The sequence below is a fragment of the Phoca vitulina genome, unplaced genomic scaffold (assembly GCF_004348235.1).
Source record: "Phoca vitulina isolate PV1807 unplaced genomic scaffold, GSC_HSeal_1.0 scaffold1, whole genome shotgun sequence".
In the NCBI taxonomy this organism is placed as follows: domain Eukaryota; kingdom Metazoa; phylum Chordata; class Mammalia; order Carnivora; family Phocidae; genus Phoca; species Phoca vitulina.
The window spans coordinates 35,543,037-35,831,394 of NW_022589704.1; the positions used below are offsets into that span (position 1 = coordinate 35,543,037).

Consider the following 288,358-nt stretch of genomic DNA (forward strand, 5'->3'; position numbering starts at 1 on the left):
GAACACCAGGTAATGTATAGAGGTCTAATCACTATGCTATCCGTCTGAAACTGGCTAACATTGTATGTCAACCATACTTCAATTAACAAAAAAAGAGTATGAACCCTTCCAGGTTGAAATTAGGAAGGATCAAATTGTAAAAGATGAGATGAGTCACCGATAACAGTCCCCAAACAAATCCGTCACTCTGTGATTAAACATGCAAAATACAAGCAAGGTGACCACAAAAAGGCAGGACTAAAGTATAATTATAACTAAGAAAGATTAAATCAAAATAATTGCATTGCATTCCATCTGAGAATAAGTTAACGTGGCATATTAAAGGGACTTCAGGGAGTCTGAATGAGGGGGTGCACTGAACCCCATAAATGTCTGCGTCCTAATAAAGGTGAAGTTCCTGCACAGTTTTCCCATGAGGTTTCTCTCAGTTCCATTAGGCATTTTCAAAAATAATTTTCTTTTGAAAGATATGTTCACAGGTACCATTTCCATTTGGTATTTTAAAGAGTTTCAGGCTGGAGAGCAGGACCTGGGCTCCGGGCATGTGTCCAAAGATGGATGCTCTATGCATTCTGGACTTCATCTCTCCATTTGTAAGATGGCGGTGTGGAGCTAAAACACAAAGACAACTTCCAGAGGTGTTGCCTCTGCCTCCTTCCTTTTTCTTTTTGGACTCTGGAGCTGCCTTCCTTTCTTCACTGCCAACTTTTCTTTTATCCTGGTATCTGTCTGTTATGAATGCGTCTCATTAATTCATAACAAAAGTGGCTGTTGAATATTGGATGAGGACTTGCAACGTGCCAAGGAGCACTTTGTCTGCTCTATTTCATTTAATCTTCCCAAAAGACCAATGACATTGTTTCATAGCAATAAATATTCATCTAAATCATTACCTACATTGTATCACAGCAATATTCCATATTCTTAAATGTCTTAATGTTGTCAGGTTAAACTGTTTTCAATATTATAAAATTAGAAGGATAAATAATAACATGTATGTGTGTTTATTATGTGCTATAATAAACATTTTCTATATATCAGTCATTCATTCAACAAACATTTGTTGAGTGCCTGTTATGTCCCAGGTATTAGAGCTTTGAAGATGAACAAGGAAATCCTATTCCTTGGCTTCAGGGAGCTTACAGTGCATTGGAAAATGTAAGTAAACCGGCAATTAAAATACAGAGCAACTATATGATTGGAGTACAAAGGAGGAGTGATCAGGAGAAGCTTCCTGGAGTGGATTCCCAAAAGATGAGAGACTGCTGGTAGAGATAGGAGCAGAGGGTTCCTGGAAAGGAGAAATGGGGGGTTTTACAGAAACCAAAAATGTACAGTAAGACTACTATATCTTACAGAGTGCTAGTTGCAACCCATTTAGTCAATGACGGAACCAGTTTTGTTGGTCATGCCAATATCTTATTTAAAACAGAAGGGAAAATACCAGAGTGCCTCACTTTCGAAAGGCTAAATCTTGTTTTAAAAAACTTTCGTTTCATTTTGTGCATGAACCAAGTTAAAAATATATTTGAGAAACGCTGAGCTGGAATGTCAAGGGTATGGGGGGAGGCAGCCTAGTGAATTTTAAAGATGAGATCTGAAATGAATTTGTACTATATGCTGAAGACAGCAGGAGTCATTGAAGAGCAATTCAGGGAATAATGTGATCAGCCTTGTGTTTTGGAAAGATCCCACTAAGGAAAAGATTAAAGAAGTGCCAGGGCACAGGTGGCGATTGTGGTAATGCATAAGAGATGGAGATGCTCTGGCCTAAGAGAGCGGTGATGGAGATGGAGAGAGAGCCCACTGAAGGTTGGCCCTCAGTATAGGGAGTTACCAATTTGTACTGTTGCATAAGTCCCTCCAGCGGTAAATAGTAGGTGATGTATAAGGCAGAGAAGGCAAAATGATTGATCTGCACTTGGGATTTTGACTGATAAGTACAGTGGGATGACATTGAGGCTTGGGACTATTGAAAAAGTGAGAAAGTGTTAGACTGTGTGATCTAATAAGGATTTTAAAAGAAATGAAATCCAGAAACTGATTTAAACAAAAAAATAACAAGAACAAGACATCTGCACCAGAATGGCCAAAATTAGAAAGACTGGCAAGTCCCAAGTGTTGGTGAGGATGTGGTGCAACTGAACCCTAATATACTGTTGGTGGAAGTAAAAATTGGTACACTTTGGAAAGTGAGTTGGCAGTATCTACTAAAGCTGATCATATACAAATGTTATGATCCAAGTATTCCTCTTCTAGGTACTCGTCTTCTCCAAAGAGAAAAGCATGCATGTGTCCCCAAAGACATGGACAAGAATGTTCTTGCAATGTTATCCCTAATAACAAAAACTGAGAATAAAGCATTCATCAATAGTAGAACGAATCAATTGTGAGGTGTTACACACAAACAATGAATCGTGGAACACTACATCAAAAACTAATGATGTAATGTACGGTGATTAACATAACATAATAATAAAAAAATTAAGTAAAATATACTTAATACAATAATGATTGAATATTTTTAATAAAATATAATTACAGGAAAAAAAAAAAGAAAAGCCAAGAATTAGTCAACTGAAGTGAGTGGGTGTGTGTTTGGGGTTCTAACAGCTATTAAATTGTTGTACAATTCTAAAAAAAAAAGTACATATATACATATATATGCCATAAAATATTATACTATCTTTTACAAAAACATTGGTTAATCTTAGAAACATAATAGAGAATGAAAGAAGAAGACACAATACATACTGCATGATTCCATTTATAGGAAGGTCAAAAACAGATAAAACTAATATATGGTGTGAGAAATCAGAATGGCAGTTACCTTTGAGGAAGGCCAGTGATGGCTTGGTAGGGCTCAAAGGACCTCTGGGAGTTGAAAATACTGTATTTCTTCATCTGGGAGGTGATTACATGAATGTGTTCACGGTGTGAAAAATCGTCAGGCTTTATATTTATGATTTTTTTTTATTGTGAAATGTTGTACTTCGGAGATTTTTTTTTCCAAAGATTTATTTATTTATTTTGGGGGTGGGAGCAGAGGGAGAGGAAGAGAATCCCTAGCAGACTCCCCGTTGAGTGTGGAGCCCCACACAGGGCTGGATCCCAGGACCCTGAGATCATAACCTGAGCTGAAACCAAGAGTTGTTCACTCAACTGACTGAGCCACCCAGGCTCTTAGAGTAGATTCTAGCAGAAGTAGAACTGCTGATTCCATAGAGATGCCCCTTATCTGCCCAAAGTTGAGTTTCTCCTATCCTTCACTTCATGGCTCAGTAGTCCAGTCAAGACTGCTCTCATATTTTGTTTCATGTTATTTTTATTCTCCTCATTCCTTGTTGTTTTCCCTCCCACATACCCATCCTAATGTATTTAATATCTATCCTTTCAATTCATTGTCCATTTTTCTATGTAGAAATATATATATCCTTGAGAAATTCATGGTGGTGCTATGTTTATGTGCTTTTAATATGTATAAATGACACTGTGCTAAAGATCTCATTTTGCTTCTTACATATTAGACTTAATGTGATTTTGAGATATATCCATGTACTATGAAAATACAACTAGTTTATTATCATTCCTGCCCGGCATTTCTCTGTATGTGTGCACGTGTTTACTTACTCATTGCCTGGGTAATGGACATCTAGGGTGCCTCCCACTCCTTTCTGCCACAAACTATGCGGGTTTCTTCACGGATCTGTGGGAGGGCTGATTACACACCTTTTGCAGACTTCTCATCTTCATCATCAATTTTTTTTTCAGGAAAATTCAGCCTTGTGTTTTATAACTCTTTTTCTTTTTTTTCCCAATCTGATAAGTAAAACACTCTTGATACAGCCTTCATTTGCATTTTTACTTTTATTTATTTTTTTTATTTTTTTGTTTTTTTGGGTTTTTTTTATTATTATGTTCAATTAGCCAGCATATAGTCCATCATTAGTTTTTGATGTAGTGTTCAACGATTCATTAGTTGCGTATAACACCCAGTGCTCATCACCACACGTGCCCTCCTTAATACCCATTACCCAGTTACCCCATCTCCCACCCCCTCCCTTCTGTAACCCTCAGTTTGGTTCCCAGAGTCCAGAGTCTTTCATGGTTTGTCTTCCTCTCTGATTTCTTCCCATTCAGTTTTCAGTCCCTTCCCTTATGGTCCTCCATGCTATTCCATATGTGGAATATTTGCATTTCTAAATAACTAGTAAGATTAAACAATTTTTTCATACTTTTTCTATTCATTTGTATTTCTTCTTAGTCAACTCCTTGCTCTTGTCCTTAATTCACTTTTCCTCTGGGATTTTTTTTTTATTCTTTTTTTTTAAGATATATTTATTTGAAAGAGAGAGCACACGAATGGCGGGGTAGGGGAGAGGCAGAGGGAGAGAGAGAATCTCAAGCAGACACCCCGCTGAGTGCAGAGCCAGACACAAGACTTGGTCCCACGACCGTGAGATCAGGACCTAAGCCGAAATCAAGAGTCGGGTGCTCAACCAACTGAGCCACCCAGGCGCCCCAATTTTTTTTAATTCTTAAGAAGTATTCCTATATTAAAATCGACCTGTGGTCATATATTGCAGACATTTCCCTCATTTTATTATTTGTCTTTCATTTTGTTTATTATGACATTGCTGGTGGTGATAGGGGAGTTGGTTTTGGTTTTTTGTTTGTTTGCTGTTTAGTTTGGTCTGCTTTTGGCCTTATAGCTGTCTTTTTATGGTTTTGGCTTTAGAGGTAATGCTTAAGAAGAGCAAAAAATCAGAAAAATCCAATTATATGTTAAGGAGGTAGGGAAGTGTGGGAAAGGGAGAGTGGGGTTAAGAGGAATGTTAATCCTATCAAGGCATCCAGGGAAGAAGGTAACCAACCAAACCAAAGGGGGCCATATTTGCAAAACACATTTTTGATGTTAGAGCATTTCCAAGAAAGACTCCAAAAACATACGGTTTATTTAACCAACTGATATCTAATTTACAGTTTTCACACTTGAAGTGTAGTGTACTATAACCCCCCTCTTTTGCCTTTAACCTACCTGTAACAATTATGATTGATATTTCAATAAATGTCAGTTTTTTAATACTCAAGGCTTTAACATCTATGGTTTTAAACACACATAATATTTTACTTTTATTATATATTTTGCTGATGCTGTATCTTAGATTTGCTCTCTTGATGTTTGGGATTTTGCTTGTTTCTTTGTTTGCTTTGCCTTATTTTGGTGATATTTTATTTTGTAGAGATTGTGAAAGGTGATTTCAGCTGCTGAGGGAAATGAGTCCTCCTGTCACTTGTGTTTTTTCTTTGGCACAGTAGAAGTAAAGAAACAAACAACAATTAAAAACTCACCACTTCACCCTTAACAAAATATTAACCATGTGAATCAAAGCAAAATATAAAAAGGATAATATATCATGATCAACTGGGTTTTATCTCAAGAATGCAAGGCTGGCTTAGCATTCAAAAACCATTCAATAGATTTCACCACATTAGCAGAATAAAAGAAAAAAACATATTATAATTTCAACAGATTCAGAAAACTCATTGAATAAAATTCAATGCCTCTTCTTAATAAAAACTCTCAAAAAATTACAAATGGATGAAAATATCCAGGCTCAACTCATATCCTCCTTTTGATGAAGTACTGTGATGGGGGCAGTGAGCAAAACACAAATTTATAACCTCAAAAATTATTATGGGAATAGGCAGAGCGCAGAGAAGCACAGAGGAAACTATGCGGTATCGTACCACAACAGTTGATACATGTCATTACAAATTTGTCCAAACTCATAGAATGCGCATCACCACAGTGAACCTAATGTTAACTATGGACTTCGAGTGATAAGGATGCATCAATGTAGGTTCATCAATTGTAACAAATTTCCCATCTGGTGGGGATAGTGGGGTAGAGTATGCATATGTGGGGGCAGAGGGTATGTAGGTAATAACTGTCCTCTCTGCTCAGTTTTGCTGTGAACCTAAAACTACCCTAAAAAAATAAAATCTATTAAAAAGTAACATCATTATATAAATAATATACAATCAGAAATTACACAATATGCTATGAGGAAATATATAGCATGTAATGAGAATGCAAAACAGAAGTCAAAGCTTCATTTGGTTGTGCCTATTTGAGGATGCTTCATTATATTTTAAATGACTATCAATAAATGGTAGAGTTCAAAAATTATTAGGGCACATACATTTGTATCTCTAAGAATGGACTGGCTGTCCCAACACCCCTGATAAATAAGCCATTTTCCCCTCACTTATAATAAATGCCAACTTTATTGGTCACTACATCTTTATGTAACCTAAGTATTGATGGACCTTCCATTTTACCTTATAGTTAATTTCAGCACATTATCATTAACAGCATACAAAAATCCAACAAATAGTCTCCTCCAAAACACCGAGGGGCATGGTGGATTGGGGAATGCTGACAAAGGCATCGTATGCCTCTGCATGCGGTAAAAATTGCTGAAAATTCTTTTTAACTAGCCATCTTGCCCTCTACCAAAGTTTTATCCAAGAATTTAAAACTTACCACCCCAAAACTACAAGTATAAGTTGACTTTTTCCTCTGTCTCATCTTAGTCACCAGAACACAGTCACTTAGTGCTACTCTTCTAGAAGCAGGTGCTCCTGCCCAGTGATCCTTCCCACTGACGGCAGCCTCTTAAGCAAGTAGCCCATCTCTTATCTCAATGATGCAGCTCCCCAGGAATTCAGGCATAGGGACCTCATATTCTTTACCTCCCTTTGCACATCTATGCACCCCTTCTTTTATTACCTTAGTCGTGGGTTTTAATATCTGATAAGGTAAATAATAAGTCAATAATCTTTCTCATTCTTCTTCTTAAAATGTTTTCTTGGTCAATCTTGTTTCAGATAAACTTGAGAATCATTTTTACCCTGATCGTCCCCTTGCTTGTAGTTTTTTAAAAAATTGTTTTGAGGCTCATCCATGGTTAATTAATCAAATTTTCCAGCTTTATTGAGGTATAATTGACAATTAAAATTATAATATATTCAAAGTGTACAACATGATATATACATACATATGATTTGAGGTATGTATACATTTTTGTGAAATGATTCTTCCAATCAAGTTAATTAACACATCCATCACCTTACATGGTGACTTTTTTTTTTTTTTTTTGGTGAGAATACTTAAGATCTACTCTCTTAGCAAATTCCAAATATACAATACAGTCTTATTACCTATAGTCATCTTGCTATTCATCAGATCCTTAGATTTATTCATCTTATAACTAAAAGTTTACACCATTCGACCAACCTCTCCCTATTTCCTTGCCCACCCCCCAGCCTCTGGCAACCACCATTCTACTCTGTGTTTCTGAGTTTGACTTTTATTTATTTTTTTATGATTCCACATATAAGTGATTCCATACAGTATTTATCTTTCTCTGACTTACTCACTTCACATAATGCCCTCCAATTTCATCCATGTTGTTATAAGTGGCAAGATTTCTTTCTTTTTTATGGTTGAATAATACTCTATCGTGTGTGTGTGTGTGTATCACATTTTATCCATTCATCCATTGATAGACACTTAGGTTATTTCCATATCTTGGCTATTGTGAATAATGCTGCAATAAACATGGGAATACAGATATCTCTTTGAAATAGTGATTTTATTTCTTTTGAAAATATACCCAGAAGTAGGATTTCTGGATCATGTGCTAGTTCTATTTGTAATTTCTTGAGGAATCTCCATACTGATTTTCATAGTGGTTGTACAAGTTTACATTTCCAACGACAAGGTACAAGCATTCCCTTTTCTCCACATCCTTGCCAGCATTTTTAGCCCTTGTCTTTTTTTAAGAGAGACATTTTAACAAGTGTGAGGTGATATTCCTTTGTGGTTTTGATCTGCATTTCCCTGATGATTGTTGATGCTGTGTACTTTGTCATGTACCTGTTGGCCATTTGTGTGTCTTCTTTGGAAAAATGTCTATTCAGTTCCTTTGCCCATTTTTTAAGCAGATTATTTGTTTCTTTGCTATTGAGTTGTAAGAGGTCCTTATATATTTTGGGTATTAACCTCTTATCAAGTTTGTGATTTATAACTATTTTCTCCCATTCCATAGGTTGCCCTCCTTCCTTGTTGTTTTTAATTGAGATGTTAATTAGCATTGCGTTAAATTTATTATTTGGAAAAACAACTTTTTCACAAAATTATCTTCCTATCTAGAAACATGGTTTGTATTCCTATTTAAAGTCTTCTTTCACATACCTTGCATACAGTTTTGTCTTTTCCTTCTTATAGGTCTTTGTGAATTGTGATAAATTTATCAGCAAACTGGAAGAGGATACTTTCTAAACATTGCAGATTACCAATACCCAGCCTCATATTTAATGTAAAACACTAAAAAATCCCTTAAAGTCAGAAACATAAGAAAAATATCCATAGTAACTTCTGTTATTCAGTGTTACCACATACATTCTAACCAATACAGGAAGGAAATAAAAATAAGAAGATGAAATTATCATTCTTTGCAGACATTAAGATTGTGTGCCTGAAAATCCAAAAGAATCAACTGAAAAACTATTAGAACGTAGATAACCTTTAATCGGTGTATATGTTTATGAAATTATTATGCTAAAAATTTGTAACTTTCTTATATACAGCAATAACTAGTTCAGAATGTGAACCATTAACGGCTGGGCAAGTGACACCACAGATCAGAGTGACTTTTCATGCCCCACTAAAGGAGTCTTCCTATGGAGGCCTTCTCAAATAGCCTAAGTGCCCCTAGTTTTAACTCACATCCTTACTGCAGCAGCTTCAGCTCTGCACTGGTAGGAATTGCCTGGCACTGCTGTCTGACCCCTCATCTCCATGAGATATAAATTGTTCGTGGACGTGAATCTGTCTGTGTTGTCTTCATCATGCCTCATTTCTGCCACACGAAAGACCATATTCCGTCTCTCGACACCCAGTATGTCACTTGTATTCAGTGTGAAGGGCGCAGCCCCCAACAGAGGCATAAGAGAATGGACAATTGGGTCAGATAGCTGTGTTCAGATACCAGGTCCGCTAATCCACTACATGATCATGGGAAAGTTCTTAAACTCTTCCTTGTCTCACATCTCTTCATCCTCAGAAAGGCAAAATAGTAGTGTCTACTTCATAGGGTTGTTTGAGGGTTAAACGAAGTGATATACACTTAGTAGTGTACTCGACATCTCCTAAACACCTAAATATTAACAAGCTGGTTAACTACCAGCTGATAATGCTACAAATAAATTACCAAGCTGGTAATAGTAAGAGTAAAAGTCAGCGTTTCGGGATGATTGAGGTAATTTATAATCATTATCTGAACCTGCTGGGAATGCTTAAGATGAACCAAAATATATCCACGGTGTTGGGTTGACTGTATCTACCCTCCGCTCACCTATACCACATGATAAAGTCTTTGTTAGGCACTGAAGCCAGGATGGGTTCCAACTATTGTGACTTAGGTCATGGGGCCTCTGTCCTGCAGTGTCAAGAAAGCGGATGTGGTGGCCTAGCAGCCATGTTTACCAGCTGGCAGTGGTGAGAATTTCAGACCACCACGCTGATATCTTCTGAAATGTGTCACATGACGAAGAAAGCAATAGTTGTTCTCTGGTCAGCATAACTGCTAAAGAAATACAGTCACTTCTTTTTCTAGGCACTGTATTTAGCAATTTAAATCATGCCTTTTTCCAAAAAGGGATTTGAAATTGATTACATGCAAAAACATAGTGCAGGATGAAAAAAGTAAGCGAAGAAATTGTGGAAAGGGGAAAATTAGAGTAGGCCAACAAGCTAAAACTGGGGATAACATTATTACACAAAATACATATCTAAGAGTTTAGTATAAATTGTGAAATAAGCTCAGGAATTCGACTCAGCTTCCTAGCATCAAGAGCAAAAAGAGTGAAACCTTTTCATGAAAGTTGCTCAGGAAAATGACGATCATTCCTGATACTGAGTTCTGAGAGGAATCTCTCTACTGAGTAGCCTTAAAGACAATAATGCGCCATAACTTAGTTGACAAGACCCTCAACAACATATAAACAGTGAACAATACAAGCCCTCTGTGTAGGCAGCTAAGGGAAGGACTTGATATTTTTACACCCATTGATTCTCATATAAAAAGGACTAAAAATGTCTCCTTTCTTGATTAGCAAATTCTGTTAGATAAAGGAAGACAGATGTTATGAATGGCCATAACATGTGGTTCAAGATCCATGAGGCAAATTTTGGTTCCTTTGAATTCCTGTAGTGAAATGTTTGCTGGGAGGGCTTGGATAGGAATTTTGTAGCAAAAAAGGACTTTCACATTGAGCTCTGTGAAATTCTTTGCTGGCTTTTTATTCCTACCCAATACAAACTATCCTTTTTATAACTCTGCAGGGTACTTAATGAACAATATTTTATTGTAATAGTAATATGAACTACATAGTTGATTTACTACCCACATGACTACTGTTCTCTTCCTTCTATTAAGACTGGCTTTGTGTGCGTTTTCACATACGTAGACTGAGCAATAAGAATGATGAGGGTAGCTCAGAGGAAAAGACAGGAACAAAAGGAAGGAGGGGGCACACATTTTTTTGGTCTCTGATTTTTGTCCTGGTGCTCTCATAGACACAGAAGCGGAGCAAATTCACACTTTATGGAACACAATCAGCTTGGGCAGAGACTGTCCCTGTATTTGGAATTAGTTTTGGAAGCAGAACAGAGGTGTGTTTTTCATTATGCCACATTGGATTTTCGCATTCGAGAGTATAATTACCAAACCCAGCCCTCAAACCACTGCAAAAACATCACATGCTTCTTACACACATTTTTTCCCTTCAAACTAGCACTCAAGCGCCCACCAAGGGCCCTGCCCACAGTAGGGTTAGTTTAAAATTCTTTTCAAACACAGTTGTAACATGGCTCTCATCCACAAAACAAGTATTATCAGCAGTTAAATCACGGGATTATTCTTACATTACAGATAACTAGGTGCATTTCGTGTAGAGTAGTTATTATAGGAAGACCCCGGGTCAGACTCCCTGTGTGTAAAACTGCTCTCCAGGAGTCGGGCTCTCAGCAGCGCGCCCGTATCCCTTTCAAGCCTATAATGAACCCGTGCTACAAACTTGAAGTCTAGAAGGCCAATTCAGTTTGGAGTTTAACTTCCATTAAGTTTAAAGTTTAGAAATGGTGCTAAGGAGGAACAAAGACCGAAAGCGGTAGACATTTTATGCTTCTTCTCTGCCTGAGAGCCCACTGGGGGTCGGTCAGGGAGAAATTCTAAGTGCTGGGTCTTCTTACAACCCCCCTTCCTCCCTGCAAACCCACGATTCTCCTGCTCATCCCTGCGGGCTGGGGGGGTGGCAGTAACTGAGGCTTCCTGGGCAGAAGCAGTTTCTTACTGAATTGGATTCTAGCAGCTTAAAAGATTTAATGCACTTCTTGAAGCACCTCAGTCGAGAGGAGTAGCAGTGGAGGGAAGGGAAAAATTGATCCCCTGGGCTAGTGCAGACTATACAACACTAATATAATGCAAAATGATCTTAGACGACACATCAACACATTTATCATTTTAATAGTGAAGTGTTTATAATAATAACTTACATTTAAGTAACATTTACTGTGTGCTAGACCTTGTTCTCAGTGCCTTATACATATTAACCCATGTCATAGCAACTCCAGGAAGAGGGTTAGGTAAGGTGTAATATCCCCTGTTACAGATGAGGAAGTTAAGGCACAGGGAGATCAGGTGATTTGCCCTTGGTTGTTTAGGAAGTTACCATTACTGTTTGGGGGTAACAATCATATGAGCCAGCAATTGCACTGTTAGGCATTTATCCCAGGAAAATGAAACCCATTCACACAGAAACCCATGTACAAATATTCCAAAAACTGGAGATAACGCAAATGTTCTTCAACAGGTGAGGAGTGAAAAAAATAGTGGTAAATCTGTACCATGGAACAAACTATTGACACATGGCAACAACTTGGATGGATCTCGAGGGAATTATGCTTAGTGAGAAAAGCCAATCCCAAAAGGTTACATGGTTTCATTTCTTTAATATTCTCGAAATGACAAAATTATAGAGAAATAGAACAGATAAGTGGGTGCCAAAATTCAAGGAGGGTGGGGGAGAAAGGTGGCTGTGGCTATAAAAGGGTAGCTTGAGAGATCTGTGTGATGGAACTCTTCTGTTTCTTGAGGTGATGTCGTCACCTGAATCTACACATGTGATTAAACTTACATAGGACTAAATATACACAAAAATGAATGCAAGCAGGGGCGCCTGGGTGACTCAGTTGGTGAAGCGTCTGTCTTCGGCTCCGGTCATCATTCCAGGGTCCTGGGATTGAGCCCTGAGTCAGGCTCCCTGCTCAGGAGGGGGGCCTGCTTCTCTCTCTCTCCCTCTTCCCTTCCCTGTCCCGCTAGTGCTCTCTCTCTCGCTCTCTCACTCTGTTGTCTCTCTCTCAAATAAATAAATAAATAATCTTTAAAAAATGAGTTCATGCTAACTGATGGGTGATACCAATGTAAGTTTCCTGTTTGTGATATTATTCTACAGTTATGCAAGATGTTATCATTGGGGGAAACTGGATGGAGGGTATATAACACTTCTCTGTTATTTCTTTACAACTGCATGTATAGCTCCTTTAAAAATACACCAGCCAACCTTATTTTAAAAATCAGTAGAAGGAATAGAGTGAGTACATTCTGAGAAAATCTACAGAAAGTAGTACACAAAGAGATGCAAAATAAGAGAAAAGAAAAGATAATTATATAATCAATACGGGTGGGGAGTGGCTATTAACTATTTTGTGGTTTCTTTTTGGGGTGGTGAAAATGTTCTAAACTTAGTTTATGGTGATGGTTGCACAATTCTGTGAATATGCTAAAAACTATTTGAATTGTACACTTTAAATGGGTGAATTTCATGGTGTGCGATGATTTAGAAAAACAAGAAGAAAGAAAAAATCAAACCAGGAGTGCTAACACCTGGCTAATAGAAGGACAAAGAGAGAACATGAAAAACATTGGGGAGAATATTTCAAAGAAATATTTCAAGAAAATTTCCTAGAATGGAGAGATATACATTTATAGAGTTAAAAGACCTATGTAAGGCATAGAACAGTAAAGACAATATACATACCAGGGAACAATAATGTAGTATTCTAGAATGTTTGGGACAAAGAGAAAATTCTAAAAACTTTCAAAAAGTCATGTATAATGGATGGGGAATAAGAATGTTACCAGGTTTGTTTAACTTTATTTTTAAATTTACACAGAGCACAGTTGGCTTGTTTTGGTGTATACTTCAGTGAGTGTTGACAAACGCAGAGTCATGTAACCACCACCACAAATGAGATACAGACCAGTTCTTTCCCCTCAAAAAATTCCCTGTGCTGCTTCACTGTAGTCACAACCTCCTTCACCGATATCCTCTCACAATCGCTGATGTGTTCTCCATCCCTACGGTTTTGCCTTTCCCAGGGTGTCACGCAGATGAAATAATGCAGGACTCAGCCTTTTGAGTCTCAGCCATGCTGTCGCATAGAACAGTAGTTCATTCCTTTTGGTGACTGAGTAGTATTCCGTTACATAGACGTACCGCAGTTTGCTTATCCATTCACCAGGTGAGGGACATATGGGTTCTTTACAGTTTGGCGAGTAGGAATAAACCTGCTAAACTCATTTACCTATGGGCTTTGTGAGAATATAAGTTTTCATTCCTCTTGAGTAAATGCCTACAAGTGGGATTCCTGGGTTCTGTGGTAAGTGATTGCTTATAAGAGACGGACTCTTTTCCAAAGTGGTGTCATGTGGTATTTCGACCAGTAGTGTAAGAGAATTCCAGTTTTTCCACATCAGTGCCATCATTTGTGTTCTCTCTCTGTTTTGTTAAATTAGTCATTCCAGAAGGTACTGGTTTCTCAGGGTGGTTTTAATTTGCAGTGCCCTAATGACTAATGATGATGAGCCGCCTTTCATGTGTTTATTTGCCATCTTTTTGTCTTCTTTGAGGATGTGTCTCTGAATGTACTGCTCATTTTTTTACTGGTTTTCTTTTTTCTTAAGAAAAAGAGTTCTTTATACGTTCTGGGCACAATTTCTCTGTCAGATATGCGATTTGCAAATATTTTATTCCAGTCACGGAGTTGTCTTTTCATTCTCTCGCATGTAGTCTGAAGTAAGGATGCAAGTGTTTGTTTCGCTTCTAGAGAGTCCATTGTCTCTGCACAATGTATTCAAACGACTGTCCTTTTGCCGTGCCACTGTTTTGGCACCTTTGTTGAAAATCAACAGATCATAAATGTAAGCATTTATTTCTAGACTTTTTATTTCATTCCACTGATCTGTATTTTTATCATTGTGCACAATCTTGAATATTATGGCTTTACAGTTAAGTTTTTAAATTAGGTAGTGTATATCCTGCAACTGCATTCTTTTTCAAAATTGTTTTGGTTACCTCAAGTTTTGCATTTCAAGTAAATTATGGTATCAGATTGTCAGTTCCTAAAAAAAGAAAAAACAAAGACTTCTTGGGATTTTTATAGGGATTGTATTGAATCTATACATCAATTTGGGAAGGATTGACATCTTAACGGGGAACATCTCTCCAATTATTCAAACTTTTTTTCACGTCCCTCAGCAAAGTTTTGTATTTTCAGTATACGGGCCTTACACTTTGTTAAACTTATTCCTAAGTTTGATGCCATTGTGAATGAAATTGTTTCCTTATTTTCACATTCATATTGTTTGTTGGTAGCATGTAGAAATACATTTATACTAATCTTGTATGTCATGACCTTGCTAGTCTTGTTTATTAGTTGTAATAATTTTTGTACATTCTCCAGGGTTTTCTACACAAAGCATCATATTGTCTGCGAATGAGAATGATTTTTCTTCTTTCATCTGCATGCCTTTAACTTCTTTTTTTCTATCTTCTTTTTTTAAAATATTTTATTTATTTATTTGACAGAGAGAGACACAGCGAGAGAGGGAACACAAGCAGGGGGGAGTGGGAGAGGGAGAAGCAGGCTTCCCACTGAGCAGGGAGCCTGATGCGGGGCTCGATCCCAGGACCCTGGGATCATGACCTGAGCCGAAGGCAGACGCCCGACAACTGAGCCACCCAGGCACCCCTTTCTTTCTATCTTCTTATACTGGCTAGAACCCATAGTAGAATATTGAATTGAGGCAGTGAGATTGGAAATCACTGCCTTGTTCTTGATATCAGGCGAAAGCTTTGGTCTTTCACCAGTCAATATAATGTTAACTGCAGGTTTTTCGTAGATGTCTTTTATCTGATTGAGGAAGTTTTCTTCTAATCTCTGCTTATAATTAAGAGAGCTCTGTCTATGGGAACTCTTCTCCCTCTCTATCCTGTGTTCAGCAGCTTTTTCCTGCTTGCTCTCCTTTACCCTCAGTAACTCATGTGAATTCAACCTGAAGTACAAAATCCAAAGAAATAGTCAAGTCATTTTCACTCCTTACACTGTGGACTCCATGGGCTTCCAAAGCAAGGACAATCTGTCGCTCTGCAGCCTATATTTTTAAAGTAAGAATTAGCTCAGATGCTATTAGTAATTAGAGTATCACGCAGAAGTCGTGTTTACTTAAATGTGATTTTTTCCTAGCATTTTGACATTTTGTGCCAGCAAGTAACAGCAACAGAAAGTGAAGCCCCTAATACAACTGGGGAGCACAAAGCCAAGGGTGTGAGTACAATCCCCACAGTCTTCTCCTGTGTCCATTGATGTGATTGGCTGCTTCTGCCCATCGCTGTGTGTTTTGCATTTTTTGCCATAGTTCAGCGATCTTAACTCTTCCTTTCAGCTCTGTTCATTTATCTATTGCTCTATAACAAGCCATCCCAAAACTTAGTGGTTTAAAACAACATAAATACTCAATTTACTCATGTACTAGCAATTTTGGCAAGGCTTGGAAGGGACATCTCTCTGCTTCACTGCATCTGGGGCCTCCCTTAGGATGACTACAGGATAAAGTATACTGTAGCTTGGGGCTGGCTGAGTCTCTCTGTCTCTCAATCTCTGTCTCTCTGCCCCTGTCTCTGTCTCTGCCCTCCCATGTGAATAGCTCAGGCTTCCTCACAGCATGCTGATGTCAAGTGGTTGGACTGCTTACACGGCAGCAGACCTCTCTAAATGGCCAGCATTCCCAGAGCTTGTGGTAGAAGCTTCACACGTTCTTATGATCCGACTCAGAAATCCTAGCACGTTACTTTTGCTACATTCTGTTGGCCAAGCAAGTCACTAGGGCGAGCTCAGATTCAAGGGGAGGGAACTCAACTCTGCTTCTCAATGGAAGGAACAGTGAAAAAAAATCGTAACCATCTTTTATCTATCAAAAGCCCCTTTCAACAAAATAATTTGATTTTTTTTTTGGCTCAAATTCCATATTTACTACAGTACTTTTTATTGAGAACTGATCATACCATTTTAAATTGTGCTGGTATATTCATTTTAAATTGTGCTGCTTGTTGATTTAAGTGGTGCCCTCTAATTCTTAAGTTCCATAGGTTTTGAATGGTTTGGGCCAACCCAACTATATTTTCCCCACAAATGTTGTTGTTTTGAGTGCGAGATTTCACAGAACTCAGTGTTTTCAGGACGACTTTATCACATATACACCATTAACAGCGAAACACCTGCAAATGCATGTGCTTATGGTCCGAGGGTCTTCACTGAGTGTTCCAGGCCTCTGCTCAGACCCAGCATTTCTAAAGGAGTCCCAGTTTCTTATTTTACTCCGTGACCGCAATGCAGAAGTACATTGTTAACTCAGACAACGCTCATTCTCCTGGCAGAAGCTGCCACAAAGAGACAGTAATAAAACCGACCTTCTGCGATGAAGATGGAGATTAATTTCTAGGTGAAATTAGAAAAGTGTTTTTTCAAATTATTGTTGTGTCTGTTTTAATAATTCAGCACCTTGTTACACATGTGGCATGATGGAGAACTGCATGTAAGTTTAGCTAAAGACATGGAAGGCGGGGCGCCTGGGTGGCTCAGTCGTTAAGCATCTGCCTTCGGCTCAGGTCATGATCCCAGGTCCTGGGATCAAGCCCCGCATTGGGCTCCCTGCTCCACGGGAAGCCTGCTTCTCCCTGTCCCACTCCCCCTGCTTGTGTTCCCTCTCTCGCTGTCTCTCTCTCTGTCAAATAAATAAATAAAATCTTTAAAAAAGAAAAAAAAGACATGGAAGGCATTTCAATTGGCATAATGCCCAGAGGAAGTGGGGTGTGAGAGAGAGAGAGAGACAGGTGGAGTGGGGGGGGGGGGAGCAAAGGGTGTTCTGTCATTCAGAGGCTCTGTTGAATTCTTCCCATGCCTACTTTGTACCCTCATCATCCCTCTGTTAAGTACTTTTCAAAACAGAGGAACACTATAAAGAAACCAAATACCGTTCTTTTACTACTGAAGCTAAGGTATTGACTTTTCTTCTGGTCACATTCTCTGAAAATAAACACACACACATGCACACACACAGAGAATTTAGTACTCAGAACTTGAGTGCCACCACTGAAGGGTGGGTCCTCACACCAGATTTCTGACTTAAAATCCCACAACAGGATAAGATCATTCATAAAAATACTGTATAAGACTGACTAAATTAGTAGCACTGTTGGGGCACTTGAGTGGTTCAGTTGATTAAGCATCCAACTCTTTTTTTTTTTAATTTTATTTATTCATTTGAAAGAGAGAGCATGCACCAAGCAGGGGAAGCAGCAGAGGGAGAGGGAGAAGAAGGTTCCCCGCTGAGCAAGGAGCCCGATGCAGGACTCGATCCCAGGACCCTGGGATCATGACCTGAGCCGAAGGCAGATGCTTAACTGACTGAGCCACCCAGGCACCCCAAGCACCCAACTCTTGATCTTAACTCAGGTCTTGATCTCAGGGTCATGAGTTCAAGCCCCGTGTTGGGCTCCACACCAAGTGTGGAACCTATTTAAAAAAAAAAAATTAGCGCTGTTAAGATGAAAGTCATGACAACTTATAGTTGCAGAGCAAATTTCAGCAAGTATTTCTTGACAACTTTCTATATACTCAGAACCATGTGAGGAGGATGTATGAAAAGAAATAAAATAATTCACTTCCTATCCCTTAGTTGCTTGAGCCAAAAAGCTAAACTCTGAACACTTTGGCTTCTCCCTTTTCCAAGGCCTCAGTAACTGCTGTAGAATCTACTACCCCGAACATGTCTGATCCAGACCCTCCTTGCCGCCCATGGTGCCCCCTTTCTAGTCCTGGCCACTGTTCTCTCCCATGGACTCCAGCAGCAGCCCCCCCAGCTGTCCTCCCTCTACCCCATCCCACCCCGTCCTGTCTGATCGCCACACAGCAGCTGGGATGACCTTTCTAAAAATTAAATCAGATCACCCCATCAACGGTCCAAATAAATCCAGACTCCTTGCTGGGCCCTTCAAGCCTCCAGCTCCTCCCTCCTCCCTCCTCCTCATCTGTGTTCTCCGCTCTCCGTCTTGCTCACTCCAGTCCAGCCACGCGAACTTGCTCACTCTACTCTGAACACACTTTGTTCATTCCCACCCAGGGCCTTTGCACCAGCTGCTTCTTCTGCTCAGACTCATCCTCCCCTTGCCCTGACTCCTGACCCCAGAGAACGACTTGATTTGGGTTTCTGCTCAAATATCATTTCCTCACAGTGGCCCTCCCTGCCCTAAAATATCTTGCTAAAGTAGCAGAGGCTCTCAACTCTTCAGTCTCCCCTTAGCCTAATTTTTTTTTAATCTGCTTAGCCCTTTTCAATATTCATCTTTGTTTTCATTTTTCTTCCCCACTAAAATGAAACTCTTAAGAGCTCTATCCATCTTGTCAACTGCTATAAGCCCTGTGCCTAAAACAGTGCCTGTCGCATAGTAAATACTTAATAAATATCTGTTGGATGGTGAAATAATTTCAGGGTTTCAGAAAGATTTTACTGGCAGCTGTGTGGTAGACTGTTTGAGGCAGGTAGGTCTCGCTGTTGTCCTGGCCAGAACAAGGTCATCGCAGAAAGAATGGAGAGATGGTGAGGGACAGGAGATGCGTTTTGAGAGAGGGTTGAGAGGGCTTGGTGATCTAGGTGTGGGGGACAATGGGACGGGAGGAACAGGCCTGCATATTTTTAGATTTGGATGGTCTGATGACATGCATCCTGGGAAGGAGCGCTGGAGACGCATTCAGGGAGTAAGGAGGAGGAATAGTTGTGCTCTGCCTGGTGTGCTTCCATTCCAAGCACCTGAATGGCTCTTTCCTACTTTCCAGCCATCATTTAATGGGGGGAGCAGTAAACTGGGCACGGCGGGGCTCACACCTGCTCCTCCCTTCCACCCACTGAGTCTCAGTTATTAGGCCACACATGTGAGCCTGTCTCTCTCTGCCTTTGGGACAAAATGTCTCCCAGGTGGCTCTTTGTCTATCTTGAAAATAGATTCCAAGTAATTCTGCCCCACCGGACGTGCTCAGGCATGCTAAATCCCAAAGGGGGCCAAGACTTAAGCTCAAGCCTGGACCTACCTTAACCACATTGTATAATATTATTGGATTTTTGTTACTCTTTGTATGTAATTTTTAAATTATTCAACTCATACATGAATGCTTTCCCATTATTAAAAAAAAATGCAAACAGAAGTACACAAAGTCTTGAGAGGCTCCTTTCATACCCCTTCTTTGAAAAGTAAAGAAAGTCTACTCCCCCTCCTACCAGTAAGATGTATCTCTTTTTAGTCCTTCAGTGTATGCATTTGCACGAGTACACGCTCACGTACGCACACACGCACGCACACACACACACAGAAACAATACGTGGTTTTATGCGCTGTCTTTGGACTCAGATTACTCGGAAATCTTTTTCCCTTAAAAATCTGTCTTCAAAGGTTTTCATGTCTTTAAAAATAAATCCACTTCTTTCTTTTTGAACTACTGAATAGTCTTCCGTGACAAAGATGTATGTTTGTCATTTAATCATTCCCCTTCTGAAGGATGCTTGGGTTGCTTCCAAATTCCCAAGATTATAAAAAGTGAATACCTCTGTACACTCTTTTTTGAATATGTTTGCAAAATGTTTCTTTCTTTTTTTTTTTAAAGATTTTATTTATTTATTTGAGAGAGAGAGAATGAGAGAGAGCACATGAGAGGGGGGAGGGTCAGAGGGAGAAGCAGACTCCCTGCCGAGCAGGGAGCCCGATGCGGGACTCGATCCAGGGACTCCAGGACCATGACCTGAGCCGAAGGCAGTCGCTTAACCAACTGAGCCACCCAGGCGCCCTGTTTGCAAAATGTTTCTTTATGGTAGATCCCTGGAAGTAGAATCGGTGGGCAGTCCTAAAGGTATTTCATTTTATTTTTGCTACGGGCTTCCAGCTTTTCTATTCCGTCTTACTATGTGCTTCCAGCTGTTGGTACTGAAACAAAAAATTTTCCTGAAATTGTGAAGTCAGTTGGATCTTGACAAGATCCATACTGAGGCTAACATCAATCCAAGGACAAGCCCAGCACTCAGTGCTGGTTATCGTGTCGTGTCCCAGAAGGCTAGGAACAGTTGGCCAACAGGCATAATTCTGAGGGCTCTATAGCTTTACTGGGGCCTACTGAAAGGTTTGAGATCTGACAAAAGTGTCTGTTTCGATATACGAAAAGAAAACTAGAACATTGAAATTAACACAGATTTATAAAATAATTATAAAATGTAGCATGTGTCAACTTCATTGATATTAGATTTAGTATTCATAAATGTTCTGTTATTGAACAACCCAGAATACTCCTGAATCCCTGACCTGCTCTACCTCCTAGGTCAAGGGACCACCACCAGCCCTCTTGGTTTCTCCTCCTCACGTTCAAGGAAGAGATTCACCCAGAAAATTTCAGGGCTTCCCTTTTCCCTTCCCTCCTTCCGGCTTCTTTCCAAGGGGATTCCTTTCTGCTCCTGTTCAGGAATGGGGCAAGTTAAACTAGGACAGCCTTTTGGGGAGAGAGCTCCTTTCTCCAGGAGGGGGCAGTATAGGGGAAGAAACTGCATTAGTCAGGTGGCAAATGCTGGGGAACATTTCTTTGGTCATCTGGAGGAGAGAAAAGACAGCAGGAGCCTGGAAAGAACGGTCCCAAGACCTCAGTGGGGCAGTGGGGCAGGGGCTCTGGGTCAGACTCTCTGTTGTGGGGGTGAGGGATAGGTGATAGATGGGATCTCCCTCTGCCTCACCTTTTTAGTCTGAATATCAAATTCTTTTTCAATGTATTTATTTTCCTCTAGTGCTTAATTTCTAGTGTGGCAATGACATTACACCCTACTATTTTTCACTGTAAAGGTATCCTATTTCAGCAGCACTGTGGGTTAAACAGTCCTTTTGGGATAGGCTGAGGCCCTAATCAGCAACAGTATTTCTATGGGATGCATGGGAAAATGCATTCAGATTGCCAACAGCCGATTTACAGATGAACTTTTGTGCACAGTCCTTTCCTGATTGAGCTCTGTTCCCATGGGCCACAGATGAGATGACAAGACCTTTCTGTTTTCCCAAAGAGTTCCATTTTGTGATTCCCTGGGAGATGTCCCAGGCCAAGGGGTTCCTCCGTAACAAGCTACAAAGTACTGTGTGGGATGCTTTATGGATTGGTCTGACTATTTTATACTGTTTTTAAGCTGGTAATTTTGTAGTTTACAAAACGAAATGTAAAGTTTGGTGGCTTGCGGGGATTGAAAGCTTGAGATGCATTTCAAAGAGTACAGACCTCTTCTGCTGGCCACTTGGGTCCTAAAACCCACAGGTTCCCCTGCATAGGGATTGTTGGGTCTTCCTTTTCTCCTTTTCTCCAACTCCTTCTTCCCTGCAGCCCAGCATGGAGTTCTGTCTGGGCTCTTTAAGATGAAGTGGACTAAGCTCTATAAAATTGTAGTAATCGTCCAACTACACCCCACCCTTCTCCCCATGAAAAGTACCCGATTGTAAAAATCTCTTTATAGATCATTCAAGGTCTGGTGACCTTAGTTCCCTCCTTTGTCAGACAATGGAGACTGAATTGTGGTCTTCACCCTGGAGTCCCCTCCCGCACACACCCAAGAGAGCTCTAGGTAGGCAAGAAGCTCCCCCAGTGGAGTTCAGTGCTTAAGAAAGCCTCCCAAATGTTTACTTATCTGAAATAAAGCTGCACAGGAAAATGAAAACATCAAATGTCTTTTGGTTTTGGCTGAAATTGTATAAACTCACCAGTTAAGACATTGGCCATACGGAGATGAGGAAGAGATGGTCCTATTTTCAGAGTTTTCACTGTCTAGCAGGATACTTGGTAAGTACTCAACACATGCTTGTTGAATCAAATTGAGAGCCAAGAAACACTGGAGGTGATTACATCCACGAACTCTGCTGTCCTTAAATCCCCAGAACCCTCAGTTAGCCCTTGTCTTGGCCGCTGCACTGGATGGGCCTGTCCCTCCTCAAAAGGAGGTAGGTAATCACCCACAGCTTTTGTTTTGAGGAAACTTGCAAGGGTTTCCCATACCCCCAGCACATGCCACTCTCCCTCCACAACTGATCTGAAATTCTCACCTTAGCAGCACGCTTTTAGGTTAAGCCACTGTTCTCATTCAAATACCTAAGTTACTAGGAAGAGAGGAAGGACCCTCCTGGTTCAAGTGTGTGTGTGTGTGTGTGTGTGTGTGTGTGTGTGTGTGTGTGTGTGAGAGAGAGAGAGAGAGAGAGAGAGAGAGAGAGAGAAAGAGAAAGAGAGAGATGTGGTGGTTATTAAAGGAAAAGGAAGAGTAGAGAAGCTGGACGCTTCTAATTTCCTCTCATTACCATTGAGCCACAGATAGCTTCCATCAGGTCATTCATTGGCACTTGTAAGCCTTGGAAACTTGGCTTTGAGGATATAGGAAATGAAATGGCACTGGGTGATTCACTTTAGTGCTGCACTCTCTAATCCGACACCACCAGCCACATGTGTCTCTTGAGCCCTTGGAAGTGGGCTAGTCCGAATTCAGAAGGGCTATAAATAGAAAATACAAAGTATTTGTATTCAAAGACTCATGGAAAAAAAAGAACATAAGACACATGTCATTAGTAAATGTTTATATTGATTACATGTGGAAATGAAAATATTTTGGATCTATTGGGATAACTAAAATCTATTATTAAAATTATTATACCTGTTTCTTTGTATTTTTTTAAAGATAGCTGCTGGAAAAAAATGTCATTATGTATATGGCACTATCTTGCTCTAGTGGCTAGGAGGCCAGACCTGCCCGGCAGGTGCTGTAGCCCAGTGCTTGGGCAGAGGGGCCAAAGGAATGAGACTGTAAGGGCAGCAATGCCACCAGAAGAAAAGAGTAGCCCTGATGCAGGGGAGTCCTAAAGACTCCCCTGGTGTATCTGGTTGGCAGCCTGGCTAAGCACACAGGAACGCCCCACCCTCTCTTCCCATCCCAGGCGCTTTGAGTCAGTTGGTTCAGTTCCCTCCTCCTGACTCCAATGTGGAGGAATGGAGTGGGGGCCAGGTGCACATCCCTATGTCCCTAACGAGATTTGGCTTGGGATTAGCTTCTTGGGAGTGATCCTTGCACCTTCCCATTCCAGGTTCCACATGCAGAATGTACATGGTAGGTTACTGATAATGTTCCATCTGAGCTCAGTGTCCTGCTCTGGCTTGGGAAGGCAAATAATTCTATTGATTTGGTTGATTTTAACATTTCAGATAATAGATTTTATTTGTAGGAATTTTCTTTATTCTTTTTCTAAATGGACTTTGCAGATCACTGCATAGACATTGATCTCAAAGCAAGAATAACTGGATTTTGCATAGTAGTTTACAGTTTTCAATGTCCTTTTCAGCAAATTATCACTTTTTATTGTCACAACATCTTGTGAGGCAGGCGAAGCATGTATAGATTTTTATCCATATGTTATAGCTAGGAAACCAAAAAAAAAAAGTTGCCTTGACCAGCATTTGAAAGCTGTTAAATGACAGAATCAGGAATGGATCATGAACAATCTAATTGGAAAGCATGGCTTCCAGTCTTTGGTGGCCTCTACTGGTATAGAGGGGGGTCACCAAGGTGGGCCAGGGGATGAGTGGCTCACAGCTTCCTGAATTCAAACAATTCTGCCCCCTTAAAGATCAGGAAAATAATATATGGGCCCAGATGTCAAGATTTGGAAAGCTGCCATTTGGGCATCCAAGGAAGGAGCAAAATTGGAGCACTGCCTTCCACTCAGCGGGAATGCATTTGAAGTCAGCGCCTCTGCTTAATTCCCTGAGGCGGCCTCCCTGGTCCACGTCCAAGAGGCCCAGCCAGTTCCTCTGCAGAGAGAGCTTCTGAGCGGCAGGCAGAGCCCCAGCGGAGGGTGCTGAGAGCCCACTGCTTCAGGGTGGAATGGAGCGGCCAGTAGAAGAGGAGAAAACAAGGGCTTTCCTATCAGTAGAGTGATGATGACGATGATGATATTATTTGTTCTGTGACTTTAGGCAAGTTATTTCACTTTTCTGATCTTAGCTTCCTCGTCTGCATAATAAGGATAAAAAATTATCTACCTCAGGGGAATTGAGTCAGATAATGAATGTGAGCATTTACATAGTAGCTGCTCATTGTAAACATCATGTAAACATTCAATAAATGATAACCGATGTGATCATTAGAATTCAGCTTTTCTGACCTTCAGGCCAGAATTCATTCTTAGTATATGTGCTACCGAAGCGAGCACTAGAATTCATTCTTTATAGTAGGCGGGCTCCCCCAATCCTCCTCAAGCCTTTTGCATGCCTGTGCCATTCCCTATTTATTCATTTTGTTGTGATATCTTCATGGAAGATTGTATCAATGGTATTGAGGGAGTTACTTGACTTCGTAGTTTCTTTACCAATAAAATAGGATAACACTAGTCGGGCTCCAGGCTGGCTGATAAACAAAATGACTCCTGAGTAGAGTGGCTTAAGCAAGATAGGAGCTTGTTTCTCTTCCGTGTAACAGTCCAGAGGCTGGCAGTACAGGTCTAACAGGACAGTCTGCTATCCTCAACATTCGATTCTGATATCTAGGTTCAAAGTGACTTCTCCAGTTTTTATATTTTCTCAGACAAATGGGACCAGAAGGTGCATGCCTGATCCTTTCAAAATTAAGACCAAGAGTAGCATCCATCACTTCTCTCCTTTAATTGGTCAAAAGTCAGTCACATGGTCACAGCTCACGGCAAGGAGAGCTGGGAAATGTAAGCTTCGGCTGGGCAGGCAGGTGACAGAGGAAAATGACAATTAGATGAAAACCTGAGGCTTGTCACAAGCTCTTTATTTTTACATTCATGGGATTTGCTATTAATGTGAGTGCTAATATTTCTGAAGATTTATCCACCTCCCTTTTCACAGAAGACCCTAGAAAAGTCTACTGTCAAGAACCAACAAACCAAGCAGGGAGCTCGATGTGGGACTTGATCCCAGCACTCTGGGATCATGACCTGAGCTGAAGGAAGACGCTTAACCGACTGAGCCACCCGGGTGCCCCTCCAAAATCCTTTTCATTGTGAGGTTTGTGATTCAAAAGTCATTTAGAGGTAAGGTGGTTGCTGGTGGTTATAGAGAGAGTGATGAACGATGACTTATATAAAGCAGGGCTGGAAAATGAGTGGAGAACCCCGGAAGCAACTGAGAAAGTGACTGCTGTTGGAGAGACAGAGACATCAAACAAGGAAGCGGTGTGCCGCACTATGAAATAGAGATGCTGTTTGACCGTTTGGGGGTTATATTTCCTTCTCTGAAGGAGATGCCCCTCCAGCACGTGGCTGACCTGGAGCCCCTCTACACCTGCTCAATCTGGAGACAGCCTCAAGAGGTCAGTCCAAGAGTCTGAATTCTGTGCCATTTCAATTATCAGAAGAATGCCTGATGGTGGCCTCCTCTGGAAAGTTTCTCAGATTCAGCCTTTTCTCCCCCTTCCCACTACTCCTGCTCTGGACTTGGCGCTCAAGACAGGCTTGTTAATCCTGCTACCCTTCTAATTTGTCTCCTTGCCACTCATCTTTTGTTCCTCAAAGTCATCCTGCATATTGCTGTCGTGATAATTCTCCAAAATCCTTTTCTTTATTTTTTTTTAAGATTTTATTTATTTATTTGAGAGAGAGAGAGAGAGTGAGAGAGAGCACAAGCATGGGGGAAAGGGAGAAGCAGGGAGCTCGATGTGGGACTTGATCCCAGCACCATGGGATTATGACCTGAGCTGAAGGAAGACGCTTAACCGACTGAGCCACCCAGGTGCCCCTCCAAAATCCTTTTCATTGTGAGCCTTCTTTTACTTCAGAATTTACGAAGTGGCGTTATTAGGGATGTTTTATATTTCTTTTTTTTTTTTTTTAATTCTTTCTTTTCTGTTGTTGTTGTGTTGAGCTGTGGTTTTTCTTACACGTACTTTTAAATGCCTCTACAAGAAATACATGTGATTTTTATAATAATGAAAAGGTGGAGCCAGTTTTAAATGTCTCAGAAGTTGAAGGGGGGCAGTTGGGAGTACTGTGGCTCTCATTTCTTCTTCATCAAGTCTCTTTCCTTTTGGGTAGTATTTGAGACCTCCACAGGCAGTCCTACTTGAGCTCCCAAACGTAATTCCCTTCGATTCTTCTGTGGAGAGTGTTACAGTTTCCTCAGGGCGGTTTCTGCTCTTGTCACAGCCTGTGCCCCCAGCCCACTTAAGTCTCAGCTATCTTTCCAGATCTAGTTAACGTGTCACCTTACTGGACTTAATCCTGAAACTCATCTGTCACTTCCCTGACAATTTATTTTGTCTGTACCACACTCTTTATGATGCCCTTTTAGTTGTTGCCAACTCTTTTACCTGAGCGAATCTTGTCTCTTGAATGAATTCCAAGTGCTTGGAGGATGAGGGTACTCTTACAAATTCTTTGCTTTCCTCATTCCATCTGGCATAGTTCTAAGCATATTATCCATAACTGACTGATATTTTGAGAGCTTTATTCACATCGTAGCTGAATGATTTCCCATGTGTCAGACCACTGTGCCACCCTTCCCACACAGTACTTGAAGGAGGATTTCATAGGGAAGGTAATCATGAATACAGAGGAACAAAAAGCTAATGGGGGGATTTGGGGTATCAGTAACAAGCTGACTGTGCAGCCTTAGAAAACATTACCTCTGCCCCGACTTGCCAGTCACTTTCCATGTGACTCTTGTTGGCTGTTCTGACCACTACCCTGGTGAGACCATCTTATGTCCTTAGGAAATTGTGAACCTCATTGTCTACACCAGGTTGCTCCCCCCACCACTGTGGACAATTCTGTTCATTTGTCTCACTTCCATCAGCATCAGAAGTACCCCTTTCTCCAAGAAGTGGGCCCTAAATATTGTCAGTGAGATCATGATCACTTCTCCTCTAAGCCTTGATTTCCAAATAGGCTCTGCCTCTGCGGTTGTCTCTACAATATGAGTGTGTATCATTGTATATTTGGCTAGAAAATCTGTTTGCTTACCCCTGCCCACTATCTATGTGGTCCAGCAGTAGGTGGGCCTTTTAATAGTTGATCTTAGGTTGAAAGTTCTTTGAAGGTGTACATGATGCATTTTTTTTTTTGATGTGCCAGGGGCTGTTCCTAGCCTGAAAACACACTTCAAAATGTTTGCTAAATGGTACCTTTAGATAAGGTCACATGCATAAAAAATTATCTCTGACTTCTCGCTGTTAAGCTGATGCTAGAACCAGATAGGAAGTCTGAGTAGCTCAGATCTGCTAGTCAAACCCCACTTTTTTTTTTTTTTAAAGATTTTATTTATTTGACAGAGAGAGACACGCAGCGAGAGAGGGAGCACAAACAGGGGGAGTGGGAGAGGGAGAAACAGGCTTCCCACTGAGCAGGGAGCCCGATGCGGGGCTCGATCCCAGGACCCCAGGATTGTGACCTGAGCCGAAGGCAGACGCTTAAGGACTGAGCCACCCAGGTGCCCCCAAACCCCACTCTTAATTAGCAATGTGATCTTGTGCCAATTATTTAATCTCTTAACTCACTTTTGAAATGTGGATGATAATAGTACAAATCTCACAGTATTGTTGTGTTAAATGAGATAATGCGGGCGCCTGGGTGGCTCAGTTGGTTAAGCGACTGCCTTCGGCTCAGGTCACGATCCTGGAGTCCCGGGATCGAGTCCCGCGTCAGGCTCCCTGCTCAGCGGGGGGTCTGCTTCTCCCTCTGACCCTCTTCCCTCTCGTGCTATCTCTCATTCTCTCTCTCAAATAAATAAATAAAATCTTTTAAAAAAAAAATGAGATAATGCATGTAAGGTGCCTAGTAACGTTCATGGCTATTATTTTGGTAGTTGTTTTCATTATTCCTTGAAATTGAAGGATAGCTGAGCAAAAGAATGTATGAACCAGTAGCTTCTCCGTGTATTTGTTGAATTGAAATGGTTCAGTGACCTGTGTTTGGGGGTTCCTGATGTCAACAGAAGCCTGAGCCTTTCAGCCGATCCAGTTTGGTAGCTACTAGCCTTATCCAGTCCTCTTTTTTTCTCCTTCTCCCTTCCCTGGGACTGAAGCTATCTATAGAAAACATAAAAACAAATGGCTATTTTGCAGGAGGGGAGGGAAAGAGAGAGTTAATACCTCGGGCTCCACACTTTAATTTGTAAAAACCAACCCAATCCAAAGAGCCTGAGGATTTTCATCTTGGGATGAGGGTTCCCAGAGTGTTGGTGGCATCTTCCCTTAAGCTGCAATAGGGAATTGACTGGTTAAAAGCAATCAATTTATGTTTGGTTTGTGGGAGGGAACACGGTCTGGAAGGTCATTGAAATTTTATTGTATGAATGTTTCAAACTGATGTAAATAACTAAGCTGAGCTCCTAAGGGACAAAACATGGAATCAAAGAGAGAACCAGACAGAACAGCATCTTGTGTGTTTTCCTTCTGACATTCTCTTCCTGGGCCTCACGACTCTGCATTTTAATACCTACATCTTATGTCAAAGGCAGTGGTAGGCCAGGTGTAGAATGAGCCTGCCTAAATGAAACTAATCTGGCTTAGTGTGTGGACTTTGAGAAACCCTCAAAAAAAGAGACACAAAGCCACAAGAAGGAGAAAGTGGGTCTTTGGCGGTAACTCCCACCATCTGCTCTGCTTTTGCTAAAGCTAGAGAAGCAGTTCCTTTGAAGCTTCAAGCATAATTCCCCCGTTTTGTATTTGGTCTTCCAGGTAGGTGAAGGGAATGGCTTGGCATTGCTACTCCAGAATCCTCTGCTTTTCCACTGCCCCCTTCTGGGGCTGCTTGTGCTCTCGGTGTAGCTAAAAGAACACAGCCCAGAGAAAAATCGGACTACAAAGAGTACAGCATAAGAATGTATACACGGGATGGAGAATACTGCCCAATCTAGCAAGGTGTAATCTTTTTCTCTCATAAAATCAGGTGACTGTAACAGGGAAATGGCAATGTTTTCTTGGTCATTACCAAATAAAACCATATTGGTCCCTGGGCAAATTCAATGTAGAGCAGTGAGAGAGCTATTTCTTAGAGACAGCCTAAAGGGTTCTCCCCATTTGGTGTGACACCATGTGTCCCTGCAGCAGCAAAGACCAGAGGACACAGTCTCTGAGTCCCTTTTCTTGTACCCTGAGCCAACATAATGTCACACCTTGGAGACAGTATGATGAAAAGTTCCAACCTGCCTGAGCAGAGTCCTGTATGGAAGACTTTGAAATAACTTCTGGGCAGATAGTCCTCATAATCTCTGCCCAGTTCAGGAGCCTCTGGGGTAGGGACACAGTGCAGGACAGCTGATGAAAATGTTCTCAAGAAATGCCTACTAAAATTCAGAAAATAAAATTCAGAAAAACTTCATTGGTGATGAAGTAATGTAAGGTTCCCTGTGTTACTTTGGCTTAAGAAATGGATCTAAGAGAATAATGTGATCCAAGCTTCAACTCCTAGTTCACATTCAGTGATCTGCAGTATGAATTAAGAGAAAGAGAGAGCCAGTTGGATCAGCAATTCCCACATCATAATATAATGAACATTTTTTAAGTTGTTACTATGTTGCTGGAACTGTTTTAAGCAGATTACATGTAGTATTGCATTTAATCCTCAGTTTTATGAGATAGCTATTGGTATTATGCCCATTTGACAGATAGGGAAAATGAAGTTCAGAAAGGTGAGTTAACCTCCCCCAGGTTTCACTGCTAGTAAGTGGCAAAGACAGAATTGACTTACTGTGTAGGTTTAAAGTCCTGAAGCACACTACTTCACTGCCCCCCAATATTTATAGATTTTAAGAATTTTTAATGGTTATTAAACTTATCATTGTAGCATGATGGATACTATTGTCTAAATAAATTTCGTTTTTTTTAAAAAAAAAGAGTTTTCTGGGGTGCCTTGGTGGCTCAATTGTTAAGCGTCTGTCTTCAGCTCAGGTCATGATCTCAGGGTTCTGGGATCGAGCCCCACATTGGGCTCCCTGCTCAGCGGGAAGCCTGCTTCTCCCTCTCCCTCTGCCCCTGCTTGTGTTCCCTCTCTCGCTGTCTCTCTCTCTGTGTCAAATAAATAAAATCTTAAAAAAAAAAGTTTTCTGCACCAGGTCCAAGCCCATAACCTCCTTAAAAGTGGCATAACCTCCTTAAAAGTGGTCACAGTTCTACTTTTCTCTCCATCATACTCCCACACCCAACATCTTCTTGACACGAGCCTTCTCTGAGGAGAAGGATGTAGGCAGTGTTCCAGATCCTTCTTTATGGGCATCCCCATCCAGTTTCTCTTGGAGAGGAGAATCCCTAGAATCCAGCTTCAGGGGGAGGGGGCATGACTAGAGTAAAATGAACCACATGTTCTGGAAGCACGCCCCTCTTCTAGAGTGGTGAACAAGAAAAACTCGCTTCACCATATCCTTCCACCCACTCCCACAGGCACAAGGCAGAGAAAGAGTCAACTCACCCTAGCCAGCAGGGATTTCCTAGATCATGATGCTAAACCCAGAGGATTGAGCTAAATGAATAGAAAGCTCTGGAAGGCAAAGATGTTCAATTTTTCTTGGAGTAAAGGGAGGGAACAGGAAAATCAAAGTAGCCAATATGCAGTTGTGTTTAGAAGGCATTATAGTAAATCTTCCCTGTTATTCAATGCCGTTCACCCATAGGGAGTGCCAAAGGAGAGGAAGTCTGAGGTTTGTTTTTATTCATTTATTTTCAGCTTTGCTGTAGATACTGTTGTGTGTGGTAATTCCTAGGCAGATGTTACAATGTAGAGTTTCTCCAGGCATTTTTCATTGGCATTTTTAATGGGACTCGGATTAAAAGTCTTTCTCCTCAAAAACCTGTTCGGTGATTGAGGCTGAAAGGAGCCTGGCTTGGAAATTCTCTCCTGCGAAACCAAAGACAATCAGAGCAGCATTATTGTCATGAGTGAGTCGGCTGTAAACCTTCGCAGGTGTAGGCCACAGGAAGGTCTCAGCCCCTCCCAGGTCGGAGGTCACTCCAGCCCCCAGACCACGGAGACCCCTTGTGAGATCCACAGCAAGTGCTAGGCTTCAGGGACACAGTCTGGCTGTCAGGGCCCTGGAGCAGCATTTATGGGGTTGGTTTGAAAGCAAATGTGCCTATTCTGTTTCCTGCCCACTGCCCCACCTCCCCAGCCTCCCCCCCAGCCTCCTTTTTCCCTCCTGCTCCCATTGTTGTATATAGGCTAACTGAAAACTTAGTCTTTTTTGACTTCTATAAGGTTGAAATTGGAAGGACAAATAAAATGACAGGGTGGGGGAGAAGCAGGTTGATCAACTGAGTGGCCTCCACGTCATTCCTTTATGAATTTCTGTAAGCAATGTTTCTGAATTGTCAATTTTATCAGCCAAATAAATTTTTGCATGTGTATGATAGTATAAATATTGCACATCTCAGCCAACCTATGTTTTTCCTTCTTCTCCCCAGTTCCCAGTGGAATTTGAAGAAGGGAAATCAATAAATCAATTGGTACCTTGTCCAATAACCATTTCAATGACCTCACAGCGCCATTTGCTAAAGATCAGACATTAGTTACGGAAAGAGACTGAGACATTTCCATTTGATAATGTATGTCTTTGCCTTTTTGAACCAGATACAAAAAAGGAATAGTGGAGTGTCCTTGTAAATAATCTTTGTGTTGATGTATCAAAAAATAAAGTAATTGTGGAGAGAATGACAGAATATCATTTATATCTCAGGGTTTATTACAAACCCAGTGGGCAGTGTTTTCTAGGCTTATTTTATAATATTTTATTAAAAAAAAATTTCCTCTACTGTGGCTAACTCAACTTTTTAGAAATTAGATTTTTCTTTTTTCAAATCTGATTTTAGAAATGTGTGTATTATTTCCTTTGGGTCCTTAAAAATGGCATCAGAATTTAATACCTTCAAAACCTATAAACAAACACTTACATGCACTAAATTAGTTCTGATTTTTTGGAGAAAAATTACACAACTTAGAAGAATGCCTTTTTAAAAAAAGAATGCCTTTATAATACCAATGATCCTGGGTTTTTTTGGTATTGTTTTGTTCATTCATTCATATATTTGCGTATATCCCATGTTCTTAAATTGGGAAAAAACAATACAACTATTTTTGTTTAGTCTCTCCCCGAAATGCTTCAAATGTTATATGTAACTTCACTTCTAAAATCCAGCCTTCCTTGAACCAACTGTAATACTCTTTTCACACAGACCTGGCAGATTTTGCTATTGTTGCAATATTATGAAAGGAGTGTGTCTTACTAAGAACCCTAAAATATGTGGAAATAATAATATTAATAATGACAAGGATAGCGACAACAGTAAAATGCAATTCTGGTCCAAACTGTACTGGACTGAGGGTCAGAAGAGGAGAGCTAGTCTCACCTCAGCATTCAGGGGCTTTCTCACCTGGAGTGTGAATCTTTGCCTCTCTACGCAGCTCAAGTTCTCACCAGTAAACTACAACCATTAGACTAAGTGGTCTTTAAGTTTCCTTCCAACTGTGAAATTCTTTGCTTATGCAATTCTCTCTGAAGACCTTTGATGACTTGCCCTTCTGAGTTGTGGCTTCCTGTGGGAAGCATGGCTTTTTGTAGAAGGAGAGCTTGCAGGCTTTATCTGTGGGAGCATTCTCCAGGAACTCTCTGGCCCCTCAAGCTCAGGTGTTCCACCACACTGGGCACAGTAGAGTGGTGTGTGGGTTCACAGCCCAGCTAACTTCTTTCCCCTTGACCCTGGATTCGCGTTGTTCTCTAGACATTGGTCGCATCTTAAAATGAAAGCTTCTGAGCCCTGGCTTAAGTATATGGAGTCAGAAGGGGAGAGAATCCCTTGGTGCTATTACTGCAGGAAAGTCTCAACTCAGCGACTGTTTTGTGCTAGAACCATCTAAAGCTTCTTGGACGACTTGGAAACACAATGAGAAGGGATTAGATTACCTAAAATTTTAAGAATTTTAAAGGCTCAAGAACAGGTCTTAACCACTGAAATATTTTTTTCCTCCCGTTGGATATGGTCCAAGGAGGTGATCTCACCTACAAATTTCCTTAACTATATTTGGACCTACAGAATATACTTCGGTCGTGTCTATCTTCTTTCCTGTGCAATAACCGGGATTCCGGGACAGGCCCGGCCCTGTGTTCCCTTCTCTGCAGGCAGTGCTCCCCTTAAGGGCAGGTGAAGAAGCCGCCGCCGCGCGCCGCGTTCCGGGTTGCGGCGGGCGGCAAGGCCGAGCCGAAAGGCCCGGACCCGGGCTGGCCTGGCGCCCGAGGAGGCTCCCCCTACCGGGAGTCCGGAGCAGTGCCGGTGGCCGGGCCCTGGGTGGCACACAGCCGCCTCCCTGCCGCCGGTTCCTTCGTGGCTTCGCGGGTGGGATCAGCGAGCTGCCGCCGGCGGGGTCGACCAGCGCAGGGCGGAAGCGCTCGGCCCGGGTAACGAGCATTTTCCTGCATAAGCAATTAGCTGTGAATAAACATCTGAAACGGCGGCTCCGTAAACCGAGTGCCCGCCGCGCGCCTCTAACGGGCGGGGCTGTGTAGGGGGTGGGGCAGGATGGTAAGATTCGAGGCCAGGGAAGGAAGGGGGTGGGGGACTGTGCAGGGAGGTGCCCCAACACGCGGTCCCCGAGTTCAGAGGCGCTTCTTAAGTTACCAACAAAGTCAGGGCCGGTCCCCGGAGAGGTAACCGATCGTCCGGTTACACGGCGCCCTTTTCCCCGCCTGGGATCTGTGCGCGCTGCAGGTAGTCAGTACACAGTCTACCCCGACACCAGATGCCCTTCGAGACCCGGATTCGGGGAGCGAGTGCCTCTGCGGGGCGCAGCCACTTTGCACCCGTCGGCCCTGATACAACCGATAGTTCATTCGGGCCTTCGAGTGTCTCAAGTCAAGGTGAGCAGAGGAGTCCTCCAGCCTCCGGCCCTCGTCTTCGGGACTTCTTGCCCTGGTCTTGGGTCCCAGTAGCGCCCCGAAGGCAAAGCCGTTTGGGGTGACAGACGCGGGGCGAATTTGTTTCCAAGTGGGAGGATGCTTGCACGTGCTCGGGGACGCCTGCTTGTTGAGGGTGCGCGCTGCAGGAGCTCCGGCGAGGTTGCAGCCCTGGCGCGCAGGTTTGGGCGAGGAGTACTTTGCTGGGCCCGAACAGCCATCAGTTCTGCCAAAGTGGGCTCTGCCCTGGGTTCTTCCTGGCGCGGAGAGTGGGTAGGGGACAGAATACCGAAGAGCGGTCACCTGGGAAGCCGAATCTGCAAAGTCTCGTCCAATCCTCGGGGCATTTTATGTAGAGTAAGCTGTTGGAATACAGCAGTCATACACCTATCTAAAAAAGATAAGGACATGGAAAAAAGAAAAAAAAGATAGACTGTAAAGGGGTGAAGGTTTGACCCGTCACGGAGCATCTTGCCTTTGCCTTCTCCACAGGCCGAGGGCTGTCCTGGAGGTAGCACGAGGCGCAGTGGGTGTGACCCCACTGCCTGGCCCCTCTGAGGTCGTGACCCACCCCGTTGACCCAGGCGGAAACCCACCAGCTTGGTGCATCCTGGGCCCCTGGGCCCAGTCTTGATATCCACGGCTGAGACGGGGCCTAATCTAAGGGCCCCGGTGGGTGTCCGCAGCCGGCCTCACCTCAGACCAAATTCCAAGGAGTCCAGGGAAAGGAAGGCCGATGCTTCGGACGTCCCAGGCTGCTCCCCGGGAGGCTTTGGGCACAGGGTTTGCGACCTGTGAGTGGAGAAGGTGACCTCAGCTGCGACCTCAGCGGCCTTTCCAGTGTGGGGCTCTCTAGGGTCAGGGGCACCACGGGAGACTGTAACGACCTTCTCGAGCAGCCCGCACTTCCTTGCCCTCCTGGACTGAGCAGGAGCCAAGAGAGCTGATGTCTTTTCAGCGCACTGTCCGTTCCCAGTCGGGGTGAACTGGGCTGGGGGGCGCTGGGGGGGTTGGGAGTTGGGGGATGGAGGCATTCGTTTTCGACCTGCTTCTGTCTTCTCTTTTCCTTTTCAGAATATGCCTGTGCTTTGACGGTTGAGCTCTTACAAAGACGGACTTAATAACACCCCCCCCCGATTTTTCTTGAAGGTGTTGCAATATCCCCCAACCACCCACCTTTCTCTAACCTGCTCCTCCTCCCACTTTCCCAGAAACTGTGAGTAGTATGTGTGAAAAGCAACTTAGCCCAGTGTCTATAGCAGAGCTGCAAGTTGAGTGCGAGAAGAGGCTTCCCTGAACGGTTTGGTGTTTCTAAAATTGCTGATATACCCGTAACAAAGTAGCTGGGCTTGTTGGCCAGTAAGACGCCGAGTCCCGGCGCGCTCAAGCTGTGTGCACCTCGCACGAGGAAGGTCTGGCCTCACGGTCTCTGGGCTCAAGGCCCTTGGGATCAGCCAGGGGCCAGGATCAGGCTCCTAAGGCAGCAGGAAAAGGCAGACACGTAATTTCACTCCTTTATCCTCCCTCGCCCCCACCACCACTTTTTTTTTTTTCTTTTTGTAGACGGGCTGTGTAATAGGCAGGTAGCCCCGAAGCTGCGATGTAGGAGTTGTGAGCGATCCCGGAGCTGGCAGTGCCCTTCTGGATTTAGGAACCGTCTGGGGGATGAGGAGGGTCAAAGGGGCATCCGCTTCTTTTGAACGAGGGCGCGGTTTACTTCCCGCAGACAGCGGGCGGGGAGAGCTCAGAGCAGAGGGCTCCGTGGGATGTCTCTTTGAGCAGGTAATTTCTGCAGCGGGGTCGAGAGCTGGTGACTGACACTCTCGGTGACAGCAACCAGGCCGGGCAGCGCCCTTTCCGATTATCAAGATGATTAACCTCCGGGCCTTGCCTCTGGTGGGATCACCGCTCCCCCATCACCTTTTCTCTCACGGGGATTAGGGGGCGCTCCTTTCAAAAGAGGACCGGAGGGTCGCGGCCTTGGCCCTTCCTTAGCTCCATGCGGCCTTGCATCCGAGCAGGGCTGGGGGAGGAGGGGGCGGCATGCAGATCCGTCCCTTCTCGTCGCCTACCTAGCCAAGCCGGGTTCACTGGGCCGGTCCCCCGCGGTCCCTCGGGTCACCTCCCCCCGCAACCACTTGTCTGAAACTTACCAGATTCCAACCTTAAGGCAGGAAAAAAAGTGTTTCATATACAAACCGATCAGGGTATTTGCAGATAATTGCGAATGTCAAATACTGGGGCGTGATGACAAAGTGCAGAGATTGCCAGGACCCGAGCTCCGCCTGAGGGGCGGGGGCTGCTGGCAGGTCTCCCGGGCCACCTCACGCCTGCTCAGAGGAAGGGAGGGGGCAGTCAGCCGCAGCTGCCTACAGCCCATTTAACGGAGATGGCTGTTTCCTCGACCCCTCTGCTGTGGAGCTGATTCATGGATTCATCCACTGCGTCCACACTTGAGCCCGGGGCAGAAGGCGCTGCTACGGTGAATACAGCACCAGCCCAGCTCTCCCCACACCCACATGCACACACAAACACCCTAGGCAAGATGCACGCATTATGGGGGTTACTGGGCCTCAGTTGGACGCCAAGGCCCAAAGCCCTGCCAGGCAGCGTTACCAGAGCTATTGCCAGACTGTCACCCGCTGCTGCCTGAGAACAGGGGGGAGGGGCGAGTCACAGGCTACTTTGGGGCCAACTGCTGCACCCCTCTAGTACCGGGATTAGTCCTTTACAGACATAAAAACTTTTTTTTTTTTAAGGCCCCTAAAACTCGACCCTCCAACCTAATTCTGCCCCGCTTGCAGGAGGCCAAGGAGGGGGTTTGCCCCGGGAGCCCTAGCACATACAGCCCACCAAAGTCGACCTCGTCAAGGCCTTGGCGACAGCAAAGGTGACTGCTCCCAGCAGCTTTCAGGACAACTCCTCTGAGACGCCCTCCCCCGCCCCCGCAGACATGCTCAGAATGTTTCAAGCCCCCCAAATCCTATCTATATGTATATATGGTTACCCTTGTTGGATTCCAAATGTACTGAAAACCGAGGGGATCAATTATAGATGGCATGATGAAGTTAGTGGCAGGTCCACAGCTTTCCGGGGGTCAGAACCGCAGGGGTGGCAGAACGTGGGTGCTATCGCTGGGGGCTGGACGTAGGAGACGGAGAGGAGCACAAGAGGCGCACACACCCCCTACGGCGTCATGACGACTACTACAGGCAACACAGGGCTCTGGCCCCTGAGTCCTGGGTAGATGGACAACGTCAGGGGAGGGGAGGAGGCTGAGCGACCTTTGACACGCTGGCCCCCTTTCCTTTCCGAGGGCTGAAGAAGTGGCGGGATATTCTGGAAAGTGGGGGGGGGGAGCAGAGTGGGAGGGGGTAGGAGGAAGGGTGGATTACTGCTCACTCTAGTGCAGCCAAGCTGCCAAGGGAGGAAAGTTCAGGAGAGAGAGCAAATTGGGACGTCTGTTGCGCGTCCCTGTTCCCAATCCTCAGCCTCCCCACCCCCTTCCATTGAGCTCCTGAAGTCATCGTATCCCTGGAAGCCCTTAAAGTTTTACACTCCAATTGTCTGAGGTTTCCGATGATGACAAATTAGAAAAAGGCTTCTGCTGCAGCCCAGCACCTAAGTCGGAGAGTTGGGGGGAGGTACGATACTGGATGCACAACTAGGGAAAAGGAAAGTCTTGCCTCCCTGGCTTTCTCTGCCAGGTTGGGGCAAAGGAGAGCAGAGGACTAGGGCTTGGGGCTAGGAAGCACTTTGGTAGCCTGGAAGCGGGATCCACAGAAGTCCAGGGCTTGGATCCTCAGCTAAAGGGCCCCAGGAGTGCTCTGGGTGTTCAACCTTTCTTACCCTGACCAGGAAGGCCTTGGTCTTGCCGGAAGACCCAACTGGGGGTCATGGGGACAAGCAGGGTGACAAGATTTGCGGGAGAGACTCGTTCAGGTCCAGTGAGGCGGGTGTAGACGGACAACAGCGTCTATCTCCAGCGTGGGCGGCCAACCGCGGACCCACAAGTGTAAGATGTGATTCTATTTGACTTTCCAAATCAAAATGCATTGATTGGGGCCCCGAAGAGTTCACGGCACATAACCATCTTAATTAAACCTGCTGTAAACAGACAAATCACTTCTCCTCTTGCACATAGAGCTCTGGGAGATTGCACAGGGTCTGGCAGAAGCTAGGCTTGAGGGATGCTCTTTAAAGAAAGAAGTGTAAATGAGGCAAAGAAAAAAAGTGGAGCTTCTACGACTTAGAAAACAGCTTAACTGAAACCAAAACTCGAAACAGCCAGAAGGTATGGGATAGGGCGAGACCTTTAAAAGCCAGGGGACAACCTGGTTGATGGAGCAGCTCCGTGGGGACCGGCAGACCAGGGTGGGACCTGCAGTGGAAGCTCAGGGAGGGAAGGGGAGGCCCCAGGTTGTTTGGGGAGGCTGAGGTACTCATCGCTGAGGCTCTGAGTTACCCCACTCAGCCCTGCGCTTTCCTTTCCAATCCTTCCATCTTTCCCTGCCACTGGTCTCGACTTCTGGCACTCGGAGGACGGCGCCGAGAGGACGCGTCCTCCCTTAACTTGGTCAGCGTGGGGGACAAGGGGCGGCAGCGGTGAGTGCCCTTAGCACGGAGCCACTACGGTGGGGCGCTAGGAACCTGGTGATGGCAAGGCTGGAGAGGATGGGTGGGAACAGGAGCTCAGCCGGAGCAAAAGGGAAGGGAAGTTGTCCGTAACCCTCTGGGAAAGCGGGAAACGGGGAGTAAACACCCATAGCTCAAGGTTCACTCCCTCTTCAGCCGAGTGCCGACACCGTGGCGCGATCTCAAGAAGCTGGATGAGGGTCAGGCGCTTTGGTACCAGCAGCCCGCGGGTGCGGAGAAGAGCTTGGGGAAGTGGCGGCGCTGGGAAGGGCCCGCAAGACGCCCTTTCTGCCCGGAATACGCAAAGGGCTGGGTCTATCTCCGAATAATTCTGGGCCTCCGGAAGTTACCTGGCAGAAAGCGACCCTCGAGCTGACTTTGGGTCTCACAGCCTAAAACAAGACGAACGAAGGGGAGCTCATCGGTTTTCTAACTAAAAGTGAAAAGGAGAAGTTTTCCATAATATGTAAACACTGAAGATATGAGCGCACAGGTTTGGGTGTGTTCCTGGGAACTTGGGGAGCTGCCTCCTCCACCCTCCATGGTTTGCAAACTTGAATTCTCATTGCTTTTCATTGACTAGCTTCTGACCCCAACAGTAATCTGATTCAAAAATACTCTTCATTTCGTTAGGCTGACTTTGGCAGGCACTAGTTATGTTGTATCTGGTAGGGAATTTAAGTTCAGTTAAATTTTAGCATAATGCTTTTCGAAAAAGTCTTTTAAAAGATTTTTTTTACTTCCATACAGCAAATGAAAACATATATATGTGTGTGTGTGTGTGTGTGTGTGTGTGTGTGTGTGTGTATGATTGGAGAGAAACATGCTTAGATTGCCTTTAGATTTTTGAGATTTTGTATAGGCGCCAACAACTCCGTGGACAGAAACGAACGGGCTATTTGCAGTTATTATTCATGAAAGGTCTTTTATATTTTTAAATTGAGGCATGGTTCCCAGGTGGAAAAATTCTTTATGACTAAGAACATGCTTTCAAAAAGATTAGAAAATTTAAACAAAAATTTGGAGTGCATGATAGTATAGAAGTCTCTACTGAAAACAACAGATACCACTACCATCCAGGAGTTGAAGTCAAAATGTAGTAAAAGTTCATTAAAATGCAAACTATTAGGGAAGCATTGCAAATCTCTTTGTCACATCCAAAGGGAAAAATCTTTAGAAACCTCCCTCCCTTGTTTTATACTTGTGTTGTGAGACTTGAATTGTCAACATTTTTCTCTTCTGAAATAACAACAGTTCACCTTTCAAAACTCTTCACCACAGAGTGACAATGATGATTGTTCTCCAGGCGAAGGACTTTTGAAACAAACAACTTCTTTCACATATTCGCACTTGCACACCCCACACAAACGCACACAGTTGCCGTTTTTTTTTTTAAACGTTGCTTTTGAATGAGAGAGAGAAAGAGAGAGAGAGGAGAGAGAGACAGACTAGGAAACTCGAGCTTAGGTAACCAACGAACCCAATTACTAGGCTTTATTGATACTAAAAGGAAAAGTTCCCCTCGTAAAATTTCTCTGAGCTTATTAGTTATTTAAATCAGCCCCAGGGCTGGACGAGCGACGCCGCAGGCACCCACTGTCGGCTCCTGGAGGTGAGCAGACGGCGGCCGCGTCCTGACCCACCGCCTCTCGCCCGGCACTTGGCACCAGGGGCAAAGGCAGGCGCGGCGAGCTGAGGTGAGCCACTTGGCACGAGTGCCGGGCCTGGCACGCTTGGCGATAGCTCCGCGTGGCCGACGGGTATTAGAATTTAGAAGCGAACAGGTCACAGCCAATGATGAGGGTGTGGGTGAGCAGGCCAGGCGGACAATGGGCACCAGAACTCAGCGCACTGGCGGAGCTGCTCCGCCGCGGGAACGGCTGGGCACCGGCCCCTGCGGCCCCGGCGAGAGCGCGTTTGCTCTCCCCGCTAGGCTGGCGTCCTGTCAGGGTGGGCCGCTCAGGCCTCCAGGGCTCACTTCTGTTTTGTGTGGGGCTAGGAGTTTTGTAATTGGATAGGCACCAGGTGAATTTACACCTTTCTGGGTCGTTGTCCCTTTCAGGAGCTGACAGTCCCAAAATGTGTGTGTGTGTGCGCGTGTGAACTGTTGAATTTATTAAAAAGAAGCCCCAGCCTACCCACTGAAGTCCTCTGAGAACGACATGGGGGCTCTCAAATCTGACGTAGAGCTGGGGCAGCTCAAGGTGATGCCTAGCTCAGCTGGGCTTGGCCGCGGGCCCCGAGGCAAGGCACGGCGGGGCCGGGAAGAACCGAGCCCCAGAACACCGCGGGCACAGACTACCCGGGAGTTAACCCGGGGGTCAAGCCTTGACGGACTAAGAGAGTTTCCGTGGGGCTTCGTGAGACGGAGAGAACAGGAGAGTCACCAGCCCAGGAAACCCTCTAGATTCCTCGCCACTCCAGAAGGGTTTGGACCGCCAAATAGACCGACTCCCCGCTTCGTCCTCGGTCCCAGTAAGTGCTTGGCACCTTGGGTCTCGCAGAAGGCGTTCTCGCTCTTTCCCGCGCGGTTCTAGACCAGCGCGGGCCCAGGGTCGCTAAAGGCTCCCGGAGCTGCTGGAGCTTGGGCCGCCTCGGACCCGGCTTCCTGGGCCCGCTCGCCCCTGCTACGGGTGGGCGCGAATTTCAGCACGCAGGCTGCCCTGCCTGTAGTTTAGGGCACGGGTGGGGCGCCTGGAATTCCCAGGTATGCTTCTCATTACAAGGGGTTGGGACGCCGCCGAGGTTTTGCTTGCCGGGCGGGTTTTTGTGTAGGGTGGTCCGCTTGTGACCCGGGCCGGGGACCTGCCCATCCCCCGCCGCATCCTTAACCCGCGGACGTGAGGCGACGCGAAGGGTGGGCTCCCGGACACAGCGGACTGAACCGGCGCCGCAGGTTTCGGTCGCAGCCCACGCGGTGGCGCTGTCGGGAGGGGACGCCTTATCTCCGGTCCGCGACCCGGGCGGTGACCCGGGCTCCGAGGCGACGGGGCCATAAGGATGAGTCGAGGTCGCGGGCTTCTTCGCCGCTACCTTGGGCCCCGGCATTAGAGATGGGACAGACCCGTCCTCCTTGCTCGGTGTTTCCGGACGGAAAACGCCGCGGGTCGGGAGCTGCACTCCGGGCTTAAACCCCGGCCTCCCCGGGGTGGGGGCTGGGAGGCAGCGACAGCTCCTTTGGCGTTTCGTTTTCTGTCCCCCATAGCCTTGTTACTGGTCGTTTAAAGTCGATTTCTATTTTAAAAAACTAGTCTAGCAGGGCATTCTCTGCCTGCGATGCTGCAGGAGATCCCGCTATTAAGCTCTAGACTCTGAAAAAGAGTGAAAGGATCCAAGAACCTGGGGGCGTTGTCATGTGTCGTTGGAGTTGTGCTCGGAGCGGGCCCTCCGCCTTCCTGGGCTTCCCAGCCCGCGGCCGTGGAGGAAGCACATGCACACCTTCAACCAAAGTCTCTCTTACCTTCAAATCATGTCCCTTCGCTTTCCTTACTCAGGGCAGACACTGCCCACCCCCGACGCCTTCTCCCATCACCTATATTTGGGACCCCAGTGCATAAAGCTCCCAGTCCTCGCCTGAGGCAGCTCCTGGGCCGACCTTCGAGTGTCCCCTCCCGCCCTCTGGGCGTCTGCATTGTCTGTTCCCCTGGTTTCAGACCCTCCGACTTCCTGGGCGCTCAGCTCACTAGCATAAACTAGTTGCCCACCACGCATCCCCAATCAGTCGTCTCCCTGGGACTCATCTCTCCGTCCTGGCCGCAGGGGCTCGTTCATTTGAGGATGGGAGCAGGACCTTCACCACCCCTACCTTAGGCGGCCCGACGGCTTCCTCACCGCTCCGCCCCCGCCCAGGCCCCAGAGCTGCTGGGGGAGCCAGGAGTAATTTATCTTTGCCTGGCGCGGGTTGGGATTTGTCCGGCTCTGATGCCAACGAGGAAGGCGTGCGGATAACGAAGTAAGTGTCCCCCGCCCCCTGCGCTCTGGTCAGTCCCCAGACGCCCCAGAGCAGTCTGGGAAAGGGCTCGAGCCCACCCTAGTTGATCTGCCTTCTAGGCGCGTGCCCCTCGGGGCGTTCTGGCCCCGGGCCCCAGTCTCCTTGGCACAGGCAGTTTCCAATCCAAGCCTGGGGCAGTTATGAGGTCCGTGAAAATGTTGGTCGCCTAATTCTCCCCGGACAGTCCGCGGCGGAAATTGGCTTCAGAACTGGTGTGGGCTTCATTTGAGAGAAACGATTCCCTCCCGCCCTCCTCTTGCCCCCAGCAGAGCAAGCCCCGGGTGGGGGGGGGGGCGCGGAGAGGGGGAGAGGCAGGCCTGCGTGGGTTCCTAGGAGCCATAGAAGGCTTTCGACGCTGGCAATTCCCGTAGAGTTTTTCTTGTGTGTGCGAGAATGGAGGGAAAACGCGGCACAACTTTCCCGTGTTCTCTAAGAGGCAGCGCACCGCCGGAAGGGCCTCTTTGCCTGGGCGACCAGACTTGAAATCCAGGAAGCCTGGTGATGGATGCTGGGCCCTCAGAGGTGTGGGTGGCCGGGCTGAGGGCCGGCGTTCCACGCCCGGCACCCGGTACCCTACGCCCGGGCAGTCGGGCCTAGGCCGTCCTGCGCGGTCATTGGGGAAGGAAGGTTGGCCACAGTCAAGAGCTAGCACAGTAGAAACGTCGGTGTCCAGAGACAGAAATCAAGAAATGTTGCCATTTAAAAGTGCAGGCCATAAAAGGAGAAGAAAGGCCTGACAAGAGATAGAGAGAAAAGGGGAGAACATGAAAATAAGCAAACACATGCATATTTAAGCCCAGCGCATAAAGATCCGTTGATTTTTAAAATAACAAATCTCAGTGTGATTATGAAAGACAGGCGACCTTTGACTAAATGACATATGAAAAAAATTGGGTGTGGGGGAGGAGAGGGGGAATAGTCTTAGTAGATTCCCGACAGAAACGTCAGTGAGAAGCAAGTTGAGGGATAAAAATGTCCCCCAATGTGAACTTTATGCTTTGAGCACTGGAGCAAACTATCTGTACAAAAATGCGTTTTGGATCAAATTATTAAAAAAAACACACAAATGTAATTAAAACCAATTCTTTTCTTGAGTGTGATTTTGTTTAAAAAATGTTTGAAAATAAACCACTTGAGGAATATAAAACGAAACCAAACAAAACTTTTGAATCATAATTTATTTACTGTTTTAAAAACTAGAAAGTCTTAAGCAAAAGATAAAAATGCTACTTAAAATTTCTTATTGTCAAAATTAAACATGGTGAAAATAATTGCTTACTTCAGTTGAAATAAGGTCAATACAAAAATCGTGCAGTAAAAAGCTTATGTAATTTGAAACAGAAAAGGCCTTTATTAGGGACAAAACTCAAGGGGGAAAAAAACCCACACCGGGCATATATCACAAAACTTACTAGAACTCTCCTTTTCTAAATCGAAAGAAATTTGTAAAATGTGTTAATAAACATAAATCTGCAAATATTCAAAATATATTTCTTGTAATAACTCATAGTTTCCGATATTTTCTTTTATGCTAAACGCACCTTTATGTATTTTGAGTTCTTTTGACCAAAATGATAGTTTTGTTCACTATCAAAAACGGACAAGAAGAAACTCTACTAATGAGAAAATCAATTAATTTAAAAGGGTGCAGAGTCTGAAAGGAAAATAGCCACAATGTACATTTAATTGTACTTAATTGTATACTTTATTTAAATCACCCTTCTCAGGGGTTTAATAATTTAGAATCAATAGTTCCCTTCAAAACATAATAAAATATTTACACTTTATAAAATATTAACCCATTAACAATACCGCTGTGTTGTTTTTATAAGAGTGTGACTGAAGTCCCATAATCATGCTGTTGACATAAGCATGTGAGGTTAGCGAAGTGATCCTTCGCAAAATGTAAATGAAGATCTTCAGACAGTGGTGTTTATAAAATAGCTCATTAATGACTTAAGATTGAATCGCTCCAACCATTCGCATCATCAGATATAATAATAGTGACGAATCAGACAGGAAAGATCCTGGCTAAACCATTTGCATTTTTTTTCCAGAAGTACTGAAGTCCTAATAGCACCATTTCTTCTAAGTTCCTGGACACTGATCCGGAGGAGGATTCTGCAGTTCAACACCAAGGTAAGGAAAGAAACAGTATTATTATCGTTGTTAAGATATTTATAAGAATTGCGCCTCTCCCCATTTTGAAAACGGGCTCAAACTTTGACAGTGGTAGTTGCCTTTTGCAAAACCCCCTTCCCATTCTGACGTGAAAGTACAGATTAAAAAAAAAAAAGTTTGTTGATCAAACTTACAGTTTGTTTCTTTGCAGCCAAAAACCTTTTAGCTACCACCACGAGTTGGTTTACTTGAGCCACTTTGTTCTCACAGACTTCGAATTGTTGCATTTTCTCTAACCCGTTCGTTCAGGGAGGTAGGGGAGATGGGGTTTGGGGAATAAAAAAACAAGGAAAGGAAAATGCTGCCTAAAACTCCCAGGGTGGCTCCCCGAAGGTTTACTATCAAGCTTGCTTCCTTTCTCCGCTGGGCTCCGACCGCCTCCCGGGTCGCCACGGGCTGCTTTGGAACTTGGTGGGCGGCGCCTGGGTGCGGGGGTTCTCCGGGATCTGGGCGTTGAGACTTAGGCCGGGGCAGGTTTAGTTTCTGGGACCCTTTCTCTTCCAGAGGCTTCCTCGCCTCCCAGGCCTCTGCTTTTGATGGGATGACTGCGCGCACGCCGCCCACCGGGTAGGTGCGGCGAGTAGACGGCGGCCTACCTCCGGGCACACTAGGCTGAGGCGGCTTCCCGCAGTCTGTGCACCGGCCCGAGATTTCCAGAATTACCCCGAAGCGCGTTTCCCAAAACCGAATTTAGTTTGGCCCTCTGGCGCCGCCGTACAGCCAATACTTCTTAAGGGGGACCGGCGGCTCAGGCAGCGAGATGGTGGGGAGTTCTCTGGGTCCAGGGGTTTAGGAAGGAGACACAAGGTGCGCGGTAGAGACTGGAGGTGCCGCCAGCAGAGGGGCTTCACCGGCCTCAAGGCGGGCGGGACGCGTCCTCATTTTCTCGCCACAGTTCGGGACCAAGAGTGTAAGCCGGCGCCCCAGGCGTCTTGCGGGGGCCGCGGCCCCTACCCACGTGCTTTTCTTTAAGGAGGTCCCGCGCCCAAGCCGGACCTTAGGGACAAAAGCGCGGCCGGAGCTCGGCCTGCTCCGCTAGTGCCTGCGCCACCTTAAATGAGCACCGCGGCTGGAGTCGGGCTGCGGGCGGCTGCGGCCGCGGGAATCGGCAAAAGTTTGTGGCTCAGTTACACCATCGCGGGACCTGCTGTGGACGCCCCCGCGCGGCCTCCCCCGGGACGAGGAGACCGGGTCCTCACCGCACACTCTGCCCGTACTCGAAGCCTAGTGCCTGAGCCGCTTGGGGTCCCAGGAGTCCCAGACCCGCAGCTGGAGGACAGGCAGCCCCACCGCCCTCATTGCCTCCGCGTCACGGCCTCCAGGCGGCCCGGGCGGAGCTGCTCGAGATGTCGCCGGCGCTGCGAGCGCTCCAGGGACGTCATCCAGGGATGCCCCCCGCCCTGCGCCCCCCACGCAGCCCCCTCTCCTGTCCCACCCGCAGCCCGGCGGGTAATGCTGGTACTCCTGCCACTCAGGACACCCGGGCTATTGTTCTGGACCCACGGCCGCGCCGGCTCTGAGGGAGAAGCGGCCTTCCCCGCGCGCGCTGTGGCGCGGCGGGCCCGGACGGCCGGCTCCGCGCGAAGGGGGAGCTCACAGGCATCGGGAAAAGTTGCTCGGAGGGGCGGAGGCGGTGGGTGGTGGGCGGAGGCGGTGGGTGGGGGAGGCGATAGCCCTCCTATCTCCAAAGTCGAAAGTACTCGGCGCAGTTAGCAGAACCGGGAGCCGAGGCAGCCGCGGTTGCCTACTGCGCGTCGGTCTGCGCCTCCGCCGGGAAACGAGGCAACCAGCGCCTGCCTTGTCGCCGCCGCCTCCGCGCCGGGACGAGTGCGCCTCGGGGCCGGGCGAGGCGGCCGCGCCCCGGACCAGCCACGAGGAGGAGGACCAGACCCGAGCCTCAGCGCCCGCCTGCACCGGGGCGCACCCACCCGCCGGGCTCGGCCACCGCCTCGCGCGGCACTCGGTTCTCTGCCATCGGTCCTCTGCCGCCCGACGCGCGCGGTCCTCGCCACACCGCTCTGCTACAGCCGACTCTCCCCTTCCTCCTCCACCCTCCTCCCTGCCTCCCACCCGCCCCTCGCCAGTCCCTCTGCCTCCTCCTCAGCCCCGCCGCTGTTTGGGTCGCCGGGCTCACAGCGATTGATTGATTGATGTTTAATTTCCTGCCAGGCGGGGCCCCCCTCCCCCCGCAACCTCCCCAGCCCTCTTCCCCGCCCCCCACTCTCCTCCTTCATTGCGGTGGACCAGTCTGGCTTGGGTTTAGATCTTCCCCCCCCAACCCCCATCCCAAAATAACCCAGAGACTTCCCCTACCCCCACCCCAAATTATTATTTTGAAGGCGCTAGATCTGGGGACGGAAAGGGGGAGGGGGAGAAATCGGAAACCGAGGACAACCCAAAAGGACTCACTTTGCCTGATGACTCAACGCAACTAATAATCATCTCCCTCTCAGTGTATCTCTCTCTGCGGCTTGTCAGTGAGTCCGGCTCCGGCTGCTGGCGGCGGCGGCCGAGAGGGGAGAGGCTGGAGGTGACAGCTTGGGCGGCCGCCGCGTTTCCTCCCGCGCGCGGTCCCGGGTCCCTGTGCCTTCTCGGCTCTCGGTGACACCGGCCCTAAGGCTCCGGCCGCGCCTCCTCGCGAACTAGCAGACCTGCGAAGCTGCAGCACCGGCCCGCCTCCGCCTCCTCCCAGTCCTCAGCCCTTTCTCTCCAGAACGGGTCTCCTTCCCGAAGGTGTGAAAAGGCTTTTTCAGCCTCCTTCTCTCTTTTCCCCTCCTCCGCCGTCTCCTCCCCCGCTCGCTCGGGTGCCCCTTTGGAGGAACCCTCCTTTCCCTCTCCTCCTCCTCCCCCTCCCCCCCCCCCCATCATCATCATCATAACAACCATCTCTGCACTAGAAGACACCCTGACCCAGGACCTTAAACGTTAGGACCTGGGAAAGAGGAAAAGGGGAAGGAGTAAAGAGGAAAGAAGCCTAGGAGAACACTGCAAGGCAAAGCACCAGAAACTTTCCACCCTGGATTCTCTACTTTTGCTCCATGGACAGAGCCTCAGCCAGCCAAGTTACAGACAGACCGTGAGCAGTAAGTACTCAGGGCGAGGACTCCCACTCCAAGCTCGGGAGTTCGGGGAAGCCCCGGGTCCGGCTAAGTTCCCTCCCGGCAGCTCTCGCTCTCTCGGACAGCGCTGCCGAGGGAGTGCGGGCGGAATGTTCGCCCGCAGCCCTCCCGCTCGGTCTGCGCATCTCTCGCATCTCTCCTCTCACCTCCCCTCTGCCACCCCCACCTTGTCTCCTTGACACGCGGCTTCTCCCACGGCGAGAGCGCCCGCGAGGATTCCTAGCGCACTTTGCTGTGCCGGGTTCCTGCTTCTCGGGGATGTCAGTGACAATGTGAGTGCCGTTTCATCAGGTGTTTCCTCCTCTTCCGCCGCCCCCCCAGATATCCAGGGCTGCCGAGACCTGCGGGTTCCTTGAGGAGCGCGCTGCCAGCCAAGAGACCCAGAGGAAAACTTTTTGGAAAAATTTTTAAATTGGGGTTGTTGAAGTCTGCTCCTTAACCTAATAATTTAAGTGCTTTTTGCTTTTGTGTTTTATGAAGAGCTTTTAAAAAATCACTTAGGATCGGAAGAACATAAGAACGTTCCAAAATAATAACGATTGTAGCCCCCGCCATTGTGATGAAGGTTATTCTGGAGAGTGTTCTGATGAATACCTCTAAATGTTTTTGGATGCTCATGAGTTGGTTTTGTGCAAAGTGTGTTTGTGTCTCAAGACTTGCTCGGTAAAGGTAAAAAGCGGGGATTCAAGGAGTCCTTATGCCAGGCCTTTGGCTCCTGCCCCGCCATTCACAGCACATTCATCATGTGGTTAATTCGGTTTCTTATGGATTTGTGTACATCCCCACCCCCTCTTCGAGTGGGTGAGATGGCTTTTTATGACGTTCACTTCTTCCGCAACCCTGACCCCCACACGGCGAGGCTGTCTCATCCGAGAACGGCTTATGCCAACCCTGCCCCAATGAATGGGCCACTTCTGGGCGCCCCTGGGCGCTGGCCTGGTGATCGTCACCGAGAGCTAACTCCTGGAGAGCGACCGGGCAGTGTCGCCGCACCTCGAGCTTCCTTTGGGCCGCCCAGTGTAAGGTGTGGACCCGCTTCCCGGCTCGGGCCCCTCAGGCAGCGTGGGAGGAAGTTTGTGTGGCTGTGGTGCAGCGCTCTGCCACTGGCCTGAACGTCTATCACGTGTGTGAGCGGTTTTCCCTCTTTTTTTTCCCTCCCCCTTCCCTCCCCCCCCGCCCCCTCCCTAGGTCCCTGCGCGTTTTATTGCGACCTGCCGGTGGGAACTTTGTCTCCGAGTCGGAGCAGCATGGAGCGGCGGAGCGAGAGCCCGTGTCTGCGGGACAGCCCCGACCGGCGGAGCGGCAGCCCCGACGTCAAGGGGCCTCCCCCGGTGAAGGTGGCCCGGCTGGAGCAGAACGGCAGCCCCATGGGAGCCCGCGGGAGGCCCAACGGCGCCGTGGCCAAGGCCGTGGGAGGTAACAGCCCGGAGCGGGGAGGCGCGCGCAGCCCCGCGGCCCCGCGGTAATGGCCCGGGTGTCAGGGTTCAGGTTGATTAGGCGCTGTCGCGGTGTAGGATTACAGGAAGTGAATTCCAGGTTGCCAAATAATGCCCCCGTCGCCTCTCATCTGCAACTGGTAGCTTCATCTAGAGTTAAAACAAGAAAGTGGTTTACCCAGAGGGTGGCATTTTTTGGGCACTTTGCCACTGTGTGCTGAGGTGTTGGCAGGTTTATGTCACAGCCAGCTAACTGTTTCTAGATTTTCCTAGAGAGCTTTTTAGTGATTTAACTCTTGTGCTTTGCCTCAGAGTATCTGTTGTAGAGATGAAGTTTAGGTGCGATCGCTTTTGTGGACTAGTTTTTAACGCTCAGGAGCAAGAGTGTTGGTGTTACTTTGTAGGTAGGACAGTGCTTCGAGATAAACTAGTAACAACTGGGAATATTTCCTGCCACATTTCAAGTGGGAAATAAAGAATCATTATGAATCTGTCAGGCCCTTAGAGGCTTTAAGGTCACCGTTTCTATAAAGTTTAAAGTCATATGCATTTGTAACTTTGTTATGAATCCTAGCACAACAGGTAAAAATAGCAAAGTAGTCTTAATGGCTACATGCTGTTTACCTTTCCAAGAATTTAATACTACTTAAAGAAAAGCTTTTGTAGATTTTACTACTTAAACACCACTTTCTTTTAAAGTGATTAGGAAAAAAAATTTAGAAAATAAAGATACATAAGAAATGTAAACATTATTAAAATATTTTGAGGCTTATGCCATTTGCTTTGTTGTTTTCTGCATATAAAATGCACAATTCAACCTGGCATGCAGTTTTTTTGTGTTTGAGATCAATCATTAGTTCAAATCTTTTTTTGCTTCTAGAGGTTTTTTTCCCCTAATATTTTCAGCAGTAGCTTATTTAATATAATTCTTTATATTAGCCTGCCTGAAATGATGCAAAACCGTGGCAAAACTTAATGATAAGCTCCAACCCCATGTTCTAAATAGCCATAGTATGTATTTCAAAGTAAAGACTTAAGTCTAAATGTCCATGCCTTTTTAAAGAGTTAAAACGGACATTTTATAAAATAACACGTTTCTATTTTTACTTGGTTTGCTATTATTATTTCTTCATGGTAGACATTCAGAATGGTTTGCCTTAGTTCCTTATATTAATCATCTCCCTTGAGAAGCACTCATTCTCACCATTTCTAAAGCTTTAAAAAATTATTTGGCTATACATTATGGCTTACGTGCCTTTTATTTTACGGACTTCGAGATATACTTTAATGAAGCAAAAGAAAACTTGATAGTTCTGCGACCCACTTTTTAAAAGTGGTGTTTATGTGTTATCTTGAGACTAGAACAATAACTTCAGACTTCTTGTAACATCTTTAGTGTATGCATATAAGAAAGAAAAATATATGCGAATATGATAAAAGCAAGTGTAAGATGATATAAGTGCTGATACTATTTGATTGAAAAACTGGGAAATCCCTTGGAGATGTGTTCTCGAAGTGGCCTTATGCACATAGAAAAAAACTTGGACTTGAAATTTTGCTTTCTTTCTGAAGACCTACTAAAAAATTCACTAAATTGAAAGAAGTCTATCTAAACATTTTAGAACATAATTGTTACCAATGTGATTCCTTAAAATAAGGTGTTTTTTTTTTTCCTATAGCATATCACTTTCGTTGACCAGGGATACCTTTTGTATAAAATAGTGGTTACGTTTCTTATTTTCTGAGATTATGATTTACATTTGACCACTTATTATAAATTTGATATAAAGCAAAATTAAGTCTTCAGGAGGAATAATGGATTTGTTTCAACAAGCTGCTTTAGTCATTTTTCTGAGCTTTAATTTAGTAATATCAAAGGTCTTATTAGTTGCTTTCCAAACTGAAAATAGATGTCATTAGTTTGTCTCAATAAATACTACGTATAATAATAGTAAAGTGGTTAAAAGAGTTCACATATGGTGGGTTTTTTTAAAGAAAGATTTTGTGGGGCGCCTGGGTGGCTCAGTCGTTAAGTGTCTGCCTTCGGCTCAGGTCATGATCCCAGGGTCCTGGGATCGAGCCCTGCATCGGGCTCCCTGCTCAGCGGGAAGCCTGCTTCTCTCCCCCTTATCCTGCTTGTGTTCTCTCTCTGGCTGTCTCTCTCTGTAAAATAAATAAATAAAATCTTTAAAAAAAAAAAAAAAGAAAGAAAGATTTTGTTCTACATAGCATAATAGATTATTTGGAAAGATTTTAATTTAGAAAACTTTAAAATATAACAACTTAGAACATAAAATTTTGACAGTGTAAAGTTTTCCATTGAATGTTAATATTAGTTTTGGGGTTTAAGTTTGTATAGTTTCCTACTGTACATTGAGATGGTAATAATTTCATTTCTTTGTAACTTTTAATCATGTGTATAGATTGGAGAAAAGCAAAGCCTTTTAAAAAGTACACATTTTAAATTTTAAAAGAATGTTTAAAATACATATCTAGTTAGCAGTTCTTTGTAATTGAAAGGTTTTTTGGAACATAGAGTAAATATAAAATAGATTATATTTCTCTTACCCTACCTTCCTTTGTTTAAGTTTTCTTTATGAAGCAATATAATAAGCTAGACAACTACAAAATACTTGTAACTATCATTTATTGCCATTTTCAGATATGTTGTAATCTTGTCAATGTTGTAAAGATGGTTATAATAATTAATGTTTTAAAAATAGAGCTCAAAGTTTGGGAGGATGTATTTGTTAATCTTTAGTGATTCTCTTTCTTAAAAGCTTTGCCCCTAAAAATAGGGGAGATCATTAAGTTAATTGGTTGCCCAATAACATGGCAGTTTATCTTACTATTTTTGATAAACAGTGAGGTGAATAAATGTTTCTGAATGCATTGGTTGCAATAGTGAATTCTGTTGCCATGATTCCACATTTTTAGAGAGAGACAGTTTGGTATGTTTTTTGATGAGAACGTGTTTGTTAAAAAAAAAATTATTTTAGTGTCTGGATTTAACTAGTTGAGGTGGTAGATACACTATCACAGTCTTCAAGGTTGCGTTTTAATAGGGGACTTAAAAGTTAGTGTGTTGTTTACAATGTGGTTAGCTTTAGAAGACTATTAGAAAGTAGATCAGTTTTGCTTTGTCTTTACAACACTTTCTAGGATGTTTTTGTTCTTATCTAAGTAGTGTGTTTTAAAGCATGTATATAATAAAATAAGTGCTCAGATGTGTATGACAGTCAGCTTTTATAGAAGGTCCCCAGGAAAAAAAAAAGGCTAATATCTCTTTAAAAAACATATGAAGGCTGGGAGAGAGTTTAGAGCAAGCAAGAGCACCGTGGTGTTGACAGCTTTATATCCCTGCTGGGTAACATTCACTTACTAGAATTGGCGTCCCCTCTCAGCTAGTAATTCACTCCATAAGGATTTTGAAAAAGGATGATTAATGGTGGGGAAATTTATATTTGTGAAATTGTTGATTAAAACTTACAGATCTATTTGAAGATTTAGAAAAAGAGAAGATTATTAAGGATGACAAAAATAAGAATCAGATGATCCTTTTTGCCACCATTAACATAAGTACCTAAAATGTTCTGCTGTGTGTAATGCTTCAGCCACGAAACGTACAGCATAAAATGAAAGTGATGCCAATCAAGTTTCCAGAGGAAGCAAGGCGTTCTGCTTTCCTCCTGGACTGCTGAAAGGCGCTGGCCAGTTGTGCTTTAATAGCAATAAATTATTGTGCTTCATTCATTGTTAACACAAGCATTTTCATTTTTAAATGTTTGGCTTAAAGAAGAACTTTCAGACAGCTTTATTTAAACTGAATGAACAGCGCTTGAGTATACCAGATGGTGTATTTGCTGATAGGAGGCATTAAACATCAGAAATCTTTTTGATATTTTTCATTTTTCTATGAATTTTGATAATTTTTTGGTGTTAAATGTTCTAGATTTTAGGGGAAATGAACACTGGGAATATCTTTTAAGGATATTTGCTGTTTTTTAAAAAAGTTTGCTTTCTTTTTGAAAAAGAATTTTTTAAAATAATGATTTAATTTTGTTGAGAAATTGCTTGTTAAAGTTACCTTATAAACTAGTTGACCCAAAGTCGGCCTATTCTTCTTGCTAATAGGCAGCCCTTTGAAGAACATAACTGTCTTGTTACAAGGGGGAAAAAATCATTATGCAATACACACTGATGTATTCAAATAGGGAAGCAAATGTGATCACGATTGTTGGGCAGGGCCTCATTTAGAGCTGAACATTGTCTACAACAACAGTTAGTTTAATTGTCTACATGTGGAACATTTCCTTTTAGATTAAAAGAAATGCAGTTCAGGTCAGGTGCAGTCACCATATTAGCAGTTGTAGGGAGACATTTTACTTTTTGAAAGGAGTGCAGATATGAAAGAATATAGATATTGACATATTAAAATGTATAAAATACTTGGAAATTTAGAAACATATTGTCAACCTGGGTAAAATGTCAAAAACTCATTAAATTCATTTTAGCCAAGGATGAACCCCATTATGCTTGTAGGGAGGCTTCAATGTTATTATTTCAAAAGAGAAAAGATTGTATTTCCCTTTTACATTCTACTTTTTTTTCTTTTTTTTTTTTTAAGGGTTTAAGATCTTTTAAATAGAATGAACTTAGGCTTTGGGGTCATCCAACAATCTAGCATGTCCTCTGTAGTTTTGCTGAGGTAGAAAAATAGCCCTTCTCTAAAGTGTTTTTAGTCCTTGGCCTGTTATTAAAATAAAGATATACTTGGTTAAAAAAATATATGCAATGGAACATACACATTAAACAGAACATAGGGTATCCGCCCCTCAAAGTCCTGAGCATAATTTGATGTTTGAAGTAATTTTGGAAGCCTTGTGTTCCATCAACAGAAACCCACTGACCATTATATATTCAAGATCATCTGCAATGAAATGTGTGTGTATGTGTATGTGTGTTGGAACTACATAGATGTCCCTTAAGGCATCTATTTTTTAACCCCTGTAGAAAATAAGCAATATAATCCTTTCCCAGGGGGTTGTGACTAGTAGAATCAGTCTGTACATCTTAGATATCTTGTATATATATTATTATATTTATGTATATATAAACAGACTTATTGTCATTTATTAAAAATCTAGGGATATGAATTTGAATTATTTTAAGAATGTGGAAATCAGTTTTATTCCAGGCAAGACAGGGTAATTATTTGGTATATCTGGCAAGGTATAGCTGGTAAGCAATCAAGTTTGATGGTTCTACTTTAATAGTTTAAAACCTTTATTTTTCTTTTTTAAAAAGAGAATTCTGTAGAGACTCTATATGCATATATAAAAAAGACATTAACAGGGCTAGATGAATTCCAAATTGTATTATTTTTTTAGGTCTTTTTAGAGTATTTAGGTTTCTGTTGAGATAAAAATGACCCATTTCTTCACCATTAAAAAAGTTTCTTATAACTAATAATCTCACATTAGGTGCATAAAATATGTTCATAATTTGTCTTATTTCAGAAAGCCAAACTTTATCCTACATAGCATGTAAATTAACAAAAAGTCCTTTATATTCTTTTATCTAATAAGTAGGCTTTTTAAAAAAAAAAACTTACGTAACTAATGTGTGGTAACAGTACTTTTTGCTATCATCCTTATATGAATGCTGAGGTACAATGGCATTTTGGAACATATTTAAAGATGGAGCATTTGACAAAAGTTGTATGTGTAACAGTTTGTCAGTGAAAAGTGACAAGTGGTAAATGACAAATGAAATGTTGGCATCATCACTCTTTATTTTGATAAAAATGTCTCAATTTGCAGTGATATAATACTGTTTCATATTATTTCATGAGTTGTGTGAGATGCATAAGGGGAATTTAGATTTTGTGAACGGAAAATTAGCAGCCCAAACTCTTTTCAGAAGCTTTGGCAGCATGGTCCCTGTTCCCCCCCCCCCCCCCCCCCAAGAATAAGAACAGCAGTGAAATATTGGATCTAACCCATACATTTTAACTCATTATTTTGAAAGAAAGAAAGAAAGAAAGAAAGAAGTGAAAATGGTTTCAAGTAGAAGACCTTTATGTTTAGCTCGAAAAATGAAGAGAGTTTGCCTTTTAGCTTCCATTCTTTTCTTTATAGTGATTTTAAAATGAGTGATTTCCCTCTGCTGACTTTGATTATAAGGGGCCTTTCTCACTTCCAATCACCACTGCTCTCTAGCATTAATTTAGGGTGCCAGTAAAGAGAGTTGTGAATTCCTTTTATTTTAAAGTGCAATAGAGGTTTGAAAATGTCTATGTGTTAAAAATGGATTTTTATATACAAAGGATTCATCATCCTCCTACTTACGGGTAATGTGATAGATATTTCAGAGTCCAAGTAGACGGCCCTGAGTGGAATTGAGGTATGAGTTAAAACAAAAGCCAATTGAGTACTTACAGATTTCCAAAAAAGCACAGACGTAGCCTCTATAGTGTGTTCTTTTCCATTTTCTGAAGTCACATTGGTTCCCTTATTGTCAGTGATCAGCCAAACATTTATTTTCTTCTTTTACATGAAACAAGCCCTACAAGCACCTCATGCTACACAGCATTTATGTAAAAATGTTCCATGGAGGAGTTTTCAAAAGCATGGAACTCTATGTAATTTTTTTTTTGTTTTCAATTAACAGAATTGTTTTGCTGCTTAATAGCAAGTGATTTTAAAATTGTGGCAAAATCAGTATAATGAAGTGAAAGGCTACACCAGAAATGGTCTTCTACAACTTGTATCTTTTCTTCCCATTTGCAAAGTTTTACTTACTACAGATTTTTAAAGAACTAGGTAAAAATGACCTAATATGGAATAAATGTGCTTTAGATATATAATTATGGCAATGGGGTTTATGGGATGTATTTTTTCCATTTTTCATTGATGTGTGTACCTTTAAAACTTTAAAAATAAACTAGTGACTATTATAGTTACTAGTTTGGCAAATGCTTAAAATGAAGAAAAGACTATTAATAGAAATTTTAAGAATTTGAACCTTGCAATAAAGTTATCAGCAAATTATGGCAGCTGTATTGTAGTAGTAAGAATGTTCTTTATTTGTGGTTATGACGCATTAGGACAGTAAAACTCTGGGGGGAGTAGATTTGCATTTTAGTTGCTCACGATAGAAGGCAAATTTGGATCTTTCCTTAACTAGTTGTCTTATCATTGGAATGGAGTTCTGTCTTAGCACAGTGGGTTATTAAATGATAGCATTTAACATAACAACAGAGATTAAAAAGTTCAGGGGAAACACTGCAAGCTACCACTTATAAAAAAAGTATGCATTTCACACCACAGTAACTGTTTGGTGCCCACTGATGGTTGCACAGTTTCTGAAATGTGCCCAGCAGCTCAGTGACTTTATTTGTTGAAGACTTGCACAGATATGGAAAAAAAATTAATAGAGACTCTAGTTAGAGCAAAGCACTAAGATCTGACAGAGGTGATTTGCATTTTTCATAGAAACAATTTTAATTTCATCCTGTTCAGCAGAGATATCTTTTTCTTTCTTTAAAACAATTTTTTTTACTTGTTTTTTTATTTGGCTGGAAAGCAAGTGTATACGTTCTTTTATAACTGAATATGGTTGATTTTCAAATTTCTTGATTATTCCCTATATTAAAATTGCATATTTTTATTACATTTGTTCCAGTTCTTTATATGTATAAGGAAAGGCAAAATTGATAGCTTATTAGGAAAAAGCACTCACATCAAAACTCTTTAAAATGGCAGTGTTTTCAAAACATTATATTTTTTTGGTTAACAGAACAAGAACTTTCTTTTATCATAATCCAAAGATGCTAACAGAGCAGCATGATAAATGTCTCTTTAAGTGTCGTAGTAAAAGAAAATGACTTGCCTTCTGAGGCAGTGGAGAGTTTATGTTGTTTTGGACCTATTTCCCAAGCAGTGATCGAAAACAGATTACAATAACAATTATACAGTCAGAAGATGCAATATCCATTTCTGCTTTAATTGAGTGAAAGAATAATAAAAACATCATTAAAAAAATGAGGTGGACCTGTCACACGATATACAAATTTTTAGTCTTGGAGAGGATGCAGAATAACTGAAATGCTTTTCGCTTACTTTGTTGCACTTATTAGCTAAAATCAGTTCTGGGAGAGACCATTTGGTTCTTGATCCTCCCTGGGAGGTTGGGAGAGGAGCCCCTGGGAGGTGGTTGCTCAGGAGACAATTAAAAGTGCTCATTGATTTTTGTCTTCATATGATGTTTGAGAAAGGAAATCAAATTTTCTTAATTCTACCTGAGGTATAACTACCTCTTTTTTTTTTTTTTTTTAACCTGTGTAAATGGAAGACAAAAGTAATGAATATTTCTCTTACTACAAACTCTCCCTAGTAAAGGTTAGGTGTGATCCCTGGGCCTGCTGTTCTTTCTCCTCTGGAAGTTATAACCAGGCTGAAGGGGAGAGAGAGAGTTGAAGGTGAATCATGAGTGTCCTTATTTCTCCTCAGAACACATGGGGTTGGGGGGACGCTGAGTTTCCGTGTGTGCACATCACTGACATTCACTCAGGTCACAGAGACTGTCACTTGAGATGCATAGGCTCTGGCCTCCAATGGAAGCCATTGGAGCCATTATTAAATCCATAATCCTTCGCATTGCTGAGCCTCCAGGCCTCATTCCCCAGAGTGGAGCTTTCAGCAACTTGGAGTGAGCTGGCCGGCAGCAGCCAAAATCAGTGGCTAGTTTTCTTTCACTCTGTGCTATATTTCTTACTCTATTCATAGAAACTGTGAGCTCCTGGCAACTTTGATGATGACAGTGGAGTTAGCTAGACAGTGGAGTTAACCCCTGCTCATTGTGGGTGTACTAAAGCCACAAATAATGTTGGCCATCAGAATATTTGGAGCCCAAAGTTGCTCTCCGTTGACAGAGTTAGAGGAGAATATCTCTTTGATCTGTAGCTAAGAATTTTCTTGGGTTCAATATTTAAAAATCTTTCTGAGGATGGTAAAGTGAAAGGAATAAGATAGGCAGTAAACCCTTACTGGCCGAGGTCTCATAATCCCAGAACTGTCCCAAGCATAATCCTCTTTAGAGTGGAATTTATATCAAACAGCTCAAAAGGCTTTTTTTTTTAAAATCAGTTCAGAGAGTCTACTTAATAGCACCTTCATTAAAATACTTTTGTCAGAAAAGGGTTTTTCAGTTTAACATTTACATAACCTAACAGCGGTGATGAATGCCACGAGCTTTAAGGGTCTATTAGTGGTTCCGTTTTTTCTGGACTTTATAATTTAAACCTAAACATTAATTCTGGGTGGAACTTGGCATAATGTCTTTTTGCCTTGGAGGGAATTTTTGTTGTACAATTAAAAAAAGTTGTTTTTTTTTTTTTTCATACAGTCACCTTCTCCATGTCTCCCCTTCCCCAAGTAAATAGCAGTTAAATAGTCAAGGTCTTAAAAGGGCTTATTTAAATTAAGAAAAAAAAAGGATTGATTATTTTAGGTAAATTTAACAGTTTTCCATTAGTTCACATTGTAAACTAGTGCTTTTGATATTAACAAGACCTGTGAGGCTGATAATGCAATGAAAATATTTTTCTTCTCTCTCTCATGTATGAAACTCATGTGGTAAAATTTTAAAGAAAATCAAATTTGATGACCCATGAGACTTACAAATCAGTGTCTTACCTTGTTTATTAGAAGGTGAGAGACAAAAAATTCTTTATTTTATGTCACCTGAAATTATAACCTTGACCAGAGGGAAAGAAGTTGGAATCTCACTTTTAAATAATAAAGTGACAGAATATCCCAGTAGTAAGTATTTTGGAAAATTAAAAATGATCTTTTGTGTATGTTAATACTATGTTGGAGTTGAAATATTATATAGGGATCTGATTACAAGATAACTGTGAAATTAAAAACAAGTGAGGAAACCAGCCCTGCAATGACGGATTGTCATCCTCTGAAAACCAGAAGGCATTCCGAACGCTAGTGAAGATGCATGCCGGGAGAAAAGTGCTCGTGGAGTCGAGTGGGGCTAAGCCAGGGTACTCCTGGAGCTTTGTGCGGCGTTCAGCTTCTGAGGCTCCGTTCAGACAAGATTTTGCGCCATAGACGTGGCAGGTGTAGTATTAGAAGACTAATACCCTTTATTATTGAGGGGGTATAAGAGGAACACTATTCTCTGAAAGTAAATTAAACACTTTAAGACCCAACTAAAGGTACTTTACAAGAGTAACTAAGGTGATCCTGATTTTTTTTTTTTCTCCTTCTCAAATGAATCTTCAGGTAACACTCAGCAAAATTTACTCTATTTACAGTCCCGTTCATATAGTAAGTTTGAGCCTTAAGCACATTTTTATAGCCAACTTATAAACCCCCCAAAACTAGAGCTTACCATTGAAGGCCTGCCAATGCTGTCACAAATGGCCATTAGTTCCCAGGAGACTTTGAGGCGAATAAGAGCCATATGAAAATGCCGTGACTTCAGTAAGAACCATCTTGTTGCATTTGTATTTTTTTGCCACCATGGTAAAACCTTGGGCGGGGGGAGGCGACCTGTGTGTTCAGGATTAATACTGCAAGCTCTCCCATGGAAATGTATAGAATTACAATTAGCAAAGGGTCAGAGTATAAATGTACCTCTTTTCACACTGTTCCAAGTGGTTAGTGGAAAACAAGCTGCAAAGTAATTCCCTTGGCCCCCCAATAAAAAGATTTATAGCAAAATAATTCTCAGCCCCATAATGGGACTGTTGTCGGTTTGTGTTTGATATTTATAAAACTGAAATACAGTCCATGTACCCAAACTAAACATTTATTGTAAACAGGTTAACTGCCAAGAGCTTATATTCTGTCAAACATAATTATATTGAAGATTGATGTATAGCTTGAAAGCAGGTTTGAGGGAGACAGTTCTCTTTACCCAAGGAAAGCCTCTGAGGTGCAGCTCTCTTCTCCCTTTGATATAACTCACGAAGTCGTCTTTCTTGCCGCCAGCCTCTCAGATATACAATAAACACAGGCTCGCTCTTTGAAAACATATCACTTTGTCGATCCTACTTCTGTTAACAAAATAAAGAGATGCATTTATGTTCATGAAAACTGTGAGGTATAGTTTCTTTCATTGTCTTTATGTAGATGCAGGCAGCGATGGTGCGAAGAGAAAGGGGCCACTCTCACCACAATGGGCAAGGCACCGTGGCCACACTGGAACTCACCCACACATCTAAACCTCAGTTCACCCCAAAAGGAACCCCTTTCTCCTTGAATGCGGAGTTTGAAAAAGAGTCTTAGGCTTGTCTTTTCTGTTATTTTGTGTTGAGCTTGTGAGATTAGATCTGTTTTGAAACTGGCCCTTTGGGGGTGAAACTACATCAATATGCTTGATTTTGTGGCTCAGAAGTTAGAGAGTTAAAGAAATTAGGAATCCAGGGAATCTAGAAGTGGAATCTTTGAGATTGAGATGTTCCATATCTGGGATCATCCCAGATTTAAAAAGGTGCAGTATTCTTCCAGGGCCTTTTGCTTTAATGAAGGTAGAAACTTGTATTATCTTTCCAGTTAAGATTTATCCTTCTTTTTCATCCTTCTTTTTTTTTTTTCCCCCGGGAGACAAATAAATTTCTTTAGGCTTTTCAAAGATAGTTAAAAGCGGGATGACATTCCTCCTATGGCTGGATAGTATCCTTTGGATAACATTAAGGATGAAAATAAGATTTTCAGTGGATTTATATGCTGTAGCTTAAGTGATCTCTTTAGTTTTTTTTAATATTAAATTTAATATTCTCTTAGAAATTATATACATTACAAAGGGGATGTATCAGAATCATAAAGTGAAAATACGAGTTTTCTCTGTTCTCTTTTTCTTGTTTAAGTAATTGCTGTAAATTGCACAGGTACATACATACTTAAAATATCTTTTCTGGGAAGTATTCCATCAGTGGGGACCTGAGTTTCCCCAGTCTGTAGGCTGGGTTTTATTAACTTCATCTCAGTCACAATAATAATATCCTATGTATTGCAATTGAGAGATCTCGGTGTACCCTTAGGGAACTGCAGAATACACACTATGATTTTGACTTTCTTGCTCTCTCCTTGTTCTTTTCTTTCTCTTCTAGTGTCAGCCCTTTCAAGGGCTTGCTTGCTCTTACCTATCAGTGGAGGCATTTGTTGGGTATAAGAATGAGAGTGGCTTGTAGTCGTGATGGCTGCTTGTCTAAGCTTGGCTTTGTGAAATCTGCATTCACTTAACAGTGATGACTTTTACACATCTATTAGACATCCCTACATGTTTTGCTGTTTTGAGAGTAGGATTTCCTTTTGTAAGGAGAAAGCCTTTTATTTTTTACTCTAAAAACTTCACCTTTTCAGGTTTTTATTTGATAAAAATCTCTCCACTCTAGTATGATTTCCTTTGGGGCTTTGCACCAGTGTTTGATCTCAATTTTTAATAATTTTGGTGAGTTAAACTCCCCAAAGAAAACATGCTTGTGCTATGAAATATTCCCACTAGAAATCTGGGTAGTCTTGTCTTATTGAGAGCCGAGTGCTTGATTCCTTTATTAATTTCTTGCTAGTGAACCTCAGTACAGTTAACCTTTCCTTAACACTACACTGGAGAAATCAATCAAGGATTTTTTATTTTAATTGTTAAATTAGACAGAATAACATTTAGGCAAATCTCAAAACTGGATATGATAAAGCAAATGTTAATATAAAGACAATTTTTATTGACTCTTTGTCTGACTTTTGGGACTATAAGTTGCAAATAGCTTTTCCAGAGAGGATAATGAGAATGAGGGGAGCGGCACATACATCTCCACTTAAATACGATCTGAAAAATTATCTTCTCAGAGACCTCTAAAATAAAATTTTACATAACGAAGGACAGAAATCTTAGCATTAATAAATTATGGTATAGTTATTTTAACAAGCCATTGAGTCTCAAGACTTCCTATATGCATTTATAACCCACTATGAAAAGAACCTCAAACATTTAGTTTTGAACTAAGGGATACTTCATGTTTGAACTCCTCTGTGATAATCGAACTTACATATTCTACTTTTTTCTTAAAAACATTTTTTTTTTTTTTTTAAATTTCAGGGTCAGTAAACATTTTTGTCTGTCTGATTTAGAAAAGATGTTGCAGTCTTCCAGCGCAGGTACTATAGGACTGCAGACCCGACCCCCAGGGTTCTAGGATGTATACGGTCACAGAGCACAGTACTGCTAGCCACTTGAGTCTTAACACCAACAGACTGCGATGCCTTCCTGGTGATAAACCAACAATTTCTGTCCACAGTGGTCGCACGCAGCCCTGTGGTCTGGCGGACGTTCCCCGGAGAGCATGGAGCAAGCCCCCAAGTACACTTGTGTGGATTGTTTCTTAGAAAGCTCTTCTTGTATGCTGATGCTGAATGCAATGCAGTGGGCTATGGTGATGTGACAAGTTCAGCTGGGAAGTAACGGCAAAAAGCCAGAACTGACATCGCCTCTTAATGGTGGTTCTGAATGTCTAGCTAGAATTAGCATTTTGTTAAACTGCACCAACATTTATTTTGGACTTGCTATAAGTCAGGCTCAGGGCTGGAGCGGGGAGTGAGGGAGTGAGGAAGACTTACCTAAGTCCAGCCCATGTTGGAGAAGGAAAAGGCAGGCCTCTCATTCACTCTCACTGGACATTCCTGACATCAGGGAATTTAGTTCCTTGGGTCAGGCTTGCTATGGCCCAGTTCCCAGGTGTAGCTCAGGCTTTTTTGTTTAGATAAGTAGCCACACTGTGCCTTCTCTGTGCCTGTGAAGTCCTGTTTTGCAGACGGCCTGGCCAACTTGATCCTGCTACCACATTTCTATAAATGAGGAGTATTGAGAGACGTGGAGTTTATCCTGCAGCCTTCAGATCTGGCTTCAGGTTGAATCGTGATCTCTCAGTCTGGGGACAGGCCTGGAAGACCAGAACCCATCTCCTCTCCCTACCACTTGAAGCTCAGTTTGAGCCTTTAGGGTGTTAAGTAAGAGAGGACTAGAGTCCTTGGCTGCCCCACCCCTGGCCTATTTTTGTTCTTATCTTCCAAAGTTAAGATCTGCCTCAGGGGCTGCAAGGTAGTGTCTGGTTTTACTAGACAGGATTCTGAGAATAAAGTATTTCTTGATAATCTTACCTCCCCACCCTACTTCCCTAAAGGGAGAGAGGCATCAAGGAGCGTTATTGTTGAAACTTTATTTGGAGATGTAACCTTGAGTTACAAATAATTGGGTCATGGATGAACATGAAATAACATTTCTGCATATATATGACTTAATATGCCTTAGAGTAATTGTTAAGCAAATTTTGCCTTCTCCATCATTGTAGGATTAACTGTGTTCCTCCCCCTTTGAACGGCACAGGTTGCCCCTCTCGGTCAGCTCTTGCTTCCTCAGCAGTAAGACTTAAAAAAGAAAACCAACAACAAAGACAAATGAATTAATCCTTCAGAGAACCTTTGTTCGCAAGCAAGGGTCAGAGAGAAACTTTGAAAGTGGAGCAGTTGAGGGGAGCTTAGAGGACCTCCAGTCCACCTGCGGATGGCTCCCTTGCCCCCAGATATTTTTGCTCTCCTGCCACTCCAAGCCTGGTGAAAACTTTTTTTTTTTTTTTTAATTGCATTACCTGAAATTCTTTCCATTAGAAGTTAATATAGGATACAATGAGTTTCTTTTACAATGAAAGTATATCTAAGATTAAGGGACTGCTAAACCATTCAAAGCAAAAGTGTAGCATCTTTTTATCTATTAATCTCTGTGGAATTTTTGAGCTCAGCCCCTGGGGGAATGGGAGGCTGGAGTGGAATGGTGGAATGCGGAGCCTCTGGTTACCATAGCTCAGGAGGTTGGGTGCCTAGGAGAGGACATCAGGGGCAGAAAAGAGCGGAGTAAGAAAGATTTACTTGATCCATCTTGAAATTTTGCCTGGGACCCCAAGAAGGAGGTGAGGGGCACCCTATTCTTTCTTTTTGTTTCTCACTGCAATCTCGGTGCTCAGACTTGCCTTGATTGTTTTAGGGTGGGAGGAAGCGTCTAGAGGCTAATACTGAAGGTTAATATTGAAGTGACTTCTTGTATGTGACTCAGGGTGTGTGTGTGTGTGTGTGTGTGTGTGTGTGTGTGAGATAGAGAGATAGAGAGAGATGGAGAGGGAAAGGGGGAGGGGGGAGAGAATGAAGTTTGTTTTGTTCTTCTAATAAATTTGCGATAAGAAAAGATAGCTGCCACCCCTCACTCTTTTCTCTCCCAGTCCTCCCGGTAGACCCTGTATTCACTCTTGGTTTACACGGTAGAATTTGTTTCAGGGTTCTGTGATTTATTGACTGTGGTGGTTGCTAAGTGTGGTGCTTTACTCCAGGTTCAGTTTTATACAAAGAGCAGATATGACAGGCTCTGCCCTAAAGCCTTTGTAATCTTCAGTTAGCCCTGGGACCTTCTCAGGTGATAGAACCAGATATACCGCCAGCTTCAGGGAAGGGAGTGGGCCCTGTGGCTGCCTTCCTTCTGGAAACAGACTGTTTCAGGAGCCCTTGGAAAGAGAGGAGGAGAAAGGCTGGCCTCCTGTCATAGACTGGCTCCTGTCATTCAGGGGGCAGGTCCAAGAATGAGGGTGGACCCAGGAGACAAAGGGATTGGGGTGGAGGCTGGAGCCCACTGTCACCTTCACTAGAGTATGACTCATTTGAACCTTTCTTTGTCTGTGAGTGACCAAAGGGCAGCGATTGTGTTCGACTCCTTCTGGGTGCCTAGCACAGTGCCTCACATGTCAAAAGGTGAATTTACTTTTAAGCAATGCATGTCACCCATTGGACTTTGCGAGCAATGAAGGGGCCTTTGCTAAAAGGCCAAGCCTTTGGATTTTTGTGGGTGTGGGTTTCCAGGTGTAGTTTTCCATTCCCAAGAAAGCAGCATGCCTGGAGTTTAGAGTTGGCTAACCTGAACGGTTCTCCTTGTGCCTCTCTTGAGCATGTTACTTATTTTCCCATGGTTTGTTTCCTCATTTACTGGATGAGAATACTGATACCCTCTCATGGGGTAAAGGTGGGGAGAAAGATGAAGGTACGTGTGTATGCTAGAGTGTGTGGTAAGTTAGCGGGTGCTATGCAAGTGACAGGTTTGTTTTGTGTGACTTTGTGGAAAGCGGTGTAATCCAGTCCTCTAGACCCCGGCCGCTGGACCTTCTTTCATCTTTCATTGTTGAGGTGAGCTATCCAGAGCATTACAGGATACTTGTTCCTTGGGTCACTTTCATGCCAGTGTTGTGGCATTTCCTGAAAACCGTTCTTTAAAATGAAGGGAAGGGGGGAAAAACCTTTCCCTTATTAAAGAAGTTGGATTAATACAGTTAGGAATAAAACAATGGCCTACGCTTTGCTTGATGATGCAGAGATGTCACGTTAGATTTTGGAGTTTAACCAATAGTACATCTGTCCTCAAGTCTCCTAAGATCAGGAACACAGAGGAAAGATAACTTGAGGGGCATCCAAGAAATGCTCAAGACAATTGCACAATTGTCTTAGTTATCAGTTTGTGATGACTTTATCCTGTGTCAGGAAAACCATTGTATATGTTGGTGTCTAGTAGCTTTGTTTAAAAGAAGTTAAACAGGTGAAATTAATTTTGATAATATATTTTATTTAACTCAGTGCATCCAAGATACTTCTACCTGCAGTTGATTTTTAAAAATTATTCATGCTATATTTATTTGTTTTTTGCTATTAAATCATTGAAATTGAGTGTGTATTTTATACTTACGGCACATCTCAATTCAGGACTCGTCACATTTCAAGTGTTTAGTTGCCCCACGTGGCTAATAGCTACCGTAGTGGGCAAGCAGTTTTAGAGTATAAAATGTATTTTTAATACTTTCACCCTTTTGCTTGGGGCACATTGAACATCTTAAGTAATTCAATGATTATGAGTATCATTTTTATTCTGAAGAAAAGCTTTTTAGTAAGTTTCATGAGCATTGATTATGGACCCTGAAAAAAATTATTGATTCCTTATTTTCCTCTGTATTAATGGTATTAATTAATGGTATTAATTAATGGTATTAATACTGATTTTGGAAAAAAGAAAAACAAATAGGTTCCATTGTTTGAGAGCTGCCAGACAACTATTTCACAGTGTTTAATCCTCACAGCAACTCTGTGATGTAGATATTATTATTTGCATCTTAACTGGGAGGAATTTGAGCCTCAGAGAGGTCAAATAAATTACCCGAGCTCACTACAATAGGTAAAGAACGACAGTGCCAGGATTTGATCCAAGAGTTGACTGCCTCCTTACGCAGAGCTAGTCACCACCACATTTGACCATCTCCCATTTGCCTGTATTCCCATGGCCGCCGTGGTGAAGATTAGGTTGCCTTTATAATCATACACACTTTTTCAGAAATAATGTCACAATGAAAATGACAGTTTGAGCATTGGAACTAATGACAGTTGGGAAATGCATTTTTCTAGTGGAAGGAATCTCCTGCTTATTTTGCCTCAGTGACAACAGAATTCACCATTCATCCCAATTGTCAGAACAACTCTTAATTCTTAGCAAATGGCTGGGACTGTGTGCCTGTCCCTTAGATGAAACTACCTGCTTAACCTGCCACAATTGTAGAAAGCTTAGTGAGGCTTATAATCAAAAGGTTCAAAGTTCCCTACTTGATCATCTGGAAATGGGTCTGTGCTACAATAAAAGAAAAATAATGCCATAAGTTCCAGATACAGGGCTAGAATAAGAGTTTCTTTCTTTTTTTTCTTGATCATTTGTAAATTTTGTTGTATAAATACATTTCATTTTTACATTGTTATTCTTTTATTGGAACTTAGCTTTTAATTCTTCCCATTCTTATTTTTTGAATTGCTTTTCAAATACTCTCCCTATCTTTTTATCCACTGCCACTTTTCTTTTTCTTTCTTTCTTTCTTCTTTCTTTCTTTCTTTCTTTCTTTCTTTCTTTCTTTCTTTCTTTCTTTCTTCCTTCCTTCCTTCCTTCCTTCCTTCCTTCCTTCCTTCCTTCCTTCCTTCCTTCCTTTTTCTTTTTCGCCTGGAGAGAGTGGGGAGGGGGTACCAAATGGAATGCCTTTTTTTGATATATATTCCTACTCATCCTTTTATAGTTTTCTTTGCCAGGGATTTGCTGTTTTTAAGTTTTTAAAACCTATGCCTTAATTTTCTTCTTCCTCACACTTGACCCCAACTGGACTGTTTCACCATTTTTCATTTCTCTTGCTGTTGTTACTAGTAATCACACCTATTTTTCCTCTTCTTTTGTAAAAATTGTGTTTCACTGTAAAAATTTCATAATTGAAATTTGATCCATGAAATTCTAGTAAAAAGGTACATTTTTCTTTATATAATCTCTTTATTTTTAGTAGCTCATATATATATGCTTTCAGAGTAAATTCTGTTGTCATACACTTCTGGTTAATATTATTTTATTTTATAAATGACTTCAAAATCCTTTTCTTTTCCTTTCTTTTCTTTTCTCTGCCTTGCCTTGCCTTTCCTTTTCTTTTTTTCTTTTCTTTTCTTTCTAACTAGGTGATGCCTGTGAAGGATTGGTGCTTGCTTTTTGGCTGGAAGGAGTTATTGCTCTCATGTCAGATAACGATTGCTTTCTTTAATCACTGGACTAAAATGTTTAGGAAATATTTTGATAACTGATACTTTCAAAACATAAGTTCCTGAATGGTATAGACCCTTGTGCTTTAATGTTGTATTTCATATCTCACTCACTGAACTGTTATTATTTTTAAAAATTAATAGGGTCTTAGGTTTTTTTTTTAGTTGACTATAGACTTGAAAAAGATTTATGGTTCCTAAGTAATGGATACATGATAGCTTATGGAGGCAACTGGATTCATTGAAAGGCCTTATCTGTCGGTGATTCCCAGATGTGTGACACTCAGATGTTGACATTAGGAACTGCACATGGATTTTCAGCATTGAAACTTATGTACACATAGGTATTAGTGGTGAAGTAGCTTATGGCACCACTGACTACATGGCCCTATGTGTGCATACGCTGAAATCATTAGAAGTAGAAATCAACCTGCTTCCTTGGACAAAGATCATATACCAGTATGTAAGAGTTAAAAGGTCTAAATGGGGGCTATTCCCTGCTGGTAAGGACTCTGATGGATAGGTCCTATAAAATGCCATTATGCTTGCTTAGGAAGATTTTACAGCACCTTCAACAGCATTGAGGGCAGGAGCCACATCAGACTTGTTCTTGTATCTCTGAAGCCACAGGGGATACCTGGCACACAGTAGGTGTTCAGGGAATAAAAATTGGATAAATGAATGAGCACAAAGATAATTTGGAGGCAGTGTAATTTATAGTGTTCATTTCATGTCTTACCTACATTTGGGAATAAATTGGGCATAAATAAGTAAGCGTTTGATAGACTAGTACTGGTCACAATTCTAAAAAATATTTTATAAGGCACCATGTGGCCAGGCTAAATTTCCTTGTTTGTCTAAAACAATCAGTCTGCTCCACCCTTATTTCCTATTTTCTATAAATCTGTACCATAGGTAGTGTATTTTCTACAAACAATAATGCTGCCTTATTGTTCTTGAGAGTGAACATGGAGTCAGTAGTTGTCCCGGGAATGGTATGGTGTGACTTGTTAGACTGTTGTGCTGGCTTAATAATAATTACCATGATCCTTAATGATAACAATTCTTAATGAGTATTATTATTGTTAATAATGATTACATTTAATAATTACACCCTATACTTACTATCTTTAATAATAATAATTAGCACATGGGAACCAGTTGCACCATTGTATTATCTTTAGAACAAAAATCTGCATCTGTGACCTGGTAGTTTGCAGGGTGTCTGCTCCCACTCTCTGCTTTCCAGATCAGAGTGAGTCAGGTGGCTTCTAGGGTCTAGGCAGAGGGGAGGGGCTTTTAGAAAAACTGTGTAGTCTGTGTCTCACAGGCAGAACTCCCATGGGTCATTTACACAGAGGTCTTATTTTTATTGTAAAGTGCCTTCAGCAATGACCAACTAATTGTCCACCTCCCCCCATCTCTCAGCTTGCCCACCTGTCCTTCATAACTTTTGGTTTTCTTGCACAAAGAGAGAAGACCCAGAACAGATCTATTCCATAACATTACTAATTTGTGTGAATTACATGGGGCAGAGTCCGTGTTTATTACTTGTATGTTGGTAAAACTTTGATCTTCTTATGCCTTGGCTATGTTTAGATTTAAATGCCTGTATGACTTTTTTAAAAATAAAAAACAGTTTATAAAAAAATCTTTGGCGAATTAAACATTTTTTAGCTTTTCACACTTTGATACAAAGCAGAGAAATATTTCAGTGACAACAGATTTCAACAGATTTTCAACTAGACTAATTTGCTTTATCCTTTAGGGTAGTTTACTTCTTTTCTCTGAAAACACAAGAAGAGATAATTCCCTTTATAGTGGTAACTGGTGTTAATATGTAAAATAATAATTAAAAAAAAGACAAAGTTTTACATTTGGATGCATGTTTTGACATAAGTTAAATGTCAGTTAAGATTTCGTGAGCAGGATATTTGCAGACTAATTGATGACCTATTTGCCGGGACTTAGATAAAAGATACAAGAGGGACTGTTAAAAAATAAAAAAATTCCTATTGGCTTTCTTAGACATAGTCACTTGATAGCTTAGGGCCCGAAATCAAATATGCCTCTCTACTAGGTTTTTTACAGCATTTCCAGACAAAAGCAGATCTGATCTGGAAATACTAGTCCCGATTAATAGTTAATGATAAAATCATAGACATGAAGGTTGTAAGGGTCTGGAAGGTCACCTTAACCTCAGCTTTGTGGCAGCTCTGCAGTTAGGGTCTCAGGCAGGACACCTCTGATGGGCACACTCCACATTTTAATGACTGGAATCTGAGGGCTTCTGCCTTTGCCCAGGGCAATTCTGCTGCAGTCTGATAGTAATAAGGAAGGGGAAAAAAAATCCACAGCTTTCCCATTAGGCCTATCCAACTAAGAGGCTTGTTTAATCTAAACCATTGTCGATCACAGATGAGTAACTTTTATAACTGCCTCTTCCCTTCTCATCACGGTGACTGAGATTTGCTTTGTAATGTTTGTGTTTTGCTCTTGAATTTTGTCTCTTCAGGTTTGATGATTCCTGTCTTTTGTGTGGTGGAGCAGTTGGATGGCTCTCTTGAATATGACAACAGAGAAGAACATGCAGAGTTCGTTCTGGTTCGAAAAGATGTGCTTTTTAGCCAGCTGGTGGAGACCGCGCTCCTGGCCCTGGGGTACTCCCACAGCTCTGCAGCTCAGGCGCAAGGTAGGACTGCGTGTCCCCTCCTCTCCCCGCCCCACGCCTCTGTGTGTCATGATTTGAGGAAGAATGTGTTTCCTGAAATAATTCTCCAAACAAGGGTTGGACGAGAATGGTCAGGTCTAACATCTTTTCCGAGCAGCGGATAGCAGAGGGTCTCTTGCAGTGACTTGTTTTCTGGTTGCTTTGGGAAGCGTTTCACTGGCAGCACCTCTAGAGCCTCCAAAATAAACTTGCATTTTAAAGTGACCCTCTTCGTTTTGTTGGCACTGATAGCTCTGGTACTTCCTCTGAGTCCCTAAAGTGGGGCTCTCAGAGTGCGGAGATGTTTGATCCTAACTTACCCAAACTTCCGTACATGATTTATAAGCTTTCAATTTTCTAAATTTATTTATTGCTTTTAGGCCTGCAGCTTCTGCACTTTACAATCAGCTTTTAATTAAATACAAAAAAAAAATGGATGCATTTTACCAAACTTTTGTATCTTTGAAAATTGCTCTGTAGTTTTAGGGTTGTCCATTCAGTAAAACAAAAACAAAACAAAACAACAACAACAACAAAAATCTCAGTGTTTTTGTGATCAATTCATTTTATCTATTTAATTAAAAATTAAAATTGCATCATTATTTCCGCGTGTATTGTACAGCACTCGCGAGCCCGTTGTGAGCTTGTGTTGCTTCACTCTGAAGTGTAGCCCATTGTTCTTTCATGGCAAAGAATTGACAAAACAAATAACATAAAAATATCCCCCAAACCTTGAAAAATGAAAAAAAAAATTGACCCAATGGAATGATTGTTACTGTATTTCAGCTGAAAGGATTGAATTGTACAATTTATGATAATGTGTTATAACCAAAGGAGAGACATATGTAACTTCCAGGTCTTGTTTTATACATTAATTTTCTATATTATTATTCTTACTTAACATTGGTATATGTGCCACAGATTTTTGCAACTTTTTTTATGAGTCCCTCTTCATATAATTCCTAGGAACGGTCAGTCAGAGCCTCCATTTATTCAGATAAGAAAACTATGAGAGATTAAGCAATATATACAAAGTTACAAATATGGCGACCAAGGACATGGGATTTAATATCCAAGCCCTTGACTCTGATTCTGTAAGCAGATCATCGCTGTTTAAAAATGTTTAAGTATTTAAATTAGATTTTAATTCTACCAAGAAAGCAACCCACCTGAAACCAGAGGTCAAGAATGTTTTCCCAGGGCAGGTAGTAACCCCATGGATCATTATGAGTCCAAGCGCTGTCTGAATCCGAGCGCTTGGCCTGTCGGGTGCAGTAATAACAGCTGAATTGTCGAGTCCACTGTTTCAAAGCAGTGTGATAAAGGATGATTCATTTCCTTTCTCTGACGACTTTCTTTCTTGTGTAAGGGATTCAAGATTTGATCCCGAGCAAATTGCATACTAGGCACCATTGCTTTTATTTTATGCTATGTGCCTAAATGAAATAAAAGAATCCCTCCTCCTCCCCCCCATAACTTTTCATGCCATTTTAGGGATATTTTTTTTCTGAATGTAAAGGTCATTGTATCCCACTGCTTGCATCCTGGTGCGCCAGCTTCCTGTTTGACAGGGCTATCCATCTCAGTTAGCACGGTTGCTCAACACGCCGTGAGCTCACATGTGGAGCACAGAGCACTAAGTGGCCAAGATTTGATTCTTGGCACATGCTCAGGGAAGGGGCTCTCAGGAAATTTGCACTAGGGAGCCACACTGTTCCATTCAGTGATGGGGACTGAGAGTTCTACCCACCAGGGTGAGATAGATACGGTAGCAAGGGATATGGTCTACAGTGGAGGATTAAACAGGAGAAAAGTCAAAAGCAAATACTTGCTTCCCCAAAGTTTTTGAAAACCATGGTTAAAAAATACTGAATATTACACTTGTAAAAAGTTGAATCAACATTCTGAAGGTACTCTAGATCACAGTTAATACTTTATTTTGTAGGTAAACAAAGGTTTTAGCACTAGGTCCTGTACTGTAATTTTAGAGGGGAAAAAAATGCAGTTTGCTTAGTTTTAAATTAGGCTGCTGATCTCTGCTTTGGGTAAACGGAAAAACTTGGAATTGTTTATTTTGAAATGAATGTATTAGATCTTTGTTGTCATTTAGATCATCAAACATAGGCAATTCGCTGCATGTTTATTGTAGACCAAACAGAATGCATGATAAGACTGGTCATTTGTGTGCTGGACAAGCAGCAGAGTGAGAGAAAGCTAGAAAAGGAGGTAGAACAAAATATGACTGCATATTCGAAGTCTGAATTTGTATGGGTCTAGTTTTCTGTTTTGTTTTGATTTTGTTTGTTCATTGGTTAGGTAGTTCCCCCAGGATGGGGAAGTCATTGGGTGACCTAGCAAATCCATTTGCAGCAGAGAAACTGAGCGTTTCTGAACTTCTTCCTATGTTGGAAAACTTGGACAGAACTAAACTGCAAGGAGAGTGGGTTGTTTGAGCCTATTTTTATTTATCTATTTGTTTGTTTATTTATTTATAAAAGATTTATTTCTTTATTCTAGAGAGGGAGAGTAAGTGAATGGGGTTGGGGGGAGGGGCAGTGGGAGAGGGAGGGAGGAAATCCTAAGCAGGCTCCGTGTTCAGAGTGCAGCCTGACGCAGGGCTCGATCTCATGACCCTGAGATCATGACCTGAGCGAAAATCAAGAGTTGGGTGCTTAATTTACTGAGCCACCCTGGCACCCTGAGCCTATTTTAAAAATTAAGGCTCTTGAAACATGATATTTTTTATTTTGACATACCCAGAAAATAGTTTCAATAATTGAATTGGATAGTATTCAAATTGCCTTGAAAAGAGAAAATACATTGGCAATGTCATTATTTTGGAGTGATACTCAGGTCCTAATGACAAGATAGTGCACCCATGTTTTGTGAGTGTGGGATAGTCAATTTCTTTTTTTAGAGGACATTCCCTCCAAGTGAGCTTAAGAGACTTTATTAAGAAAGAATATTTGCTTCTAAAGGATGCAGAGATTCCACTAAAATGGAGGTCAGGGATTTCCAACACTCTCCCCCCTCCCCTTTTATAGTAATCTTTATTTGAAGCCACATATTGGGACTCCAGAGAAGGTAAGGGCAAAAAATACTGTCATAAGTGATGGGCATGGTGCTTCTAACTGAGCCAAGCCCTCCATTTCCCAGGACACATACCATTAACTCTCTGTGATTCTCAAGGATGAGAGAGATCCAGGATACATTTGACCTGCTGTTTTACATATGCAAAAAGTCAAAAGATACCAGGCATTTTGCTTTTCCTAGAGTAGGTAGCCTAAGAGCTAATGAGTAGCAAGCACATTTTATGGTGGACCAAGAGTCCATATCTCTGAATCAAAAGTCTTCCTAGTTTTGGAAGAGGAGTGTTAACCTAGGGAATTGCTGTGTAGCAACCCTACCACTCCCCCAAATTCAACTTGGTCATTCCCTTTCTTCTTTCTTCTTTTCTTTTCATCCTTTCAGTTCTGCCCCATACAGCTTTTGGTAATAACTATGGATCTCTCCACATTATTGAGAGAGTTCTTTATCCTACTGATTAAGTAGCTATTCATAGGTGCTAACGTGGATGGTGGATTTGGGGAGGTCGCAGTGATTGGCAACATGATTCCTCACTGTGCACAATTGACTAAATTTGTAAGTGGACATCTTATTTCTCCTCTGCTTCCTGTAAATTTTAAAGTAACTTGTAGAATTTTATTTATATATATTTTTATTGAGGTGTAATTGACATAAACATATTAGTTTTAGATATATAACATAATGATTTGATATTTGTGTATATTGTGAAATAATCACCCCAATAAGTCTAGTTAACATCCATCACCACACATAATTATAGAATTTTTTTCCTTATCATGAGAACTTTTAAGATTTACTCTTTTAGCAACTTTCAAACATACAATACAGTATTATTAACCATAGTCCCCATACTGTACATTATATCCCCAGGACTTATTTATTTTATAACTGGAAGCTTGTACCTTTTGACTCCCTCACCTGTTTTGCCCACCCCACCCCCACCTCTGGCAACCACCATCTGTTCTCTGTACCTATGAAGCTTGGTTTTTTTTAATTAATTTTTTTCTTTTAAGATTGCACTTAGAAGTGAGATCATATGGTATTTGTCTTCTCTGTTTGACTTACTTCACTTAGCATAATGCCCTCAAGTTCCATCCATGCTGTCACAAATGACAAGATTTCTTTCTTTTTTTATGGCTCAATAATATTTGTATGTGTGCATGTGTGTACCACATTTTCTTTATCCATTCATCCGTTGATGGACACATAGATTGTTTCCATGTCTTGGCTTTATAAATAATGCTGCAGTGAGCATGGCCGTTCATATCTTTTCAAGTTCTTTCTTTCTTTTTCTTTCTTTCTTCCTTCCTTCCTTCCTTTCTTTCTTCCTTCCTTTCTTTCTTTCTTTCTTTCTTTCTTTCTTTCTTTCTTTCTTTCTTTCTTTCTTTCTTTCTTTCTTTCTTCTTTCTTTCTTTTTCTCTCTCTCTCTCTTTCGTGTTAGTATTTCCTTTTTGGTAAATACCCAGAAGTAAAATATCTGGATCATATGGTAGTTCTATTTTTAATTTTTTGAGGAACCTCCATACTGTTTTTCACAGTGGCTGTACCAATTTACATTCCCACCAACAGTACACAAGTGTTCCCTTTTCTCCACATCCTTGCCAATACTTGTTATTTCTTGTCTTTTTGATACTATCCATTCTAACAGGTGTCAGGTGATATCTCATTGTGGTTTTGATTTCCATTTCCCTGATAAGTAGTGGTATTGAGCATCTTTTCATGTACCCGTTGGCCTGTATGATTTTGGAAAAATGCATGTTCAGATTCTCTGTCCATTTTTTAATCAGATTGTTTATTTTTTTGCTTTTAAGTTGTATGAGTTCTTTATATATTTTGGATATTGGCCCCTTATCAGATATATGATTTGTAAATATTTTTTCTCATTTAATAGGTTGCCTTTTCATTTTGTTAGTGGTTTCCTTTGCTGTGTAGAAGCTTTTTAGTTTGATGTAGCCTCACTCGTTTATTTTTGCTTTTGTTGCCTTTGCTTTTGGTGTCAGATCCAAAAACTCATCTCCAAGACCTATGTCAGGGAGCTTACTGCATGTATTTTCTTCTAGGAGTTTTATGGTTTCAAGTTTTACATTGAAGTCTTTAATCCATTTTGAGTTAATTTTTGTGTGTGGTGTAAGGTATTGGTCCAGTTTCATTCTTTTGCATGTAGCTGTCCAGTTTTCCAAACACCATTTATTGAAGAGACTGTGCTTTTTCCAGTGTATATTTTTGGCTTCTCTGTTGTAAATTAATTAACCATATAAGCATGGGTTTATTTCTGGTCTCTCTGTTCTGTTCCAATGATCTGTGTGTCTGTTTTTATGCCAATGCCTTACTGTTTACTATACCTTTTTACTATAGTTTGAGATCAGGAATGTGTTGTTTGCAGCTTTGTTCTTGTTTCTTAAGATTGTAAAATTTAGTTTTGACCAGAAAATTTTATTTAAAAACAAACATGCTGAGCAATAAATAAGCAAAAATTCTTTCTGGCTGGTTATTTTTGGGTTCATGAGTATATAAAAATTATGGAAGAGAAGGTGTATTAATTATCATTTTTTCTTGTTTATGTTGGAATAATTAAATTTATACAATCATTTAAAATGATATTTTAAAAAAGTGACACAAAAGTACATTTAATACCGTGTTATGTGAGTCAAGAACAGTGCCAGATACAGTCTCAATTATATAAAATTATACATATATGCATAGAAAAAAGACAAAGGAAATCTATTCAGATGTCATCAGTGTGGGTGGTGGGATTATATGGTAGGGGGATTGTGTTCTTTTTCTAATCAGAAAGAATATGTAAGTATGAAATTCTGCTTTCTCCATGAATTCTCTTAATAAGTGGGAATTTGTTATTTCTACCTTACTACACAATTTTGATAGGCAATTCACTTTGTCCCTAATGTATCCATAAGTGTGAAAACTTGTCCATGATACAGATGTATTTCTGTTGTTTTTTCGGTTTAAGATGAAAAAAAGAATAAGTCGTTAATGAGTCCCTGTGATGTATAAATAAAATAAGGGATTTCTTAGAGTTTTAATAGTGCTAGGTAATATTAATTGAGCAGTTACAGTATGTCAGGCACTATTCTAAAAGATTTGCATGTACTGATTCATTTAAATATCACAACAGTTTTTTGAAGTAAGTTATATGTTCCCCCATTTCACAGATGAAGAAAGTGAGGCAAACAAAGAAGGGAAGTAACTTTCCTGGGCACACAGGGCAATGGGTGGAAGAGCTGAGATCTGAAGCCCAGGGATCCAACTCCAGAGTCAGGGTTCTTAACCACAGGACTGGTCTGTGATAGCCATGATCAGTGGGAGTTGGGGTAGGAGTCAATTCTTATTTAATGCTTGCTCCTTACTCTTTGACATAAACCCTAAAAGGCAGGACTTTTAGAGTGGGTGCTTAACGTAAGGATTCTATCTATCTATCTAGCTAGCTAGCTATGAAAGAGTATGCGTGAGTGGGGGCGGTGGGCATAGAGGGAGAGGGAGAAAGAATCCCAATCCCAGTCTATGCGGTGCTCAATCTCACCACCCTGAGACCATGACCTGAGCTGAAATCAGTCAGACGCTCAACAGACTGAGCAACCCAGGTGCCCCAGGATTATATTTATTTGATAATGATTATATATATTCAGTAATGATAAATTATACATACAGATACTTTTTCAAGGCAACTGAGACAGCCTTCAGTAAAAACAAACAAAAAAACAAATCTTACAGAATTGTTGTCTATTGAAGCCAATTCCTAAAACTAAATAGAAGGCCTATAGTAGGTTGAGTAATTCAAATATACTGTTCCTACTTACGAAGCCTAAATGATTCTTGACATGAAAATAAACCATATTCCTCAGCAATTCTGATTTTCAAATTAGTTAATTAAACAGTATTAAATGGCTACCATGTTCCTGTCATTATTCTAGGCTCTGGGGATAAAGAACTGAAAAAAATCTTGCCTTCATGAAGCCTACATTTGGTAGTTCAATAACACAAGAAAAGTTTAGTATGTAGATTATTAGTTGATTTTTGATCCTCTGAGCTCAGAAATATTGAATACTGAGGTTCAGAGAATAGAAATGCATATAAAATCTGTTTACAAGTTTAGTGCTAATTTATAACTAAATGTTAATTTTATTCTTGAAAAATAATCAAGAATTACTCTTTTTAGTTTTTGGAAGTAGGTGACCAGATGGAAAATATGGGTTAAAATTTCCAGAAAATTCTTGCTTTGCCTCATTAAAAGAAAGCTATTTATTTGCCACTTCTGTCTACTGTTGTCTCCATTTTTAAAATAGGCTTGTTGTTGGCTTTTTTATTGGTGAAACTCTTGTGTTCTCAGAGACCCGTTTTTTTTTAGAACAAAGGGTGGGACTTGTGATAGGCATTTAGTCAATGTCGGAAGATTGAACAAATGGACTGAAGGTATTATTTATTACCCTGGAGAAATATATGCAGTTCTAAAAAGTGCCAGTTTACTGTCTTCAATAGTTATATTTGGACTCATGAACTAGAAACTATTTTGTTCCCTCAAAACAGAGTGATACATAGCACAGTGTGAAGTCTATAGGAATTCAGTAACTGTTTGTTGACGGTGAAAACGGGTATTTTTAAGGTTCATTTTTACTAAACTTTATCCATGAAAATTTTTTTTCCTTGTATATCACTGTGAAGTTGGCTCCCATTCATGAATTAGCTATTTTAATCAGAAGTAAAATATAATTTGACTCCTTAGTGATCAGCTTCACCATTTCCAGATTATTCCATGTCATCATCCCATGGGCAGTGATGTTTTGGTTCCACCCATGGTGGCAAAACACTTCAAATAATAACTTTTAAACTCAAAGAGCTATTTATTCAAAACATACAGGATTGCTGGGATCCAAATTCTTCTAATCAAAACATAGAGGTATTTTGTCAGTGTTTATCTGGACTTCATCTTTTTGAAGGCATTCTACACAGGGAGAACAATTTCAGTCTGGAACTAGAAACAGTGGTAAGAATGAATAGAATAAGACTTAAAACCAAAGTAATAAGGATATTTTTTAAAGGAACGGCTTAATTTATTTATTACTTATTTATTATTTTATATTTTATTCATTCATTTATTATATACTTTTTAGGGAACTAGCCTTTTACAACATACTATTGGAAAGAACTTTACAAAGAAGCTACATTGGGGGTAAATTTTATCATTAGAAATGAATATACTTCCATTTTAGATTATTCAGTGCTTGAAATGCTCTGTTTTTCATTTCTCCAAAATGTTTATTCTGGGAACATGCAACATATACAAAATAGAGTGATTAGTATAGTAAATACTCATAAATTTATCATGTAGCATCAACGATTAGCAATTCCCATGGTCAGTCTTGTTTCATCTCTGCCCTTACCCACAGCTTACTTCTCTCCCACTGGATTATTTTAAAGTACATCCTAAACCTCATATTTTATCCACAAATATTTACTAAGTATCTCTTAAAGATAAAGACTATCTTAAAAATATAACCACAATACCAGCATGATTCTTAAAAAGCAGATAATTCCTTAATGTCCTGCAATATCCAATCAATGTTCAAAAATTTCCCATTTTATAATTTTCTTTTTTAGTGTTTTTGTGTGTGTGTGTGTGTGTGTGTGTGTGTGTTTTACTCAAATCAGGAGCCATACAGATCTATATATTGCACTGGTTGATGTGTCTCTCTCATTCTCTTAAATTTTTAAAAATTCTTTTCTAGGGACACCTGGGTGCCTTAGTCATTTAAGCATCTAACTTTTAATCTCAGCTAAGTTCAAGTCCTGCCTTGGGCTCCATGCTGGGCATGGAGCCTACTTAAAAAAAAAAAAAAAATCTTTTCTAAATCTAATGTTTGCCATTTTAGTTCAGAATTATTTTTGTTTTGCTAAACTTAATGAAAATCTTAACCCTATAAATGTCTGCAAATATGATGATTTTAAATAAACAATTAGTAAGCTCAGTCATAACCTTGTAATGGAATTCAGAAAAGTCACACTTTTTTGGGGAGGGGGGAGGGAGGATGCTTAAAAGGCATATGTTTCCAAGAGCCCAAAGGTTTTTTTATGAAAGTTTGATATTCTCCCTATTGAAAATGTTTAAAATGATCTCTTGCCTTATATTGCTTTCCTGGTTTCTTTCTTTGGCTCTTCCCCTCCTCCCCCCACTTTTCCTTCTTTAATTAAACTCTCATGTTTGGGAGACTCTCTCAGCAGTTTTTTCTTTATAAGGGCAATGTTGAAAAAAAGGTGCATATTTAGAAATTTTAGGCCTTGGAGCAATCTTTTAACAAATAAACTACTTTTTAAAAAAATTCTGTGGCTCTCAAAAGAGAGCTAAAAAAGCTACCCAAAATTGCTGTTAACCATGTCTCACCCTCATTAGAGCTGGATGGGCCAAAATATAAAACAGTGGCTGTGTTGATACGAATCTCTAACAAACCCCCTATACTCTTCCATCGTCTACTACATAAAATTAAATATTCATATATGCATGTGTACATATGCTTATTCATCTGCACAGAGCAAAACCTGAAATACTACTTTTAAATGCCAATGGAGGAATAATGCCATTTTACTTCCTTGTCCAATATGTATTTAAGAATGAGGGGCGCTTGGGTGGCGCAGTTGGTTCAGTGTCTGATTCTTGGTTTCGGCTCGGGTTGTGATCTTGGGGTGGTGAAATCAAGCACCACGTGGGGCTCCGTGCTAAGTACAGTCTTCTTGACACTCTCCCTTTCCCTTTGCCCCTCCCCCAACTCAGGCGCGCACTTTCTCTCAAATAAATAAATCTTTAAAAAAAAAAGGATGAGTGTCTAATATAAATGTTTGTAGTTCTGGATTCCTTATATTTGCTTATATTGGCACAAATATGTGTTACTTAAAGTATATAGATAATTATGGCTCACATGAAGGTCAGCTGATTGAATTACTGTCTACATGTACATTTGTAGAGGATGAAGACCCTATCCAACTTGACATGCAGGATGCCTAGCAGTTGAGTAGGAAATACTTGATAAAAACTGTTAAGGGCAGTGAATTAAAAAAAAATTAGTCTGATCTCTGACCTTTCAATTTCTACTTGAACGCCCATTTAAAAAAATCACATCAGTGAAGAGAATTCATTAAAAAGCTAGCTCATTATTTCTTCCATGATGAGGTAAGTGCTTAGCAATATTTTTAGTCAGCTGTTTGTTTGGGGCAATTGGCCATGGTGGCCATTAGCTTTGGTGCATTTTTAAAATTGCTTAAAATCTCTCTTTTTGGGAGTTAGGTGTGAATGTCTATAAGCTGGAGGGGACTAATCATCTGAGTTCTGTGTTTTGGCATCATGTAAAATGATCTAGGTTAAACAGATTGACCCACAGTGATATACAGCTTTTATTTAATAATTAAAGTATATCATTAAAAATATATAGCTTTGAGGAGTTATGAGTAGGAAACCTACAACCTAAAATTGGTGATACTGTGATACAATTTATATTGTGATTAATTTTTTATTCTATCCTTCTAAAGTATAACTGTCTTTTACCAATATTTAGATTTTAAATGTAAGGTGGTCATTTACTGAAATCCCAGGTCTTTCTGTGCTTTAAGAAGATGTAGTACAGATTCCGTTCAAGAAATTCATTTAATAAAAAGCGTATTCACTGAAACACTTACAAGTGCTACAATAGATTGTGCTATTACCTTTTGGGTAGATCTTTGATAGTTAAAGTTCTCCAATGATACAACTCTCAGTCTTGGGGCTATACCATCATATTTCAAGTCTAGGAAGAGTCTGTTTTGATATTCGTGATAGACAACAAAAAATTCTTGGCCATAGAGCATTTTGTAATATTAAAATGCTTTTTAAAAATTCCTTGCTTTTTTCTTTTTTTAATGGATAAGAGCTCTGTCATCTAAATCTTATAATTTCAGTTAATTCTTTGCAAAATTGTGAAATTTCAGAATCATAGGTCTTTCACTTCTTATATTAGTGTACATTTTACATTTGTACTTTGGATGGCCAAATTTTCTCAGATACAGTCTTGTTGTATTTTAAAATTATTATGGCTTTTCAACTCAATAATTCATTCATCTGCATAGCATCAGTTAGTGGGCAGTTTATTTATCATTTATTTAGGTAGCTTGGCACACAAAGTGGTGTCCTGAGATGTCAGGGACCTCTTTATCTGCAGTGTGACCAGTGGGCAAGCTCAGAGGTGGTCATGGGAGGCAGGGATGAAACACATCCTCCTGGTCTTTTGGTCACTTTTGGGCACCTTGGTTTGGTTTCTGAGGTGCAGGAAAGATTTCACAGGATTGTGATGAGCATTTAAAACCCATCACTTTGAAATTCAGTGGGTTGGTTTTTTTTTTCTTTTTCTTTATGGTAGCTTTGCAAGCTGTAGAGTGAGTGCCATTTGCTCGCTCAAAAACGGTAATTGGCAAAATTAATTGTGTGTCAATGAGAAAAAACAGAAAGGTTTTCCTCTGTCTTCCTCTTTTTGGTTTGAGAAAATATCACCCAGGACAGAACAGCAAATCTGCACTACTGTTTTACAAACTCGTTACTAGGGTTTGAAAAGATCGCTGCAGGCTATATGCAAATAGACAGTGCCCAAGGTTCCTCTCAGCTTCTCGTGCACGTTCGACAGAGAAATAAGCCGACGTATTCTTTCTGTCAGTTTTGTAAATCAGAGAGAGAGATGCTGGAAAGCTAATAGCACAGGCAAACCTGTGCCCTCCATAATTTGGCCCTACAAAGTCGGGTAATCTCCCAGGTAAAAGTTGGGCCTCCCATTCTGGGAGCGGATTAAGAGGGCAGTCTGTTCTCGATCCAAAGCACTGAGCAGTTGACCAGCTTGAGATGGTGGCTCCTGAGGATGGATGCTGCAGAGCCACAGCAGTAAAGAACAATTTTAAACGTCTTGTTTTATTATTACGAATACAGCGATTCCTTGTGGGGTGGAGAAGAGACTTATTTGAAAGGGGGCCTGCTTTAGACACACTGCAAAGGAAAATATATCAGAATTATTTGGAAAATGAGCTCTTTATTAAGATCTTTAGTCTCTCTTAATTCTCTGGTTCTCTTGCACACTATCATGTTATTCATTCATTTAACAAATACTTTGTGCCGGACATTGTTCTAAGTGTTGGCGACACAGCAAAGAGCCAAACAAAATGCCCCTGTCCTCAAGGTACATTCCAGTAGGGGACATAAAAAAATAAACCAGAAATATATAAAAATGTTAGGTAAAGGGGCGCCTGAGTGGCTCAGGCATTAAGCGGCTGCCTTCGGCTCAGGTCATGATCCCGGGGTCCTGGGATCGAGCCCCAAATCGGGCTCCCTGCTCTGCGGGAAGCCTGCTTCTCCCTCTCCCTCTCCCCCCTACTTGTGTTCCCTCTCTCGCTGTGTCTCTCTCTGTCAGATAAATAAATAAAATCTTTAAAAAAAAAAAATGTTAGGTAAGACCTGACATTATATTATGCTATGTTGACCTTATTCTCCCCATCTTTTATTTTTATTTTTTTTAATTTAAATTTAATTAATTAACATATAATGTATTATTTGTTTCAGGGGTACAGGTCTGTGATTCCCCATCTTGTCCATAAGGGAGTTTGCAAATTTAGGCTTCTCCTTAGCCAGAACAAAATTGAAGATCTCAAATGGGATTTGAGGATTAAAAATAAAATGGTGTAGGCACTTAAAAGGTTAAGTCTCAGTTTTCTGAAAATTTTACCTGTGTGGCCTCTTTTATTTTTGGAATAGGATAAATGTAATATTGTCAGAATTAGCTTATATTAAGCCATGGTTTAATTTTTTAAAGGGAAACTGGAATTTCTACATGATAGACATGTTATGAATATATTTAATAAAATTAATATTATTAATTAATATTAAGTACTAATATCTAGTACTTTTTATATACCAGACACTGTTCTAGGTGCTACATGTGTATTCACTCATTCAATCCTTATAATAACCCCATGAAGTACATATTATTATTATTTTTTAAAGATTTTATTTATTTATTTGGGGGGAGAGGGAGAGAGCACAAGCTGGGGGAGGAGCAGAGGCAGAGGCAGAGGTAGAGGCAGGCTCTATACTGAGCAGGGATCCTCATGCAGGACTCGATCCCAGGACCCTGAGATCATGACCTGAGCCGAAGGCAGATGCTTAACCAACTGAGCCACCCAGGTGCCACAAGTACATAATATTATTGTCTACATTTTATCAATGAGGAAACTGAGACACTCTGAGGTAATGAGGTAAATTTACCTCAGAGAGGGGAAAAAGCTTGGCTGACACCAAAAACTACTGGCTCCAGAGAATATGTACTTAACCAATATCCCATTCAGTGGCATTATTTTTCCAGTCTGTGAATTTAGTCTACAATTCAAACTGATAGTGACTATATTTTACAGGCATGAACCAAAGATTGACATTTTGGAATTGGTAACTGAACATACCTATTTTTAAATTGAGTGGGGAGCTTGTTTTGAGTTTAAATAACAAAATTGAACTTGCTGTCTTGGGATGGCATTTTATGAGAACTTATTTTATGAGACCCCATTTTTGTATATTTAAGCTCTTTATAAACTTACAAATTAAAAAAAAAATCTTTTTCTAGGAGTAAACTAATGCTTGTTAGTTACAGAAAACTAAAAAATACAGAAAAAGTAGAAAGAAGACAAAGTCACCCGAGGACCAACCTCCTAGAGACAAATGTAGGTAACATTTTCAGGCATTCCCCTTTAGTTTTGGTTCAAGGCATTCTTTTACACAGTTGAGGTTGTATATATGCAATACTTTCACCTGTGGTTTTATACTCAATATTATAATGCATAATTTACATATTTCTTATTATTTGATACTATGAAATAGTAAAGCTTTTGGTTATCAAATCAAATGTGAAATATTAGCTTTCTTTTGATTATCTAGAAAGATTTAGGAGCAGTCAGTAAATTAGGAGGTGGTAAGTACAGACAATGTGCCTAATCCATGCTAGACAGAGTGACTTATTCCATCCAATATTTATATGAGAGTATAGTTATCCTTTGAAAATAATTTTTTTCTTATTTGGTTCATTGCAGGTGAAAGGCCAGTTATTAAAATTGTCATTGACCTGCTTTGTTTTTACCTTTGCCTTATGGTAAAGAGTTAAGTTTTTTAATGTGGTAGAAGAATAAAAAATCATTGTGTCATTCAGGAAACTTCAGTTAATTGATTTCATGTTTTGTTTTTATAATAGTCTTGTTCTTACCCACATTTTGGTCTTTCTCGTCTTTAAAAAAACACATACACAGCATTGTGTGGGTTACTTACTGAGTGCTTACTAGTTTTACAATGACAGTCCTGTGTTAAAGATGTCCCTTGGCCCAGGAATTAATAACTGATGACAGTTTGTCTATTTTTTGGCCTCTGGATTTTGCTATGTACAGTAGAATGGAGATTTTATGTAGGAATCATTGGGGGAAACTCTCAGGGAAGATATTTCCTGTGCTTGAATTGATTGAGCACAGCCCACTATTGGAGGTAGGGAATTTGTCAAACAAATCATGAAAGCTCCCATACTTGCAGGAGCAGTGGGTTGTGATCCCTTTTGGTGGTTTGTTTCTAGAGGACCTCAGATCCTGCTGGGCATGGAAAAGAGATGAGCAGCTCTCTGGCTTCCTTCTGTATTTTATAGTTCTAAGATTGACCCATTTTCTTTTCATAGTCTTCCCTGTAGCTTAGCAGGTGTGAAATAGTCTAGTTAGAATTAAAATGTATTTGGCCACCTACCCTGCACCCCTTCCCAATAGTATCATTGGCACCATTCTGATCAGCTCCTTTTTATGTGCTTTTCTGGAGTCATTCAGCCTACACTGAGGTCTGTCCTCAGAGGTAGGGATCATTCTTGTCCTATGTGGTTTATGATCCTGGCCCTTGGATAGAGAGCAGTTATTTGCTTTCAATAAATATTTAGGTGGGTTTTAATTATAGACATAATAAGGATTGATGTAACTCAGATTATCTATTGAAATGTACTCGTGTGACCAAAATATCAAGTTATATGAAAGAGTTTTAATTATGAAGCCAGTGTCTCATTATGATAAAAATAAGTGTATGTGTCAAAGATACTTTATGTGACACATTAAGTTATAATTTGCTGCTATATTTCTTTTTTACTTGTAACCCCTAATGGATATTAAAATGCACCCATTTGCAGTTGAAACTAATGCAATTAACATCAACAACTGTTTTTCTGTCTTACTACTAAGGGGAAATTTCCTTTTGTGGCTAATGATAAGATTATGACTTTGTCTGAGTCTCTCCGCAGATATTAATTTAGCCAGGTAAATTAAAAAGAATAGGGAGCACCTGACTGGCTTAGTCGGGAGAGCATGCCACTCTTGATCTTGGGGTCATGAGTTCGAGCCCCATGTTGGGTGTAGAGATTACTTAAAAAAGAATAGACCCAACACTGTTGTCAATCAGGGGGATTAAAACACTTGTGGGAGTGGTGTGTTCTTCCAGGAGCCTGAGGTGTCCCTTAATAATAAGGGATCTTGGCTACGTTGTCTTGAAGTTTACTAAAATAACTAATATATCACCCAAACAAGGACTCACCAATAGGACATATTCTCTTGTCTCTCATTGGGATGCCTCAGTATTAGTCAATAAGACATAATTTTGTTATGTTTTCATGGATGTTTAGTCCTTAAAAAAAGAGAGAAGCGCATATTGTTGCTAATTATAGTGCTAGCAGATGCAGAGCTTCCCATGTGCCAGGCGTTGCTCTAAGTATGTTATATGCGTAAACTCATTTAATGCTCACAAACCGCGTGTGACATAGGTACAGGTATCTGCATCTCACAGCTGAGGAGACTGATGCACAGAGAGGTTAGCTGAGTTACCCCAGGGCACACAGCAAGTTAAGTGAGGGAGCCAGCATTCAAACGTTCAAACCCAGGGATTCCGCTTCTTGAGGCGGTGGCTTAGCCACCACACGCCTGCCTCTCTATTAGGCATTGTTGTGATAGTGAATAGAAGTAAAAGCTTCTACAGGCCTGACCTAATACGACTAGACTAACTCATTAAGATGCTACATATTTCCCCCTCTTTTCCCTTTGTTTTTTTTTTATTTATTTTCTTGTAGTAGATTGGGAGATGAGAACTTTAAAGACATTACAAGTGCATTCTACTTAATCTGAAATATTTTGATGCTTCTGGAAAAGTGAGATGATTTAATTTCATATATAATTGCATGAGGAATTATAAATCATGTTTTCTAAAATACCTACGACACTAAACCACAAAATGAACAGATAAAACTGATTTGTTCTCTGACAAATCAAGATATATGGCCGTGTTTTCATTACAAGTGCTGTTTGTGGGGCTGGAGCAGCTGAATGTGCCACAGTGACACACTCTTCCCAGGCTGCGCTGCCTTCACGTGGGCATCCCGAGCTGATTTACAGCACACACTAAATTTTTTTTTAAAACATCAAGCACAGCCCAGGTTGAACTTCTGAAGTCATGGAATGCAGATATATCTTTTTTAATATCTGCATTCTTTAACATTACCTTAACTCTTCAGAAATAAGTTTTGTTTTTTGTTTTTTGTTTTTTATCCTGTGGAGAGAATTGACCATTTTCAGGGCACTGGGGGAGGTGGCATTTAGAAAATTCTTTCTTAAGTGCATTTAATAGTTTCCTGGAAGGTATGTGTTGACTTCTTCTGGAGCGTAATTTATTCATAGTAATATTGAGTAAGAATTTTTTTTTTCTTCTACTGGACTAAAAACAGAGTGTGTTGTTGTAGGTCTCTGTGGTGGTAGAAGGCTAAAACTCAAAATTTGGATGTTGTGAGTTTAAGCACTTCTCAAAGAACCTGTGTCCCCAAGCTGCCCCAGTCATTTGTTTGTCCTGAATTTTAAAAAAGGCTTTGAAATATGTGGAACCAAAATAGTTCTGTTTGTAGTACTAGGGATTCTGGGAAAATAAGAGTGTCATCTTTTGTGTGGGAGAGATTGATACATGCTGATTGCTGGTGGGACTGGATTTTGTTGGGGAGTGATGGATTTTTCACTAAATCTGCTGAAATCACTCACTTGGTCCCCTTTGGATCCATGAGAGCTGATCTGTGATGATGGACAGGCAGGAATTGTAGTGGAGACCAGATCTTTGGGACAAAGATAAAAACAGAACCCCATAAGGCAAATCGTGGTCAAATTTTTTATCAGATTCCAGCCCAATGAGTTCAGACCATAGATGTTATTCTGTGTAAGTGGGACTTGTATTAGAATCTTCATGTAATTTTTTTTCTAGGTGTATTTTCTATTATGTGTAACAAAAATCTGGTTGAAAATGGTTATTCGAATTTAATGTTAGAATTTATTAAACCAAGTAAAACAATCAATAGTGTTGTTTTATTGAGAACATAGAAGTAGAAGTAAGCCAGACCAAAATTTGAAAGTAAAAGTCACCGATAAAATTTCACAATTGTACATTAGTTTTTTTTTTTTTTTAAAATTTAATTCCCAGCCTAATGAACGTAAATGGTTAAAAGCATATTGACTTGCCAGTTTCTTTTCTCCCAGGCAGTTAGGAATTGGTCACGGTGCAGAGTGGATCCTGTGGGCTTAGCTCACCTAACTGTCAGGTCAGCGGAGAGCTGTCTAACATGGTGTTAACAGAGATTTGGCCCTGGGATTCTCTGTCTCCTACAATCTTGTTCTCATTGAGGACAGGATAGTAGAGTGTGATGGCTAGGTGTTAACAGAGTCTGACTGCTGGGATTTTAGAGTCGGTGCTCTCACTTCCCAGTTCTGTGACTCTGCCTCGTGCTTCCCTCATCTATAAAACACTTCTCTTGTGGGCTTGTAGGAAGATTAAACGAAATAATCCATATAAAGTGCTGTACACAGGGTGAGGGCTGTGCACATGTTAGTTGCTATTATAATTATTATCGTTGCAATTACTTTACAGTGCAGAAGCCAGACACGATATGTTAATTTCTTTTGTTTTCTGTAGCTTCCATTCATAAAGCCGGCCATTCAGAGATAACTGGATGTGAATTACTGATATTATTTCCGTTATCCTTTTGATTTTCATGGAGTATCGGAAGAATAGATCCTCTGATATTCATGTGTTTGGATCAACAAAATCTTATCCCACGGCTCTTCACCAACTTGGGAAAGAGTTGATTTCTTTTTTGTGGACAAAGCATTCTACACTACGTTGCTTCTTTCCAGTTTTTTTCAAAGCATTTAATACATATTTTATACATGCTGATAATTAACAAAACCTCCCCCAAGTCATCTGGTTGAAATCGTGTCTTTTTAAAAATGAAATAGCCTTTATTAATGACAAATGGAAATTTAGATGTTCACTGATGGCTTTGTAATCAAATGAGCTAGTTTTTTAGTCAGGTGACAAATATTTTGCATGTGTTCAATTTTTCTCCTTTTGTGGAGTTCTAAATATCGAGTTACCCAAGTACAAATGCAACTTAACTACAGTGAAGCCATTTTATTTAGCACAACTTTTTTCTGAAGTTGTGTTGAAAACCAGACTATTTTCCCATCCATTCCTCCTCCGAAACAGTTGCTCATATCTTTTCTCTTCTGACGTGGTTCCACTTGTGGAGCTGCCTCAAAGCAAATCTGGGACTGTGTGGAGCGGAAGGAATGTAAATGTTATCGAAACCCTGGGGACTCAGTAGGTATTTGTCTCCTGGGAAATTTGAATGTAATGTCACCTTTGCATCAGGGCTCCTTCTTTTCATCCCCCTTCCCGGAGTCTCTCACAGGAGGTAGCTTCATGGCTGAATCCCAGTACTTTGGTGCTCTTTCACCTGGACTAAGTGACCGTGGCTGTAATAAATAAATAAATAAATGAGGAAATAGGCATATTTGTGTGACTGAAAGCCCAACTAGATAAAGACATTAGGTTGTGTTATATTCAGTTATGTTCCAGCATAATGCAATTAGCTAGTCAACAGGGCAACAAGAACTACAAGGACGGTGAGCTCCAAAGTAGCAGTTTTCATGTATTCTGGTCTAGTGACTTCCTTCCCCTCACCTCGGCAGTCTTCTTCCATTTGCACCGTTTCTCTCCCTTTTCTTAGTATTTAACATATTCCTGCCTCCCCCAACTTCCCTGCCCTGTTTTGAGCAATTCTATTCTTAAAAAGAATAAAAAAATTGGTATGAATTACCTGTGGGAAAACAGCTTTTAAAGACCTCTGTCCTGCCAGCTAGTAGATGTGTGGTCCCACTGTGTTTTGGTGTGTGTTTATTTTAATATTAGAATTACCAACTGAAAGCTAATAATACTCTAAGAAAAGTATAATTACGAAGGTAAATCTGTATTAAAAATTGCATGGTGTACCTCAAAGTCAAATATAATTATTAGTGGAGAGTCTCCTATTTGATAATTATCCATTCATAGATTTGTATATAAAGTAATGTTTTTAAACTTGTGCATTTTAAAAATTCATTCTATTTCCCACAAAGTATAATCCACTAGATCTTAGGCAAAATAACCCACTTTGGTATAATAGAACCACACCTATATGGAAATAACTGAAACACACTAAAATAGAAATATAATGTTCCTCCTGCCAAATATTATAATGTGACTGTTGCCAAGTCCTGGTGCCCACTCCTTCTGGATCTAGTTGTTTCTATTTTTAACTTTCCCCAGTCCTCACTCCTGCCCCAGCCTGTGCATATGACAGCTACCTCTTTACCCTGTGGCCGTTCGCAGCGGCCGTAGGGGCAGTGGTGGTGCTAAAGGTTGGCAGAGGGGCTTGGCGGGGCCTGTGCGGCCCCACAGAGAGGGCAGCTCGCAGGGAGGGGTGCTGGGCCAGGAGGCTGCCCTCAGAAGCCTTGGAGGGTGGGGTGGAGCATCATGTCAGGAAGGAGAAGGGCTGGACCAGGAAGGGCATAGTGCGGGCACCACAGGTCTGGCTTCTAATTCTAAAGGTTATGTGACCACAGCCCACCCTTCTGGGGACGTATTAAGAGAGGCAATGGGCCACTGGGCACCCAGCAAGCACAGTCTCACTGGGGAAAGTGAGGGATTAATTCATTTAATCTGATTTCTCATGAAGGAAGTACTCACCTTCACATCAAATTAAATAGCTCATTTTATAGCATTTTAATACAACTTCAGTATCCATATACATTATCTTACTAACGCTTACTCAGTTTAACCCCAGCGTGTATCGTTAGTATTAAATGCTTGTTAAAGCAGTATCATTTTTAATTATAGTATACATAGTAGCTAATAAGTTATAGCCCTTTCAGTGATTCATATGGGCAATTATTAGCAACTTTTCTCAGATTTATAATATTAACGACTGCGTCTCCATTCCAATTAATTGTGTATATAGCAGTTACTTTGCTTTCGCTTATTTTAACAACTATTTGAGACCTTGGCCAGTGGGCAGATGACAAACAGAACTATTCTGTCCCTGAAGATAACATTTTCTTTTGGGATTTTCAGGTATGGAGCTAGTTCAGTTTAACTCTACTGTGAAGGACAGCACGTTTCTCACTTCAGGCCCTGTATTTGAATATGTAAATTTTATGGCTCTCATTTGAGTTATTTTGTTTTTTAGATTGTATTCAAATTGCACACTCTCATCCTGTAGATTTTTCCTTCTTTTATGATTCCTAACTTTTTTCAGTCTGAACTAAATGCTTCCTCAGTGTCGCTATGGGGTAGCCCTTACTTAACAAGAAGACTGCAGTTCTGTCCTTGGGACTGGTTCCCTTACCACGGTGTCCTGCTCCTTTACCCCTCTCCTGCACACGTGCCAGAGATCATTTCTGGAGGGACAGGTGTGTAGTGACGGATGCCATCGAGGCCCTGCACCTGCTGGAATTACTCCATTTTATTTGTGATCCCTGGGGAGAGGAGTGACCAGCTAGAGGCTTTTCTTAAGCAGAAGCCACATGGTGTTTCACATGGAGAGACTTTCTGCTGGGGTGGGGGCGGCGGGTGGGGGCTTGTGACAGGCAGGAGAAACTGGCGCAGGAGTCTTGAGTGAGCGCTTTGACACACCGAGTAACAGCCCATTATCACTTGCACTGGTGTCAAAACAATACAGCAGTTTGAACTGCAGCTCGGCTTACTCCGGCTGTCACAAATGCTCCCTCATAAGTCATTAGAGTGTTGGCGTGGACGCTTTCCGGGATCAGTCAGAGATGCATTAGGAGAGGGGGAAGTGTTTATTAATTCAATTTAAGAAGTGATTATTAATCATCTGCTATGTGTCAGGCACTGTGCCGGGGGTGGGGGTGGGGCTTCCATACCAGAATGACAAGGTCCTGCCCTCAAGGTGCCTCTTGCCCGGAAGAGAACCCAAGTGCAGTCACTGTCATGAAGAGTAACCAGGAGAGGGGCAAACAAAATTGCCCTGAGAGTTCAAAAGAGGGAGAAATCTCACCAGGTTAGGGGGGGTCCATTTAGACTGATGCGGGAGATGATGTGTGAGAGGGGCCTTGACAAGGCTGTAGGATTTTGATGGACAGAGATGAGGTGAGAGAGACAGTTGTCAGGGAGTTCTGTTTGGCTTGTATGCAGGATATGTTTAGGAGGTATCAGGACTCAAGAATCTATTGTAAAGGGCTTTGGATGCCAGGCTAAAGAGTTAATGTTTTAGTTAGTGGTCTCCTGCTTGAGACTTCCCCTTATGTCAGGTTACGGATATGTCAGTACACAGCGAAGATGTTCGGTTAGGTACTAATCAGTTAATATTGCGAGTGACTACATGTAGCAGAAACTCTACAACAGTAGCTTAACCAAACAGGGGTTTTATTTGTCTCACATAGGTGACAAATCCAGGCTAATACAGTATTTCCCAGTGCAGCCAGGGACATGGACTCTGGCTCTTTTCCTATAGTTGCAAAATGGTTGCTGTACCTCCGGGCATCCAGTTAGGATTCCAGGCAGGAAGAGGCTGAGGGAAAAGGGCAAAAGATGAAATGCTTCTCCTCATGAAGCTCTGTCTTTATTATTCCAGAAGGAACATCTTCCCCCAGGACTTTGTCATTTATCTCAGTTTTGGGTCTAGAGAGCCTGGGAAATCATGTTTTTTATTTGACACAATGCTGCTCAGAAAAAAAAAAAATTGGGATTCTTTAGGAAGAAAGGAGGGGAGAGTGGGTATTGGGTAGATTAAGTAGCAGTGTTGGCCGCAGCTTGTTTGTGAATCTATCATGGGAAATCAGGGAAGACAGAGAGCAGAGGGGCAGAAAGCTAACCGTGCCAGCAAGGACTTTTGATTAGATTCAGAGAGAATAACTTTAGAGTTCGGTTTCAATTTTAGGTTTGTTTAATGAAAGACTATGGGACAATGAGTTAGGGAAAGTAGGCCTTAAATCTGGCATCATTGTTAGGCATGCATGTGTTTGAAGAAGTCATTTCTCTGAACCTGAGTGTTCTTATCTGTGAAATTGACTTCAAAACCTGTGAGGCCAGATCTAGGAAGCTAAGAAATGATTGCATATGTGCTTTCGAATACTGTTTTCAGATTAGACACTGAGTAAGTTATAAAGATAAATACCAATTACGAAAAGATAAAAATTTTTAAAAAAATGTTTTCTCCTAATTTGAGGAACCAAAGAGCTAGCCAAAGTGTTCCAATGTATTAATTTTTTAAAATATTTTTTACAACAACACTCCATAATATTCCATGGCCCTGGCGTTTTCTGCTATTAACTATATTTGTGTTTAGTTACTGGAGGGGAAGTATGAGGTAACAGATTACACTGCTCTAACAGGATTATTTATAATGTGACAATTTATTACATGGCCTTTTCCTGATAAATAGCTCAATTACATTCCCCATGTATTTTACAGTTCCATCTGGGGAAGCTCTTACCATATAAAGTGAAGATACAGTTTCTGTTTTTCATTTGTGACTTGTCCCCGTTAGAAGAGGTGTCGTCTCCTGCTCTATCCCTCATTTCTTCCTCAACCCACCGTGATAAGGCACATATGACCAGCTCAGATGTGTCCACATTGTTTTAAGTATGGAGGGAGATACCAAACAATATAATGGGGGACTTATTCTCACCCTGGGAAGAGAATACAAAGACCCGTAGGGCAAATGGAGAACAGCACAAAAGCCGAAATAATGAAGTCTGAAGCAGGCGCTCTCTTTGTGTGTTGCCCAGGTTAGTGGGGGGGAGTGCAGCTCTATGAGGGGTCCCCTCCCTGCCTCGTGCTGTGCTCCCTCCTTGCTCGCTCAGTCACAGACGCTCACCTTTTCAGGACCTTGCTTCATCATTTGTTTCTAGAGTTCTTATGTCTTTGATTTCTCCCTCTTCATTGGCTCTATGTGTTTGGTCTACAAAAATGCTCAATCAAGACTGCCCCAAACCGAAACAGAAATTCTCAGTATTTACTCCCTGACTCAGGCCACTGCCATATTTTATTTTTTCCTTGTTAAGTGTTTTCAAAGTTTGCATCACGCTTCATCCTTACAGTCTAGCTCTCATCCGTCTCAAATTGCTTTTTCACTCTCAGATCAGCAGTGCTTTCTTATTCACCACAATTAGGGGCTGCACAATCTGCCTTGTCTTCCTTCTCATCCGCTTCCAACCATGTTGCTGCCTCTCTCTCTCCCTCCTCACTCAGAACTGAGTTTCTCGTTATTCTTTGGATGCACCATATTCTTTCATGAATCTCTGTCCTTATGCACTTTCTGAAATGCTTGCTCCCTCTCCACTTCACCTGGAACACGGAAGACCCAATTATAATTATCCTAGGGGGAGCATCCTCCTGGCATCCCACGCCTGTCCATGGAATAACGTTAGCTGCTTCCTTCTCTGCGACAGAAGTTAGCACAGTTGATTATAGTTTATGCTTACTTATCTTTTCTCCTCTCATCTGTGAGTTACTCTAGTCTAGGGACCATGTCCTGTCCATACCTACTGCTTGCCGTATTATTCATACTACGCTGTTACCACTCTTGAGGCTAAAGTCCTGGTTTTGGAGAGACACGACAGGAGTTCATATATTGACAGGACCACTTGCTTGCTTTGTGACATTGGATAAGTGTGTAAACCTCCATGAACCTCAGTTTATTTGTCTATAAATAAAAATAGTACCTACCCTCATAGTGTTGTGAAGATAAAATTGTCTAAAACATGGTAGTAGTCATGGGGCGCCTGGGTGGCTCAGTTGGTTAAGTGGCTGCCTTCGGCTCAGGTCATGATCCCAGCGTCCTGGGATTGAGCCCCACGTCGGGCTCCTTGCTCGGTGGAGAGCCTGCTTCTCCCTCTCCCTCTGCCTGCCTACAGCTCCCCCTGCTTGTGCTCTCTCTCTCTCACTATCTCTCTCTCTGTTAAATAAATAAATAAAATCTTAAAAAAAAAAAAATAAGGTGGCTCAGTCATTAAGCGTCTGCCTTCGGCTTGGGTTGTGATCCCAGAGTCCTGGGATCGAGCCCCACATCGGGCTCCCTGCTCTGCAGGAAGCCTGCTTCTCCCTCTCCCACTCCCCCTGCTTGTGTTCCCTCTCTCGCTGTGTCTCTCTCTGTCAAATAAATAAACAAAATCTAAAAAAAAAACCCAAAAAACAAAAACATGGTAGTAGTCACATTAAAAGAATATTTAAAAATATATATTAATAAATAGAACAATATTCATTTGGTGGTAATACCATCTCCCTTTTCTTTCACATCTTGTTTGATGTAAATATAAGCAAGGAAAAATAAAGGGAGTCGTCATGCAATTATATACTTGGTGAGCTTCTGGATGACAAACTCTACTCAATAAGGATACAGGCAAGTTTTAAGTGAGAGTGGAATGACATAATGGGAAGGGAAAAAATTGGTTTCTAGACATAAAGAGTTACTTGGAAGGAAGCCTTGTCAGACATGGCAAAGGAAGCTTTGTTAGAGAATGAAAAGGGAATGTATGTGGTGGAGTAGAGTAGGTGATTCAATGTGATTTGAATTTGATACATAGTAAGGTGGCCCAAATGAGATCTCTGTCATAAGAAGAAAGAAACTATCCAAGATTAAGAAATGCCATTTATTAGCAATTACTATTTGGGCTTCTTTAATTAGAACAACAGTCTCTAGGCGTCTAAGATCGCTAATGGAGCTTTAGAAGTAAGAGGCAAAAAGGACTTTTATGGCTTTTTAAAAAACTTTTTATTTTTGTATTTACAAAGGTGAATGTAAATGTTTTACCAGACCATAAGTGTATGTTTTGATCTACTTTTACACTAATTAACTGCTTAGTTATAGTAGGAAAATTCATCATAGGTTTTAACACTTGCTTTTATGATAGCCTTATGATGTCATTCCTGTGTAGCACATTGCATTAAAAAGTAGAGTGACCACCCTGAGCAGTTGGTTAAAAGAATGGAGCATTCATTTTTCTTGAACTGCAGCCTAAAATATTCTGCAGTTAAAGTTACAGCAACATGCGCCGGGAGGTCAATTTCTCAGTTGTAATCTCGCTTCAAGATTGGAGATTGGTAAAGATGGTAATTCCCAGCATTCTTTGTCCGATTCTTCGGGAAGAAGCAAAGTTTACAGAGATGTTACTGGAAAATACTGAGTTCTGAAGTACTGAGACATTAATACGGTCTTATCCTGATTGTTGAGTTATCTGCATTGAGGAATGAGTGATTGATAATAGCAGTTTAACTCAAATACCAATTGAGATGAGAATACTCCACCCATGGAACAATGACTCAGTTTACAACAGGACCATGAAATGCAGCAGGATCAGTCCCAGCTGCCTCAAATATCATTAAACTAATCTTAGATCCTATGATTAGGTTTGGCTGACCAATTGTCTTCTCAGGGCAGAGTTCAAGGTGTCCTAGTTGAGTTTCAGGGAGCAAGTAAAACAACCTGCTCTTGATTTTTTTTTTTTAAACAAAGGTTTTTGTTCTAATAGTGCTTTTAAGACACTCAAATAGCCTTAACTGCTAAACTAACACACACACAAAGAAAGGGCAGTTCATAATCTCTGTAATAGTCTTATGAATGACTCTGGGCTATCGAGTGTGTACAAACCAAAAAAAAAAAAAAAAAGTCAGTAAAGGGAGAAGGGTGGCGGTGGTGGAGGGAGAGGGAGCCATGCTGACAGACTTCCTCCTTCCCTCATCCTTTGCACACTTGTAATTAAATCCAGACTTAGCAGCAGCATCATTACATTGTAAAGATGAGCTAGTGACTCTTTTGAAGTTGGATTTCTTAACATTGCCCCCTGCAGTAGAAAGGGCATCTGCACTGTGACCAATCTTTAAAAACAAAACAATGCTAAACAGCATGCTTATTACAAGCAAAGATTCCTCCTGCATGAAAAGTTGACATTTGTTGCAGGTGGTGTTATGACACGATGGCATAGAAAACTCTAGTCTTGATTTTTCAAATAAGGTATTGAAAATATAAAGTAGGCACAGTTGTAGGGCACAGATTAATTTAGCCATGATAAATGTGTTAATTCACCATCTTGTCCATGCAAAAAGCTTTTCTTCTGGGAGGTGGTATTAACTATGCAATGTCTATATCTCTCTGTAAAATGTGGGAAGTTTACATATGATCTAAATTCAGCTTTCAAAAAAAAAACAACAAACTCAGCTTTCTAACTATTATTTTATTCAGTGCCTTTTGTACATCAATAAATCTACTGTAAATTCCCTCCCTCCAGTGCAATGTAGGTCACCGTTAAAATAACATAGCTGAGTAGTGGATAGGACTCACTGTGAAAAGAGGAAAACTGGAATGGACTACCGGGATTATGGTTGAGTCATACACCATCATCTCTGCCTGTCCCCCAGCATGGTCAGGAATCTCCTCTACTACTTCTCGAGCAGAGTATTATCTAGCCTGTGCTTGGGACAGGGAGATCACTTCTTTGTGGGCTATAGATGTCCATTACCAGTTGTTCTAGTTTTATCATTCTGGATCACTGTAAAAGAAATAGTGTCCAGACAAAGTGTACTAATACTACTTCCTTTGCTTGTTTGTAAGACAACTCAGAGAACTGGAAAATAACAATAAAAACACACTCGCGAAGACTTCCTTTTTTGCAGGCTACGCAACCACAGACATCTATGTGTACATTTGGTCCTGTGTCTGTCCTTCCACTCTCTGTATCACCCTTGTATCTGGCTGCTCTCTAGTTATCCATGGCCCTCTGAAGCTAACTCATCTCATCACCTCACATGAGATCTTGATTCTATCAGTGCATTAATTGTGTTTAGCAGATATTCACAACAGTGGCTCATATTAGTCACCTTAATGTAACCAAGTTCGGTTCTTGTTTTTCACAAGAATTTAGGTACAGTAAATAATTATATATTATATTAACATATTCATTCCTGTTTAAATTTACTTTTGTTTTATCAAGTCAAGTGTTAGTAGCCCATTGAATGAACTATATTGGATTCATGAACTCTATACATTTTAGAAGCATCTTCATCCAAATTATTGGAACAGTGTTGAATCGGCAGGGTCAAAGACAGAACACTGGGTCATAACCCTGAGAAGCACCATTAAGTCCGACTTTGAGACTAGTTATTTCAGTAAGGCACAAACTGCTTAACTCTACCGTCTATCATGTCTATAAGGTATGATGAAAGATGTTCTCAAATATTTCTGCCTTGGCCAAAAGACATGATTTATTTAATTTAATTAATTAATTAATTTTTTAAAGACATGATTTTAGTTTGACATTACACTTTCTTTGTGGACTGAACTTTTTCATGTTTTAAATTTTGAACTTCGAGTTAAAATTTGACTTGTTTTGGAATTCTTCTGTTTCTTCATGATTTTACTTATTTACTTATTTATTTGTCATCGGGTATCACTTCTGCAAATTCTAATATCCTGGGACATGAATTCTTTGGGCTAGAAGACTTACTCTTATTTACAGCAGTCTGATGTTCTTTTATGGCTTTATTTCCTATGTTAGCTTTCAGGGCTTTCCTAGCCATTATTCTAGCATTTCTAGTTTGAAGCTTCTTTTGCTTTAGCAAATAAAATGGAGATAGGGCAGTAATTGGGTAGTTTTGCCTCCAATCTTTTCATCTTTTTAACAGGCTGTCATCTCCCTTAAACAGTCATCGTGTCTTTTCTTAGATCATCATTTGCTCCCTGAATTCATTTAAAAAGTTTTATGTTAAAGTTAGCAAGTTTCCTGTCTCTTAGGTCTTTCTGAGCTGTGACCTCTTTGATAAAATTCTTAGAAATTCCTGCTTATTTCTCTGTTCCACTTTCCACGATTTTTATGGAGTCTTAAAAATTTAAGCTCATGGGAAAACGTCCTAAGCAGTCACACAGAAGGATTTTTAGGATAGTGTTGAGATCCTGGCCTCATTCCTTACTAAGGCATCTGACCTTGCTAGAGTTACTTAATTATTCTGTGCTTCATCTGTAAAATGGGTTAAGAGCCCTCCTTACTTTAGTACTGTTTTAAGGATTAAGTGAGATACTATTTTAATGACCAAAAAGTGACATTGTAATCAGTGAATGTTACTGTTATTACTCTAATTTCTCATGTTGATGCCTACTCATGTTCTTTCACATTTTTGTGATTGTACAAGTGTTTTCCCAGCTTCACAACTCTTGCTTTTAAATTTTATTTAAGTAATCTCTATGCCCAATGTGGGGCTCAAATTCGTGACCCCAAGATCAAGTATCACATGTTCTACCAACTGAGCCAGCCAGGCACCCCAACTTCATGAATCTTTTAAACGATCTCCTCTAAAATAACTCTATCCATAGAAACACACCCATTATTTTCTTTCATCTTTTTGACATCTGCTTTTCTAGACTATAGGATATATATCTCTTCTAAGAACACCATTGCTTAAACTGTGTTGTCAGCATCAGGAGAAGCCAGCTTTTGTACCTCTGAGACCGCTATGGCTTCGTATCTCTCAGGTCTACTCCGATGTAATCCCAGCATAGGCCCACCTTCATAGAGGTGTTCATGTGTGGTACATGGCAAGTCCCATAAGCCAGGTGACTTGGGCAAGCAGCCTGCAGCTGTCAAGATGCGAAAAGCTCTCAGAAGGCTCTGGAAAGTGTTCTTCTTGGGGGGGCGAGGGGGATAGATTGTCAGCTGAAGATTTTGGTATTTCCTGAGGTTTTTTCACAAAGGACCTCATGTTGTGATAACCAAACATATTATTAGCATGCAGGGCTTGGAATTTAATGGGCTTAGGGAAAAATTAAGTGAGAATTATGGAGACATAATCATGAAAATAAAGGGTTTCACTGTGTTTACATTTTAATTTCCTACCTTGTTAGGTATATTCATTGTAGAGACTCTGCATGTTTTTTTAATCTGCAGTATGCAGAGAATAAATAATAGTAGTTGCTGTGGACTATGCAATATTCATGTAATGAAGCATTCCTAAATTTTTGGAATTCCTAAGTGAGAATGGATTTGAGGGAGTTTGGCGCTGAGAGCTTTCTTTCTTTCTTTTCAAGAATATACACATGTATACACGGGTGTATGTATATGTGTATGTGTGTGTACACACACATACACATATATATGTAAACCTAGAAATAAGCATGGAGTTTGACTTCTTTACCATGAAAGAGTATACTAAAATATTTCTAGGACATATTTTAAGTTTGCAGTTATATGTGTGAAGGTTCAGAGAATACTTTTGAGGAAACGTCTTTCCTTTTTCCTAAAAAATTGATAGTGGTAGAGTAAAAAAAAAAAAAAGTGGCTCCCCTTTCTGCACCCATCATTTGCATTTCCCCCTCGCCTTCTTAGGGAGACATACCCTATTCTAGTATTTCCCTGAGAGGCCTGCTTGGCTTTGGGGTGCTTCTGTAAGTGCAGTTTTCCTGGGCCCATTCTAGCCTAGTGCATCTGGTCCCTCAGTGGCAGATCCCAGAATCTTCATTTTCATAAGTTCTTTATGGGGGGAGGATCTCATGTCCCCAAATTTTGAGAACGACCTCTCCAGGCAATTGTCATTGGCTTCTATTATGTCAGATGAAACCAATGTTATGCAGTCTGAAGTGCTTTGTTGTTTAAGAACAGGCTGCTGGTGGGCCAGAACAGATTGTCACCATGTAAATGGGGAGTCAAGGGACAGAATTTTATAGGCTCACACCTATCTCTCAGCCAAAGACATTTCAGGTTAGTTGTGTGCTTGCACTGGTAAAGGAATATAGACTCATTTGAACTGGGACAACCCTAGTTCTGGGTACATTCTGTGGTATTATATTTGCCAACTCACATTCAGCCCATGCATTTATAATTACTCAACTGTTTCCATGCATTGAGTCATTGCAGAAAAGCCGCTTCTTTGTAGAACCTCATTAAGATTTCAGCTGCTAACAGATTTTATTTTACAGTTCCAGCTTTCATGATATTAAGATATGGAGATTTGGGTTTCTGGGAGGGGCTATTTACAAGTGTAAAGCGCTTAGCTATGGGAGCATCACAGTTATTTTAAGGGCATAACCAAAAAGGAAAAAAAATGGGTAGTCCAGTATTCTAATTGATGTAGTGTAGTATAAGACGCTGGAAGCAAAAATAAAGAATGCCAAATTACTTTAAAAAATTTACTTGAGATTTGTGTGATTTTATTTAAAATGTCATTTAATTTAAAGCAGTGTTTTTATAAATGTTATTTAGTTGGGGGGGCCTGAAAAGACTCACATAGAATTAAAGCAATACAGTGTTCTTATTTTTTAAAGGAATATACTTTCTTTATGCTAAATATACATGGTAAATTAATAATCTCCGGCCTAAATGACATATATTTTTCTTTTGTGGTTGTACCCCAAATTATACTAAGCTATTTTATATCCTGTATTGCTCTTTATCATGGTATTTTAAAACTTTCTTCTAAATAATGTGCACTATTTTAATTAAGGTAAGTAACCATTAACTGAGAGTTATTGGTTATGTCAATTAGAGCTGCCACTTATATTTTGTCTTCTATCTGTTAACATAATAATTATTCCTTAGACAGCCCACAAAGGGGGAAGTGAGCTAAATCAGAGCAAGCGGGTCCATATCAGGAGTCAGGAGTGCTAGACTCTGCGATGGTTGTTTTTGTGTGGAAGTTCTTATCTCCTTCCTTATCTTGGTATTGACATTGCTTACATTGAGTAGGCATTGGCTACTTGTCCCTTTTGGCAGTCCTCTTTAGTATTTCAGAAGGGGAAGTGTTACTCATCCAGTACAACTTCTCTGCAGCATTCAGAGGCAGTTCTTTCCCTTGCTTTGCCTTCCCTGGGCACCTGCATGGGGATCATTTACTTGCTGATTGTCCCTGATGTCTTGCATTACCTGCTCTTTCTCCAGCCAGGTGATGAGAAACCCCTGTTGATAGGGATTACCTTCTGTTTTCCTGTATCCCCCTGTGGTGTTATAGTATCCTGCCTTCTCCATAGGCGCTGCATAGATGTTAGTTGAATAGGTGGTAAAGAGTAGGAGAGGACTTAATTTCTGCTAACTGGCCAGTTTGATTTGATTTGTTGGTGTTCCTATCCAGCCACTTTGAAAATCAGGGCTTTCTTGCTTAATATCCTTTTAGACAACATCAGAACCGTTCCTATTTCTATGTAAGGGTTTCTGAATTGGAGGGTTTCTTATCTGAAAATAGTCAAGAATTTATAAAAGAACAGAGATTTCTGAATGCAAATAACTTTTTTTTTGTTGTAGGTTGCTTTGCTTAATAATTTGCAAGGAAAGCACAGTGATTTAACAGTAATAAATGCACCCATTGTAGAAAATTTGAAAAATACAGAACAGTATGAAGGATATAGTAAAATTCCCATTTGATGTCATCTATGGTCCAAGATATTTCTTTTTTTTTTTTAATATTTTATTTATTTATTTGAGAAGAGAGCACGAGCAAGGGGAGAGGCAGAGGGAGAGCAAGAAGCAGACTCCCCACTAAGCAGGAAGCCCAACATGGGGCTCGATCCCAGGACCCTGGGATCATGACCTGAGTCAAAGGCAGACACCTAACCAACTGAGCCACCCAGGCGCCCCGGTCCAAGATGTTTCTTTTCTTTTTTTTTTTTTTTTTAAGATTTTATTTATTTATTTGACAGAGAGAGATAGTGAGAGCAGGAACACAAGCAGGGGGAGTGGGAGAGGGAGAAGCAGGCTCCCCGCTGAGCAGGGAGCCTGATGCGGGGCTCGATCCCAGGACCCTGGGATCATGACCTGAGCTGAAGGCAGACACTTAACGACTGAGCCACCCAGGCGCCCCCAAGATATTTCTTATCTTAACTAATAAAGTCTTTTCCCCATCCCTCATGGTCTTTTTTTCTTCCCTCCTCATAAGCACAGAACTGTATCCTTATATATAACATTTTATAGCAAACATTTCCCATGGCATTAATTTTTAATGATGGTGTGGGTGTACTATAATTTGCTTAGCCATCCCATTTGTTTTAGGCATTTAGGTTTTTTAAAGTTTTTAAATTTTTACTGATAACTTTTTTAAATTGATAATATCAATTTTTTTTAAGATTTTATTTTTGAATAATCTCTACACCCAATGTGGGGCTTGAACTTATAACCCTAAGATCAAGAGTCACATGCTCCATGGACTGAACCTGCCAGGCGCCCCACTAACTCTTTAATAAATGTCTTTGCATTTGTATGTCATTTTATGTTTATGACTAGTTGGTAATGGACAATATATTTTTTAAAAATTCTAGATTATATTCCCAATTGAGAAATTTCCAATTTTCACCAATATTTAAGAGGTTGAATTGTCAAAACTTTAGACTTTAAATTTAACTTATGATTTTCTTGTTATTACAGTTAACCTGGGGTTAAAAGAATTATAAAAAGAATTTATAAAGGTTGCCTAAATGACAAGACTGCTCTATCTGAGTATTCTAGGATATAGTAGTCATTTAAAACTCATAACATTAATAATCTCTAAATATTTCATTATTAAATATGCCATGTTTACATGAGTAACATACATGTTTAACGTTGAAGAATAAACCATAAAACGAGCACCCTTACACTCACTACCCTGCTTAGGAAATGGAAAGAACATCCTAGGACCTTTGAAACTACTTCGTGGTCTCCTCTCTCAACCCCTCTCCTCTCTCTGTCTCTCTCTCTCTGTGTGTGTATGTATATATATATATTTTTTTATTTTATTTTATTTTATTTTATTTTATTTATTTATTTATTTAAATGGCACAGAGCTCAGTGATTTGGGAATAGGGAAGATTGGGAAGTGTCTAACTTGTTCCATGTCCACTGCTTCCCCTGGTCCAGTCTGGCATGCCTTCTGACCTAACCTGCTGCAACAGCCTCTAAACTCAGCTCCACGTCTGTTCAAATCCCCCCCTCCCCACCCCCAGCCTGAGTGATGGCTTAAATACAAACGGAACAATGCCAATTACCTTTCTAAAACCCTTCCCTGGTTTTCTGTTTAATTCAGAGTAAAATCCAAATACTTGCTGTGACCTGCAAAGGCCTTCCTTCTCTGTCCTGGCCTCCATTCTTCGCCACTTCCTCCCCCCCATTCCTGCTTGCAGCCCCACTGGCCTTCTTTAACTCAGCCTAGGCAAGCTTCCCTTCTTCCTGGCCAGCCTACATTCTTTCCCCACTTTGGGGCAGCACCCTCTTTTCACTGCTCACAAGGCAGGTTCCTTTTCATCCCTTGGGCCATTTTCCCTGACTACCTGATTATGCTTTCTCATAGCATCCTATTATTTTCATGCTTAGCACTTGTTAAATTTTTAATGTCATCTTTGCTTGTTGGTTAGACCTAGTAGACTCCAAGTTTCATGAATGTAGGCACCAGGCTGATCTCGTTCACCACCCTGTACTTGTAGTACGTGGGTAAACACCCCATAAATGTTAAAACAAATGAATGAGTAAAAAAACGTAATGATACATTTGAAAGATAATATTAGTATTACACAGCTCTTTATGTTCAAAAGTGATGTATGGTATTTTGGGTCCAACAAAATACAACCGATTCAGTTCATTAAATCAGGCCTACACTCCTGGGCCTCTTTTTGCCTGCATATATTGCTATTTTTAATTCTGACGGACCCATTTATTAAATGTGACCAATCTAGATTTAGATCATCTATTAGAGATTTATTTTATCTCAAATGCTTATCTCAGTTATTTAAAATAGAAAGATTTAGGCAACATAACATAGTAGAAAGGATCTTGATATAGTAGAAAGAATGTGGGCTTTGGAGTCATAAAAACCTGAGTTTAAATAGTAGTTGCACTGTTTGTTAGCTGTGTAACTTGAGAAACTACTTAACCTTTTTGTCCCTCCCTGGTATTCTCATCTGCAAAATGTGATGATAACATCTACCTCGTTAGTTTGTTGTGAAGATCAAAGGAGATGATATATGTTAAATCCTAGTGTTGTGTTTGGCACAAAATAGGCACTTAATTCCTGGATTTATTATCATTATTATAAGCTATGCACCTATAGCAAGTTGCTTAATCTTTTTCTGCTACTATTTCTTTATCTTTAAAATAGGGATAATTCTTACTTTATAGAAATAATTTGAGGATTAAATAAGTGTATTGATGTAAGACACCTAGAGCAGCTCTATATGACTCATAGTTGACCCTCAATAAATGAATAAGGGCGATTAATAAAAATAATAGCATGAAAGAGTTGGTATCAAGTTAGAGGCAGTTTGGAGTCTTTAAATTCTGTTGATTCATTCACTACATATTTATTGGATGCCTATTTTATGCCAGGTGCTCAGTTTAGTGCTAGCGATATAAGGATGACTAAAAGGAAGCTCCATTGAGTAGCCAGCAGTTTAATGGGGAAAGGAGATTTCACATGAACTGTAGTTATTTACTTCATGAATAAATACATTTGCAGTGAGATTAATTCTTGGTGGTAGTTGGGTGGGGGTGTGGATGGGAAGAGTGCTGTTCCTGCTGGAGGTATTGTTTGAGTTGGATCTCAGATGCTAAATAGGAGTTCTCCAAAGGGTAAGAGGTGCCATGATGTGGGGGTTGGGGAAGTGGGAATATGGGCTTTGGGGTCAGGCAAACCTGGCTTCAGGTATCTGCCATTTAACATTTTTGTGACCTTAGGCAAGTTATGTAGCCTAATCTAAAACAGAAACACTCATATTTATGTCATAGGATTTTTGTGAAAATTAACATAATGAGAAGGTGTCCAGTTTATAGTAAGAACTTAAAAATGTGGGTTCTTTGCAGTCACTAGAATTTTGTCCTTTTTTTCTATATATGGGAAATTATAAAATAACCTCCATTCTTTTTTTTTTTAAAGATTTTATTTATTTATTTGACACAGAGAGAGAGAGAGGAATCACAAGCAGGCAGAGTGGCAGGGAGCGGCAGAGGGAGAAGCAAGCTTCCCGCGGAGCAGGGAGCCCGATGTGGGACTCGATCCCAGGACTCTGGGATCGTGACCTGAGCCGAAGGCAGACGCTTAACGACTGAGCCACCCAGGCGCCCCAATAACCTCCATTCTTAAGAGTCCATAATTATATGACCTTTCCTGGTCAAACATGATTTTTTTTTTTTAACTCGGTTAAATTTTTTTTTTTTTTTAAGATTTTTTATTTATTTATTTTGAGAGAGAGAGAACACAAGCAGAGGGAGAGGGAGAAGCAGACTCTCCACTGAGCAGGGAGCCCGATGTGGGGCTTGATCCCAGGACCCTGAGATCATGACCTGAGCCAAAGGCAGACACTTAACATCTGAGCCACCCAGGTGCCCCTACTCGGTTAAATCTTATCTATATCGTTGTTCTTAAAAGTTGAAAGATTGGCTATTCATCACCACTCAAGGTGTGTTAGAACAGTTACTTAGCTCTTTAGGAATTTCACTCTTACTGTCAGAAAATAAAGTCCTCCTGACTCTAAGATTCTAAACAAAAAATCAGTCATTTGAAACTCTGTCATTGTGTTTATTTTTTATAATGTCAACAACATTGGCAACTTACTTTTGCTAGCAGTTTAGAATTTACTGAGAACCTGAATTCCTATTACCTCATTTAATGCCTTCAACAGTCCTTAAGATGGAGACAGTTGTGAGCTTATTTACAGGGAGGAGACTGAGAGGCACTACTGAGAGAGGGGTGACTTGGTCTTCTGATTCTAACCCAGTACTTTCACTTGAAAGATTCCTGCCTTTCTGTCTTGCCTGTCTTGAGATTGTGTCGTTCCTTCCACAGTGGCCAGCAGACACCCTCTCTTCTCTCTAATGCAACAGTTGTCTAGTTCCTCTACGGTCCCGGTTATGCAGCAGGCTCCTGTGACCTAGCTTCTGTAGCTCGAGGAAAGCTGGTGCCTGCCTTTTGCTGATACTGATAGATGGGTAACTCTCAATCATTTCTTAATGTTCTAAAATGGCTTCTTATTTCCCTGTGAAGCAACTCCAGGATCCTCTTATCTTCCTCAAAACCACCTGGCATTCCTATTTTTTGACTTTAATGACCTTAATACGTAGGATAAGGATACGGCTTCTCTGAGGTGGAACCATTTTCTTGTAACATCCTTGTGCTCCCTAGCATCCTGCTAAGCAGTTTCTTTATGTCTTTCTAAAGCAACAGAAACCAGAGTTCATCATGGCTCTCTTTTGAGACTTCCATGTCTACATTAACTCCATTAAAAAAAAAAATTGTCTGATACACTTACCTTTGTGTGTTTATTCTTCTTTTCTAGAATTTGTGTAGCTTGCATTACCCACCATTCATTATTGCTGAGTTATCGTTCAGATTCACCCAGTGTTGAACGGAATGACTTTGATGATAAATTCCTAGGATATAAAGGGCACTGTCACTTTAAATTATTCTATGAGCAGCAGAAACCAGTGTTGAGATGATAATGGTGATACTTAATATAACATTTTTCTCTATTAGACAGATCAGAGGTTTACAAATAATTATTAGTCTTGGAATTTCTGTTAGCTGCAGCCTGTTTCCCAGAGCATATTTCCATTTAGCATGTCTTTACAAAATATAAGAACACTGAATTCAAATTCAAACTGATTTAAAATTATACTGTGGAGGATTGTGAAGATCTATTACAAGATATGACTTTTTTTTTTTTCTTTTTTCTTTTCTTTTTAGCATTTGTGATCCCTGCCTACTCCTTTTCCTAGCACCTTTTATTTTGTTATCTTGGTTTCAGTTAATAGCCATTCAGGAAGATGGTTTGTACAAAAAGAATGAAAATCAAGGCATGAAGGAAAATGTATGCACTACCATCTCCTTGTCTCTCCCTCTGAGATTTTATGTATGCTCGGCTTCAAAAAACCAGTTTAAAAATAAAAAAGATGAGGGCGGTTGCAATCTGCTTCATTTTATGCAGATTAGGTATGGCCCTCAGGCACCTGCCAAATTGCTAATATGGCCTTCGGTTGGGTCTGATTAGTGTGAACCCAGATCTTCTTTTCCATTAAAACAGAAATGTATTTGCTGGGAGTAAGTTAACAATAGAGGTGATATTTTCACTAACAACCATGGGTCAGGTTACACTTGGGCAGTGTCTCAGTGTAGATGAGGCAAACTAGCCTGGGCATTTATGATTTTCTCCACTCTCAGTTGGCTTCTTCTCCCTGAGGACTTCGGGCTTTCCTGAGACTGGTGAGACTGTGACTTCCCTTTGTGCTGTGGTGACTTTGAAAGGTCATTTTCCTCTGCATTGCAGATGCAAAATGTTATTGTCGCTTTTTGTAAAACATACCTGTAGGCCTTACATTTGCAAAAGCAAATACCTTAAATTGTCCAGAATGAATATTTGTGTAAGGATACTCACTCTGGGCAATTGAATATTTGGATTATTGCAACAGTTATTTTGAATGCCCTGGGGTGAAACAGTAATTGTCTTCCAAAAAGATAATAGAGACAGCAAATATGGAAATCTCAAGCATCTCTTACGACTCTATTAGAGCAGATCTTGAGAAAATACTTTGATACTAATGACTGCCTTTTGTAGGAAAAGCATAAAAGGTTCATATGAACCAAGCAGGAACTGAAAATTCAAGAAGACAAAATCGGGGCTTTATCTCCGGGTTTGGGTGCATAAAGAGTTATAGAAAACAGAGTTATGTTTGTCAGTTGTCTAAAATCAAGCCCATATTGAAAATTGCTGGATATTTAACATGGTTAATAACTCATGTGAAGTCATTTTGTAACCCAGATTATTTCTTGCCAGTAGAGGGGCAAGAAACGTATGAAATAGTTGGACGTAGTCTACATACAGGCCAGCGAAAGAAGTCACTGTGCCCCAAAGTCAGTACCATAATAATTTGTTTACATGGGTTTGCTTCACATGGAGTGCTTTATGGATGAATGAAAGATTTGTTTTCAGGAGTCTTATTCTGGTTTATTATAAGCATTATTACATGCACCGCCCCAATCCAATATTTTGTGTCATCAAGTAATTCAGTAGCGGGGACAAGAATTGCAAAGCTCTTGCTTCTAATTTCTTTATTTTGCTTGACAAAATACAAATTAAATGCTAAAGCTATATGTCACATAGATGTGGTTGGGGAGGAAATTTGCAATCATTATTGGATTCATAGTTCTTAGAACATAATCATGTTTCAATGATATTATGCAAGCATTTTTTTTCTTTTTTTTAGCATCTACTAAGTGTCAGTCAGAAGGCTTGGGCATTCAGATGAATGAGATAGTCCCTGACTGATTGAATATGACTGGTTTTGAGATGTTTCCAAGTGTATAAGAACCACAAATTGATAAATAAATGTCTGTGAGCATTCAACTTAAATAAGTTTAACTTACTGTGAATCATACCGAAAAGTATTATATTAGAACTTAAAAACTAATAACTTATTATTTGTTTATGGTATGACTTAAATTTAATGTGATAACTTGGTTAATCATTTAATTGGATGACTTGGGTGATTACTTTCTTCTAGTGTACTAACATAGCAATCCCATGGTAAGCGTAAACTAAACACACAGTTTTTTGATGAATAGTTATAAAGTGAATATAATAATACACTATTGAACAACTAAAAATGACTGCAAGCTGCAGCTGCCAGTCAGCCCCCACGATCAGCAGGGTAAGCAACTGACGCATCTGCAATTGTTCCATATCCAGATAGCCATTATGTTTTTCATGTTCAGTACAGTATTCAGTAAGTTGCATGAGATTTTCAACATTATTATAAAATAGGTTTTTTGTTAGGTGATTTTGCCCAACTGTAGGCTAATGTAAGCATTCTGAGCACATTTACGGTGGGCTAGGCTAAGCTATGATGTTTGGTAGGGTAGGTGTTTTAAAGGCATTTTCAACTTAGAATATTTTCAACTTATGATACGTTTGTCAGGACATAACCCCATTGTAAATCGAGGAAGATCTGTACAAATGTATCTTTAAGGAGAGGAAATTACTTATTTGTGGAGGCATATAAACAATTTATTTCTTCTGTTTGGTCTATGGAAGTACAAAATTGATCTGAGAGTATCTTGTACTAACGGTTGTGTTATTGTCTTTCATTAACATAAAAGAATCCCTGGGGAAGTTAGTCTTAGCTAATAATTTTAGTGTAAAGAAGTAATGAACATAATTATATTTATTCAAGTAGTAGTCCATTAGTAGTCTGTAGGCACCAGCTTTCGTTATTTTAGTAAGAAGTACAGTTGGCAAAATGATATTCAGTTAGAAAAAGTCCTGATTGAGCCACATTCCCTTTTTTGGTTGATGTGAAAGCCATTGTTGTTTTGTTCACCAACTGGCAGACCTTCAGTTATCCTGAATTTAAAAGTTGTTTACTATACTTTGAAAGTTTAAAAATGAGCCCTCCCTGAGAAACAAAAAGCTGGGTGCTTGCCATTTTTTTAATAGAAAAGTAGAATTTTAATGAAAGAAAAATCAACCCACCAATTCAATGTTGAGTTTATTTTCACAGTTTTGAAGGCTTAATGTGTGTTTAAAATGACAGTAATCAAAACCACCATTACTGGGCCCCAAAGTATTCGGGTAGTGTTTTGATTTAGAATGTCAGAGTTACAAGGGGGAGATCATCAATAAGTCTCTGGGGGTGACATGGATTCCATGAGAAAGTTTGATTTGAGGCTTTTAGCCCCTCAGGCCTTTCTTTCTTTGTGCCTTCAGCAGCTGTCTAGAATATCTCTTGTGCTGGTCTTCCAAGGTGCTAAGAGTGTAGGAGCTCATTTTTCTGCTTGTTGGGGGTTAGCAGGATGCTGGGGACAGAGTCTTGGTAGGGAACATCAGGTGAACCTGCAAAGTAACCTAGTGCTGCCCATGGGTTATGGCAGAGTGGCCCACCCTCCTTCCCTTCTTTCTTCCCTCCCCCTATCCCTCTTCCTTCCTGGCTTCCTACCTCCCTTCCTACGTTTTATCTATACATCCATCCATCTCTGGGATGCTTTGCAGTAGAAGGCATGTGGTGAGATGCAGTTCCTAACACCTCTCAGATTGCAGTCTTTCCTAAAGATGGTAAAATGGAGGCTCAGAGAGATTAAGTGACTTGCTCCAGATTCTTTTGATTACATCAGATGACTTGCCATAGTAGCCAGTGACATTTTAGAAGATTCATGTTTTTGCTTAAGTAAAGGAAACTTTCCCTTAAAAGCATTCTAAAAAAATGCAAAGCTTACCTCTTTTATGTTAACTTACAATTCATGAATACCAGCATGTGTTTATACAATGCTTTATAATTTTGAGTATTTAGCTCATGTTTTATTATAATTACCATTTTGTGAGTCAGACAGGGGAATTTTTTTTTTTGTTATTGGTGGCGGTGTTTTTATTGTTTTTGCTTTTAAATCCCCATTTTATGGAAGAGAAAATAGGGGACCAGAGAAGTTAAATGGGTTGCCTATAGGTGCGAGCTACAGCTGACAGGGGGCAGATCTAAGACCAACCCTAAATATCCTGATTCTCGGGTCTGCTGCTCTTTTAGACAAAGTGGCTTTCTTGTTATGTGACTCTCACACACACACACACACACTGTATTTTAGGTCTCCTTATGCTTATGGGGCTGTAGCTAGTGTTGTATAAAGCAGTTAATGACATGGCCCTTGCTTTCTGGTGGTATATAGTCTAAGTAAAGTAAAGAGATTCGGAGTTTATGTATATATGGGGAACCATTTTTTTTTCCTGCTTTTACCTATTTAGCCTATGCCAATCCTGCAAATTTAAAAAGAAACAGTTACAGTGCACTCCTGACCCCATTTTTCTTCTCACATGCCATAACTTTCTCCTTTCTCTTCACTTACTGTACTTGACAAATATGTGAATATTTGCTGGTGAGTCGGAAAAAAGGAACCTGGGATTCTTGTGGTCTCTTTGCCCTTCTCTTGAAAGTCAGAGGATTGATTTTTTTCCCCTACTACAGGTCCTCATTTTTATACTGGACAACTTGGGCAGTGCTTCTCAAACTTGGTTCATCCTTCGCATCTTCTGGGATCTACCCCTGGAGCTTTATGTTCCAGAAGTCAGGGTAGGGCTCACGGCTGCTCTAGGGATGAATTTGGAACCCATTCACTTCATCTGACCACTCTCAACAGCACAGTCCTCACTAAACTGCAAAGTCCTGGAAATGGGAGGAAAAAATAATCCATTTTTGACCTTCCCCTATCCTCCAGATCATGTCCAGCTGTTCAGCCCAGCTACCATGGGATAACTAGACATCTTGTCAAGAATGATTGCTAGGTGTCTACCACAGTTCAGTTGCCCATTGATTTATATGGCATTTTTCTAACATGGCTGAATATTTTAGGGGGCTCAGATAGACTGTTGTCATTATTCATCACCAGTGCTTATGTTGTGGCTACATATCTACCTCTGTTTCAATTCAAAAACATTTGCCTAATGAGCAAGCACCTATGTATTGGACCCTTGGCTTCTATATCATAGCCATTAAAATGGTAGTGCCATATTTAGAAGTGTGGTTTGCTGTACATTTCCCCCAAAAATGGAAATCAAGGAATTTTCAGAACTTCTTTCAAGGGGAGCTCTCTGAAACTTGTAAACTGTGTACATTATTAGATGTAATTGTAGAGTATGTATGAAGATGTATTGAAAGCAAAGATTATTAAAATGTTCTTAAAGGAACCCCAAACAAAACAAAACAAAAGGAAACAAAACAAAACACCTCCAAACCAAAAGCAGTTGCCATTTTGTAATAGTTACAGCCATATTTGCTTCCATGTCTTATAGTTTCTTAACAAATTACTGTGAAATCAGATTAGTTGGCACAGGAATAAAAATGTACAACATAAATGAGTATACTTTTTGCCTGCATATTATATGGCAACATTTTCTTTGATAATCAACATGCCATCATAATATTGCCCTTAAGATCAGATATTATGTAACCTTAAATTATAGGAAACAGAATATGCCTGAGGGACAATTCTGGAATATATAATGGGAGCATGCAGTTGATAGGGTTTCCAAGGGTCTTTTTTCTTTTTTAATTTTTTTTTATTGTTAGGGTCTTAAGCCCATTGATGGAGTATGTACCTGGAAAGCTAGGTCATCAGGAAAACTTACTGCAACATTGGAGCTCCAATCTGAAAAGAATACATGTAATTAATTAGGATGGGAAATATGTGCAGCAACTGTATTTTTAGATCTTCAGTGGATACTTCTTACCCCAGAGGATGCAGAAACACTGGCTAAACATAAGTTATGAATAGCATCTGCTAGAATGTGGCAAAGTATGTTTAAAAGAGTATACTTTTTCCCTTGTGTCTTTGATTATTGAAGATATTTTAGGGGGACAAATGCTAGAGAGAAATCTTTTTATGCAAATGTATTTCTGAATAGAAAGGAGGAAAAAAAGGAGAAGTTTGTGTTACCTGCCAAAATTAATCCTGTAATTTGAAACTCTTTTAGATAGTGATTAAACTGAGAACAATAATAAGAAAATATATTCCAGATGAAATAATTTTTAACCAGTGTCAGAAGCTTAGAACTGATCCCAAATAATTTCTCATAACACTTTTCTTTCTCATTTGTCCTCTTTCCCCATGTAATAGTTTTGAATGGCACTCTTATGAAACAAATAACTAAATGCCAACCATATTTTTTTCATATCCTGACCAATATTTTGGCTGTTTTTCAGAAGAATTGGAATTTTGAAAATTAAATAAAGGTTTTTAAAATACCAACTTCAGAAAGTTTTATTTAATTTGTGGAATAATTTTGTTCTCTCTCTCTGTTTTTTTTAATAGGGTCTTTATTAATTTAGTCTAGTTACTTAGTGCTTATATTAAATAATCTAATAAAAGTCAGGGTTATAACATAACGTTTCCCAAATGTGAAGCAGCGTCTATTACATGAGACAAAATCTTTATGCTGCAAAATGTAAAAACCATGTATAGAATTACAAGGCACCAAATGTTACTGTATATATTTTTTAAGTAGAATGTTTCTGTAGCACAAGGGGGTGATCAGCTGCAGAAGAGATTGGTAGACAGCTATATCTCACTACAGTTTATTCAGAAAGTGCTCTGAAATTCACATTTCAGTCTTCTTTAAAAATAAACTCTACCCCCAACGTGGGGCTCGAACTCATGGCCCCAAGATCAAGAGTCACGTGCTCTACTGACTGAGCCAGGCAGGCGCTCCGTATTTCAGTTTTTTAATGCTAATGATATTCCTGATAATACTATCTCCTAAAAGATACAGGTTATTATTTAAGAATAAAAGTTAATGTTATTAAAGAATAAAAAAAAAACCACCTTGTTTGTGTTTGTCAAAAATACCTGAATTGTTGCAGGTGAGCATGCAGTGTGTGGTGTGTGTGTGTCTATTGATTTTTAGATAAATTTATCTAACAGTATGGCTTCAACATTTATTCTGAATCATTGAATTATTTATTTTTGTCTATTGATTTCTTTTGTATTGTTATAAACATAGGATTAAGTGTATTGTAAGTTCCCAGACAAGTGTGTTTTGAGGTTTCATAAATTCACATAAGTTATAATGGCACCTGAATAATGTAAAATGCCAGAAGAATGCTATTTCATTTTCTATTTACTTTTACCCCAATACAAAACATTTGAAATATAGTCTTTAAAATCAGAGCAGAGTGGCGCCTGGGTGGCTCAGTCGGTTAAGCAGCTGCCTTCGGCTCAGGTCATGATCCCAGGGTCCTGGGATCGAGCCCTGCAGTCCTGGGATCGAGCCCTGCATCAGGCTCCTTGCTTAGCAGGGAGCCCACTTCTCCCTCTCCTGCTCCCCTTGCTTGTGCTCTCTCTCTCTGAAATAAATAAATAAATAAATAAATAAATCTTTAAAAATAAAATAAAATAAAATCAGAGCAAAAGCTGTAGAAGAGTCCCACTAAGTTTTATTGGGGTATGGGAAAGCGATGCATGAAAGAAGACCTGGGTACTTTAGAAACCATCTCTGTTTTGCCTCTTTTCTCTTTCCTCATTGAGAAGTCACCCCCACCACAGGTTTAACAATAATAACTACAATTTATGCCTTTCTGCTGCTAAAGTTTGATGATATACCACAGTCAGGCCCAAGTTAGAAACCCAGGCTGAGTTATTATGTACTGCTGGGTAGTGATTTCATGTGAACTGATTTATGGCTAAATAATTCTATGTTCTTATTATATGGGACAGACAGTTTTTAATTTCTTTAACAAAGCATAGCTGAACAACAGAAAATTATATGCTATCCCATAGGGACACGGCCACTGAAGGAGGATAAACTGATGCAATCAACGTCATGAGTTCTCCCGTTTCTACAAGGGGCCCCGTCAGCAGTTGGTGTATTGCGGAAATAATACCGTGAACCAGAAGCCCCAAGGCTTAGTTCTGAGGTTGGGGTTTTTTATTGATACTCCTTTGCTAAGATCTTTTGCAGGGAGTTATGAGGTATATAAACCCCAGCCTTTGTCTCGTTTTTTTTTTTTTTTTTCCTCTCCCCAGGCTGGGTTTTCACTTTGCTTTGAAAATTAATGTTAAAATGCACCTGGAATAAAAGAAAGTTATTTATTGAGCTGTATTATAAGAATACTGCTGATATATTGCTAGCTTCCTGTATCTGTCTCACAGATTGATTTGTGGGCTTTATTCTATAGTACACCCAATATATACCTATATTATCAGCATGTATCTATATGCCACGGCAAACCGTGAGAATTATTCTCACGTACTTCCCAGGCAATTTGTTGCAGGTCTTCATGAAGTAAATGTTTGTCATTTTTGAGGCACAGGGGGTAAATGCTGTCATTTTGGTTTCTTTTAAGAGTGGTTTCACTACTATATATATATATATATAGAGAGAGAGAGAGTAGTAATAAGCTTCTCTACTCATTTGCGAGCTCCAGAATTACAGGGATAGTGTGTATAAGGGTTATCTTTGCATCTTAGTGAATTGTGCTAGAGAAACAAAAGAAAAATTTGTTGAATGAATGGATGATTAGTGCTTAATACAATCTTTCTCTTTTATTGATTATATTGTATTATCACATTTTATTTTATCCCCAGAAGTGATTGACTTTCTAAAAACTTGAATCAAATATTGATGAACTATATTGTGTGTTATCACCGCTCTCTTTTCATATAGTTAGAGGTAAATAATACTAATGATATGAATTACATATCTACGGGAATAATATTTGATTTCCTTGAGATAGTTTACAAACTGATAGAAATAACAAACATGAGCACAAACCACTTTCTTGAGATTTCTTTTTGTGATATGTCAACTCTTTGACTCTGGCAGAATACTGCCTTGAGAGAGTAAAGAACTGGTTTCCATTACTGCATGTTTTTAATTTTAGACAAAAATTGCCTCCATTCCCAGCCTAATTTTACATCGGTAATGAGAAATTTACCTACAATTGCATTTTGTTATTTGGTCTAAAGGCATTACACAAAGAGTGCATATAGGTCCTTTGTATTTTAGCAAACAGGTTTGTCTGGATAGAAACAGTTTTATTTATATTGTGCTCGATTCAGTCATGTTAACATTTTTATGAATTTAAAACCCCAAATAAAGTCCCATAATCTGTGACTCAGAGACCTTGAAACTGCATCTGTAATAGTCCTCAGCACCAGGCATTTTGTAAATGTTTGCAGATGATAAATTCCTTGGAAATAGGAAAGACGATTTGGGAAGTGTTTGTCTGAAGTGGCACTGTTGTGGGAGATCATTTTTTTCTAGAGAAGTCTCAAGTGTAGCTGGCTTTTCAGTCTTTTGGGCCTGTCACCTGTTTGCTCATTGGTCTCCTACATTCCGTTGTTTAAATATCAAGACCCTGTCTGATGTGTGACTGTGGACAAGCCATGACCAGTCTCTCCAGAGGCCCCTTATGTGGTTGAGCATTGGCACATGAGCAGAGCTGAGAAGAAAGGTTTTTGGTCCAGTAGCTAGAAAACTTGCCTGGCTGTCATCAACTGATGTGCTTGAAGAGGAGCTCTTCAGCTCACTTCCAGGTAGAATACTGATGCCTTGCTCTCCTCCTGAGGCTGAACTACTGCTTTGGGGGAAACACGCACACACACACACACACTTCACAAACTGTAAAGTAACATAAAGGGGTATTGTGATAAAGTAAGTTCTTTATAAGATACACAGACTGACCAAGAATATTTCCTGCAATGCTACGTAGGGAAAAGGCTGGGTTGATCAGGGTTGGAATTATTTTCAGGGAGATTTTGAAGAATATGTACCATTTCTAGAAGTGAATGTTGGGGATCAGTATTTCACAGTGAGAGTGTGAAGTGTATTCAGGGAAGAAATGGGGCTTGTCATTTATTGAGCATTTACTGTGTGCCTGGCTGGGCTTGAGCTGTGTGTGTACATGCACGTAGTACTATCTAATGTAATCAGTAGTTTTTCACTTTTCAGATAGCGGTTGTAAAGCCTACTCATGAAGTGTGAGGGTTGAAAATTCTATTCGTATACTTAGAGTTAGGCTGTTTATATTGAGGTTTCTCCAGCACTGCAAGTCAGATCTCCCCAGCCGGCCCATAGCCTGTTCTTCCTGGACTGTAACATTCGGTGGGAGCGTATCCCTCTGTGGAGGGAGCGAGGAGGAGGCTGTTAATGGTTATATTTAGACACACCTGTCTGGATTTCTCAGCTCATTTTCCCCCCTTAGAATGTTGCCTTCTTTTAATCCACCTGCATTCACTGGAGGGTAATCTTCCTGTCACTTCGCTTTGGTGGTGTTACATCTACACTAAAAAACTCCCCAGGATCTATTTCCACCCCTTAATGTTTACTGGGATTCATTTGGGTCAATCCTAGTGCTAAATTCTCATTCTCGTTTAAAGCCTCATGACACCCCTCAAGGGTAGGCATTGTTTTTAGCCCCATTTTACAGATAATGGAAACAGAGACTTGGAGAGATGACACAACTCCCCCAAAGTCCGACAGCTACCAAGCAGAGGAGGCTGCACTCCAGGCCTCGCCCCTGACCTCTGACCCAGTGTGCTTCTGAGTCGGGCACTCAGGGCCTTCCAAAGTTGGAGCCAGGCTCTTTTCTAATCTTCTGTGCTTTGCACTTGAACCACTGTGACTTACAGGATACTAAGAAGAGTGAGAACATGGTATGTGAAGTGAATCTGGGTTTAGTTATTGCCTTGGTGGTACCACTGAAGGTAATGCAACCCTTCTGAACTTCCATTTCCTCTTGGAAAGAGTTGAAAATAGATATCTAGGCGGTGAAAGTCTGATGGAGAATTGGACATGCACTTCTGGTACATCTGGTGGTGCTTTAAAAAAATGAGAGACTGAAGGGAATGAGACTGTTGTCATGTTTTTGTTACTTTTAAAGTAGGGGAGATCTGAACCTACTTCTAGGTGAAAGGAAGGGAGGCACCAAAGGGCAAGGATGGAAGAGATGAATGGGGAGGAGGCAGCGGGGAGGTCTTGGGAGGCGAGGGAGAGACAACTGATGTGCAGTCCTCCTTTTTGATTTAAAATAATGAGGGCCTTTTAGAGGCACATGACCCAATTAAAGATTGAAAGATAATGAAGTCATTAAAAAAAAAAAACGAAAAAACTTGAGTCATAAGTTGACTATGTCTTTTTTAAAAGAAGCATTAAAAATGTCTAAATAATTGCTGTAAACAGCTAATTGTTGAGATTAATTATATCCGGGCTCTGTACTAAGGGCTTTACATTTAATCTGCACAATATTCCAATGAGGTCAATACTTTTACTGTTCCATTTTTTAGAGAGAGGATTGAGGTATGGAGAAATTAAGTCACTTTCTGGGGTTACATGGTAGGTGGAGGAGCCAGGGTGTGAACAGAGGCAATTTCACTTGGAAGCCTGCGTTCTTAGTCACTATGTTATAGTGCTTCCCAGTTTGATTTCCTCAATTAACATTTGACTTCTAGCCCAAGTAATATTTTTGTCTGTTTTGTGTTGGGGAAGGAAGACTGTATCTAAGGGATGCATTTCCAAAGAGGGTTCATGCATTAGACAAAGACCATGTTTGGAGGAAAGGCTTATTTTAAAAAAGAGTTATGTCATGTCCCTGCCTGGCTGGAGGAGAGCAGTCTTCTAGACATAGCTGTCCTAGCAGATGTTGCACCTGCAGACCCTGGTAGATAGAAGAGCAAAGAAAGTGACTTCCAGGACCATGCAGGTTATTCAATATGGTGTAAAAAAGCAAAAGCACATGCCACTTCCCATTGCCTGAAAATAGCATGTGTCAGCAGCTCTCTTCCAAGATGTAGAAACCAACCTGTAGCAGCTGCTCTCTGTGGAGGTATTAAGTGTTGTGAAGACACCTGTGTGTGTCTCATTCCAGCCCAGACAAGTCTCCTTCCAGCTCATCAAGGTGGGGAGAGAATTTACCTAAATGGAGATTACTGTTTTCCAGTAGAGTGATTTGTCTGTCATTTCCTGCAGAGATCCCTCCCCCAATACCCTTTTTTGTATTGAGATACAATTTATGTACAGTAAAATGTATGCATATTAAGTGTTGCATTTGATGAATTTGACAATTTTTATGCCCATGCAACCAGCAGCCAAAACAAGAAAATCCCTTTACATTTCCTTCCAGTCAGTTGCCCCTGCTGTCCAGAGGTACCCACTTTCTGACTTCAGTCCCCATAGATGAGTCCTGTAGTCTTGCCTGTTCTTGTATTTTATATAAATTAAATCCTGCAGAGATCCTCTGTTGTGTCTGACTGCAGTGTGGTCTATTCCTACAGCGGAACACTACTCAGCAATAAAAAGGAAAGAGCAGTGACCCACAGACACACAGCAGCTTGGGGGAACCTCCTCAAGCATGTGCTTGGCAGTTGGCAGGAGTCGTGGGCTTCGTGTTACCTTTGTATTCTTCGTCACCAAAATGACCCACACAGTCGGCTTCTTCTACTTGTCTGTCATAGGGTGCAGGGTGCAATTGCTGACTTCACTTTTCCCTCCTTCCAATCTCTTATAATGAAATATACCATGTTTTTAGAATATGGCCGATTTATACTCAACGGGCTATCATGATAATGATTTTTTTAAAGGAATTTAAAATTATGTAGTGATTTTTTTTTAAAAAAGAAAATATGTTAGACACATTATATGTTATCTTTTTTAGTAATTTTCAAAGATCAGAAGGAGTCAAAGAAGCAAGACAGCAGACCCAGCCTCTCTCCGGGTGGCTGTCCAGTGGGCCCTGGATGTTCATTTCACGGCTACTTTATGCTGCATTGCTGTGCACTTTTCATTGTCATGAGAGAGAATGTTAGCAAAACTATCCCCACAAGAAAACAGCTTTTCTTGGCAAGTGAAATGTGACTTAAGGAGCCAGAACTGGAGACATACGGTACTATGAATGAGAGCTGTGTTACTTTATTGGATCTGAGTCCAGGCACTATTTATACTGCAGCATATTCAGCACCAGATTGTTAAATCTTAATACTGAAACAGTGCATCATTTTAATATTTTTGTTCTGTTTATTCCCTGTTTTCAAGCATTATGTCAAGCATTGCGCATTCATTTATTTCATCTTGGACAGGACGTGCCCTGACCAGAAAGTTCATTTCCTATTATTGGAATTTTACTCGATAGCTATAAAGCATTATTTTGTGAAGCTTTTAGAAGTTCACTTGGGTATACAGGTGTTCTCTCTCTTTGACGATAAAAAATATTTTGAAAGAACAGTGCAGTTGGACTCACCTGTATTGTCCAAAAAAGATTCTGTTCCTTTTCTTTCACTAAAACAGCTGTTTCTTATGTGTGACAATTTCTGACATCTTGGGGACCGTTGGGTTTTTCATTGCATACAAATAAAATTTTTGTTACACTGCGTTTTCGAATGGGTTTTTCTTTATTTTTCTTCATCAACGTTGCATGTGCCCTTATGCACCAGATAAGGTGGGTCCATCTTGTGAATAAGTTAGCATTTTCATCACGTTTTGCTGAAGCTGTCCCACGAATCTTCTTGTCACAAGGGTATTCCTAAAGTCACTGCTCTATGTAGCCCAAGTTTGACCAGGATTTTTATTCTCTCTCCATTGTCATGCATGTTTACCATATGCAGCAGGAAACCCACAGGGAAATGGTACCATTGTCACTCTAAAAAGAGCAGAGGAATAAAATAAAAAAAAAAAAAAGGAAGTTGAAGGCATCTCTGCTATTTCTGATCTGTGGTCAGTCATTGTGCTATTGGAAAATAACCCCTCTGCCTGGTGAAACACGAATCTGGAAGTGAACTCGAACTGCTTCATCAGCTCCAAATGCTGTTTGCACTGGGGATCACACCACAGTCAGGATGTGACTGTGTGTGTGCTGAGCCCACACACAGGAATTTTCTTGTACAATTCAAAACCAAATCTTATATTTACTTAAGGCTTGCTTTTTTTTTTTTTTTTTTTGTTCTATGAAATCAGCAGTCCGGTATATTTAGCATCAGTCTTAAGTTAGAATGTGAAACAAGACTTTGGGGGAAGGAAGTATCCGTATGGTTTTCTAAGTAATTTAAGAAACAGGAAAACATAAAAGAACTGATTGTCCGTGATTAAACTTCATCCTTTCATTCCCATCTTCCTGAATAGTTAACTCAACTGTCAGCCAGAAAGAAATAGGTTATTGCACCGGGTTGTAAAATATCTCTGAATGGGCCTTGAATGTTGACTATGGAATGACCTTCTGAACACTGAACAAACAATGAGAAGGCTTAATAAATAGCAGAAATGTGTTTACTGTGTTTTTCTTCTCTTTGCAGGAATAATCAAGCTGGGGAGGTGGAACCCTCTGCCCCTCAGCTACGTGACAGATGCACCCGACGCCACGGTGGCCGACATGCTCCAGGATGTCTATCATGTCGTGACGTTGAAAATCCAATTACAAAGGTGGGTGTCTCTGAACATCTGCCCTTCCTTACTCGAGGAGCTGCTCCATCGGTCAGAGTCGCTGCTGACATTAGAACGTCCTGTCTTTGTTAATTTCTAGACATGGATGAAATGAAAAAAAAAATTAAAAAGGGAGAGAGAGGAGGGAAGGAGGGACACTTCACCAGGCATCTTTATAGTCCACATTCCAACTGTTTTATGTTTTGTTTTCAGAAGCAGTGAAGTGGTAACCTAGGGGAAGCTTGATAAATCATTAAAAATCTGTGGCCCTTAAAGGGGAACTTTCCACAGCCCCTAATTTAATGGGTTCTCTGTTTAAATGCTTAGCATATACTATTTGAAGAATAAGCACTTCTGCTGTTTTCAGGTTTGTGTTTTGAGGGCTGAGTTCTGTCCCCGAGTAGCAGGCTTATCAGGAAGGTGCTGGCACTGGGTATCTTTTTCTTCCCTTCCTGGTGGCCACCTTAAAGAAGCACACTCAGTGGCCTGCAGAGGTTCTGGAAATGATTTTTTTCAGGTACAGCATCCAGAACAAGTTATGCCTCTAAAGCATCTAGTTCTCTGCAGCGTCTTGTATTGGAAAGTGCCTATAAGTCATAGGATTTAAGAAATGTTGTCCTTTAGTGTAAGGGTTTTGAATTTGCTCATTTTAGAGTATTTGTTCTTTAGTAGGACCCCAATATCCCCATCCTTGTCCAGGAAGGCTTTAGTGTCCTCTCTTATTTTTGGTTAGGAAAACAACATCTCTGAATTGTTCTAGGAAAGTGAGGAGTGGACCTTCACGCTTTGAATTTGATGGACTGTTTGTCTACATTTAACCTTAGGGATGTCCAATAATTAAACTTGTATTGTGGAAGTTTACAATCATATTGCCATGCCATTTTCATCAACAAACTGGAAAAACCACATTTTAAAATATTAGCAATTCTTCATATCTGAAGTGACTATTTTTCTTAGGCAAGTATGAAAACAAACTTAAAGAAGCCGAATTGGGCTCGGTCCAAGTCCTGGGGAAGCAGTTTTTCTCCCTTACCCTCATTCAGGGCCCACATTAGACCCTGAGCTTTAACAGTTTTCCCCCTGCTGGCAGAGGACCCGGGAGTGACTGTCACGCTCTGGACCCTCTGCAGCCAGGGCCCTCCGTTAAGGTTTGTGTGTTGTTCATTCTTGCTCTGTTTCCCAGTTGTTCGAAGTTGGAAGACTTGCCTGCGGAGCAGTGGAACCATGCCACAGTCCGCAATGCCTTAAAGGAACTGCTCAAAGAGATGAACCAGAGCACATTAGCCAAAGAATGCCCTCTCTCCCAGGTCAGTATATCCAGGTGGGGTTTTGGGGAACCTAGAAAGGCACTGGTGGACTACGTAATAGGAGGGGCCTACACTTTAGGTGGAAAAAATATGGAGGTTTGGTGCTCTTTGTTTTGGAGTAGAAGTTATCACTTACCGAGAGCTTTGATGTAATGGGCAGGTATTAAAACATTTCACATTTGCAATCTTTAACTCATGTTAATAACATAATATTTCTCATGTATATCACAGGAGGTAGGTTCCAGTGTCTCCATTTTATAGATCAAGAAATCAAGACTCAGAAGCACTTTACCTTCCTAAGCTTGCTCAGTAGGCTCAGTGGCAAGTTGAGATCCTAATCCAGATCTCGCCTGCAAAGTCTCAGGCTCCAGACCATTCCTTTACTTAGTCAGTGGAATGAGTCAACCATGTCAGGCCCATCTTAATTATTTTTTATTTATTTATTGAGCATTTCCCTTGGCTAGCAAAGAGAGATGATCTTTACATCATACGCATTTGTATAAATTTTGCAGTGTATTTGCCATGTGAAAATGCATCATGAGAAAAAGTGATACTCCATTTTTAGTGAACTGATGAGAAACTAAAGCCACAAAAATAAGAGGTAGATAGGATCAAAGGAAGGAACAGAGTAGGAAAGGGCTGCCTTTTCCATTTGTGCTCATGGGCGAGGGACCCACTTTTTCTAATGATGAGGTAATATTTTGGTGGCTAGGGTCAGTGGCTTAGGACTGCTATGACATGAACTCAAGTTGACATTGTTTAAAACTATGAATGGAAATCCATTTCCTGTGTGAGTTGCTACACTTGATTTAAGACAATGGACTAATTACATGTCTGTCAAGTTCAAGGGAAGGTGACAAGAACCATAGAAACTTGATGTGCCCTGAGCTGTGTTCTAGGATAATAGAGTCTTTGGGGGAAGCAGGAAGCCTGGTGGTTAAGAGCATGCATTCTGGAATCAGTTAGATCTGGATTCATGTCCTGGCTTACAGGCCTCTATGACCTCACTTCTATGAGCCTATTTCTTTGTCAGTAAAACCAGGATAGTAATAGTTCTAAGTCATATAATGAGGAGTGAATGAGATAAATCACATAAATTCTTGGCCTGGTGCCTGGCATACAATGATGCTCCATTAATAGTATCAGCTATTAATATTGAGACACGATATTGTTGGTGTGAACTGAATATTTTTTATGTGTGTCATGGAGCATGTTTTGGACTTTAAGTCCCGTGAGGTAAAGCATGCTATTGATATTTTTGCTTCCAAATACTCAAGAAGGCATGCACCTGAGTAGTAGGTAGTTAGATAGAAAGGAACACTGGTATCTCTCGACCATCGGTTGTGTTCCTGCTCTTGAGCTTACCGCTTTCACACAGGCCATTTCAGTACCCACGTGTAGGTGAGTATGTAGGTGCCAACACTTGTTGCTAGGATTTTGATTTCTTCCAATGCGATTGCTTATGAAGTCATAAAAATAAGAATTTCAAGTTAATTCTGATCATATACAGAGATTGATAAAGAACAGTTTAGGGAAAAAAATTCAATCATTTGCCCTGAATTTCACAGTCATGATTAATTGTCTCTTGAATTTACATGGAAATCAAAATGGGCTTCACTTGGAAGTGGACAAGGTCCTAACTGAATATCACAATTCAGAATTGTATCCAGGGCTATTACAGCCGATGGAAATTTGGTCACAACTGATCTATCGTGATGATCAAGTTTAGTTATAACTGTAAAATGTGACTAGAGAGACGGCATGAGTGGAAAGAACCCAGATCAGGAGCTGAGCACCCTGGCTGCCATCTCCCTTCTTTTTTGCTGGATGTGTGATGCTGGGCAAGCCCATCTACTTCTGGAGCCTTATTGATTTCCTCTGGAAACTGGGCATGACTGTATCTATACATATTTCATATAATTTGCAGGGTTGTCTTGAGGTTTGAATGGGATCACCTTTACCCCTACTATAAAAACCTCTTTCTCCCCGCATTTTGTATTCTCATTACTTGCCCCCCCAACCTAAAAAAGTTTCTTCTCCGTCACTCAAGTTTGATCCTGTGGATTCTACTGCCTTCGTATCTGAAATCTTCCTCCTTCCTGCCCTTGCCCTGTTTAGACCTAACTGCCTCGTTACTGTAACCTTTCTCCTGTCTCTTGCTTTCCCAGCACCAAGACCTTGCCATTTCCTCCTCTCCCAGCCTCCAGTGACGGCTCCTGCCCAGCCTGAAGGAGGTGCAGACTGTGTAACATGGCCCGTAAGAATTGTTAAGATGATACCGTCGAGCCTGGTTTCTCACCAGAGCCGCCTTTTTCCTTTTACCTGCATCCTCTTTGTGCTCCAAACACATGGAGTTAATTATTTTGGAACATTTGCCATTGCTCAAATGTCACCAAAATATCCCTGAGGGTGAGAGCAACCTAACTAGTACCCTTAGCATTGCAAGTCTCAATGCAACTTCTTGTGTTATTTTAAAAAATCATGCAAAATTTATATTCTACTCCATATACCTGGTTTTCGATATTTTTAAAATGCCATAAAAATCACTTTACCTGTGAAATTCGCCTTCTGTCCACGTGAGATTGGCCTTCCAGGGAGACACACTATGTTAATCTCTGGCTTTGGTAGCCCCGCATACAATGCTGGTGACTCTTGCTTGCTTTTGCATATGCGATTTCTCCCGGCTAGCATGCAGTGCTGTCCTCTGTTTGATGAAGTCATCTTGCACATTCCAGCTGGAAAGTCACTGCTGGGGGAGTACCCTGACCTCCTGGTTGAAGCAGTTGCTTCTTCTGCCCCGGGTAGCCTCTCTCACACACCCCTGTCGTAGTGCGTATCCCAGCCTGTTGTCAGTGCCACCTGCCAGTTCTCCTCACTTGATGGGCTGCCCATGTCTTGTTCATCTTCACTTCCTCAGCATTCAGCACCATATATGTCTTGCAAGAAGTTGGTGTTCTGATGGAGGAGTTCTCTGCTTAGCCCTATTTAACTTTTGGGTAAATAACTCTTGGCGGGCGGGGGCTGCCCTGTGTATTGCAGGATATGTAGCAGCATCCCTGGCCTCTACCCACTAGATGCCAGTAGCATGCCACCATCTCCCCTCCCCCCAGTTGTGACAACCAGAATGTCTCCACACATTGCCAAATGTCCTAGGAGGGGAGTAAATCACTCTTGATTGAGAACCACTGCTGTGTTTAATAAATTAAGTATAAAAATGTTTTAGAAAGTGCTATAAACTGTAAAGTTTTATTATTTTTATGGTGTTCTTGGCAGCCCTAAAATGTTTTGAACTAGAAATAGTGAATACAGTAATTTGGTGGTCGATGCCCAGTGCATTTTCAATCAAATGGGGCTCAGTTCTGTTACTTAAATTTGGGGGAGATTTGATTTAGGCTTCTGGTATGCTGTGTGATTATGGAAAATCTTACTGGGATAGTCCTCAGTGAGCATGGACATGTCATATGGACCCCAGCATTAATCCTATAGCTATTAACCTTAAGCATTCTAGATTATTCACTTCAGTTGCATAGCTGGATTGCATTTCAGTGTGGGGATAAGCCCACCTATTTTGTTTGTGGTTGTCATAGAACAGGTGCATGCATTTTTTTTAAGGTTCAACCTTCATAATGTGAAAAAGAATGCATTTTTGGTCTGAGAAGGTGAAACAGTACTTCAACACTGTATTCCACCAACATTACTGGAGTCCCAATTAGGAGTCAGGCACTTTGCCATGGGCTGGGGAAGCCATGGGGAAGATGAGAGAGGAGGACAGCTTTCAACCTAGGAAGGAGAGTACTACTTACTTCAAAGGGGAAAGTAGCTTATTGGGCTATGTAAGATAAGACTCCGTTCAGGAGTAAAAAAACTGACTGTTTTGAAATAATTCTTCCTTATTATCTCCAAACGAAACCGTACTAGGTATTTCCTCACTCAAGTGTGGCGATTGCATAAAGGGAGATGATTCAATGGCCTGTACATATTTTCTCCAACATCCCAGTATTCTACAGTTCAAAAGAGCAGCCTAATTTAAAGGCAGAAGAAAAGAAAAGTGAAAAAGTCCATAAAAGGGCAACAATTGCAGGCTGAGGCATATATATTTAAAGGGAGAGAAGTCATGATTTTGCTATTCTCTGTCTGGCCAGGTACTTGGAAAGTATAGGTTGTATTTGTGTGTCTATGTATTTAGTTTTGATTTCACCTTTCCGAATGGTTTCAGTGCTGATGGCCTCTTCCCTTTCCTCTGATGTCCCCCTCACATTTCATGTGAGCTTGTTTTTGTTTGAGTCACCCCTTCCAACCTCTCCGTCCAGCCATATAGTCTGTGCCAAGCACCCTAAGATACCATACCTTAGGCATGGGTCTCCTATTAAATAGTCATCTCTAACTAACTGTTCCAATTTGGAAACATTATGAACACGTCTTTCTGTGGCTTACTTATTTTTACTCAAGGAAGAGTTAAAGACAAAATCCCAGGTCCTCTGGGTTTTGATCCCTTAAAATAAGTAGAGCTAACAGTACCTTCCTTGTCCACCTCGTTGGGTATTATGATGATCAAATGGAAAGACTAAAGAGACAGTCTTGTTAACTTAAACTTGCAATGAACGAACAACTAATTTGCAAAGGCATGCACCTTCCAGTGTTCCCCTGCAACCCCAGTAACAGAACATGTTTTCTGTGACTCTAGATAGGTTTTTTTTAAATTTATTTTTGTGGTAAAAATACATAACATGAAGTTTGTCGTTCTAACCATGTTTAAGTTTATAATTCGGTGGCATTAACTACATTCACAGTGTTATGCAACCATCACCCCTATCTATTTCCAAAAACTCTTCATCACCCCAAACAGAAAGTCTACAGCCATTACATAAAAACTCCCCATTCCCCTCTCCCCACCCCCAACCTCAGGTAGCCTCTCTTCTATTCTCTGTATGAATTTACTTGTTCTAACTGCCTCAAAAGTAGAATTGTAGAATATTTGTCTTTTTATCTGGCTTATTTCATTTAGCATATAGATATATTTTTTTTAAGATTTTATTTATTTATTTGAGAGACAGAGAGTGAGCGAGTGAGAGAGAGAGCATAGGAGAGAGAGCATAGAAGCTAGAAGAGAGGCAGAGGGAAAGGGAGAAGCAGGCTCCCCCTGAGCGGAGAGCCGATATGGGGCTCGATCCCAGGACCCTGGAATCATAACCTGAGCTGAAGGCAGCCGCTTAACTGACTGAGCCACCCGGGTGCCCCTATAGATATGTTTTTAAAGCAGCTCTGTCCCATGCCCTTAGTGGAGGTTTTATTGCCAAATATTTGAGGAACAAAATGACTGGCAGAAGTTACTGAACCGTGAAAACGTTACTGGATTTCCAGTATGATGGTGATGTGTTTATACAGTCTTAAGACACAGACTGTAGGATAATTATTTCTGTCATCCTGAGCAAGTCTTGCTCATTTGGGGATCCTTAAAAGACCTACTTGAATGTACAATATGCTAAAATAATTGGGCAGTGAACTCAAGTAGCCAGTTGGGTTGGTAGAAGAAACAAATTGACTCTGTGCTCATCTACAGACAAGAGGCTGATCAACTGTGTGGACCCGTGTTGTCTTAACTAGTTGCCAGCTGTCTGTTGCATTTTGTCTTAAATTCACGTATATAGTCGGGATGCCTCCTGTCTTATGTTAACCAGTTGCCAACTGTCCCTTCCAGTTATTTTCACGTGAGTTTGTTTTCGTTCGAGGCCCAACCTCATGATTCTTGTTGAAGGAGGTGTACAGATGACAGCTTGAAAGGAATCCCTAACTGGGTGATTGCCATGAACAGTTGAAATGATTGTGTGGAGGGGAGAGAGCGGACACTCACTGACTCCGCATCTTGTGTGTCAGGCCTTGTACACAGATGATCTCTCTGCATCCTTACAGCCTCTGAGGCAGGTAGCAACATCCCACTTCCCCAGATGAGGGTGCCACCAGCAGCCCCTTAAGGGAGGAGCTCTCAGATGTAGTCCTGTCAGACTCCAAAGCCCAGGGCAAGTGTTTTCTCCAACTAGAATGGCAAAGTTTTCAATTCTTTTTTCCTTTTCTTAAAAGATTTATTTATTTATTTATTTGACACACAGAGAGAGAGAGAAAGAGAGAGCACACAAGCAGGCAGAGTAGCAGGGGGAGGCAGAGGGAGAAGTGGGCTTCCTGCCGAACAGGGAGCCTGATGGCAGGCTCGATCCCAGGACCCTGGGATCATGACCCAAGCCGAAGGCAGTTGCTTAACCAACTGAGCCACCCAGGCGCCCCGCAAAGTTTTCAATTCTGATAGTATAGCTGAGAAATGGGGATAGAAAGGGAGAGCAGAAGGTTGCCAACTAACATTAACTGAATTTTTCATGACAAAGTATTTCTCCAGATCAGGTTTTTTCCTTTACTATACTCGATGGACGTATCATTATAATCTCATGTTTAATATGTCATTTAGCATACCTCAAGGCAGAATAAGAAGGCTGAAAATGAGCAAAAAATGCATATATCATTCATTGCCTGCATCATGCTCTCTCCCCCATAGCCATGGAAAGGGAAGCTACGAGATGCCAGCTTCTCTCTCCACTCAATGCTCTTCTTGCTAAGACAGGGCATTCCTGCTGACAGAACGTGTAACCATTCACTTTGGTTTTAAAATGTTCTTTTTTATAGCAAGTGTATTATGTTATCTGCAGCTTAGCTACTCAGCATAACACTGCTGCTATTCAAACAAATAAGTCTCACTAAGCCAAGGAGAATGTGGTAAAGGATATCCAATTATTTTATCTTTCTTTTCTTGGGGAGGAAGAAGGGGTGCTCAGGTCTTTGTCTTTTCAAGTGTATTGTACAAATCATCTTAACCTGTGTTTATTGTTTTGATTTTCCTATTAAAGTTTAAATTGTCTTTAGGTTCCTTAGTTTTCTCTGATTCTAAACTCCTTAATTAACTCCTATAAGGGGCCCAAGGTCACAACTTGATGTTTTGCTTTTGTCACACCTTGTGTCTTCTTTGTCTGAAGAATTGGTTGCAATATTCGCTGTTGAGTTTGTACCAGCTGATGGAGGTGGTGGTGAATATTTACTTTCTTTCATTAATTAGTTTCCCTTCTTAAGAGACCCATGAAATAATGTGGCCTGGTACTAGGGTCATTTTATGGTGCTTTCTACTGCTATTTGACTTTGGACGAGATGCTTCTTCATTCTGAGCTTCTTGGCCCTCAGTTTGAAAAATGGAGCCATATCACAGGTGACATCTATTCTTTGAGCTAGTGAAAAACAAACAAGTGAGTTTAAAATTTGTCTCAGGATCCTAAAAGAAAATTTATTTTTAGATAAGGCTATCTATTTAACTATAGTAACTATTAAAACAATACATTTTAGGGCACCTGGGTGGCTCAGACGGTTAAGCGTCTGCCTTTGGCTCAGGTCATGATCCCAGGGTCCTGGGATGGAGTCTTGCATCTGGCTCCTTGCTCAGCGGGGAGTCTGCTTCTCCCTTTCCCTCTGCCTCTTCCCCGGCTTGTTCTCTCTGTCTGTCTCTCTCTCTCAAATGAATAAATAAAATCTTTAAAAAAAAATGCAGTTTATTGTTTAAACAATATATATTTAAAACAGTATAATATTCTCTTGCAATTTGGCTTGGTGCAAATTTAAATCAGCTAGTAAATTTTGAAGTAACTGATTCTGGTATATTTTAAATCCTCAAATACATTATAATTCTTTTAATATTATTATCATTATTATTTTAAATAACTTTCAAATATAACTGGCAAACTAGGTGTCAGAGTGACTGCAAATGAGGAAATCTGGATTTTATTCCTCATTTAAAATCTTCATATTTAAGATTTAATGATTAATTACAAATGAGTCTGAAATTTTCCAAAAGTTTCTGTAGTTGGGAAGATATTTTAAACCTTTCTATTTATTTTAACACATAATACTTTTCATAGCATAGCTTTGTCTACAGTTACTATTGTTGTGATGTTTATGGCTGTGACTAAGTACCTGAAGGGTCTGTCTGATTGCCCAGTGCATGCATGCCTTCCCCTTTCCTTGTCACAGCCCACCACCATGCCATTAAGCTTGCTTCATAAATGCAAAGTCGTTTTCATATGAGCCTCAGTAAAACGTAATCCCTTCAAGTGTTAAAAATAACAGCATGCATCTCTTTTGGGTTATTGGTATCAGCTTTGTTTTATACAACATGGATGTTAGGAGTTGGTTGCATTCTGGATTGAAAAAGTCCACTCAAATCTTTGTTCATTTGTAAAAAAAGATGTGGAGATCTTAAAAGTCCAATAGCGTGGTTGCTCTAGAATTACTGGAAAACATAAAAGAGCAATATAAAGTACAAAACTATATACATACTTTAAAAAAGCAGTAAATGGAAATTAGGTTTTTTTTGGCAGAGTGGTTGGTGGGAGAGATTTTAATCATTACTCATCCTATTTTTGCAGCAACTGTATCTCATCAGGTCTAAGATGCTGTTGATTGTAAGATGCATCCCAATTGCAGTGACATTAAAGTATTTTAAACATGTGGCTGTAGAATGGATGAAATGTGGTAAATGCAGATTCTCTGTGCCCCAGGACCTCTGGGAAACTTTATACCATGTAGAGCAAAAGTCAATATGTGCTGGGTCTGTATTAGCTCCTTTTAATTTTGTTCATAGTGAAGTAAGTTTTGATTTTTTAAAAACAAATTGACACTAACATTTAGATGACCTTGTGTATCTGTCCAGAGTGTTCTAGTGAGGCCTGGTGGTTCAAACTTGGGCTATGAGAATATAAGTCTAATTTAGGGTTAGAGAATACTCATGTTTGAAACTGGAATAATAAGACATAACATGATCTTTCATCTGAAATATGCCCCTGATGTACCTCTTCTGTTTTTCAAGCTCTCTGAAGATGAATTATGAAAATTCATATCCGTAGAACTAGTTTGAGTGTCAACTATATGTAAAGACCTGCAGGTAATTAATATGAATAAAATGTGCCACAAACTCAAAGAGACCTTTGAGTGACTAAAGAGTCTCATTATCTAGGAAATTTTCTTTATCTGCTACCTAATTCCTTTGCTCAACTCATAGTTTAAATCTATCCCCCCCACCCCCATCATGGTCAGTAGTGATAGAAACTCATTTATAATAATCTGTGGAAGAGAACAAATCTGATTGAGTCTCTGCGTAGCCAACTTCTTTTTTAAATGAGTTGTGTGAACCTGATTCTAGTATAGGATCTGGTGATGGAGACCATGGAAGCCCAGATATTAACTACTTTGCCCCATAGATTGACACTGGCTTTGTGCAGGGTCAGTGAAGACACGTCTGGAGCAAGGACAAAATAAGTAAGGCTAGAGAATGTGGGAAAGGTGGATTATCTGGGGCCACAATGATATGGGTTGGTGGCCTGGTCTTATGGGCGAGGAAGAGTTGCCAGACAGCTCCAGGTAGTAATTGAGACACTTCGCATTTTAGTCTGCCTCCCAGACCAACTTTGCAATAGGAGGCTTACCTTGGTTTCCTGTCATGGCTATCTATCCTGTGCCTTTCCAGAGGGTAACATGCATACAGACAACATACAGAGATGACAAGTACATTTGCAGTTATTCGTATACACCAGCATAGCTGGTGCATCTATTATTAGGCCACTTTCATGTTAAAATTTTCATTATTATGACATTTCAGTTTGGCATTTTAAAATTTCATCTCTGTCCCTTTTCATCTGTTATATTTGAGTGACTCAGATGTCCCACATCAGAAGTGTGTTAGACATGGGGGGGGGGGGATGAAACAGACACAGTCACTTTCCTCAAGGGTTTCACAGATTAAGGCAAAGAGAAAAACTCAGCCCAGAGAGGGAACTAGCCCTGCTAGCCAAGAGACTTCTTTACTTCTTTGTTAGTAACACACAAAGCAGAACCCTGCCTCAGGAAGATTAGGATTCCACTGATCCTCTAAGGCAGTAGGTAAGGTTCTGGAAGTTCTGTGATACACTCAGGTGATACTGGCTCTTTGTGTTCCCAGGGCTGTGTTCAGATCCTCAGATTAAAAAGGTTCTTCTTACTATTTCCCCTCAGAGAACAGAATTGTCATTTAGAGATCAGTAACTGGGGTAGGTTAGCCATCTGCTCTGGAGAAAGGGCCAAAGAGGTTTCTGTGAATTGAATTAGGATTCCCCTCCCCCACCAGCACTGCAGAGTGATTTTTGAAAAAGAGGGACTCTTTGGGCTCAGTGAGGGAACTGTTTTAAATGGGAGTCTATGCAGTACTGTTTGCTGGTGTTTGAACCTCTTGGTAAATAACTTGCTGTTGCCTTGATTTATTATCTTTTTTATCTTGATTACTTTGGAAAATACCATTAGAAGTTTTGAGATTTTGCACAGCTGCTCCATCCATATCTGGAGATACCTTTTTGAAGAAAGGTGAGATTTCAAGGCAAGATATAAAACCGTACAGAAGTTATTTGGATCTCTCGAGTTTATGTCCCTTTGTTCTTAGACAGAATTTGCTGAAGTAAAGATCTCTGTATAAATCTGTGACTGTATTATCATAGTCAATTCAGGTATATAAGTTAACATCTGTTACAAATGTTGGTCCAAACATGCCATATTTACTGAAAACATACCTGTAGGAAATTTCATTCAAGGTGTGCAATTATAATTTAATTTTTTAGTGGTAAGTCAGGTTATGCTCTTCTCTTTCCTTTTCATCCCATTTACAAACAAATCAGCCAAAGCGTAGAGCTAAAGAGGAAGAAGGGATGAAGAGCAAGAAGGAATCATGTACTTAAGCACTCAGAAAGTTTTAGCTTGGATTCATTTTTGGTTGAAACACAGTACAAGTGTTATGTTTAGTTTCCCCTGCTCTAAAATAGCACTGTTAATTTTTTCATTTGGTGAATTTTCACACAAGTGCTAATCACACGTTTCTATAAATTATATTAATTTAACTTATTTCCCTAAATGTTGTTCTGCAGTGTGTAGCACGGATGTTCTCAGATTCTTGGCTGTGTAAGCTTGTTGCAGTTGGAAGCAGAACAGAAACATCTGAAAAGCATTATTTGAATTACCGATGCTGGAGCATCTGATCTCACCTTTTACTCTGGTTCCTAAATCACAACTGTTCTTTCCCTTTGTATCTAATCTGTATGTCCTGCCTCCTCCATCTTTGACATTACCCCAAGGTTGGTTTTTTTGGAGAAAACACTATCATCATACAAGTAGAAGTTAAAGAAAGAGTAAATTTAGGTAATCATATTTGATGTTTGATAGTTTAGTTTGTAGGAGGATGACTACTTCAGATTTAGAAGACAACGGAGATCGGTGTGGGTGATACTTCTTATCCCTAAAAAGGAGTACTCGTTTATGAAAAATGTAACTATTATTATTTTTTTTTTCTTTTCAGAGTATGATTTCATCCATTGTAAATAGCACATATTATGCCAACGTGTCAGCAACCAAGTGCCAGGAGTTTGGGAGATGGTATAAGAAGTACAAGAAGATTAAAGGTAAACTGACGTTTTTGTTTTTAAAGCCTATTTTTAGTGTCTTAGGGCAATTAATTTTTGGTTCTTTGGAGTTTATGCTAATTTTAGGTATACATTTTTATAGAATTATATACAATTTTTACAAAGGTAAGATTCTTAATATTTCCATCAGGAGATCCTAATTAGCTCCCTTAAAACTAAGATGGTATTAGAACTAAAGTAAAATTCGTAGCATAATATATGAAGTTTATCGTCTTCACAAGAGATGCATGTGAAGGCCAAGATTTTTAGAAATACTTGAAATGGTTTATTTCAGATAGGCATGTCTATTTAAAAAGCTCAATCAATGAATCACTGGAAATTTAAAAGCAGTCATTGTAGGTTAAATCAGCACTTATAGTTCAAGTACCAATTAACAAATGAGAATGACTGCTTGCTGTGGTATCAGGAAATCTTTGGTTAAAAATGGAGTTTTGATGTGTTTATTTGGTGACAGTTCCAGAGCAGTGGTTAAATCAAAGGGTCTCTGCTGCAGTAAAGCAGACTTGTGTTCAAATCTCTGTTCTCCCTTTGCTAGTGTGTGTTTGAGCAAATTATTTAACTTCACCAAGATTCAGTCTCCTCATCTGAAAATTGAAACAATAAAAGTATCTAAATCACTCACTAGCTGTGAGGACTAAATAGGTTAATACTGGCATAAAGAAACCTCTTAATAAATAATAGCTGTAATGCCATAATGCTATAATAATAATTAATTGTAGTAGTGGTAATAGTAGTAATATAGTAAATGTGGAATTGTATCTGGTCCTGAAAATACAGTCTCTTGTATGATAAATGGCATGCTATTTAGACCATCCAGCCCTTTAAATATGTCAGTGATATTTTTCCTTTACAAATAATGTCAGTGTTGGAAACATTCTGGTGTCCTCACCCAAATCAAATGCTATTCAAATTCAGATCCTACCAGCCCCTGAGGGGATTTGGGGAATTTTTGGGTAACATAATAGGTTGATGTTCGAAGGTCCTTCCACTCTCTATTTTTGCATGGTTATGACATCATCCATCATACCTTATTATAGGTATTCATAGCCTTGCTAACAGTTCACTGCCCCCATCTGAGGTTCAAATGACAATTTATGGTGGGTAGGTAAAAGTAAAAGATGAATTTATTTGTTTTACTACCTGCTGGTTTCCTCCAGAGAGACAGTATCGAAGTAATGCCTGTTGGTTGTTTGGTATTTGGGAGTTGTTTACCTGGTTACCTTTTGAGGAAACGAACTTTACATGCATTGGCAGCACAGTTCTGATTACAAAAGATTGAGAGCATTTTATTCTAAATATCCAATTTATAAGGAAAGTCAAGATGTTGAACTACCCAGGAGAATTAAAGTGCAGTGAAAATTGAATTAAGATCCATTTCTCTTCAGAGTATTCTAAAATTCTTAGAAGCATTTAGATTCCAGTTTGGGCACTTGCTTTACAATATTACTAATATTAACTCTTATACAGGATAAGATGAATAACTCCTTCTCATTATAAGACATGATTGTGTAGTTCAGAAGGGTTTCTTTTCTCTAAGTGTTGTCTCCAAGTTTTTCTTTTAAAATAAAATTGTTGAAGTGTTTGAACATATCCTCTTTGGCTAAAAATCAAAAGAATCATGCAGCTTCAAGGTCATTTGTTAGATCCCATTTACTTGCTGTTAGAAGAGAAAAGGAAGAGAGAGTCCTCTTTTAATAGGCTGGAGTATAATTCCAGATTCAGAAACTCTCCACTCTAGTGTTTTTAGAATTGCCACTACAGAATCTGTGTATGTGTGTGTGTATGTGTATGTGTGTGTGTGTGTCTGCTCACACACGCATGCACACACACACACAGGAACACTTGTATCTTCTACTTTTTTCTTTCTTAGAGATTCAATTCTTTAAGCTATTTTTTTTTTCAAGATAGTAAATGCACAGTTAAATCTTAAGTGTCATAAAAGCAGACTGAGACCTTGATTTCGATCAGGAGGTCAAGGATCCACGCCTGAAGAGGCTGCCAGACACTGTGTACACATGCTATTCAAAGAGATGGAGCTAGTCATTGCTGTTGAAAAGTGTGTGTGTGCATGTGTGTGTGTGTCAGTAGGAGGAGAAAAGGGAAGGTTAAGGTATGTGTGAAGTAAACACAAGCTGCCGTAAAACAGTTCAAGTGGTGTTGATTCATCAACCAAGGGAGTGGGAGGAAAAACAAAGAATTCGTGGCAGGTATAATGGTGTACAGAAAATAAACACCCGGAGAAGTATATTTTATTAACTTTCGACCCTCAGAGAAAAGGAAGTGTCAGACCTATCCAGGCACATTTCATCTGAAAGAGGCTTTGTGCTATGAATAGATAGCACTGTGGGAGTTCCTATCTAGTAGAATCCACTTCTCATGGGAAAGAAATTATTTTGTTTGTAAAATTTCTGTTTGTGTCCATCCATTTCCAAAATAAGAAAGAGAAGTAATGAGTTTCAAATCTGGAAATGAATAGTAGCAGAAGCAGAATTCTACCTTAGGGCTCTTCCTGAGAACCTGGAAGCCAGAGTTCCGTGTCCTTCCTTGCCCCCCTACCCACCCCATTTCAACCCCCAAATTACCAATTTACATGTATCCTGCTGATACAATGTATAGAAGAAAATCTCATGCGAACTTACTAATGTCCCAAACTAAATGCAGCTACATTGTTAAATATGTTTCCTATTATCTGCTAATGTCTGTTTTAATAAAACAGTGGGAACTAAATGGTTGCTTCTTAATCAAAACCATGATTTCCTAACATAAGCTATGTGATTCTGTTACAAATTGCCACATATAGATCTCCTAGGTCAAAACTTTTTTCTCTTCTCATAGAAATAAATAAACAGTAAAATAATTATATACTCTGAAAGATCAAAGTAAATATGACTAAAACCTGGCAAAAATAAAGTCTACTGGGAGGATTAAAAAAAAGGATCAGATTGCAAATTCTATAGTTAATGCTTAAATAAATATGAGAAAAATGAACAATCAATAATTTGATATCATTAAAAACAGATGTAAAAAGTATATACAAATGGAATTGTCTGAATTTTGAAGTAAACATTTTAATGTGCATTTTTTGAATTTGTTGTTATTATAGCTAAACTATTTACACTTATTCTTTAAAATGTCCTAAGTTAGTTTGGCTTAGCATGTTAACTTTATTTTCCCTGGTGATCACAGCAAAGTACATTCTGTTTACCTTTTTTCTTTAATTTCAAAGACAATCATGGTTGACACAGACATATTTGAGTTAACATTAGTGTTAATTCAGGATGGATGGGGAGAGAGAGTTGGCATACTCTGCTTTTAACATCCAGAACTATGAACCTGCTTCCCAGGAATTTTTGATACTGAATAAAATGAAGTGGGCAGATAGGGTAGTAGTTGGTTTAGACAGCATTTTTTATTACTGTTCATCTCGTACTGTAATTGCTTCTGGCCTAGATTTTACAGCGTAGAGCTCGTAAGCTCCCAAGTATAAGAAAAAAAAAAAGTACCTATTGTGTAAAAGCAGGGGATAAAAAGACCAATATTAACAGTTGTTTAATGTGTAGGAGTTTTAATGTTGGACACAAGGATAATCCACAGGGACCTGGAAACGTTCATGCTGCTACAAAATTATTTTTAAGAATTCTTGGGATTATGTGGAATTTACCCCATCAATTTTTCTTTCATAAGTTCTGCACATTTTAATGAAACACTTATTTTTTTAACCTCTTTTCTATTAACTGTGTAGATGTAAACTTGCCTCATCATTTTTATGAAACTAAGTGGCAATTATATATGCAGTACCATCAGAAATTATACTTTATGGCAATCTACTTCTGCAGGGCATCTTCTAAGAATAAAAAAGTGCCTTAACAAAGAAGGACTCATATATTTTAAATGCTTCCTAATTAAAAATTAGTAAGTTAAAATAATGTTATATCTAAAGTGTTTTTCATCTGACACCAAAAGCGAAATGAAGTGTCATCTTTGGTCAGGTCAATCTCAGCTATTTAATATGTCACAAGAATTAAGGGGTCATTGCAAGTTCACACAAATACTAATGGATATTGTAAAATTATTTGTGTCATAAAATAATACCACTAGAATGAATGGACCTAACCAAACCCCATATTTTGGCCAGAAAGCAAAATTACCCTCATCACTTTTCTTTTCTCAATCATTGCTCAAGAACCCCCTGACTGTTAGTTGTCTTAATTTTATTTATTTGAACTTATTTTGCAAAATATTAAAAAGCTGGAAGAAATGAGGATTTTAAAAAACCAGTGTTACTTTTCCAAGCCTGGTTTATTCTAGTAATCAGTATTTTATCTGACCCTGTCTGATCTAGTCTTGCAAGATCAAACGTCCAGGCCAGCAAGCAGACAGTAAACAAAGCCCATGAAGGGTTTCAGTAAACACAAAGATTAGATGTTGAATGAAAATTAAACTCCTTGAACTAGTCCTCTGTACTAAAGTGGTTAAGTGGGTTGTGATTAAAAGAAATAAGTAATTATGATCATTATAGCTGAAATGATATAATGTTACCACATTTAAAGCACCTCTTGTACCCAAAAATGATTGTGTCATTTACAGAGCAGTGCCTCAGAGTTGAATAGAGAAATCAGTGTCCCCTGACCTGGTTCCATGAGGCAGCCCCTGCTTAGCCATGGTGGTATCGGTGGTCAGGACAATGCCTTTAATCAACTGCCGGTACTTCTCCCTCTGCTGTTGTTTAGCTCTGATGAGGTAAAAGCAACTTACTTTTGTCTACCTAATTTTTCTGAGTCGTGAGAGAAATTTTCTTCCAGCTTTGGATCTAAATGAAGGTGTTCGGCAAGGAAGTTTGTCCCTCTGCCTGTATTGTATCTTGCTTAAAGTAATGCCAACATCAGATCCTTGGCTTTTATATAAACCCTTGAACTTATATAAATTTCATATAAGTGTTTATGGAAATAAACACTTCCACAACCAGCCGCTTTCCATCTTACTGGTTTTCCAACATTTGGAAGAGCCTTGTGCTTTTTTACTGTTACAGTTGCTGATGTGCATTCATCAGTCACTTTAGCCTGTTTGGTCCTCCGACTGGAAGCTTGTTGGTAGTGTCAGCGAGTAGAAGAATGGTTTGTGGGAAATGTCACGGACCCTAAGCTCAGGTATTGGCCAGTTCCTTGCTTGGATCTTAAGAAGCTCATTCTGGCTTCTTTGGCCTGAACTTTGTTTATTTGTAAATGGGCATAAATGTTAAAATGTAAAACAATCATTTGTCAACAATATGGATTGTAGATTAAAAGAAACAAACTTGCTATCTGCTTATATTTATACTATTTATGATGCCATTTTAAACAGATGTTTAAAAAGGATGGAAAGGGAAAAATGTTTTTTTCCTCACTTATCTATCCATCCATTCATCTATCTTACATACTTACTATTTGAAAGAAGTTTAAGACACAGTTCTTGGTTTCAAAAAGCCGACATCTTGTAAAGTTAGTTTGAGTGTCAACTTTATGTACCTGGAAGGATTCTAAGTGGGAAATATTACATAGTCCCTCCTTGCAAGATAATTACAGTCACAGTTACAGAACTCATTTTAATTAAATAAATGTTTAGTCAGTGCTTCTACTACAGGCCATTTTCAGTGCTAAAAGCAGGGAGAAACATCCAGAAACACGTAAGATGTGGTTCCTGCCTCTAGTTGGGTTGCTGTCAGCCTAGCAGGGGAGGCAGCCCTCCATCTGGAGAAAATATAGCTTGTGTTATGGTAGCACAGAGAATGGTCCATAAGTTTTACCTGATAAGTGTTAGGTTGGAGTGGAGGGTAATTTGAAAAGCAGCCCATGAGTTATGCCTTAAGGAAGTAGAGTTTTGCAAGGAGAGAAAGAGAAGGAAGAACACTTCAGGCAATTGCCAAGTTCATTGGTATAGATGCAGAGGTGCAAAAGAGCATGAATGTTTAGAAAATATGGGTGGTTGTCCACTATGTCTAGAATGACAGTACATTTATCACAACACTATCATGTGATGCCCAGAATGCCTAACATTTTAATTGGTGAAAAGGAAAAGATGGAGCATGGTTACCTGTGGGGTTGATGATAGCATCAAACATTGGTAAATGAGCTAAGATTTTTGGGGGGATCTGCTGTGGGTAACATTTGTGTTACAATGATGAAAGGTAAGATTGGTTCCTTACCCTGGGGAACTCTGGGAGTTTGGTTGAGGCATATGGAGAATCAGTAAAAATTTTTCAGCAAGGGAGTGATATGATGAAAGTGGTGGTTTAAAAAAGAAATTTCTTTAGAAGTCCGCTAAAACTGTGTGTGGGGGTGAGTGTGTATGGCAGGAGAGGAGGCAGGTGGGGGGTTAAGGGCAGTATGTGCACCTGGGAGGAAGTAGGCAAAATAGAATCTATTGCCGCCATGTATACAAGTAAAGATAGGAAAGCGAGGCCTTGGCTTTTGGTGGCAGCAGTGAGAAAGAGAGAAGTGACCAATGTCATATGTGTGTGGGAGAGAGAAAAAGAAATCAAAGTAGGATTCAAGGTTTTGAACTTAAGTGACTATGGTTTTGACAGAAATAGGACAATATAAATTGATCCGTTGCTTATACTTCATTGAGAGTTGGTGAACTAAGTAGAGATATCCACTGGGCTGTTCAAAATGTGGAATCAGCTGACCAATGGGACAGGACTAGAGAATAAATTTTGGAGCCAATGTTTTTGACATGATAGTTAAAATCCACCAAAAGAGCATTCTCTAAAAAAGAGAATGAGAACAGGAGGGGATTAGAAGCTTTGAGGGGAAAGGAGCCATGGGTTAAGAAGATATGATTAGGAAGAAAGTGAGGTTTCATGGAAGCCAAGGCAAGATGGGTTACTAGTGGAGAAATGCTATCAAGGGTGCCAGGAGGAGGAGAAGGAGAAGAGGTATTTGGAGGTTCTTAGCTTTGGCAAAAAGGGGAGCCATAATGACATTGGAGGGAGCTGTTTCTTCATAGTGTGACAACAAAGGGAACATATATGCATCTGAGAAGGGAAGGTGGCATGGAAATGAGGATAGCCGATACTGGCTTAGTCAGGAAAGGATATAAAAGCAGCTACCTAGAGCATTAGGATTAAGTTTAACACACACTCCCCACCCTGTCCCCAGTACTCAGGAGAAAGAGGATGGAGCCAGTGGAGGCAAAGGCTCTGGAGAGGAGGAAGGGTGATAAGCAGGAGTTGACAAACGAGGAAAGGATGGGATCTGAGGCACAGATGATGCTTTGCCTTTGAAGGAAAGAGAAATAGCCATGTCTTCTTTAGAACCCAAAGGAAAGGAAAGAAGATGGACAAGGAGACAGGTTTTGGAGATGGAGGGAGATGTAAAGAATGAGGCATCTCATACCCTGGGGCGCTGTTGTGATTATCTAGCAGTACAAGAGAGAATGGCTAGGATGGGGATTGGTGAGGAGAATACCTGAAACAGATTCTGGGCCAACCATTTTTGGGCAACAGTGGGAGAATAGGGAGCTGAAGGAGGTGACATAGTCAGGGGTTTATAGTGGTTCAGGTCTCTTCAAGTCTTAGCTTTTTCTTACAGTGTGCTTTAGAGTTCTCAAAGTCTCAGATTTCCATTTGTCCTGCCCAAAGCAAAATTAGAAACTCAAGAACAAAGATAGATCTTGTGGTGCCTGATGAAGACTCTACAGAGTTGTGAAATGAGTTTTTGTATGTAGACCATGAAGTGTCCAGCTTATTAAAAATCTGGTATGATTGTGGTGACATCATCTTATTTTGGGAAAATCAATGGGTTAGAGTCAAGAGAATTCTCTTGCTTTCTTGATCAATTAAATAAAAATTATTTATTTTTCCTTGGATGATTTACAAAGTTGAAAGACGAAAAAGCACTTAAATTCACAAGGTGCTCAAAGCTAAGTACAAGTGCTATGTATGCTAGACATTGTTTAACTATTTACCTGACTGATGATAGGCCTTCATTTCACCGTTCGCAGGAATTTGAGATGATCTGATTTAGGATTCTTGAACTCCCAAGGGAATAGATGAATCTAGACTCATATAGAATATAAATCAGGCTATGAGTTCTAACGTTGGGCCTTTCAAGCTGTCACCTTCCTAAGTTCCATGTTCTTTTTTTTTTTTTTAAAGATTTTATTTATTTATTTGACAGAGACAAAGCGAGAGAGGGCACACAAGCAGAGGGAGTGGGAGAGGGAGAAGCAGGCTTCCTGCCGAGCAGGGGGCCCAATGTGGGGCTCGATCCCAGGACCCTGGGATCATGACCTGAGCCAAAGGCAGACGCTTAACGACTGAGCCCCAGGCGCCCCTAAGTTCCATGTTGTAAAATAATTTTGACTCACTTGTTTTTTTAAGATTTATTTATTTGAGAGAGTGTGTGCATTCAAGGGGGCGGGGGAGGGAGGAGCAGAAGGAGAGGGAGAATCTCAAGCAGACTCCCCACTGAGTGCAGAGCCTGACACTGGGCTCCATCCCACAACCATGAGATCATGACCTGAACTGAAACCAAGAGCCGGATGCTTAACCAGCTGAGCCACCTTGGCACCCCTTGACTTACTTTTAAATAATCCCCCTACTAGACTGAAAGTTTTTTGAAAGAACATCTTAGGGACACATCCATTTCGTGCCCTCCTCAGACTCCTGTGAACATAGGACTTTGAACATTGTAGGGACTTATTTTAGTAAATAGTAATAGAATTGGATTTAATATATGAACTTATTTGAACATATGCATTTAAAACAGTTTTATTTTTGCACATATGATATTGTGACTAATCTTATTTGCTATCCAATATCTCAATGGAGAGAAAAAAGACAGTCTCTGCCTGTTTAATTCATATTACAAATGTCCTTAGCAAATTAGTAATGGGTTAAAATTATTCTTTTTTTCTATTAATTATTATTGAGCTAAAGATTTAGCAATAGTCAATTCCACTGAAAGAGACAGTAACACCTTTGTTAAGTAAAAATTAGGGACCATGTATGTAGCCTACGAAAGCATCCCTTTGAGGTTTTTCCAGCTAGTTTATTGAATATTTTCCTTGAAATAATGGCCTGAAACATTTAAGTCCTGTAAAACCAGAGAGAAAGGCCAATGGAAAAGAATGAATTATGGGTTTTTTCTTTGATTAACTTTTCTTTAATAGGTTGAATTAAAGAATTAATACACACAGAATGCCAACTGGCAAAGGTAGAATGCTCCTAAACAATAATGTTAAGTTTCTGAAATGCTATTTTTTTCTATTGTACTGAACTCACCTCTGAAATTATAGCTTCAGATTAAAATAAGGGATAAAAATAAAGATATTATTAGATATAACTTGCTTTAACCTGTACAGAAAGTTACAGGAATGCTTGAAATGGTCCATGTTATCAAACCACGATAAAGCGTTGCTGGAAATCAAAAGGGACAGTAGTGTTCAGATGGGGAGGGTTGAGATTACAGGAAGGGTAAAGGTGGATAACGCTCACTTTTTCCATGGAACATAATAGGTCCTATGAGGTTTTTTTTGCCAAAGCACAGAGGTGTCCAGCTTCAAGTGCTTTATGGTAGATATATATGTTTTTGTGGATCTTATATGATGGAAAAAGGAAGTTGATAATAAGGGGAAAATACATCTAAGAAAACCAGTCATATGGTATTATCACAGTGCCGGCTGGTACACTTCGCTTATGGGGCTGGAAGCATTTTCCTTCCAAGCCTTGTTTTATTAGGAGTTAACAAGTTGGCTCTGAATATCTTGCTCTAGGCAGAGACTTTGCAAAAGCAAGTTCTCAACCCAGAGACAGATTCTCTTCCACAAATTTAGAGAAAAACAAATCTTTAACTTTCGGAGTCCTAAAAGACTTAGCTTTTTTTTTTTTTTTTTCCGTTTGCCCTTCAGCCCTTTCAGACTCCTAATATTTTTCTTTAATTATATTTAGTGAGCTTTTCTGGTAATAGTTTTTTTTTTTTTCTTTTTTAATGGTGTGGGATTTATATTTGATATATATGGAATATTAGCTTTAGCTCTCAAATCATGTCTGTCTGTGTTAACAGAAAATGGATTTTGTACCTCTGTACACATTGACGTTGTACCTCAGTTATTGTCTAGGACAGAGTAAATCAGAAATCTTTTCAGTGATTGGGCATATTCGGTATTAACATATGGGATGCTGTTACGGTTTGTCAGGGAAGTTAGGGTTATGATTCTTTGAAAAAGAATTTAACTCAGTGAAAGAGTTTGGGTGGACAGTATGGTTGTTTAGTGATAATATGTAACCCAGTTCAGAGAGAAGAGTCAAGATAAATATCAGGTTGAAGCATATGAAATTGCCATTTTTGTAGATTAAAATTATGTATTGCCAGTTTCATATAGTTCAATCATATAGGAATTTATGGTTATTACCTTCTTATGTGAGTGTACATACCCCTTTTTATTTCTTGTTGTTTACATGTTTCAAAGAAATACTTCATATTTACAGAATTTATAAAGAGTTACCTCTCAAAGCTTTCAGTTGTGTGATTCCTGTCTTTAATCAGTCAGGTGGGAGTCCATGTTGATGACACTCATTTTGGAGCAAAGCTTTTTTGGCTGCAAGAAAAATAAAAGAAATGAGTGTGAATTTATATTATACATGACTAGAATAAATTGCTAATAATCAACAGAATTGGGATGAAAAAAACTATGTTTATCATCAAATAGAAATGCATTTTAAATTATAGGCAGGTGTTACAGGCCCATCTATGTGTAGAAAAGAGTTAAATTGTCTGAAGCAAATCAGAGTGGAGTATTTCTAACTAATGCTACTCAGTGCTGTATGTCCAGGGGCTGGCATCATTTCTGGCACATAATAGTTGATTAATAAATTCTTACCATAGGAATTAAAACGATAAACAAATGTGAATAATCCTGTTTTAGTGATTAGCTAATTCCATGGTTGAGGAATCAGTGATTTCTTCACTTTGTAGAACTGACCAGCTTTTTCAATCGATCACATCAGAAAGGTTTACAAGGCATATGGTGGAGGCATCAGGTTGTGCCCTCACCATTCAGACAACCCATCCTTCCTCCTCATGTCACTGATGGGTATACCTGCCTCATGCATGTGTGCATGCACATAAAATAGAAAGCAGGAATTTTCTGTAGGAAAGTGGATTAGTCCTGACTCAAATCCTAATATTAATAACAACCACATACCCCTAGTTGGGTTTTTTAGCATAATCAGTGGAACAAAGGCATTAAGGTCCTAAAGATGTAGGTTTGAATGTGATTCTTCCTTTAATAGGTATGTGACATTATTTTCTCTGGGCTTCAGCTTCTTCAGTAAAGTGGTCATAATAATATCTCTGTCATACTACTGTGAGAGTTCAATGGCAATGATATGCGCAGGGTTTATTAGCTCAGTGCCTCAACTACTGTGTGGACAGTTGGGCTCCATGTTACCAGAAATGCCAGTGTGTTTTAAAAGAGGTATATGAGCAAGACAGTTCTGAGAATTTCTGCACTTATAATATGCATTTTTCTCTAAAGAAATTCATTAAGAAATATTTGTGACATATGTAGGCCCTGAGAAATTAACTTTGAGTAATGCAGAGAAAGAGAAAAAAAACTAGTTTTTACTGGTCATGTGGTTTCGTTATTATGCTTCTGAGGCTTCTGTGCCGGCAGCCCTAATCATTTTGAATATTCCTAAATATTTATCTGCATTTGGACAGCTATTTGACCTTGAACACATTATCTGACCTCTCTGGTATTAGATGGGATCATCGTCTTTAAAGTTGGGCTCCAAGTTTTTGGGCCTAAGGGTTGGGGAGCGAGGAACTTGGGATGGAGGTTTGAAAATCCAAGGCAGTGATATACTCAGGAATATCTTTCACCTATACTCCAAGGTTTGGGTACCAATTCGAAATTACCAATTTGATTGGCAACTTTCTACCAAGAGTGCCAGAGGCAAACCTGTGTCATGCCTTCGTAGAATCACTTCCAGAGTACTTTTTGAGTTGAAGGAGTCATACAGAAATTCTGCCATCATCCCCATCCCACCCCTCCTCCCGCTTATATTCTTCTATCCAGGGTTTCCAGGAGATGTTCTAGGGAATACTAGAGTGTTATCCATTAGCACTCATTCATGCTAATCCATTTACATTTGCATAAGCATCTTAATGGTTTTAGGAAAAATCCATAGGCCAGAAATTCCAGAAATTTCTCATTGCAAAGCTTTTTACCCAATTCATTGCTTTCCATAGCTTTCTAAGTATGGACAGACCCCCGGGGTTATTTCACAAAAGCAACTGTGTTAAGGTTTGCATTAAAACACTAGGTTCATGGTTCTGGAAATTTTATCAGTCTTTTAAGTGGTATTGCTAGATAAACCTGCAAGAGCAATACTACGTCTACAGCGAGTGTCACTGTATAAACTACTATTACTCTTGTTGCAATGGGGAGTTTTGCAAAGAGAGATATTTTAGGAAAGTTTTAAATTCTCCCCGAAGAGTCAAGAAGCAGAAGCAGATATTCTGAGAAAGGGAATTGTTTCTGAAAATCCTAGCAGTAATACTCTTTAAGATACTATTAGGTAAGTAACCTGGAACGTTGCTTTAAAACCAATTTACAGATAATCCTCCCTATTTTACAGGTAATCCCCAAATCACCCAGGAAGTTAGAACCCAGGCCCTAAACATCCCAGTTTGTTCTTCCCACCTATCCTGTGCCATCCATTGTGGTTGGCAGGCATCTGATGTGTGCCAGTCAGACACTTCTCCTTTTGCTCTTAAATTCTCCTCAGCAAGTATATTTTGGGGCATTTAGTCATTGGAGTATATTTTGAGTATTGAAATTTTAGTAGGTTTACTTTACATAGCATCTACAGCAAATAGACATAATAAAAACAATGAAATCCAACTGAGAAAAGCACTGAACTAAAGAGGAAAAATTATGTTTTTGGTTTTTTTTTTTAAAGTGTGGACATTTCAATGCCTACTCATTTCCCCTGGAAATAAAAATAAGACATTAAACATTTGCTTTAAAAAAAAAACGTAGGATATTTTCCTTCTTTCTTTTGGTTGATGTAAATGTAACATATATACACTTAAAGCGTATTTTATTCCTTAAGGTTTTTTTTTCATTTTCATTCATATTAACTTTTGAAACTTAAAGCTGTACTTGTGTAGCATTTCTATAAATGTAATTTCAAAAGTTGTGAGATTATATCATTTTATTTCTCATCTATTCTGCGTCCTAATTTGAAGGTCAGAATATGAACTATCAAGCCTCATTTGGAGAAACTGAATAGCAACATAGCCCTGTGTGTACTGTGAAGCATGTGATTCTATACTGATAACGAGTTCTTTTAAAGTATAGGATTTATTTTTAAAAGTGATAGGATGTAACATGGCATAGTTACTTGAAAAAAAGAAAAGATTGCAGTTCTTTAGGTGACCTTTGAGAAACAGCAGACGTTTGTCAGAGTGTCTTAATCAGGAAGTTTTGAAATGGGAAGCCTAATCTGTTAATCATAATTATACAGATATTTTCTGAAATTTACAATAGTGCTTTGACAAAGATCTTTCACGTAGATACTAATCATCTAACCTTTACTCCTACAATTCTGAGATAATAATATTTTCCCTACGGCAAGACTGAGGGCCAGAGACTCTCCAACCTGCTCAAGGAGGCCCCATAGCTAATAAGAGGTAGAATGCAGATTTGAGTACAGCTTCTTTCTAATACCAGGTCCAGTCAGCGCTTCTTCAATATAATGTGACCATCAACAAAAACTAAAGATTTATCACGTAAATTTTTTTAAATGCTTATACATGTATAATATAGTGAATATTAAGTAAGATTAGAGAGAAGAACGGACAACAGACTTTGACAGTTAATGAGTTTCTGGTATAGTCTCAAAAGACAGCAATATATAAGGAGTGCCCTCTGCTTACGCACACACACTCTCTCTCTAAAATAAATAAATAAATAAAATCTTTAAAAAAAAAAGACAACAACGTAAAAGCAAAGACAACATAGAACAGTGATTCTCAAACTTTAGTGTACATACAAATTACCTGGTAGCTATCTGGTAGGATTTCAAAAGACAATCAATAAAAACAAAGATGATACAGATGTTGATGCTCAAACTTTAGTGTATATAAGAATCATTGGAATCTTAGTGTACGTAAGAACTCTAAGAGATTCTGATTTGGAGCCCATCATTTGTATTTCTAACAGTCTTCCAGGTGATAGGATTTTGATGGTTCAAGGACTATACTCTGAATATCTCTGACATAGCACAGACTGAAACGTACGAAGTACATAAAATATAAGAATATATCAGGGATTTGTGATAATTAAGATAAATACTTGACTTCCTGGATGTACTGTAAAATTGCTTAAATAAAATGAGATTTTTGCACCAAAGATCTTTTAATTGTAATACAGATTCATCCCTGGGGAGGAGTGTGACTTTCTAGTCTATGAACAACCAGCCGTAACCAGCAATCATGGCCACTAATAGCTAATGGTCATAGGGTGCTCTTGGTTAGAACATAAACTCTGTGAACTTGGGAAGGCTCTACAAGCTCCTGCAATTCTAATGCAGGGCTACAAAGGCCTCTCCTACTTTGGAGTTAAATAGAATCCCAGAAGCTCAGAGAGTGGTTAGATGATGGTTTCCCATTTCCTGAAGTTTTCATTCATTCCCAGAAAGCTCAGAGGAATTTGTAAGATATCCTGGAACTCTGAGTTTCTCAGAAACCTGAGCAGACTCCAGATCTCAACTGTTCACCTGCAAGACCCCTGGACTGAGACCCTTTTCCAGAGGTCAGGAGAGCTACAGAAAGCCTCTCAGCTATGAGGCATAGAAATATTTCAGCCCCACTTGCGACAGTTCCTCAAGCCACACCCCATTTGGAGACTCAAACTGAAGCTGGAGACATCATTCCTTCCCAGACACTTCGCAACCCCACAGATCCCCGTCAGGACTTCAGCAACAGTGGAATCAAATTCATTGTGAAGTGAATTGCAGCTCTGATTCAAAGCCCTGGAAGTAGTTGTGTTTTTATGTCTCTTTAATAAGTAAGCATCTTGACTTTATTGAGAACATTTTTGGTTGTGAATGTGAACATGGCTTTCATCATCAGAGGCAGGACTACCACTTATCTTTCACTTTTTTCAGGATTTCTTTTTCATGGCTGAATATTGCAGAGATAAGATGGACCCTCAGAGCCAAGGTGTTGTCTTTGGACTTGGTTTAGTTAAAGACAGACTTGATATTATGTTTTCCATTAGAGGGAAAAAGCAAAACACAAAATCAGGCACTGCTGTTAGGTCTACGTTTCAGCCATTGTGATTACTTTCAAATAGATTTAAAAAGAAAGAGAGGTAGAGAGGGAAGGAGGAAGGAAAGAAGGGAGGGAGGGATGGAGGAAGGAAGGAAGGAAAGGAAGGAAGGAGAGAAGAAGGAAAAGAAATAATGAACGTGCAAGCTCAATTTTCAGGTGGAGTCTAGTACATTGTGATGCTCCTCTGACTTTTTTTTAAAGCATTTGTCTTTCACCTGCTGTGACTTTAGAGGCTAAAATATTATTCTGTTATTTTTATGAGAGTGGTAGCAGAAAAAAAATGAAAAAGGTTTTCAAGTTTGGCAAAATCTGTACAAAATGTTACTGAAACCATACACTGCTCTGGTCAGTGGAGATGCTGCCTGTTGATGAGCGTTTGATTTTTAGACAGGATGTGTGATTTTTTTTTTTTCTTTCTTTCTTCAGTCTTAGGAAGTAAAAAACTTGGCTTTTATTGGTAGAATTGTCAGACACTGAAAAACAGTGACAGAGATTCTTCATTTGACCAAACTTTTTAGTCAGGCTTCTAAATTTTTTCCATGGTCCATCTGTGGACTTCCTTGTAAAATCCAGTTTTAGCAAGAACCCTGCTAAGTCAGTTTAACCTGAACCCCCCCATATCTGATCACCCCTCGATATCTGATCGGGTTCCTCATCTTCCACCATCCCCCAAGTGATGTCTGATCACCCTGGCCTGTCTTCAGCAAAGAATCCTGTTAGGTCAGTTTAGCCAGAACCCCCCTTACTCCTGATGTTTCCTCTTAGTAATTTTGTATCTACTGACCCCCACCCTGATCCTTAGCTATAAATTCCCATGTGTTTATGCTGAGTTGAATCCAATCTCTCTCCCCCACCATAAAATCCCATTGCAGGGGTCCCTATACCTATTGCAATGGTCCTGGATAAGGTTTTCCTTACCATCTTTAAAGAGTGCTGTTGAATATTTTTTTCTTTAACAACTTAAGGGATCTTTAGTCTTTAGTCTTATTGGTAGCCTATAGGCAGTATCCGGTTTTCAGATATGCTTTGTTTGGCATTTGTTGTGTTTTGCAAATGGAATTAGTTGCCAATACCTGAAAAATAGGCACTAGCATGTAATAATCCAGATTTTCTATTTTCTTGAAAAACCATCTGAAGAAATGACGATATATAGAAAGACAAAAACTGGCCAAGGCAAGGTAGCGGCCACTTCCTTTGGACTGGGAGGCTTTCTTTTACTCCCCCTGGTACCTCTCCAGCTGGCTTCTCTGCCTTTTGTTCTCTACCTGGAAGTTTACGCATTTGCCTTTGCAATTGCCTCATTATGGTTTTCTAAGGAGTTAGTACTTCCTGGTGGTACTGCGTGTCCTTAAGGACACTTCCCCAGTCCCCTTTTTTAAGTATATGAATTTATAAGGATCTGAGAACTCATAAGAAAAAGGACATACTATGTATAATCTTAAAGAAATATGGAGTGACATTATTCTAACTCTTACTGCACCAATTCATATAGCTTTTTTGGAGCTCTGACGTTAATGCTTAATTGTGTGCATAATTATGACTAGATCTGTGAATAGAGTTTTTTATTAATGATGTGATTTAGATATATTTCTTCTCTTTATTTTTTTAAAAGATTTTATTTATTTATTTGAGAGAGAGAGAGAGGGAGAGAGCACAAGTGTGGGGGAGGGGCAGAGGGAAGCAGACTCCCTGCTAAGCAGGAAGCCTGATGTGGGGCTTGATCCCAGGACCCTGAGATCATGACCTGAGCCGAAGTCAGACGCTTAACTGACTGAGCCACCCAGGCGCTCCTATTTAGATATATTTCAAGAAAGTGAAGTTAAACCACTGAAGAATGAAAATACCCAAATTTTGGGAAATTAGCTTTTAATCAAAGAATGCATGCTATTAATGGATGGTTCTATATATTTTTTTAAGTAGAAAAAGAAATGGATAAAACTTTTACTTCTTAAGTACTTGAAAACATAATTTAATATTTGGGGTTTTTTTTTGTTTTTATTTTCTTTTTAAGATTTTATTTATTTATTTGACACAGAAAGAGAGATAGCAAGAGCAGGAACACAAGCAGGGGGAGTGGGAGAGGGAGAAGCAGGCTTCCCGCGGAGCAGGGAGCCCGATGTGGGGCTCGATCCCAGGGTCCTGGGATCATGACCTGAGCCGAAGGCAGCCGCTTAACGACTGAGCCACCCAGGCGCCCCATAATTTAATATTTGAATTTGCCTTTATTTTGGCTGAGTTAAAAAGGAATTAAACCAAAGTGAACCAAGTGTCTAGTAAGTTCCAACTATTTCTGTCTCTAAAGTACAACTTTACTCCAGACACAGTGCGTGGCTCCTCTGCTGCATTCAGTGAGGGGATCATAATAGTAATTCCTGTCGTATGGAAACTGTGTTACATTACCTTTTGAAGGCTCTCAACCATTTGCTTGGTTTGATTTTAAGATTGTGTGCCTTAAAGTTTAATTAATACAATGACTGAAGAACGTTTGCATTTAGAGGATAAGGTTAAAATAATTTGTTCTCCTTGAACCTTGTGAAGGAAAGGTGAATACAACTAAATGAATTACATTGAAAGGATTAAGTTAGCAATTGAGCCTTTAAAGAAGTCTGAGGTAAACTTTACTTATTTGGGTGTTCATAGGAAAGTTAAGCATTCATTTTGGTTTTTTAAGCAAAGCAGGAATAAATACTATGTATGTCTGAATATAGGGTGATCCCAAGATACTAATGTTTATTTTCCCAATGAGAAGTTTTGAATATGTAAAACCGTAAGACATCTGGATAAAATGGTGAAATATTTACTTGCATTTTAATTAACAATTAACTTCCACATATGTATTTTAAAATCACATATTACATAAAATATTAATTAGAAATACTATTTTTCTCTACTTTTAAAGTTCATTGACTGATTTTATTTAAATTCTTCACATGTGATTCAGCACTTGTGTCTCTGTCATTACAAAACCCTGTGTTTGGAGTCACTTATCCAGTTTTCTAGGACACGCCATTTCTGCTTAAGTTTTTTTTGAGACTTCAAACTTTTTGATACAAATATGATTCTGCCATTGTAAACATTATGCCAAGCTACACATCATTTGCATAATCATGCATAATAGTGGGACAATTATTTTTAAAAATTTGTCCTCTAGGTGACTACTTTGATCTCTTGTTCTTTAAAGTTACCGTAATAGGTGTTTACATGATCATATCCAGCATTTGCAATTTTAAGAAATAATTACAAAATCTGTTTGGAATTTTTGCTCTAAAGAACAGATTTTGTTGGGGCGGCACCTGGGTGGCTCAGTTGGTTAAGCGTCCGACTCTTGATTTCAGCTCAGGTCATGATCTCAGGGTCGTGAGATGGAGCCCAGCATCCAGCGTTGGGCTCTGTGCTTAGCTCAGAGCCTGCTTAAGATTCCCTTTCTCCCTCTCCCTCTGCCACTACCCCTCCCACTCTTTCTCTCTCTCTCTCTCAAATAAATAAATACTTTTAAAAATACCAGATTTTGTTAAATTACATCTGTAAGGGTTTAAAACTAGGAATGATGGAGGTTATTTCAGCCTCATGTTTTCTCCAGACCAACCTTTGTTTTACATAATAATGTGATACTGAGATTTAGATACGAATTTGACTATGAGGGGCACCTGGGTATCTCCGTTGTTTAAGCATCTACAGTCAGCTCTGGTCATTATCCCAGGATCCTGGGATCGAGGCCTGCATCAGCTCCATGCTCGGCAGGGAGTCTGCTTCTTCCTCTGCCCCTCACTCCCCACTCATGCTTGCTCTCTCTCTCTGAAATGAATAAATAAAATCTTTAAAAAAAAAAAAAAGGAATTTGACTCTGAGGTGATTTGCTCTTTTTGGGAAATATTCTTGGGGGAGGAAAAAAATCTGCCTGATGTTTGAACGTATATGATACTTCCTTTTTCTTCTGCCTTTCCAGGTTATTCCTTAAATCTTTACTACTAGGAAAGTGCAATAAAATGTAGTAAGGTAGATATCCGGTGGGGGGGGGGGGGAGCATCTTATATAATGGAAAGTCAAGGCAATGTTATTAATATTGTGAGATTTTTTCTTATCCTAGTGCATATCAACAATTATTAACATATCCATTTCTTAAAGAAATATTCCTATAACAAGAATAACAAGTGATAACAAGATAAAAGGTTATACTACATGGTACACATTTTCTATGAATGTTCCCATAGTTGTATAATACTTACTGTGTGAGATTTTTATTAGGAGGTAGCAGTTAATTTGGCAGGAGATGTTGTCCTTGTCATTTCCTGATAACCATGAACTACACCATTAACCACAAACTACAGAAGATGAGAACAGCTGGTGTTTTTATAATGGAGGGTGATGAGGGAGATGAGAGAGCTTGGGAATATGAGAGGATTTAGAATTTATCATGCTTAGTGGTTTCTGTCTTGGTTATTCAATAAAATGCCTACTTTTAAGAATTTAAGAAAAATGAAGTGGTAAGTATTATTACTTTCATATCACCTATGAAAAAATCTATTATTGTAACATTTTGCAGGGAGGGATAACTCACTTTTACTCTGGGGCTTCCAGCTTTGTATGAAAAAACTTATGTCATTAGTATACTAAAAATATGATAATTCAGTACTACATATATTAGCAATAAATTATACCAGTGAAAATAATGATGAATTATCATTGTTATCTCTTAACAGTGGAAAGAGTGGAACGAGAAAACCTTTCAGACTATTGTGTTCTGGGCCAGCGTCCAATGCATTTACCAAATATGAACCAGCTGGCATCCTTGGGGAAAACCAACGAACAGTCTCCTCATAGCCAAATCCACCACAGTACTCCAATCCGAAACCAAGTGCCCGCGTTACAGCCCATCATGAGCCCTGGTCTTCTTTCTCCCCAGCTCAGTCCACAACTTGTTAGGCAACAAATAGCCATGGCCCATCTGATAAACCAACAGATTGCTGTTAGCCGGCTCCTGGCTCACCAGCATCCTCAAGCCATCAACCAGCAGTTCCTGAACCATCCGCCCATTCCCAGAGCAGTTAAGCCAGAGCCAACCAACTCTTCCGTAGAAGTTTCTCCAGATATCTACCAGCAAGTCAGAGATGAGCTGAAGAGGGCCAGTGTGTCCCAAGCTGTCTTTGCAAGAGTGGCATTCAACCGCACACAGGTATGATGAGCATTGAACATGGTAATTGGTGGTTAAGACTAATACTAAGGACAGAATTGTGACATATTTTTTATCCCTTTAAAAAATTTTTATGGATCCCAGAGCACTCAGGATTAACTAATAATCCTTAGTTCAGGAAATACTGTCAGCATTGATCCATATATGGCCATAATTAATTAATTTCAGTAAGGTAATGAACATCTGTGAACTTGGGACCCAGAATGTTACCAGTGACTTGGGCCTGTGTGCTCCTCTCTTCCCTCATCTCCATCTGCTTTTCCCCAGGTATAACCCTGATCTTGAATTTTGTGGTTATCATTCATTTTTTTAAAAACTAGTTCTAAAACTTTATGCATATGTAATCTTTTATTTATCTTGTTTTTGAACTTCATAAAAAGAGTATCATTGATGTCATGATTTCTATAATTTTTTTAAAAACCTTTCAAAATATACAAGTTAGATTTAAGATATTGATAAAATGGTAATGGATAGTTTTCTCATATTTTTTAATGTTTTGGGGGAATTACATGCCAATATAATACTAAATGATAAAAAGAGAAACAGTTTATTTATATATGTCTTGCTTTACTGAGGCCCTCATCTCAGTGTTTCTGATTCCATAGTCTGGGGTGCATTTGTAACAAGGTCCCAGGTGATTCTAATGCTGCTGGTCTAGGAGCCATACCTTGAGAACCACTAATTTAGTCCTTATATGAGTAACAAGAAAATAGAAGTGCTAATCTCAAGGAGCTAAAGACCTGGTAGTAGAAGAAAAAAAAAAAAGTATTCAGATAATGAAAGTAAAATGAGAAGTAATGTGAATAGTGTAGGAGAATAACCATGGTTGTAGTGGGTTGTAGCTCCATGAGGAGCTGGGCATAAAGAATAATTACAGTAAGATGAATATAGTGTCATTAAGAGGAGTAGGTTTAAGTTTGGCCACCCTACTAAATGCAAGGCAGGAAGCTAAGCTCTGTGCAAATGCAAAGATGAAAAAGATCATGGGCGCCAGCTCATATGTAAACACCTGACATGAGTATTAAGTTGCTGGAAAGTTAGACCTTGAAGGATAAATAGAATTTAACAGGCAAAGATGGAGAAGACGGGTATTTTTGGCTAAAGGAATTAACGAGAAAAGTGCTGAGTCAGGCAAGTGTGGGAATAGTTGGTAGTTGATAGCAAAGCTAGATAATAAAACTTAAAAGGCGGAAACAGATCAAAAAAGGTCTTAGGGCCATGCTAGGAACTTTGAACTTTAATAGGCACTGGAAACCACTGAAGGTCTTATGTAGGAATATGCTGTGATCCAATAATCAGAATTGGATTTTAGGAAGATCTTTCCCCCCGTCATGATGGCAAGAGGGTAGGAATATCATTTAGAAAGCAGCTAAGTGTAGCTGAAATGTGTAGAAGTTTTGAACTAGGCTGGTGGTTGTGTAGTAGTCCAGAGTCAGGAAGCACTGTGGAAGTAAAGTTGACAGAAAGTGTAACCATCATAATGCCAAGGTTTGAGCCTCGTGGCTGAGAATAAATCTGTAATCACTTAGAGTATCAAGGAGAACATTGAAAGAGATGGTTGGAATAAGCTTAGAGTGATTATTTTGGATTAGGCTATTTTGACTCTGAAGTGCTGGCAGATTTCTTAAATGAAGGTAGGCAAAAGTCATTGAAAATATGAGTTTGGTGCTAAAAAGAGTTTTCAGGGCTAGAGGAAGGGATTAGAAATTTATTGCCAGAGCCTGGGATTTAAAGAGTTGGGAGAAGGAGGAGGAAAAACCGTCACCACTACTGTCACCAGGAAAAGAGAAGAAATGCCAGTAGAGATGGGTGCAGGTGGAGATGGAAGGATAGGGAGGTTGTAGTGAGAGTACAGCAACATGAGCAGAGTTTCCAGGAGATTTGTCCATGTGTACAAAACTAAGACATCTGGGAGCGAGAAGCTTGAACCATGGCATGAAATTTGGTGATTGGTTGGAAGAGACCTTTGGCAAACTTAGCGTAGAATTTCATTAGAGCGGAGAAGGCAGGAGCCAGAATTTAGGAGTTAAGGAGTGACTAAATGTTGAGGATGCAGAAGCAGGGGCTGCAAATTACTCTTTCCAGAATTTGGTGTTGAAAAGGAGGCCAGAAGTGTGTTGACAGTTTGAATGTGATAGGGCTTCAATCTGAGATAGAAGGAATTATGAAGTAGTTTGGGGTCTCAGCTGAAGTTAACAGGCATGACCTAGAGATGGAACCATGCACTGTGGTTTGGTAACAGTCTGCAGGAATGCTGGAACCAGGGGAGTGGGAGCAGGGAAGAAGCACAGTGGGGTTGTTTGAGGTTTAGTGCTGACAGATTAGGTATGGCAGGAGACCAAGAGGGGGAAATCTCTTGCTCCCTTGACTCTTAGCTAATTTATACATTCTATTATTGACAGACTCACTTGACATCATTTAAAAATGAGTTTGGAGGTTCACAGAGGTCTGCACATGTTCCGGATATCACTCTATGACTTCTTTTTTTTGACTCAGAGTAATCAAGCAGCATTTGTGTGTCCACAGTTATCTGAACTAGGGTTATGAAAAACGCTGGTCCTTTTGAGCATGTCTGTTGCATATTTATTGCTAAATACAAAGTGGAAGGATGCATCTTTTAGTCTTTATTTTGCAGGTGTGTGTGTGTGCGCGCTTTCACCTATCATTCATGTGCATGAATAGGCATTTCATAGCTAGCCAACATTTTATTGCCTGGTTATATATACAGTTCCTTTGGCTAAGGATAAAATTGAAAGCATGGTTGGATTTTAGAATCAAATACAGTATAGATTTTATCCAAATAGCATGAAGCCTTAGATTCACAGAGAGACTAGACAAAAGACAGACCATGTTGGTGTGAGGGAATGCTCTGCCACGGCCCTAGGATCGTGGAGGTCTGTCTTTTCCCGCACAGTCCTTTTTGTCTATCTTTATGGATTAATGATTTTTCTTTGGCATTGCCATCGTTGAAGTGCCAAGTTATAAAAGGTCTAATTGAAGCATGGAACACATTTTATTATTTTCCTCCTGCCATTAAATTTGTAAGATGGCTACACCCAGAAAGGAACATTCACTTTCAATCAACAGGAGTTTGAGTTCATGGGCCAGCCTTGAGGATATCAAATGGAAACTGCATAGGAATGTATGAGTATTTCCTTTTAAAATTCTGCTTTTAATTTGGGAAAGCTTTTCATCCCTCTGGGATCATAACCTGTTGTGTATAAAGCCCAACCTAATCAAGGTAGATGGTATTGACAGAATGACATAGTTTGAACTTAAGCCGGAGGTCAGCAGGCAGATTGTTTTTGCTGTATGTACTGTAGTCACTAACAGCAAGGTTGGACAGCTGGGTTCCACCAGCAGAATCATTAAATGGAAACTATGGTGTACTATGCCCCATGAAACCCACCATGGATTTTCCAAATGTTAGGCTTTTTTGAGTGGAATCAGACATTTATGGGTGATACAATGATTTGCCAGCTATAATAAACAAAAATTTATAGATAATAACATAGATGAATGGTTAATCTTTAGATAGAAAAGAATCTCAACTTTTTTTTTTTTTTTCTCAAAGCAAACAGGATCAGAACCTCTTATTTTAGATGGGTACCTAAGGCCAATATCAATCTTGTACTTAGTTGCTTTACTGATATGTAATATATCTTTAGTCCACTGAATATTTTCTTTTTTTTAAGATTTTATTTATTTATTTGAGATGGAGAGAGAGAGCATGCACATTCATGCATGAGCAGGAGGGGAGGGGCGGAGGGAGAGGGAGACACAGACTCCCTGCTGAACAGGGAGCCTGATGAGGGGCTTGATTCCAGGACCCCAAGATCATGACCTGAGCTGAAGGCAGGTGCTTAACTGACTAAATCACCCAGGGCACCTCCACTGAATATTTTCTAGAAATAGTTCATGATCTCTATTATTCATTTATTATCAGATTCAATAAAAAGCAACTTGATTTGTCACCCTATAGTTCATGTTCCTGGTTTTGTGCTTGATGATTGGACCAATAGCATCTAGTAATTAGAGAGACAGAGAGAGAGAATGTGTATAGAACAAAACCGCATGTATAACATTCATAAATGAAGCTAAAACTAAAAAAAAAAAAAAAGCATCAGCTTAGTTTGTCATGTTTAAAACTTCCCGATGACGAACTCAAATTCATAATAAATAGCATTTGAAAATGCCACTTCTCCAAAGAGAAAGTATTGATTACTTTGTATATCTGATCATTGCCACTGTAAGTACATCATTTGGTGATATAAAATAACACAATTGAGGGAATAGAGCTATATTTCCAAGAGCTTGCTTTTAATACATTTTTATGTTAATCAGTGTGCCTTGAGATCATGCAATGCTAGAATATCAACTCTCCAGCCTGGGCACGAGATTAATGTAGTTCTAGATGGAGGGTATAGCGGAGCATCATATCCTGTCTGCGCCATCAGGATGATAGAAGCCTATTTTCGTCATTATGACCTTACGTAAAATATATTCTGAGCATCATCACTTTCTTCTTTATTAGTCTTTTGGAGGAAAAGGTTAACCTCACTTTTTGGGTCTCTGAGGATTTTATGACAAATGAGAGATAAAATGTTTTCTGACCTGGTCATTAATTTTCAGGCAATCCTGTGATATAGTTCTAAGTGTTTCTGTTACCTATGGTCACGAAGTGAGGTGGTATGGTCAGTACACTAGAGGAGGCTGAGGCAGATAACATGTCTGCTCTGTTTTTGGTGTTCTAATTCTCCCTCACCCCCTATTCCCCCTACTTTGACTTCTAGAAGCTAGCAACTGCTAGTCAGCTTTTCATTCAAAGGACTTTCCTCAGGCTACTGGATTTTGCTTTGCTCACACTGGCAGAGAGCTGGAAATACTTCACCAGTATCTGGTAGGTGCAGGAGGATGAAAGCCCAGTTCCCCTTCCTCCAATAGAAGGGACAGCTCTGAAGTGTGACTTCTACTCCAGGGATCTGCAGATGAGGCTGAGGCGAGGATTGTATGGGCTTCTTCCCTTCCCTGCCCTGCTTCTCCCACTCCCTCACCAGTTTCCCTCAGAAACACTTCCTTAATAAATCACTTGCACAGGGATCTATCTCAGGATGTGCTTTTTATCCCAGATTATAGATCAGTGCCACTGCTAGTCTAAATTGGCTTTTGGGTATATCATGGGGTAGTATGTTGAATAAAACTGATCTTCAATATTATACCTACTACCTTCCAAATCTAAAGTAAGATATCACTATGGGAATAGTATAGATGTTTTTACTGTACTACTTGAAAATATTATCACTATTATTATTTTAAACTGAATTCAATGGACTGATATTGATATTGTCTAGATCTGCTTATGGATATCAAATGTGGGGGAGAGAAAAAGAAAGAAAAAGAGAGGGAATGAGCTGAAACAGACACTGGATTTGAAGCCTTATGAGATCTTCCAAACTTGACTTAAATGAAAACCACCCTTACTGAGTCTGAATGGTGAATTATGTAATTCATGTGAGTTTTAGAGTAGCTTTGCCCCCTTGCCCGCCCTATCTCCGGTGCTCTGTCAGTGATGCAAGTGGTGTTTGTAGGACTAATAATTTCAAGAAATAATAGGACCAGTGCTCTGTCTAGTTTATTTTTTCTTTTTCTTTTTCTTTTCTTTTCTTTCTTCCCTCCCTCCCTCTCTCCTTCCTTCCCTTTTTTTTTTTTTTTTAATTTTACCTTCCTTTCTTTTGCAATTCATTTTCTCTTGCTAATTTCCTGAATTTATTTAGCGTTGGCATACTTTCACTTACTAGGCCTATGGACATTAAATAAGTTGCTTGCCTATTTACTGTGTTTACATCTGTGCTTTTTGACAGTTTGATTATGAATCCTAACCTTGAGTGTTCTTTTGCCCCGTGTCACTTTGTGGACTTAAAATTAATCAGAGGCTTGTGACACTATGAAAAGGTTTATGACAGTATTTTAAAAGACTTACTATTAGCAAGGAATGGTTGTGGGATGCCCACTGACCTATAATAAGGATGGTTTCATAAAATATGTACACTGAATCTTCCTTAATAGATAAACTATTCTCTAATTTATTTAAAAATCCAATGACCTACATATTCATATGTTCAGGAATCCCCCATTTACTAACATTGTTTCTCCTCTGAGACCTTCCATCTGAGCAAATCTGTTAAATGAAGTAGAGGAAGCTTTGATCCAAACGAGGCTAAATCCATTGGAACGGATGCCTTGCCCCGTGTGAGTGGGAGCATTAGAATGCCAGAAAAGGGGAATTAGGTGTGACCCACATCCCCTCTCTGCACCACTATCCCCTTACCTTGATGGTAGAGTTCAGGAAATCCCCTTATCCAAGGAATCAGCAGTAAGAAGTTTCTACAGTTTGAAAATGAGACTTTTGCCACATTCATTATTCATATAATGGAGTTATTTTTCTTTTTCCTCTAGCAGATTACATCATAACTCAGAAAGTTCAGGTCCATTTTCTGTTTCAGGTAGTTCTCCTGAGCCAATTCTTAGAAACATGTTTTCAGTAGAAGCACAGATGTGTTTCACAAAATGTGCTATTCTGTAACAGGAGGGCTCTAATTTGGTATCTTGCTCCTTCTTCAGTTTGATGCAAAAGTCACCGAGTTACACAATTTGCAACATTTTGTCAAACACCTTGCTTGAGAAAATTGTTCATCGTGGTCTTATCTGATAGAGAAAAGGATTTTAAAAATCCTTTGGGAAATCATTTGGTTGACCTGTCCTTATTTGACTACTTTTTATTTTTTATGAGACTTTGCAAAGAATCTGCTGTTTACTCATCAAAGCCACATCATTTGAAGAAATTTAAGGCCAGGGTCATAAATATAATTTTATGAAGTGACTCAGCAACTGGAGAATGTTTTCAACAGATTGGAAAATTAGATTGAATTATGTATCAGGAAAGTTGGCAGTGAGGTCAATGGCTAGAAATGTACATGTCTATGTGAAATGACATGGATTTTGCTTTTAAGCTTTATCAGCACCAAGTTTATAGTATATGCATGCCTATATTATTAAGGTCAAAAATGTCTAAGGACTTGCTACACATATTTTGAAATGGCACGGTTAGAAAGAGATATGTAGCAACAACGTGAACATTTTAACAACCAGAATATTTGGAAATCTGAACTTAAGTGCATTACCAGTCAATTTGGGGGAGAAGAAAGTCTTGTGTTTGATTTATACATATTGTTGGCCAAAGATAGACTTGATTTAATTACACATACAGTTTATGTTTGTAGAAAACTTGACCTCCAAGATATTCAGAATTATTTCTTGGCCAACCTCTGGTCCCAGCCATCATTATTTCTTACTATGCAGTAGAGATACAGGCGCTCAGCAAGTCATACAGGAATAGAACACAATGTAAACCCAGGGGTCTTGACTCCATGGTCCAGTGAGCTGGTTATAAAATGACAAGGAAACCTGTGAGAAAAAGGAAGTCCATCCACTGAAAGATGGCCTGTAAATATGAAATGCTGCAGATCAGGCATGAACATGTTATTGGGTTTTGAAGCAAATAATACAACCTCTTTTGATTTCAACATTAAATTAATAAAGTAGGAAAAGATGGCCCTGCTTGCTTCATAAAATAGGCAATCTTTCATTTCAGAACCACTGGCTTGAATTCATAGATTTAAAGATTGTAATAATATTAATATCTCTCAGGATAGCAGTGTCTCAGAGTTATTAGATGGCTTAAGGATGGCCTCTAGCTAGTGGTCTCACTTTAGTTCCTCTTATACATATAAGAACTATCATTAATTAGCACCTTTTGGGCAATTCCAGCGAAAAAGGGTGGAGGACATACTGGTTTTATTTTCTGGGTAGAGAGAAGGTTGACTCAGTAGTTGTCAAACATCTATAACCCTCTCCTCATTCCTAAATCTACTTGGAATAGAAAGTTTTGTGCAAAAGAATATATAAAGACACTCACCCCTTCACAAAACTGGCACCAAACAATCAAAGGAAACAAAGGTGATTGTTTGCTGTTCTATTTCTATCCCTGACCAGTGTGCAAAGTTCTTAAAATTTAGTTACTGAACTAATTATAGAAAATTCCAGTTTCTCTATTTTAGCTAAACAAGGCTGCCTTCTAGGGATGGTTTTATAAGTTTTTGTCACTATTTTCTAACAAGGAGTGATCAATTCATTTCACACAGATAAGGAGTCTCTCTCTTCAATAAGGACTTTCTTTTACCTCCAGTGAGTATATCTCAATATAGACTTGTATTTTCAGTATGAAGTCCTGTTTTAGTATTTAACTAGTCTCCTCCAATCCTGGGTGATGTTTACAATTAAAGTAGAATTTTTATAGAAGAAATAGAAGGATCACTAGCCTTAGATCCCATTATTTATATACCTTTTCACCATTGCTTATTTAAAGTAATAAAAAAATACACAAGGAGTGTTCCTTTCATGGTCATTGATTGAAATGATGACCACTTGGCCTGGGGTTAAGTGCATGTTTGTTCAAATAAAGCAAATTAGGTTTAAAGGCCAGAAACGCTGTGAGAAAAATGAATCAATTTGAAGTCAGTTGGAGATTACAAGGTTGTTTACATTCTGTCTACAAGTTTTGTACCTAAAATTATCATTGTAGACTACAGCATTTACTTTCAGACTTCTCTGACTGAAATACCCAGTGAGAAGTACTTTTTACATCATGAGCTGGTACACACACTCACACATGTGCACATACGTATGTGTGTCTATCTTGAGCTCCATCTCATTTCCACCTATATTTTTATCTATCTATATGTTTCTAAGCAAAGCCTTCATGAAGGGAAGAAAAAAAAAAAAGCCTTCATCAAATAATACTTGTACCGTGTATGAAGTACTCTGGTAACTTCCAATCTATTTAATTGCATTTCATTATCAAAAAATAGTTACGATGTACTGAAGTAATTCTGTCATCCACTAATAATTATGATCCATGTTTAAACAATGATGCAAATGAAGGCTTTTCTTTAAATGACTACAGAATTACTTAGGGAAGAAAAGTTGTTTTACTTTTCTGAGCTATAAAATGAGTATCTTGGTTTAGTGATATACTGGATATCCATATGGTCATCCCACTTTATATAATTAATTAAATTTTTCTTTACATTATCCTCTATCCCAAATAATTTTAATTATTCTCCTTCCTAAAAAGTATTCTTTACATTTTCTGCCTTCTGTATGGGAAAGTGTTTAGTGAAATGTAAGTGGAGGGCCTTGAAAATTTGAAGTTGCAAATTCAAAATAAGAATTGTACTTTGAGGGGTACCTGGGTGGCTCAGTCAGTTGAGCCTCTGCCTTCAGTTCGAGTCATGATCCCAGGGTCCTGGGATGGAGCCCCGTGTTGGGCTCCCAGCTTAGCAGGGAGTCTTCTTCTCCCTCTCCCTCTGCCCCCCCCCCCCCGGCCCCCCCCCCCCCCCCACACGCTCTCTCTCTCTACTCTCTCTCTCTCAAATAAATAAATAAATAAATAAATAAAAATCTAAAAAAATTTTTTAAAAAGAATTGTACTTTGATATTAGTTCTGTATTTATTAATTCATTCATTTAGCAAATATTTATTAAGCATTCAGAGACTATGGTAGGCATTATAATGGAGGCTAACATTTATTGAACACATGTATCAGGTACAGTTGCAAGCTCTAGGGAATCCTATGTGGGAAGTACAGTTATATCAGTTTTACAGGTGAGGAAACTGTGCCATAGGGAGATTAATCTCTATCCAGTTGAAGCCTGGTTTTGAGCCCAGCAAATCTGACCTCAGAACTCACATTCACAACCACTTAAGTCTCAATTATTTCTGTTATCTTAGAGCAGAAGATGAAAGACACAATCCCTTCTTCAAGGAGGTACAAGGGGTAAACAGGCTTTCAAACCAGTAATCCCATTGTGGTATAGTAAGTACTGTGATGTGTTTCATGTACTATATGAGAAAAGATGCTTTTGACCTTGGAGGTGATTGAAGTTAATGCAGAAATATTTCAGCACAAAAAAAAAAATAATGTTTTTTAACTGTTTTAAGGACAAAGTCAACTCAAATGTTAACAGACTACTTTACTTTTTATATCTGAATGCATTTGATACATTTGAGATCTAAATATTCACTAAATGTATGTTTTTGGTTTGTTTTGTTTTGTTTTTGGAAAGTACTATTTTTGCCAATGTTTTGACAAAGTAGCCAAAGCTAGTAAATTTTTTGGGCAGTTTGCCAGCAGTTGTTTCACACAATACACATAGAAACTAGAAATAACCAGGGCCCAGAACTTTGTGAATGCAATAGTCATGTGCCAGGTACTTGAGGTGTTAGTAGAAACCACGTATGTGCCCAGAGCTGAGAACACCACTGGTAAATGTTTCCAAAGGGAACCTGTTCAGTTCTCTATTTGCTTTTGCTTTTTGGGTACTAATGTGTTTAAAAAATTTTGACTTAGATTGTGCATAGCCCCCCAATTCTGGTACCTAAGACTTTCTAAAGACAAGAAGGGAAGGAATAAGGAGGAAAAAACAAAACAAAACAAAACTGTTTATCTAGTTGCATTATCTTTGCGTTGAGTAGGTAGGTAAAAATAATAAAGTTTCCAGAAATCTGTTTTTGGCTAAGTTCCTCCATTGTATGTGCTCAAGAGTGGCTTGGACAAGGGGATTGCAGTTAAGAGAGCCAGACAGTTTTGGTTTCATGAATGTTTTTGCTGTACCCATTCACTTTGTGTTACATGCTTACTGCATTCTGATGTGTCAGGTGGCACAAGTGACGTTTTATTATGTACATTAGAAAGAAAGCTGTCTTTGAGGGAAGTGTTTCATTTGATAAATTGCAGATTTAGGGTCTGTGAAATAATTTGTTCTAAAGTAGAGTCTGCACGGCCCAAAATTTCAGTTTCCATTATCTTTGTGTTTACAATAGGTTGGATGAAAAGCTCTTGAGTGTAATATGTGGTCCACCAGGGCCTGTTGCTGGCTGTTCAGAAAAATGAAAAAAAAAATGCATTTGGTACATTCTTAGAGCCCCGTGTTCCCTTATGTTCCCAACTAACCACTAAGTACAAAGTATACAGATTTGGCTCCCAAGGAATTTACTGTATGACGGGGAGAAGAGGTTTTATAGTAGCACAATGTAAAAGATGGTAAGTGTCATAAATGCCAGATAGAACTAGTGCCATCTCAGTTCAAAGGAGGGAGGAAGTATCGCCAACTGCAGTATGTATACATATATATATACATTTTAGTGCATTACATAATACATTTCTACAGCAACAACATTTGTCTGCAAATGTTACTTTTGTATATAGCATTTATATTTGCAGAGTACATTAATTCCCTTTAGATGCTCAATTCTATCCACCCCCATCCTAACAAAAATGCTACATGCATAGGCTGTCTTTCCTAATAAAGAAATATTGTAATAAAGAGAGGTTTTATTAAACTAATGCAATAACGACATTTTCTTTGAGGATTTAACACATCATTTTTAATAATAAAAATCAAATTGTCATTGTTGTGCCCTGTATACCTTTTATTCAAATCAGCCTAAGTACTCTGGCTTCATGGCTAAGCAGTACTCTGGGGGGTGAAGGGGGGTTGAGTATTTTTAGCGTTACACGAATGAATTTCAGCATTCAGGTTCATAGTGGGGTTGTAGATTATGAATATGGAACCCAGGGAAACCTGTTTATATTCGTGAGCAGAGGGGGAAATGCCTCTCAGGAGCGTCTAGAAGGAAATGAGATTGGAGATTAGGAAAGAACCAATTCTGTTAGGTCAGCATTCAGATGGTGGGAAGTCAATACTTTCTACAGAGATGCAGCTGATTTCACAGTTTCGATAACTGTGCATTAACCACTAAGATATAAGAGCTCACTTTGTATGATTAGGCTAGGAATTTGGTATTACCTGATTTTCACAAAAGAATACCAGTTTTTGGCTCTCACATCAGCTGGAACCAGACATTTCAGAACTGTGTGAAAAGTAAGGCTAACAAATAAGCATGCAAACGTGAAAAGTGAAGACATGGAGAGAGACGTGAAGAGTATCTTTGGAGGGTACTAGGGTTTTTTTTTTTTTTTTTTTGTAATTCAAGGGAAGTACGTGTAATAGACAGATCATGCTCAGGGCAGGATGAGGGGTTGGCTGATATGAGTGACAAGGCCCCTTCTACCTTCCACTCTCTATAATTTTAATCTATAAAATGGGGGGGGCATATGTGTCTTTGAATCTTGCTGATTGGTTATGACATCATTTGTTTAAAGCAATATATAAATATGAACTAATTATATTTTCCGACTCACTACCACGTACTTAATATATATGTTTCACCTCATATATCCTTGAAGAGTTGTAAGTTGATTTCTGAATATCATCATTAAATAGCTTATATACTTTGTTAATACATCTGACAATAAATAATTAAAATACATTATTAGGGGATGGGGTTTATGTTCTTTAAAATCTTTGTTCAGATTGGAACTCAACACTTTCAGACTATTTGCTTATATGATAAATGAGTATTTTTTGGTTGAGTTACTTCGAAGGTATATATTACAATAAATATGTGAACATTGCATGTTACCCTTTATACCTCCCACTTCAACTGCCACAAACAGAAATGTAATTTACAGAAATGAAAACAGTCTCCAGCTAGCTTGAGGCTTTTTCCAAGAGGGAGCACTGGGGTTTGCTGGGCCAGTTTCCTCAGTACACACCTGGTGTATATCACTTTAAAAAATAAATTATGCCTCATTAAATTACAATTAAATGGAATCATGATCATTTGTTTTTCTGGAAGGAAGATGTTTTGCATATTGAAAGCCTAATTTGTTGCAGGTGACAAAAAGGCTGAACAGATTATCTAATATCACTTCATTTTGGGGGTAATGTTTGCTGGTTATTTTGTGTATACTCCAGTAGTTCGGAATTATATTAATGTGGACTGTAGTATTTTCACTTCAAAATGTCTTCTACCGCCCTATCAGTTTTTTGTACTTTTTTTTAAAGCTTTTAAAGAAACAGAAACTTCTCTAGGCATTCTGGATCAGTCATGCTCTTTCTTTTTCTAATAATGTTTTAATACTTGCCTATCCCCCTTTGCCTAGTCCCTCACTTGCCTATTCTCCTTTGCCTAGTCTCATCATTATCTCTATATCCACGTACGATGTGTATTTCAAATCCCAGCCAAGTTAAGTCCCACTTCTTCCAAAATGTTTTCCCTGAGTCCTGTAGTTGGCAATACTTTTACCCTCTTGTGAACGGAGCCGGCACTCATTCTATCTAGAATTTATGACACTTGTCATCTTTTACATTGTGTTTCTATAAACCATCATATAGTGAACTCCTTGGCAGCAGAATCTGTGTTTTCTTAATATTCTTATCCCTTTCTTAGCTTCATACCAAGTCATAAGAAATGAATTAATAGACTGACCTGTCATTTTTTTGGTAATAGGTACATTGAGTTTGGGGGTTCCCTAGATAATCAGTGGGAGATAGAGCCTACAGAATTACCAAAAGTCTGGGAGATGTGAAGAATGAGAGTCTGTTAAAATCTAGGCAGTAATGACCTCAGCTGTTGCTGTCAGTCCTGGGAAGGTCTGAGGGCCTCAGACTCAGTGTTCCTAAAACCCAGTACAGGTTCTGGTTCTCTTCTTGCTCCATTAAAGAATTAAGGGTCCATCATAAGCAATTTCTCACCTGTCTCAGACAAGGCCTCAAGGGCTAGTGCAGAAACTTAGAACTAAATTTTATAGAGCCAGTCATGGTAATGTTTCCCAAGCGTTTCTGAGTATCAGCATGTATTTTATACAGTAACAATTTGGGGCAAACTATATAAATTGTTGAACAAATATGGAAATCATAATAACGTAAACAAGAAAGCTCATCAACAGAAATTGCAGATTCAGAAACTATGAGGTCATTTAAGTTTGTCGCAAATAAATATTATTTAAAATACTAGAAATAATAAGTATATCAATTTTTCATTTTAATTCTTTGTTTTGTTTGTGGAGTGGAGGTAGCCTGTATTAGCCACCAAGCTAGATGGCATTATATTATCTCTTGTGCTTTTAATTATTTTGTTTTTATTGAATTTTCTGCCAAAGTCATATATTCTTTGTGGGTACTAGAAATAATATAAAGCTTACAAAATCCCCCATTAAAAGGCTAAGGAGAGGGGCGCTGGGTGGCTCAGTCGTTAAGCGTCTGCCTTCGGCTTGGGTCATGATCCCAGGGTCCTGGGATCGAGCCCCGCATCGGGCTCCCTGCTCTGAGGGAAGCCTGCTTCTCCCTCTTCCACTCCTCCTGCTTGTGTTCCCTCTCTTGCTGTGTCTCTCTCTGTCAAATAAATAAATAAAATCTTAAAAAAAAAAAAAAGGCTAAGGAGAAGGCCAATTTGAGGTTCTTTTTGCTGGACTCCGTTCTTTTTTCAGTGGCTTGTAACCCAAGAGCTATTGTGCAAGGTGTCTTTCTTCCCTGTGCAGATGTTCACTCTACTCCTTTTCAGTCAGCATGTTTCCTGGTCTTACATAACCTCAACTAACACCATGCTGGGAATTGTTATAATCTTTCCCTTGAGAAGGCTCTGTTGCCTACAATGAGGAAAATTCTTAATGACCACTTTACTCAATATTTTCAATATGTTTTAATATGATTACTGATATGAAAGTTTAATAAGCAATATCCTGGTTAATTTATTAATTTCCCTCAATTTTCACATTCTCAATATTCATGACCTTTCTATTCATAAAAGTACATTTTTTTTTCCAGCGCCCAGGTGCCATGCCGCGTTCTCTGTATCTCGGGCTGTGTAATGGGAATGTTCAAGTGATACCTCCTGCCTGGCTGGCTGATAATTAAAATGCCAGAGAACATAGTGGCAAGGGCTTTAGAAATATTTATGTGAGATAAATTATTAATTTATGTTCTATTCAAGACAGTTTCAATATGATAAACATTTACTTATCTTGATAATTAGATAAGGTGGTTTGTGGTGTAAATTATGCCATAGATTTTCTTATGATTTCCTCCGCCCCCATGATGATTTTCAGCTAACTAAATAAATTCACTCTACATTCATGAGCCTGCGGAATTTGGACTATATTTTTTTAAAATTCCAGCTTAAATAGTGAAGAGCACATAAATAACCAAAATGAAAAAGACTCAACAAAACAACTAAAACTCTTTTTGTGCTCACCAGTTAGCCACTTGTTGTTGAAAATGTCTGATGTAAAAAGAATCTGCTTTGGGACCATGGCTACACAGATGAGACTTTAAGTAAATAATTTAGGACAGTGTTTTCATTCTCTGGGGCAATACATGGAGGCAGCAGTGGCCACCTTGTTGGTTTGAGACTTTATCTTCAATTAGGCAAATGAAACAGAGGCAACAGTATATTCCACCAGCCCCCTCAAAATACAAACGTTGTGTCTCATTCACTTCAGAAATGATGCTGATGAGCAGTCATTTACAAGGATGCTTTGTCTTGATTTTTCTTAGAGATGGATTCATTTCTCTCTAAGGTTGTCCAACATGTAAAAAATGTAGGGGAAGGAACTCCACAATTTCTGTGTGGGGAAAAAAATAAAGTGAACCAAGCCAAACAAGAAACAAGTAAAAGACCTCTGTGCTTTGGAATAATTTTTTTTATTGAGTAGGAATGAACAAAGTTGCTATTTTGAACTTGGTCCATTAGAACAATAGTTTTTGTTATTTCACCATTTTGTATGTAAGAACTTCACTATAATGGACTCCACTTGCAAAAATAATTTCACAGAAGAATACTTTTTACAAATTTTGCCTTTGAGATACTGTAAGTATAATTGTCATAACTAGCATAAAGAATATATCCATGCAGACACCCCTAAGATTCCTCCAAATTTGGTAGTCTGAGATTTATTAAAATGCTAAAGTTGCTTATGCTAGAGAGAGAAAGGGAAAGAAGGAGGAGGAGGGGACCAACTCATCCTGTATGTGCAGAGTTCATTATTAAAGAAAGCTCAGAAAATATCAGTCTTAGTGTCTTATTGGTATTGATTTTAAATCCACTTCCCTCTTGCCTTTCTACATATTAATTTGGAGATTTTTATCTTAGGACAAATTCATTATTAATATTTCAAGTTGCGTAATGCAATTGGAAAGTAGGATAACTTAAGGCAGAACTGACTTTTAATACCAAAAAAGGAATCCATACCTAGATTGTATAACATTTTCTGGAAGACAAATGTCTCTTGCTTCTAAAAGCATGATAAGAAATCTGGATTTTCTTACAATCATTTTACGGATATAGTATTTTCACATATATGTCCTACCTTTTCCTTTCTTTGGGCATGCATGCCCACAGACACACGTTTGTTAGCATTTCTTCTAGCTTCATTGTATGGCATATTTTATTCTTATTTGCAAAGACTTCTCTAATCAAAGCAACATGACACCCATGTTTCAGAACTATCATGTGGCATACTACTTGTAGATTGCTTATAAATTGTCTTACGTGATATTTTGAGTGGTGATTACCTCCTTGGAATGCTGATAGTCGAGTGATGCACATTCTTGTGACATTTGCTTCACTACATTATAATGCATTACTTATTTTTAAAAATTCCCTATCTTACCCTGAAGATTTCTGCCCAACCAGAGGTTGTATATTCTTCTTGCATCTAACACCTTTTTATATTTAAGCCGTATTTTACAAACCTGATAGTGTTTTCTTTGCATTAACATTCCCCTCAGTGGAAATGTCTTTGGCATCTACTTTTCACGATTTGGAGTTGCCCCATGTGTTCTAAGATACAGAGGTTAACATTTTAGCTCTTCCTGGAGGATAATCCTAGACTCTGGTCTCATACTGCCCTGAGAAGAGATGCCCTGAGTTGGAAGTGTAAAGTGATGCCTCTGTGTGATAATCTAACAAGAGTGCAGAATAGACATGGTTTAGCTTTTGCCCAAATTACTTCTGTGTTCCAGCCCTTTTCTTGAGTGCATACTACTTTTGTCTAGACTCGTCAACATTTTCCTTTTCTTTGTGAGTTCCCTGCCATCAGAACACATGAAAACACTAGCTTCCTATTTAAAGCTTTCTATATGGATGAGTCACATATTCAGAAATTATCTGAGCCTATACATGGCATTCTCTGATGCCATGGTGTGCTCTGATCCCTCACCAGATGTGACATTATTTCCATTGCTTTAATGGTGGGATTAGAGCTTCTTCCTCTGGGGGCGGAAGAAAGGTTTGGGTGCCCTCAGGTACATATATAAGGATACCGATTATGTATGTGGATTGGGAAGCTATCAGAGGGTTAACACAAGTTATGGCCATTTGCTTTGTGTCTTTTTTTTTTTTGCCATGAGAAACATCTATATTGAAAACAGTGGCCGGTCACACAGAAATTCAGCCAAACTTTTTTTTTTTTTTTAAGTCGATGTAAATCTCCCATGCTGTTTAAATGTCGGAACTAAATTTACCAAACTTGGCAGATTTGTAAAGCTGAGCAGGACTGCCAAGTGTTCCCAGTTTCAAGCAGAGAGAGTTCTAACAGTTCCTGAAATACTTGTAGGAGGCACCTGGTGGTAACTGCAGTTTCACAAGGCTTCTGAGCGCCTACCTTGCTAGCTGGCATCTCTGTATGCTGACGATTATTACAGTGATGATAAAGTGTCAGAATAGAACAGTCCAGAATAAGGCACAGCCCTGGAAGGCAAGCACATTCCCACAAAATCTTCCTGCTGGAGAACCCTCAGCAATTAGACTGAGGTTCTTGACATCACAGCCAGCCGGTTACAGCAAACAAATAAAGGGGGAGGGGGGCAGATGATGGAAACCACACACATACCTGCAGATATGACTTAGCCTGTTTTTTTTTTCCATTTAATCAGGGATTGTTGTCTGAGATTTTGCGTAAGGAAGAAGACCCTCGGACAGCCTCTCAGTCTCTTTTAGTAAACTTGAGGGCCATGCAGAATTTCCTCAATCTGCCGGAAGTGGAGCGGGATCGCATATACCAGGACGAGAGAGAGCGGAGCATGAACCCCAATGTGAGCATGGTCTCATCAGCCTCTAGCAGTCCCAGCTCCTCCCGAACCCCTCAGGTGAGATATTTGCTCCACTGACTTTTCACTCTTGGCCTTGGAAACATCTTGCCTTCACTGAATCTGTGTTTCTCTCAAAAACTAAGAGACTTAATTCAAGGATTTCTTGCTTCACTGATCATGTTGGTCAGAGGATGTGAACCTCTGACCATGTAATAGTGGTTATCCTTTACTGTGTCATATGGTATTCCTGTCCCTTTAGAAAAGAACCATTCTTCCACACAGAAGGGGCAGGAGTGGGTGGATGGGTAGGCTCGAGAATGTTTGCACACAGCTGCTTAGTTATCTAAGATGGGGCCAGAGGATTTGAATTGAAGCTGAGTTTGCATAGCAAGGACAGTGCTTTTCCTTAAACTGTATATTTATTTGGATACTGGGCAGGGAGGGGGGTTGGGAGGTGTTGGTTAGGGTTGGGGGCAGGGGACAAGTAGAATAATCCAAACTCTTCTTTATGCAATCTGAAAAAAGACAAAATGGGGGAGAAATCTCTGTGTGGTGGAAGCATGTATGTGCAGTGGCTGGATCAGAATGTTTGGGAGATCATTCAGTGATCCCTTAGAACACAGTAGTAGTGGAAAGTAGGCCTTAATGATTTTCCTTCCTAGGGTCATCCTCCCTACAGAACTTGATGAATAAGCTTTCCTTCCCTCCTTTTTCTGCACTTTAAAAGCATTCTGATCTGGTCTTCCTGCAAATGCATACATACATCTAGTAATGCTGTGTGCTTCAGAGATCCTAACTTTATAAAGGGGTCAAGGTCTCAAGTCAGCCAAGCGATCTTTCCAGTTCACATCTGAGCCCATTCATTTATAGCCTACTTTCTATTTCCCCCAAACTCTTACTAGCCAATAGATTTATGATAAAGCCATCTCATTCACTGTTGCTAGGATGCCTGCAAGTTATATCTCAAAACAAATGTTTAACAGGTACACATTTGTACAAATCAGAAAAATGGGTAGTTTGAAACCAAAGTTTTTGTTTTTGTTTTTGTTTTGCGTAGATACTATGATTTTGGTGTTATGAGTGTTTTCTAATAAGTTCCAAGGAACTGATTAAACATAGAAACAGAATTTTATTCTAGTAGAAATATTTGAGCTTTTTCAAGTATATCCATTTTTTTCACACATCATAACTTTTTTTTGCTCTGCAATAGATTTTTAACTGGAGATCATTTTCTATCATGCAGTGCCAAATTGTGATACTTACATTTTAGTCTTTGGTGAATTATGGGTTTTAGTTACTGTTAAACCAAAAATAAGTCTCTTGATTGCTTACTTTGGATGAATGTAACCAAGCTTTTTTCTTTTTATTTATTTTTTTAAAATCTTGGGGCATACATATTGAGCTATTGAGTTGGACGAGTTGTTAATTTGCACTAATATTTACTTCTATTAAATTCACCAATAATTTTGCCACTTTTGAAGCCCAATAAATCATTATAGAGAGTCCAGCCATACTTTATGGCCCTTTAACCAACTCAGAAAGTCACTTCTACTTGTCAGAAAATAACTTAGGTCTTGGTGGTTCATTTTCTGCTTCTTTGTAATATTTTTCTAGTGCGATTATTTCTTAGACACCTTTTCAAAGACCTGATAGTTTTCAGAGTCAAATCAGTTTACCAGGGAAAACAGTCAGGATCAGTATTTTGCTTTATTGAATAGCAGAAAAATCTCATCTAGAAAATTCCTACGTAGAAGTGCCCTTTACGGACAAGAATAACAGGGAAATTGATCATTTAATTTCACAGTTTTGAGATTTCTGAAAATAGATATAAAATCTTTTTGAGAATATAGTCATATCACTGGCATTTGTACATTCTCTGGAACTTTCTTCTTTTTCTGTTAGTTAAACATTGAGAAAAGGAAGTTATTAAAGTCTTTTAAAACATTTTCTGATTATATTCTATTCAAACTTCTTTACATACATATCTCAGTAGTAAAGATCCTTAGTAAAGCTTTCGTTGTGAGAACAAATGTGAGGGGAGCATCCACTGATGAAGCTTTTAGTTGGAGTCAACATTCTAGAACACCCAGGCAGCCTACGTAGGTTGATGGAGAGCATTTCCCAGACCCCATCAACACTTTATTATTGGTTTAAAACAAATGGAAGAAATCTAAAAATGTTAAATTAAACCTTCAGAGGCCCTTCTCATAATCTTTGAGTGGGCCAGTATTTCTTGATGTACTCAACAACGACAAAACAACAATATAAAGATAAGAATGATCATTTATTGAGCACTTGCTGTGTATCAGGTACTGTGAGCATTTTGCATGAATTCAGTCCTCACCATTTTGTGTGGTTATTCCCATTTTACAGATGAGAAAACTGAGGTTTTGGTGGGTTAAATAACTGGTGTAAGGTTGCATGACTGAGTTGCAGAGCTACGGTTTGAACTCTGGTTATTTTGATTGCAAGGCATGGGCTCCTAACCATATATTATAGTGCCTTGAGGGGTTCTGTTTTAGCCCTGAGGGTTCTAGAGAAGATTTGACCAGTCAAGTAAGATGGAATAGTCAGTGAGGCTAATGAAGAAATTTCAGTTGAGAAAGGTGGGATTATATGCTAAAATAAGCACTTAACAGGAAAAGCACTGTGGATTAACTAGAAATTTTGAGAAGATAAAGGACTTCCTTTAAAAAAAAAAAATGACAGAAAATTGGATTATTATGAGAAGACCCCAAACTAGAAGGCAAGAAGACGTTTGCATCTTCTTTAGCACCCAGCCTAAACTGGAGATTTTGGAGATAGGATAGTGCATTATCCTGAGCCAATGCTCTGGAGCCAAAAGCACTTTAATTCAGATCATGGTTCTGTCACTTGCTGCTGCAAGTCCTTCCAGCAGGTTGAGTATCCTCTTTTCTTTTCAGTTGTCTTCCTCAGTAAAATGAAAATAAAGTGTCCCTTTGTAGCTAATCCAACTTACCAGGTTCCTCAAAGAATTAAATGAAATAACAAAAGTAAAACACTTTCTGGAGTGCCTGGCAAATGAAAAGTACCACATACAATATAGTTATTATTATTCTGTGGTAATTAGAAAATAGTAGGGGGCAGGGAGAGAGGAGAATGCAAAAGTCAGTGAGTGCTCTCAAGAACGAAAGCCTGCAGAGAAACTTGGGATATTCATGCCGGCTTCAAGGTGCCATGGAGCATGATCCCACAGCGTCCGGGCTGCATGCTGTGTCTTTCTCCAGATCCGCAGGCTGCTTCCTCAGTGGGGGAATAGCTCAGGGCATCCATAGAGGGAAAGTAATGATTTGGTGACAACTGCCTTGTTTTGGGATTCTAGGGCGAGTGGAGACCGAAAAATACCCAGTTTAGTTCAAATCAGCCAGGTGTGCCCAGGAACCAAAAATCAGGGGTGACTTTTCTTGCAGTCCTGCGGCCGGGCGTTCTGAGAAGGCTTCCCAGCCCCCTCTCATTACACACCAGAGTAAATGCTCCTGACAGTCTTTTGGATCATGGAGACGCAAATGTTTTAGGGTTATCTTAACCCCAAGAAGTACAGACACCTTCTAGATTGTCCTTCATTTGTCTCTGAAGCTGATGGGAGATCATTCAATTAAAACGAGCACAGCAGAATACATAAAACCACAATATGAGTTTAAGGAAATGAAAATGGCACATCAAAGGCATTCTGAAGCCTAGTTTTATGAAATGAAATTTTGTTTCATTTCCACTGATTTCCTAGGTGAAATTAGGTGACTGTCTGGGTAGCATAATGATGATAATGATGAGAAACCATACGTACTCAAATGACATATGTAAAGCTTTAATAAAGAATGAGAGAGACTCGGGGGAGTGCATTAAATTGAGTAATAATTTATTATTTAGAGACCTCTACCCATTTACTCATTTTTTTTCTGGAAGAATTGGCTGTTCCTCCAAGGTGTGCCATTTTTAGAAAGAAAAAGGTAACTGCATGTGTGTTCTGCATGCTTGTTTTGCAGTTAGGTGATCGCTTATAGTTTGGTGCCCAGAGAGCCATCCTACCTGTGAACTGTCTAGGATACTGTGAGGAAAACAACAGGGTTGACAGGACTCTGCATGTCCTATAGGAATGCACTGCAATTATTTCCAATCACAATTAACCTGATTAGAATAATGGACAGGAAGTGTCCCTTTGTAGCTAATGCAGTTTGGCATCAGCTGACTGAAATCCTTTAGTAATTTCTGCACAGATGGCTGGGCTGAATGCAGCACTTTTTAAATTATTATTTTCATGGTCTCTTGGTAGGCCAAAACCTCGACACCGACAACAGACCTCCCCATTAAGGTGGACGGCGCCAACGTCAACATCACAGCTGCCATTTATGACGAGATCCAACAGGAGATGAAAAGGGCCAAGGTGTCTCAAGCCCTGTTTGCCAAAGTGGCTGCAAATAAAAGTCAGGTGAGTGGTTTTTTAAAAGAGCGAAAGCGAGGACTGGAATTAGACCATTCTCCTCCTCCCACCAATAAAAATACATCTGTTCCTATAATAATAATAATAACAATAATAATCCCTAGGGAACCTGTCATGTTCTGCCTTTTGCTCTACGGTTTGCTTTTATTCCCACTGGAGTTCAAAATAGAGACTAAGTTAAAACCCATATTTTTTCTTTTAAAGATTTTTTTTTTCTAAAAAGTATCAGCCTTGAACGCTTTCTCTCATAATTCTAAGCATTGCTATGTATCCCTTTTCTTTCTTTCTTTCTCTTTTTTTTTTTTTTTTTGATATTTGAGCAAAACTTAGCATGTACAAAACAGCATCTTCCTGAGACCCAGTTGGAATCTTGTCTCATCCCCTCTCGTATTCCCACCAGGGGAACTGCTGACTTTGTTATAATAACCTCTTTTCTCCAGCCCCAGAGACACCTTGCCATGTCAGGTGTTTCTTTTATGTGTAGAATACAGTTGTTTTTTCCAGGAGAAAACACATGTTGGGGGGGGTCCCCAGAACGAGTGCTAAAATTTATAACAGAAAAACATAGAAGCTTATCCAGTACAATTTCTCAGTGCCGGGATTGTGGGGAATGGAATGCTCCAGGGAAAAGGGTAAGCAGATGCTTAGGTTTTTTATTTCTGAAAGCAGCACAGTTGATGGGATCCACTATCCGTCTCAATTCGTTTAAAGGGATAACTACTACCCTCTCCTAAAATGGGTTAGGTTGAGGTGCTTACTTATTTATCCCTAGGATGAATAATGATCCAGTGCATGGTGGAGGAAACAAAAGTTAGCTAAAGCATTATTTTGAGAGTCCTTTGATTCTGAGCTTGATTTCCTCTGTGGCCTTGCATGACAAATGTTTTCATCCCACATATGTAAATGGTAAAATGGTCCAGCATCTCCTTAACAGATCTTCTGTTGTGTGCTGAAAAGAAAGGGAGTTACTGAATATTGTATTTCTATTAAGCAGGAAGGTTTTCAATGAAAATTAAATTATCATCTTTAAAATGATAGATAGCTAAATATTGTATTTAGACTATATTGTTTTGGGATTAGCCTTTTTTACCTATAGTTTTGCAGTAACCTGACTTAAGTTATTTTTCAGATGTTGATAAAGAGAAAGGAGTAGAATATCAAGGAATTTTGAAGAGAATTGAAATACTCATTTTCCTTTTTAATTTCAATGTAGTAATTTTTCCAGGTTATTCTTAGTCTTTGCTCATCAATGAAATCATTGAAATACAGTTTGCTAAGATACGATGTCCAACCGTAGTATGAAATACATGGAAAGAAAACACCATAGAGCCTTCTTAAACTGTTAAATGCATAAAATCCCATGTACCACATGGCAAAATATAATGAGAGTTGGAGCTGTTAAACGAATAAAGCTGTTAAATGCATAATGCCACTTGGCAAAACTACTGTGCATTTAATGGTTTTCCACTGTGTAATAAAGGACATATGTGGTAAATGTGCAGTGAGTATAAAAGCTACACAATTGATTTTGCAAACCTACCCCTTAGTTGTGACTTGACGTAAATATCAAAGTTTCACTCAGTTCTTCTTTCATAAGCAGCTTTGAAGAAAAACTGAAGCCCATAGTCTGAGAGCTTGATTCAAACTGCCTGTAATCTTTCTGTTGACTTGGCACTATGGCTTTTGGAAATGGTGATGCCTCCAGCCTCCCAAAATAATTCAGGTGGCTGATTGAAAGCTGTATCTGCCAGTTGGCATAAGCTTGGCTCACCAAATTTTTGATCCCCCTTGAAGAACTCAGTAACCCTGATTTTGTGGAATCTGGAGGAAAATGTAGTTCTGGGAATTAATATGTTGAAGGGTGAGATTGAGCCTCTGTGGGGATAAGGTGCTTTAAGGTTTTACCTTTTTTCATTGGGACAGTGACCTCATTCTCATTTATGAATGGGGAGCCTTATTGTAGATAGATAGCTGACTAGATTGGCAAATCAGGTGTTAAGATTTTTAAAAATGGTACCCCCCAGCAAAGTGCACTTACCTGATAGTTCCAAAGGCAATTTAACATATTTACTCCCTTTTGTACGTACCAGCATTTACTTCATAAAGAGCATATTTCGTGAAATTAATTGTACAATTTGGTACCTTGCATATATATTTGGCGTGTATCCATAAGGTGTGTTTCTGTGTGTGTGTGTGTGTGTGTTTCTGTGTGTGACTAATAGTGGAACTTTGGCCAAAGTACTTAGCCTCTCCAAGCTGCAGTGGGAAGTGGCCGCACCCTCTTTATTGGATTGTGAGGACGGAGAATACAAAGATATTCTCTTCCTCTCCTGCATTTTCTTTCTTCCCTCTCTCTGTTTCTTTGGAGGAATCAGAAGTTCTTGGGAGTGAGGCAGAACAGCAAGGGCTGTCTCTTCTCTTAGAGGTGAAATTAGAAGAACCTTTAATTAGGAACTCTTGTGATCTGGAGTAGGTTTGGAACCTTGAAGGCCCAGTTCAAATATGCATAGCAACCCCTTCCCTTCCATTTTACATTTCTTTTAAAATAGAAACAAGCCCTCCATTAAACCTCATCCACTCTTTGGTGTGAATTCCTGTCATCAACTATTAAGAATAATACCTATAACTGTGTTAGGCAAGCTTTGAATGAGAGTTAGAGGAAAAAAGAAAGGAAAATTTTAGAGAGATTAGGGTGGTGGGCCAAGATGATGCCTGAGGGCTCTAAGTGCTTAGGGACACAATGGGAGGAGGGCTTCAGAAAAGGGGTTGCAAGGGTGACAATCTTGTGCAGTTTTGTCTGTGGTCTCATCGGTGACAATATATTACTAGAGTGTGTGTGTGTGTGTGTGTTTTCTTAGTGTGTGGGTTACATCAGGATGCGTTTGTAGGCTTCTTTGTCCAGCTCAGCTCTAGCTCCTTTGTTATGCATGGCCGGTCTATCATCCACTTCCTCTGAATGTCTCCTGTTTGCCCTTGCCTTTCTCTCCCACAAAGAGAAGGAGCCAAAGAAGGGAAAGCGGAAGAAAACAGTAAGAGGAAAAGCTATGCTTGTGCATATAGGTTTATTTCACCTTTAACTTTTCCTTCATTTCAATTTAGGATCAGTGTGTGTGTGTATGTATGTGTATGTGTGTGAATTCTGAGGATAATCTTTTTTTTTTCTTTCTTCAGAATATTCAGATTGTTGATGGTCTTCATGGGAGAGTATACACTCTAGTGGGTGATTGTTTTTTTGTGAAATAGGAGACCTTAGTAGGAGGGGTCCTTAGTAGAAGGCATAATTTAAAGTCATACAGGACATTTTCTGATCACTGCAGTGTGACCCTTACATGCAAAGGGCTACCAGGGAACAAACGCCCCCGAGTGCAGTCTGAGTGGCTGCAGGAGCTCCTTGTCATCTCCCTGTTGCTCTTACACTCTGTGGGGTGGCTCCCCCCTTCCTCCCCAACTGCAGCTTATCGCACATGATCTGGGAAGTGGAAAGATGAGGAGAGGAGATGCAGTGGCCCGCTGCAACCCTCCAGGGCTGGCCGAGTGCTTTGTGACAGCATCTTCAGCCACATTTCTTTCCCTTGACACCTACTGCTCCCTTCCCCAGAAATGAATTCACTGTTTCTCCATATACTGACCTCTTCTCCTTTTTATAGTCTACAGTACTTCAGCTCATAGAATGCTGACGGTGATCTAAAGTTGGTGTTCGGTTTTTGTTTCGGGTTTTTGTGTGTGTGTGTTTTGCAAGGAGAGTAAATCTTTATTATTTGTGTACCCAAAGACCCAACTTTACATACGTAACTGCCTTTTCCTACTCTGTTTGGGTGAGAATAGAGTAGGTAGAAAGACTGGAAGGGGCTTATTTCAATTTCTGTTTTCCCTTGTCCCCATTAAAAAAAAATAAAAGCCAACAAACGAACAAAAACTTTAAAAGGGCACTGGGTTTGCTTCCCTCTTTTTTTTGGTGGAGGTGAAGGGGCTTGCTTTCTGCAGGAGGAAAGTAGAGGAAGGCTGGCACACTGCAAAGAGGAGAGATCAGTAACCTGGTTGTGAAATCTCAGATGCTGCTGATGACAGGGCCAGCCCCAGAGGAAGTCATCTGGGAATAAACAGGAACCCTGGCTGGGGGGTGTTGCCTCTCTGGTGAGCATGTCCTTATCCCCACCAAGATTTAAAGACCCTGGAGTTCCCCTCCCTGCCACACACACTTTCCCAGTCCCAGCTAGCACTGGGATCAGGGATAGGAGAGTCCTTATTCTTCCTGCACAAAGAAGTTAGAGAGGGAGCCATCATCATGATCCCCCTGCAGCTGGGGGAGATGAGTCTCTGGCCTCTAGTACACAATTCTGAAATCCTTTTCCCCATAGAAGCTGTGTTCTCCGTGGTGATTGGGTTTCAGTATGTTCTATGAACATACATTACATTAGGATTAAGTAGATTTTGTGTACTGACCTTTATTCCTTCCTTATCACTTAAACATTTCTATCCAAAAAAAAAAAAAGTGTTCCATGTTCCTACTGACTTAATAAATTGTATTCCTAAGTAGAAGGCTACTTATACTTTAGATGTAGATTACAAACTCAGATTTTATGAACTTTCTTCCCTATCATAAAATCTCTCCTTATAATGGTCTAATTTGCTTAACTGGCTGAATGATTTAAAATATGCAGCTTTTCATGGCAGGTCCTTTTAAAATAACGCAAAAATAAAGGAAAGACACACAACTTTATGTAAAGAAAAATAACAGATATATTATTTGGTTTGTTCCTTTTATTGCTCTTTGCTGTTGCAGTTTTTATCACATTCAGTATAGGCGCTAATGTGTCCTTCATTTGGTCAGGGGTTACCACATTAATCTTTGCTTTTGTGTCCTTTAAAATGTCCCAGGCACAATTTAGTTGTACATATTTCTTTTTTAAAGGAATAACCTCTATTTTATGATTACTTAAATAATAGCACCCTCATTTTTGAAAATGTAGAAAATGAAGAAAAGTATAAAGGTACAGACATGAATCACCTGTAATTCTATAGTGCAGACATAGTTACTATTCACATTTTAGAATCCTTCTAATGTGTAGTGTGTGAATGGATGTGTACATGCATGTTTGTGTCCTAATCAAGATCATACTGTGCAACACATCATTACGTGACAAGTTAAAACTACAATTCTTTTTTTTAAGGCCAACTTTTCATGTAGGAGAGTAGATTTACGAAGTATAAAATATTACTATTACCTTTTATCTCATTACTAGTTTCTTAGTCTTTAGAAAATACCGCACAAAGATCAAGGTTTTGCCACTTTGCTCAGAAAGATGTTTGACATTTCTCTTATTAGGTTCCCTTTATGGAAATGGCTTTATTAGAGCTGGGATAGCTCAGGCTACTGGAAGGAGATGTTTGTCTGCCGCATCTCTCTGGTATAAAAAGTGACAGGAGGTAATAACCATACGATACCCTATGTAAAATGAGTCAGTGGTCTTAGTCTCACTCCTAATGATCTCGCTTTTGCTATCTCATATTTAGCACGTAAGGCAGGTTAAAATGAGGCGGCACGCAGCCTAGCCTGAGTTGCTGCCCCTTCGTGCTGGGCAGGTTTCTTTGTAATGTAACCATATTGACAGCCCATCAAGGAGCAGTTTCTACTTTTGTCAGTTGGGGCATGTTTACTACAATTTCAGGGCTATCCACCAAATTCAAATGAAAAAAATTAATATATTTACACTACAATTACCATTTGAAAAAAGTTACTATGCCAAGTAGTGAAGAAATTAGATTTCTCAGCATCCCCAAATGCTAAACTAAAATAGGCAGTCAACACAATGATGTTTAAGCATCAAATTGAGCCCTTCATCCTCTGCCTTTTTTTCTCAGCATAGTCTCTAATGATTACATTCTGTGAGAGATTATCAGCAGAAATTCCCTCAAGATCTCAGTTCTTATATCAACCTGATAGTGAGAAATTGGGTTCTTCTTACTATCCCTACAATTAATTATGTTAATGTTTCATGCCCTAAAATGACTTTTAAGGGAACCCTTAATTAGATATCCATGAAGATTACTCACGGAGTTCATATGCAGTTCTTAAAATGTCAGATACCTTTACCCATCACTCATGATTCTGTACAGCTTTTAAGCACATCTTTATCTACTGCAGAAATAGCAGTAGAAATAGTTACTTTGCCAGGTCATGACACAGCACCTTTGGAAACTTGCATGTGAAGCAAATCAGGTTGACATATTAAAACTACTTCTCCAAACTCTCCCAGCCCTCTTACAAAGAGCACATTGGGTTATAACAGGGTTCTTAACAGCTGGAGAATGTTGGTACCTATGAAGAGTTCCTACCACTTTGCTGTAGAAACTGTTGAATCATGTTCCTTTCACAGGGCCAAGACCAGGGTGAGGCAAGCTGGTGCAGATTTTAAGGAGGCACACACTTTCAGAGCCACACTCCTGAAATTTTGCACATTAGTTGTTTGCTTGCCTTACTCTGGTCTCAGCTCTGATCTTTAAAAAAAAAAAAAGTCTCATTCACAGTTTTCTGCTGTGTCTGTTTTTTTTTCCCCATGCACTTACAAGTTCTTGAGGCAGTTTGCAAAATATATCGTATTACATCACAGGTATGCAGAATTTGGACCTGAAGTCAGGAACTGGAAATATTTGGTTGGTTTCTGCTTCATGGTTCAGCCTAGCACATTTTGCTGCTAATACCTTTCTAGTATTTAAGTGGAGAAATACAAGATTCGAGATTTATTCATCTTTTTGGCAAATACGGATGGCTTTCTCAGGTGCACCTTCCCATGTATGCATGTATGTATCTGTGTACATATTTGTATAAAATCATACCAAATTTCCACATTATTCTATAGCTATGTTTATCCCTTATATCTTTAGTAAGGAGGGCAACAAGATTTTATGAAATCCACTCTTGTCTTGAGCCCTCCATAACAGAAGTTAAGGAGCTGTTCTGAAATAAAATTTTCATTACTGTCAATTACAGATTCAATCTTTACAAACACATCCATAGAAATGTGAGGGACATGCCCAGAAACAGCTGAAAATTGGTCCCCTTTTCAATAGTTTAGAACTTAGTGTATAGTTTTGAAATATACAAAAAGAAGCCGATCATTTTTACTTACCACATTCAAGGTATAAAATAATTAACCTTGAACTGTAACCAGATGCTCAGCACAAACCCTTTTCAGGGTTAGATGACCTCCCCGTCAGGGAGTCACCGAAGCCCTTGACAAGTCTCCCTTGCAGTTAGCCTTTTATCCATTTCAGTGTTCTTGATTAGGTTATCTTGAATCATTAGGGGGTTTATTTATTTTAATAGGCACTTATTGGATTCATGAAAAGAGAATTTGGTGACTAAGGAACAAGAGCTGAATATTATCTGGCTCATTTCACACTTCAGAAGAGTCTCAACCAGCTGAAGAGAAATCCTTCACAGTTACAAAAGTTTGTTTGGGGACTTTATGTGCTTCCATTTAGAAAGCGACTGTCTGTGGTTAATAATATGAATTTTCTTTTGAGGCACTCAGAAAACATTTCCTTGTGGTTGCATATGCTGACATTTTCTGTATTGAGGATGTGGGTGAGTAAATGGCCTTTTACATTTCTGTGCAAGAAGCTTTGAGTCATTCTCCTGAAGAACTGTTCATTTGCTGACTTATTCATTCATTGGAGTTCCTAGAGGGGCCAAGGGGGTGGAGGGTACTTACTATTTGTAGATTGAATTCACTTATCAGCTCTGTGTTAGCACATTGAGCAGCACAGTACTGCAACATGACTGTGACAAGGCCTTGCCTTCAAGGCAAGTACAAATTACTTAACAGGAACGGTTCTTTATTCTGTCTATCTCTTTGTAGATCAGACTAGGCTGTAAACTTGTGTTTGTTGCTAAGCAAATCCTGGTTTGTATTTGTTCTGAAATATTAGAAAAACTAGGACATTTGTCACCAACATAAACCTTAATTTTTTTAAGGGAAAAAAAACCGGGAGAAGTTGGAGTCATTACCAGTGTCCTGGGGTAGGAAAACAAGTAACTTAGTAGACACTGACATTTCAGTACCACGGACAGGAACCCTTGTCTTCCCATTTGCTTCCCCTTCCCCTATTACTTAAGGGTAAGGTTTGGAGTTTATGAGATTCAAAGCCATTTCTATTGGGGTCCAAACTCAAACACTGGTCGTATTATTGTTTTGTGAAAGACCTCCTTGGTTATTTGGACATTCTCAGCCTTTGGTATGTAGTTTGGAGAATGTCGCTCAGTTATTGTCTGCTTGAAAATTTTAAACCTTTAACATTTTCTAGAACTGAAATAATGGGATATTACCCTTCCTGATTCATTTTTAATCTGGGAAAGCTGTAAAAAATTCTCGTATGAATAACAACAACAACAAACACACAAAGAAAAGGGTTAAAATGATGAGAACAGATGTTTTTTTTAAATGATTGATATAGCTTGGTGTTTACAAAATGTGTCATTTTTTTGTTAGAATGAAAACTCCTATTGGGTGAAGCATATGAAGTATGTACTCTACTATTACCAGGCCACTGTGGGTCCTGATTTTGCTGTGAAAGAAAAAAAAGATCTAGGCTAGGATAAGTGGTGTTCTTGACTTTATCATAGTCTTTTCCCTAAGGACTTCTTGTTAGGAAGGAATGAGGGAGAAAGGAAGGGAAAGCAGAACAAAGAAAAAAGAAAGTTAATTCTTTGTCATGTCATTTAGAAGCCTTCTATAGCTCCCATGGCCCATAGGATTAAGATGAAATTTCTTTGCATATTATTCTTTAAAATCTGACACCACCTCTGTTTCTAGACTGCGTTAGCCCCACAAAGTTGCTTTACATTTCTGGGATGTGATAATTTTCTAATTCTCTGCATTTGTTGATAATGTTATCTCTGCTTGGAATGTGCTTCTGATCACTTCCCTTCCCCACCTGGTGAAATCCATCTTTACCTTCAAGATCCACTTTATATGTCATTAGATCCACTTTATATGTCATTCTCTATGATGGTATTCTTCCTGAGTTTCATAGTCAGAATACTTCCTTGCTGATGATCTCAACTAACCTTGTCATAAAAATAATCAAGACAAATGACATATGTAACATACCAGCACATTGCATGGCATGTAGTAGATGGGTGCTCAATACAAGATTACAGACTGATTAATGTTCTGAGAGACCTGTCACTGTTTGTGTTTATATATTATATACAATGCATGAATATATAATGTAAATTGGATCACCCCATTTTCTTTTATCATATTCATGTATTAGAGATGGGAAAACAAACCTCAGAACATTGACAGGGTTCCTTCTTAGAAGCAAGGCCCCTCTCCAACTATAACATTCCAGTAGGCTAATTTCTATGCACTCAGATAATTTCAGTTCAATCTAATGAGCGTGTATTAAGCATCTTTGATGTGAAAGGAACCCCAATGCTGTGAAAATGCTAAAATGAGTAAGAAACCAAGCCTTCCCCTCCACCCTCATCAAGAAGCTGACCGTTCTGATGGGGATGCACACCTGCCCACTTGGAATAATCATCATCATCAAACTGTAGAAGAGTATAAGCGAAATGCTTTGGAGTCATACCGGAGTGAGCAAACAGTTCTTACAGGTCAGGTGAGGCATTGTCAGCTGAGCTTTGGAATATAGCTTCTCACAGGGGGATAGAAGGTTGAGTATGAGACCTTCCAGCCAAGGGAGTAACATGAGCAGTATTAGTTGTGCTCAAGTACTTTTAATTCACTTGGCTTTGGTTCTCCCATACTAAAACAGTTAAACTGACCATATGAATATTCAACCAACCTTTGGTTAAAACTAAAGAGAAATCACAGATGGGTAGGTATATACCCCACATTTCATGCCTGGAGATGGAGATACCAGCCATAGTCAGAGTCTGTGAGTAATTCACAATGGCTGGAGCACAAAGTCAATAGAGGAACCGATGGCAGACAAGACCATGAAAGAAAAACAGGAGCAAATTGTGGTTCTTACTGTTGCCTTTTGTAATGCTTTTGAATTGGGAACGAAGGGGTATCTCATTTAGGTAAATCTTTAATAAAACTATCAACTCACTAAAAGATCAACTATGGGATTATCATTGACCTTTTAAAAAGAAATAATGGCACATTTCTTCAAATCATAAATAGTCCTAATACATTTGCAACATGATTTGTTTTGTAAATTTAGATTGACATGCAACTTTTCAAGAACACACGGATTGTGTGAGTGTCGCCTCACCTGCATAGTTGGAAAGGGTGGTCAGAGTTGTTTTTTTGACTGAAACATATTTGTTTAGGAGACTGATTAGATGGCTAAAATGAGATGTTTATAGATATTATTTACTTACGCACTGAATGCTTAAGGACTCTTTTAACCATTGATTGCAAGGATGCAACTTTAAATTCATATTCCTTCTCTGGGTTCAGATTTTTGAAGGCAAAAGAGTTTTAATCCTAAATTCCTTGGCATCATTACACTTAGACTCCATGTATATTTTGCTATGTAAGTTTAGGTGTTCTTTGTACTTTTTAACATTTTTTATTTTTAACAAATTTCAGACTCACAGAAATGTTGCAAAATAGTACAGTTTCCATATATCCCTCACCTAACTTCCTCTAATGTTAGCACCCTACATCACCGTAGTGCAGTTATCAAAACCAGGAAATTAACATTGTTTTAATGCTCTTAACTAAACTGAAAAGTTTATTCTAATTTCAATTTTTCCACTAATGAGCATTTTCTTTGCCAGGATCCCATCCAGAGACTGCACTGCATTTAGTTACTATTTCTCTTTAGTTTTCTGTAGTCTGTGACCATTCTTAGGTCTTTCCTTTTTCTTCCTTTTTTCTTTTCTTCTTCTTCTTTTCTTTTTAATGACAATTTGAAGAATACTGATATGTTATTTTGCTGAACATCTCTCAATTTGGGTTTGTCATGATTCAACTGATGTTGTGCATTTTTGGCAAGACTACTGCAGATACTGGGTTGTGTTCTTTGCAGTGCCTCATACCACAGGCTTCCTGATGTGCATATGTTATCACTGGTGATGTTGCCCTTAATCACTTGGTCAAGGTAGTTTCTTCTTTGTACTTTAACCCTATGGCTAATTATTATCTGCTATTTCTGACAGATAACAAGATAACAGATCATGGAATGTAGAGTTGGAAAGGGAAGTTAGAGACCATCTTTTGTAAACTCCTCCTTTTACAGTTATATCCCAGAAGCTGTAAGAAAGAGGGTAGCCACTTGCGCAAAGGTAACCCAGTCACTTAATGTCAGGGCTCCAACTTGAATACTCTGAGCTTCCTAGCTATAATTCACTTAGCCTCAGTTTTACCATACTAGAAGGGCTACACTGACTATATGAATATTCAGCTAACCTTTGGTCGAAACTTACAGCCAGCCTAAAAGAGAAATCACAGAGAGGTATGCACCCCACAGTTCATGGTACCTGCTCACAGAGCTGACCAAGGCTGGAAATCAGATAAACTTCTGTATCAGCATTTCTGAAACAAAAATAATTCTCCTGGAATTCTCCACATAACACACAGGGAACAACAACAAAAAACCTACTTGAGATTTTTAACAGAAAAAGGAGATTTGTTTATTAATAATTCATGAGTTCCCATTGAACATGCACGACAGAAACAGTGCTATTCAATAGAGAATACTGTCATCTGTCACTGTTTTATTTGACATTTACACTTTTTTTTTCCTGATACTGCAAAACTTTCTTGGACGGCATGCAAAAATTATATAAATGAAAAAAATCCCATTGTGGGGACTCTTTATCTCTTCTGTGGTGGGTTCGCTCACAGTTACATACGTGTGTGTTCATGCAGCAGCATGGCACTTTCTCACACCTTCATTAGCCACCAAACAAGCTAATAAGAGACCCCATTGAGAAAACAGAGATAAGCATCCCACATGGGCTGGTGGAAGGATCATGTGAACAAAAAGATGGAGGGTGAGGCGGGAAGTGGGGTGGAAGAATAGATTTCCGGAAGGTAAGCATTCAGATACGTGAAACGAGCCGTAAGTCAGAGCAAAAGGAATGTAAATTATGGCCGCCATGAAGAAAACAGACAAACATACATCTCCATTTCCGATGCAAAATAAATGTTTAGAAATGGCATCACGGGAGTGCCACTCGTAGGGAATATCGGCCTTTAGTGGAAGAGCAAGTTAGAGTTAGGAGCACCTTGTAATTTTGTGCTACTGAAAGGCTCTTGACAATCTTTCTGCTCTGTAGGTTAGTTATTATTTATAAAAATCACAGAACCAGCTGATACATTCATAAGCTAATTATTGAAGCAGCTGGGTACACATGGTGCAATATGTCCAAGGCTGTGAAGTATCACAGATTTCTTGGGGCCTGCTGTGGTGGGGGTGCACTGTTGAAGGCTCCATCCCTTAATCTGATCAGCCAAGCAAACACTTTGTGGGGAAACTAGATTAATAACCCTCTAAATACCATGAATGTGCTTTATCTTCAAAACCGGGTTCCCTTAAACATGCTATTAGCTCAGCACCATCAGGGATTTGAGGAAGTTCTCTGGTGCCCGAAGAACAGGGTCTTGTTGGCTACCTCCCTGTGCCAGAAATTAATTTGGTTTGCTTATGTCTGCACACATGATCACACTTGTGTCTAATCTGCTCCCTAATAGCTTCAAGGTCAGGACCTTGCATGTCAGTGGGCAAATTGAGCACCACACTTCTTAAAGACTGATGGCAGACAGCACACAGTCCATAACGAGGCCTGTAGTTTGTCCTAAGTGATTGTAATGAGTGCAGATTATAATAGCGCATATAAATCAAATGCAGCCATGAATGTTGTGCGAGACATTCCGCATCTCGTAAGTGGAGATACCACTCAGCTGTCACCTGTCCCCTTTCAAGCTGCAGCTTCCCACAATGCAGTTCACTCCTCAAGCGGAACAGCAGGTGCTGTCCTCCTGAAGGTCTGGGTATCTCAGAACTTCGTCTTTTAACAGATGTAGGTTTTTGTTTTTATTTTCTGTTAAATGATTGGTCTCTATGCTATAGCTTCCCCTGGGAGATGTTAAACATACCTGTTTGAAACATTGGAAAGAGTTCAGTTGGAGACTTACTCAGATCTGTGCAAAGACAGAGAAAGAGGAGCTTATTTTTCCACAGATGGTTTATTTTCCATTTCAAGAATTCTTTCCTTTGTACAAAGAAACCCTTGAGGAAACACGTTGGGACTAGGAGATTTTTTTTTAATATAATTTATTTTCTGATAGGGCTAAAAAATGTAATTGTCTTCAATTTTCATATATGTTGCACCTTGAAAATCAGCATTTACCTCGCAATTGACTTGAAAAAAAACTCTATGAAAATACTTGGAAAAACATTTCCAAGCAAATTATTCGATATCTTGTTTTCATTCTTCCTAACCCTCTAACTCTCCCCAGCTCCCAGTTTATTGCAAGAAAAGATCAGGTCTGCGCAAATGTGGCCTCTCACTTGTAAAAACAAGGCAGTGTTGTGTTACAGATTAGTTTATAAATCCCCAGTGGCTTCACAGTTCAGTGCCTACAGCTGCTGCAGATGGGCCTGGGTTTTTGTCTCTTCGCGGTGCTGCAGCCGGCAGTTGAAGGAGAAAATGGAATGATCAGGTTATTAACATGGAGGCCGCGAGGAAGAGGCTGCACAATGAGAACAGCTGGTGTTGCTGTCTTGGCTGATGCAGCGGAGATAATCAAATCTTGCCTCTTTTTTTGGGTAAAGGCAGAAGACACAGTGGAGAGTTAGACAAACAACGGCTTATGATATTATATGGGGTTTTTATGATGCATGTCAGGAACTTTCATTGGCTTACAAGTTATGATATAAAATTCGTTGAGATTTGGGATTTAATTTTTTCAAAGTTATTTGTGTTTATTTCTGCACCTTTTTAGAAAAATTCTTACTCTTTTGCAAGAGGCGTGATGTGGGACAGTTCTTGTTTTTAAAATTAGTGATGTAGCTTGGAAGTGATGGGTTAGAAAGCTACTGGGTAAAATATTTTGACATGAGTCAGTGAGCGATGTTGACAGCATCCTCTGTATTATTTTCATATAATCCATCATTATTTGCATTACATTTTCTTTCTCGTGCAGTTTCAAGGGCGAGAACATCCGGATGCCAGAATTGGGAGACACATTTGCAGGTGTGACCCGGCCAACTGCCTACCTTCCTGCAGGTGTGGCTGTGGCGGGAAGGGGATGGTTAAGAGGGCCTAGAGCCCAAGGCATTCAGAGATGGAGCAAATATACAACTTTTTCATTCTAGCTAAGGTGGTGGTTTTTATTTTGTGGAGTTACTGATAATTCTAAGACTATTTCCTTTCTAGAGAGTTCAGTGCTGTTTACACTCGGACATGTTTTGTTCCTTAGAATTTACTATGTTGCAATACATATTTGTTCATTTTCACTCTTAGGATGGAAACTATCCAACTGGGTAATTTTTAAAAAATTGTAGCTGAGCAACATGAATTACTTTCTTTTCAGAGAATTAGATAACTGTCACCTTGCTTGAGTATCTTTTACAAAGGACCTGTAAATTCATCCAGAATATATTCAATAGGAAAAGTGATAAGGTGATTAACAAGCATGAAGACTCTTGGCTATTGGTGTAACCACCTCTGTGGTCATTGGTTGGTTTTTCAAAGTTGTTAGCTGTTGCAGTATCTTCCTGGGTGGGTAGGAACAATTTTGACAGGAAAAATATGCTGCACTGGGATGGCACTGGACTGCAGTCCAGCCATCCTCTGCTGCTCTGCACCCTACAGATTAACCCAGGTGGCCTTCTCTCTCTCTCTCTAGGGCTGGTTGTGCGAACTGCTCCGCTGGAAGGAGAACCCCAGCCCAGAGAACCGCACCCTCTGGGAGAACCTCTGTACCATCCGTCGCTTCCTGAACCTTCCCCAGCATGAGAGGGATGTGATCTATGAGGAAGAGTCGAGACATCACCACAGTGAGCGCATGCAGCATGTGGTCCAGCTTCCCCCTGAGCCAGTGCAGGTCAGCATCCCCTTCTTCCCCTAACCTGGGCAGGGCGCTTGGTGCCAGCAACTGTCAGGGTCAAAGGGGGACACCACACCGCCTCCCATTGAAAGGTTTTTCTCATATGGTAAAGATATGAACCGTTGTGCATAACTATGCACCAGATTAGTCTGTTGAATGTCTCCAAGGACAGAGGCCCCTGTTCTCATAGTGGGTACAGCGTATGTGTGTATGTGTATGTGCGTGTGTGCACACACGTGCACATGCTCATACATGGAGAAAAATGAGTGAGAAGTCGAATCCAAAGGCAGCTGCTTTCCTGAGTGTGTTTTACTTGTGGGACTGTGAAGCCAGAACACTTGTGGAGAATTAAACCTCCCAGTCAGAAAACACAGTTCATAGTTTCCACCATTTTCTAAAGAAAAAACTCTGAAGTAGCTAATAAATTAATCTAAAAATCTCTCAAGGAAAGTTTGACTAGGCTGAGGAAAAGAAATATTCACATGAGCTAGAGAATACCATTGAACTCAACTGGACTTTGAGAGAAATTATGATAGATTCTTAGAATTTTAAGATGAGTTTTTGCTGTTTTTGGTTTCCTCTCTTTTAGAAATCTGTGTTCATTTACGTTGCATGTTTTATTTGGTTAGTATTTGCTCTCATTGAGAGAAATAATATTTCTTTCTAAAAACAATTGAGTTTAGCTCCTGAGTCTTGCAGCAGTCTAAAATCAGTGATCTTCAGGAAGAAATATTAACTACGCTAATACCCCAAATTTTGACCCCTTAGAGTTTGCCCATAAATTTTTGGATAGGTTTTGAGATTTGTCCTACTGTCCAATACCAGCAGTCCCAACTCCCACCAAAGAGGACCTTGCAGGGCTTCTGTCTGACCCTCCTTTTGTGTAGCAAGAAGGAAACAGGAATGCGTGCATGTGTGCATGTGGATGAAGAATGGAAGGAAGATTAGAATGAAGGAAGGGTGGGGTGCATTTCTTGATCAAGATATCAAAGGAGACGGTGGTGAAGGACTTGGCAAAATGTTCTACCCTGAGGTTTCCTCGTCTCCTTTCACCTCGATCTCATCCCACATGCCTGGGGGAGAAGCCAGAAGTCAACGGGTCCATTATATCACTTATCGTCCAAATACTGACATCTCAGTCAGTGCCTTCATGCTGTCATTGGTCAGTTTCCAAAGTCACAGAGTGAATTGCCCAAATGATTAGACTGATGAATTCATACAGCTAGAAGCAGTCTCTTAATATAGTCACAGTGAACTCAGAGCAGGTGGGTGATAAGAGTGTACAGCTAAGTGGTGGAGCCCCCTGTCCTGGGCCTGGACTCGTGGTAGGGACAACCCCTTCCCCGGACGTGAGCCCCAGGGCTTACCCTTCATGACCCACCTTCCCCCTTTCATCTCCTGTCCTTTCCTGGCTGGGGCCTCATCCAAACACCTACAGATAATTAGACAAACATGCTAAGAGCAGTGTTTTTCAGATTTTGAGATTTAGTAGAAATTAAAGAGGGAGCTAATACAGGTGTATCGACCTTTTCTTTTGGAGAATACATTGATTTGAAAAATTCAAGGGAAGCTCCAATTTATTATCCATATCATTTCATAAAACAAAATACTCTTTAATATCAACAAATTAATGAAAAGGATAGCCTCAGACAAAAGATCTTACAAACTATATAAACTCAGGCATATGAAAAATTCGCTGTCACCCTTATTTTTCTTGTTTTGATGTGAAATAGTCAAAACTTCTGTGTTGAAGCAACACAGGCCGAGAACTAGCTTCAGGGAACCACCAACTTTGTATGGACTTTTCATTCACGGTCCATTTTAGTTCAGCCTAGCTGAAGTGGAAATAGAATGGGAGTGAAAAACTGATTTATTGTAGACATTTAGAGCATCCAGTTTTTATCACAAGATGATGACAAAGTTGGAAATGTAGAGAAGTTTGAGATAAAATACTAAAACCATTATAATTAAGGACTTCCCTTCATTTAGATGATGGTTCCTATACATTTCTTTCTCCATTCTTCGTCCAGAAGTTCTTGTCTCTATGAGGTTCCTATGTTTAGGTAGCTAAGAGGATATTCAATATATAATATTCTAACTGACCAGTTTGAGTAAAGTAAATCATAGAAGCAGACCAGCAATTGATTTATGGGTTTTATTATCTTTTATGTTAGTATGTCAGAAGTGGAGTGTGCTAACAATATTTAATGGCTAAGAAAGAGTCAGCCTGTAATTTTCCTTTTTCAGTTTTAAGCACTTCGTGGCTATTAACATTAGCTTCTGATATCACTAAGAGAATTCACTTATTTTATAAAAGGTTATTCCTATCACTCAGATCTTAGCCAAAGAGTTTACAAATAAGGTAATTTTCTCTACATTGACTTTGCCTTAGCCATTGACCTTGATCCCATAAATACTGTGAAATTCTTCAATATGTTACTTTTTTTTTTTTACATTGTGCCAGTTTCTCAGTGACACTGCTTTGAAATGCTGCATTTGTTTGTCAGCAAAATACAAAACTTTGGGTTAATTTTATAGTATAGTCATGATATGAAAAGGGAAGAAAAATAAATGGAACTAGCTGGCAGAACTCTTGAGATTGGAGACTACCGTTGGCACAGCCTCTGTGACTTGGGGAGGACTGTATTTTAATAAAAGATCCCAAACTACTAAAAAATGTCTATAATTGTGCGAAAGTTAAGTCACTGGACTCCGGGTTAGGATTCATTTGTGCCCTTATATCGGCTAAAATTTTAGGAAGATGCAATTATTTACATGTTGTAGGAATTTTATGTAGGGTAATACTAGTTTGGTGTTATTACATTTTGTCTAGTTAGGCAGAAAATGCACCATTATCAAGTTGTTAAGTAGAGTTGAAATCAGTGATTATGAAGAGCTTCTGATATATGTAGCATATTGTAAATCATGCAGAAGTCCACTCCATTTGTGGTTATGGAAGGGTGCCATTTAAATTTCTTTAAGTAGTTAGGGTATACTATTCCTCAGTTTTTCTTATATGGTAAAGATATGAACTGTTGTGCATAACTATGCACCAGATTAGTCTGTCGAATTAGGCCCCCACTGATGTACTAGATAAAGGAAGGAGCATCACAGCACCCCTGCCCCATTCAGTGTTTTCTGTGATGTGAGAAGTCCCTTAGAATCTGAGCCTCTTTCCTTAAGGAAGAGAGGAAATTTTTCCTGCCATTTGTTTGCAAATAGTTTACATATTGATAGTGTTACATTGCCTGCAGTTGTGTTTCTTTTTTTTAAGCCACAAAGGGTTTTATTTTTTTTTTTTTTAAGATTTTATTTATTTATTTGACAGAGAGAGAGACAGCGAGAGAGGGAACACAAGCAGGGGGAGTGGGAGAGGGAGAAGCAGGCTTCCCGCCGAGCAGGGAGCCCGATGCGGGGCTGGATCCCAGGAACCTGAGATCATGACCTGAGCCAAAGGCAGTCGCTTAACCGACTGAGCTACCTAGGCGCCCCAAGCCACAAAGGATTTTAAAAATTAAAGCCCACCCTTCAAAATGAGGAGATCTGACATCAAATCCCAATTTTGTGTAACAATGCAGAAAATCAGATATGACCCCCTCGTCCACATGGCTGGAGCTGATACTCAGTATTTACCATCCTGCTGCAAGATCCCCATTGCCCACCCTGTAGATGTGCACACACATCCTGTCCATTTCATTCATTTAGACCTTGTTGTGTTGTTCTTCCCCTCAAGGGCTGCCTGGCCCCGTGACTCCAGCTCTACACCCGAAGATGCCTTTGCCCATGGTTCTGATTTCTTCCATGGTCGCCATTATGTGCCATTTATTTTTATAATTCTAATACGTAACAGCATCTTTTACATGCTTACTGAGAGATGCATGTTTGATGGACTGTCCCTTCAGAGATGAAGCTAGGTTATAGTTGAGACAAATTTAGGCTTGGGGCCACTGAGAGGTGCTATCAGCCCTAAGACACTGTGGTCCGGGAAGAGTGAGGTGTTTCCTCCTTAGGAATAATCGAGACCTCTCCAGGTGAGGCCCGACTTTGATGTCATATTGAGTTACCTGCTCTCTCCAGTTTTCTTTCCAGTATTCTAAGTCTCTTTAGAAACTCTCATCGAAATCCCTGCTGTGTAGGCACACCTGGCTGGCTCAGTCTGGAGCATGTGACTCTTGATCTCAGGGTCATGAGTTCGAGCCCCACAGTGGGTGTAGAGATTACTTAAAAAAAAAAAAAATCCCTGCTGTATAGAAGGTGACTTTCCAGGCTCTGAACATATTATAAACTAGATCCATCTTTACCATGGCCCTCAGTGGGGGTAATATTGCCTTAGGGAGTGAAAATGGATTCTTGGGGAGCATAAACGTCTCACTTTACAATGGTTTGTGGCCTTTCAAAGGGACACGGTACATGAAGAGATATTCAGTATCTCTGGTATTAAAATTTAATGAAGCAAGGGAGATGATTAGGGGGGAAAATGCCTAAAAAGTTTCCTTCCAAGGTTGATAATGAAAAAATAAATACTGATGTACATAATGTTTTTAGTCCTTGTATAGATAGCACAAAGAAGGCCAACATAGGTGAGATGACATGGGAAACTAAAACATTCCATGAAAAAGATGAAATAAATTCCACTTTTTCATGCCAGAAGGTCAGAGACAAAATTATTTCTCATGGTCATAGTGATTTTCCCCCCTAGTGGTTATTACGACCTGAGGCCCTATAGTGAATGGATATCCTCAACTTAAAATCAAAACTAGTTAACTCAGGGTATTCATTATTACCAACTCCATTTTACAGTTGGAAAGACTGGAGCAGAGACATTGAGCCTTGCTTGAAGCCAGAATCGCCGCTGAATGAAAACACAGGCATGTCTGGCGTCCAGTCTTTCCTCTGAACACACTCCCCTTTTAATGCAGAGAGAAGAAAGGACATTGCTCATGCTATGACTAGGTCACTGAGTGGGGTTGATTGGGGAGCATTTGCCAAATTGTTCCTGTCTGTGTCGTTTGTGCTTTATTGCTTTATTATATTTCCACCACAGTGTTTCCATGGCTTATTTTGTAAGTTCAGGAATTCTGAGCTTGCTGCTGTGTGGTTTCCTGACAAGTACTTGTTTTAAAATTCCATACCGTACACTGAGTAAGAATGTGAGACCTGGTGGGTGACAGCTGACACCAGCATTGTACCTCTGCTCGTCTGGATCGCTGCCCACTCCAGGGAATCTCAGCATTTTCAAAGCCAACAATTCCTTGTCATTGGTATCAACCAGTGGTTCTCAACCAGGGGTGACTTTGCCCTTCATGGGAAATTTGGCAGTGTCTGGAGACATTTTCAGTTATTATAACTTGGAGATGCTACTGGTATCTGCTGGGTGAGGGCCAGGAATGCTACCATATAGGCTGCAGTGCACAAGACAGCCCCCTAAAAAAAATGACCTGTCAACAATGTTAATAATGCTGAAGTAGAGACACTCTGGAGTAGAAATACCATTAACTGCCTAGCAGCGTAAGATTTAAAAAAAAAAAAAAAATTATAAGTACATATGAGGCTGATTCTGTTTTTCCTATATAAAATTTGGGAATAATAATAACAATGAGGATGATGATGGTGTTGGTGATGGTCTTGTTGGTCTTCTTCCTTGGCAGCAGTTAGCCTTTTTGGGTACGAGGCTCTCAAAATGTGAGATTTTTATATGTCTTATCTTCTTTAAACCCTATGAAAAACCAAATAGGAGGGTGGTTTTTTATATATTCTCACATGTGAAAAACTGAAGCCTAGAGAAGTAACCTGCTCCAAGTGAGACCTTAAATGCACATCTGTGTATCTCTAGAGTCTGATTTTTATCTGTGTGCTGGAAAGAACTGCCCACGAGCAGCTAGCATTCCCTGAACACTTACTATTAGCTGTCTGGTGCTATGCAAAGCTGTTTATGCACGTCATTTAATTTGTAATCATTCTACTGAATAGATTTAGTTTTGTGAGCTTTCTTCTTTACAGGATACTTAGCGCAGTGAAACCTATAACTTACTGGTGTGATGTCAGAGAACTGATGTGACTGAACTTGCCACTTTTCATTAAGCTTTTTTTGAGATAGCTTTAAAATGTGACTCACTGCTAATGTTTAAGCATACTTGAAACCTATCTTTAAGCTGTGCGAATATCAATCACGCCTTTCTACTCCGTCTATAGGGGCCATATCTTGCTTTCTGAATTTGCTTCCAAAAGAACAACTTCTAAGAAAATAAATAGGCTAATTAATCAATTAGGGATGTTTGCAAATCTCTAACCAGGTTACTGGAATTTCTCCCCTCTTGGGCTCATTACAAGCTCCTATTCAAAGTGTGCTGTCTAAGGTCACTCTAGAGTGTTGAAACCCTATTCTAGTCCTGAGGAGAGATGCAAATGAACACTTCATTTTTAATAACATATTGCAGCAGCTGGTTTATAAGTAAGTCCTCACTTGGGAAAACTTTGAGAGTCCCTGACCATCCATGAGGAGCCACACTAGCTTTTTTCATATTAACATTAGGTCATCCTGCGTGTATTTATTCAACTTGAAGAACAGTCTTCATTTCTAATGTTATCAGTCAGCTTTTCACCATGTTCAAAGTTTTCAATTTGTCATTCAGGAATAAAGACGTTTGGAGGTCATTTGCAACCATTTTTTTTTTTTTTTTCAAAGTCTAGAAGAAAGGACATTTCCATCTTGGGACTATTTTTTCCAAAATATAGTGAACAGGTTTTTTTCAATGATGATGTCAGAAAGTTGAAGGAGCTCATTAAGAGTAGCTAAACTAGTAGATTAGACATTAACTATGGCTTTGTTCTTTTCTAGAGATTTAGGCAAGTTGCTTGCCTACATTTTAAAAGTTTCTTAAAGTTTTGGCGGTTTTGTTTTTTGTTTTATTTTGTTTTGTTATTGCAAGGCAGGAATTCCAGCTTAACTATTAGAGCTATGTTAAGGGAAATGGAGAGTGATTGAACTTCCTGAAAATTCGGATGTGGGACTATGAATATGGTTAGGTTTCTCTAAACCTGGAACTGGGAATTCAGCATTCATGGAAATTCATGGGTTCATCCTCTCCTTTGCTAACCTTGATGTAACATACCTCTTCCCCACGTCAGAATCCTTCTGTTAGCAAGCTTTTCTTCCCATCATCATCTAATTTATCATTTATATCTTTGTCTATCATATAACTTCTGTTTACTACTCGTAGTTTCTTTGAATTATAATCCTTCCCCCTCAAAACCTTGACTGGCCTATGACCTCTGCTCTACTTCATGACTTTTTTCTATGCCTTTATCAAATCCAGCTTCTTTTTCCCACTCTGTATTTACTACTACTTTAAATTTTTATAACAGGATAATTGACTGGTCCACCTCATCCTCATGAAGGCAAACTGTCTTGAAATTTAATTTCCAGTCAGTCATGTGAATGCTTAATTTAGAAGGCACTGCATTTTAAAAGAAGAACTCCGTTGGGGAGAATGTTAGAATAAACTCAAGAAGAATGGGAAGTAGAAAGTTAATACTGGCTATAGACCATCTGCAGGTAACTTGTGAATGGGCTGCCCTTGGGCCAGAAAGTTAGAGCCTTTTAGTAGATCATGGCTCCTATAACCCTGCATTTATCAGGGTAGATGGTTGCAGGGATGATTAACAGGTCTCATATAAAATTCTCATATCAAAGGAGATTTATATGACTTTTTAAATGTGAAATGCTATAGACATATAAGGAGTAGGAAACAAATGCCTAAGATTGATTTTAAGCTCTCTATATATCCAAAGTATTATGCCTTTTTATTTTATTGCAGTTTTTCTTACATTTATCATGTCCTTCCTTCCATGTATTCAGGCACTGTGCTATAGATACTGATAGAAATTAAACTTAAAATTTTATAGTAATGTGGGTCTGCCTATTTATTTCTTTAAAGTGGGTTCAACAATTTACTAGGCTTACAATTTTAATAATTGGAATTAGCTTATTGCTTCTCATTCCTCATAGGGTTGTCCTAGTGTTTTTGCCAAGCAGAGCTCTCCCTATGAGTGGCCGAACTTTAATAACACACCACCTTCCAAATTAACCGTTCAGGGTTAGCCCTTGGTTGGACATGAACTGGGTTCCACTTCTTCCAGTCTTTTCCTGCCCTGTGGGAACATAGAGAACCTTGATTTCTTCAGCAGCTTGCTCTTCTGTAATTGCTATGTTTCTTTAAATAATAGCCTAATTTTGATATTTTGCATTTTCAAGAGGCGGCACAGTCCCTTCAGCTCATGCTGTCGGTTACTGACACACTGCTCATTTCTTTTAGGTCCTAACACTGAATAGAAGGCACTTGGCCTAACACTGCTCAATAGGTAAGGCGAAGAGAAGGGATTAGCTGTGTCATTTCTGTTGGTACAAATGCTCCTCATTGATACAAGTGTCTGCAATACCCAGTGTTCAGAAACCACTAATGTAAATTATCTTCCTTTGTGTCCGTTTGTTCAAGTTTTGAGGACAGGAGGATTCTCCTTGTACACATTGTCAGTCTTTTTCCTTCTGCTGATACTAAGTGAAACCAGGTATAAGACAAAACCTTTAGCACCTTGGCCTTTTCTTGATGTTCCGATAGGAAAATAAGACTAAAGATAGTACTTTTGAACATGAAGCTTAGTTGTCTTAAAAATATTGCTATGGAATTTGTTAGGGGATGTTCTTGCTACTCTACTAACCAACTCATTGTAGCTATTTTTTCCTCCCTCCTCTTTTCCTTCCTACCCCCCCTTTTTTTCTTTTCAATAATCTGAAATATATATATATTTTTTAATCTGAAAGAACAGGGGGCAATGGCTAATTTCGTGAAGGGGCAAACTGGTCAAATATGAGCAGTGTGGAGCAAATTGAAAAAGGAGACAAAATAAATAGACTAAGATAGTGCATTAGAATGCACCCCTCCCCCCCAAAAAAACAACAATAAACTTAAGCTAATATTAAGGCATTTGTGGATATTGATGTGTCATTGTTCTAATCAAGGGCCTCGCTACACTTCCTCTGTGAGAAGGAAAATACATTCCTTTATACTTGTATAGATATCTAGTCAAGTCTGGCTTTTGGTAAAGATGATTAAAATTGATTGATAAAACTGTTTTCAGGCCTCAAGTTACAGACATGATTGAGAAGGCTGGCTATTTTTATTCTCATACTTTTACTTACTTATTTAACAATTATTTGTTTAGCACCTTCAGCATGCCAGGTATTAATTCTAGGCAGCACATGTACAACAGTGAATAAAACATAATACATTTTGCACATATATTGAGCAGTTTTCTCCTTCACTCAGAATTGTGTTTTTTAAAACAGATTTCATTTTCCCTCTGGCTACCTTACCTTAATCTAGAATTCAGACTATGATTTAGTGGAATCCATAGTTTCTGTTTCTTTCTCTGATGCTTGGGTGCCATCTCTGATTTTTCAAGCTGTTTCCCGAATATACTGGATAATATCTTTAAAACATGTTGAGCTTCCCAGAGAGATGATATTACCTTTAAAAAATGGCTTTTTGAAAGTATCAAAACAAACAGACTTTCTGAATATCGTCTAGAGTCTGGAGTGATGTACATAGTTCTAGAAAGAATTACTTATGTAAATTACTGATTGAATGGCATATTAAAATGTGGTTTTGGTAAAACACAAATGGATGATAAATATGTCCACTCCACCTTACTTTCTCCCTGACCACACAGACAGGCACTCGTTTTTTTGCCCCGGTCATGTCCATTCTCTCCCCCCGGGGTACTTCTCCAAGTAGCAACCCTATTACTTAGCAGTGGGGTGTAGGCTAATTCATTGTTGTATTCGAACCAAGTCTTTCAGTGAACCCACCTGGCTCACTGGGCATGTGTTGATAAAGCTGTGGTCCTCGGAGGGTGAGGTGTCTCTTAACAGTGAGCTATTGTGACAGAAAAACACATGCTGTTCTAGGGCCATGGAAGCCTGCTTCACATTTTCTCCTTAAATTTTATCCCAGAGTATTTGTCATTCATACATAATTGTTGGTTTGAAACGTATTCATCATTTTCACGGAGGAAACAGGTAGGAACATCTACAGAGAGGGATAAAATGGATAAAATTCTCATCATTTGACTGGTCAGAGCAAGGGTGCTAATTTCACATACTTTGATTTGGGCCTAGTCCCTCAAACAAGTTCGTAAATCTGGGAGTTGGTTGCAGCTGAAACAGCGTATGTGGGTGGCTTGGAAAGCCCAGTCCCAGTTGCCTTCTTAAAGAGGTAAGAAGCTTCATGCTGGGAAGCAGATGGAACTGACAAACTTGACCCACAGGTACATACTAATGCAGCCATTTTTATAAGATTTTGAACTGCCTAGTTAAAAAATATTTTGATAGAAAGTAAAATATCCAAATGAAAGATCTCTTTTAACCTCCTTTTCTTCCTTTCTTAAACATAAGTGATACAAATTGTCATGTTGCTTATTCAAGTCAATTGAAAGGATAGCTCTGCCAGGAGCTTCAAGAGTGTGGACAAAGAGGAGGGGGCATTGGGTCTTCAGAAGGTCTGGGGTGAATTCCAGGGCCAGCACCGGACTTGGAGCTCTGGGGTCTTGCAGAGGCCACTTAAGTTTTCTGGAAACAGTGATAACCCCAAATCTTTAGGATTATTTGAGGTTTACATGAGAAAGTGATTGCACCTGAGAAGAAATAATGGTATCTGAGCTCTATTAGTATGAACAGTACTACTCAGTGAAACAGTTCTACTCTGAAGAGTTCAGAGTTGAACCAAGGATAGCGTCAGCGTATAATTCTATAGCAAAACCTGAGAGTGTGCTTTGCCTCTATTGTGTGCGTGTTGTACAATTGTTTTGAGACAGATTGAGAAACTCCGAGCTGTGTGGTTTTATCTGAGCTTTCTATATTTCCAAGTTCTTTTAAAAGTTATTATTCTAGAGGAGTGGCCGTGTTGGCTGCTACCCGTTGGAGCCAGGGTGGGAGGACGGCCTGTCGCGCCGCGAGGGGTGCCGCCTCGGAAGGGCAGAGGCTGAAGTGTCCCATGCTCGCTGTGCATCAAAAATTATTAAAACAACAACAACAAAAAGTCAGTATAAGTTACTTGAAAGTAAGTGAGACCTTTTCTTCTCAGCTATGAATAAAATCCCTTTAGGGCATAAAAAATGCCATTGGATATTACAAAAGCAAATTGGTACTTTTTTTTTTTTTAAGCTTAAAAAAGCAAAAAGACCACTCACCTTCTGTATAATCTCTGGGAGTTCTGCTGTCCTTCTTGCAACCTTCTTAAAAGATGTGTGAAGATGCCATGCAGTGATGATGTTTGAGTTTCTCTGGTGTAGTGTTAAGTATGCATCTGACACATCAGCAGCTCTGTACTGGCCTCCGATGGACTCACACAGGGGGAAATAAATTTTCTCTGATCTTGAGTTGCTTAGAGGCCAGCAGGGAAATGAATATAGACTTTTGCAGAGCAGGCTATGTAGTGATATGTTGAGCAAAGATGTGAAATTCACTAAGATCTTAGCACACTCTTTAATGGGTCCTCCATATTGCAAATGATAATGGGTGGTTTTCATGTAAGTGACTCAGTTCCTGGTATCACTACCTGCACTTCTATCTCTTTCCCTCATATGCAAGTAAACAAGAATGCAAGCATAGATGAATAGTGTCATTGTAGAAGGAATGTAGAATCAACTCTAATTTACCAAAAGCAAAACAAAAGACAAAAAGTAAAACACTTGCAAATTTTGCTATTGATGGTGACAAATTATTTGAAGTGCAGGTCACAACAGATGCATAAATGATGGTTCTGTGATTGAAAGACACAGGGCTAAGGACTTGATAAAAAGTACAACCATTTGATTTTAATTTTGGAAAATTGTGATGTTTTCTTACATAATGGTTGAAACAAACATAAATACTTTTTTTTGAAAGGAAGGCCTTCTGGTTATAATTTTTTTTTAAGATTTTATTTATTTATTTATTTATTTATTTATTTATTTAATTTATTTATTTGGCAGAGAGAGAGCAGGAGAGCACAAGCAGTGGGAGCAGCAGAGAGAGAGGGAGAAACAGGCCCCCTGTCGAGCAGGGAGCCTGATGCGGGGCTCAATCCCAGGACCCTGGGATCATGACCTGAGCCGAAGGCAGTCGCTTAACCAACTGAGCCACCCAGGCGCCCCTGATAATAATTTTTTAAAAACACGTTTAAAATAGATGATTGGGATTTGCTTAAATCCAAGTGTAGTATGACGTAAAAAGTTCTCAAATACTTAAAATTTTACTGTATGTGTTTGTTACCCACCCCCCCCAAGACTTTCTGGTCACTATTTCAGGAGTTAGAAAATCTTGCAAAGAATAAACTACTACTTTATTTTTTATTTTTTTTAAAGATTTTGTTTATTTATTTGACAGAGAGAGAGGGAACACAAGCAGGGGGAGTGGGAGAGGGAGAAGCAGGCCTCCCGCTGAGCAGGGAGCCCAATGCGGGGCTCGATCCCAGGACCCTGGGATCATGACCCGAGCCGAAGGCAGACGCTTAACAACTGAGCCACCTAGGCGTCCCTAAACTACTACTTTCTATCTCTATTTTTAAACAACCATTCTGATAAAATAAGAAAAAGGAAGATATGGTAAAGAAAAGGGCCCCAAAAGTGACATAGACTCTAGTCACTAGGACTGAGCATGTGACTTTGGATGATGGGTTTTATCCCTTAGTTTCCTTCTACTGTTTTGTAAACTGTTACAACATGGGTTAGATGATCTCAAAGACTCTTTCTATCTGAAACACTCATTCCGTGAGTTGGTTTATCTATTTCTGATTCACGTTTTGAGTATTTTAATGAAAATGTAAAAAACAAACAAAAGCAAAACCACATTGCTTCTGGGAGGTTCACATGGATTTTGGGGAAACAAATCAGCAACAAAAGAACAGGTGATGCACACCTTATATCAGCTCAGAAAGATCCAGTTGATTTTCTTATGATTCATGGTTATGACAATTGCAAGAGAAAGCCAGCCACTGAGTTTTAAACTATTGTAACCAAACCTACCTACTGTGGCTTCTCAGCTGTTTCTGTTTAGTGTGGAAATCTAATGTGGCTGAAAACTACCGCTGATTTTTATTAAGTTGAAGTCTGGAACTTCCCCTTGTAATGATAGAAAAGCACACTTTCAATTAAAGGAAAACTGCCAAAGTTCTGAAATTCATTTATTTTATTATTACTCAGTTTAACCCTAGAAATGGGAGAGCAAGCAAACTGGATAGATTTGACAGTTCTAAGGTCATAAGTTCAATTTCCTCACAAGTTGTTTCTAGATCCAATTCACTGCAAGTCATATAACCCTTCACCTTTTGATATGGGGTCTTTTATCGAATTGTGTATCACATGAGGGTCATCCTAATCACTTTGGGGCGAGGAAAATGACAGGTAAGTCAGGCCAGGCAAAGGAATTCCAGTGAGCAAGTCTGGGAGGCAGAGGAGGATGGGTATCACTTTCTATAGCAGACTCAGGGTGCGCTGGAGTAAACTTAAACTGGCTAGCAGGCACTGATTGTTAAATTTTCAGGAATTTTGAGAGGCAGTTGTTATACCCTTAGTAGAATGGAACTGGCCATGGTGGGATTATTCACACGACGAAAATTGGCAAATGATCCAATTGGGGTTTTTTTCTCTAGAGAGCCAGTTGCTACACATTTACCAGGCACAACACGGAAAAGACTCCAGTTTAACTTTTTTTTTTTTTAAAGCCCTGTGGATATCCATATATTTATTTTTCATAAAGACATGCCAAAAACCATTGTGTGAAAGAAAGGTGTTTCCAGAACTGAATGGCTTTTGGTAGTATACAGCTCACTTAATCACCCAGATATAGAAAACAGTTTATTTAAGCGGTCATTGTTTCTACTCTTTCCCCTTCATACTCTCCTTTAGTTTAAATTTATGTTTTTGTATTCAAGGAAGTTTGTATTTCTTTGTGTATATAATATTCAGGGCTAACTAGAGTATCTGGTTACACTCATTTTGCAGATTCAGAACCATGTAGAATGATGAGTTCCTAGTCTGATTTCGTAGTGCTGAGCACCCAACAGGTTTGAGGTAGAAAAAAGGACAAGTTACTTTAACACAGTTACTTTCTAAGATCTGATAAATTGAATCCTTTATTTCACAATGAGAATTCACTTGTTTTTTAAAAGGTACCCTAATCTTAGGGTCAACCATTTCTATGTAAGGCATGATTTAAGGATATCCTTCTGAGAGAAATCCTCATTTGAGTTTGTGCATGGGACACGAAAGCCTCCCAAAAAGGTAAAGCTAAAATAGTTAAATGGGTGTGCTGTACGTTAATGCAATCACTTACTTAGTAATGAAAGGAGGGGGGCGCCTGGGTGGCTCAGTTGGTTAGGCGACTGCCTTCGGCTCAGGTCATGATCCTGGAGTCCTGGGATCGAGTCCCGCATCGGGCTCCCTGCTCAGCGGGGAGTCTGCTTCTCCCTCTGACCCTCCCCCCTCTCATGCTCTCTCTATCTCATTCTCTCTCTCAAAAAAATAAATAAAATCTAAAAAAAAAAAAAAAAAAATGAAAGGAGGGAAGCAAATTGATGAATTCTTTGGCTTGTAAAACATAATCTGGATCAAATGCACCGATATGTTCTATCAGTTGATGATTCTTTCATATATCTTCATATTAGAACCACTGATGTACCAGGGGAGAAGAAGTTTTCTTGTCATTTTATTTGCAATTGCTTTCGAGCTCCTAGAACAGACATATTAGAGATGGCATGCTGTGCTTGGATGATCTCTACATACTTGTGTGTATGAAGCAGGGTTGTACAGGACACTGTGAACATGGACGAGCATCTGTGCTCTGTGTTGCCGTTACTCACATATAGAATGTGTATGGAATCAGTTCCTATTTTATGTCATATTCATCTGCATTTGCAGCATTTCAAAGACTAGTCTGAAACATCTTGGCACAGATGGGAAAAGCAGAGTTTCTTTATAAGCTCCAGAACTACAAAGACACAGATCTAACATATGATATTAATAAATAGCTTGAATTGGGGGGGCGGGGATTAAAAATCAGATTATTTATTTAGAAAGTTGAAAGTCTTCATTTGTGATCATTACTCTGCTCTTGAAAGGAAATAGGTGCTGGGTTTTTTGTTTTGTTTTTTTCTCCCATCCTCACGTTTCCCTTCTCCCCCTTCCTCATGTTTTGAATTAAAATCTAAGGACGGACCGAAAGAGTGTATATATAACTGCAAGAAGGATGTGGTAAATCATGGCAGTGGTTTGTGATCTCACAGACATGTTGGTGTCAGGAACTAAAGACCAAAGGCGAATCCTTAGCTTCCAATGGATTTACTTGAAATCCCTCACCCTTGTAGCATATCATGGATAATAGCATATCATGGATAATTACATTTTTACAAACGGTAGAGAAAATCATTTTGACACACACAGTATTTTCCAGCCAGACCAGCTTTCCAATCTTGTACAGCTTTCATGCATTAAGGCTCATATTTTCTTTGTTTAGTTTTAAAATATTATCATTAATAATAGGTTTGTTCTGTGGTCAGCCTCTGAATAGAAGACACTGAGGAAGACCCCTTTTTCCCTATTGCCCGAAGTCAAACATTTGATACCTTTTCCTTTGTAGAAGTTTGTGCTACTCATGTTTTTCATTAAGAAAGTTATGGCAACCAAATTTTCATGGAGATTTTTAGGAGCTTTGGTCATTTTTCAGCTTATAGCTATGTGTAATAGAATGAATTATGTTTAGTGGCAAATCACTGAAAAGAAAAAAAAAACAGAAAAAAGTCATAGAAGAAATACTGTCATCGATTTCTTTGGCACTGTTATGCAGTGGAGTGAATTCTGACTGGATAAACCTGGAAAAGGTCATCCGCATTAGCCGTTCAGCTGCATCAGAATTCCAGAGAAGGGAAAAAATTGGGGGACAATATTTTCTTAACCCTTTCCGATCAAATGTGGTATTTAATTTTGAAAATGAAATTAATTCCCCCGAGGCCTTTGAAACTTTAATAATACACAATAAATAAAATCATATCTAATAACTCAATGGTTTCATCTGGCACCATCATCATCTCCTAGATGTACTGCAACTGCGGAAACATAAATACTTGCAGGCCTCGAGCGCCCAGTTTCTATTTGCTAAATAAACTTGGCTTGCTTTAAATTCCTCTGTGTGTAGTCATTAATACAATCCACTTTGACAGCATTTAATTAAAGTGCTTTTCTCTATTAAATTCATTAAAAGTCCTCCCCCCCCCCCCCCCCACCGCCCCCATGTATAACTGCTTTCCAGATGCTGAGTGGCAGGGACCTATGAGCCTCACTTTAAATAACTTCTCATTTCTCTTTGTAAAGTGTTTATTACATTCAATTTAGAAACTGTTAAATATGGCTTAGAAAGAAAGTCGGATTCTAGGACATGGTTGCCATCCCTTTAGCAATTCTTTGAAAAACAAATGTTAGTTTAACTCATCTGAATAAGCATTTATTATCTGAATATTTTTCTTATAGTCTGTCAACACTCCTAGGCATTTAAGCTGAGAGGTAATAAAGATATGATTTTTCTGTCAGGGTTGGGGAATTTGCATTAGTTCTAAGCAGGGTACTTGGCTTGAATATCTTTGCCTGCAGATTCAGGGGGAGTGAGCGTAACACTCCAGTATTAATAGATTATTGACAGTTTAATGTCTTGGCACCTACTTAGCCCATGCAGTATAATAACCAAGAAGCTGTCTGATATGAAAGCAGTCAATAGCATTTTCAATCAAAACCTTTCAGTTAATTGCTGGTTGACCTTAGAGATTTCCTTTAGGCAATGCCGTCTGTAGTTTAGACCAAAAGGACCGTATTGATTTGTAGAGTTTATTCAGAGATGATTGTTTAATACCCATTGCTCCAGTATATGCAGTAAATTTTGCCTTTTCTGTGTCTACCAAATGAATTGTCTTTTTGGCAGTGCTTTTCACAAATGTTCCCTTTACCAGCTCCACTTTGAAAATACCTCATTAAATCTGTTCTCTTCTCAGAAATAGAAAGTTGGGAATCTTGAGGGAACACATGATCAAGTGTTTTAATACGGTAATAGAATTTTCATACAATTTTTTGTTCAGTCTGGCATTACAGTTCCAACAGAGAGCCTGACAAAGCTAATGACGATCCTTTCAGTAAGGGTGGTCCTGTAATACCTCGTACACGCTGCACCTGACAACACAAACATTCTCTAATGCCGTGTGCTTGCTGGTCTCCGTCAGTGCCAGCGTGCTGGCTTCTGCTTAGCATCTAGATTTTCTGTACTTCCATGATTTATTTAGTTTTAGTTGAATATTTTTAAAAACAAATTTTAACAAAATCTAAATGAGCTACTTCCATGATTTATTTAGTTTTAGTTGAATATTTTTTAAAACAAACTTTAACAAAATCTAAATGAGCTACCAAGGCAGGTAGGAAACAGCAAAGGCAGTTCCTGGTCCTAACTTTAAACCATTTTGCCTTACTTTGGATTGTGTGGTGTTAGAACTACAGAGATTGAATCAAAGTGGGGACAAAAATAGAGATTTTGAATTAACTTTGTTACTTTTCTTTTTTTGTGGGTTCTTCACACGTGGGTTGATATCATTCATTATACTCCAAAGATAATCATTTTTGGTGTTTAATATTTGTTTTAGAAAAGACCTATAGTGCTTTCCGTAGCATTTTGTAGATAGGCAACAGTCTTTCACATTTCTCGGTTGGGAGCCATTTTGTCTCAGGCTTTTCTTAGGATACAGATGATCCATTTTAAAGCAAATATATCTAGTTTTTGTATATTCTTTTTTAAAGGTTCCCTTTCTTTGTCTTATATGGATTCTGTCATTGTTATTTGCTGTTTTGCTATTTTGTCTCCAGCAACTTTTTTTTGTCATAGAAACTGCTGTAGGCCTTTTGAGCTCTGTTGAGAGTAGAAATATTTCTACAGACTGGGGAGGGGGAGAGTGAAGCAAACTGATGAATGTATCAGTTTTTATCCCTGAGAACAGTAACCCCCTAAAGGTATATCTCTGAACGCTAGCCGATTTGGGGGGAAATTAAAGAACTGCGTGAGCCCCTGTGTGGTATTGTTAGCCATGCAAAGTGTATATGTGAATTTAACATGTTACTACAAACTGTTGTAATTCAAATCTTGCCAGTAATAAGTGTATTTTGTAATGAGCACGTATGTGAACTCACCTCTTCTCCCCTTAGAGCTATTAGATGTGTTCTAAATTTTAAGAGGACTTTTGGTTTGTAGCATATGGCTACTACCAATACAGAAGAATTCTGGAAATTTTAGGATAAACTGCTCACTTGAAACATAGTACCTGAACCCTGTGCTGCGTGGAGATGAATGTAACACAGAATCTACCGCTAAGGAGCACACAGATTCATGGAGAAACAGGTATGAGGACAGGTGACTGCAATATAGTATGTAAGTACAGAGACAGAAAAGCGTAAAAGTGGGACATGTTTGCCCATAACCTGGTGAGCAGGAGGACCCAGAAGGCTTCCAGGAAGTAGTGCCACTGGGGTCCCTTACAGAATTCCTCATTAGAGGAGCTTTCTGGGTAAAGGAGACAGCAGAAGTGAGGGCGCAGAGGTCAGAGGGACAAAACAGCATGAGGGTGGGGCTCCAGCTTTAGAGCACTGCCCAAAAGGCAGGGGTTGAAGAACAAGGACAGGAACAGGGACAAAAGCTACAGTCAGGTCTCAGGGCCTTCTTGGATATGCGAGAGACCTTGACCCATCTTAAGGCCACTGAAGGCCTTTGGCAAGATGCTCTGTTGGCCATGGCAGGAGGCCTGTTGGGAGGAAGTTGTAGTAATTCAGACAAGAGAGATTATCAAGGACAGAATAACAGTAATGGGGTACATAGGGAAAAGGGAAAAATTAATCCAAGGACTGTTTAAGAGCAGTAATCAGCAGCACATGGGATTGACTAGATGTGGAGTTTCAGATGAGGGGGAAGAGTCAGCAAGAACTCTCAGATCGTGGCTGGGGCAAGTTGGGTTGAGGAGGTCTCAGGGCACCAGCTGAGAGCATTAATGATTAATTCCCTGTTAATGTTATTTATAAGTATGTTTTGTACTGAGTTTTCAGCTATTAAAGTAAGCCCCCCCCCCCCAAGCAAATTCATATTTGAAAGTATAATGACTTGACAGTTCTAGTGTCTAAAGACCTACACAGGGTAAGCAAATAGGCTTGAAAGGCCAAGGCGATGTGGCACAGAGGGTAAGGATGCTGCGTGACTGGCCTCTTGGAAATAGAATGGGTCATCCACAGCTCGGAGACTGGAATCTTTCTTGTGGGAAAAGGAATTGCCGATCTAGTTACTTCACCCCTGGGAATTAGGAACTGAGATTTTTCTTCCCAGTGACCATCCTTGGTGCTCTGGGAGCAGCTTTATTTTTTTGAGGAAACCACTGTCTAAATAAGAGTGCCTGGTCCTGTCTGCTTTCCACCTCTCACCCCGTGTACTTACCACAGAGCTCAGAAGCAAAGGTTTCCCCCTACTTGGTTTCAGTTAGGAAGATCATTCATGTGGAGGATGTAAAACCAGTGTCCGCATAATGAATTACAAGTGGTTTAGAATTTAAAAGGGTACTCTAGAATTAACCTTTGGGGAGTTTTACCTCACATCATTTAATTTTTCCATATTCTTTTTCTCTTGAAAGAAAATAATACCAAAGAAATCCAGTCTCTGATGAAATTAAATGAAGTTGAAAACTAACGGTTGTGTTTGATAAGCTCTCACTTGACACCTTTTCATTGGTAAACCACAAGGAATCTTCCCTAGAGATCCATGGCCTTTACCTCACAGTCTGAGGAGAAAACCCCTCTTTGATGATTTGACTTTGTTTACCCAGTTTGGACTTTAGGGTATAATAAACCATAATATGTCAGTGGTGTGGTAATGCTAGATATTTTGTCTTTTACCAGAATGGTTGATTATAATGCACTGCTTAAGATTTGCTTTCTATAAAAGGAATATTTGTACTTTTATGTGTTTGATTCACACAGTACAGTTTTCTCAAGTCCTGTTATTAAGTGGTTACATCCAGAAAGCGAAAAATATGCTGAGGTAGTATTTTATTGGCGAACATCTAATATTTTCACTAACCATAACTGTCAGATTGTTCTGACTTCTGAGTGCCCCAACTGTAAAAATTATACAGAAAATGTGGCCTATCATGGGATTCTGAAGAGCCCATGTGAGGCCTCAAGCACATGGATTACCTTCTCTCTTCTTTCTCCCCCCAAGTAAAGAATGTAATCCGTACACCCTTTCTCCATAAGTAATTTAAACCCTCTTCTTTAAGGAACTTGGAAAACAGCATAACTGCAGTGTCACTAATTGTGTTAACACATAAATGCCATCACAACTATGGGGATTTTTTTTTATCTTGGCTGAACTTTATCAGGAAGAGTATCTCTTTTTTATACCAGCAAATTTTGACAAGCTTGGGTATATGCTTTTAAAAATGGTACACAAAGACAGAAAAAGGAAAAATCCCTTTATAACCCACTCAAAATTAACATTTAGGAGAGGAACTTCTCCATAATGTATTCTAATTTATCCTAACTTCTTTGTCTTCACTTTCATCTCTACACTTGAAACATTGAATAGTATCCTCTGCCATTCTTAGTGTCATTTTTATATTTTAACTAGATGTTCATTCACACGAACATGAATTTGTGTTAAAACTTACATTTAAACAGAACGTATTTTTGTATTTTTCTCCATTTGCCAGCTAAAGAGCAGTAAGCATGTTAGTTATTACATGTTAGTCTCACAGGTGTGTGATTTGGGGGTCAGAGCTCAATCTCACATATTCATTTCCTCCTCTGACAAATAAATGCAGTGGCAGCCATTGGCATCATGAGATTCGTTTGTTGTTGTTTCTAAGAGACAAGAAATCCAAATGATAGGAAGCGTTTGATGATATCCTAATTATAGGATTTAAATAATTATAGAAATTTGACATAGGACTACCAAGTCACATTAGATCATCTGTGTGTAAATCGGGGAGAGTAAGGGTTTATTTCACTGCTTTGGAAAGGGCTTGAATTCACTCTCGAGCTTTACCTTAGGAATCATTACGAGTCTTCACTGACGCAGTCCTTGGCTACCCACATGATGTCTGTTCTTGCAAAATGTATCTGTTCTTTACCTCCATTTAGCATGTTTTCACTTAAAAGGAATCAAAACTCTGCTCTGGTTAAAGCTAGTAGTTGCTGTATTCTTTTCTTTTAAGCTTACCTTGAATTTCTGTTAAAAACTCAAGTTTCAAATCTCACTGGGTCATGTATTACTGGCATTTGATGAAGTTATTTTCATTTGGGCCACATTTTACTTCACCTGAGACTGACTTAGTTAACTGGATTAACTGTTTCAGAATTCTAATGGATTGTTCTTCTTTTGAACCCTTTGCACGTCTTTTTCTCTTGGCCTTTTGTCATTGATGAGGTATTATGAACTTCTAGGTTGGTTCTTTAATACCACCATGAATTCCTGGTATTCAAGTCATCCTAACCTTTTACCCTTTTCATTTAGTTACCGTGGTGTCTTTAAGGTGACTTAAGAGCTTTTCTTTCATTCATGCTAATGCAGAAGCCACTCTTTTCTTGATTATACCCATGAGACAAATCATGTGTTCATTTAAAAATCAGAATCCCAGAGGTAAGTGCCAGATCTGGTCATGTCCATCTTACTCTTATCTCATTTTAATTCAGATATAAGGTCTCTAAAGACACTTTGATGATACACATACCTTGAATCTGGTCTTCAAAAGATAGGCCTTCTCTGTGAATTTTTCGGCTAAGCTTTGTGATTTGAGAGGACATTGTTGAAAGGCAGTGGAGGTGTATGGGAACGGGGAGGAAATGAAAGCTCATGGGGTCAGGCAAATGATACTGGGGTGGGTGGGCTGGGAGGTAGTTTCTCCCAGGCAGAAGGACACATGGTTGTGGCCTGGACCATCCTGAAGAGTTTGTTCTTCCTGGATTCTCTCATGGATTATGTCTGTCACATTTGTGGAATGGTTTTGGTCATGTTAGGCCCTTGATGGTCAAATAAATTAATTTAACAGATGATGCTGATGGAGGGAAAGGTCTGATTGCCATTAGGTTCGATATATGTACATGTTTTACCTTTCTTAGATTCTGACAGGAGAGAGGATTGTTTTTTATGTGGCATGGTATCTGTTTGAGTGAGATATAGTCATCTTGACATCTTGAGCCTGCTTAATTTACTGTCTGTCAGCTCATCTCCTTATATTGAAAAAGCAGCTCGCCCAGCCACCTCTGCAGTATTTGCAGATTCTGGCCACTCCCAATAGTCAGATTAATGACTGCAACATTCTTTTTTTTTCTTTTTTGCCCTCCAAACCATACCAAAGTTGTTGGTATAGTTGTTCTCAATTTGTTACCAAAGAGGAAATGATATAAGCCAAAGGCTGTTTTAAGAACTATGCTTCCTCCATCCCCTAAGTTTATTTTAACAGATTATTGTGTCACAGTGTTTTTATGCTTTTATCTTTGACCAAAGTGTTTATTTTGAGAAACAATTATTAAACTGCATTAAAAACATACACGATGTTCCAATACCATCTTGGTTACAATATTAAAGGAAATTCAGACTAAGGCTGGATGAAATTGAACACATATTTCCATGTCAGACTTCCTGCCATTTTGCTTGTTTGTATTGATTTCTCCTGACATGCTCTTCTTTTATTGAGCACCACTTTTTTTAAAAATTTTTTTCTTATTCTCTCTCTCTCTCTCTGTTTTTTTTTCTTTTTCCTTTTAAATCACCTTCGTAGAGCTATATGTGCTAAGAGCAATTGTAAAAGGAGACCAACTTATATTAAACCTGCCTGGAGTCAAAATGTAATCTAACACCTGTAGTCTGCAATTTGTCATCACTTCATGGATACTTGTTTTTTTTGTTTTCTTTCTTTTTTTTTTTAATAACAGATTTCCTGAGTTTTGACCTTAGGATACTGTGTAATCCAAAAAAAGCAACAAAACTAAACCATGGTTTTTAATAAGTCTTATAGTAGTGTTAGGATGTGAAATTATGACCGTTTAAGAGTCAACTCAAGTAACATCATTTGAAGTTAGAAATAGTGCTGAGTTGTATATCTAAGAGAATGTTTTGCCTGCGAAAATGTTTTTGAGGGATAAATTCAAGAGACAAATCATAACGCACATGTAATTTCTCTTACACCCATTCTCTAAGACCTTCCTTGGTGACTTGGCAGAAGTAAGGATGTTTTTAACTGAAGGGGACATTCTGCATTTTATATTAAATGTTTTGTTTTCATTAGGAGAAAAACAGGGTTATCTGTTGAGTGTGATTCATGTAGTAGAGAGTTTTCAAACTTTTTGGTCTCACTATCCCCTTTCACTCTTACTATTGAGGACTCCAGTAATAATGTGTCTACCAATTTTTGCCACATTAGAAATTAATTCTGAGAAAGTTTTAAATGTTTATTAATTTAAAAAATAATTGTAAATAATATGTGTAAATGTTACATCTTTATGAAAAATAACTGTATTTCCAAAACAAAAAAAAAATGAAAGGAGTACCATTGTTTTGCAAATATTTTAAATGTCTGGCTTAATGGATGAGAACTGGATTCTCATAATCGCTTCTGCATTTAATATGATACAATATGTGGCTTGGTTTGGAGTAAAAGAAAATCAAGCCTCACACAGACAAATGATTAGAACGGGGAGGAGTATTTTAATAGCCTTTCCAGGTAATTGTGATATTTTTCTTTGTTACTACAGGAGACCCTTGCAAATGGTAGTTTCATAAAAGTTAGTTGCAAAGTGGAATCTAAAGTCATACTGATAAACTTGCATACTTTATAACTCATTGGTCTGCCTTGCACTTTGAATGGATCTTTTACCTAGACATAATTACGTAATACCATGCATTGGTTGTTTGGAGAATATTGATTTACTGAGTGATGTGGATCTTCCAAATGTTAACACATTTCATTGTATGACTTTATTTAGTCATTTATTTATTTATTTATTTAATTTATTTATTCATTATTTTAAAGATTTATTTACTTGAGAGAGAGAAAGAGGGAGTACAAGCGGGGGGAAGGGCAGAGGGGGAGAGAGAGAGAGAGAATCTCAAGCAAACTCCCCACTGAGCACAGAGCCTGATGCAGGGCTCAATCTCAGGACCCTGAGGTCTTGACCCAAGCTGAAATCAAGAGTTGGACACTGAACCAACTGAGCCACCCAGGCACCCCCATTGTATGACATATATAAAAATTTTTGTTAAATTATCGCCACTATCATCAGGAGAGTCTTTAAGTATTGGGGAGCTGTTAAGCATATAGCAGCAGCTACATGTTTTCCAAAATTTTAGTTTTCGCTTGAAGGGTCAAATTTTATCGTTGGCAAAAATACTGTCAGATTATTTTCTTTGAAGTGGCAGGCTCACTTCATTTTTAAGGACATGTCTGTCAGATACCCAAGTCTGAATAACCATATTTTGTTTGTCTGTTAGTTGTTCTTTCAAGTAAAAATGAGATTCCATGACGAAGGTGGCTAGATCAGCTTGCAAATCAGATAATCACACAAGCACTCTTTCTTATGACCACCATCCTCCTACAGTATTCTATACAAGTTCTTTATGTGCACTTCCCATTTCCTCACAGACTTTTAAAAAGAGGTATACTCAAGGGTTGAGTTTAATATAATTAATAATATATTACTGCATCATCAAGGACATTCCTAAACGAAAGTGGCATTTTTACCGTGTGCATATGGCAGTGAAGAATACAGCTACCAGTGCAGTTTGGTGCCATTGACTTAATTTATTTTCACAGGCCAGCAGTTTTCTCACCGCTGCTTTTATACCATTGGTATAAATTTCAGCATGGCCAAAAAGGCAAATAATGTCTTAGTTTTGCCATGAAAATAGTTTTGATGTTCTAGACCTCTTGACAGGGAATCAGGATTTCCCCAGGGGTCCATGGACCACATTTTAAGAACCACTGATAAAGTATGCGTTCCTAAAAGGATCCCAGGCTGTGCATCTAGAAGGTGTCACCTTGAACGGGTCTATGACTATGAGATATAATTCCATGTGACAGATGCTCAAAAGGCAACTTATTTGCGTTAGGGGCCATGTTAAAGAACAAAAATGTATGTAGTATATGAGTTAAAGAAATAGGGAAACTTACTGGTAGACATGCCCATTTGTAGATCTGCAGATCTTTGGAGTGAGAAGGACAAACAGATCTCTGAAATTGTTGCTAATTTTTATGATAAGCATAACTGAAAGAAAAATACATGAGGCATTATACTACTCATTCTTAAATCCTCCTCTCATTTTTTCATGGTAGTTATTACTTAAGTCTTGCTTATGATGAGAACTCTGCTAAGTACTTAGCATGCATTATCTCACGGAATCTTCATAACACTAGAAGGAAGATTTTACATTAACAAGCTCTGTGGCTCAGAGAAAGTAACTTGCTCAGAATTGCAAGGCTAGTAAACAGATGTGCTTTTCAGGGTTAAGGACTGGTTTCAAAGCCAAAACTCTGTGATCCCAAAACCCCTGCTCACAGCTTATATACTATGCTATTATATGGGTTATACAAAGCCCTGCAATTTTTAAAAAATAAGAAATGATAAAAAAAAAATATCATATTTGCTTTCAGATACCCAGTAGATCTAAGTTCCTATGAGTGACAGTTTATTTACTTTTTAAACATAGTTTTGCCAAAATGTAATAATAACAAGAAAAATAATAACAAGTTATGTAAAACAAGAATAATAACTGGTCTGAAAGTAAAGGAGAAAGAATATGGAATTAATCCAGTAGAGCAGAACAAAGACATACTGACCACTTACCATGTGCCAGACATATGGTGTGCCAATATGTAGCTCGCAGTCCGATAAGTGAGATCGATATATAGTGGTTACATTAATATTTATATTAATTAGCAATCATTAATGCTAAGTTCTTCCCACTGAATTTTGAGCCAAAATTAATTGTCTTAAATGCTGATTTTGGGGAGAAGGGAATATTAGGGGTAGAGCTAGTTTAATATCTCAGTTACATGATACTTTATATATAGTATATTTTAAAATAGCACCATTCACTCATTTATTTATTGAACAAATTCTAATCAAGTTATGCACAGGGGCTTTTCAAGTGTTCCAGCCAATTGTTCTCATTGCCTGGTAAATATATTTTCTCAGGACTTTTAGTGGAAGAATGCTTTCCTTTTTTGGATCAACTATTTTACATTCTGTTGTCATAGATGAGGTAAATTAAACAAGTAAAAATAATTCCAGTATTAACGCAAAATAAATGCAGACAAAAGTCCTCTTGTCTGTGTTCTCCTCTCTACTGATGAGCGTCACCATTTAGGACCTGAAGCTCTGGGCGAAGCTCTGGGCGAAGCTCAGTCCTCTCTGGGTAAGACTTGTCACAGAGATATGGATGCATCCACCTGGGAAACTTTTGTTTTAACCTATTACCACACTGGATCAGCCACCTTCTACAGTCACCTTTCTAATAATTTCTCATTTTCTCTATATAAAAAAGACCACAAAGTCTTGGCTTATTATAAGTAATCCAGTTCACCCCATAATGATACAGTGAATTATATACTTTCCTGAACTTAATCATTCAAGATCTCACTTCCTTCCCTGCAGGCAAAAACCATTATATTTTACACATGGCTCCCAGCTGGTTTTCATTGAGGCCTTCAAAATCTATTTGAACACTGAGAGGTTTAAGAAGAGCTGCTTTATCTTTCTTAGTTGACTTTTGTCATGGTACCATTTTGTCCTTGTGTTTTCAAAATTTCCAGTTTTGAAGGCAGAGAAACAACATGGGCCCATATTATGGTTGTGCTTTGTCACTGGGCAAGGAAGTTTGGGTTTTATTTTGAAGTTGATGTCTCTTTTAAATGTATTTACAACTTTTATTTCTTCATCACTATCTTTATGTTCATTTGTATATGTGTATATCATATTTCAGCCCAAAGAGATTTCAGCAAGTAAATAAGGAATTAGACTTTTAACTTTCTATTTATGTATATCCTATCCATAACTTATTCAACATTTAATTGTTGGTGATAGGACTACTTATTAGAAAGCTTTGTAAATTAATAGGTCCAATTACAATAGACACTCCATAAATATTTGATAAACCGACACTTTTTTTTTTTTTTACTCCTTTAACCTAGGGTTGATTGTCTTCAACATAATTCCTTTCAGACATGATAAGCACCTCTGATGAAGAAGGCAGCCATCAGTTAAATGTAAATTAACTGTTCTCTTGAGGATGCATTCTTCTGGTTGTTGTTATGATAGTGTTGCTATTTGGGATGCTCTGTTGAAAGTCCCAATAATATATTGGGAGCTGAGTTTTTCCTACTTAGTATGTGACTATATGACTACCTCTCTTCTCTCTAGTAATAGTGGCAGTTTCAAGCCCTACTATATTTCTGGCTAAATCAGATTATGATAGCAGTTCATTGTGAGGGTTTTCCATCACCTTGACAGAGAATGCCAGTACCCTATGTACTCTGGCCCTGGCGACCTCACAGTTGTCATTTCTCTCTGGCATAGGGCTGTTCAACACTACTTTCTTGTGATGGTGAAAACGTCCTGTCCAATATGGTGTTGCACAATGCGACAATCAAGCACACAAAATGTGGCTCATATGACTGAGGAACTGAGTCTTGTTTTGTTTTGCTTTTAGTTTTAATTAATCTAACAAAATGTAAATAGCCACATGTGGCTAGTGGCTATTATACTGGGTGGTGCAGCTCTAACATGCTGCCTTGCTTGATGTTCTTCAAATATATCAAATATATTCCTCCCTACTGTACTTTTGCTTACTGTTTCCTTTGCCTGGAATGCTCTTCTTCATGGCTTGTTCCTCACTTCCTTCAGACCTCTGCTCAAGTGCTGCCTCCTTAAGGAGCCTTCCTTGAGTCACCATATCTAAAATGACTTCCCCTCTCCCCAGTTCTCCTTTTACATTACTCAATTTTTTGCTTATACTATTTATTACTACTGATATTTCATTTATGGTCTGTCATCTCAAAGTCTAGAGATTTGGTTCAATTTTCTTATGTAATCTTGCACTCATAGAAGGCAGGGGAACATAATGCTTAAGCGCATGGGATTTAAAATCAGACAGATATGTTTTGGAATACCAGTTCTTCTACTTATAAGCTATGCGGCCTCACACAAATTACCTATACTCTCTCTGGACTCCAGTTTTCTCATCATAAAATAGGGGTAAAAATATCTACCTGCAGGATTACTGTGAAAATAAATAAAATTAAGTAAAATTAACATATTTTTAGCATTTAGGCCAGTTTTCAGCTCATGAACTTTACATGAATGCTACCATCTATTACTACTTCTACTACTACTAGCACCGCTATTATTATTGAAGCTATGTAGACATTTCAGTGCTATGAACACTACTTGACATATTGAAAAATTGGCAAGAGAAGTTATGAAATAAAACTCTTTGTAGAAATTATCAGAGATGAATTGTTGACTAATTTAAATTCAGTTGTGATGGAAGAAAACTCTAAACCAAATAGAGCTAGAATGAATGATCAGGCTTCAGTTTGCAAAGGTCAAAAGTGAAGGGATGGATGGCTATCTTTACAGCAGGATATATTCTGTTATTTGGGAAAATCACATGAAGAGAGGTGGTAGGCGTTACAAATAGAAAAGGTCAGCTACAGGGCCCATTTTGAAAAAGAGGAAAAAGGATGAGGCTGGAAAGTTTGTGGACTTGGGTAGTTTTTTTTTTACATAAATATCTGGGAAGATGCTCCATTAACCTTAATGTAAAGAAAAATCCCAGAAAACAATAATCTGGTAGTGTGAAGAACTCATTAGAAAAGAACATATATCCGTTTCAGAGGTCGGTCTGTGATTCATCAGTCTTATACAATTCACAGCTCTCACCATACATTATATGTTAAAAAAAAAAAAAAAAGAAAGGGGCGCCTGGGTGGCTCAGTCGTTAAGCTTCTGCCTTCAGCTCAGGTCACGATCCTGGGGTCCTGGGATTGAGCCCCGCATCGGGCTCCCTGCTCAGCGGGAAGCCTGCTTCTCCCTCTCCCACTCCCCCTGCTTGTGTTCCTGCTCTGGCTCTCTCTCTCTCTCTGTCAAATAAATAAATAAAATCTTAAAAAAAAAAAAAAGAAAAAAAGAAGAAGATAGTAGGAAGGGAAAAATGAAGGGGGGGAATCAGAGGGGGAGATGAACCATGAGAGACTATGGACTCTGAGAAACAAACTGAGGGTTCTAGAGGGGAGGGGTGTGGGGGTGGGTTAGCCTGGTGATGGGTATTAAGGAGGGAATGTACTGAATGGGGCACTGGGTGTTATACGCAAACAATGAATCATGGAACACTACATCAAAAACTAATGATGTAATGTATGGTGATTAATATAACATAATAAAATAAAATTTAAAAAACTGGAAAAAAAACATCTATCTCGATTCATTTGGCAGGGCATTTTCTGTCTTGGTTGAAGTAATTGTAAATTTTGTGGTTTAAAAAAAAAAAATCAGCCAGAAAATAGATGCCTGAACTGTCAAATGAGCTGAGGAATAGGACGACTTATAGGTCCATCCAACAGAAATTAATGGTCTGGCCTCTCACTTAAGTTACTAAGGGCACTTGGTGGGGACAGGAACCAGACTTGATTCATCTAGTTAACCAACAAGGAATTTTGAGCATCTCTGAAAAATTCAAACAGAAAAACTAAAATTCAGTTACGTGGGAATTCAGAAACCTATCCCATGAAGAAGAGGCTAGAAGAGTTGACATTATTTACTCAAGATGTAAGAAAATGAAGAAAAGTTCCGCCATTTAGATGGGAGGATTTTAAGACAGGGTTGTATTGATCGTCCTTTCTCAGAAAGATGGTCTTGTAAGCATTAGGCTCTACTCTACTTTTGTTCAGAGGACTTACACCACTGGCAGGAAGCACTGCAGGACATTGAGAATTCCTTGATTGTCATAATAATAAACCACTGCAACTGGTTAGTGAGGAAATCTATGCAGTGTTTTCTTTTCATTTTGTTTTGGTTTTTTTCTTTCTTTCTAAAAATTGTCTAGAGACAATAAACAACTTTCTGCCTGGAGTAATTAGAACATTTTGGAGGGACAGGCACCTGGGTGGCTCAGTCGGTTAAGCGTCTGCCTTGTCAGGTCATGATCTCAGGGTCCTGGGATCGAGTCCTGCATCAGGCTCCCTGCTCAGCGGCGAGTCTGCTTCTCCCTCTGTGATCTCTCTTGCTTTTGCTCTTTCTCAAATAAATAAAATCTTTAAAAAAAAAAAAGAGAACACTTTGGAGGGAATGAAGCTAGTTGAGACACAACCTGGGGACAACTCTTGTCTCACGTCTTACGCATATTGTGGTTGAGAGGGAATTACAGCCAGTGGCAGTGTGACTGAAGAACCTCAGGCAGGCCCTTCTGGTAACTTGTAGGCAGTTTCACTTTAGAGCTGCTCATTTTGTCATTCTCTATTTTGTTATCTTTTTTTTTTTTTAATTTTTTTATTGTTATGTTAATCCCCATACATTACATCGTTAGTTTTAGATGTAGTGTTCCATGATTCATTGTTTGTGCATAACACCCAGTGCTCCATGCAGAACGTGCCCTCCTCAATACCCATCACCAGGCTAACCCATCCTCCCACCCCCCTCCCCTCTAGAACCCTCAGTTTGTTTTTCATAGTCCATCGTCTCTCATGGTTCGTCTACCCCTCCGATGTCCCCCCCTTCATTCTTCCCCTCCGGCTGTCTTGTCATTCTCTATTTTGACTGCTCTCTCCTTATCTGCTTGGAGATGCTTGAAATGTCACTTAAGCTTCTTCTGTAAATATTGTCATGCCACCCAACTCACAGTACACTATTGTTGGACCAGCAATAAAACATTTCTCTTTGTAGATAATTTCTATTGCTGTTACTTCTCTGAGAACCATCTCCTGTTCTGTGATGGGTAGTGACATTACTCTTGTCCCTTGGAAACCTACCTTCTCACACTGACAGCTTCCAGTGTTTATAATTTCCAATGTAAAGGGTTTTCCTGGGGTGCTGCCTATTTCCAGGTTACTCTTTTTTTTTTTTTTTTAAAGGTTTTATTTATTGGGGCGCCTGGGTGGCTCAGTCGTTAAGCGTCTGCCTTTGGCTCGGGTCATGATCCCGGGGTCCTGGGATCGAGCCCCGCATTGGGCTCCCTGCTCGGCGGGAAGCCTGCTTCTCCCTCTCCCACTCCCCATTTGTGTTCCCTCTCTCTCTGTGTCTCTCTGTGTCTCTCTGTCAAATAAATAAATAAAATCTTTAAAAAAAAAAAAGATTTTATTTATTTATTTGAGAGAGAGAGCACGAGCCAGGGGAGGGGCAGAGGGAGAGGGACAAGTAAACTCCCCGCTGAGCAGGGACCCCGATGTGGGGCTCGATCCCAGGACCCCGAGATCATGACCTGAGCCAAAGGCAGACGTTTAGCTGACTGAGCCACCCAGGCGTCCTCCAGGTTATTCTTGATCCAAATAGTGCCTTACTGAGGAACCATGAGGACTAAGTAAACCAATGCGTGTAAAGTTGTTCGCGCTGTCTGGCCCAGCATAAGTGTCCAGTAAGTGGCAGCTCCCACTATTCATGGGTGGCTTCCTTGCTTGCATGTGTTAGCACTGCGAGAGTCTATGAAAGGAGAGGTGAAGCAGGCCAGTTGGTTGGACCTATGAGAAGAACAAACCCTATCATGCAGAAAGATTATAGTAACTTCAAAGTCTAGTTTTGGAAAATCTCTTTAAATCTAACCAGTGCAAAATGGAAAACCCCTAAAGAACCAATCTAATTATTTAACTAAATGGAACCATTATGCTGACTTTTACTACAGAAGGCAAGCATAATTTAGAAAATGGGGCATTTTAATTCTCTTTTGTTTTCCAATTAACGCAATTGCTCTAATAGGAGGTACTCGTGCTTGAGTATATATGTTCTTTGAGTACATATTTCATATATACTTCCAGTGTCTCTCTCTCTTTCTCTTTCTCACCAAAAAACAGAATCCTCACCTGTTGACATAGTGGTTCCTTTATTACATTGGTCAGGCTGCCCAGATTATGACCTCAGAGCAAATATCTTTTGCCATCAAAGTGCCCTGAACAGGCCCACAGCACAACTCTACGTTCCCTTCCGGCTATAATTAGGATGTTGAAGTAACAGAGCGCTCAGTTTTTTGCTGATGCCAGCTTACCACAGCACAGACCACATGAATTTACTCTTAGTTGAAAGTAGTAAAGAAAATGCCAAGAACATTCATTTTAATTGGTCAACATTATATGGACCTTTAGTGCCACTGTTTTATGGTCCTGTGTTTTAGATTTCTTTCTGCCACCAGCCGTCAGCTTACTATGGTGGATGTTCTTATTCGCATTTGATTATCCTTTTTATTATTATTTTGATTGTTACGTGGTTGCTGATTATTGTTTGAAAACTTTCCTCCTCTTCTGCTTGTTGTTACCTTCCCTAGGTTAACAATTTCATGTGCCCTAATATTTACTAAATTCCATATAAAACACTGACATTTTCACATTGGTAAGGGATTATTTTCTCATCAGATGGTCCCTGAGACTGGAGGAGACGGCAGAATTTTTTTTTTCTTAGATGCTTGCTTTGATGTTGCTCTTTCATAGCCAAAAAAAGAAAATGGGTCATGTGAGTAGCGTGTGGTAGTGGTAGTAATGGGGGTGGGAATGGTGATATACCATCGATTGTTTAATGTAAATAGACATGTTTCTTCTGTACTGATGGGATTGATTTCCCCCTGGACTCTGGAAAATGTGTAATTTGTTGCTCTAACATGAAAGAGATGGCATAAAATAGGAGAGAATGGTAAAAAGAGAAACGTATGTTTTTTAAAATGTGAACTCAACCATTCTTAAAGGCCCTGGGAGGACCCAGAAAGTTAGGCACTGATCCGAGTATAGGACATGTGGTCCTTGTCTTTGGAGTTGACATAACGCCTAACCACGGACCGTCACAGGAGCCTTTTAATTATGTACTGTTGCTGCTGGTTTCGTAACGTGTGAGTAGTGGCTGAGGCCCCTCTCCAGGATCCAGCAATCCTCTTTCCTCGCCATGAAGCCCATCTCATGTAGGCCTGTGACTGGAGCAGGAGCAAGTTGTTAATGACAGTCTTCTCGGTAGAGCTTTCCTTCTTTGGTCAAATTGAAGAGGTTCGTAAATAACTATTAAAATGGGAACTTATTTCATGCAGAGAGACGATGTTGAAGAAGCAGTTATGAAGATCAAGAATAAGCTTGCCAAACTAGGACCAACTGACAAAACTAAAACAGTTTAGTTACAAGTTTGGTGTCCTTTGTTCAAGGAAAACAATCCAGGGGTTGGGAGAGTATGGCACTTCACAAACAGTGGAGCACCATTTCTGAAGGATCTGGGGCAAGATCAGGTTTTATAGATCATTAGAAGGGGCAACACAAAGAGGGCATGGTTGTCTGGGGTTGCACACCTGACCTTATTTAGAAAGATCAAAGAACAAGAAAGTAAGTGTAGAGCCCAGAGTTGGCTCGGTGTTTGGGGATTGGCCGACAGGAAGTACTGTGCTTCTGGTCAAGTGGCACATTTACAGGGACTCGGAAGTTCAGTCTGCGGACGTGGCGCCCCGGGCAAGAGCAGCTCCACGTTGGGTCTAGAAATTTATTTAAACACTAGAGGTTTTTTCTGTTTTGTTTTGTTTTCATTTTTTTAAAAAGATTTTATTTATTTATTTGACACAGAGAGAGAGACAGTGAGAGAGGGAACACAAGCAGGGGGAGCGGGAGAGGGAGAAGCAGGCTTCCTGCCGAGCAGGGAGCCCGATGTGGGGCTCGATCCCAGGACCCTGGGATCATGACCCAGGCTGAAGGCAGACGCTTAACGACTGAGCCACCCAGGCGCCCCTGTTTTCACTATTTAATGAGTGGGGAATATGCAGAGATAAAAGAGAAATTTAAGTTAATTATAACAACTAGAAAACCTGAACAATTAAGGATTAAAAAAAAAATTAGGGAGTGTGTGCAAAACAGAGTATTAATAGTTCATAGTGATACTGAGGTCCATCTATGTGAATACAAAATAGTCATTTAAAATTCTTCATTTAAGAAAAATGTTACATCTTTAAGTTAATTTGGAAGTCTTGTATTTTTTTAAAAACATTATTTAAGGATCAATATCAGGGCTGAAAGAAAATAAATGAAAGTTCTTCCTAATTTTATGAAGTATTGATTTTCTGACTGAAAACCAACTATTTCTCTGTTACACTCTTAAGGGTAATTATGAGGCTGATGGTAATAATTACTATCATTTATTGAATGTTTGCCCTAAGCTTGAGGTGGACAAACTATGGCCCATGGCCAAATCTGATCCGCCACCTGTTTTTGTAAATAAAGTTTTATTGGAACACAGCCACCCTCATTTGCTTATCTATTACTTATGGCTGCTTTCACACTACAAAAATAGAGTTGTCATTGCAACAGAGACTGTATGGCCCTGCAAAACCTACAATATTTACTATCTGGCCCTTTACTGAAAAAGTTTGTCAACCTCTGATTTAAGGTAAGCACTGTTCTTTGCATACATTATGTTACTTAATTCTTACAACATCTCTAGGAAGTCAGTGTCTTATCCTTCTTCTTTTAGATAATGGAATTGAGGCTTAAAGATGTTACTGCCTTGTACAGGGACACCCAGTTAAGTGGAAGAGTCTGGACTTGAACCCATGAGGTCTGATTGTAGAGCCTGCACTTTCTCCCTGAGTCCAGTTTCTTTGCCATTAGGCTTTAGAGAGGTGGCATATCATGCTGGTTAACAGCAGGGAAGGCTCTGGAGCCAGATTATTTGAATGCAAATGACCTTGGGCAACAAACGTCTTAACTTCTTTGTGCCTCAGAATATAAATGTCAGCACACCTTACTATTATTAACCTCTTGTTTTGTAAATGAGATCCTAAATCTCCAGAAATTCTTTTAAGTTTGCCAAAGACCTGAATTTACAAATGACAACAGCAGTACTCCAAAGGTAGATAGACCACACATACTTCAGAGGGATAATGGCTTTTGAAAGGTGAAATCCTGAGTCAAATATTAAATTTTTTTTTTCTTAATTTTAATTATCAGGTCCTTCATAGGCAGCAGTCTCAGCCAGCCAAGGAGAGCTCCCCCCCCAGAGAAGAAGCTCCTCCCCCACCTCCTCCAACGGAAGACAGTTGTGCCAAAAAGCCCCGGTCTCGCACAAAGATCTCCCTGGAAGCCCTGGGGATCCTCCAAAGCTTTATTCATGATGTGGGCCTGTACCCTGATCAGGAGGCGATCCACACGCTTTCTGCTCAGCTGGATCTCCCCAAACACACCATCATCAAGTTCTTCCAGAACCAGCGGTATCATGTGAAGCATCACGGGAAGCTCAAGGAACACCTGGGTTCCGCGGTGGATGTGGCCGAGTATAAGGACGAGGAGCTGCTGACGGAGTCGGAGGAGAACGACAGCGAGGAAGGCTCTGAGGAGATGTACAAAGTGGAGGCCGAGGAGGAAAGTGCGGAAAAGAGCAAGGCTGCGCCTGCTGAGATTGACCAGAGATAATGTGAACTCCTACCAGGCAAAGCAATACATCGGTCCAAGGATTTTCTGTTTTCATTTCTTTAAAAACATTTTTCTTTTGCTTTATTTTATTTTTATCTTTTTTTTTTTTTGGTCTGTTTTGTTTTTCTTACCTTTTTTGACGTTTCTTTGTTGCACAGGATACACCTATAGACTGAATAAGTTCAGTATTTCCGAATCAGACATCGCCTTGGCAAAGACACTAAAGTGTTACACTTTTGCAATTGACTGGATCATAGTAATTATAATCACAGGAGACTCTGCCTTCATTATCCTTGCACTTATGGAAGAGACATCAGGCAAGTTCCAGGATGAAAAGATCTACAAAACAAATGAAGGAAGCTACAAGTGTGTGTGTATATGTATATGTATATATCTATATATTTACATATATATATTAAATTGCATGGGACAGAGAACTTTACAATCCGAAAGAATAGACTGTGAAATGAGTTCTTAAAGAAGAGACTTGTTTATGTATTAAAAAAAAAAAAAAACCACTTCACAGTGAGTCGCTTTGGCTTTTTGATAAACTGCGGCCTGCTCTCAGGGTGGGGTGACTATTTTTGAATTCCTATTTATTTTCTGTGTTTGTCCCTGATTTTTTTTTTTTTTTAATTCTATGGCTTCCTATCTGGCAGCTTGATGGGTAATTTTTGAGGTATGTATTTAACAAAATAAATCAACACTGCCAAAAAGAAAGAAGAAAGTAAAGTGGAAAAAAAAATCAGGGCACCTTAAAATGATACAAGTCAAATTGCTCTTAAGACACAATGCACACTTAAAATGACTCGATATGTTCCGTTATTCAACTTGTCATTCCTGTAGTGAACAGATGCATTTCTGTGGAATTCCAAATGAATAAAACTGTAATTCAGTACAAAGAAAACTTGTCCTTTAAGTGCAGTCTTGATAAAATGACATTTTGACGTTGGACGTATGGAATTCATAGTTTGAGCCACGTTTTATTGTGAAACTTATTTACCTGTTCGTGGCTTCAAATCTTAAAATTAATAAGCCTGCTCATTTAAAAGTTGTTTGTTGTTGCTGTTTTCTCTTTTTTCTTTCTTTTTTTTTTTAAATAGAAAATAGTTCAATGTAATGTTAAGTTAGAAGTTGCTGCCCAGTTAAAGGGGTTCCCTCTCAAATAAATCTCCATCCTTCCATCTCCCAAAAGATGTTTCTTATTTCTGTTTCACTTGGGGCTTCCTCTTCTTCGTACACATTCCATCCACCTAACCCAACGTTTGTGGTCCCTGCTCTCATGCCTCATCCTTTCCCTGGTATGGCAGCCTGAACAAGAACCTGTTTTTGAATCATTGTGCAGCTCCAGGCAATAGAGTAAGTGAAGCGATTTCAGTGGAATCACGTACTCATCATAAATGGAAACATCTTCTCAGTTACCTACATAGCAATTACCTTACGTAAAGCAGAACTAATGCCGACTGGCTGTTTAGTGGAATGAGCATTAAAGCTGCAATCTACTATAGCTCTCCAAACCTCCTGTAGCTTCCTCTCAGAAGCACCAGTAGCATTACTTCCCACTTCTACTTAGAGTAATTGCAAGAGGTGACCTCACCTTCAGGACCTAATCCCTGCTTCAACGTGGCCATCAAACAGTCCCACACGGTTGGATTTTTTTTGGAGTCGTGCTCTCATGCAACCTTGTCAAAGACCTCATGCAATATCACTTTGAAAGTTATTTTCTGTTTACTACACAAACATTGTAATATAACTGTTAATACTATTTATATATTTGAAAGGTATAAAAGGTAGGAGTTAAAAAAAAAAAACCTCTATGTGTAGATATTAACTCAGAACTTACAATATACAGGGAGAAGACATGTTGCAATACAAGCTAATTCTAGCTGCTCAGTAACCTCTGGAGTTTTTAAAGGGACATTTTCCTGTACTTTTTCAAGTAATGATGTTGAAAAAATTCTCTTGACACGAGCGTCACATACCTTTGCAAAAGGATGGTGGTTTGCAGTTAAGCCCTGGGCCCGTCCTTCTGCTTCTGTAGTATGCTGCAGCTTTAATCCGAAAGTCCACGCTTGCTGCTTCCTGATCTCCGAGTTACTCTTTCCAAATTGTCTTCTTACACTGTTGCTGAAGGTCACTCTGTACATGTAATGGAAACTGATTTTGCCAAGCTCTTACAAGGTGGTTCATCTATCGATGGCATCCGCATTTGGTATCTTTTACACTTCAACCAAAAATTTATTAGGTATTTTTCAATGCTAAGTCTTGCCTTTTATTTTTTAATTTCACTGCCAAGTTTGCAGTGATTCTAAGTGAATCTGTGGGCATTTTAGCCTGTGGTCTTGCCAGATCTTTGCGAATTACAATGCATATATGTCTATTTATTCAATATCTGTCATATAATATCTATTTGGAAGAAGAAACTTTCTCTTGTAGTGCCTCTTGACAAAGCACAATTTCCCGCCTTTTTTTTTTTTTTTTTTTGTGAAATGAAAAAACAAATTGTGTTTTATTGCAGTATCAACAATGTGAATAAGGATTAACATATTGTAAATGTTCTTTTTTCCATGTAAATCAACTATCTTTGTTATCACTAAGTGATAATTAATTTTTAACTTATGTGCATTGTTAGGCTGTTAGAATTTTTTGGTTGTTAAAATAAAACGCATTCAATAAATATGACTTCGTTTGTCAAGTATTTTACTGGGCATTGCCTTCTTTCCCATTTAACTTTTCATGTGGAGTGAGACCTGGTGAGTGTCAGAAAAACTCACTCCCTTATTTTAGAAGTAAGGGAGCAGCACCCGCAATTACAGATGTTTGAGCCCTGTACTAGGTATGGAGTTAATTGTACATGTGAATGCGTGTACATCTCTGTGTGTTTAGAAACGCACGCATGCTCACATTCTGGAGCTGGCAACGGGGAAAGCCATTGCGCCAAACATTTTGTCGTATACAAACAAAACTCAAATTTATGGGCTTGCTTCTTTATTTTTCTAGTGAATATTTTCTGTTTATAATTAAAAACCCACAAATGACTGCGTGTCAGGAGTCTTTTGGAGCACATATGTCCATGGTTAATGGACATAATAAAAGTCTTTTATATTTAGAGCTGGGGTACCATAATGTGTGCATAGAGGAATGCCGGAAGGATTGATGTATCTGAGAAATGTGTGAAAATGATTTTTTAGAAAGTGCTTACAATGGAAAAAATTGCTCAAAAGACTCAAGTTAATAAGGAAGGAGCAAGTGCTTAGCTTTAGAACTGGCAAAGACAAAGTCAATTAAAAAGTGATTTTATTTTCTTTTGATACTGTAAATTGTCTTTTGTGTGCGCAGTTGTGTGTGTGTGTGTGTGTGTGTGTGTGTGTGTTTTGCATTTGGTTGACATACAGATGTGATTTTTCTTTCCTTTCTTTCTTAGTTTCACTTGCCTTTTTTTTTTTTAGTTAACAGCTCACAGACCATGTAGAGAGGTTTGAAGGACAGTTTGTGAATACTGGATATTTGCAGAAAAGCAGACAGCCCCAAAGCACAGAGTTCTGAAGGTTTTTAAAGAAAAATTAGAGGCTCCATACAAAGCAAAACACATTATTTATGCAAATGTAAATGAGTTCTGTGTTTGGGATAAAGACTTGGAAGGAACGCATGTGTAAGATAACTGACTTTTAGCACAAGTAACTTCTACACGCATGAGGTTGTGTTTTTAGGGGTCCACCGTCATCATAGGTGACAAACTCCAGAGTGAGAGGCTCCGCCCACAAATGGATTGGCTTCTGCCAGAAGGCGGTTTCTGCGCAAGCAGCTTCTCTTTCCAAGAAGGAGTATGAGTTTTCTTGACTCTATATGTTAAGTCATATTATAGCATCTGAGAGCCATCACTCCATCAGTTGAGTTTTTGTCTTTTTAAAATTTTTCTTAGAGGAGATCTTTTCCTTTACTGTTATTTCCCTTTCTATAAAGGTTTAAATAAAGATTTAAAAGTCCCTACATTTTTTCTAAAGGCCCATCATGGCACAATGAGACAGTAAACATTTATTAAACATGTACTGTATGTCAGATAATTTGCTAGGAACTGAGGTGACAAGGGAAAATACATGACTTGGTGTTCTCCCCTCAAGGAGCTTATAACTTGTTGGAAAGGTTTAATATAAGTCCAGGAAAAGTGAAATAGTCATACAGTGGTTGTCTCCAGACAGAGATTTATTTGTTTAGTGAGCAGTACAAACATGTGCTATGAATTTGGAGAAGGAAATGATAATTATTTGTGAGCTGGAATGGTCTTGAAAGGTGGATCACTTAGGATTGGCTGCATATAATGGGGGGGGAGTAATTATGATGCAGACAAGGTAAAAATTTACCTGTTTCTTACAAGAAAGAAATTGCTGAGGTAAACTGGCTTCATGAAGTTGTCACACTCCCAGCTTCACTTTTCCTGGTGTTCCCATGTTCCTTCTTTCTCATGGTCCAAAAAGATTGCTAGAGCTCTCACCATCACACCCACCTTCCAGACATCGAGATGGAAGGAGGAGTAAAGAATGGCATACTCCTTTTCTTTTGTTGGAGGCTCCTTCAAGCCCTACACCTGAATGCAAGGGAGATTAGTAAGTGTTTCTAGCTGTTCTATTAATTCCAGAGACAAGGAGGGATGTGGATATTGGGTAGGCACCTAACAGCCTCTGCCACAGAGGATATCGGGAAAGATGTTGAACATAATTGATAGGAAGAAGTTAAGTGAAAGGCGCATTTGCTCGGCAGTTACTCCCTGTACCTTACACCTCCTTCTCCTGACCACCCAGAGTTCTTTCCCTGGTCAAATTTAAGGATCAACCCAAGCCACACTTCTTCCAGGAAGCCCTTCTTGATCTGCTGTGCCAGTGTGCTTACAAATCCTTCTATGCTCACATGGTGCCCGAGTATCCCGCCGTCACAGGACTGTCACAGGACTTGTGGCACATTGTGGTTGCTGTGGTTGCTCGCTGGGAAGGTGTGGAGTCTTTCTTTGCATCCATGCATGCAGAGGACAGGGGGAGGCAGGGGGAGGTGACACAGGTCCCGTGGAGAGAGGTGTGACAGTGTTTCTTGGGATGAGCATGCCCCCAGGACTGGCATGTTGAGTCAGAGACAGAAATGAAGGCTGAAACGTGCAACGGGGGACAGGTGATTTCAAAAGCTGCCTATCCATTGTTGCCAAGGACATAGTGGAGCCAGGGTGGGAAGCCAGGTCTGCATGCCTCCACAACTTGCATTTTCACCCTGGTATTGCACCACCTCTTGTTTTCATGTCCTAGAATGTCCTAGAAAGGCTGTATGAACTGAACATCAATTTATTGGCCAGCATACTTTATGTGAGATGACCTTTTGACTTCTCTTAACACATTTCTTCATAATTTTATCTGAGTATGACATTTCCGATGGAATTTTGTCCTGAAAGCAAAGCCTATTTTTAAAAAACACCATGCTCTGCTAGTAAAACTGTCCCAGAAGAATCTAGAAGTAGCTTCTTCAATGACATTTTAAAAGGTTTAAAGTGTTACCTTCACATATGGAGAAATAATTACAAAAATATTCCATTAACACTGTAATAAATAGTGCAGAGCAATGATTAATTAAAGAGAGAACTATAATTTATTCACTATCCATTAACAGGCATAATCCCATTTTAACATAAAACAGCAGAGACGAAAGGAATTCTGGGAGGCTCAGTGACAGCTTTGGACTGAGCGTTCCTCGGGACCCTCCCTCAGCTTAAGGAAGAGGTAAGAAGAAAAATTATTTATAATTTCAGCCTGTCTCCAGTTGACTGTGAAGAGGCAGTGCCCTATCCTAGTACCTATTCTCAACAGTTTTGCAGCTTAAGTTGTTTTTCAGACCCACAGTCTCCTCTGTGGGGAATGAAGCTAATAATTCACGTATCTCAGAATTGTTATTATTAAATAGGTGGAAGCATCTAGAACAACCTCTTTTTTGATTTCCTCTCTCCTTCTAAGAGAGAAAGAGCAGGATATAATAAAATGTTATAAATGACTTAAAATAATTCAGATGAGTTTTAAAGTAGAATCAAGCCTGATGTTTTCAAAAAGTTGGGTTACAAGATTTCAAGCTTTTGTGCCTAGTGGCACCTGAGTGGCTCAGTCAGTTGAGTGTCTCACTCTCGATTGGGCTCAGGTCATGATCTCAGGGTGGTAGGATCCAGCCCCGAGTGTGGCTCCATGCTCAGGGTAGAGTCTGCTGGAGACTCACCCTCTCCCTCGGCCCCATCCCCCCATGCACGCTTGCTCACGCTCTCTCTCTTTAAAATAAATAAATCTTAAACAACAACAACAATAAAGCTGATGTACCTAAAGGGTTACTGTGCTCTAGTCCTGGCTTTGTGCCTCCTCTCTCCCTCTCTTCCATTCTCCCTTACTACATTTCTTTCCTTCCCGCCCTCCCTTCCTCGCTTTCCTTCTCCCTTTCAAGAACTAGAATGTGGTTTTCTTTCTTAATGAGAAAGAAAATGAATGCGATGTTTTAGTAGCCTTCTGAAATCTTCAAAGTGAGTTGTTTAAACACGGATGGCACCGAGCTCTTGTTTTTCTCCTGCTTCATCCCTGCTTGTTTTGTTTGCTGATCCTTTCTTTTCTCTCCAGAGCCTTGGGGGTGGGGGGTGGAGGGCGCACTGCAGGTTTCCTCCTCTGGTCCTCCTCTTCCTGGATCTGCACTCTTTGCTCATTCACTATCTTGATACTTAGGGTGCTCGTCTGCTGACAACACCCCAGTTTCTTCTCCAGGTCTCCAGATTGTTCCGTTCCAATGGCCGCTCAGCACCTCCACTTGGACGGCGCGCTTCTAATGGCTCAAAATGACCTCCTTGTCTTCTTCCCAAATGTGCCCCACCCAGCTGATGGCAACTCCAACCTTCCAATTGCTTAGACCTCAAACTGCGGGTTTATTCTTTATTCTGTTTCTTTTCTGTCCGCAAAGTTCTTTCAGGTCTGCCTTCCAAGTATATTCACAATCTGACAAGCTCTCCCCTTCTTTCTGCTCCCAGCTTGGTCGGAGCCACATCCTCTTACCGGATCTGACCCTCCCTGACCTTCCCTTCCCTTCCACTCTCCCCGGGCTTCCTGGGCTCCCGCCACGTCAGCCTCCTGGTTGCCCAAAATACACAGGCACCCTTTCGCCTTTGCTCTTCTTCTACCTCTAGGCTGCGCGAGGAGAACTCCCGGCCTCCCCCCACCCAACCCCCCGCCCCCAGCCAGGTCACACTCCTCCATCCCCTCCAGTCCACTCAAACATCACCTCTTCAGTGAGGACTACTCAGACTAGCTTATTGGAAATTGCAAACCAACCCCACCCCTGCTCTTGGATCCCTTTTATCTTATCCTACTTTAATTTTTTCATAGCTTTTAACATAATCTATAATTTACTTATTTTTCATGTTTTTGTTTGTCAGTCCCCTTACCATCCAATGAAAATACCAGGAGGGCACAAAGCCTGTGTTTTTTTTAAACCAATAAGTGTTTAAGTAGAGTACATTTTATAGTTTTTATCTAGTTGGATTTTTCAATTTTCAACTTCAGCCAGGATTAGGGTTTGAATTACTTTATAGAGATTAACTTCATCTGACTATTTCTTGAATGCATACGCAAGGACCTGACACCTCAGGAACCACTAAGGCTGACATCTGTAAGCCCCCATCTGGGTCATTCACTCAGGTCTGCCATTCTCTGCTTTCTTCGAAGATACAATCACTGAACCACAGATTTTGTTGTCTAGCACGTCCTCTTATTCAAACAGAAATCCCTTCTCAGGTTGGAGGCTTCCTTGGCTGGAGGCCATGCAGCCTTGTCCCTCCATGACTAGGGGCTTATGACTTTGGAAATCAGCCCATTGCACCTTTGCTCAGCCCTGCTGTCCCTGAGCAATCACTGGTGCCGTCCTAGGCAGCATTTGCTCTTCCAGTAACCACCTCACATATCTGAGCTCACGCTGGAGCAAAATCCCTGAAGTTCTTAGGTTTCTTGTATTAATCATGTGATATAGGTACACAGGAAGCTTACATCATTTAAACTGTATGAATACAGCTTAGACCAAGGAAAAGGATCATCCTACCCTCTTCAAACTAATCAGGCCACATTACAGCATTATTCTCAGTTCTGGATGACATGTTTCGGAAAAATATTGGTAAATTGATGTATATTCAGAAGACAGAAAGCAACCAGGATGGTGAGGGCCTTGAAAGCTTATTTTCTATTAATTTAATCTATTCTGTGATTTTCTTATTCATCAACCAACAAACCAAATTTATGAAATCTCTATTATATTGACGTCACTCTGAGGGAAACAAAGTCAGGATCTTTAGTTGACAACAGCAGAACTAACTTGAGCCACATAAGCAGAAGGAGGAATTTGCTAGAAGACATTAGAGTGCTTGGAGAACTCCAGGGAGAGTCAGAAAATCAGGGTTAGAAGTTAGAGTCAATGTCCCAGACTACTCTGGTAGAGACCACACTGCTTCCCCCTTCCCCATGGGGCACAAACATCAGAACTTGGTTCACTGATCTTGGGCATGGATACCACCTGCGGAACCTCTGCCTCTCGTGCCTCTGAGGTCTGGATGGCTCTACTATTGCCCTTAACAGAATGCAATACACATGGCCAACTTTTTGTTATTCCACTCCCTTCCAAATCAAAGTGTCATGCAGGTGTGACTGATTGAAGTCATCTAAGTCACGTACAGGGAAGGCTGGGAATGTGAATTTCTGTTTTCTCTCTTGGGGAAATATGGATTCATAGGTGGGAACTTCGCCAAATGTAGGAGCCATAGTCAGAGGTACTCAAGGCTGAAAAGCATGCCAAATGGGATGACTAGATTGTGAGCTCTTTGAGGAAAGATGCTGTGTCTTATTCAAACAACATGGTGTTTGATTTGAAATCAGAAAGATCTGGTACTCCACTTCTTAGCTTTCTATGATGTTGGGCTATAAATAATATGGATCTCAGTTTTCACATTGATAAAAAGATGAAAATAATACCTACCTTGTAGTATTTTTGTGTATGAGAATCATGGTTAAAGCATCTAAAGCATAGTGCCTGCCTGTAAATGATGGGTTTCTCTCAATATCTTTATATTCCTATGACTGAGGATGGTGCTTGGTATAGTGTTCAATTTTTTAAAAAGTGGGAATGTTTATGGAAGTCATCGTATTTGCCTTCAAGAAAAATGTCAGTGGGTAGGTAACATGTAAACCTCAAAATACTAAAACCCAAGGTGGCACAACCTAGATCCACTGTGGCTGGGAAGGTCAGTGTCCTCCAAGGTGCTGATGTTTGTTTTTATCCGTAGAAACGAGGAGCGGCCTCAAGTTATACTTAGTCCTGATATTTTACTCAGAGCTACTGAGTGTGAACTTGGCCAAGGGTAAAATCACATCCATCAATCATTCTTCTTCATGTTTGTATTCAATTGGATATTACTAAGTATTTCCCAATTGCAGGCCAACTCATTAGATTATCTGGGGACACATTTTATAACTAATTCCAGGGTGGGCAAGCATCAGATTTGGGTGCTTGAACATCAGAAGGACCATCAAAACATAAGAGAACTTTCTCTACATCCAAGACAGCTCACAGATAACACTGCTTTGAAAGCCTCCAGGCTCAAACTGGAACAACTGGGTTTCAACCAATTATGGGTCAAAATACTTACACATAATCAAAGTTGCTTCCTGCAGGTAGTCTTGGGGCCCAGTTCTAGTGGCAGTGAGGAGGCCTATTGCACTGGGAACAGCAGGAAGACTCTGCAAGCTTCAGCATCAGCGTAGAACCGGAACGCTTACGCCCAGCCTTCATCATCAAGTACGCCTCTCAACTATCTGCTACTCTGGAAAATGCTATTTCGGGAAGATAGTCCATGGTGTCATTGCCAGACATTAGGATTTCATGGACCAGTAATATCCAACCCCACGAGACTTGGGGACCAACAGAGAGTTGTCAAGTTTTATATTGGCAAATAAAACATTCAACAAACAATACTAAATATAAAATGGCATCTGCTCCACCAACATTACATCAGAGAAAGGACTTTTAACCCCTACCAAAGGTGGGAGGGCATAATCTTAGAATAAAGCATCAGGAAAGTTAACCAATCGGCAATGAAATGTACATGTCTTGGTCTTGTTTTTCTCCTTTGTCTGGGGAGCAGTGAAAACTATAGCCCAGAAGTTGACTGCAGATGACATTTGAGAACTGCTGGTCTGAGGAATACACTAGGTATTTACTTCCCCAGATACTCTATCTTTTGATTAAGTCAGGCACCAGAAGATCCACATTGAAACCAAAATGAGCTCAGCCTCGTAAGAATGGACTCAACTGTGTATTGCTGGTATCAAGGTTTGTTCCAAGAAACCGCTGACATGTGGACCTTACCATTGCTTTTTTTTTTTTTTAATATTTTATTTATTTGTTTGACAGAGAGAGACACAGTGAGAGAGGGAACACAAGCAGGGGGAGTGGGAGAGGGAGAAGCAGGCTTCCCGCTGAGCAGGGAGCCCGATGCGGGGCTCGATCCCAGGACCCTGAGATCACGACCTGAGCCGAAGGCAGACGCTTAACCGACTGAGCCACCCAGGTGCCCCCTTACCATCGCTTTTGCTGTTAAACTAATGAGGCAGCTGTTGCCTATAATGTCTGTCACTGGCTCCTAAGTCAAATTCCACTGAGAAATTTCTTTTAGAGTTGGAAGTAAAAGAGATCATTGGCTCTCCAGTGGAACAGGTATGTTATGTTCTTTTACTGATAATGAGAACTGTTGAACTTTTTGAGTTACCTTTTTGGCCTCAGCTATTCGGAAGCTCAGAGTCAACTCTAATGTTACTCACAGCTACTGAATGAACCCTGTACTTCTAAATAGGGAACAGGGGACACCTGAAATTACCCAGAAAACTGAGCTTAGAGAGTACAGAGCTTTTAGCAGCAAGTTATTAAAAAAATTAAACCTAATAAACCCATCCTTCTGAAGAGACCAAAGAACTCCCCCAAGTTCATATTTGGGATATCTCATGTGATCGTGCGGGTTGTTCCCAGCACAGGTGCGCTGTGTCCAGGTGAAGAGGCAGTGGAGGCTCAGCTAATCACGTGCTTTGGTGTGGGGTCTGCTTCTGTCCAGAGAAAGAAGCCCTTTTTTCTCATTAGCGCCAAGGTGCCCCCTGCCCACACTCACGCACAAACCCGTTCACTTGTGCCTATCCTCTTTCAGCATCTGCTCCTCTGACATCAGAATCCCACACCTAAAGATCTTATGATTTGTGAACACAGGGAGCTCTCCAAGGCTGACCTGGGCTTTGCCAGGGGGTGAGGCCAAGCTGCATCTCCGCTTCGGTGGACTTTGGGCAACAACAGAGCTTTGCCTCAGTAGAATCGCCACCGTTTTTTTCCGCCTCTAAGCTTTAGTAGGAAGGCCAAGACAAGAAACAAGAGAGCTACCAAAAGCAACAAAAAATTGTTAGTCAGAACTTTTGACTGATTGGTGCCTCCAATTTCCCCCAACATGCCAGATGTACAGCTTTTTACTGTATGTAGTTACATATGTGTCCTTTGCATAAAGCCTCTCTGGCTAAACCTCAATCCCTAACTATTATATATTCTGAATAAAAGTGAAACATCTCAGCATTTGCAAAAATTCAAGATTTATCAACATATTGAGCTTTTACTAAGTCATGAATTCTTGATTTGTATTCACAGTGCTTTTACATATTCATAGCCCTCTTTAGCCAAAGATCTTCAATATTCATTTACTATGGAGTGGTAAGTATATATTATTCAACTCCATTTACCAATGGGTAAACTGATGCCCAACTGAGGGCCTGATCAGAGAAGCCGAATAAAGAGCAAGATGCTCTTAGCCCTTCAGAGAGAGCTTGCTCCAGCTGTCTCCCTCCAGAAATAAAGGCCCAAGGCCTGCTTGTGATTCTCACTTCTCAAGCATCAGGGGAATCAGAATTTTTCCTTCTGGATTTGTTGGAATGTCTTGGATAGGGTTTTCTCTTAAAGTGCATGGGACACAAGAATAGCCCAGGGGAGTGAAAAATAGCCTCCTTCCAAATTGCTTCAGATCCATGATGGCAAAGGTTAATTGAGCAGATTAGTTCCTCTTAAACTTGGGGGAGAACAGGTAAAGAGAATCATTCATTTGCTCCAATAACCAATTAATGGCATTGATTGGGTGAGAAAGATCCTGTCTCTCCCACTTTTATTAGAGAAACAGAGGTCAATTTTCTTAACACCTTCCTTTAATACAACCTATTTCTTTAGTTTCTGAATAATATGTTGAGTATCCTAACAACGTATTTACGAGGTGCTGATTGAAGGGGAATTTAAAACATAAGAAAAATATTTCTGGCCAGATTTAGAAAATTATAAGGGAAGAAATTGGAATGATCCCATAGGAGCAACCAGCCTCTAACACACCACAAAGGAATGTCAAGACTTCTGATTATTTTTGCAACTTCACAAATAATGTACTAAATACATTTCTGTATGGAGATAGTGTTCTGCAATAAAAATTTTTTTTAGAAGAATGCCTTGTATGATATTGAAAGGAAGACTATCTCAAAGGGTTAATTTGGGGGAAAAATGGCTATCCTGCCCCCTAAAATGTTCCCTTGAAAGCTGGTGGTCAACAGGAGAAGTCTCTATTTCACTCCAAAACAAATAAAGTAGACGTAATTATTCAAGATTTCAACTGCACGAATGTCTGTTTTTATCGAAATGTGTTGCTCTTCAGATGGCGAAAGGATGATGCATTGTGTTGTTGTTGATTTTTATTAATAAGCACATAGTGTAAACCGAGCTCATAATAATCTAGAACGACAGTCCGCAGTGGTTGGACGTGTTCTGCGTCTGCGTTGTCTCCCGTGCTAGCTCTTCACACGCGTGTAGAGTTGCCAGATTTAGCGAAAACAAAAGACAGATTTAAAGGATACGTAGTTAAACCTTAATCGCAGATAAACAACAAATAATTTTTCGTGTACATATGCAATATTCGCATACCATGTAATATTAGGCTCAATAAATGTTAGCTATTATTATTATTGAATATTAGTATTAATTCATTTTATTTGTGTTTGGCTAGAAAGGAGTCTACAGATATGCAGTGCAAAAGAAAGTTCTTTGAGGTGGTAATGGAAAACCATGAAATCAAAGTCCTATAATGTGGAATACAATGGATCCTGATTTCTTCTGGACTCTGTAGGCTTTCACCATTTAGTAGCCAAAAACTATGGCTGGAGACCAAGATGCATCTTTACATTTTTTCCTTTAGCATCTAACTACAATCTGCATTTCCAGGTTACCTCAATTTATGCAACAAGTGTTGCATTTTGGTTAATTGACAATTCATCTTTTCAACTCCTGAAAAGTTGCTTTGGGTCAGTTTTACCTGAATCAAATAACTCAGGATTTGTGCTCTGTTTAAAAGAATACTGAGATGGGAAAATATGTATATCTATGTGTACACACACACACACACACACACGTACACACATATAAATGACAAGTTATCATATATAACAAATCATCAACCCCATCATTTAAAACAGTTTTGATATGCATATCTAATTTCTTTCAAGTATGGTGTTTCCATGAATATCTGGGCAGGGAACAGATGGCACATGCAAAGTGTTTAACTAAAATGAGGTTAATGAAGGGCCTGTTTATAGAGGTGTGGTTAGTGTTAAAGGAACCAAGAACGGATGCTGGGCACCCAAGGGATGAGCAACAGGGGCAGCTCTTACAACGCATAGGTATTAAGAGGCCAGACGGTGGAGGGTTAAGAGGCTCTGTGTGGCTGGATCTTTGGCCTCAGACACTGAAGACCACAGCAAGGCCCCAGGGGGTAGGGGGGTGTGCATAAAACCTCGTTCCCCTTCCATGTTTCGGTTCCTCCCATTGGCCCAAACCAACTTGAAGCCAGTGGCCAGAGGGGTCTGCATGATGGAAACAAGAGAGGTCATGCTCCTGGCCCAGAGCAGGACAATGGAGGGTGAGGGATAGATCTGAGGGGAAGAGAGAGAATGGCCAACACCGATAGTACACACACTTCATCTTTTTTCTGAGACTCAAGTCACATGTTTGTGAATATTATGGAAATAGACAAACTAAGTCCCTGTTCTTGTGTATGAGTTTTCATCACTGAGTTAGTTTGGAAAATTTTATGCAAAATTAAGTCAGTCTTAGGATGTGTAGTCAGTTTTGTACATATAAGGAGTGTTGAATGTTGGAGTCAAATTATTTATGTGGAACACAGACAAGAATTTTGCCCTAAAGTTGTATTGTGTGCGATATGAGTATCAACCACACTAAAAGCAATTATTTTCACATGTTGCAATATATCAAGATAACAACAGTACTCTGTCTTGTTCTCAGGCTCATGTGCATACACTCTCTATTCAGAAGAACCACATGGTTAAAATGAAGATAATTCTCACAGTCATTGGTGGTTTCTTATAAGATTTTATTGGGGGGTAAAGGAATATCTAATTTGTTTATGGAAGTTTGTATTACTCAGTGCTTCCATCTTTCTCATGTGCGGTAGGGGCGTATTTTTAAAAAATTAATAAAGAATCCTTCCCTTTGTGAGGAACTACTATATAGAGTCGGTGAAAAAAGAAAGGGGCCAGGCACCATGGTAATACACTTTTCAAAATTTGAGCCATTTAAAAAAATTTACCCTGAAAAAAGAGGACATTTCTTTTGTGTATCTGCTCCCAGAGACACACTTCTTGTTTTATCACATTTTCCTTTAGAAATCATACTCCAAATAGTCCTAAAAAAACCCTTCCATAATGGAAATGTTATGTATATGTGTTTAGAGTGCAATCATTAAATTCAAAGAGGCCACAAAGTGGGACCTTCAGCTATTTATTGAACCTCTCAGTGCATTTATTTACTCATCTTTGAAATGGTCAGAGTCAGAGTATCAATCTCACTGAGTTCTAAGGATTTAATAAGTTAACATATTCCTGGCACATAGTATATGCTCAATAAATGGTAGCTATTATTATTGAAAATTATTGTTCACTTATTTCATTTGCATTTGGGTAGAAAGGAACTTACAAGTCTAAAGTCCAAAGGGCAACAGAATAGAGTTCTTTGAGGTGTAATGGCAAACTCAGAGTTCTACAGCTTGAACGGATGTATTTTAAGAGATTACCTACTCTAGCCACTAGAGCCAGAGAAGTTAAGCAGTTCACCTACTGTCTCTTGGCTAAAATCTAGGGCCCTGCTTACTGCAATGCTGGTTCCATTCCTCCCCCACAGTGCCTTTCAAGAGCATGCTGGAACCTACTCAAGCCAGCTTAGCGGCTGTTACATTTTTGGGAATGTTGTGAGCTAATGGTTAAACATAGCCATTATTAAAAATTAAATTACATAAACTTACAATGAAATGAATTTTATTAAAATAAAGGTGATCCTCAAGACGTATCACTACATAATTATTTTCCAGCATTACTTAGGCTCTTGTGTCATTTCCATCTGTGTATGGCGGAAATACTGCATAATGCTGTGTTGCTTGCATCCCTCCCCAACTCTACGTTTGGTGATGTCATGTTGGTAGTTTGAAATTGGCCTTGGATGGTGGCAGGATTTATACCATACAAATTGGCGAATGCTACAAATCAGCACCCTTCTTTTTTGGGGGGGAGTTGGTTTTTAAACATTTACCACTACACCACTGGTTGGACATTGCTGCTTTTTGTTAGTGCAAAAGGGGGATAGTAGGTATTACATTGAACCAAACTTATTAGAAAGCTATGCTGGACAGATGATTTCAGGGCAGTAAAAGGCACAGAATGGGAAATTGATTTTAGCTGTTAATGAATTCTAATGAACAGCAATGCTGGAATACTGATCTCCTGATGTAAATTGATCCCTCATAAAGGGCTGTTGAGATCAATGGGTGAGGTAGTGATGAGAAATCAAGTGGTTTTTGCCAGAGTTCTCCCTGAAGAGAGCCTGTACCAGAGAGAGGTGACAAGGAAAGTTCAGAGTCACCACAGTGGAGTTCCTCACCACCATTCACTCCACTGTAGTTCCCGTGAAAGATGAGTTCACAGAAAGCATGTGCTATCCACAATGAAAGAAGTGAGAAAACACCATTTTTGCCAAAGCCATTAGGTCTGTAGTTTCTCACCCTCACCGGGGGCCTCTTCCCAAACAAGAGTGTCTTCCCTTTCACCATGGAGAGGAGATCAGGCTTTAATTAGCCAGGAACATTGAGACCCTTAATTTAATGCTGTGTCAAACTAATGACCTTGTTTGTCTTTATTCACATTCTATTATTTCGGGTCCCGGGAAAGCTGTGACTGAACAGTCTCTTTAAATCTCTGGTCATCCCCTTTGGTAGGAGAGGATCTCTGAAGACCATTCACAGACTTTGTTACGTGAGTGTGTATGCTTCTGTTAACGTGCATTTTTGGTTAATTGACAGTTCATCTTTTAAATGTCTTTTGTCAAATTTCCTGCCTGTAACTTGAGTGAGGTCAGGATGGGAATTCTGAAACATTAATATGGGGCGTGAGACAAATCAGGGGACAGATGCGCCTGGTGGGTGGATCTAGAAAGGCTCCAGAACCATCCACTGAGGAACTGCACAGGGTCAAGGAGATGTAGCTGCAATAGCAGGACTTCGGCCGTGAGAGGTTGCAGAGGCAGGAGTCCAGTCCCTGGGATAACCACAAGGCAGGGCCTGGTGAAGGTGTGGCTGGATTGGAGGGATGGATTATGCCAGTCTGTGTCCTGGAGCCTGACTTTTCAGGTTAGAATCCTTGAGTAGGTATAAAAGTTCTCTCTACCTCAGTTTCCAGAGGTATAAAACGGGAATAATAATTCTGCCTATATTACAGGGTTGTGAGAATTAATTGACTTAATATGTGTGAAATACTTTTGAAAGTGATTGGCTACTATTGTAATTATTATTATTCGCTATTTGACGGGCATAATGTTAGGCCTTTCATACACATTATGACATCAGTTTTTTCAACGGTCTTTTTTTTTAAAGATTTTGTTTATTTGAAAGAGAGAGTGAGAGTGTGTGCGCACAAGCAAGTGGGAGGGGCAGAGGCAGAGGAAGAAGCAGACTCTCTCTGGAGATCATGATCTGAGCTGAAGGCAGATGCTTAGCCGGCTGAGCCACCCAGGTGCCCCCTCAGTTTTCTCAACGGTCTTAGGAATTAAGAAATGGGTTTGACTCCAATATGTGAAGAACTTGGAGTCATCACAACAAGAAAAATGCTGAAGAAACTAAAAACCAATGACTTCTATTAGATTCCTCAGAGAATTGAGGTCACAGGTCCAACTGCCACCCCAAAAAACTAGAAGGAGAGGAGAATGCAGAAAATCACAGCTCAGCCGACCTTACTGGGAACAAAAGCAATTGGAGCCAGTAACTGACAGGAACATGTTAATGGCAATTGACGAATTGCTGGAGACTGAATGTGGATTGGGATTTCAAAACCCCTGGAGGCCCAGACTTGGGGGGAGAGAGGATATGCCTTTGTGGGTTTTACATCCAAAAACTCCCCTAGGTTCTCAAGGTGAAGACAGTAGAAAAATTCCCTCATGCTTCCAGCAGAGGGAGGGGAAAATGACCCTTTTGAAATGTGCTCAGAGCATTTTCCATAACAAAGGTCTGCCCCACAAGAGAAACTACTTTACTAGAGCCTTATCTGACCTTATCTGATCAGGGGAAGGACAATTAGACAATTCCAGCCGCCTATGGCTTTCCTGTTTTACATCATGCAAAAAAAAAAAATAAGGCTAAGAAATTCTTCTGAATGTCACAGCTCAGAGACTCAGGCCCACCAAGAAACTTGAGATTTAATCATAAAATAATGGGATGCTTCCCCTCTCTGACACCTTATCACCATATCCACAGGGCTGTGGCATCAAAACAGTGATTTCCGGCTGAGAGAGCTGCAAGACACACACTCTATTCAAGAAAGAGTTTCTTAGGGAAACCCGAAGGACAACAGAGGAGAGGGAGATGACAACCAAGAAGCCAGAGGAAACGGAAGCCTTTGGCACCTACCACCACAGCAAACATTAGCAGCCAACCACTAGCCAGATGAACATAAAACCCGACATACACTGAAAGCCTGATTCCCTCGGTTCTTATTACAAGATACCAGATATTATGTCCTGCTTTCAACACAAAATTACAAGGTATGCCAAAGAAAGGAAAAGAAAAAAAAACAGTCTGAAAAATGAGAATATCTACCAAAACCAGGCTTACAGGTTTTGGAATTATCAGATAGGCAACTTAAAATACCTATGATTAGTATGTTAGTGTTCTAATGGAAAAAGTAGACAGCATTCAAAAGCAGATAGGTAATGTAAACAGAGACATGGAAACTCTGAGAACCAAAAGAAATGCTAGAAATCAAAAAACTGTAGGAAATGAGGAATGCCTTTGATGGGTTCTTCAGTAGACAAATCAGGCCCTACGGGGGAAAATAATCAGTGAGCTTGAAGATAGGTCAACAGAAACTTTACAAAGTAAAATGCAAAGAGCAAAAAGGAGAAGAATGGAAGAGAATATCAAGAACTGTGAGATAATCACAAGAGGTGTAACACACTTATAATGGGAATACCAGAAAGTGGAGAGAGAAAGGTGGAGAAGAAATATTTGAAGGCTGAGAATTTTCAAAAATTATTGAGAAACATGAAACCACAGATCCAGGAAATCAGAGACCACCAAGCAAGATAAATACCAAAGTTTCTACATGTAGGTACATCATATTCAAATTGCAAAACAACAAAGAGAAAATCTTGAAAGAAGGCAGACAATTAAAAAAAAACCCACTTTATCTATAGAGGAATAGGGATAAGAATTATATCAGACTTGCCATGCAAGCAAAAAGAGGTGGCAAGAAATATTTAAAGTGTTGAAAGAAAAAAAACCCCATCAAATCAGAATTCTGTGTTTAATGGAATTATCCTTCAAACGTGAAAGAGATACATATGAAACTAACATAATATTGTATGTCAACTATACTTCAGTAAAAGAAGTAAAGAAGAAATGTATGGCCACTTTGTAAGAAATGCTAGAAGTTCTTCAGGGAGAAGGAAAATGGTATAGATCAGAAACTCAGATCTACAAAAAGAAAGGAAGACTATCAGAGAAGGAATAAATGAAGGCAAAATAAAATCCATTATTATTCTAAATTACTTGCATTGATGATTGTTCAAAATAAAAACAACAGCAATGCATTGGGTGATTATAGCTAATAGAGAAGGGAAATGAATGACAGCAATGTGACAAGGGATGGGACAGAAATTGGGAACACTCACTGTATAAGGTGCTTGTACTAACCGTTAAGCCAAGTGTTACTTCAATGTGGATTTAGATTAGTTGTAAATGTATACTGCAAATTCTAGGGTGGCCACTAACATTTCTAAAGACATATAATTGATATGCTAAGAGAGGAGAGAAAGGGAATCATATAAAATGTTCAAATAAAAACAGAGAAGACAGACAAAGAGGGAAAAATAAAAAAGAAACAAAAACAAGAAATATAAAGCAATTAGAAATGTAGTAGGTATTAATCTGAGTATATCAGTAATCCCATTAAATGTGAATGGTCTAAATATAGGAATTAAAAGACAGACCATAGAGAAGATCAACGAAACTAAGAGCTGGTTTTTTGAAAAAAGTAAACAAAGTTGACAAACCTTTAGCTGGACTCACCAAGTAGAAAGAGAGGACTCAAATAAAAAAATCAGAAATGAAAGAGAAGACATTGTAACCAATACCACAGAAATGCAGAGGATCATAGGAGACTATGAACAGTTAAATGACAGCAAATTGGACAGGTTAGAAGTGGACAAATTCCTAGAAACATACTATTTACCAAGAGTGAATTATGAAGAAATGGAAAATCTGAACAGACCAATTACTAGTAAGGATTTGAATCAGTCATCAAAAACTACCAACAGCCAAAAGTTCAGGACCAGGTGACTTCACTGGTGAATTCTGCCAAACATTTAAAAAGAATTAATACCTTTTTTTTTTTTTCAAACTCTTTCAAACAGTAGAAGAGGACGGAACACTTTCCCTCATTTTCCAAGGCCAGCATTACTCTGATAGCAAAACCGGACCAGGACACCACAAAAAAAGAAAATCATAGACTAATATCTCTTATGAGCAGAAAACAATTCCTTAATTGTAACAAATGTACTACGCTAAAGCAAGATGATAATAATAAGGGAACATGTGTATGGGGCAAGGTGTATATAGCAACACTCTGTAGTATGTGCTCAGTTTTTCTGTAAATCTAAAACTGCTCTAAAAATCAGTCTATTAAGCTTTTGTTGTTGTTTAAAGAAATGCATCCATTTCATAGATGAGAACACTGAGGCTCAGGGCTCTGAGAAGTTAAGGGGCTTAATGAAAGCCACTCAGGGAGCAGCTGCCGTGAAAGTAGATTATCCTGGTGGGGACTCAGGAGCCAAGGCACAGAATAGGAACCCGTTTCCTAATCTGGGCATAGTTAAACAGGTGTATTCTGTTGTGGTGTGAATGTGGGATCCCAGAAACCGTAGTTTAATAAGCCCTCCAGGTGATTCTGATGTGTACTAATGCTTGGGGAATCAGGAATAGAGCCGGAGCTGGGCCTAGTTTGAGAGCGTGGGGGAGCAAGGTGGGGGTCCTTATGGAAGCCTGTCTGCTCCAAGAGATCACTCCTGGATGTGACGTGAGAGGGGTTGAGATTGCCCAGGCTGGGGAGGATGCCCACAGAATGAATGCAGAAAATGGAATTTGTGCCCTTCCATGTGCAAAAACTTGCCTATGAAACTTAGGAGAAAAACACTCATTTTAATCCCATTTCCTTGCAATGAGAGTAGGAAGAAATACATATACTTTCTTCATCTTCATGATTTGGTATTCGCAGTAGAAACACTTTATTTAATGGACATGTATTTACTGAGTGTCTACTATGTGCCAGGCATCATTTGAGCTCAGGGATACAGCTTGAACAGAGTGTCCTGGTCTCTTGCAGCCTTCATTCTCAAGGGGACAGACAAATAACAAACAGAATTTAAAAAAAAAACTAAGGTAGTGATAGGTTCTTTACCTCTAATATAGCTTGTATTTTTGCCTGTCTCCTCAAATGTGTGATGTGAGGAGCCTCATGGAGGAGACCTCCTCCCTGAGTTACTTCATGGACCCCATTGTTTTATAGATCTGGGGTGAGCAGATGTCCAGCATCTTCTTCCATGCAGAGAAGAATTATGTGCTTGAGTTGTTGCTGAATTCATTCTCCATGTGAAGAAGAATGAACATTTTATGTTGTTTTGAATATTGCACGACCAAAAGAAAAAGAAAATAAGCCATATAAAAATAACTGCATGACACTAATGCTAAAGATTTAAATTCACCAAAACAAGGAAATTCCAAATTAAGGCCAAATATTCAGGACCACACTGCCTTTTTAGCCGCATCGATGTGAGCGCTACCAACCGGGATTCTTTCTTCACCTGGTGTTTGCTTGGCTTGTCATTTTGACACTCAGCGACTTAGTCACTACTCAGGGAGAAATGATCCCCATTCCCTCAGGTTGTCCCTCTGTTTTCTTTGCTGGGATTGGTATTTGGAAGAATTTTTATTAAGCAACTTCAAACAGGAGGGTTTGTTTGTTTCAACTTTGAAAGTTGATCTTCTTTATTAAAAGTGGTGGCACTGCAAAAGAAAGATCAGAATTGATTTCAATAATGTTTAAAATATATCTCCACTCTAAATAAAAATCAAAGAAAGCCAAGGAGTGAAGTCCCAAAGAAAGGAGGCTATTAGGGAAATTGTAGAGGAAGAATAAACCTTGGACTTTGCTCGGCCCTGCCCTGTGCTGGAACATAGCAGAATTGCCAGTTGCAAGTCTATGCTCTACCAAAGAGAAATCAAGATACCTTCAGCCCTATGATTATTATAATTTTCTCCCCTGACTTGCTAAATCTACTCAAACTAGCTTTTCCAAAGCTCTAAATCAGTAGCTTTCAAACTTGACTGCATTTAGAATCCCATGGGGAACTTTTAAAAATCCCAATGCCCAGGCCACACACCAGAAGAGTTATAAATCAGAATTTCTGAGGATGGGATCTGGACATCAGCATGTTTAAAACTCCCCCAAGTGATGCCAGTGGGCAGCCAAGTTTGAGAACGAGTGCTCTGAGTAACTAGTTAATTAGCCTCATACTTGGCAGTGATGGGCCAATAGTAAAGTAATCGTTCTTTGTCAGAAAGGGATGAATGAATGGATGTGATGGATCAAGTTTACTTACCTTTCCATGGAAAGGAGGAAAAAAAAAAGTAAAAGAAGATTCTTTAGAGATTTGGTACTATCAATTAAAAACAAAAAAACTTTAATATACTTAATAAATGTTAAGCAGGGGGTGCCTGGGTGGCTCAGTTGGTTAGGCAACTGCCTTTGGCTCAGGTCATGATCCTGGAGTCCCAGGATCGAGTCCCACATCGGGCTCCCTGCTCAGCAGGGAGTCTGCTTCTCCCTCTGACCCTACTCCCTCTCATGTGCTCTCTCTCTCTCTCATGCTCTCTCTCCCAAATAAATAAATAAAATCTTTAAAAAAAAATAAATGTTAAGCAGAAAGTGAGCTAATTGGTTTTTCTTCTTGGTAGGAATGGATTTCAGTCATACTAAATGGAAGAAATTAACAGGTAATGGAGATGAGGAATTAAGATTTATCCCTAGAGCAGTATTTAGCAAGCCAAGAAGGACAGGGTTTGAAGACATCAATGTATCCATTGCAGGTATGTTTTATTATCAGGAAGACAAGGCTGAGTGGGGAGTAGGGAAGGTGCCTTGCTGATGGCAGGCTCTGTGCTAGCTGCTAACGAGTTCAAGGTGTGAAGGTCCAGGAAAAAAAAATGCTGAGTTGTTTTTTTTTAATTTTATTTATTTGAGAGAGAGAGTGAGAGAGAGAGAGCACAAGAAGGGGGGAGGGTCAGAGGGAGAAGCAGACTCCCCGCTGAGCAAGGAGCCCGATGTGGGACTCAATCCCGGTACTCCGGGATCATGACCTGAGCCGAAGGCAGTCGCTTAACCGACTGAGCCACTCAGGCACCCAATGCTGAGTTTTTCTAATGGAGGTATGACTGAAAATAAATGAGAGAATATCTGAATAAATAGTACTGTCTGAGTAGTTAGTGGCGGACTACAGGGGCTATGTTATTATTAATGATAATAAAAGGAAAAGGAAGCGGTGGTAGGATTAGCACCTCAGATTTGCAAAGTCGTTGATATTAGCCCTTGAAAGCACTTCTGTCTGTCATGCTTGGTGTCCTGACGGACAGGTGTTATTTTTGTGCTTGGAGAAGACGATGAATGAGGAGAACTGCGTGATTTTTCTGGTCTTTTTGGATAATCTCGATTTAAAACTCACTGATTATCCAGATGCAGGATTATTTGAATGAGAATTACAGGCATGCTTGATGGTAACTCTTCTCTTTGTTTTGTCTCTAGACAAAAATGTCTCCAGGTAGAAAAAGTGATTCCAATGGAGTTGGAGGCAGGACTCCAGACTCTGCCTAAGTGACTAGACTACTCTTTTATCTGTCCCCTGCATCACCACCTGACAATGTGGCTGGAGAACCCAGGTGGTGAAGAGTTAAAAGGTCTCTGCTGAAATTCTAGTGCTGATTTTTGCTGGCTGTGAGGCCACCAACAAGTTCTGACATCCTCTGGGCACCAGGTTCTCCGTCTGTAAAGTGGGAGAGACTTACGATTAGTGTTGCACACGGAATGCCCAGTACTGGATCTGGCACGTTGGTTGACTCAACCAATGGCAGGTGTTCTTGTGGTTCTCTTGGATTGTTTGTTCCCATGTAAAGAACCTCCCACCCAGTTATACTGCCAACAGATGGAATATTTCTGTGTGACAGAGTTAAATAGGCCCAGATTTGGCCCTGATGGCATGAATCAGCAGAGACCTGGAAATGTAGGATATTTGTTGGGCCACTGTGCATTTGTTGTAAATTTTATGTTGAGCCCTTTATCATATAGGAGCATGGCAGCTTTATTAATTAATAGCTATAGCTGGCCTGAAGTCAAAACCGACTCTCTGGATGCTTTTAAGTATATATAAATTATCAAATGATGTTGTAAATAACCTTGACTGGCTCACTAAGAGTTTAAAAATGAAGTACTTCAACTCAGTGGAGAGAGGATGAATACCACCAAATGGCAATTGGAATTTTTGTTGGTATTTCATGTAGAGCTCAGACCTCAAGGTTGAAGGGTTGAGGATGAGAGCTGTCGATCCAAACAGGAAGCATCCAAGCATCCTTGTCACAGCATTTAGCCTTATCTACGTGACATGGGAGGTGGAAATGTCTAGCAGAGGACGGGTTGTGCACTGCGTAAAAGTATGGGGCATTTAGGTCAACAAACTGGGGCTCATCTCTGCCCCTGCTGTTCATTCACCTTCTTATCTTGAGCAAATGACTGATAACTTCTGATTTTGTTTCTTCATCTGCAAAAGTCATAGTACATACTTCAAAAGACCGCCATGAGGCTTAAATGAAGGGAAACACATGAAAGAGTTGGCATGGTGGATGGCATATGATACATAGCAGCTCTTATCACTGTTATTATAATCATTATTATATCAGATCCAGGGACTCATTCCAGGGCAGAAGAGGTTCAAGGGAAAAGGAGATGTAAGAATTACTGAAAAAGAAAAAACCGGAAGAACTGAATGTATACTGGAATCTACTGCGATTGGCTTAACATACTAATTCGGCATAGGTTGTGAGGTGGCTGTGTGTCTTTTTGTATTCTGCCCACACTCTCCACGTGAAAATTTTTTAAACTTGGAAAACTGTGTGAAGTGTGATCATCCCAGGAAGGTCAAAGACCTACCGAGTGACAGTTTGTAACCTTGTGACTAAAATGAACATACAACAGAGGATTGTCCCCTCCTTTCCTTGCTTTCCTTTTGGAATTTTATTTTGTAAGGTACAAAAATATGCTCATGAGCTGCGATTTCTCCTCGTGTGCACAGCAGGTGTCATAACACGGCGGATGAATTCCAGTCTAGTTGCTGAAGTCGGGTTGGTTATTGACCGAACCGCTCCTGTGCCGCCTCACGTGTCTGAGGGCAAGAGTCCTGCGGTCAGCAGCAAAGCAGGGGCGAGAGGCCGGGAGAACCGCCAGGCAGGCCTGCTGTCCCCGTGCGTATGGTTTCTGAGGGCTGCCTAACAAAGTTACACACACACACACACACACACACACACACACACGGTGGCTTAAAACAAGAGAAATTTGTTGTTTTACAGTTCTGGAAGCTGGAAATCTGAAATCAAGGTGTCGGCAAGGGCCGTGCTCCCTCCGAAACCGATGGGGAATCCTCCCTGGCCTCTTCCTAGCTTCTGATGGCTTGCCAGCCAGCAATCTTTGGCTTTCTGTGGCTTGTTAAATACAAAACTCCAATCCTCTGTCTTCACATGGCATCCTCCCTGTGTCTCTTCATATCGTCTTCCCTCTGGGTGTGTGTGTCTCCGTGTCCAAATTTCCCCCAGGCCCACTGGATTAGGGCCTACCCATCAGACTTCATTTGAACCTGATTAACACTGTAAAGACCTTATTTCCAAATAAGGTCACATTCTGATAGGTTGGGGCTTAGGGCTTCAATGTATCTTTTTAATGTTTTTTATGGAGAGACATAATTCACCCCCACACACCAGGGATCCTCATATTTAGACTGAATGGGTCTCTGAGGCTCTACGTACAGTTTTGGCAACTGAGAGAGGACAACAGGCATGGGAAAAATTTAACTGTCTTTCCAACCATGGGGCCATACATTTCAATTTCTTAAAAGTAAATCTTGTCATTATATTGTGAAGAGCACACAGTATTGCATTTTGTTTATGTCAACAATGTGAATATGCAAAGGGTAAACACCTAGAATTCACTATAAATTTTGTAATCCTGTTCTGACATTTCTGTTACCTTGGAAGCTTCAACAAATCAAAGTGACCACAGCCCATGAGCCTGAGTCAAGTGTCTCCTCATGACTGAACATGATTTGAATCTCCTTTTCAAGGATTTATCCCAAGGAGGCAACTACCTTCCTTTAATGTTTGCTTCCAATGAAGAAACATCCAAAAAACCCCAGAAGAATATGGACAAACATTTTTGTTCAGATCAATTCCAGGGAAAGGGAATACACAATAGTTCAGAAAATCCCAAATTCTTGCGTGTGTCAGGCACTCTGCTAAGTGCCTTCCCTACATTATGGAACCCTGCACTCGTTGTTAAATTTAATGGAATTTAATTACATTTAGTGGTGAAAAACTTGTAACTTTATTGACTGTAACTTTGAGAATAAATATGGAAAGATTGCTCTTTTTAAATTCTTGGATACTTAAGAACTTAACATTCTGACTTTTCCCCCTCTTTGCTGCTTTGCTTGATCGCTTGGTATGATGTATTGTTTTCACGGTTTCTCTGTTTCTTGTCCTAAGCGTCCAGAAACAGGATCGAAGAGGAAGTCAGTTTCTGCCTTCCTAACACCTGACATGGATTGGAATAATGGCCAGTTGGCTGTATTTAAACAATGAATACATTATTTGTGCCTTTTATTGAAGCATATACATGTTTAAACACTGTGTGAAAGTGTCCTTGTGTGTCCTATTTTTACATTTACTTTGAAACTTCCTAGTCCTTGAGGTATTTTTATGGTCAGGCACATATGCGTGCAATGATTGTATGACCACCCTTGGATTATGTATTGCATCTAATGAAATTAGCTTTTTTGCTCACCCCTGGGCAACCTTTGGAAATAAGACAATAGTCTCAGTTGTTTGTTTCCTGGAGAAATGTTAATGATTAACTTAAAAAAGGAAGAATTTCTTTTACCCACTGCCTAATTTTTCATAATTCTGTACAATTGCTGTGTACCTTATCTTTGTTTAATATATCCCATGCAAGATATTAACTTGTATAACATCGGTATACATGAATTTTTGGCGAAGGAGAAAGCACTACCGTACCTAAAGATTTTAGTTCTTTCCAGTTGGGGTGGTTGTTTTTTTATATTAAGCCTTGTCCACAGCCAGAACATGTTGAGTTCAGGCTTTGCTTTAATGGTTGTAAGATAAAGCATCAATCTGATTTATTTGGATACTAACTACCTTTTGCCTGAATCCACATAAGAGCTAATGTTTTCCACATGTGCCCAGCGGATCTTTATTGATGTGCTCCAGGATGTGAAATACTAAAGAAATGAGTGTTACTGCAACTAGGTTAAGAGTTTTGCGGCATCTGGGGAGTCAGGACAGGCCTTGATGGGCCTTGGGAGATGCCTACCTACTGTCCTGTGGCGGATGAAGCATTTGACTTTTAACCATGATAGCCTCTCTGCAGGGTAATTAGTGGCAGGTTGGGTCCTCTGTTGGACTAGGCAGATGGATCTCTGGGCTAACCCAACAACCCTCCCTAGCAGGCTGGGCTGAAGTTCGCTTGCTCGATGGCTTGACGTCTGAGTGTCTGGATTGGGCACAAGAGTGCTAGAAGCATAGCACTGAGCCTTGTATCTGTACCACCTCTTTTCATTTGCCTACCGGTACTATTAGGTAGGTACTAGTATACTCTCCCATTGTATCATGAGGAAACTGAAGGGCAGAGAGGTTAAATGCCTTGGTCATAGAGATAGCAAATGATGGAGGAGAGATGCAAACCCTGACAGTCTGACTCCAGGTCCCCATTTGTTTGGGGTTAGCTCTTAAAATTCCCGAGGGAGGCTGTATGATCGAGTGGGAAAGACCTGGGCTTTCTGTATAGACAGCCCTGGGGTCAAATCCCAATTCTGCACTTAATATGGGGGTATCTTTGAATCCATTATTCAGCCTTTCTGGGTTTCAATGGCATCATCTGTAAAATGAGGGTGCTGGAAGGATTAGGTGAGAGAATCCATATTAATGCCCAGCCTGCCAACTAAGTGTTCAAAAATGCCAGCTCATTTTCCTTCAAATGACTGGCTTAGATTCCTTCCAGCACCTTCAGTAGGTCTCCCAACGTGGTGCTCACTTGTGCTAGGAATGGCTCCATTGTCATGCTGCCAAGCTCCCTTCGCTCCTCCAATAGATGCTTCTCACATTTGGGGCCTTGGCCAAAGTTCCAGGAGTTTTGTTTCCCTTCAGGTTGAGGTAAATCCAGCCAGACATCCTCCTTTTCAGCACTGAGGGCTGCATCTGTTTTAGACCAAAAATAATACCTCGTGATTGGAAATGCTTCAGTAACATTATTTGTATGTTTTATTGAGGCGGAGGTTACAATTATTAGCGACACCAGGAATTTCAGACATTTAAACACAGTTTTGACTTCTCCAGAGGAAACCACATCCCTGGGCAATTATTAGTTTATCTAAATACCTTCCATCCGAACCCTAAACTGGAGGCGGCCTCTGTGGATGGTGGTCCCTCTGAGGACACACTCTGCACGGTGTTGTCGGGGCAGGCAGAAAACCTGCAACTCAGCTGGGGGTTGCAAGAAAGGTGACTCGGTTCTATTAGTTGGTAATTTGCTACCTGGCTGGGGTCACCTCCTAGTCACTGCCAATTTGGCTAGGTTATTCCGACTCCCTGTTTGAAGCTGACCTTAAGAATTTAAAAGAATTAAAAACAAGGTTTTCCTTCCCTTGGAGTCTGCTCCTTCTGTCATATGATTTCTCTATAGCATCCATTTCAGCCAGCCACTCACAGCCCAACATCTGCGCCAGAGAAGGAAACACAAACAATTCAAAAACCAGCCTCTCCTTCAAAGCCTCAGAATCTTACCTCCAGCTGTTGGGTTAAACATGTTTGTTGTTATTTTTGCTTATTTCATTTTAACAATAGTATTAAATAGAAAATGGCCATAGGGCCTTTTAAATTAGAGGTAAGTAATCAGAATGGGCGGGCATGTTGTGTTATTAGAGATGAATTAGGTTTCCTTCGAAAAGGGCATACTTACCGCTTGATCTATGTTATAGGAATTGTGATCTCCACCTACAGATGAGGAACCAAGGCTCACAGAGAGTAAGGCATTTGTACATGATCACACAGAGGTGGGAGGGCCGGGATTTGAACCACGTCCATGCCATCCAAAGCCTATAGTTTTTCAGCCATTTCCTGCTGCTTAAATGTGGGAGAAGCAAAAAGGCAAGGCTTGCAACTCAACCATGGGCCCTAAACACATGTCACAGAGTCATGGACTCTGACCGGCTGATGTTTGTTGTTGTTTTAAATCTGTTTATTCTCACTTAAAAATTAAGCATTTAGGGGGCGCCTGGGTGGCTTAGTCAGGTGGGTGTCTGACTTCGGCTCGGGTCGTGATCTCGGGGTCCTGGGATTGAGCCCTGCGACAGGATCCCCGCTCAGCGGGGAATCTGCTTGTCCCTCTGCCCCTCCCCCCACTTGTGCACGCTCTCTCTCTCTCTCTCTCAAATAAATATATAAAATCTTTGAGAATAAAGAAGAAAAAAATTAAGCATTTATTTGGATCAATCTTCAAATTGCTAATATACCTACATTCGATAAGAAGTTGTTGAGTGTGCCACATACTGCTTTGGGAGATGGGGAGACATTCTCGGGACCCGAGTAGATGATGAGGAGCTACTGAAGACATCTAAGCTGGAGTGTGCTGTGAACCTCTTTGAGGTTTGGGGAGATGGTGGACAGCAGTATGAAGAACGGATCAGGAGAAGGACTGAAGATGAGATACTTCAGAGAGTATTTTCCTGGCCCATGCAAGAAATCATGAGGGTCTGACCAATACTTTCTCACACCAAAATTAAAGAACAACTGAGACCTTCTGTGGGTTGATGTACCAGGTAGTTTCTTAGTAAGCAGTCCCAATATTGGCCAAATTTCTCTCTTTTGCTATCTGTCCCATTCTAGCTCCTTGGGAGAGGGGATGATTCCATTCCGGAAGACTGCCTCTCCAAGGCCTAACTCATTTGGTGCTGGGGGCAGAAGTGGCATCGTGGATTACAGAGGGATGCGTTAGCGAGAGCCTTACCCTCTGGATGGATGGATGGATGGATGGATGGATGGATGGATGAAACAACCCTGCGCACTGAGAAACTATGTAGCTTAATGGTGGAGCAGAGGAAACAAAGGAAGAGTCTTGGTGAGAGGTAAGACAATGTCTAGATCACAAAAGTTCATACAAGGCCATATTATAGAGGCTTAATCATACACCATCAAGTGATGGGGAACCACAAAGAGGTTTTAAGCCAATCTGGGTGGAAGCGTGGGGTAACATGCACATTTTCATTTTATAAAGATCACCCAGACAGAACCAGAGACAGGATAACCAGTGAGAGACTATTGCAATAGTCCTTGTGAGGATAATGAAAGCCTGAACCAAGTTAGTATTTGTAGTAAAGGGGAGGGAAGGATGGAAGTGAGAGATATTAAGGACTTAGAATCTGCTGGCCTTGATGACTAGTTGGATGTGGTGTGAGAGGTAGAGTGTGAGAGGGATCCTGGATATCTCCAGAGTTCTAGATTGGGTGATGTCGATCTTCCCTGAGATGTGGGCCAGGGAAGGAGGAATTGCTGTGGGAAGATGGTCAGGAGCTGTTACATTTGAGGGTCTATGGGACTCCTGAGTGGAGCTAGAGGCCTAGGAAACAGTTACATGGACGGGACTCAATCTCACGGAAGAACCTCAGGGTGGAGATTCTCTGAGCACAGGTGTCAGTTGAAGAAAGAGGATGAGATTTGCAGGATGAGAGTGAGGAAAAAGAACCAGGTTGTTAGCAGCCAGTTTCAGGAGAAAGGATGTAAAATCTCACCTGCTTGCCTTCTTAAAGCCACTCTGTTGTGGGGTGGGATGTGTACAATGGGCCTGAAGTTCAAACAGCAGAGAATTATGTTCAATTCTCAGGTGCTGGTTCATTCATTCTTTATTATTGCAGGTTTTTAAAAATCTTAAATCTTTAAAATGTACCAAATTGACTTTAAAATTTAAAAAATCTTTATCACTCTCATCACTCAACTCTACTCAATCTCTTCTATCACAACCCCTGCAAAATATTTGAGAAGCCATGTCATTAGACATCTGGTGCTTTACTCCAGATGTCATTCATTCATCCAGTCAGTCATTCTTTTTTGCATTTATTTGTCCAATTTTCCTACTAAATATTTATTGAGCGCCTCTTATGTGTCAAGCGCTATTCGGGCCCTGCAGTTGTAGTGGTCCCTAATCTCAAGGAGCTTCCATGATGATGGAGATAGATTGCTCTTAAAACAAATAAGGAAGAAAATTTCAGCATATCCACTGAAACATTGCCATATACGTACATTATCTACATTATCGCATGAATTTAATTTAAAAGAAAAAATATTGGTAGAATTTTGACATGTGTGCAAGTAGTAATGGATTTCTGGGCCCCTTTAAAGTACATTTCCATTGTTAAATTTTTTTGGAATCTGTTGACCTCTCAGGTGAACACGCAGGTGCCTTTGATTTTGTTGTTGTTGTTGTTGTTGTATGGTTTCTGAACAGACTGCCCCCCATCTCCTCCCCTATTAGCTGTCTACCTCTGGATCAGGTGAATGAGGAAATAAGGTATCACATTCTAAGACTGCTCAGACACTTCCTCCATGGGCCGGGGTGAGGCTCCTGGGCATGTGATTGTCATCCACTTGGGTTTGAACGTGTTCTCGTTCCCCAGGAATGCCCTTCTTGGAGCAGTGGGAGCTCAGAATGTGAAATTGACTTGACTTGCTCACCCAGGTATATTTAAGCAATCTCTTCCTTAGAAACACCCACATGAAGTCCTGTGAAAACAAAGTTCTTCAAATCACATAACCAGGTGATCATACATTGAGGCAGTTGGGCCAGTCAAAACTGCACTTGCTGAATGAATAATTCGAGAACTTCTTTATAAAAGTGACGGCTTTTTAAATGGCCACCATATGGGGGCAGGCAGGTGGCTGGCAAAGGTTTCTGTCCTGCTTTTGCTAGACAGGCTGCCCTCCAGCATGCTGTCAATGAAGGGCGCTGATACAAAGTGATTCCTGAAGCCTCTTGCCAGGCTGTGTCTTGACAGAGGACGCTCCTGCCTGAGCAGACGGCAGGTGCTGGACCGGGCTGAGCCCTGAGCTCGCCCGCAGTTACGCTGTCAGCCTCTTTCAGCTCTAATTCTTCGTGACAACTGCCTACCTGGACTATGATAATGGCAGAAAACCTCTGCAAAATTGATGGGGGACTTCACACAGAAGAGTGGCTTCTCGTGTTATGTGAGGCAGAACACTCTGGTTTTCCTTGCCAGTGGGAGACAGAAGGTTAGGGTCAGGACCTGGGCGATGGTGTAGCTCTGAAAATCCAAATTTGCGGCTGACTCCACCCCCTCCCTGGCTCTGCATGTCACATACATTTGTTTTCTCTCGAATGCATGAGCCTCAGCTGTGTTGAAAAAAATGTCACCAAAAGATTATCTTTCAACTGGATTCCACATGACATGAAGTAACATAGAAGGCTGACAATAAATATAATGAGTCAATGCTTCCACTGTGGATCAAGGAGGATAAAATCCCACATTGTCCTTGGTTGTCTGGATCAAGCTGAATGTTTTGCGTGAATTATACAGCTGATTGAAGCTTATTCAGCGGTTCGTAGTCAACCATTTACGCCTTGCCACTTAACATCTCTCTTTTGCGCGGATCAAAAGCACACTTTTACCGCAAACCTCTGTTGTCGTTGGGCTCGTCAAAATTATTAAAACTAAATGAAATGGACTTCATTGTTTGTTCCCTAGCCTGTAGGAATGGAAAAGAGACAGCTCACCTAAGAGACCTTGAAGAGCTAGTGATAATCAGAGAAGTAAAATATTAAACCCCAATTATTGGAAAATCAAATGAACTAGTACATGTAAAGGACTGATCAGGATGCCCTGGTGAATGTTAGCCTTCATTATTTATTATTATTAACAATTTTCATTTTGCTAGGATTCGGGGCATTTCTGTCATTGTTCAGATGTTGCTAATTAATTTCTCTTCCTCTCATCTTTGTGACTATAGAGGTGGGAAAGGGGCAGCAGGCTGGTTGCTCTGTATGCACATTTCTGTTAGACTCTAACTGAGCAACTGTGTGAATGCATGGGGCATGCTTACAAATGGCAAATGTACCTCTGCTGTGTCTTGAGAGTATACCAGCCTTTAAAGCACATGAGACTTCAGGCTATTTCTAATACTAGATAATTGATAGACTGTGTGATTCTGCCATAAAGATGAAAATGGACTCTCATGAAAACATCTGCCTGAGTAAACGTTTCAAAGTGATATTTTCCACTTCTTTCCTCATCTCGCCTCTCATTGGAAACTCTTGGCATTCCAGAACCTTCTGTGCCACGGTCTTTGTCGTGTCTGTCAGAGTATTATTTTCAAATAGGCAGAGGTGAACCTGTTTTGATGGCAAAGATCATTTTAAAGGATTAAAAAAAAAACATACCATGACATCCTGGATATCAAAATTTCCTCCAGTGTTCACAGCTTTAAATACCGATGATCTGGTACTTATTTTATTTTACTTGATGTTATTTAACACTTTTGTAGCGATTACTGTGTAGCAGGTACTATGCTCAGCACTTTCCAGATGAGTCAATACGCATTTAACCTTCCCAAAACTGTATGAGGGAAGCACCACGATTAACTCCCGCTTACGGAGGATGAGACTCAGGCAACAAAAGCAAGCAGCGCAGCCCGAGTCTATGCTCTTCCTCCCTGCGCCGCCTCTATGTTCAGCGACACAGACGGAGCCATGCTGTATTTCAAAGAGTACATCAAGCTTTGAGGCTAATTTTTCCCATATGAATTTGGGTGTCTTGCAGGATATCTTACTAAACTTCAGAGAAGTTTTAATTTTGTAGTTTTCTCTTAAAAATTGGAAATTGCTCCTAATTGATTGTTTTAACTTTGAGCATTTCAACGTTTTTGAATGTAAAAGAGTTTTCTTTAATATTAAAAGCTTTGTCATATTCCTCCCCTCCCCCCCATCCCCTCAGATAATTTTAAAAGAAAAAATAGGAAATAGCAGCCTCACACGTACCCATGACCACCCTCTACCGCTGGGATTCCTGTAGGACACACTGAGGCTGGAAGAAACTCAACCGCTCTAGGTCTGGGAGCCTTAAGAAGAAGGTCAGGACCTGGGGGCGCGGGGGGGTAGCTGCAGGTGCAGGACACCCATGTTTCCAGTGCCATCGGTGGTGGGAAGCCGGGCTGCTGGGGCCCTGGGAGGAGAAGGCAGATCCTGCGGCTGCCGCATGAGGCCCCAGCTCTCAGCGCAGAAGCCCTTGCTGGCTGCTGGCACTTCAATGATCAGCCTCCTGAAGGAGAAACTCCAACCTTATTTCTCATGGTCGGCCAATCTAGCCCTGCCCTGGACGCCAGAAGCCTGAGGGGCATGGTACCAACGGACCCACTCTGTGACACGAGCTGACAGAGCAAGCAAAGGGGTCTCCATTACTTGATGAGATACCGAGCTGCCATTTATGGGTGAAGATTTAAAGAAAGAAGAGAACTGGAAACACGACAACAACAACAACAAAAAACAAATAAAAAAGAATTAAGGATGCTTTAGCAATGCTTTAGGAAGTGAGGAGATAGCAAAGCCATAAGTTTCAAATGAGAACAATTCACGAGTGGAAGGGAAAAAGAATCCATAACGCTGAAACAAAATTAGTGATCTGTAAGATCAAATGGAAGGACAATTTTGAACAGATAGCAAAGCAACGAGGTGAAAGAAATAAAAATCATGAGTGAGAAGGTGGGCTAAGAGATAAGGAAGACAAATCCAGGAGCTCTCATAAGCAAATAACCATTACTGAAGGAGAAAAAGTAAGAAATGGAAATGAAGCCATAACTGTAGTGAGCTCATGAACATAACCACGCATGTGTGCATGCCCACGTGTGTGTGTGTGCGTGCCCACGTGTACGTGTGTGCAGAAGTCCTTGTGCAGAACAAACACTTGAATTTTCAGATTGAAAGGGGTCATCATATCTCAAGAAGTATTAAAATTAAGAATGCTCTCAAGTAAGCATATAATTTTCCCCTACCTCCTCTGCATTATGCTCTATTTTCAGTGAATACACTGAAGATTTTTTTTTTTCTGCTTTGCAAAGAAAAAATCCGGTTAGTTCCAGTGTAAAGCACTTTGTCACAAGGTGGGATTACAACAATGTACAGAACAGATTCAATTCCTGCCTCAAAGCTAACAGGCCAGTGGCGTAGACCAGTAAGTATGAAAATAGTATGTTATACATCCCATAACAAAAGAAACCCAGGGAGATGTGGGCATATAGGTGAGGAGCACCTAACACAGAGCCGTTAGCCGGAAGAGGAGAAAGTGTCCCAGGAGAGGTGAGGGAAGGCATGTTGGAAGAACTGGAAGAGATCTTGCTGGCAAGATTCAAGGAAAGGAGTTGGGGGTGGGGACGCAGAGACAGATGAAGCAAAGCAAAAAACAAACAAACAAACAAACAAACAAACTGGGGCCAGATCAAGTATCGAGTGCTTTCTATGTTTTGGGCACCATTCTGGATATTTCATCCTGACCATGGCCATACGATGGAAGCACATCCCCATTTTTCAGATGAGGAAATTGAGGCAAGAAGAGGTTAACTCACTTGATCAAGTTCACCCAGCCAGTTAAATGGCGGAGCCAGGAAGTCTGGCTCCAGAGCCCATACCCTAAGAGTGTTGACAAAGGAAGGATTTTATTTTTCAGTACTGGTTGACCTTAGGAACCGTATCTAGTGGTTTCAGACATAAGAGGATAGTCTCTGCTAAACCACCCTCACACAGCCCCACTGCAGTAGCTGACACAAATGCCTGCCTGTCGCATCTGTGGACTTATCTGAGTGCTCTTAAACCATGGGTAAGTGATCCCCAGGCTGTCTTTAGAATAATTAGAAACAAATGGGAAATAGTTCTCCTATATTATCAACAGCATATCAGCAAAACTTGTGTCTTAAAATGTGCATTCAATTTCTAATATTAAAAAAACATAGTTAAAGCCATATGTTGGATATTATCACGCATCTTTGTGAAATTAGTAGGGGACCCATTTGAATAACCATTTTGTTTAGATCAAACTTACTGGAGGTTTTTTGTTTTTTTGTTTTTTTTTTTAAGTCTTTCCTCTCCTTTTCCTCTGACCCCTCTGCAAATCCAAATATGAAAGGAAAACTCTGTGTGTGTGTGTGTGTGTGAGGTGTGAGTGTGTGTGTGTGTGTGTGTGCACGCACATATGTGGGTGCCTGCAATGGGGATAGACTGTCAAAAAAACCAAAGCCATAGGTTTGGAAGATTGTAATTTGGAGAGATGGGTGAAGGGAAGGGAAGCCAGCAGTTGTTCAACAAGAATATATGTTGTTGGTGATTAACACATGGTGGACCAAAAAGAGCTCTTCCTTTATTTTCTTTTTCTCTCTTTCTTTGCCTAGAACTTTGGTGGAGGGGAGCGCTGGTCTGTTTTGTCTAATCTTCTAGTTATTCCCCTAAAAGCCTAATGACCATATCATGTAGCTCTAGGAGAAAGCCTTTTAAAATCTCTGCCCAATCAATGCTTGGGAAACTTTAATCATTGTTGTTTTGCTAATTTCCCCATTTAAGGTCATCATACGTAAGTAAACACTGGGTAGACTGGATTTTCTGAAATGAGCCGTCCCTTGAAAGATATGCCTTCAATATTACCTTCTATTTCTAAAGAATGAGAATCATGAAAGGAGTTACACTGGTATATTTGGGAATACGAAATGTTAAACAACCCTTTTATACCAACCAGTGAGCCATCTAAATGTGCAGACGTGAACTTACAGTGGGCGCTAATGAATGCTGGGAAGAAAGTCCATCAATATCATCAACCAATGTGATGTGAGAAGGCAAGAGTCCTGTGGATTCCTGCAAATTAAAAGAACAAATATGACATTTTGTAACAAATTAGTTGGATTTCCATAGAAGACACAAGCAAAGAAGTAGATGACTTAGAAAAAATTTAAAGGATAAAAGCATATTCTGATCACTGAAACTGAGAGGGCCTTGTCAAACAGAGTTTAGCCAAGGTAAGAAAAACAAAAATCAGGAATAAACATGAAATCAGTTGATTTAGTCTGCCTTAAGTAAAATTGAACAACAACAAAATCTCTTGATTGTAGGAGCTGAATCAGCAAATAGAAGAAAAATCTCCCCAAGAATCAACCCTATATTTACAACCCACTTGAGGTTTTTCACTCTGACAGACTAGTCACTAAGTATAGACGGTCCTCCCACTGTTGGTTTGTACAACTTTAAATTTGTCTTTCTTTGGTCTGGGCACCAGGATATATTCTAGGGTCAGACTGTGTCACTTTGTGCTTTTTAATTGATGCATCTATAACAAAGAGGCTAAGATTTTCCATGAGAAGTTTTCTCACACAGAAGCCTAGTGGAAACTCACCTCATTCTCACTGCCTAATAGGGGCAAACATAAATTAGGCTGGTGGGGTTAAATGCCATTGGGTTTGGTAAATATGTATGGGGTATCTACTGTGTGTACAATATTTGGTTAGATGTATCAAGATAAGCAAGCCATATCCCTTACTTTCAGGGCAGTGTACATACTAATGGGAAACTAAGACAGTTTGAGACAAGCAGGCCTAGAAAAGAAAGAGGGCTAAGAATTTTTTTTTTTTTAAGCTAAAGTATTGTTTGTGTTCAAAGGAGGGAGCAAGAGCATTTCCAGATGAGGGAATCTGGGAAGGTGGCATTTTCCTTAGACTCCAGGAAATGGAGAAGATTTTGAGAGGCAGGTAGTGTCAGAGGAGAAGAGCATGCGTAAGGATGCATGTGGAGAAGGAAGCTGTTGATGGTGCACAGTGATGGGGCCAGCCTGGGGTGGGTGGGACACAGTGATGGGGCCTGGCAAGTGGGAGGGGGCACAGTGATGGGGCTGGCCGGGCAGGGGAGGGGCATAGTGATGGGCTGGCAGGGGTAGGGGGACACAGTGTTGGGGCCAGCAAGGGGGGCACAGGGATGGGGCTGGTGGGGGGGCAGGCACAGTGATGGGGCCGGTGAGAGGGGGGGAACACGGTGATGGGGCCAGCAAGGAGGGGCACAGTGATGGGGCCAGCTGGAAGAAGGGGGACACAGTGTTGGGGCCAGCTGGGCAGGGGCGGTGGTGCTGAGGAATGGTGGGTTGGGGCCATTGGTTCAGAGCCTCAGTTGCCACGCAGAAGTAGTTGTAGTAGGCATTTGAGAGCTGAGTTGTAGAGAAGGTAGAGCTAGGAGACTATCTACCTTGATTCAGAGAAGACCCCTATGTCAAAGACGCACAATACTAACAGCCAAAATGTGACTTGAAGGGAATACCAAACTTCACTTGTCTTCCAAAGGTAAATTAAAAGGACCTGATTCATAGTCACAGTCACCTCTCTCCTACCTTGGTTTTTCTTCTCCTCAAATTCCTCATCTTCAAGATTTTAGCACCCCCCACCATCCACCCCCATGCCTGTTCCTGTGGATTTTATTCTCTCTCCATTCTCTCTAGGTCTAGATCTTTCCAAGCAGGCTCTTGTCATCTTTCTCCTGAGTCTCTTCCCTCTGGCCCCTCTGCCTGTCAATCTTTTGCTCATTTTGGGGTGGAAATTTAATCTAATGGTAGTTCTCTTATGTTCTCAAGTCCGAAGAGCATGAATGAGACCTGAGATAGTGAGGGTGGGAAGGAAGGGATAGATGGAAGAGAACTTCAGTGGCAGAACAAGCAATAGGATTTGGCAGCAGATAAGGTGAAGAGGAGGAGTCAAATGCAGCATCAGATTTCAGGTGAATGGTAAGTAGTTGCAGGTAGACAGAGAACTCTGGGAGAGGGAGTTTTGAGGGAAGATGATGATTGCAGGCTCTGTGGTTGGCATCTTAAACCTGAGATTGGTTTAGATGAATATTACGAATGGTCACATTTCAAGGACAGGAAAAATTTGTCTAGTGAAATGCTCAGATTAAAGTTAAAGAAAGTTTAGTCTCTTCACAAAGAGACTGGGCATTTAGGTGGGCAAGTTTTTAAAAGGTGGCATGATGAGTAAAGATACTATGAAATGCCAGTCTATGATATTTAGGCTTTATCCTACAGGCAATGAGAAGTTGCCAAAAGTCCTTGAGCTAAGAATTAACTCAAAGGTAGATTTTTTGTTTTTAGATGAGATCAAAAAGACCATTTGGAAGGAGGATAGACTGGAGTAAGGGAGAAATGCAAGGAGGTTTGTGTAGTAATAAAAGGGTCAGGGAGTAAGTTATGAATAAAAGGGTTATGTAACTATGTTAGTAACAGTGGGAATGGACAGGAAGAAACAACCATGAGAAATGTTTTAAAGGAGGGAGAGTGTTAGTTAAGAGTGTGGTTCAGGGCTCCAGGAGATCTGGTTCAAGTTTCTCTTCTTAGACGCTTCTTCGCTGTGTGATCTTGGGCAAATATAGTCATTCAGTACCTGTCTGAGCCTCAATTTTCTTAGCTGTAAAATGAATATGAATAGTATAACATCACATTGCATGGTTATAAGGATTAAAGAACATAAGCCACATAAAGTTCTTAGTACCATGTTGTAAAACTAGTTAAGAATGCATTTTCTTTTCTCCTTTTTTTTTCTTTGTCTGTTGAGGCTCTTTATTTGCATGTATGTATTACATCCCTAGAAAAAGAATCCCAGGATTTTCCCTCCTGTGTGTTTTCGTCTTGCTTTTTCATGGTCCATGATGCCAACTGATGTTGTCAGTACAATGAAACTAAACTGGCGGGACAGGAGCAGATTATTCTGCCATTTTTCTTGATCTTTGAGTTGTTCATCAAATTTGGGGCCAATCACTCCACACCTGTTTAATCTGCCTGTGAGGTTCACACCAATTTTCCCAGCTGTGTAATCATCAAGGATTTCAAATTCACCAAAGTAACCATACTTCATCATCATGGTTAGAAACCAGATGATGACTTTGGATCATGGCCTGATAAGAATGTAGCATTTACCTCTCTTTTCAACATTGTTAATGCTCTTGAGAGCATCTGCCATGACATTCATGTGCATCATTATGGCGGCACAGAAAGATGGTGGAAAGAGCAAATAATGCATTTTATTACTAAAAGTACAGTCCTTGGCAACAGTAATGACTGTGAGGAGTGGAAGAATCAACAGGACCAGCTGCCTAATTGAACATGAGTGAAAGGAAAGGGGTCACTAATGACAGGTTTTGTACTTGGGTTACTGGAAGTGAGACCACAGAAACAGGGAAGTCAGGAGGGTAAGCAGAGAATGACGAAGAGGCTGGTTTTGCCATGTGGAATGGAGGAGGTGGCCCTGCCTTCTGGCACCATGGAGGAGACCACCTCACCCCCCTGAGCCTGTCTTCTGGGCCCTTGGCAGCAGCGGCCATCAGCCTCTGAACACCCTTTCGGGTCATTCTTCCCTTTCTTGAACACTAACTCATGTTCATTGCCGAATAGCTCTATCAGCCCATTTCCTGCCAGTAGAATCCCAGAAGTCTGCCAGCCATCCTTCATTTTGTCCTGGCCCTGTCCCCTCCAGAGCAGGCTGGCACTGTTTCTACTGAGATGGGTGGTTACATCCACAAGTCACATGCCGAATCTCTGTGGCAAATGGTTGTCCAGGGGCACAGGAGTTTTCTCCAGAGCATACTGTCATTTTGTTGCAACATGGCTAGGTGGAGTATTTTCCAGCTTTTCAAGTTCTGGGTACTTTTTGCTTCTTCAATTTATCTCTCTCCTCTTGTATCTTACTATAAGCAGCAAGGAGAAACCAAGCTATGCCTTCAATACTTTGCTTAGGAATCTCTTCAACTAAAGATCCAAACTCATCTTTTTTTTTTTGTAGGCAGCAAAGCAAGGTTTATTGAGCGATAGCAAAGTGATAGTACAAAGCTCCTGAGGAGGGAGGGGACCCGAGAGGGTTGCCCTCCAAGCTCATCATTTTTAAGTTCTACTTTCCATTCCAGGGAACACCGTCCAGCCAAGTCCTCTACCACTTTCTAGCAAAGACTGCCTCTCCTCCAATTTCTAATAACATGCTCCTCATTTCCACCTTAAGCCCTCACATTTACAGCAACATTCTTTTCGAGGCCGTCTAGGTTTTTTCTCTCATGCACCTAAAAACTCTTCCAGATTCCACTTACTACCTTATTCCAAAGCACTTCCACACTTTTAGGTATTTGTTACAACAGCACCCTACTTCCCAATACCAAAATCTATATTCGTTTGCTGGGACTGCATAAGAAGGTACCACAAATGGGATGGCTTAAAGAACACACATTTAGGGGCACCTGGGTGGCTCAGTCGTTAAGCGTCTGCCTTGGGCTCAGGTCATGATCCCAGGGTCCTGGGATTGAGCCCCGCATCGGGCTCCTTGTTCAGCGGGAAGCGGCTTCTCCCTCTCCCACTCCCGCTGCTTGTGTTCCTGCTCTCGCTAACTCTCTGTCAAATAAAATTAAAAAAAAAAGAACACACATTTATTGTTCCACAGTTCTGAAGGTAGGCGATGGCAGGGTTGGTTGCTTCGGGGCTGTAAGGAAAAGAGTTGCTCCAAGGCTCTCTCTGTGGCTTCCAGATAACCATGTTCTCTCTGTGAACAACCGTATTCTCTCTCTTTGTATGGCATCCTCTCTATGTGATACCTCTCCCTGCATCCAAATTTCTCCTTTTTATAAGGGCACCAGTCATATTGGATTGGGGCCCAACCTAATGACATCATTTTAATTTCATTACTTTTGTAAAAACCCTATCTCTAAGTAAGGTCACATTCTGAGGTACCTGGGATTAGGACTCCAACACCTTTTTTGTGAGGGACACAATTCAATCCGTAACAGTTGAATTATGGAAGTTGATCAAGGGGATTTTACAACCAAATTATTCACTTGTGGATTTTCTAAATCAGTCTTGTGCTTTCAGAGCATGACAATTTTTGACATTTCTTATCTGTTTTGATGAGAGCCTCTCAGTCCAGGACGAAGCAGGCGAAGAGATAACATGATGCCTTTTGTTGGTGTTAGTAGCTTGATGGGGGGGGGGGGGGGGGGGGGGGGAGGGGAGCACCGAACTGGTAAAACTGATTCCTTTTCCAGCCTTGCCATATATGGGTCTCCTGGCTTCTAACAAAATAAACTTCCAGGGATGAACTGATTGTCCATTTGCGTGTCTTCTCTGTCACAGTAGAGGCCCCTTCTGCAGGAAGCTCTTAAGGACATATAGAATTTATATCTCTTAATAGAATTTTATCACAAGGCTGTCTAGGGATCTGCTTCAGATTCTTTCATGTGCAAAAGTCATCATTTGTAATGGCTATTTTAGAGTTTATGTTGGAGACAACCTTATAGAAATGGCAAAATATGCTCTTTATGGTAGAGCAGCAGCTGAGTGCTTCTATGATTTTAAAGAAGGTTCTAACCTATAGAAAACTCCTGAAATCCTGTAGTATTTGCACTCTAGTAATGATACTAGAAATATTAACTTATGAAGTATTTTCCCCTCACATCATTATATTATAAACTATGAACTCAAAGTACTCAAGGTTTCTGTACTACCAATTTAGTTGTTTGTTTTTCTTTTATTTTTGGCCCCCCTTCTGGCCCCCTTTCATTTTATTTTTCACCATTCTCTTTACTTCCTGTTCTGTGCAAAAATGAGGCACTTGACCAGAAATATTCAAATCTATGCGCATGCACACGGAAAAGAGTCTGCTTATTATCTATGAAATCTGGATCAGACGCTTCCTGATTGTCTGCAACATTTTGTCAGACTCTCCATGAGTCCTGTCATCTGGCACAGATTCTCTCCTTCATGGAAGGCCTTCCCAAGCCTGTGTCTGGTTTGTCAGCTCCCATCTTCTGACTGACAGAGCCGACTTACTCTGCATTGATCGTCACCCCCTTCGCCATGCCAAGGAAACAGATGGAATGAAAGGAATAGGAATCAATAAGATTAAAAAAGTTTAATTTCCTTGGTCTTCCCACAGTATGCCACCTTCATTCCAAAGCTAGAGTTTTCAAAGGAATGAAATACAGCTCCTTTAAAGAAAACCAAGGGTGTAGAAGCCTCTTGATTGCTTTGGAGTTTGCTCTGCCACAGCTTGACTGTTTTCTTCTTTTTCTTTTTTCTTTCCTTATAATTACAAAGTGTATTCTGTATATAATTTTCCCTCATATTCACTTTTGTTTTGACTGCATGCTAGTTATTAAAGATGAGAGATATGAAAGAGCCAAAAATCTATGCATGGCTCTCTCCACTTAGGTTGTGAAGCATAGTAGAAAGAGCACAGCGTCTGAAGTCAAACAATCCACGTTCAAATCACAGCTCCATTATTTACAGACTCTGTGGTCTTTGACAATTTGTTGAGCCTCTTTGAGCCTCAGTTTCCTCGTCTTTGAGAACATCACTGTGTTGTTGGAGGTTCTGAAGGGAAGCACATAGACCATCTTGAACAGAGTGGGATACTCTGTTGACTTCCACTGATGGTAGCCGTTTATCACTACTCATCGGTGGACTACCAAAATGTAGAGGTAGATGTAGAAAACCAGGAACATTTACTATGGAAAAACTTCAAAATGATAGTCATGAGATTTGATTCCTTTTCAATTGGAACAGATAATATACTTTTTGGCACAAATAAAGCAACTGATAGTAAAGTTTTAGGCACATGCTAAAACATTTTTATAGCTTTTAATGGCCTCTGGGGTTTCGTGCTTGGAAATAGTTGTCTAACATGTTATTCAAATTAACACCATATATAAGCCCAATGCTTCTGGTGGGATGTAAGCAAGAAAAGTATCTAACGACACACAAAATGCCAGTTGTTGATACCATTGTTATAAAACTCTGCAGAAACATGTTATAACTACTTTTGTTAGAATATTTTGTTCACTAATAGTAGCTGAAATGATAGAGAAGACAAGCATAAACTCTGTCAGAGATAAACGAAGCCAGACACTAAATGGTAAGGACAGATTTTAATTAGTCATATACTGTTGCAAAAGGGAAGAGGGCCCAGCATACACCCAAGAAAACTTGGATTTGTACAGAGTTGACCTGGCATTTTAAAGAGAATGAGGGAGTAAGGAGGAGGTGAGTGGGGGCTCAATGGAGTTGGAGGAAGTAAAAAATTACAAAGAGTTGGTTGGTGTAAGTGCTGATTGGGCCAGTTGTGTCTGTTAGCTGGCAGTTATCAAAGTCGGGATTCTGTCCTCCCACAAGAGGTGAGACCCACAGACCCCATCCGTCCTGATGATTACATTTGAAAGGAATGGCTTTCAGGTCTTTGAGAAAGACACTCCTAAGTTGTAGGAGATACTGATATATCTCAAAGAGACAGAGGGAGGATTTACAGTTGTAAACCCCCTTTAGTATATGCTCTAAGAAAAAGTGGTCTGGTGCTTCTCATCAGGCGTTGGCTAGAACAGTAAACGGCATGAGGCTTGCCCTCATGGAACTTGTAGTCTAATATCACCTCACACCTATTAGAATGGCTATTATGCACAAAACAAGAAAGAACAGGTGTGGAGGAAAGGGAACCCTTGTGCATGGTTGGTGGGAATATAAATTGGCACAGTCACTATGGAAAACACTATGGAGTTTCCTCAAGAAACTAAAATTAGAACTATCATATGACTCAGCAATTCCACTTCTGGGTATGCATCTAAAGAAAACACAAACACTAACCCAAAAGTGTATTTGTACCCTCACATTCATTGCAGCTTTATTTACAATAGCCAAGAGATGGAAAGAACCTAATTGTCCACTGATGGATGAATGAATAAAGACGATGTGATATATATACATATTACATAAATAATAACTTATATCTTATTAATATAATAATTATTATATATTGTATACATAATAATATATATTTCAGCCATAAAAAAAGGAAATCTTGCCATTTGTGACAACATGGATTGACCTTAAGGGTATGATGCTAAGTGAAATAAGTCAGGCAGAGAAAGACAAATAGCTATGATCTCACTTTGTCACTTATATGTGGAATCTAAAAGAAAAAAAAAAAGAGCTCAGCTCATAGATATAGAGAATAGATTGGTGGTTGCCTGAGGTGGGGCCGTGGGTAAAATGAGGAAAGGTGGTCAAAAGATATAAATCTGCTGGTATAAAATAAGTAAGTCCTGGGTATGTAATGTACAGCATGGTGACTAAAGTTAATAATAGCAAATAATTTGAGTCTAAATACCCAATATGATAGATTATCAAGTAATCAAATTATATATTGTGTGAATGCTTTATTATGTGTGTGTGTATATATATATATATATATATATATATATATATATATATAATTTATTATATAAGATAAGCCTGAAAAAGAAATTTAACAACATTTGATGGTTAGATTCTATGTATGTATGTGGCATTAAAGTGCCTTTAATTATCTTTCAATTCTTCCATATTATTTTTTTATTTAAAAGACATGTTTTTATCATCAGATGTAATCATTGTAAAATTTTGTGAAATTCCTTCAAATATTGCTTCTTAAATGAAACTCACCTGCTCAAAGTACTTTTTATTTTTATTTATTTATTTATTTTTAAGATTTTATTTTTTTTATTTGACAGAGAGAGAGAGAGAGGGAACACAAGCAGGGGGAGCTGGAGAGGGAGAAGGAGGCTCCCTGCTCAGCAGATCCCAACATGGGGCTCGATCCCAGAACCCTGGGATCATGACCTGAGCCAAAGGCAGCCGCTTAACTGACTGAGCCACTCAAGCATCCCTCAAAGTACTTTTTAAAGTGTAAAGTGAGGGGCGCCTGGGTGGTCATTGGGCTTCTGCCTTTGGCTCAGGTCATGCTACCAGCGTCCTGGGATCGAGCCCCATGTTGAGTTTTGCTGAGCGGGGAGCCTGCTTCTCCATCTCCAGCTCCCCCTGCTTGTGTTCCCTCTCTCTCTGTCTCTCTCTGTAAAATAAACAAATAAAATCTTAAAAAAAAATAAACTGTGAAATGTAATAAAAATAAAAGGGATTACTATTATTGTCACTGGAATTATTGGTGTTCAGTGGACTACATGTAAAATCATAAAAATTCAGGTCTGTGCTTGACTTATACTCAGGTTTTATTATGGCGTGTACATTTGTTGGAGGAAGAGTGCAATTTGAATACTATTATCATTGAACAACTACTCTGTATTCCTCAGAAACTCATCGCATGGAATTCAATATAGAAACAGGTTAGATATGGTCAAATGTGACCTACATACACTGCAAAGGTATAGGGCAAATGCAAACAGGAGGAAAGTGAGTCTCTGACAAATTGTCAGCGTTTTCTTTCTTCTTCTTTTTTAAAGTTGCTTTTATAGTTGGATACGCCAAGGTTTTCAGGATGCTTGAGAGATGTATCTGGATATTACCTGCCCTTTGGGATGTCCTCAGAATCACAAATTCTCCCTGTTGAGACATCTAATTAAAGGAAGCAATCCTCTGTGTGGATAAACAGGGTCACTTGTCTCAATGCTTTGTAAAACTGCCCTCTCGAAGTTTCCTTTTTTCTCAAGAGCCTCTCTGCCTCACTCCAACAGTCTGCTCTTCGAGACTTCATTCTTTGGATGACCTTTGGTCTTCATGTTGCATCTTGTGGCTTTACCATGAATAGCTATTCTTTGAACCTTCTCCTCAGCTGCTGATGGCCCAGCTGTGCACAATTTGGGGTTGTGCAGGATATTAAAGGGTGGACAGCATCTTCAGAATGGTTCATGGACCTTGTTGTAGGTGACAATAAGCATGTGAGGAGGGAGATGGGAGTTGGGTACCACAGGAATCTTCACTGGGTGGCAGGTGTTAAGAGGCCTGTAGAGATGAGGATTTTTATTATTATCTTACTAGGCTTTATGTTGGGTGGTTGAGCGTCCATAGAAATGCTCATAATGCTCTCATTGCTTGAATCAAGGTTAAATAGACAAATGCATAGTAATGTCCCTGGCCCCTTAGTTAGAGCTCTCTTAGGTCCTTTCTAACAACCTGCCACATAGAACAATATGATTTTCCTGGGTTTATAATGGTCGATAGCTATTGGAATTCATGTACGAAATTCGACTGGGATGTTGTCTGCCAAATATTTACAATATATGCTGAAAGTCTTACATCAATATCTAAGTCTGATCTTCAGATATGTATGTATATTTGGTAAAAATCAAAACAACAGAATCTCCCCTAAAATAGAACAATGGAAAAACACCAACAAAAAGCCCCAAAGACTTGACTTGTATATGAGAAAGAAGAAAAGTTTTAAAAAAATCATCAGACTTCACAATATACGGATACGAATTTATCAACATAGTGTATGAAAGAAGGAGCTCAAACTAACAATTATGATGTGGTCAAATTAAAGATTTTGCTATTAAATGACAAGACAGTTTAAAGAAGAAGATAGAATCATCAGCAGGCTTCGCTGAGCTTGTCATATTAAAAGCACCTAGGGCAAGTGTGAATTCATTTAGTCAACGTATACTGATTTGCCACTACTGCATATCCTAGGCACCGGCTGAGGTATGTGGGGTTACAAAGTTGGATCACATGCATGGCCTGTCTACAAGATGCACAGAGGGAAGACCGTGTGAAGGCACAGGGCAAGACAACCATCCACAAGCAGTTAGACCTTTGGACCTTCTAGCCATCCAATAGTATAGGATCACTGAGATTGTTTTATTTACTTGATATTAGTTACATATGACTGTCATGTCATGGTGGCGTTTTTGCTATAGAGGTTGAAGGAAGAATGAATTAATCAGGAGACGGAGGATCAAAATATTTCAACTTCACCATCTTTTCTAGCTGAGGTGGCCACGAGGGAGAAGATCATGCTTAAGCATTCTCTGGTTGCCAATCCTAAGGCATAGACATAAAAGGAGAAAAAAATGAATAAAAAGTGAAATAAAATAAGTAGAAGATAAAAAATTAAAAAGAACGACAAGAGAAGGAACAGTAGGAGTTGTATGACTGCCGATGGGAAGGGGAGTTTAAGCTTAGGAGTGCGACCTCCACTAGCACTGGGTTTTGTGGTCTGATTGTTTCAAGACAAAAGTTGTAGTTTCAATAAGGTTTCCCATTTTCTAGATTTCTTAGATATTTCACAGCATCCCACTATAAGTAAGCACAGTGCATTAACCATAGAACGCACTGTCCCATGGATGTTGCAGTATTTGGTGTTCAATCACCTTTAAGTGTAGAGGACACTTAAAATTAAATAATCCATGAAGTCATCTAGGAAATAAGAAAACATGTGATTACCGTGCATTTATTAGTGAGCCACAGATTCCTTGCTGTTTCAAGCCAGTTCCAGTACATGAAAAGAAGCCTTTCGTAATAATTCAGCTGTAATAACATGCCTCATTTAGAATGTATTAGGAATACACTTCTCTTACTGCTTATTTAAAAAGGAAAGAATATATCAGGAAATTATCTCTTCATTTCAGTTTATTAGAAAATTGTGTATCAATTATGCTCAATTGCAATTAAATTTCTCTAATTTATTATGCTATACCTTGAATGAGCAGTCAAAGTGGACATGGTATAGAATGTATGTATTACAAGGATAGTTTGAGTAATATGGTAGAATGCCTCTATTGCAAGATCTGGAAGACCTTGGAATCAGGCTCAAATTCTAATGATTTGTGCAGCTCTGAGACCTGGTGGTGTAACGCATGGTATAATCTCCTCTTGTCCTGCATTGTGTGTTAGAAATTGTTTGTGAAAGGATTCTTCACTTTTGTAGCTTTCTTTATCTGGGCTCTGCACAGAGCATGTATACTATATGATTTTTCACTGTTGATCTTGTGCAGCTGTTTGCTATAGAAACATAAGGAGGGGTTTTGAAAACAATTGATTTTTAAAAGAGACTGGGGGCTAGGAATGCTTTGGAGATGTTCGTTAGTCTTCCCATTTGAATTTAAAGCAGCTCTGAACAGCCAGTTCATTGTTAGGTGTTGTGATTATGAATGGGGCACCTCTGTGTGAAACTATCAAGTTCCTCTTAGAAGACCTTCCAAGCAGAAAATAACCTTTCATTTCCTGGCCTTTACCTCCCAGAAGCGGGGGGTGGGGTGGGGAGGATTGCAAATAAGCCCAGCTTTATGCAAACCCAAGAATATATGGTGTAATTGTTTCTTTGGATTGGCCACGTCTAACTGCAGGAAGAGTGGTCTCTTGGCCAAAGCATCTAGAGGTCATCAGCCAACTAGTCTAGAAATTTAATGATCTAGCCATATCCTTTTGTTGTAATTTCCCTACAGTAAATGATCTAGTTATATCCTTTGTTTTATACCCAAAGCACGAAATATAACTGAACAATATCAAAATTGATAAATTGTTTAGAGTTGCCATTGTTTACTGGATGCTCTCATCTCATTCTTTTTTCCTGAATATACCCGTGTCCTTTAGTTCTACTAAAATTATTTTTTGGAGGTACTTTTTTATGATTGCACTTCTGAGTCTTGCTGCTTGTATTTGATTGCGGTTTACAGTCTACCATCTATTAACTTTCAATGTTGAAACCGTAGGGAAAGGCCTGTGTAAGTGCAGTAAATTTTAGATTTTTTTTAATAAATTTGATAAATTTAGCAAAAGTTACCAGAACTTATTATACATATAGATAAAATGGTTCAGTTTAGTAGTCACTTTAAGAGATGTTAGCTTTTACTATTTTTGTGAGGAATAACTTATATTCATTAACATCCTTTAACATATGAATCATAGTTACTTTAACTTCCTTGTTCATTTATTGGCAAATTTCTTCTGACTGACTTTTCCTTTGACTATTCATCCCATTATCCTGTGTAGTGATTTCTATTTTGGATATTCAGGGTGATGGGTAGTTGAGATTGGGGTTCTGCTATCTTTCTCTGAAGAGCGTTAAGTCATGGTGTAAAAAGCAGCTAGATTATTGGCAGGTTACCTTGGGGGCTTGGTTTCTTTTTTTTTTTAGGGTGGGCCTATTTTTTGTATTTTCCTAGTCCTAGAGTGAATCCCTTAAGTTCTGGGAAGTAATTTTTACTCTGAAGCACAGTCCTTTGGAGTCTCCACAGAAAGACTGAGATGTTTACCAAGTCCCTCTAACTTAGAAGGACGTGAGTTCAAACTCTGTCTCCCCTGTGCTGGATGGCACCTGAAAGTTCTGCTCATACTGGTCAGTCTTCCAGATACTGTTTGCTCTTGAATTCCCTGAAGTGCCAACTGTGCATGCTCAGCTTAGGGGTCAGCCAAGAGCTCAAGAGAATTGATACGCAGATGTTTAGTTTCCCCTTCTGTTTTCCTTCTTTCCATCTCCTCCCTCTTACAGCTTCTCTGAAAGTATCATTCACCTTCTTCTGACTCTTCATATCTAAAAGACTGTAATTTTCTGCTTTATTTCTAGAGTATATAGTATAGACCGAGGAATACCTTCAGATGATAAGCCTGATAAGCATGTATTTCACTCAGTGTGGTTCCACTTTTTTCAAGGGTCAAACCCTCCCCAATGTATGCCTTCTTTTGGCTGCTGTCATTACTTTCAAAAAAATTTTTAGTATCTTGTCCAGAGGCCATAATTGTTATCTGCAGGAGTATAGGTTATTTCTATACAAGCTGTCAGAACTGGAACTCCAAAAAAGGCATTTTGTTTGTATCCTTAGTTTTACCTTTGGAAATTAAAAAATAAATAAATAAAAGATAAATATACGCGCGCACACGCGCGTGTGTGTGTGTAAAATGAAATGCGCTTTAATAATTTTCAGGGTATATGCATAAGCCCTTTAACCATTTTACCATAAAAAAGGACTTCTTAGATTTGGGTTTCTTTCTAAGGTTATATAATAAATATGTCTACCTTTGTTTGGTCTAAAGCTGAACTCACGGTTTTTCTGCAAAACATGGCTTTCCTCTAATGTTTCTTATTTTAATAAATAGCTCCCAGTTGTTTGACCCAAGAACTCCTCCTTGTATCCTCTCTTTTCTTTAATCCCATCATGCAAGAGGCAGGAACAGCAAGGACTTGGTGCATAGGCTCTGCCTGCTTTTAAACCCTGCTCTTTCTCTGACCAGCCACATGACCTTGTAATAAGTCACAAAAAGTCTTTGACTAGTGGCTGGCATATAGTAACTGCTAAATAAATATTTTATTACCACCAATAAAAAATTTAACCCACCAACTGATCAATTATCAGTCTTTACACATCATCATTTCTGTCCTTCTGTTTCTCTGCCTTCTCCCAGTCTGAGCTCCCACTCCCAAAGCTGTAGTAACCACCCAATTCTCTCCATTTCTACTCCCCTCCCCAATTCTTTTCCCACAATACAGCCAGATTGAGCTTTTCAAACACAGTGAGCATGTTACTCTGCTCTGTAACACTCACCAGTGGCTTCCATTTGCTTTTGGCATAAATTCACACTTAAATCCTTACCACTTCTGTATGGCTTCATATTATATAGGCTCAGCTTTTCTCTCAGCCCCCACACTGCAATAATCTCCTCTCTTCCATGCTGCAACCACACTGGCCTTTAAAAAAAAATTGCTATTGCTAGAATTCACCCATCTTCAATTTACTTTTGGACACTTGTACTATCTCTTTCAAGTTTCAGTTTCATTGTTACTTCTTCAGGGTAACTTTCCTTTTCCAACCCTCCCTTCTAAACAATTAACCCAAAAGCTTGGTTTTGAGATGATGAATAAAATTGATAAGTCTCTAACCAGGCCGACGAGGACAAAAGAGAAAAGACCCAAATTACCAATACCAGAAATGAGAGCGAGAACATTGCTATGGACCCTGAAGACATTAAAAGGATAATACAGGAAATTTACAAGGAACTCTATGGCCACAAATTGGACAAATTAAATGCAATGGACAAATTTCTCGACGGACACAAATTCCCAAAGCTCACTCAAGAATAAATGGGTAGGGGTGCCCGGGTGGCTCTGTCAGTTAAGTCTCCAACTCTTGGTTTCGGCTCAGGTCGTGATCTCATGGGTTGTGGAATAGAGCCCTACATCAGGCTCCAATGCTCAGCAGGGAGTCTGCTTGAGATTCTCTCTCTCCCTCTGCCCCTCCCGCCTCCCTTCTCACATGCGTGCTCTCTCTCTTTCTCTCTCTCAAATAAATAGATCTTAAAAAAAAAAAGAGAATAAACGGGTAACATGAATAGTCCTATAATCTATTTCAAAAGTTGAGTTCATAGTTAAAAACCTTTCAACAAAGAATACTCCTGGCCCAGATGGCTTCACTGGTAAATTCTGCCAAACATTTAAAGAAGAGGTAGTACCACTCCTACACAAACTTTTCCATAAATACAAGAGGTAGGAATACTTTCCAACTTATTTTATGAGGCTTGCATAGTTTCTGACAAGAAATGTGTTATAATTATTATCTTTATTCTTCTGCATGTAATGTCATTTTTTTCTGACTGCCTTTAAGATTTTCTCTTTATTTTTCTTTCTCAGCTGTTGGAATAGGGTGTGTCCAAGGTGTGTGGTGGGTTTTTTTTTGTGAGTGCTACTGGTGGTGTATATCATGTGTAGTATTCTCTGAACTTGGTGGATCTGTGGTTTGATGTTGTTCATTATTTTTAGAAAGTTCTTGGCCATTATTTATGAAAATATTTCTCATGCCCTGTTCTTTCTTGCTTACATCGGAGTCCAATTACACATATATTAGACCTCTTAATATTGTTCTGCAAGTCTTAGGTTCTTTGCTCTGTGTTTTTCATTATTTTTTCCTTTAATGTTTCAGACTGGCTAATTTCTATTGATACATTTTTAAGCTCAGTCTTTTTTTTTTCTAGGCTCAGTGGTGTTGAATCTACTGATGAGCTGATTAGAGGCATTCTTGATCTCTTCCCTGATTTTTATTTGTAGCATTTCCATTTAGTTTCCATTTTTAGTTTCCATCTCTCTTGAAATTCTCTAACTGTGCATGCATGTTGTCCATTTTCTATAAGAGCCTTTAACATAATAATAGTTGTTTTAAATTCCTTGTCTGATTATTCCAACAAGGGGGTCATATCTGAGTCTTCAGTTGTTTCTTGTCTATGCCTTTGTCATCATTCTTTTCCAATTTCCTTACATACTTTTCTCCTGTTTTTAAATTTTTTCCTCACATTTTAGGGCCCTCATATAAAAAGAAGGGAACTTGGGGCACTTGGCTGGCTCAGCTGGAAGAGCATGCAAATCTTGATCTTGGGGTCACAAGTTTGAGCCCCATGTTGGGTGCAGAGATTACTAAAAAAAATAAATAAATAAACTTTAAAAAAAAGGAGGAAGGAACATATATTAGTTAGTAGAATTTAATAGTATTTCTTTAGTAGATACTTATGAGTGTATTTCTATCTTTAATTATAAATATTTCTCATTATTGAGTGTCTCGTAGGTCTTCAGACAATTTCATGAACTTCATTGTCTCCAAATACCAACCATCTACTTCTAGTGCTCTTGGGTTCTGAGCCTGTATTTCCAGAAGGCTGCTGGATCTCTCCACTTGGAATTGCAACTGACTTCAAGTCTAATATGTACAGAATAACATTGATCATTTTTTCCCTAAGTCTCTGCTTGTACCATCATCCTGGTTACCATTAGAATCTTCATTATCATTATCATCTCTTTACTCACACCCCTTATCAGTGTATCTGTTGAATCTGCTCATAGTGTCACTGCCTCAGTTCCCAAATTAATCATTATCTCTTGTTTATAATAATATTTCTACCACCCTGCTGAGGCTACTGTCTCAGAGGAAAGACCACCAGAGTTTCTGCAGTGCCAGATCTACTGGTCCTCAATCTTCATCCTGCCTAAGCATTTTTTAGGCTCTGGCATTATTCTTCATATAAGCACTTTTAACAGCTGAATGATATTACACGAAAATGATTTACCATGAGTTCAATTCTGATTTTAACAATTTTAGAGATTACAAAAAACCAACATAATTATGGCCTTTTGTAACTTTGGGGTTATTTTCTTAGAATAAATCCCTAAGAAGCTCATTATTAGGTTAAAAGGTATTAAGGCTTTTGATACAAATTACAATGTTCTCTTCAAAAGAGTTGTTACAGTCTGTATTGCCATCAATAACGATTGAGTCTCCTAGATCCCTGCTCCCTCATCAGAATTTTGGCATTATCATTAGCGGAAAAGTTAAAACATTTCTTTTTTCTTAGCAGGGACTTCTATCTGATGTCTTTGGCTCCAATTTGTCCAATGTATTCTCCATACTGCCACTAGTGCTATTTTTCTAAATAAGACCTATATTTGATTATGTTCAAAATTCTATTCCAAAACCCAGATTGCTTCCTGTTGCCTACAGAAGTAATCATGGCATTGAAGACCTTCCGTCATTTGGGGCTGCCATCTTCCTAGTCTAGGCCCACACTCAATCTCCCTGTTCAAAAACCTTGGAGAGCTCCTGTTTTCTACACAAGAAAGAATAAATTCATTGTCATGGAATTTAACACCTTTTATCACATACTGAACTTCAGTCTGTGTATTCAGTAAATGACTGTGTCCAACTAAACATGGAATTACCATGTTCTTATTGTTAATACTATCGATTTGTCATTTGCTTCTTTAATATCTTATTATTCAGCTTTTCATGCATGACTGTCTTTGTATCCCTTGAACAGGGTTCCCCTTCTGCTGCAGGATCTTACTACATACTGTCTCCTAGGCCTACAGTGTTCCCCACTCCCCACCCCCAACTCTCCTTCTGTTCTGGATCCTCAGCTCGTTGCACATAGTAGATGTTTAATATATATTTATTGAACAAATAAATAAATAAATGAATAAATACTTGGGGGTATAGTTCAGGGGTAGAACATTTGACTGCAAATAAATAAATACTTTTCCAGCCAAACTGAAGCAGTTTTAAAATTTTGTGTTTAGAAGCAAAAATATCGTTATGAAGGAAATCTTACTTGGAACCCAGATGCATCAACAAGAAAAAAGCAGAGTATTCTAGTTGCAGCTTGGAGGGAGGTCGCTGGCAGGAATGGGGTGAGCACACAGAAAGATTAGAGCTGAGTGTGTTGCTGAATCCCCAAACACCAAGGTCCCTCCCTTTGACCCCAAGGCAGTACAGAAGACTCCTCAGGCTCTATGGAATTTAGTTGGAACACCTCTGCTCCAGGCAATTATTCTGGGGGAAAAAAAAAAGGAGAGGTGGGGGTTGTTTGATCCATATCTTGTGACTCAATAGTGAGTGAATACAGGAAGCTTTCTCTGCATTAATCAAAGTGAGGGCAGTTACCATGTTCAGGCATATTTCTATCCTGGCTTTTTAATCATAAAATGTTTATTTAAAAGTCAACAATGAAGACCCTTTCCCTCTTGCCAATTCTTGTTTTATCTTTTTTTGGTCAGAAGCACTTAACGGGGCAAATTCATAAAATGATTATTGAGGGTAATATCCTATTCTGTATTCAAAACAAAGCAAATACCTTGTGAAATGGTGTTGTTTTGGGGCAGTGATATACATACTGTAGCATTTCATTAAATCCTTTTCATTTATGCTCTTCACTCTGTGAAGGTTACTGACAGTTGATTTAAAATATGTATTACTTTAGTGGGTAAGAGTACATAAAATCACTAAATCAAATTTGCCATGAACATCAACTCAGAAAAATTAAACATGTGGACAGTCACCAAGGACAAAAGGCCAGCACGCTCCCTCCCATTTATTTTCTCTTCTTGAGTTTGTGCTAAGTGACTAATTCTTCTTGCTTTAAGCATGACTGTGAAGTTTCTATTGGAATCATCTCTCATTTTCAGTGGCTGCCTCAAAGGGATCAGAGTGAACGTTATGGAAAAAAGTGTTAAAAACCTGCTCTTTTTAAAAGGTACAGGGAAATCAAAAGTGTATTTTGCAACAAAAATAATCAATGGGCTTCTTGTGTCTTTTTTGTGTATCTTGCTGGAGCCAGCACATTTTACTTCTACAAGAGTCCTTGGCAGTACTTTGTTCTGTCAAAAAGGGAATGCCAATATTCCCGTATTGACGAATTGTGAAATATCCTTTTCATCCCTCCTTTCTTCCTTGGCCACTGCCTCTCTTTTTACCTTTATGATGTCTGACATTTTGTTGCACGGAATGCCGGGTGTAGGTGAATGAATGCGCTTGTAAAAATCAACAAAAAAAGAAAAGCTATTTCTCCTCCAGGCTTCTTAGCTACACTTTGTGGCGGCTCAAATATAAAAAGGGTTCAAACAACATCAGGGCTTGCAGACTCATCCTTAACTAACGAACCAGTTAAGATGAGAATGTTAATTTAATCTGAGTGGCTATGGATCACCACCACTCTGTTAAAAAGGTACTAGCACACTAAACTTTTCAAAAAGTTCTTTATTTTGAGGACTTCCTACGCTCTAGGTGCCTTGCTAGGTATTGGCATTACAGAACCACCCCTGCCCAGAGCACTCATAATCGGCTGCTGGGAGAGAGGGGAAGGCAGATGAACCATTACAGTGCAGTGTGGTATGTATTACGAGAGCTTAGGCACAGGATACCACTGGTTAGGACTACTCCAGGATGTGCGGGGCCCCGGGCACATGTCTGTTCAGGGACTCAGTCAATAGAAACAGTTTGATTAAAAAAACACATTACAAAATCATATGCACATACATATGAGCCCCATGAGGTATATTGACTTACTGCTGGACCCCTAGAAGAGTGGGAATAGAGGAAGTACTTAGGTATCTGTTTTGTGTCCAATCAGTGCACCGGAGGATTCTTTGTAGTGTCCGGGCGCCATTTCCCCATGTTCTTTATTGTCAAACGTGCCATTTCTGACTAATTTCATATTCCCACCGTGAGGAAAAATAGATAGCTCTGTTGTTATCACTCACAATGCCGTGGCTGTGAGGGACTGTTGGCATTAAAACAATATAGGTCTTTTCGGTTTCTGCAGTTCCCTAATCACCAATTATTTAACGGTGGTACAATAGTAATCACGATGCTCTGGCCACTACCAGGCCACCCATGAATACCGACTTCCCAAAAGCTGTTACTGTCACTCACTGATGATGACAACAAATTCAAGTCTTATCTAGAGTTTGCAGGAAAATGTGAATGATAATTCATTTTCTGATTATGTTAAATTTATCATCCAGGATTTCATGGTATAAACATAGAATGACACATCTTCCAAGCATATCTTCTCTTTCGGCCACAGTCATTGCATTTCTAGAGTATGATCCCTTTCAATGTTGATTGTACTCATGACTTGTATGTATCTCCACCAGTGAAATATGACAAGTGAGGGGCCCATGGTTATGCAAAAAGAGTTATCCTATTAGTGGAAGGAATGTCTGTTCCTCATGTTCCTCATTCAGTACCCTTAAGTTGACCCAAAGCACCGTGACGTCAGCACATTGATCAGAGGCTAAAGAGAATGTTGATGAGAAGGACCTGTTTATATAGCAAAGCAAAGAAAGCCCTCAGAAGAGATAGGTCCAAGCACTCTTTGGAGGACTGACACATGGTAGAAAGTTTTGAGGGTGGAATGACCTCCTTAGGTACCAAGAGTTGGGGAGCACCTAGAATAAAGGATGCCTGCTGCCACCTCCACTACTCTCAGGTGCTATAGACCAGAGGCAGTGCCATGGTTAGAATATAGATGAGTGCAAAGAGAAAAAAAGCCCACACAGAAGACTAAGGCACAAGACCGTAGAATTCCAGAGCCCTGAACTTGTCCTGGTCCCATATGAGTGAGAGTCATCCCAAATTAGCATGCTGGAATACTATCTAGGTCTGATTCCCTGAAACTGGACCTGGAGGTACATGGGTCTGATCTTCCAATTTTTCCCTTCAGGGCACTCTCTTACCCACTATTCTAGAGGTGGGTTGGCCATATGCCTTTAGGAATTCTGAGGGCCCCATGGCTGGGCTGTGGTTGCAGAAAGGTAGCCTAGATAGCAAAATGCTCCTGTTAACCAATGCAATATTTCTTTCACAGGATAGCATGTGATTTAGCAGCCAGACATGGTGCTGACATGCTAATTTGGGATGACTCTCACTCATATGGGACCAGGACAAGTTCAGGGCTCTGGAATTCTACGGTCTTGTGCCTTAGTCTTCTGTGTGGGCTTTTTTTCTCTTTGCACTCATCTATATTCTAACCATGGCACTGCCTCTGGTCTATAGCACCTGAGAGTAGTGGAGGTGGCAGCAGGCATCCTTTATTCTAGGTGCTCCCCAGCTCTTGGTACCTAAGGAGGTCATTCCACCCTCAAAACTTTCTACCATGTGTCAGTCCTCCAAAGAGTGCTTGGACCTATCTCTTCCGAGGGCTTTCTTTGCTTTGCTATATAAACAGGTCCTTCTCATCAACATTCTCTTTAGCCTCTGATCAATGTGCTGACGTCACGATGCTGGAAGGCCATTTGGAAAATTTCAAGGAAGGCACTACAGAGTTCAAGGTCCATGGAGGCACAGGGCCTGGGATGTGGACATCTTTGTCCGAACCTAAAGGTGGTACTGATTGATAGAGGAACAAAGATGTAGGCATCCAGTTAGCCTGGGGGAAAAGAAGACCAGGCAGGCTTCCTGAAGGAGTTTTTAGTTGTGTCTTGAAGGATAATATGACATTAGAAAGCTAGAAAAGAGAGGAAGAACATTGCAAACACAGAGGACTGTGGGTTTAAAGCATAGAGATTGTGAAACCATACGTTATATTGAGAAGGTATAAATCAATTATTGTAGCTGGATTGAAGAGGTCATGCAGGGCCTTATTTATCCCAAGTATGGTCTGTACTAGCTCAACGATAGCCTCAGTATCACCTAGGAACTGGTGAGAATGCAGAATTTGGAGTCTCATCCTAGATCTACTGACAATTTATATTTTAACAGGATCTGTCTCCCCTTCTTTCATGTAAAATTTGATGTTTGAGACACTTCTAGGTTTCTGAAAATGGGACTGCAATTGTGGGCTGAAGTCAGATACTAGATTTGGATTTTACTCTATAGAGAAGGAGGGCCCATTGTATTTCAAGCAAAGGATTAAAATGATCATATTTAGGTTTTAGAACAGTGGGGTACCTGCAATGTAAAAGAACTGTAGTTGGGTAGGCCATGGGAGTGAGCTGATGGAGAAGGCTACTGCCATGGTCTAGGCGAGATAAGAGCAGAGACCAAATTATGGCAGTGGGATGGTTTGAGGGTGAGGCAGACTGAAGAGTCTAGGATAATG

General features: G+C 40.0%; 1 protein-coding gene, 1 long non-coding RNA gene and 1 pseudogene across 8 annotated transcripts; 1 reads left to right on the top strand and 2 right to left on the bottom strand.

Moving 5' to 3' along the window:
* The first annotated feature begins 38,843 nt into the window (after positions 1 to 38,843).
* SATB2 (SATB homeobox 2) lies at positions 38,844 to 231,836 on the top strand. Of its 7 annotated transcripts, none has more exons than XM_032405335.1 (12): positions 38,844 to 39,025; positions 45,104 to 45,185; positions 49,535 to 49,762; positions 70,957 to 71,133; positions 122,384 to 122,510; positions 123,694 to 123,817; positions 135,222 to 135,324; positions 155,369 to 155,841; positions 173,757 to 173,969; positions 178,204 to 178,359; positions 193,209 to 193,406; positions 228,680 to 231,836. In XM_032405335.1, exons 3-12 carry the CDS (start codon positions 49,594 to 49,596, stop codon positions 229,139 to 229,141), a joined length of 2,202 nt encoding a protein of 733 aa, XP_032261226.1. In that variant the 5' UTR covers positions 38,844 to 39,025; positions 45,104 to 45,185; positions 49,535 to 49,593; the 3' UTR covers positions 229,142 to 231,836. The 7 variants fall into 7 exon arrangements, with proteins under 7 accessions (XP_032261226.1, XP_032261237.1, XP_032261210.1 ...); XM_032405346.1 differs by lacking the exon at positions 38,844 to 39,025 and adding an exon at positions 40,372 to 40,752; XM_032405319.1 differs by lacking the exon at positions 38,844 to 39,025 and adding an exon at positions 41,074 to 41,530.
* Positions 44,728 to 47,451, bottom strand: LOC116633080. Its single transcript, XR_004299557.1, has 2 exons — positions 45,362 to 47,451; positions 44,728 to 45,167 (listed from the first exon to the last, which is right to left on the bottom strand). It is a non-coding gene; the product is annotated as an uncharacterized LOC116633080 (long non-coding RNA).
* A 37,014-nt stretch (positions 231,837 to 268,850) lies between the features above and the next one.
* On the bottom strand, positions 268,851 to 269,246 carry LOC116639774 (annotated as a pseudogene).
* Between the last annotated feature and the right edge of the window lie 19,112 nt (positions 269,247 to 288,358).

Bases quoted from the DNA above. Each gene is read 5' to 3' on its own strand.
- SATB2 (XM_032405335.1), top strand. From the start codon at position 49,594: ATGGAGCGGCGGAGCGAGAGCCCGTGTCTGCGGGACAGCCCCGACCGG. The intron at 123,818-135,221 runs GTCAGTATATCC...TTTTCTTTTCAG, and splicing joins AAGAATGCCCTCTCTCCCAG to AGTATGATTTCATCCATTGT. The intron at 178,360-193,208 runs GTGAGTGGTTTT...CTCTCTCTCTAG, and splicing joins TGGCTGCAAATAAAAGTCAG to GGCTGGTTGTGCGAACTGCT.